The 266,902-nt window shown below is 45.3% G+C and overlaps 3 protein-coding genes across 11 annotated transcripts; 2 read left to right on the top strand and 1 right to left on the bottom strand.

Moving 5' to 3' along the window:
* Positions 1-103,643: 103,643 nt before the first annotated feature.
* On the bottom strand, positions 103,644-141,288 carry HMG20A (high mobility group 20A). Of its 5 annotated transcripts, XM_072345382.1 has the most exons (12): positions 140,914-141,041; positions 140,211-140,320; positions 134,682-134,779; positions 121,093-121,185; positions 119,102-119,249; positions 117,569-117,784; positions 115,477-115,609; positions 115,111-115,142; positions 112,517-112,592; positions 111,444-111,659; positions 110,659-110,802; positions 103,647-107,785 (listed from the first exon to the last, which is right to left on the bottom strand). In XM_072345382.1, the coding sequence occupies exons 4-11, from the start codon at positions 121,179-121,181 to the stop codon at positions 110,666-110,668; spliced, it is 1,047 nt and encodes a 348-aa protein (XP_072201483.1). In that variant the 5' UTR covers positions 121,182-121,185; positions 134,682-134,779; positions 140,211-140,320; positions 140,914-141,041; the 3' UTR covers positions 103,647-107,785; positions 110,659-110,665. The 5 variants fall into 5 exon arrangements, with proteins under 5 accessions (XP_072201480.1, XP_072201483.1, XP_072201484.1 ...); XM_072345379.1 differs by lacking the exon at positions 134,682-134,779 and having other exon boundaries at positions 103,644-107,785; XM_072345383.1 differs by lacking the exons at positions 134,682-134,779; positions 140,914-141,041 and adding an exon at positions 141,155-141,288 and having other exon boundaries at positions 140,155-140,320.
* Positions 141,289-141,408: 120 nt separating this feature from the next.
* On the top strand, positions 141,409-228,014 carry PEAK1 (pseudopodium enriched atypical kinase 1). Of its 5 annotated transcripts, XM_072345082.1 has the most exons (8): positions 141,409-141,557; positions 152,220-152,367; positions 172,118-172,240; positions 195,637-198,897; positions 204,987-205,103; positions 206,961-207,157; positions 213,491-214,239; positions 220,840-228,014. In XM_072345082.1, exons 4-8 carry the CDS (start codon positions 195,749-195,751, stop codon positions 221,986-221,988), a joined length of 5,361 nt encoding a protein of 1,786 aa, XP_072201183.1. In that variant the 5' UTR covers positions 141,409-141,557; positions 152,220-152,367; positions 172,118-172,240; positions 195,637-195,748; the 3' UTR covers positions 221,989-228,014. The 5 variants fall into 5 exon arrangements, with proteins under 5 accessions (XP_072201183.1, XP_072201179.1, XP_072201182.1 ...); XM_072345078.1 differs by lacking the exon at positions 204,987-205,103; XM_072345081.1 differs by lacking the exons at positions 172,118-172,240; positions 204,987-205,103.
* Positions 228,015-243,831: 15,817 nt separating this feature from the next.
* On the top strand, positions 243,832-265,914 carry TSPAN3 (tetraspanin 3). The gene is made up of 7 exons (XM_072345725.1): positions 243,832-243,988; positions 253,997-254,188; positions 255,114-255,188; positions 259,201-259,302; positions 259,521-259,673; positions 259,903-259,986; positions 264,988-265,914. The coding sequence occupies exons 1-7, from the start codon at positions 243,926-243,928 to the stop codon at positions 265,078-265,080; spliced, it is 762 nt and encodes a 253-aa protein (XP_072201826.1). The 5' UTR covers positions 243,832-243,925; the 3' UTR covers positions 265,081-265,914.
* The last annotated feature ends 988 nt before the right edge of the window (positions 265,915-266,902 follow it).

The raw sequence follows: 266,902 nt of genomic DNA, 5'->3' as shown, positions 1-266,902 counted from the left end.
TTTCCAGCAGGACCCCAGGGTTTGCTGCAAGCCATTCCTGCACCAGCAGAGCCCTCCGTGCCCACTTCAGTGCTCTGAGCTCTGCAGCCATACAGGGAGAGCTGCGCAGACCATCTCATGGCACTCCACTGGAATTCAGCCTACAAAACTTCATTTTTTCCTCTCTTCTCATTCTAACTTTAAACACTGGCAGCAATGAGAGGAATTCCTAGCAGCACTGTTCATCTGTTTCCCAGAAGCTGCTTGTCACTGACCGTGAAGAGCTTTTCAGTCTGGGTCCCAAAATACAAAGCCCCTAAAATGGGCATATTTTTGAGTCCCTCCCATTAATTAGCAGAGAAAAACACTGGAGCCTCAGGATGTGTTTGCTGACACCCTGGGGGCAGCAGGGACACGGCAGGAGGAGAGGGGCTGCCATGGGCAGTGCCCCTGCATCCCGTACCCACTGCCATGGGGCACAGCACCATGTGGGGCTGTGGCTGACGGGTGCCCCATTGGCACAGACCACCAATCCCTGCAGGATGGCTCTCGTGCCAAAATGGTCGCTGTGCTTGGCACCAACCTGGGAGTTTGTTTTCCTTTCCAGGAGCACAGAACGTTTTGACTCCTATTTTAGCCTGTATGGCAGCAGGGAGGGGAGGCTGCAGCACATGGCCCAGTTCATCCCACGTGAGCCCCAGGGTCACCACCACGCCAAGGGCACCAAGTCTGAGACAACACTGTGCCCCAACCTGGTCAGAAGAGCACAAGGAACCACAGCTATTCCATGGGTCTCTGCTCCCAAAGGGATGCACAAACCCTCTGGATGTACACACACACACACACAAGAATCTCCACCTGCCACTATACAGCTCTCAGAAGTTCCTTTTCCCATTGTACAGAGCGGCTCCTCAGAGCGCAGTGCTCACCTCCAGGCTGGCACTGCTCTCCCCATCACTGCCCTGACCTTGGTGGGAAGGAGGTGAAGGCAGCCACCCCCCCCACCCCCCCCCAAACCTCTCAACAAACAGGGGGTGACAAGACGTTATTCCAGGCACCAAGTGCCACGCTCCTGGAGACTTCTGCACTTCCCTTGGAGTCAGTAGTAAATTACTTTTAGGACCTGGCATGTCTGCTCACCTCCCTCAGGGCTCTGGCCTGCACGGACATCCATCACTTCTATCTGTTGGCCCCGCTCCACGCTCCCAATGGCGGTAATGAGCCGAGGTCGATGAGAGGCAGCTACCTGTCCTGTCCCTCCCCTCGGCTCCTCCTGCAGATTTGGAAGTTGACATTTATCCTGGAAGAGGGAAAATGGAGAGGAGCCTCACCAGCTCCTGCAAATGTCAGGACAGGAATGAGATCTTAGCAAACCATAATATACTATGCAAATCCTCAGAGTGTGACCGTGTGTTGCCAGGGCTTTTTATTCCCCTCCATGGTAATCAGACAGACAGGGATTAACGAGTAGAGCAGCCACATAACTGCTGGTCTCTCTGCTTTACCACCCACCACGTGGAGATGGTATCCGAACATACGGCCCCAGGGCTCTGTAACAGAGAAACCTTCAGGGTTAGAGGAAGGTTTAGATAGAGCAGAAGAAAAACAGTACAAGCAGAGGAGGATGTTCTCCTGAAGGTGTTAGAGCTTCGCCTGTACCTCCAAAGGTGCACCTCCATCCTTGCACCGGTGTATGTGCCCTGTGTACCTGAAAGCAAGTGCTCCTTGGAGACAGGATGGGGAGGCACTGCGTGGCATCCAGGCGTGGAGCTCCATCTCCTTTCTACAACGATGTGCTTACTTGGCTTTTTCCTTACCTTTTTCCCCCGCATCAAGAAAGCTCCATCACTTTCCTCCCCTGTAATGATGTTGACCTGATTAAAATTTTTATTGGATTCTACGAAATAATTTCATACACACCGCTCCCTGGAGCCCTGCAGGGTGGAAAGAAGGTTGGGGAGAGAGAAAAGGAGAAGAGAGTATATTAAGAATGAGGTGGAGAAGGAAAAATATTTTATTTTACTCTGAAATGATTTTTCCTGGATGAATAATAGATTAGAGAGCTCTCTTCTTTAAACAGCGCTCTTACAAGTGCCCCTGAAACACGCAGGCATGAAAAAGTCACCACTTGAGCATTCGGGGCCTCCTTCAGTACCAGCTGAAGGCAGGCACGGCCAGCAGGCTGAGATGGGCAGCCACAAACCACACTGCAGCCCCAGCTTGCATCCTTGTCCTAGGCAGTGAGCAGCAGTGTGAGCCCCGCGTGTCACAGGATTGCTCACAGACCAGCCTGAGCCTCGGGGATGTTTGAGGCAAATAAAAACATGTGACAAAGGGCTCGGAAGTTGTGACTGCTTTGTGATTTTGGCATTTTTCAGCTGCTTTCCTCGCTCCCCGTAGGCAAAGTCCCATTGCCTGTGTTGCAAAGCATAAAAGCCCTCTGCTGTTTTGCTCTGCTCTCTAGAAAGGAGTCGACTCTCGGGCAGTTTGAGGGATGGTGTGGGCATGGTTTAGTCCCCCAGTTCCATTTTCATGTATTTAAATCAGACAACCACCCCTTGGCCCAGGGACTAGCTGCTCCCCTTCACAGGAGATGCTGCCACTTGTGATGGGCAGCTTTATACCCCAGTCCACAGCACAACAACAACAAACCTTTCAGGGAGCTCAACATTTGCTTCCTATGTCCTTTCCAGAGCACCCCCACAGGGCTGGCTTGGTTTGAAATGTAGCTTCCCTGGAGGATGCTCACAAAATACATTTCAGTGCTGTGCAGATGCCTCAGCAGATCACCTCCCCCTTTCACAGGGGCAGTAAGGCTGCAAACCAAACCTGGTGCCAGCTGAATTTTGGGTGAGAGGAGCAGGTGCATTCAGGTGAAACCAAGGTGAGGAATAAGGGACATCTCTCAGTGGGCACCACTCCTGGCTAGCAGCTGAGATTACCTGTAAGCTTCATGCTCCAGAGGTCACTCTCGAGGTCACGTTGCTAGAAGTATTAAGGTTGTCTGGGCAACCTTTAATATATGCTTTGGGATGAGTCTGTGGGGTGAGGGTTGACTTCTTTCTAGCACCACGTTCTCTAACAATTGCTGTTTGACATTTCCCCACAGGTGCTCCTTTTCTTCCTGAGGCAAGAATTCCAACCAGTTCCTGCTCCTTCCACCTCCCTCTGCAGCACTCAAGCATCCTTCCTTGGGATCTGAGGCTTAATCCACCACCCACTGCACCTTCACCTCAACTTTCCATGCCCTGTCCTGTATGGGCTGCTCCCAAACCAGAGCAGGGATCTGGAGCACACAAAGAGTCTTGCAGCAGGAAGGGATGTGCAGTGTAGCAAGCAGGTAATGAATGCTACGGCAAGAAAAGCCCAAGCTCTTGACAGAAATGACTTACAGCATTAAGTTGTGCCCACAGCCCAAGAAATGGAGGGCACCTGCAGCCAGCTACATTGTCCCACACCCAGAGCAAAATGGGCATTTCTTTGGCTTTTATTTCCACTCTAAAGACAGCAATAAAGAAGAGTGAATACAAGGCCTCCCCAAGAGACTAAGCACAGCAATTCACTGCGCAGCCAAACTGGAGCTCAACACAACATGGCAGCTGCTGCCGCAGCCGGCAATGCCAGCTCTGTGCACAAAGAGGCAGCAGCTCCTACAGCTGCACAGCTGCCTCCATCCCCATCTCCATCCCGTTCAGCATCTCAGGAGGTGGACAAGAAATTAGGCACATTTATTTTTCACCATGACAGGCAATAAGACAACCTACAGGCTCTAACAAAGCCTGCATCTTCCTGGAACTCCCAGCCCCACTCCTCACACACGAGCCTCTCCACAGGGATGTTGAGGACTGATGACCTGCACCCAGCCAAGATGCCAGCTCCCACCAGCCCTGCTCCCACCAGGCACCTCTCACCAGGAGGGTTTTGGCAGCTGGGGGCAGCAGGAGGCTGCGGTCGCACTGCAGTGCCCTCACCACGTGCCAGCATTCACCAAGCAGCGTGGCACTAAGTGGGACCTCAGCACAAAGGAGGCTGGTGCTGTCACCACCTTGCCCTGGGTAACAAGGGCTCCAGTTTGCCAACCCAACATCTTGCCAGAGCAAGGACTCGTGCTTATCAAACCCAGCCTGGCAGCAGGGAGGGGGCACATCTGGCACAGGCTCCCTCTCCCCATCAGACACACACTCACCATTTTCTGTGGTTTCAGCAGCTCTGCAGCTCCAGTCCTTATAATTACGATGAAAAACCCCACACTCAACCACAGCACCTTGCAGCCAAGATGCCACTGTGTTTCCAAATAAAAGCGTTGTGGCAAAAATCCTACATTTTTGTGGAGTCTCTGCTTTATTCCCACCCTCCCCAGCACCATTGTATTCACATGGTCTTCAATTATTTACAAGCACACAAAACACTCCAGCCCGCTTTCTCCACTGCTATGAATCAGTGAGGTGCCAAACTAAATCAACAGAGCTACAAAGATCTGCTGCGGAGAAGAATCTGGCCCGCTCTCTCTGAAGACTCTCCTTCCCTCCACAGTACGCATGCAAAAGGAGGATAAAAACAGCTTCCTTCATTCCCTGAGTTTGCCAGCCACACGCCAGCATGCTAATGCCCACAGAGACCTGCTCCCCAACGCTGACCTACTTTCCATCCGTGTGCCTGCAGTGCACTTCTCTTCTTCCCCAGCAGCCCTGCTGCTCAGAGCAGCCATCCCCACCATGTCCAAAGCCCCGCAGCAGCACCGGGTGCTCCCTGCATGGTGCAGGTCCCCGGGTCCTACAATTACATCCATTGGCTTCAGCAGCGGAGGAGGTCTCAGCCAACTCAGCCAACCCTCAGAGCTGGTGCGGCAGCATCTCCAGTCTGTTCCCTCAAGGCTTTCCTCTGTTGTTCTCATTTGACAGCAGTTGCAGGGAGGCCCAAAGATGCAGCCCCCCTGGCTGGCAGACAGCATGGCCTCCTCTGTCCATAGCCCATCCAATGCAGCTTGCCAGCATCTGCCACTTTGATTCACCTTGTCCAACAGAACCCCCACTGTGCAGACCACAAACCAAAGCCCAGTGCACTGCAGTGGGTGTGGGGTGTTCCTCTAAAGCTGTAGGACAACCCTCAGTCAATCAATGCCCTTTTAGGACCGATTAATCCCCACAGAGACACTGCCAATCTGAGCTTCCCACAAGAGCAATACAACCAACCTTCCAGAAACTTTCTGGGGCTTCGCAATCCCACCAAACGCAGAAGCTGACTTTTGAAAGTCATTTTGTTATTTGCACCTTCACTTAGAATCCAAAAGTAAAGAAGTTCATGAAAACATAATACGAGTGTAAAGAACAGGGTCTGCTCTCTGGAGAGCCTCTTCATACACACGCTGGAGAACCACGTGTGAAACCCAGGGCTGCCGGGCATCTCATTAAAAGACAGAGCTTTCACTTCTGTCTGTTACCATCAGCAGTTCACAAACTGGGGCCACTCTGCTCAGAACCAGAAGGTTGGGGAAGTGCAAGAGAGAGATGACGAGCTGGGCTTCACTGCACCAAGCCAGCTTACTCATCTTCATGTACCACCCCAGCAAGGAGATGTCACAAGGCCTCCATCATGACTGGAATCATAATATCCATGATTCACATGGAAGGCTTTTTTTTATACAAAGCGCCGAGATAAAAATAAAAGGATGGGGGGGAATAAAAATCTTCAGAAACTTGTTTCATTCCCCACAAGATGGATAAAGCGAGATGAATGTAAACAGCTCAACTTGACCCAAATATTTTTTGTCGTTGCTGAGTAACCCTGCAAAAATGTTGTTATCTTGGTAGCATCTGTGGAGATTAGGTGGAAGGGAATTTTAAACAAACATTCAACTGTCCGTTGTTTGAGGAATTTCAGCCTGGCCACAGGCTCTCCAGACTGCTGCTTTTCCAACACCCTCGACGCCTTTCAGAAGAGAACAAACAAATGAAGGGAGCAGGAAGCATCCTTAACATTTCCAGTACATTAACATGCTGCTGACACCAAGGTTTACATGAAACATTTGGCTTTACGGCTTTCCAAATTCTCCTGCACCCTCAGAGAAGGATGGGACGGCTCAGGCCGTGGCTGCTGCAGGGGGTGGGAGGAGGGGTAGTCGCAGCAGATGGCTCTGAGCCATTTTGGGTGGCAGTAGGCACCCGCCGAGGGCTCAGACTTACAGCCCACACCGGCTGCCATATGGTGCGGCAGTGGCTCAGCATCACGCAGGACCCAATTTATAGCATCCTTGAGGGCTGTGAGTACCACGCTACCCTCTTACTGCTCTCCATTAGTACAATCACTTGTTTTCCAAGCATCTTCTAGCACCGTGCTACCATATTTATCGATTTTTACTCTTCAGGTTTCTGCAGGTGGAGGGAGATCTGATAGATCAGATGAGAGTCAGCTGTGAGGTTTTAGTCTCTTCATGCTCTGGAGGTCAGGCCTGCTCACTCCTTCCTCCCCTCCCTCCCAACAGATAGCACTGTCTCAACTACACAGATGCCTTTAGAGATCTCCTTGGCCCCTGTTAAGCTGTGCGGCACTTCTGCTGTGTGCACGTCCCAGAGCTGGAAGCACATGGCAAGCAAGGCAGTGCCTGTGACACCGGGAGCAGGGAGACAGCAGAGTGGGGTGACTACAGCTCAGAGATCAGCAGCCCTTCCAGCAACCTCAGACCCAGCTGAAATTCTCCTGGAGTAACCCAGAAAAAATGAGAGCAGCCATGGAAGCTGCGGGATGGAGATGGCAGCATCACTGTGCTGCCATATGTACCTGTTACAATCCCAGTGCTGTGGTTTGACAGCAGGGGATACTGCAGCCATAAGATAGAGCAGTGGGTCCAGTCCAGAGCAGGGCAAAGTGCAGGAAGTTCAGGGTAAGAGAAAGGCCTGGAAGAATGATCTTTTGTAGCTCTGGTGCATTCAAAGATGGATGTGTAGTTCTCACCTAGAACAACCCTTTCCTCTGCACACAAACCCTGCTTGCTCTGGCTGCTGCACATCTTCCCCTCCATGCTTCCCCACCGCGACCAGTTTAGACAGACAGAAGATCCCAGTTCCCCCTGCTCTAGGAGCTGTAAGAACAACGATATCACACAATGAATCCCTCCAAGCTGGGGTGGTTTGTCAGAGTGCTGAGGTATTTTTAACATACTGAAAGAAACGGCCACTCAGCCTCAGTTATTCAAACTCAGCACAGAGGCTGCGCATTCTAACCAGTCCCATTGCATGTACAGCATCCATTAATGTCCTACCTCTCCTTCCATAGCAGTTTCTAGTCCTGGCCTGCTTTGCTTCCCAGCTCACAGCAGTTGTACTTTAATCCTTCAGTGATGCATCTCCTCAATGTGCACAACAGCCACGGCCGGGGAGCTTCCTGGAGGAAGTAATTACAGAAATTGAGCTCAACCAAGCAATTGAAAAAGCTGGTATCTTAAAGCTCCAGTTTTTCTCTCTGCTACATTCAGGACCTGCATCAGACTGAAATGCACTGCTGCCAACAGGCTTTGCTCTTCCCCAGTTGCTGCTTGAATCTTCACCAGTGCTGACAGCTCTACAGAGCCGATCCAGAAGCTCCAGTTCACCAAGGATCACCGAGTTCCATGATGAAGCTGTAATGGTTACACCAGTGTAGTGCTCAGCATAGGAGCATTTGACCCCGCAGCACTATTTCCAGCCCTGGGACATGGAGGCTTCTGTCTGATAGCAGCCTGCTAAAAGGCTTTGCTTCTCTCACCTTACCTGGCAGCCAACACATCACAGCCAACTCCATAATCCCCCCAAGCAAAGCACATCTCAGCAGTAACTTAATCTGAACTTGTACTTCAGCTCTCACAGCTAGCTTGAATGAAAATGAAAAGCAACTGATAAAGGGAAATCTACAAAGTGAAGTAGGTGGTGAGGGGGACCAGAGGCAGAGCATGCAACTGGAAAGAGCAATGCCACAGCAGATCCAGCAGGGCAAACATTAATTGCTTTTTAATTATTCCGGTGCTTTTCTCCCACAGTAGTTGGTAATTACAGGATTCCTGCCTGCCCTCCGGTGGTTAAGGAGGAGAGAAAACCAAGAGTGTGTCAGCAGAGCAAGCCCCGGAACGGAGCTTGGCTTACCCCACAGTGGACAGCAGGAAGATGCACTGTTTCCAGCTGATATAATTGCAGGGTTTGTTTCTGATCAGAGATCCGGGTAGGAAAGAGCACACCGTGTTTAAGCGCACCCTGTTTAGCCCCAGGTTTGGTTACGTTTCTGAGTCTCTAAGGGACAGAATCACCTTCCTCCTGCCCTGCTGCCCGCCACACCCCAGCTTCAACAGCTTCCAGCTCTGGGAATAGGGCCAGCCTGCTCCTCAGCACATCATCTGCTATCAAAAAGCCTTACAACAAAGGTGGCTGTGCGCACCTCTGGGCTCTTTGGAAACACACAGAAGAGCCCAGGTTGGGCAAGCACAGCCCGATAAGCACGGCAGCTCTGATGCTGGGTGCTTGGCTGCACAGCCACCAGCAGCTTCCACTCACCAGTGCTATCTGACAGTACTCCCAGCCTATCCTTGCAATAGTTCAGAGCCAGCACGAGGCAGCAGGTGCAATCACTCAGACCTCCAGCAGATCCCCTACATGGCAATCCCACCTAGCACTGTGTGAGCACTGACATGCATGTTATGAACAGGCAGATAAACTGTTGAGAAAGACCTGTGCTTAACTTTCTGGTTCAGATATCTTCTCTTCCATCCACTCCAGATTCTACTCAGACACTTTAGAAACAGATATTTAAAGATATCGCGATCAAAGTGAGAAGAGGAGGAGGGCAAGAGCACAAGAGTCCCATTAATGGGAAATCAGAATCCAGCTATAATCCTTACACAAGGCAAAGGTGAGATAAAAGCTCTGCAAGGAAAACAACATGGGATCACAACTGCACTGATCTCCTAAATAGAGAAATTTAGGCTGATGGGAATTTGAAGCAGCCTCCCCACATCTCCAGTTATTTCCACGTGTTAAAAGTCCCAGAACAGCTTCTGCTCTTTGCCAGCCCAAATACAAGGACTCAGACACCTGCCTGGGGAGCAGCCTGCTCTCAGTATAGCAGAACACCCTGCAGCAGGAAGGGAGTAGGACAAGTAGCCAGCAGACCTGTGCACGGTTTGCTGTGCAAGGAGAAAAGGTTTCCATCTGCACAGCAATCCCACTGGGGCAGCTCAATGCTAGCACGGACATGTTAGCAGCCCTAAGACTTCAGACTCAATTACTGAGAATGCAAAAGAGGTCTAACAACTGAGACACGAGAGCCTCCTTAGGTGCTCGTAACCCAAAGACCATAAAGAACATCTTTCATCATCAGAAGCTCAGGAAGCTCTAAAAAAGAAACAGCCACTAAGGAGCTTGTGACAGTGATTGTATCCACCAGCAAGTCAGAGCAGCTCTGCTCACACACACAGCACGATGTGCCTTTTTCAGGATGGGGTACCCTCCCTCCTCTCATTTTCCCTAGAGCAGAAGGCAACTGGCCCAAGCATCAAACCCCCCTGTTCCCAAGCCCCCAGCCTGAGGTGTAAGAAGAGTTCCCTCTGCCCCAGCTTTGGGACCTGCATGCTGCACTACTAGGCAGGTGCTGACCCTAAGCCTCCTCACTGCAGATGCTGAGCACTGGTGATCCCAAAGCAGCCACAGGAGCCCAATAAGTAAACAGTCTTAGCCAAGCCTCCTCCAGCTGGGCAGAAACTGGTGCTGATTCCATAAGGCTATTTTTGCTGGCATGGTCGTTACAGTGCCAGAAAGCAACTCATGTATTCAGTGGGAGCTCACAAGACTGAGACTATGGAAACTGCATCTCATCCTATCTTCCCACCCAAGCTCCTTAATGGGAGAAAAAAATAAGCATCAGCCTTTCTAATATGGAAGAAAATAAGTTGTGCTACAGGAGCAGAGAGAAGCTCACCATCCACTTGGTGCAGCTGGTCAACAGCCAACAGCTGCTGAACAGAGGTGGGAAGATTTAGGAGCATACACTGTTGGTGCCCACAAGGAGATAACCGGGCATGTTGTGAGCAAAGGGGGACTGAAAGCCGGGCTCCCACATGGCTGGACCAAACCTTCCCGTGGAAGAGCAAAAGGCAAGTCCCCTGAAGCCTGCAGCAGCACTTTATCCACGACCACTGTGCTATCTGGCCACTAGGGTGTGACAAAACCATATCAAGGGTACACGGATAACCACACCATTGCCATTTTGGTGCTAAGAAGCAACAAGCAGTTTGGGAACCAGGAGTGAGAAAGGTTTCAATGGCAATGGTCAACATACACCTCGTACGACTGCAGACAGGAAGCTCACGTTCCTTTGCACGCTGCTCTGTTCCCCAAGGACCCAATTCCAAGCCCTCCAAAAAAAATCGATGAGATAACAAGGAGATGAGTTGCAGCCAATATGGATTTGTCAAGAGCAAATCACATCAAGCCAATCTATCTTCCTCCTATAACAGGGTAACGGGCTTTCGGCACAGACAGCACTGCTTGTCAAACATCTCACTTCAGAAAGGCTTCTGACACTGTCCTGCCTGCCGTTCCCATAAGTTGGGAAATATGGTCTTAAGAGAAACTGTGACAGGCCAGGTATGAACCTGCACAGATAACCACGTGCAGAGGGCAGATACCAGCAGTCTCCTCTGCCACAGAGGAAGGACTTGTTGATTGAAGGATTTTGCAGGGGTCTGTCACATCCCTGCGCTGCTCAGACCTTTTGCTGCTGACCTGGATGAGGGAGCAAAAACCAGACTTATTAAATGTGCAAGGTGGGAAGAAGTACAGGTACCTTCAGAAGACAGGATTAGACTGATGAGATCTTGGTAGCTTGAGACAGCCTGAACTTCATCCTCTCTTCAAGCAGATACAAGGGCCATGATTTATATTTTTCCCCTCATACAGGAATTACCGGCCTGTCTAAGAACAAGGAAACAAGTTTTCAGGGACTGCTGCTTCACTGGCCTTGCATATCACAAGCTATTGATGCTGCAATGGGTCTGGCACCTCTTGTTCTCGACCCCATGACAGCAGTGCCTAAGGTCCACACAAAACTAGCAGCACGTTGTATTAGGCTGGCATGTATCCAGAGCATCCCTTCCCAAGCTGCCTGCAAACAGAATCAATATCAAGCTCAAAGGGCACCGAGAAGGATCAGAAAACACAAATTCCCAACCCAGGCTTCTCTTTATCTACTGCATCACTGTCACCTCCTTGTAACTGGCATATTCACCATCCCCTCCAAGAACAGCAGAGAAGGTGTTCCTACACCAGCAGCACACCATGCTAATGGTGACAGCTAAGCACATAGTAGATCTGACTGCTGTGCACGCCATACTTGTTTCCTAATGTTGTCCCAACTGCCTGAAGACCTTTCCAGCCACACCTGATTCTGTCAGGTGTTCTTCCTCTCCCCAGCTTTCACTGCTGTGGACATGAGCAATGGGTATTGACAAGGTAGATTACACAGAACATCACCCAGACCATGGGCTCTTAGTACCCTGTGGAGCATGATTGAACGCTGTCTTATTCCATGATAAAGTTAGGAATGAAGTGTTGAAGCAGAAATCAGTGTGACTTGGGGTCATTCCAGGGCAGCTCTCCTCATTGTGAAGGGCAAGACTGTCTGCATATAGGAAACCTGTCTAAATTTAAAGGAAGGTCATGGGAGGAGACAAAGCAGAAGATGAACTGGCTTATATTTATTAGACAACGCAGAGACAGGAGCAAGATCAAGCCATCAAAGGCATTAGCATCTCTGTGGTCAGCATGAAACTACGAGGATCTGCCATCTTACTGGTACATACCATGGGCTTATGCGTGCCCATCTAAACATCCCTCCAGGCTAAAGAGAATCACACATCTGACACCCCTGGATCAGCCAAGTGAGGCCCTGCAGCCTGCCATTGCATTTCTTCCTCCAGGAGAGATGGTTATTACTGCTGCGCACTCAACAGTACCAGAAAGCCCATGAAGTTTGTAATTGGACGTCATCACTCCTGTCACTCCCATGGATGCCAGTACCACAAGGGCGGCCTAGATGTTTGCCAAGATGAGCCTGCAGCTAGCAGGCCACAATGGAAGCTGAATGTAAGACAGAAAATATGTAAATCCACCACAAAAGTTGTATTTTCAGTGCTGAAAGCCAGTGGTTAGTGATGCTATTGGCACAGTCAGTTCAGTTCTTAGCTTACACCTCCTTGCATCCCTCATTGCCTTTAAGCTACTGTGTCAGAGAACCTGTGATCAGTGCTTTCTACTAACACCGGGATCTCAGATCACCCCAGCCTGCAAACAGTGCCAGCACCTCAGTTACTCACACCTTCCATCACCTCTCAGCTAGACTGCAGCAGTGTGACAGGCCTTACCTTGAAGCCTGCAGCGTGCAGGGAGCTGAGCCGCAACGCGCTCTGCATTCCTAACTGCCAGGTAATCCTGTTAGCACCACCACAGCAGGCTGGTGCCCTGCCTACAGAGATCTAGGAGAAATCAGACTCACAGCCACGGCCCTCGTTTCCCCACGGACTCCCTGGCAGATCTAAGGCTGCCTTCCAGGATGCAGCACTGGCCACGGTGTGCTCAATCATCACAGAGCACCACTGTGCCTCACGCAAGGACTCTTATCCACACACAGCAGCCAGCCCAGCCCCCCTGGTGAGCACAAGTCATCATAAGCATTACCTGCTGCAAACAGCTGGGTGTCTTTGGGCTACCTAATCTAACAGAAATACACCATGGCATGTGGATGTAACATCAGTCCCTTGGAACACGGTGCTGTGCTGCAGGCACTTAACCCTGGAAGGAAACAGAAGCACCCAGACCCTGCCACATTCACTGTAATGCAGAAAAAGGTGTTCAGATGTGCACCCTGAGAGCACAGGAAGCCCTGGCTACTGGCAGCACTGGGGGCAGAGCTGGCATGCTCTTGGTCAGCCTCTTCATCTGTTTGACATTAGCATGGCAGCTGCTCGGTTCAGCTGCAACAGGACAGATGTTACACACGTGAAAAGGAGAAGAGGGCTCTCCAATTCTGGCAACGACTGTCATAGCATAAAGTAACAGAAAGAGATTCTGTTTGTGCTTCTGAGATCATGCAATTCCCCTATGGCTTAGTTTCCTCATCTGTAAAGACAAGGATAACTCCGCTCACCTCTCAATCTGATATTTGCATCAGCTGAGAAGAATAAAGGTCTGGTCCCACGAGGTTCTGATTCACTCTGCCGAAGGTGTCGTATTCTTTTAAGACAAGTTAATGGGAGTTCTGGTAAAGAGCAATCTACTTTGTTTGGATGTGCTGGAAGATGAGACTTACAAAGAAAGGCAGCTTCAGTGCCTCATCTTGCAGATTCCCAAACATCACTGTGAGCCTTTTCCTTGCCTGCCTCTGCCAATTTCCACCACGAGCTGGACTGCCTTCCTAGCTTCTCATCAAGGCATCTCCACATGCTCCAAACTCATCCCAGACTACACAAGCACCGGTCGGTGAATGCAGAGAGCCATTAGTACTGCAGCACTGATATTGCTGCTGTCTGCGCCGGAATTAATGCAGCTCAGACACAGCACAATGAAAATATTGACTTTCAAGCTAATCAAACCAGATTCCATGAAAGCTACAACTTCAAACCTCAAAAAAATATCCATCAAGGATTCATAAATATTTGAAAGTGCCAGACTGATTGCATCTGGATTACTGCAGCGGGGGGGGCTGAGGTCTGGCTGAGAAGGAGGTGGAGCAGACAGCTTCTTAGACCTTGATGTCATGCATCTCCCCACACCACCAGGGCTGCACAGACCTTGGCCTCAGATAAAGCATGACAACTATATCCCAGAACTATGTTACCTATGCCGGTGCATCTCTACTGATCCCAGGGCACACAACCTGCAGGTAGGAGGCAGCATCCCAGCTGCTGGGACCATGAAGAAGACTGGAAGTCTAAGAACTTGATAGCTCCTTCCTTGTTACCCAAGGAAAATCCAGACAGATGTGCACGGTCCGACAAGTCAAGATGCATTCAAGATACTTCACCCCACAGAGGAACTCCCACTTTTTAGAAACACGGACTCAGAGTGGTTCGAGTTGGAAGGGACACAAAAAGCCATCCAGCCCAATTCCCCTGCAGTGAACAGGGACACCGACAGCTCCATCAGGCTGCTCAGAAAAGAAATGCATATAAAAGAAAATTCAACTGCTAATCGTAGCTTAGAGGAGAGGGGGATTTTCTCTCTCTCTTTTATAAATAAATAAATATATATTTCTTTTAAAGAAGAAACTGTGATAAATAACTGTAGCTGAGCTGCAGAAGGCAGTTTGCAAAGCCATTTCAGGCTGCCCTTGTCCTCCACGTCTCTGGAGCCACATTCGTATGCAAGAGAACATGGAGAGAACATAACACAAAGTCCTCTCTTGTGAACTGTTTATTTATCTCTTGCAGCCAAGAGGAGAAACAAATCTTACCTTGAAACACAACACTCTCCTTCATTAGCAACTGATGTGGGAAGAGAGTCCCAGATGAACTGGAGGAGACACATTCCTGAAAGGACAATGCAGACACAAATCAGATGGGGACTGAGGCAGGTAAGTGGGGAAAAGAGGTCCAGAGGCAGAAGCTGACCCTTAGCTGGGGCAGAAGGGGAAGATGCCAGCTCTGGCTGGGCAAAGCAGCAGTGCACCCATGCAGTGCCTGATGGCCTCCAGGAGAAGATTCATGGAGACAAGGAAGTTCCCAAATCAGTTCACCATAATGCTGACTTCAACCTCCAAAAATGTTTTAAATTCTTCCCAAATCCCATTTAGATGCATTAAGGCTGATCTGCATGGTTCTGAAGCTACAAGTTACATTTTCAAGGTCCTTCCTTGAATCAGTCTGCTGCACTGGGGATGGGGGGTCCCTGAAAGGAGCAGTTCCACGCTGATGCACAGTGCTGATCTCCTCACACCACGCTTCATACTTCAGTGACACCAGCTTAACCCCAAGTAATGATGCCAGGAGTGTGAGGCAGGGCTGCAGTCCAGCTCTAGGCATCTGCAGTGCCAGAGCACGGGGTTCCTATGCCACCAGCAAGCAGCAGGCATGCACAGGCTGCCCTACCCTCCTCACCAGCTCAGGTTCTTCTCTACCATGCTGCCCACACTACACTTCTTGCCATCATCCACATCCTTGCTCCCAAGGGTGCAGTTGTTTTTTACCTATGAAACAGAGGCCAAGGCTGAAACTTACTCTTCAGTTTAAGTAATAGTCACTTTAAAAAAAAAAAAAAAAAAGAAAAAAGAAAAAAGCTGTACTCTGAGTTTGTTCATGTAAATCAATGGCATGCTAGCAGATGTACCAAATAGCCCCCAAAGTGCATGTGTCAGTGTATTTCTTCCTTCAGAGATCATTAATGGCTCATGACCAAGGTCAGGAGTCAAGTCTAAGACCTTGCTGCGGATATCAAGGAGAGCCTTTGCAGTGACACAGAGCACAACCTGCCCGGCTAATAGACTCGCAGGAACTCCATTCCCAGACCTCATCTATCCCCCAGCTTATAAATAATAAATTGCCATTTTAAAGCTGCTCTCTAGGAAGAACTTCCTGAGCCCTTTTCCACCCTTGGAGACTGTAAACATAGAGAAAGCTGAAACACACAGTGGATTAAAATCACTGCGACTAAAATTGCTTCAATGCAAGAATAAAAGCAGAGCACAATGCCAAAGTCTCCTGGACAAACAGAGGCTGCGGCTGAGCCACGAGCAGCCCCCAGCAGGAAGGGTCCCCAGTCACCATGGGGACAAGGCTGGCACCACGCTCCATCCTGCTCCACACTCTCCATCTCCTCTGAGGCTCTGGAGCAGATGGTGGGCTGCGAGCACAAGGAAGCAGAGACTGGTGAAATGCTGCATGTAAATAAGGCTGCTAAACACTCTTGTTGTGACTCGGCAGCAGTCGGGGAAGGCTATTAAGGGGCTGCTGCAGGCAAACAGTTAGCCAGCAGTAATGAGCAGGCTACGAGTGACTGATTCCATGTCAAGGTTGGGCGGTATCGATCAGAGATGTACAGCTGCAGCCCTGCCACTTCAGAAAAGATGCGAGCTGATGGATCACCTGCAAGGCCCACATCCACATAGAAAGGCACAGGAGCACGGTGTCCTCAAGGAGCAGGGCGACACCGTGACTTCAGAGCCATCCTAAGGTGCAGACTTGTGTACCCAGAAGCAAATGAGGATACTCCTCTGGTTGCTGTTTCATGTGCGTCTTTTCATCACTAATGTGTTCAAGTCTATAAGCAGAAAAATGGGATAACATTTCCTCAAAGGGCTTGTTTTTAGCACGGCTCCAGCAGCACGGCAGTGTTCAAGGAGAGGAGCAGGAACAACATCCCTTTGGATCACATTATCCAGGCGAGAAGTGAACAGGTTGGGGCTGCAAAAGGTAAGGCTGCAAAGGGGGAACCATCCCTTGTATAAGAGGGACATCACTACTTCTGGTGCTACCCAGAGCACCACATCCCAGCTCAGTTTGCAGGACCTGTAGGGGCAGTGGGGGAGAGGACTGAGATGAAGGATCGGCCCAGGATCAGCAGTGAGAGCAGTCACAGTGGTTATGGGTTTCTCCGGGTGTCCTGTACTCTCTGCTCTTCCATCCCTGCTTGGCTCACAGCCTCATGGCTATGGATTCCTCCAGATCTCCTGCACCACTCTGCTCTTCCTTCCCTCCTCAGCTCACACCCTCGTACTGCCTGAAAAGACTGGCAACAGCCACAGCTCAAGCACTATTTAAAGGCTGCCTTGAGGACTAGAAGTTAATTTTAAAACTAACTGACCTAAGCTCTCTGCCATACTACCTCAGGAGGAGACTGGAAGGGTGGGAGCACTGCTAATGCCTGCCTAAAGAGCATGTGTTTTACCTCCCAGCTCTTATTTCTCATTATTAATGTCAAGGTTTTTTAACAAAATTTGTCTTGGTCAATTAACTCAGGCAGGGTTGCTTGTAACATTCCAAATAAAGCCAGCCACATCCTGCGCTCAGAAAGATGAGCGAGCAGCTCAGGAAGCAGGGGAATGACAAGGGCAAGGCATGACTCACGGCAGCACCGGGCAGAGGATGCCCAGGCAGCAGCAGCAGCTCCCACTTCCCCACACATTGAGGATAGGACCTCCCGCTGTCAAGGAAGATGAAAAGCCTGTTTGGAAGAATATTTGCCCGACAGATTTATCACAATAAAGGCACTCTGCAATTCACAAAGATGCTTGTGGCGAAATAAAAACAGAAGAGGTGTCTCCTTCTCATAGAGAGATGTTACTCGTGCATCAAAATGCCTCCTTTGCATGCGCTGATTTGCACCAAATTCAATCACAGCTCAAGTCAGACACACTGCTGCCAGCACGGGCCACCCAGCACCCTTGCATTTAGATAAGAACTGCATTGTGGAGATGCACACTTCTCACTAGTTACTCCTGCTCTGCTATGGGTCCCTTCTTCCCCTTGACTGGATGGCCACTGCTGTTTAATCAGAAGGTGGTGTCCACCAGCATGTGCTGTGCATGCCCCATCCCAAAAGCCACCATCCGAGCTCCCCACTCTTCCTGAGGAACATGCTCACGGTGTATTGTTTGCCATAGGAATGGAATGAACGCATCATTTCCAACAAGAACACTCACAGGGCTCGCCAGCACCTCAAGTCGGGAGCAGGGACAGCACAGGCACTCCCCAGCAGCGCCTGGAGCTAGCACTGCCTCCAGCCTCCCTGCAGGCCTTCCTTGGCACATCAGCTGCTAATGAAGAGCAGGTAACGAGCACTCCCGGGGGATGGGCCCACGGCTGCGTGGGCAGGCAGAGCTGGCTGCCCTGTCACCTGTGCTACCAGATGCAGAGGGACAACTCTTGCACGTCCACCAAAGCACTGGGTCTCAGTGTGGCCGCTCTCTGCAGGCTGGCCATCTCTGTGATGCTTACCCCATGCCAAAAGCAAGCCCACAAACAACCGGATCAGGAAAACACACTGGTAAAAGGGCAGCTCCTATCTGCACCAAAAACACATGAAAGCTGCAGCTGATGATAACGAAATGCCAATCTCTGACCCAGAAGCACGGAAAGATTACTGCTTTGATTTACAATACAAACCAGAAAGCAAAGAAAAGCTAGACTGATTGCTAATCATTCATGGAGTTTTCAATTTGTTTGCCCTTCATTCAAAAACAAGGGAATCACACACAGCTGAACAGCCCCCGAGCTGCTGCTGGGCAGGTCTGAAATGTAAGCTGGAATAAAGGCAACCTCACACCTGTTTTTAACAAGGGTAGAAAGGACAACCTAGGAACTACCCACAGGTCAGCCTCACCTCTGTGCTGGTGAATATCATGCAGCAGATCCTCCTGGAAGCTGCTATGAGACAACTAGCAAGGGTAGGTTCTCCTTACCAACACAGCGCCCTTCTATGATGGCATAACAACAGCCAACTGATGTCATCTACCCGGACTTCAGTAAGGCCTTTGATACAGACCCCCACTGAACTGGAAAGATGGGTTTGATGTTCAATGGCTGTGAGATTGTACCCAGAGAGCAGTGGTCAATGGTTCAGTGTCTGGGTGGAGATCAGCAATGAGTGGTGTCCCTCAGGGGTCAGCCCTGGCACTGGTGCTCTTTAATTTCTCCATCAGTGACACTGACGGTGGCATGGAGGGCACCGTTAGCAGGTGACACCAGGCTGTGTGGTGCAGTGACACACGCAAGGGACGGCCCAAGACAGCAAATCCAGGTTTAGGCTGCACAAATCCAGCTCATGGCAGCACAGCCCAGCACACTGTCCATCAGCTGCCAGCCAGCTCCCTGCTGTACCTTGGGGCACAGCAACTCATCTCACAGACCCTAGTCAGAAAGTGAGCACAGCCCTCCCAACCCAGTGGTACAGACAAGAGTAGCCTCCCAGGCTAGCACAGGTTTCTCTGTGATGTCAAGTGCTGCAGATCAGAAACAGGATCAATACCACACTCTCCTGCAAAACCAGCTCTGCATTGAGGTTACTGAATTGACGCTGACTAGAAACAGAAGTAAACCTGACCCCATTGATTTTCATTTTCCAAGCAAAAGCAGAGATTCGGGACAGTAGTGGTGCCAAGAGGGAAAGACTAATTTGGCAGCAGGGTTACTAATTATTTCATATTTAATATCCTTGTTCTTGATCCCACTGAGATTCAGGATTTCTCCAGGCCCTCATATCTGTGTAAAGTCTCACACACATTTAAATGATGGTGGGATCTAAGCCCAAGTTGTTACTAAGTACCAGGTAAGCAAATTTGCTTAATAGGATTTTTAATTTGCCATCATCCTTTTCAAACGTATTTGTTCTCCACTAAATAGTAATAAATTAGCCTAACAGCAACCGTTCATATTTCTTTAGCATCTTGGAGGCGCCTCAATATGTTTCACCAACCACAGCAGCCCAGTGAGGCCAAATGAACCAACACGGGTAGATGTTGCAGGAGCTGGTCAGAAGATGGGCTCTTTAGTGCAGAAAGCCTGAACTGCTCACTAACATGCTGAGAAATGTACTTTTAATTCCAGGTGGGAGGGGAGAGGTGCAGGAGCTGCAGGAGAAGAGCTGAAGCTGCTGATAGGAAGAAATCCTTCAAGAGGTTTTTCTGCCCTGCCCACCACCCCAGGAAACTGAGAAAAACACAGAACAAACCCAGCCCCTTTGGAGCATCTGATGCAGCCTCGCACACCTGAGCTTTGGCACACAGGGACTCAGCCTGCTGCCTTCACTGCTCCTTATAGCAGTGCCCCCAGTTGCCTGCCCAGCACTTCAGCAGCTCCTCACCGCTCTCAGAGATGCAGCAGAGTCCCATGCACAGCCCAGGCCTGCCAGCATCTAGCACTGGTTTCAACAGTCAAGCACCAACAGTGACTACAAACCTTGTATCATGGGGCTTACCTACTTCTCAGAGCTCCATCCCACCTCCTGTTCCCTCCCCAAGCCCAGAAGGGTGTTAGCCCACAAGAGGCTGGAGAGGTGACAGACACCCACCTCTGAACCCTCTCCATTTTGGCACTCCTTTGTTTCCCACAGCACGTATCACAACCCCAAGCAATGCCCAGAGAGGCAGAGGGGCTGGGCCAGGTTGACGCAAGGAAGCCATGCTACCTCTCCTTCCAACAGCCACATCCCAGCCACATCACTCTTCCTTCTCTCTCCACCAAACCAAGCTGTTCATCAGAGTGTAGCTGAATGGTAATGAAGCACTTGGTGGAAATAGATTTTTTGTTCCGCCTGGTTGTGGACTGCTGGAGACAGGGGTCATTAGCTATGCATCACTAGCAAGCAGCCGTTCCCTCATTAGCAGGCCGCTCGTCTACTCCATCCACCTACATCATTGGTTCAAGAGAGTGTGCCCAGCCATTACTGCCCTCAGCAGAAGCTCGGCATAATTGGCCTAGGAGAAATGCAGGTTAAGAGCATGAACAGCTCTGCAGCTAACACGGTTTTGCCAAGTCATGATTTTATGAGTTCAGGGAATTGCCTGCCCTCAGGTCCTGGAGTCTCAGGCACAGCACTTAACCCACCTGTCTGGATCTGCTGGAGAAGATGGGCTGCTTCTAATCCTTACGGCTAAAGGAGGAAAGAGCCTCTATGCGAAGGGCTGCCAGCCAGCTGGATAAGGTTACACTTCCTTTTCCTTAATTCTTCAAGACACATCACCTGAGACACCGGCAAGCACACCTGGCAGCCTATTTCTAGTGCTGGAGACCCTGAAAACCCCAAAAGGGAAAACAGCCCCAGGGGTTGTTCCCAATGGGGGGTGGCCTGGAGTCACTGTGTGATGGGTGCACATCCTCCTGGAGGTGGTAGCGCTGCAAAGAGCGTCACAGACAGGAAGAAGGAAAAGCCTTAGCAGTAAGTCTGCTTGCATCATCCTGACAAAATACCCTGCAAACTGCTTGAAGAAACTTAATTATTTACACGGACAAATGACACGGAGTTGTGCTTACGGCCTTTTTGATAGCGTTGTTCCTGCAGGCTTCCCTCTGCCCCCTGCAGTAGCAGATGTCTCACTCTCTGCACAGAGGCCAATACATAATACAGACCTTGCCTATCTTAGTAGTACAGAGAAAAAAATATTCATCAAAGCATTGCTTCCCACCAAGAAAAATCAATTTTCATTTAAATCGAGGCATTTCAGAACATACTCCAATCACGTGGGCTGTTCAACCCTCATTCAATTGGATTTTTTTTTCCTAAATGAAACAAAGGCATTTTAGAAATGCCTGCTTCAAAATGACTTTTTCCAAACAAAATCATTGTTTTGTTTTTTTTTGTTGTGTTTCAAGACTACTGGCAAAGCTGCAAAGGCTGGAATAGAAATGAAATGTTTAATTCTGGAAGAGCATATGCTTCATCAGGATTTGTAACGTTCACTTTGGAGCTGAAGGAAGAACTGATGCTGCAGACCTTCTAGTCAAGAGGGAAGCTCGCTTTTTCCCCAGCCCTAACGTTTATCACTCCTGTTCAGCCTTCACAAAATGCAGAAATACTTTTTGCTTCCCACGTGAAGGTGGAGTGTGGATCCCTGTTTAATCGCTGCCGTGCTCCATCCCAGAGGCAGCTGTGTTCCAGCCCTCTGCAAACCCTCTATCTCATGTGTGAAGGGCTCTGGCTCTCGAGCTGACAGCGGCACGGTGACAGCAGCCTCCTGCCACGGCTGGCCAGAGCAGCGAGCAATAGATCAACATTCCTGTCGCACTCGCTGTCACTACCCGGCCGTTAGTGGGCAAAGTGATGGATCCGCCGGGACCGAATTAATTGAATCCCCATTCTACAGGCACTCTCCAGAGACAGAAGTTGGACAGAGCAATCCTTGTCTTTGGCACAGGAGCATAGCTTTTGCTTTACAGTACCTCTTTCCCAGAATATGTTTAAAAGTGATTAGCAATTGGCACATAGCAAGACTGACAGGAAGCTTCGTTACCTGTACCCAAATCTATGGGCAGCACATCTCCTCTGCTCTGCGTGCATCAGGACTGGGAGAGGCCAAGGAAAGGGGCGCCGTGGGCGACCTGCCCTCCCAAACCAGTCCTGGGACAACCTCATAGATCCAACGGCTGCCTCTGTATACCACGTCCTTTGGCCTCTCCCCCAACACTGCTGGAAAAGAACCAACGGGTGATTAGTGCCCATGTGCACAAGTAGGACCAAGGCATCCTCCAGCCTGGAGGATGGAGAAATTCTGCCTACTGCCCTCCTGATGGGAGCTCTGTGCTCGGAGCAAGCCCTCCTTCTGAGCAGCACATGTGAAGGCATTGCCACTCACGTGGCTCAGCAGCAGCAGAGGTCCCTGGAACACACATGGACGTCAGGCATGTTCTCAGGGGACAAACAGCTTCTGAGTCATTTCACAGCCTTCAAACATTGGTTTTGGGCACTGGGCAATGAAGAGATGCAGAAAAAAAGCCTTGGAAACATTGAGTTTTTCATCTTTTACCACGGTGATGTGGGAAGGGATGCGATCGTGTGTCTCGGTGGTAGAGCAATTCATGAGGCCCACAAGCTTGCCTGAAAGGAGGCAAGGCAGTCCTAGAGAGATCAATCACAATTTTATCTACCCTTTTCAAGTTCTCATTTCTTTTTATCCCATACCGCCAGATAAAATCTCTGCCTCAAACATGGGTAAGGAGATAGAGCTTCATTATATTATTCCAAAAACATTAGATGCTGTAGGCTTTGCCCTTTTATGAGTTCACTTTGCTGGCACTCCCCTCTCTGCCCACCCCCCCCCAGATCTCTTCCCTTTAATATTTTTTTTCACTCCAAGCCAGAACAACAGGCACAAAACTAATTATGTGATATTTCAGATCCATGTTGTGTTAATGGCACCAGATCGCGTGTGACATTTCCGACTTGTTAGACTATTATTCTCGCTTATTGTTATCTCTGCCGCTCTGAATACAGGCTCAGGGCTTTATATCCCCCCCATGCACCAGGCTCCCACCCCTTTTTCCCTCTCTTGTTCTCATTTATCAGCCTAGGAGGATCTGTGGAATATTAAACTGGGCCATGCTGGACTGCTCTGCTCGCTGTGGGCACAGGTGGAAGGGAAGGTAGAAACGGAGCAGCAGAAAAAGACAAAAAGCAAATGCGGACAGGGATTCGTGGGGAAGAGCCACCGTGGCAGGAGCCTGCCTGGGGGCATCACTGACTTCAAGTGGAGCTGTATCAGGCTGTGAGACAGCGCCCATCCCTCAGGTGCCCTTCCAGTGAGGAACGGCATTCTGACCTGGCTTGCATTCCCCAGGGATGGATGGGATGCCATGAAGGCCCCTTCTGATGTAGCTTCATCTCCCAGATACCTGGCTTGAAATACAAAATTGTGGCTTCTGCCTACCTGTGGGGCTGGCTGTGGAGGCAGTGTACATCCCCATCTTGAGCTCCTGGGCTACTACAGGAGGTGATAACAGGGGAAAACACATCACTGTCTTTAACAGAAGACATGCTGGTGGGTTACATCACATCTATGGCTTCTGTTGCTGACCATAAACCCAAAGAAATGTCCTTTAACTCTAGGTTTAGTGATCTAGGTTTAGTTGAGGTCAGAAAGCACAACAACCCAGCAAACATCAACTGCTTTGTAGCTGCAACACAGGGCAGAACAAACGGCAGGTTTTAAGGAAAGAGCCTCCTGCCACCATATTCCTTTCAAGCAAATATCTGCAATGCTGCCTCGGGGGACAGAGCTTCCTGCAGGAGTATTGATGCACAGCTGCCATCCCTTCAGGGCTAGTTCATGGTCCCAGGGGGCAGAGGAACACAACATCACATTGGGTAGCTTTAGATGCTACTTCATCTGCCTGAAGAGCTCTGATATTCCTAGGACTGCTGAAGGTATTGGCCCAAATGCTGCCATCGGTTTGTTTCACTTCCTGAACGATTGTGCTCCTGGGTCTCTTTAGTCATACAAATATAGCAGCTGATTTGTCTCTGCACAGCACTCAGCGAGATGGAGGGTGCCAAGTTCCTCCTGCTGATACAGGCTGTGCAATCATTCCAGCACAGAAGCTATAGAGAAAAAAAAGACTGAGAGGGTCCTCCTGACTCTGCTCGTGCTTCCTGAGGCTTCCCAGCCTGACACAAACCACTCCTCCCTCTCCATCCAAATCCCCTCACTCCCTTCCAATTTCATCCCGTTCCTGCTCCCTGTTGCCACGATCTCACACTGTTAGAGAGCAGCACTCCAGAGGATGCCCACCTGCCTGGCTCCATCCGGCGGGTCTCTGAATCTCCTCTTACTCTGTTAAGCATCACAGGAGAGATCTATATTGGTAACTAAAACAGGACCAAGGCACTGGCTTCAGGCACTGTGTCATGATTATCCAAGGCATTTAACTGTCCACATGCTCCCTGGCCCACACCAGCCAGCACTCTCCCAGACCCAGACAGCCCTGGACACAGTTCAGGGGATGGCATGAGCTAGGGGCTGTCAGCAGTGAATTGCATGAGAGAGGCCAAAGTTTAGTTGTATCAGCACAAACCACACCATGCCACTCCCCCGCAGCACCAGAGAATGGATGCTGGCTTGTTATATGTACTAGAACAGATACAACCTTGGTACAAACGAGTGTTGGAGAGGACTCCTTGCCAGGAATATAATCTCCAGTTTTGTTCCTCTAGGGCTCAATCCAGTAAGAGTTTGCAATCAGGCACTGTACCCTCCATGCCAAGGAGCTGGGAGAAAGCTGCAATATCAAAACCCAAATGTTCTGGGTAAATTGCCTTGCGCAACTCTGAGCCTCTGTCTCGCTTTATTCCTCATCCAACTCTGATACCATCAGGAGGGCTGAAAGTCTCACCAGCTACCCACAGCAGCAGCCCTTATGATGGAAATCTGGAGGCCATAGATGCAGGCAGGGCTTGGTGAGTTCCCAGACAGGACTGGGTTGTCTGTATGAGTCTGTGGGCTGTCGCTTATTGAACAGACACACAAAGAGACCTGAAATAAACTTCAGCTGGGAATAAGCTGCTTCCAGGAGCATCTGCAGGGATCTGCTGCAGGGAACAGCCTGATGGGATCTGCTCCAGGAAACGGTGCTGTGCCACTGCAGCGTGCCTGTGGATCCCCTGCAAGCAAGGACAGCACATGGGGATTCTATGCAACAGCCGCTCTCTGGACACACTTGGGCCAACCTTCAGGTCTGTAACCTGCTCAAGCACTGTCTCTGAGCAGCTCCAGGTTCAGACCCCATTTCTGTGGGCTTTCAGTCACTTTCTTGAAGAGGGGAAATTGAAAGGAGATGTCTTACCAAGGAAAAGGGCAAGCTGCCTTGGCTGTACATGCAGCCCTCTTGCTGTGGAATCTGTCTCTCCTGCTTCAGCCCCACGCACTATGAACCAGGGCTCATAAGCACCCCCTGCCCAAGCACGTGCCTCTGCTCCCTGCCCGCTCACAGCCCACCCCGTGCTTTCCCCCATCCCACATCACCACTCATCTCCTGGATCAGCAGCAGCAGCAGCTGCAGCACAATATGCTCCACAGCTTGCTAAGGGGGATGGGAGGAGGAACGGCAATATATAAATAAATAAAATAAAATATGTCTGGCTTAATCCTTTTATCACTGTACTTCTTTCAGTCGTTTACAGAGATAATAATCGCCCAGGCTCTGCAGGAAGCACTGATGGAAGCAAGCACAGAAATCAAGTGGCAGCACCCCGCTCTCTCATCTGCTGTCACCTGGGTGTGAGGCCAGACAACAAAGGGGGAGCAAGGCTGGACCAGCAGCTATCCCAGCATGGCACTGCGAGGGAGAGGGTCAGCAGCAGCAGGACCAGGGAGAAATGGGGAGGGGGCAGAGCCAGAGGAAAGCACCTCTGCAGAAGTGAGAGAGAGGAAGCAACGTGAAGTGGCACAACGGTAACAAGGAACAGAGAGAGAGGGGGAAGAAACAAGACGGCAAAAAGCAAAGCCAGCACATGCATCAGGAAATTTAAAGCCTGTCAGCAAAACGCTGCTTTCCTTGCGGACAAGGAGAAGATAAATGAGAGTCAGAGGTGCCACTGCTGGTCTGCACTGAGTCTGGAAGACCTGCTTGGCTCTCCTGGCTGCTCTGCCCTCACAGCAGGAACAGCTGGAGCAATTTGGATTCCCTGCTGTGTCCCAGTGCTCCCCGAGGTGTGGCCAGGCCTCCCCATGGCCACCAGGGTCTCTGCTGCATTTGGCAAGGAAGCAGGAGACAAAAGCCTACTTCGGGGCAAGGGCAAGACAGACACAGCAGGCTCCTCCAGGGGAAAAGCAGGCTGTGAGCTGCTGCTGGCCAGGAGCCACCCCAAAACGACAGCAGAAAGCGCAGCATGTGCGCTCCTCTTATCACATGTTGACTCAAATGCTCCCACATAAAATGGCAGCTGTCTCTTCAAGCAAACAGATGCCTTCATAGCTTTAAAGGGCAATGGATCAAGGTCAGCTTTTCCCAAGACTGAGCCACCTCCTTTTCCTTTCTGGACCATTAACACGACTCTTCCAGGCAGTGAGGTGCAGCATCAAACCCAGCCTCACTTTTCCCACACTCTCCCCGCTGCAGATCCCCTTGCCAGGTCTCCAAGACACCCACAGCAGAGCCCCCAGCCCTGGGCTCCTGCCTGCCTGACACGCTGAGCCCCTTCCCCCTGCCCTGCCAAGGTACCCTCCTAAAACCTGCCCTTCATGCTATAAACCTGTGGCTGATTGCTGAGCAAGCCACTTCCTCCCGGGTGATTTAGCAGGGACTGATGAGGAAGCTGCACTTTGTCTGGATTAGAAGAATTCATCAGGCATGGCACGACCCACCTGCCTGTCTCCTCTCATTGCCATCCCTGCAGCCAAGCCCTTCTCACTGCCCCAGCTGTTCTGGCCCTTTTCTCCCCAGACAGCCTTGGGCTTTCAGAAGGGGGAGAAGTCAGGCAGGGACAGAGGTGTGGGGCTGCCTCTGCCCTTTCCTTTCCCTGTCATAAAGCTCTCAGGGCCAGCTCTGCAGTCAGGGGAATATTATCTCTCCGTGCTGCTGTTAATCTCTTTATGGCATCATTTGACCCTTTCTAACGTCCATTGATTTTTGAACTCTCCTTTGCAGCAACTCTGCAGATCCCTCCGGTCTAAATTACCAAACACCAGCGCTGTGGCAAAACACGGGACCAAAGAAAGCAACAGGGAAAAGCCTGTTCAGTAACTACAGCCTCACCAGTCACATTGGTGACCCCGTGGCACAGCCGGCAGCAGGCACAGAGCTGATGCACCATCCCTGCTCTTCCAGCCCTGTGCTGCCCCGGGTACCATCACACCCTTGGCAAAGATGTGGCCACCAGCACGGCTGAGCTGGCTGCACTTATTGCACCTGAGGCTACAGCCACGAGATGCTGCTGGCCAGGCCTTTCCCAAGAAACCTAATAGGGCGACTCAACAAGAGGTGACGGCTGCTGCTTTTAATTTAGCTGTGAAATGACTCCTCGCTCCAGATTAATACGTTCTAATTTATTTCTGTTTTCCTGAGCTCACCCCTTGTCCAGCAGCACTGTCTCCTTGCCTCATTCTCGCTACTTGTCCTAATGAAATACTGAGCTTTATTGTCTACTATTATGGTAAAATACACAATATATCACACTGATGCATTCTGTGAGTATGACATAAAAATGACGAATGTGCTCTGGCCAAACATTTAAATGTATTCAACTCGCATTAGTGAAAAATGAATATTAATGCGCTGGAAAATGGCTCAGGTGATGAGGGCTTTGTGTCATACTGGAGAGGACACTTCATCCCTTCCTCATTTTTCAGCCGGAGTCAGCCCTGCTCCTGATGTAAGCCTCAGGATGTCTAGCACAGTCCTGCTCAGCACAGCTCCAGCCAGGGCTATGGAGAGCAGATGTGGCACAGCGCTGAGGCCTGCCGCAGCAAGAGAAAAGGAATCAGCAGGCGGCAGCAAGCCGAGCTGTGCTGTGGAACTGATCAGGAAGCACTTCAGCCTCCTCTGGGCACATGGCTGGAGTTGTAGAGCCAGGAGAGACACTGGGAGAACTAACGCAGCTACCTGCATGGCCACCTTGCTGCCCCTGCCACCCCAGCCCATTGCACAGGAGTGTAACTGACTGTGAGCTAGAAGGCTCTGTCCCCAGCTTGCTGGCATCCAGGACACCCCAGTGACAGGGGAGCATCCAAGCTGCAGTCCCTGACAGCCTCATTTCATCACAACGTTGCTAAGACTACATCCAGAGAGTTTGTGCTGCCCAGAACTGGCTCGGATACATCTGGAAAGTTAGATACTGCCAGCTCTGTTTTACTCTCTGGGCTGGCTGTGAAGCCTGAACATATTCAGGAAAAGAAAGAATTTGAGGTTTTATCTGCTCATCAAATCTGTGCTCTGCATTTGTGGATGTTTATGGCCCTGTCCCTTTAAGTTCCACCTTTCTTGCAAAGAGCAAGTAACTCTTCCCAGGATCCCGGCCCCACTTGGCACAACCAGATCTCTGCAAATCTATACAGCATGTACAACAGTATATACCAAATGAGGAGGAAAAGCAACGATTCTGATGTATTGCTATAAGAACCCCTCTCCTCCACTCTGCTCCAAAAGACTCAGCACTACATCCAAGGCCCACGTGCCATCATTACTCCCATGGCAGTGCCAGCAGTCTCTGGCTCTCACTGGACATTCACATGCACAGAGAAACCTTTGCCCCACATGCATCCCACATAAGCAAGGCAAAGTGGGGAGAGGGGAGAAGGACTTTCAGCCTATCCTAGTGCTGTCTCAGACAACACTTCCAGGAACAGTCATTGAGTTGCCACAGCTTTGCCATGTTTCCTGCTCACGGTGCCCCTGCAGCAAGGCTAACCCCACATCAGCAGCGGTGCTGAGCTCACCAGGGCTTCACTGCTCTTCCAGAATGCAAGCAATTCCAAACCAAGCCTTCCACAGGCCCTCTCTCCCTCTGGCCACTGTTTCAAGAGAAGACAAAGCAAATACATGTTGTACTATCACAAAATTCCAGACTGGAAACCCGGGGCCAGCCTGACTGCTCCAGAAACACACGCCTCCACCAGCACAGGCCCCGGGATGCTTTCCTTGTGCCCCGCAGCCCATGCATGCCACAGCCACGAGCTGCAGAACAGAATGAGCTGCACGAGCAGCCCCAAAGGAACGGTGCGTACCCACACTGCTCAGTGCTGCCTTTCATCTCCAGCAAGTCGGCCTTTCTACAGCACCATCAATACAGGATGGAGAAGGGATCGTTAGATGTGGCACTTCCATCAATATCTCTAAAAGGAACAGACGACATGACAAAAGGTGAACCTGAGACCTCTTCAGCCTGGAGACAAAGAAATTACAAGGATCTTTTATTCTAGATGGGTTAGCATTTTGGTTTATATCTATATCTATACCTAATTTATACATCTAGAGATAAAACATCCGTTTTTCCTTTGTAAGTGGGAAGGGGAGACTGAAAGCTACAACCTTTGCCTAGAAGACTAAATGGCCTTTGGAATAGGCCGGTAAGTGATAAAAACAACCCGCAAAAGCACGTATCCTTGCATCATTTAAGATGACCTTTTAGAAGGGAGACACGGGAAAAGGGAAGGAGATGGAGAGGAAAAAAGCTGGGGGAACGAAATCTTAAAACTAAGCATCCACTGTCGGCGTTTGAAACAGCTGCTGCAAGAACAAGGAAATAAAAATAAAAGCAAAAATAAAAGGAGATTCGACGTTTTATTTCCCCCTATCAAACAATACATCCCAGCTAATGGCAAGAGAATAAAGAATTACCCGATGCAGCCTGTGAGAGAGGCAAGAGAGGAAGAGGAGAGAGCAGGGGAGAGGGAGGAGAGAAAGGTTATTATAAATGTGTCAGGCTTGTTTATGGCCCTTTATCAGCAAGCACAGCAGAAAGAGAGAGGCACCGTTAGCGCATTTAGAAAGTGTTTGGCAGCTTTGTTTGGGAATGTAAATAATCTTTATATTCGGGAGCATTTCCATTCCAAGGAGCACAGAGATGTGTGCCCCCCGCACCAGCAGCGACCTGAAGGACCTCCTGACACTGCTGTGGGGATCACGATGGTGTTTGATGGTAAAGGCCCCACTGGAAAGATAAAGGGACTGAGGGGAGGATTGAAACTCATGGAAGAACCTTCAGCTGAGGTTAGGTGCTGGGCCACCCCTCCGTGCTGGGCCAGCCCAGCCTTGGGCTCATGCAGCCCACCAGGAAATCGCTCCCCTTGCTTATGGGGAATATCAATACTGGGGTGCGCCGGCTCTGAAGAGGGCTGACATCCCATTTTTCACAGGTAGGACAGGAAGAGAGAGCCCCAAAGAGCAGCGGGGGCAGAGGTGAACCAGCAGAGTTCAGAAGAGAACACGGAGACAAAGGAGGGCTGGCAGTGCCCCCCCAGTGCAGCGCGGGAGATTCATGCTCCTCAGATTAATTCCAAGGCAGTGTTGAACACATCTCCCTCTGGGGATGAAGGATTTGCCCTGTGTTTCAATGAGACGTTCCAAATCGTGCTCATCATTCTTGGAAACGGTGCTTGGCAGAACTGTCACCTCGCAGGCACTCAGGAGGATGTGGGGCCGGGCAGCATGAGGTGGGACAGCTGGCACAGCTCTGGGCAGCACCATGGGCACGGGGCAGGCCATGCTGCAGCCATGGGATGTCACCAAGTGCCCTCTCACACACAGCAATGGGCCACAGCTGAGCTCTGAGCCATCCGGCCCCAGCGCATCACACTGAAACACACAGAAGTTTGAGAAGCATCAGCTGCTGCCAACCAGGAGGCACTGAATGAAAGCACAAGGGCCTTCTTTACCCTGTCACGGCTATCTGACATTCTTCACAACTGCTTCAGGAAAAGGTGTAGCTGTAATAATAAAGCACACATTTCCCATAAAGCAAAAGGCACATTCTTTAAAGTCAGCACTCTGCAGGAGGCACCCGCACAGTGTCACACCTGCAACACCCACCTGCTAAGGAGCCCGCAAACCACTTTCCCAGTGCAGCCAGCTGCCTGCAAATCCACACCTAAAGGAACTCAAATGCAGGTGTGTAGTATTTACTGCAAAGCACGGCCTGCATGCAGCAGGGGAAGGAATGCTTGAGCAGGAGGAGTAAATGACTATCGCAGGCAGAAAACCCACCGCAATTCATGCATCACGCAAATGGTGGTGTATATTAAAGCAATGAGGACAAAGGGTATTGATTTAGCACAAGTATCAAGAGTCCCAGGTGCTAAAACCTGAAGAAATACAAACTGTGCTGGGCAGAATAACAACAAAACGAAATGATAAAAGGATATGAGTGTTTGAAAAGACGCGTAGGACGGGCTATAAATTCTAATAATCCATATTTCTCGAAAGCAGCAGCTATTGACTCAAAAACAAAAGAGCAGGCATTGTAATGTAACAAATGTCAGACGGGATAGCAGCAGGAATTCAATTTGCTCTGGCCATATATCAACTTGAAACTTAATGTAATGGCACGTAGTTAAAGCTGCACCCTCACTTAATGGCTATTACCAGTCCTGGGTGGGTTTTCCAGCAAGCATAAAGCAGTGAGTAATTGGCCCTGCTCTGCCTGCATCACTGCTAATGACAAAACGCCCTGCTACAGCCTGGCAGCAGCAAGAGAAGGGAAGGCAGGGAACCCAGGCAGAGGCAGGCAGCGGTAGAGCTGCCAAGAGCTCGTCCTGCCACGATCCTGTGAGAGCTTCAGGAAACATCTCCGTGTCTCTGCTGACCAGCATCTTCCTTGTATAATGAGCCAGCCCTTCAACGCAGCAGCCCAACACCCCTGTTAGCCTCCTGTGCGAACAGGATTCAGGTCCACTGGAAGAAGAAGAGGAGAAACCCTGGATGGTTACACCTCATCCAGCTCCTAAGCATGCACTATTTATTACTACTCGGGCAGCGGCTCTGCAGTCAGCCAATTAAGGCTATTGTAATTACTTCTCTTCAGCGACTGCAAACGGCCGAGTTAAACGACAGATTTCCCGTTCAGCAGCTACTGAGGCTGCTGAAGTGAAGAAGCAGAAGCGCCGGCATTGCTGAGAATATGCTCTTACCATATGTTAGAGGCAAGAAATGCTCACCGAATGGATGGAAGAGGCGGCGGTGGCGGAGGAGGAGGGAGGAGGCCTGGATGTGGGACAGGAACCTTTGCAGCAATGAAGCATCCAAAGCAATCAAGGGAGGGCAAAGATGTAAAGCAGTTCTCATCACTTTATTGCAGATGGGTAGGGACATTCCCAACAGGCACACAGTAGTTTCTACCAAGAGCAAAGCTTGCAAAACGCCACTCCACATTTGTGGATGCAGTTTTGGAACAACCAGAAATAAGATCAGCCCCCGGGACAAACCCTCAGGTCTGTCATTGAGCCCAGCGTGGCGGGACAGGACTCAGGGAGGTCAGCTGAAGGTGGCACAGCCAGCCTGCGTTGTACCACACTGCCCCGAGACATCAGCTGGGTCTCCACGCAGAGGCTGAGCTGAGCAGATAGTGACTGTGGCTCCCAGGGTCTCCAGCCATGCTCCCCAGGGACAAGAGATGCTCACATTGCTGAGAGCCTTCCTGCATCCATTCACAGGTGAGGACACAGCCTGGCCACGACACTACAGAGAAGAAGGTCAGGAGCCCAACCCTCATGCTTAGTATGGTGCTTGGTGTCAGGCTCAGATGGGAGGGAGGAAGCAGATTCTAGGGCTGATAGGAAAGCCAACGAATGCTTATGGAGCATAGGAAGCTGAGTGTGCCCGCGGGATTCAGACCTTACGTGTGAGAAAGTGGAAGGGGGAGTGAGTTTGCACAAACCCACAGCCCAGATTAAATCTTGTCTTTAAACCCTGAGTTCCAGCAACAGTATCTGTTTTAATGCCTACAGGCCTTGCTTCCCTCAGCAATCTCAGCCATCAGTCTCCTGTGACTGACAACTCTAGGAATGAATCTCTTTTGAAGCTGACAAAACTCACTCTGAACTGATTTCCTCTGGAGCTCTGTTTATCTGAGGCTGACACTGAAGAAAGCTGCTCGGAAGCAATGAGAGCTGATAGCAGCGGCGTCTGTTTACCCCCCAGACCTGCACTGATGCAGCAACAGCCACCAAGCACAGCCAAGGCCAGCGCTGGCAAGAGCAGTGCCTGCCAGGAAGCAGACAGCTCATTTTCTGTTCCCCGGGTCCCTTCCCCTCTGCAGGCCAGCACGCCGTGGGCACAGCCTCAAGGGCACCCAGGGCAGGCTGCCTGGCAGAGGGGGACCCAGCTTGACTCACAAGGCAGCAGCTGAAAATATTCCCAGCGTCTGTTTTACAGCGCCATAAAGATTTTATGCACTGCGTTTAGCCTTGTGTCTCCGCATTCATCGCCTTAAATGCCGAGCGTTTTACTTTAATGCCGTGGTGGCTACAAGCAGGAATACTTAACTTCAATAAATAAGAAGTAATCACATTTTTTTTCCCAGTGAATGGATTGAAAATGGCCACTGGGAGAGTTCGCCTTCTGAAGTTCAAGGCCTGGGGCTTTGCTGGGGGTTTCCATCAAACTGCAGACACTGTGGAGCATCCCCAGGAAAAAAAAAGTACGTATAAATAATAAAGCATATGCATCTTTTAATTGAAGAACTGGTCTGTAGCTCGGGCACAGCATGCTTGTGCCCAAAAGCCAGCATTAAACATTCCAGTTTAAGCGGTGGAGGGAAAGAGGGCCAGAAGCAGATGGACTCAAACTCTATTGCATTCGTGAGTAAAATCTACTGGAAAAGCACATTAGCTTTCCTTGGGAACTAGAGCATTTCATCGGGGAACACACGCACAGAAGAGAAGCTTCTCAAAGTGAGTCCAGATTTACTCCAACAGACTGCCAGGCACAGCTCCTGCAGCTCTCTAACTAGCTTTGTCCAGGCTTCAGATGCACTCCAGGCACCACAATCAGCTGAACACCTCTGGGTGCAATGACTCTTCCCTTGAGGCAGGAGCCGGACCAGCTCACAAAGCCACACTTCAGCTTGCAATCTAGACGGTCACCATTTGGAAGAGCTCGATGTCTCATGAGACTATAGGTTCACTGAGGCACACAACCAGCGTTTTACCAGGGAAAGAATGCAGAGTAGGATAGCAGTGTATTAACCAAGTATGTCTGAGATGATCCCCTGTAAGAAGACTTGACCGAGAAGGTAAAAACCTAACCAAACACCTTGAAGCTTTGACAGGTTCACATACGGTAACTGCATCATACCTCCTCTCTCCAAACATGCTTCCCAGCTCTCACCTCCACTCCCTGCCTCTCGTCCAAAAGACAACAAGTACAGGGTAAGTGGAGACGATGCCAAGGAGAAGGCGACAACAGGTCCCCACTGGAAACATCCTTGCAGTTTCCAGATTGCCAGACTCCAAAACCACATTAAGTTTCTCCAAGCTTGAAACTATCAGTTCCACTAAATCATTCCTGAAAAACGTACTGTGAGACTGTAGAAAAGGAAAGTGAGATGCTGGTTGGCTTGCAGCTGTGCTCTGCAGCTCACCCATGGCTCCTCTTCCCAGCCATAGGAGACACTAGGAATTAGGATGTGGAGATACAAGGCACGAAGCTCATTTGCTTTCTCCATCTCACTCTTTCATTACAGCAAAATGAACTCAGAAGACAACAACCAGGCACCAGTGCTGTCCCGTAACTGGTGGTCCACAAGTGACTACGAGAACCTCATTTTCCTGCAGCAACCAGGAGATCTTCCAGCAGCCCCCTGCTCAGCTCTCCTCAACTCTACCTGATGATCCACAAGGTCTCGAACAGCAGCTTGCACAACATCACCCAGAATACCTTGCATGCCTCCCTTTGAAGCTGCGACCTGATTACCATAAGCAAGGCACTGCAGATGTACCTCTGCAAGCCCAGAAGCACCAGGGGAAATGAATATATTAGTATTTATCATATTAATGCAGATCAAGCTGGGTATTTGTTCTGACATTTCAATAATAGCTTTTTCTATTTTTTTTTTAGGCAGCAGCTTGTATTTTCTTCTGCCTTAAATAATTCATTGTTACATTAAACTTATTTTAAATTGGGGTCTTTTTTTTTTTTTCATCAAACCAAATCCTTATTTGGATGGCCAAAGGGGAGAAAAAGTATAAATGAAAACTCTCACTTTCCTCTCCTCCCTTCTTTCATTCCCTCTCTTTTTTTTCCCCCTCTTGTTAAAATCTCTTAATCAAAGTGACAATCTGTCTTTCCCAGGAAGGAAGCTGGTGCCTTTGAACAGTGCTGCTCCAATAGCTCTCTGCTTTGATGTGGGATTTAACTTCTGCCTTTAGCAATCTCAAGTGCCTGTGTATGCATGCGCTGCGTGTGTACGCGTACCCATGTGTGCTTCTCTGTGTGTCACTGCTGCGCATACACATCCTAACCCCACCCCCAAAAAAAGGGGGGAACAAGAGGGGGAAGGGATGTACAGTAAATGCCACGACGGCACATGTCAGCGGTGTGATCCCTTTGGAGATGCTGTTCAGCACAGTTCAGAGGGAACCTTGTTCTAAGCCTTTTCCCACAGAATTTTTCAGTGACATCTTCAAGCCCTTCCATCAACTGCTAACACAGAGCAGCCTCTTACAGGAGACCAACACCCTACAGAAGGATAGGGATGTGCTGGACCCTCTTCTTGCAGTTTGAGGTCCTCCAGGACAATGGCTACAGAATACATTCACAACCAGCATCCTCCTGAGTGCCGATACACAGTATGCAACAGCAGTGATTTGACTGCAGGCTGTCCCTATTCTCATCATAGTCTCTCCCCTGCTTTGACAATTGTTTCCCTCTCCCTTTCCTTTAGCCCTCCTGACCTCAGTACCGGCCCTGGGGAATAACAAGGTCTTTACTTGTCACCTCCACTCTGAGGTACAGCACAGCTCTGTCTGGTACTGCACTGGGATGAGCTTTGATCACAGAGAACACAAACCCAGGCTTGAGCCAATGGACTCCTGTAAGAGGTTGAGCTCACCTTGCTCTCCATGGGAACCAGCCATCCAGACAGCATTTTCTTTCCATCAGCAAGGCTGCCAGTCCTGGTGCCCCCAGTGCATGGTTTGTTGAAGGAAGGACATCGCAGAAGCTGAGAGCAGAGCAGAGTCATTGACATCTTCCCATCTCACGGCCAGGAAGTTTCCTCCCTACCACACAAGAGAAGCACTATGTGCTGCTATGCTACGATGTTAGGTTATTTATCAAATAATTCACCAAGACCTCCACTCCATTTCTAGCCGGTGCCTTCTGGGATTTCACCTTCCCAATCAGTACCGAGACCTTTCTCATCCTTCACAAAAGTGTGTGGTCTAAGCAAATCAGATCTTTTGGTTTTGTGTACACTGGAGATTTTACAGGTGCTTCTACTTACAGAGAGTCTTCCCCAGCGGTTTCCTGAAGCAGCAGACCAAATGTATAAACACTTTACAAAATAATGAACAGCACGAACCTCAGAACTACAAATCTCTATAGCAACTTCCAGTTAGAGAGAACAAAACCCCAACAAAAACGGAATCCAGTCGTGCCTCAAGTTCCCTGTGCCAGAAGTCATTCTTCAGAATGAACCCGGTGTCCTCTCAATTGTGTGTGTATCGTTGCATGGCCCACTAGAAAGAGGCTGATTTTTTTCTCTCTGAAAGGCATGCAATGAATTTCAGGTTTTCCCTACTGCTCTTTTGGCTTTTTTTTTCTGTGATATTTTTTTCCACCCTGGTTTGTCTCATGTGGTTTATTTCCTGTCTGTGTGTCCTCCATTTCTTCCAAGGGTTACCGAAAAGTGTTGGCAATCTGACTCATGTTTCTACAAGCTCTGGGGTAACAAAGCCCATTTGCTCCCTACCTTCTCTAGAAACATCCGATGAGCCACTGCATGGGACAAACAGGGATGATCCAAGTCTTTCTCCACTGCACGGCTGAGGAAACGCTCTGCTTGTGCTGACCAAACGGGGAGATACCACGAGAGATTCGTCCAATTTCCAACGTCTGCACTGCAAGCAGTAGATTGTAATCAGACCAAAAATAAGGACAGCCATAAAATGTGACACAGTACTTGGAACAGCGTGGGACCTCAAGCACCAGACTCTGTCTGAGCAACTGCTGTCCCTCACCCTTTTTTGACTGAGACATTCTCTTGCCAACCTGATTTACACTGCACAGACAACTGCTTCATCTCTCCCTGTTTTGAGAACCTTTCTGCCATTGTCTCAATAAGTAAATATTGCTGGTCCTTCTCCCCACTCCTGCAGATCCCTTCACTAAGTATGCTTCCATAAATCCTCCAGTGGGCAAAACCAAGTGTTATATGTGCCTTCTGTGGAGCAGTGAGAGAGCACAACAGCTGTCACTTAAAGCAAGGAAGCCTTGAGTCCAGTGGTAGACTGCCTATACCCAGGGGTTGGGGGGAAAGGACTTGGAATAAACTTGAGGTAGAGAGCAGAGCAATCTGGAGGATCTGGAGTCCAGCTTTGTGTTACCTGGTGTACACACACATTTGGAGTCCACACATTGTGGCTTCAGTGTGTCCTCAAATTAAAGCCAGGAACATGATCTGGCTATGGAATCCCCAGGTCATTTCAAACAATCAAGTGAAGTAAAACGATGGGCTAAGCATGTCTCTGCACAGGGCGCTGTGCACAGCCGTGTGAGCCCAAAGCTCCCTCCCTCCCTCTTTGTGATGGTGGCATTGCATAAAACTGAGCCTCTTGCTGTCTGCAGTCACTGTGCTGCACTCACCCTTGCTTTACATTCTGCATCTCCCTCCTGAGTTTTCCCACCAGCTTAACAGAGTGTGCACTGGAGAAGGTTCCTCCCGGCCCCTATCCTCATGCATACCCAATCAGGCCTTCTGATTATGCAAATTAAATACAGTAGCATCACCCCCTTGTACCTCTACCCCGCCTTATTCCAGCACAAAAAGGAGAAAAAAGTAACAAACCCTCCATTCATAACCAGAAACATTAATTATATGTAATGATGGGCAGTCAACTCCCCGAAGCGTTTGCATAATTACTAATGCTAATGGATTCCGAGTGCCTCTCTCCTCCTCATGGAGGAAATTTAATTGGAAAACGCATAAAAGCAGGAGGAGGGTGCTCTGAGCAGTCTGAAGTGGCACACGCAAAGCAGAGGAGCTCTCTGGAAATGAAGGATGGAACCTGGTCACTCCCTGTCGGCTCACATGGCCAACCTGCTGCTTCCTCCTCACCTGGTCCAGCATCACCACTGTTTCTGGAGACAGGCACTGAAGGGATCAAGGGACAGGAGTGAAGAGCGTTCCAGTCAGCTGCTCCAACCCCAAGGGGATTATAAAAATCAGACTTAATGAAATTAGGAAACGCTCAACTAGATGCCTCAAAGACATCAATGTACGCTCCTTTCCCTGCAGTCAGACTCCTTGGGGCCTCTCACCCCACACATTTCCAACAGCTGTCTCTCCATTCCCTGCCTGCAGGTAGCTGCTGAGCTGTCCTAAGGCAGACCTCCCTTCTTTCCCAGCACCACTGCCAGTTCCATTGCTACCAGGCTGTGCTCCCCTTCCCCTGTAGAAACGGCCTCAAAGCAAACCAGGCTGGCTGCAGCACTACAGCGAGGGGACTCACCCTCACACATCCTCTGCAGCCCTGGATGAATGTCTTCACTTCTGTCAACCGAATGCTGGCTGGGCCAGTCCTGGGGTCTACCTATGCCCCTTCACACTGCCCCAGGTCAGCGTTTCTCTATGGTCAACATTTTCTAAGGGGTCATCAAGAGGCTGCCTGTGAGTCTGATCTTCACTTCTTTCACCCATTCCCTCCTTTTGCCCCACATCCCTCCAGAGCTTTTACCCAGCCTGAGTGTGCATCCTGCAGACAGCACCTGTGAGGCCAGCGACGCTCCTTCCACCCCGCTGCCTGAGGCCTGGGTCCCTGAATTGAGATAAGTTTCATCCTGCACCAAGAGCAGCTGGTGAGGCACCAGATGGCTGGGAATCTGTTAAAAAAAAACAACAAAAAAAAAAACTGGGGCTGTGACAGCGGCACTTTTATTGTTCACTCATTCCCACTGCTGCCAGACTCGGAATGCATATCAAACAGGGCACATGCCCTTGCAAACACTACCAGCCGACAACTGTGCAAAGTGGTGACAAAGCCAACCCAAGCTCCCCAGCCAAGCCAAGCTCACCTCGTGCCCTGAGAGCACCCTGGCCTCAATAAGAGACCCCTGCAGTGCAGCACAGGGAGAAGTGGCCCCTTCAGCCTGCCCATCCCCTCCAACCTGCCCCTCCACAGCCACCAGCAGCAGCCCAGCATCCAGCAGGACCAGACACTGCTCGTTTTCAAGCTGTGCCTATAAAGTACCTTGCACACCTTCGGTGGAGCATAAATAATAAATAAACAGCCATAATATGGTCCCCTGAGCAAAGCAGCACTCCATCAGCAAGAGAACTGTCCTCTCTTTCCCTCTTAACATTCCAGTAGGTGCCCACTGCAGCCCCCTGCTCCAGGAGGGGTTTGCACGTCTGCTTTTCATTGCAACCAGCTGAGAATTCAGGGGAGGTCTCAGCTGCGCAACCTCCTTCTATTGCAAGAAGAGTTTGGTTCACTTTTCATACCTGTGGGTGCGAGGGAGCAGAGCCAGGCACAGTATCACTCTGGTGACAAACTGTGCCATCCCTGACTCCCGACTCACAGAAGCAGCAGCTGCTCTGAGCTTGGGCCTCCATTTTAAACACTGCCAACAACACAGAAATCCAACTGACACCGACATGCTCCAGAAACAGTGCCTTAGGCAAGGCTGGGTGGAAAAGGTTTCAAACATCCTCGTCCTCTTCTGTCTGCTTTACAGGGACCTCCTGCAAGAGCCGCAGGACTCAGGGGATGCTGCACGTTTGCAGCACCTCCACAGGACAGACAAGCAAAGCCCACAGGAGCCCACCTTGCGGCAGCTGAAGTATCAATATATGGCTGGGCATTCCTAAAGTTCTTTGCCTACCGTTGGTTTTGTTTGGCTTTAATGAAGGCACATACAGGCATGCAGAAGTTTTGCCTGCATTACAAATACTTTGAAATCAGCCCTGGTGCATGTTTGATCCATTTTCCAATACAGCAGAAATGCTCGCAGTACCAGGCATCATGCTTTCACTCCCTACAACTAATTCCAAAGCAGCGGGTAGCTCAGCATCCCCGCTTCCTGAAAACGGCCTTTTCTCATTCGTTTATAACTACAGTAAAGAAAAGGTTGAACCAGAGTAAATATGGGAAAAAAAAAACACACAAGTGGGGGGTTAGTCAAGAGTTCAAACCGAACAAATCTAAACTTGTAACAAAAAATTCTCCATGCAGGTCTAACGGGAAAGGGAGAAACATTTTCTTGATGCTGTGCTAATCCCACAGCAGCCCACAGGCTGGGAAGGAAAGCAGCAAGGGCAGTTTGGTGTGACTTCACCCCAGAGCTCGGTTCTTGCTTTGTAGCCCCACTGCCCTGCAGCCCCTCAGGGCTCACCTGGGCTGGGTCTGGGGCAGAGAAGAGTTGGAAGGTTTCCTTCAGAGAAAGCAAGGGCTCTCTCTCCAGGCCTGCAGTGAGGCGAGGAAATCACCGAGTGAGAGCTAGAGGACTGGAAGTGACTGAGAAAGGCACTTCAGATACTCGCTTCCCCGAGGCAGCCTGTAGCGACTCTGGGCAGCTGCAAGGACTGCTTCACCTCCCCAGACTGACTTCTTATTTGAGGTGGAGTGCTGGTAAGTGATTTCAAGCAGCAGCACTTCACACGTCTGTAGCATCTTCAAGAGCAATGGACCCTAACAGTCTTTAGAAATTTGAGATGGAAAGGGCCTCAACTGCCACTAGGATCCAAAAGGCAAGCAGGCAGACTGCAGCCACTTGTACAAGAGAAGCTCACCTAGAATATTGGATTTTCTGAGCCTGCTGATCTCTGAAGATCATGCCCCTCTAAACTTACCGTGGCCTAGTTTCTGTCTATGCAAGTCCCGGCCTCTGTGGGTTGCAGACCAAATAACCAGGATGGGATCTGAAATCAAAGCCAACACCAGCAGCTATTCCCTTGGGTTCTCCTGCTCGGGTAACAACCCCAATGTCAATGGCAGCTTCTTAGCAATAGCTCAAGATACAACTGCAGGAGTTTCAGTGCTTTCCAAGATGACTGGATGAGTGATTCTGCATTGAAATTTGCTATATTTTAAGCCAACTGTCAACAGGGCTTGCAGAAAATGTTTCCCAGTGGGACCTGAAGGTCTGCCATGAGCAGGGCAGTGAGCAAGTAGGCGCTGGAGGGCTGCTACAGAACGGCTTCGAAGAACAACGCTGCTGAAAATGGTTATTGGATGGAAATGCTGAAAGCAACAAAGTGGTTCCAGCGAAACCAGGGCGGCACAGAACAGCACTATTCAGAGCTGTCTGCACTGATCTCCTGAACCACTGGCAAATTAAATAACGCTGCTTCTACGAGATTAACCCATAGCTAAAACGCTGCATCTTCATAAGGCAAAATCTTTGTTTATTGACAAAAATATATTACCTTCTTTCTCAGTGCAGGAAACAAAGACGTTCTGGAGAAGGACAATTTTATTTGCTGTCTCCAATGCTACAAATGTTGGGAATATCAAAATATTCAATAATCATTTTCAGCTACAAAGTCGAAAAGGAAACAGCCCATCGTCTTCTTCATTACTCGGAAAGCAGCACTGAAAATTTCATTGGGAGTCTTTTCAAAAGTTAAAGATTTACTGTAATGAAATTATTTCAATATTGGCAAAGTGTCTCCACTTGTAATTGCTAATGTTTATAAGCATTTGTATGGGGAGTTATATTTCTCTAAGCTAATGGAATACAAGAATTACTCATATGGATGTACTGTTCCTGGATCAAGAAGACTTCATTCCTTAGTTTTACATCTTCTGGCCCAATCTTTCCAACATTCCCACAGGGCGTTTCTATAGGTTGCGTCTGGAAAGACTTTTTTAAGTGTTCATGGAGTTCTGGTGTGAGTTTGGTGCAGGAAAAGGACGGGGTCGTTCTACAGCCATTTTTAAGCTCTTCCAAGAAAATCAGCACCGGGAGGCGCTTTTAGAACTCCGTGCCACTTCTGGGCCTGCCACCGCGTGCTAAAAGCTTTTTAATGGCAGAGCTTTAAAATTAAAACAATGGCAAAAGACATTAATTGAAAGGTAAGTTACAAAGGGGAGCTGAAGACAAATTATTCGGCCATAAATGCAACTTTAAGCTAAGAAAACATTGTGTCCAGAAAATAATAATAATAATAAAATGAAAAGGAATCGCATTCAGCAGTATGCATTAGCTCTCAAACATCTCCCTTCACACTGCAATTAACTGAACTGCCTTAATCCAACCCAGCCACTGACAAAAAACAACACTGTTGACTTCTCAGGAAGCCACGACAATTACTCAAAGGCTACAATTTGTCAGAAAGCCTTGTGGGGCTGCGCCCTGACTACAGCATCTACTGAGAGACCCAATAATGTGGATGATGAGAGCAGAACTCAGCAGTCCTACAGTCAAAACTGGCCAAAGTTTTTAGATTCTCAGTCTCAACCCTTCCAACTCACAGCACACATCACATATGTTCCCTTTCCCTTCCCTTCCCTTCCCTTCCCTTCCCTTCCCTTCCCTTCCCTTCCCTTCCCTTCCCTTCCTTTCACTTCCCTTTCCTTCTCTCTTCTCCCTTTTCCCTTCCTTCCTCAGACATAGGAGTAACATTTTCCTTGAGAAACAAACTTAGAAAGACTGCAGAATTATTGACTCTGAGTTTCAAGTTAAAGTCAGTTTCAATCATACGTGCAAAGAGCTTTATGAAATAATTCTAAGAAAAACAAAGGAATGCACTGAAATGGCTAATAATTATTATATGTTAGACAAAATTTGACTCTTAGGGAAATGGAATTTTGTATTCGCCAGCAATGGAAAAGCAGACTAGAAATGCTAAAGAATAGAACAGAGCTTTAAAACGCTCTCTGAAACTATCAGCTAATCAGGTGGTTGTGCTAATTCTTGACGATTAGCACCTTGATTCCAAATGGTGACAAAAAGTACTGTAAGGCATCCCCACAGCCAAACACAAAGATAGAGGCCCTCTGCACAGCACAGGTTCTCCCTGCACTAAGGAAGCCATTTCCTTGCCCTCAGATATAGCAGAGATGCAGCCCATGCAACCTCTCTGACCTTGCAAAAGGGTCTTAAAGGAAGGATTTCCATCTTTCTCCAGTCCTCCAAGAGTCATTCTGACAGAAGGGAACTCTGCAGGATAGTTATTGATGGATTTTGTGTCACAATCTTTTTCTTATCATTTTAAATGTGTATTTTGTAACAACACTAAAACGTTGGCTTTTGTACAGCTTGAGGTTCTTAGTTTACCTGCTTCTGTGTATCAAGACACACACAACAAGGCACAGCCATCATGGGACTGCGATCTTCATCAACCCAACAGCATCTTGACCACCACCTCTGGAATGTACAAGAATTACCCTGCAGTCACCAGCCCTGGAGGTGTTCAAGAAACACGTAGATGTGGCACTGAGGTGGTGGGCATGGTGGGGATAAGTCGAGAGCTGAACTAGATGATCTCAGTGGTTTCTTCTGACCTCAGTGATGCCATGATTCTGTTCTTGTAGCACAGTCAGGAATAGTGAACTCTTCCATAAGAACACCAGCAGCTCCTGCCACCTTGTTGAGAGCTCTGTCCTTGAAACACACCGAGACATGCATCCCAGGTGAGCACACATCTTGTGCTTGTGTAGAAGCTGTTGCCAACCATGCATTTGCTACAGCACCTGAAGCTCCTCACAGACATGCTTCAAGCAAGAGGGCACATGCAAGTCCAGTATGCAGCCCAGAACTGCCCCCAGACCCATGTGTGCACAGGCAGCCCCCTCACGAACGCCCTCCTTAGGCAGGAACCTGGGTTAGATGCTTGAATAAAACATAGCAGATCTGTATTCCAGTCATGAGTTCGCCCAAGATTCTCTGTGTGACCTTCGGCAGGTCATTTAAGCTCTCTGTAAAAATAAGACTGATAACACTTCCACTATCTGCCTTGCCTATTTAGACCTCAAGCTCCTCAGGCAGAGACTGCCTCGTGCATGCATCGAGTCTGCAGCAGTTGGGGCCTCTAATAACTACTGTGATGAAGGTAATTATTAACAGGAACAATGCAAGCTGCACTGGCAGGTACAGAGTTGCTCTATCCCCAGAAACATTGCAAAAGGAAAATAATACAAAACAGAAAGTTGTGGTCGAGCAGAACAAGGATATTATCAAAGGTACAAAAAATATTGTTGAGCTCTGTGATCAAACTGGAAGGCAGGCTTAGGGCCGTAACGAAAGGAATCACATTATGACCTGCTTGCACAGCACGACAGCACAGCCTCGTGCGGAATGCACCAAGGCTTTTCCTTTCCATTATGCTTAGGTGCTGTGGTGGCAGCTCATTTTTCCTCCTTTTTCATAAATGAAAATGTAAATGACCAGCAGTGAGGAAAGTCAAACCCTTGCTGGGGGGCTGCTCCCATGTTATAGCAGGGCGCAAGGCGTCATCATTTGCCTGTTTTGCCTGTTCTGGTTATCTTTTTAACGTTAATGTTAAAGACTCGTGGAGAACATATTAAAACAAAAATGGTGTAGAATGACTATTTGGATAGAGCTGAAATGCACCTTTGAGAACAGCACGTTTTGCTTTGCTTCTGCCCACGAGCCGAGAAAGATGTTGTAACGCCAATGCTGAGGTTTGCTGAAAAAAAATCTTTCCTGTTCCCAGTCCTCTGTTTCTTCTCCTGTCTTTCAGCCCTTTGAACAACAGCACAAAGAGACCTAGGAGCCATGGTCACAGGGTCCCAAGCAGCAGCACTTACCAGCTATAAATGACCGTGCAATACAGCTGCTCCAGCTCATTTCAGGCTGCTTCTCCAGTGAGCTCTGCCCGTGGGCTCACAAGCAGCTTAAAGGGTACAGTCCCAGTACAGCCACTGGGAGCCTGACAGTAATTAGGTATGCCCTGCTTGAAAGGGAGGTGCAGGGGAGAAGGGAGAAGCACAGCTGTATTTTTATACCCTTCCTTATTGAGTTCAAAATGGAGCCCGAGACCTTTGGGCAGGATTTTGCTTTGCTGATTTCATTTTGGCTCCTTCTTGCTGTTGTTGGTTTTTGTTTGTTTTGTTTCTTCTATTAGAAATTCAGTTCTTGTCTCACCTGCTTTCTCCTGGAAAATTTCGTGGATGGATGGTGAACTAATAGGTTTAGGATATCAGAGGAGCCAATAGGCTGAAAGAGTTCTGCAAATCACAAATAAACCTTTTTATCTTAAAAGAGGCATTTGCTGAAAGGCTACCACCAAGATGAATCCACTCACCTAACAAATGTTCAGGCCAGCTTTTGCATAGCAGGAGGCACTGACTGCTTAGGAAATTTGCTTCACAACCCACCTAAAAATGCTGAGGCAAGTGCAAAATCCATACACACACTTACGTGCACACACAGAGAATGGTTCTTACAAGAAGCAAGCAGATTTCCTTTGAATTCCTCTGTTCTTTATACTGGTTTTGGACAGACAACGTCTGATTCCACCACTGCATCACTGGCTAAAAGCAGCTGATAACCAACCTCTTAGGTACTGAAATGATAACTGAGATCACTTATGCCACGCTCACCTTTTTATACCCAGACACACAGGTATATACGTTGCTTATTCCACAACTCCTTTCTGTTGTCATCATGCTGCTACAGCAATGCTGACAATGGGACTCAATTACCACTTGTGCCCTTCAGCCCCTGAACCTTCTCACTGCTAACCTTTGTTAGTCAGGGTAGTATGGTTAGGAAGTGGTTGGACTTGATGATCTTTAAGGTCTTTTCCAACCTGAGTGATTCTATTCCATGATTCTATGGCAATGGGAATTAAATATGAAAGACTAAACCATTTCTACCTGATTCTGAAGGCTTGGGCAAACTTGCCACCTTTGAGTTTTCTGAGCAGCCATTTCCATGTGCGGAGCATGCAGATGAGGGACACTGCTTCCTCTCGAAACCTAAAACCTGTTCAGCTCTAAGGGTAAGTAAAAATGCCAGCAGCCCAGGAGTGACCCAGTCGCCAACTGTGAGTAACAAGATGGATCCATCTCTTATTTCTTCCCACCTTCTTCATAAAGATCTATCTGCAGACCAGCTCCTGCCCAGAACCAAAGGTGAACACCTGCAGGTTGGAATCTCTTCTGAGCTTCACAGAGGTGACAGTGCTCGCTGCAGAGCCAAAGCTTTTCTGGGCTCTGTGATTAAGGGATGCTGTACCCCAACGGTACTCAAGCACAAGCACCTGTACAGAAAATTCATTAAGCCAATTGTAAAACTGAAACTCAATATCATGGAAATCTGTGCAGGCCTAAAGTTGAGAATGATCCCCAATGCTCTCCTGAATCAGGGCCAGGATAAGCAAAGAGCAGAGGAAAGGGAATTATTTCAGCTTTGTTCCCTTCTGGATGCTCCATATGCTACAGCCAGCTGTTCTGGGTTTGTTCATACTCACTACAGCGGGCACGCGTGACAGAATCCTACCTCCCTTCAGTGTGACTCAATCATGTTGGGTCTCAAATGGTTTGCCCAAACCTCTGATGCAGTTTGTGTTCCCCCTCCCTGACTATATTTTCCCCTGTCTAAGTCTAATGGCTTTAACGATGCACATCCTGAGAAGGTTAGATGGCTGTTCTCTCAGTCCATTCAGAGCATCCTCCCTTACCCACTGCTCATCTACCATTTTAAACCATCTCAGCAACCAGAGGGAATATGTCTCACTAAAAGGACATACAAAACTGTTTTGAGGGTCAATGTCACAGCCAAAAATCTCTTAAAGAATAAAACATTTTCCTTTTAGGATACTGCAGCAAAGCCCACCACTCTGTGCTGGCTCCACTGGCTCCACTGCTCACACCACACAAACTGCACGTGCCGTGCTGGAGCTGCAGGAAGGCAGCTGCCAGAAACCACAGCAGCTCCATCTCTCCCCATGTCCTCAAAGGGCGTAAGGCAGCACATCCTTGGGTTCAGAGACTCGGTGATCACAGAGCACGATGAGCTGCACTGCCACCCAGTCAGCTCTGGCCCCACCACGCAGGTGAGGTCCCCGTCCCCTCTGAGTCTCCTAGCTGCCAGCTCCCTGCAGGATCTCCTGGGAACAGAGCCCTGAGCACAGTGATAATCCAGCATAAGCTGTACATGGAGAGCACTGCACACATAGGGCCAAATCCCAACTCTTGGTTCAGGAGTATCTTCGGCACACAAGAGACGGCAGCCTGCACATCCCAGAATCAGCCCTCATTTATTCTCTGTGCCTCCCCTAAGCTGCTGGGCAAAGTCTTTGGGATTTAGCATTATCATGCTTAACAAAAGTTGCTGCGATGTTTGCCCATAGCAGGTCTGAAATGTTACGACAAGAAGATTTGGCTGTTCTCCTGCTGCTGTCCCTAACCATCACGTCTCCCAAAGACCCGCAGCCTTCTCTGAGCTTTTCTTTTCTTATTACTTTCATCCATTCAAACAGCAGAAATCCTTCCCCATCATTTTTTTTTCCTGCAGATCTCTTTTCCAGTGGCTCAGAGTGGTTCCTCCCACTGTTCCCCCACATGTTGTCTCTCAGCTTTAATCAAACTCACTTCCATATCTCCTATTTGATTAACAAAGTGCTGTCTGGCCCTCGGCCACCCTCCGAGCTGGCACGAGCAGGTGCAGCTCTGACAAAATGGCATCAATCCGTGTGCACCCTGAATTGGACTCGTCTCCCTGACAGAGGCCGCTTGCTCCCTACTATTTCTGAAAGTACAGTCTCATGGCTTGCACACGTGACCAATACAGGAGAAATGGAGTCAGTTCTTGCCTCTCTAATGCACTCCTTAGAATCACCCGATGCATAAGAAGACACATTCCTACATTTCTCCTACCTCTCTGACACTGCAATGTAGTCCTTTCAGTTTGGATGTCAGCACTGTAGGTCAGAGAAAGCGATGAGCCTGCTGAGTGCTGCTGCGCTATCACAACCCGTCTTGACTTTACACACTGCTACCAAAGTGCTCTGCCGCTCAGGTGCTCCCCTGGCTGTTGTCCCATTGCAAGGCTCTCCCATTCAGAGTTCCCTTCCAGCAAAAAAAGAAAAAAGCATTAAACAAGGTGACAGAGCCTGCCAAACACATAGCCAGTGCCTGGCCTTTCTGCACTGATGCTGCTCTAGCACTACACAGGTGCTGAAGGCTACCTGCACCTGGTATAAGTAGAAGGCACCTGTGATCACACTATTGCATTACTGTTCTCGGGCCCCTTGCAGAAATGCCCGTCTGCAGACCCAACCTCAGCACACCGTCCAAGTCCTGGAGCATGGGCAGGTGCAAACTGGAGCCTTTTAAAAAGAAATATTTGTGCCGGGAGTATTGAAAACGTTTCTAAGCTAGAGGCAATATTGAGCTGAATCACACTTCCACTGAAACCCAGTTTTCCGAATCATCAATGGAATCTGCCCAGCCACCCCCAGCTCTTTGATTGACTGGGTTTGTTTTATGAGTGAAACCTTGTGATTTAGATGCCAGCGAGACGAGAGCAGTGGCACTCCTTGCTTCAGGGTGCTGGATGCTATCAATTCTCCCTACGCCAAAGAAGTGATTGCACAAACTCAAGGAAGGAAACTCTAAAGCTGTGGAATATAATGGAATTACTCTTGGCTAAGGAGGCAAAAAACCTCTGGAGGTGGAGAGCGCACATGAAGGAGGTGCTACAATGTGTCTGCCCTGTATCTGCCTTCTTCCTCAGGCATCCACCATTTGTCACTGAGGGAGAAAGAATACTTGGCCAGATATACACCTGATCTCACCTAGCACAGCTGCTCTTACTAAGCTAACTCAAACAAGGCACAAATTCACCTGCATCACTTAACTACTCACCCTACTGCCTGCTGCATCTGCCAGCCATCGCACCACACCAAGAGATGCAGCCAAGAGCCACGGGGTCACGGTGAACCATTTGAGTCCTAGCACATATCAGGGATGATCTCATCTAGCTCTCATCTAGGCATGGAGTCCTTCATTCACCTCCATTTCCTTAAACACCCAGGAGGATAGTCATCCCAAACTCCTTTAAGAACCAGTGAGAGAGGGCCTGGCCAGAAGGTGGTTGGTCATACATGGGCTCCAGCTCTTGTTCTCCCCCAGTGCAGTTGCTGTGTGCTGACTGACTGTGACCCCATCACCAGCACACACAGCTCTGCTCACAGCTTATTTATACTCCCCAGCTTGGACAGGATCAACCCAAACATACACATGCAGAGAACAATCTGCACCTCATTTCTCAGTACAAGATGAATGCACTTCCAGAGCCTTGCATGGAAAACATATGGAAGAATCACAGGATGGTGTCTCTGTGAGCACTATGAGAACATGTGTTCTATCACTTTCCTGCGTCCCCTGTCACTGTGGACACATCCTCTCAGAGCAGCTCCTGCATTCGACCACAGATGACCGGAGTCCCACCGCAATAGCACAGAGAAGCGTGCAGGAGGAGGCCTCCTGAGGTCACAGTAGAGAGAACATCCACAGCTGCCTCAGCAGCTGTCAGGCTCTGCCAAGAACCCTTTGCTGAGGAGGTCTCTAGGAAAAGAAAGGGAATAACTGAGAGCAGGGACTGCATATGGGCAACGTGCACCAAGCTTCTCTGACCTATGTACTGAGCAGCACATCTGCTCTATCTCTGCATGCAGAACTGCACACTGTCCCTTCCAGATGAAGCTCAGCCTCGTGCTGCAAAAACAAAGAGAGGTGCTCAAGGCCAAAGCTTCTCCTTTTTTCCTTGACAGCTCTGAAACACCAAACATACCCCAGCATCTGGTTGGGCAGACTGGCTTGGGCTGTTGCTCGCTTGCCAAGGAGACTGATTGACAGATTAGATCAGACACACCAATGATGGGCTGGGACATCTTGAAGCTCCATTTCAGGCCGCCTGCCATTGCTGTTTGCAGCATTAATCTCCAGTGACAGAGGGCCCCCCAATATGCATAAACCAGCTGTGCTGCACTGCAAGTAGGACAATGTGTCATACGTGCTAAGGGTGCAGGAAGGGCTTCTAAGATGCCTCAGTGTATGCAAGGGCAAAATATCCCAGTAAGAAACTTTGCCACTGATGTGGAAAGGCCTGAAATTGCTCACAGAAAGTTTGAAGTAGAATAGAGAAGCCTCAGGGTGGGGAAGGGAGAGCTGAAGCCTTCCTCAAGATGGTCTATATACAACTCATCACAAAGCTTCCTATCAGGTCGGAGATTCAGAAAGCATTTTCCCACCTCTAGGAGATCTCTAAATTCTGCAGAATGAATGCCAAAGAGCAGTGCCAACATTAAGCCTTCATCAGGAAGGGTCACCTCCCACACTGGCTGCGTCGTGCCTGCAGCCATCCATCAGCCCTGCTGTTCCCTTGCTGGCTAAGGGGACGGCCCCTGCTTCTCCCTCTCCTTCCACATTCCAGCGTGACCTCTGCCTGAGCTCCACTTCCAATGCTCCATCTGCAGCCCCTCTCTCTTCCCTGGTGGCACATATACCCACTGCTCCCGCCACAAAGCTATGAATCATGATAGAATAATAAGCCCGTTTATGAGCTGCACACAAACCCAAAGGACCGAAGAGCGGAATAAATCGCTACAAAGCTCTCTAAGCCGATTTATTCATTCAACAGGTTCGTGCTTTCACTCCAGCCTCCTCTAACTGGTGTCCAAACAACGTGCAGCGCAACGGGACAAACGGCAACCTTCTTTCAAGAGGTTTGTTACTTTTGTCTTTTCAAGACCAAGAGATGAACTGATTTGTAAAGGCTTCGAGTCCCAGCGTGACGGCTGAACGCATCGCCGCTCTCCCCGAGTCTCAGGCTTGCAGTAAGGCCTGCAGCAGTGCTCAGTATGTCAATGAGCTGCTAACAGAGGTGGACGGCACACAGCTCCACCGGGGAGAGATACTGCCTAACCCCCAGGGTCCTCTTGTCCTCGGAATGGTGGACAAGGATTTAGTAATGGGCCTCTCTTGAGGTAGGAAGACATTCACAGTTGAACACAGCTGTGTACTGACTGCTACAATCAGTATCAATAAATAAAGGGAGCTTTGCCCTTCACAACGCTCCGTGCAGTTATCTGTTCTTCCAGATACCGCTGCAGCCATATGGTAGCTCAGAATCACTCCTCTTATCTCACAAAGAGGGAAATGAGGTTGCAAACACTTCATGAAGTTCACCCTTATGGGGTAGTAGCACCCCACCATCACAGTGGCCACGACAGAGGCTTCCTGATGTCATAGTCAGGGCAACAGAATTGCAGGAGCACAAAGCCAGCTCCCTGTATGCACCACAGGCTCTGCCCTCACCACTAACATGGACACGAGAAACAGCATGGACATCCTGAAGCACATCAGAACACCCAGCAATGAGCTTCTGACGATTGCTGATGGTTGTGTATGCCCTTCTTTCCCACCCCCCAGACCTCGAGAAGAAGTGACATGCCTTCTTCTTGGAGCCCCAAGGGAGCTATGATTCTATGATGTTTTGCTAGGCCTGTTCCTCAGGCTTACCCACTGCCAGGTTTTCCAAGATGCCAGCAGGAAAGTTTTATTTCTTTAGTTTTTTTCAACTTCTTCCCATCTCAGGTGCAGAGAATTTGGAAAACACTCAGTTATACAGGGTTTCCCATGTGAGCAGCCCCCCTGACAAATCATAGCCAAGTACTCAAGCCGAGTTTCTCTTTCGGGGTGGTTGTAAAGTGTGACCTAGTTAAATGCACATGACCCAGCAAATAGAGATCTTGGATCTGCCACGGTGTCTCCCCCTGAATTATCTGCCTGGCTTGGGTGACGAGGCTTTCTCATCCATAAGAAGTAGGTAGCAACTACCCCTTAAATGCTAATCTGTTACTTAGATTACAGCACACCCATGAGGGTCATAACTGAGGCACACATACACTGCCTCTCCCAGAGCCCCTCCGCACTGCTAGGTGCTACACAAATGCACAAGTTTCTCTTACAGATGCTTTGGGTAGGAAATATGACGGAGGAGGAAACAGCTAAAAGAAAAAGACACAAGAAAAAGCTTCTTATTTAGCGACTCTGTAAACTGAAGGCGGTATGGATGAGACATCAAGGGATCTCTCACAGGCCCTTGCTCTTATTGTTTCACACAGCAGCATCATAGCAAAAAGAAAGTCTTAAGGACGGTAAGTCGAGTCCTTGATTCATTGGTCCACATAAGATCCCCAAAGCAGCACAGAGAGACAGAAAGCAGCAAATCAAACTGCAAGCGGCATCTCTGTGACCTGGGGTGGGGTTTACCCTCTGGGAGGCAGCTGACTGCTTTCACTGATGCACTCACCACCAAATCCACCAGATTTTCTGAAATCTCACTGCAGAACAGTTGGTTTTCCAACCGCGTTGCCCTCATGCTGAGAGTATCCCCAATTTATCTCCGTGGGGATGAAAGGCGCTGGGAGGAAAGCATTCAGTTTGTGCTGAAATTAATCCCTCTTTGCTTTCAGAACAGCCCAGGAATCACTCAGCTGCATTTTCGTTCATGGCTAAATGCTGGTGGAGGGTGTAAAACACGGCTTAAAGGAACAGCTTGCTGCAAACACACAAACCGCCGGGCTCACGTTGCCTTCCCTCTGCAACATGACTCAAAGACACTGGGCTTTGAAGGGCTTTTACAAGCCCCTTTCCTTTACATAATTAAAAGCTGATTATTTTCGCAACACGAGATGGAATCACGTTTAACCGCCTGATGACAGCATGGAGCTGGAGCAGGGGAGGGGAGGCACTCATCACAACTAGAGGATGAACAGCCTGCAAAAACTGTGGAGGAGGAACAGCAATTGCAAAGGAAGGAGATGCTGCAAGTGAATGGAGGAGCTGTTCTGTGCCTGCAGGGGTGTAAATTTCTGCAAAGTGCTGGCTTCAAGATCAGGGCTGAGGTCCATTTAGCAGAGCAGTGGGGGAGAATCCCAGAACCAAATTAGTAAGGACAATGAATTCCTCTGTGTCCTCGGTGCAGGCTTGACTCAGCACCCATTGCAGTCATTGGAAATCTTTCAAATGACTGTAATGACCCTTAAAGATTGCCAGCCAAGCCTGGATTAAGAACCATTAGGAGGAGCCATCCAGGACGGAACAAAAGATGAACTGTAGGGAGGTATCCTGCATGAACTGAAACCTCTTCAGCTCGGTGGGGAACAGGCCAAGACCTTCTGCAGGAGTGCAGGTGAAGCTGCCAGGCGAGACACGATGCAGTGTGAAAAAAGAAAGCTGACTTCATCAATTGCATGACTGGTCATGTGCCTGCGGGAAGGATAACACCATGGCACCACCCATGCCAACATGTGGTCCAAGAGCAGTTTGCTCTGCATTTAATTAAGGGCAGCGCATGCAGAGGCAGGTGCTCTCATGTGCCTTGGGTGGGAAGACTCAGTGCAGACCACCACTGGCAGCAGGGCTGCTCCACGGCCACGCACAGGACTGCTGGCAGCCCCAGCAGGGCTCCTTCTGCCAACTTGCAAGGGCTGCAGCCAGAGCTCTGGGACAGCACCCAGTGCTTCACGCCGAGGATGTGAACTCACAGGATGCCTGTGTGATGTATCATGGGCCATGAGCTCATGTCTGCCCCGTGCTGCAACCCAGCCAGGAACGTGTCTGCTCAGCACCATGCCATGTGGACTTGCCAATGCCTGCGCAGCTCAGCAAATAGGCAATTTACATTTGTCCCTTGCTTCTCTTCAAGAATGGCAGCCTCAGAGTGATCGCACTGCATTTACAGAAAGGTTGTCTTTCTTTAATGAAATAAAACTGAATAGATGCTCCGACAGTGATTACAGCAGCAGGCAGGAAGTTTGGAGCATTCAAGAATCCTTTGAAATTAAGAATCAAGAGCCTACATCATCACGAGCATTTGGGACACCTTTCCTAGGGGTTCACAAAGTGCTGCTGAACAAAATGCTCAGCCTCCCGAAGGCATTTTGCTGCCAGAGAGGTGCTACTGTGGCTTGCGCAGCCAGGTGGCTTCAAACTGGTTCCAAATAACAGTAACGCAGAGACTAATCCAACATTTCACCGCATTCAGTATCAGCTGTTTTTTCCTCCTCATTTTCACAGGCAAAATAACCACTTAAATTCAGTTTCACATCAATAAATTGCCAAGATAATAGGACAGATGAAAAGAAGAAGGGCTGACTAGCGGGAAAACGTAATAAAAAGGTGCTTGACTGCGCAAGTCAGCACTGGTCTCAGTGTCAGCAGCACAATTAGTCCTCCCCTTGCAGGCCACATGGTTTGGTGTTGCATTTGACAGACAAATCAATCCTCCCCTTCTTCTAAGCGCTGTCTAATGAATAAATCAGCAAGGTCACTGGTGCTGCTGCTTCGCCCTCTCCCTGCCTGCCAGCTGGAGCTGGACCTGCTGCCTGGCTCCATCTGCTGTGCTTCCTACTGGATCCAAGTGTCCTGGGGAGCGAGACTGTGTGGTTAAAACACAAGACTGGGCAACAAAACTCTTTGGGCTTATTCCTGTGTCATCTCAGGCAAGTCACATCAATCCTTCAGACCAGCCCGTGCACTCATAGGATCATTAAGGTTAGAAAAGACCTGTAAGACCATCTTGTCCAACCGTGCACCTACCACCAGTACTGCTCACTGAACCACATCCCTGAGTACCACATCTGTGTGTTTTCTGAGTACCTCCAGGGGCAGTGAGCCCATCACCTCCCCGGGCACACAGATATGGGTTGGAAGCTCCCTCACATTGGCCAATCGACCTCAGCCAAGGGGGAAGGAGCACTGGTTGCAATCAGCCCTTCCCCCTCCAGCCATACCCCTCCTGCCTGCCCGCAGCCTCCGGCACAGCAGGTCCACAGCTTAGCTGGAGAGCCCCAAATTAATGAACTACTGCACTATCAACCAACTGTTATAATGATCTGGTCTTGCGCAGGCAAGGGGGCCCTGAGCTAATTAACACAACAATAGCAGTAATTTACTCAGCACTAAGTATGCATTAACTGTTTTCAAAATAAGAAGACAAGGCCGCTGTCCTCAAGTACTCAGTCTAAATGGACAGGAGAGGGAGATGGGACACCAAGCACAGAGGGGTTGGTTGAGAATGGTGTCATGTCTGAGACTGCCACAAGAACCTTGTTGTAGACCTGTTGTCAAGCTGCCACCCTGCCCTGTAGGAAGTCTGGCTGTACTTTTCCTCTTCTCCTAGTCTCCCCAGGTCATGTAAATGCTGTCCTTCACTCATCTCCTGTGACTACAGCCTTCAGCTTTTGGAGTGATTCTGATTGGACTAAGTGGCAGATGCTTTCCTCAAGGCGATTCCTATGGAAGATTTGCCCTAGAACTCCATGTAAGGCTTCACTTCCTGTCTCCACTTTGCTGAGCTCCCCTGAAATCCCAGAGCAGCAAACACTTTTCATAAGCCCACAGAAAGCATTTCCCTCAATCGAAGCCAAAGCCCAGAGTAAGGACTAAATGCAAATAGGAGCCATAGGAGTGAGTGGGAGAAGAGAAGCCCTCTTAAAGCAAGAAGGTGCCAAGCAGGCAGAGGTGTGTGCTGAACCGCTGTGATGACACATCACTTACAAGGCCAAAAAAAAACCACTGAGGAGAGTCTATCCCTCCCCTTGATCACAGCCCACTGTTAGAATGGCATGAAGCTCCTGAGCCCTAGGCTGCAATCACACACAGGAGAACTATGCCTGCAGTGCAATGGGGTGCTACGGGAGTAGTGGTGGTTCATTCAGCCGCAAGAGGAACACTTCCTTGGAGTGGAGCTCACCTAGCACACTGAGCCCAGGAGCTGGAAGGATGACTGCTGCCCAGCGAGTGGCTGTTGGCCAACAGAGCAAGGACAGGCCCTTCCTGTCTGCAGAATAGAATCCCCATACAATAATGAGAGATGACTAACTGGTAGGCCATTGGTGCAGATATTAATTACAAATACAGCTTTGTGCCGTGCAGGCTGTGACAGGCATCCTCATAATCCTATGAACAACAAGCGCATCCTGCATCCTTCCATCAAACTGATGAGATGAGAAGCAGGCAGTCCTCTGGGTGGGCATGAATCAGTGAAACAGCCACCTCGAGGGTGGGATGCAACTGTGTGGTGACAGCACCTAATCTGTTCAGGCAGGAATGAGGGTGGCTGTACCCAGCCGAAAACAGAAGAGAGAAGAGAAACAAGGCAATGAGCACCAAAATTCCTCCCTGCCATGAGTTTCCTAAAACCACAGGGGAGGAATGAGATCTCTCATTATTAGCCCAGCAATGGGCCCTGATGCACCGTGACCCTCTCAAGTGACCCCAGTACCTAAAGGCACCTTAGGGACTTACAACCCATCATAAAAATATCCCCACTACTGGCCATTTCCACCCTTCTCACTGGAGTTGATGTGGTAGGGGTTGAAGCTGTTGGACTTTGCACAGCTCCACCTGCTGCAACTTGTATCCTGTCCTCCCTCCCACAGCAGAGGAAACAGAAGGGACGTGAGAGATGTCCTGGCTTGGTTTCCCCTCTCTGCTCTCCTCCTCACGCCCAGAACAGAGTTAGCCACATGCTGACCTCAGTGTGCCAAGATGCACAAAAGCTGCTGCCTTTTCCTGCTGGTCTGTTGGAACGTGCAACAGTTCTCCCCTCCCTGCTCTCCCTCGCTGCCTTTTGTAGCCGTCTGTGTACACAGGTACTCAATAGATGGTTGGGTTGTAAATCTAGTTCTAAGACAGTAAAAATTCAGCTTTCTAAAAAAACATCCATTGTCAGCGAGTCTGTGGTTTTGCAAGCAGCAGGGTTATTAAATGTTGCTGTCAGAACAGCTTTATTTGACTGCATCAGCTTTTGTAGATATAAGTGAAATGGAATTTAGTGCAGCTTGGAATTGCCTCCAACACTGAGCAGCTCAGGAATACAGGCAATGGCCACTGACTGCCTTCTGGGACATCTGCATCATCACCAGGGCAGCTGCACACCAAGACAAAGAAAACAGACCCCAGTCTAAGGGCGAAACTAAGCTTTAAGTGCCTTTACTCTGTGTTTAACTTGAGAGACAGATTTCTCCAATCTGAAGCTCTCTAAGGAGAGCTATGGACCAGCAAGGGCCAGTTTTTCCCTAGGGGTAAACACTACTGGAGCCCCAAGCTTAGTAAAGACCAAATTGCCAGGTCCTGTCCCCACAGCACTGGGGCCAGAGGCAAGAGCAGGTCCTGGGGAAGCCCAAACAAAGCCACCTCACTGCTAAGTCATGAGACTGACAGCCAGGTCCTCCCAAGCTGCAAAGGCCAAGAGGTGCTATGAGAGACCAAAGTGCAAGAGGACGGCTGTCAGCAGCACAAACCACTGGGCTCAGCCAGGTGAGAGAATCAGGCTCTGCATACAGAGATGCCAAAAGTCTTTAGGGTTTCTGTAGAAAGGCAGAGAAGATGAGTCTGAATGCAGAGAGGGCAAGAGATTAGAAAAAGGACTAAGCAAACAGTAAGCAATGTGGACAGCCCTTCTTTGTGGTTCACACTTGGCACAGGTGACTGGAGGAGCTCCCCGGCAGGGCAGGGCATATGCAGCAGAATTCCTATCTTTCTGTTTTTATGAGGTTAAGGTTTCCAATGCTGCTTGAGGGAATATTCAGTTCCTCTTTAAATTAATATGAATCCAGCACTGAAACCCCTATGGTAACTTGGCAAATCTCTGCTTTAATATAGAGCCTCGATGTAATTAATATCAGATTGTAGAGCTCTGGGATGTACTGCAAAGAGGTCACAGGAGCGTCTCTGGCATTTTTCTGAAGGCCTTTAGGCTGAATGATATGGAAATTGCATGGGACAAGCACAGCAGCACCATGGCTTCAGCAGGACACCGTCTCCCCCAGGACAGCTCACAGAGGAGGGGCTCAGCCCATAGTTGGTATGTCCCTGTGGGCCCAGGCACTAATCCTGACTACTCTCAGCAACCCACTGTCAGAAACCTGACATACTTCCTGCAGGAATCCACACCTCACATAGGAAACCTCTCAAGGCAGGGAAAACAAGAAGTTGAAGGAAGAGAGCCTCAGTGCATCCTCCTGCTGCACCAGCCCCTCAGCCCAGGGGGAATGGGACACCCCCAGGACATGGCCTGTGCTTCATGAATCAGTCTGAATGCTGAGAAAGGTGCTTTCATGTGCTTTGTGGAACCTCGGGTTACAGTCACCATAGCCAAAGGTTGCCTTAAAAGGACAGAAAATAGGACATAGAGAGATAGGCAGCAAAACAGCGAGAAGCGGATGAGGAGAGCCCAGGAAGTAGATATTTCTAGCTTCTACATAAACCTGACAGGGAATATTAGTCTTAAATAAATGTTGCCACCAAGCCAGTTGGAAATCTGCCTGGTCAATTTTCCTGTCACCTTGCCAGTAGCTGGGGAGACAGCTGAATATGCCAAGAGTACTTTTTAATGGCCAAGAATAGGACTTGCTGCACATGCCCAGACACTTTGTACATACCCAAGTGCACCAACTTATCTCAGGCTCGCTCATCTTACACAGCTCTTACAGCACAACAACAAGGGCACCGGAATGATTTCCCAAGATAGCTCCCAAAATACCTCAGTGGAGTCAAAAAAACCAAACCCTACCGCATACATGCAGGATTCTGCCTGGGAGTCAGCACAAAATGCCCCTCTCATCTACACAGACAGCTCTCAGCCCAAGTCTGGCCATATTTTTATTGTGGGTGTGAGTGATGCTTAGATGCCATACCCTGCTTCCTCTCAGCAGGCCAAATTGCTCCCATCCCGGTTGCTCCCAATCCTGGTAGCCTTCCAAAGCCTTTTTATAGTTCCCCTAAGAGGCACAAAAATTGTCTTACAAGTGGCCACAAAAAGCTCTCACAACATCTCAGCACCAACTATGCAAAAAGCCCTGAGTACGCCCAGACGAGAGAGACCGGTGAGAACTCAGCAATGCAGGCCGAATTTGGAGGGTGGAAGCTGTCAGCACAGTCACTGTGACCCAGCCTCGCTACTTCCCAAGCTAGCTGGAGCAGACGAGCACTACTTTGTGTCTCTCCTTGCGGAACTTCTTAATTGTATCAGCCCAACCTTGCTAATCACGTGTTAAACACTGTGAAAAGCAGGCACTTTTTGTTTTGTGCCAAGCGAATGTGGATACCGGTACTTACAGCTTAACTCTGACCCAGCGAAACTGAGAGGAAACTGGTTTTAACTGCTCAGAAACTGAGCACAGAGAGATTCTGCCAAGGCAACTCCACTCTGGCTTCACTCTGCTGTTATGGAAGTCAAGCATATGAGCCAACTTCAAGTAGAGCACATTAAGGCAACCTCAGCATGTCTAGAAGTCCAAGCCAGTTTTCCTACCTTTTGCTTTCTTCAACTTGTTCTGTCCTGAACACAGTCCCATCCGTAAAGCGCTGTCACCAGGCTTTACTCCCCAAGCATCCACAGCCCACTGATAACAAGGGTTAAGAAGAAACCAGCAGTCTTCTGGTTGGCATTTGCATTTTTGGATTCTAGCCTGGAAATAAAGGAATATAGAAAAGCACTTGTAAAAATATAAAGACAATGTGCTTACATCATGCTTCCATTGACTTTGAACAGTGTTATGCCTGGAGTGAAATGGCTCTGTCGGGTTTAAGCTTGTCCTCAGAAATGCATTCAAGTTTCTCAGCGATGCCATGGGAACTACATGGGTATCTCCAAGGGAAGAATTTGGCCAACTATATTTAACTATTTAAAATTTCAGGGTTATTAGCAGAATACGGGACAGAGTCCCATAAAAACAAAACAATCAGAAAAACAATGATATTCCAGAATGACTGCGAAATAGCTAACTGCACCCTGTCCTCTCATCAAGGCACACCAATTTGCAAAGCGATCAGCATGGGTATTGATTGAGACAAGGAAGAGGCAATATTTACCTAAGCACCTGTGCTTATAGTGCTTAGGCCTACCAAACAGCCTGCCATCCTAGCAATCATATACAGTGGGAGAGAATTCTCTGTCATTTCAGCCTTTAAAAGAGCCATGAAGCACTAGATAGCATCAGCAAAAGGATGCATTTTGGCAGCATGGGAATAAGCCATTTTGTGTTAGAGCCAGAGCCTTCTGCTTTGGGTCACATTGACTCAAATGAGCTGTTAAAAACAAACAAACAAACAAAATTCCCTCACATTCTCATGTGTTCTCCTCCCCCTCGTTGCTGCACTCTCCCTTGAAAATCTCCACATCTATGGCCACAGTGGGAATTCCCTCTCCCAACCTTCACACAGAAGTATGCACAGAGCTCCATGAGAACCTCACACTCCTCTTCCCACACTGGTGCAATTTTCTCCCCCATTCCCCTCCTTCTGAAGGCAGTTCCGGGTGTTCTGAACAGCACAGGAGTGCTTTGTGCTTATTCTGGAAGATGCCCAGCCCTCCACTCACACTCCTCAGCCCTTCCTCACCAAACACCAGAACTCCCACATCCTAACCCTCAATCAAGCTGTTGGGCAGCTAATTCCAGGCATTAAAAGGTAGCTGACCTAAGGAATGCTGCTGTGACTATGAACAGAAATCTGCAGTTTATAGGCCTGAATCATCTCTCAAAGCAAACAGTGACATGTCCAGAGCATGGTTTCATGGGCTGTATTGAATAGCATCTTCCACTTTGCTATTGTGTGACTGTGACTGCACCCACTGCAAACGTGAGGAGGTACATCCAGCTTAAAGTGTTTTTAACTCAGAGCAGGGCACGCTTTGGCAACACACATCTGTTTGTATAGAAACACTCCTGTGCTAAATGGCATCTCCTCACTGATGAGCAAATCTGAACCCCACTGAGGTTTTATCCCAAGGCAAGCAAGTCCTCAAAGGATGCTCCCTGCCCAATAAGGATCATTAGGATATTTTCCATGTCACTAAGTGACATTTGTAGGTCAGTAACAGTAAACTACACACAGCCAATCCAGTGCTCAGAAATGTGCCCAAGTTGGTGGGGAAGGAAGCCCAGAAGATACCAAAAACAGCTCTAAAAAGTTCTCCTGTCTTTTCCTTCTGTCAGCTTGTGACTTCAGCTTGAGTGGCAAGCAGCACCTCTTCCTGCTCTTTTCATGCACGACCTCATGATCACCTTTAAAATTAAGTTCCACCTTCTATGATTTTAAGAATCATATATAGACCTACGGATGTGTTACAGGACATCCCTACACCCATGTGCCTCATTTGCCCTCCACTATCACAGAGCTGGCCCATGCACACATCTCATATCCAAGCAGAGAGCCAGCACACAGAGAACACAGCATTTTGAGGGCCCCACAAAAGGTGTTAGGCTTCATCCCCTACCTTTTAGCACATGTCAGTCCTTCAGGGAGAAGGCTGCATTCTTCTTGGGCATCAGCCTTAGCTGCAATGACAGCACTGCTGCAGCGTATGGGCCAGTTAATGCTTTCTCAGAGCTAAAGACTGTTTGGAATCATCTTGAAAACAGCGCTTCAGCTGCTCATGAGTTAGAGATGATGGAAAACACATTTTGGGGTGGAAGGGGAATGAACAATGAAAAAATCCTCCGGCCAGAAAGCATGGCTGGTGCTTGAAACTTGGCACGTGCGCTCTCAATGAGGAGTCTGTGCTGTCCTAAATTGGAAGAAACTTGGCTTTGATTTAACCAAGTTGAAATCGCATACTTAGCATGCACAGGAGCAGAAGCCTTCGTGCAGCCTTAACTTTGCATTAGCATATTCTTTTCCGTTTAATTAAGTGTTGCAAATTGTTTTTCTGTTAATTATTTCAGTTCTGGACATTATTATTTTCCCTTTCAGAAGGCAGAGTATTTCAGGGGGGGTTAATAATCCTGCAAACTCTCCTTTCTTAAACCGTTCGTTGCTGCTGATCAAGTTCCACCTGCTTTTGTTAGGCTGCAGGCCTCCAGCTCATTTATAATTGGAAACATCCTGTACCACATATCTCCAGAAGCACTGATACGAGATCCCAGATGGTTGCATTCTCTTTCTTCCATGCGTATAATTTCACAAAAAGGCCCACCGACAGCTACTGTTTAAAGGAGATTTGTGTATGCAGACATGGCAGGTGATCTGATCTGCTTTGTGTTAGGGATGGATGAATCAGATGAGAAAGAAACAGAGGAGGCCGCATCAGAACCAAGGACTGGCATCTGGAGGCTTCACTGGCAGCATTGCCACTGAGCTGTTATGGAGCCGTTAAAGCGCTGAATCCCAGCCTTTCTCACCCAAAATGGGCTGATTATTGACTGTATCTATCTGGCGAGTGCCTAGTGGGTATCAGTTAATATTTGGAAACGCCAGGATCTCAGAGGGAAGGTACAATATAAATGCAAAGCAGTTGCACTGCTGCTCTATTAACTGTTGACAGCCCGCTCTGATCCCATGTGAACTGTCTGCCCGTGTACCAGAACCAACCCCAGGCCACTGATCTTTGCAAAGGGTCAGGATGAATAACAGTCCTAACCAAACAGCCATCCAGAGGGGAGTCCCCATGAATCTTCCAAGAAGCGTATCGCCCTCCTCCTTGCCATTAGCACACAGAAGCAAACTCCATTATGCAATAGAGGACTGCTCAGCAAAGCAGAATGAGTTGAAGGCAATATCCAGACTAAATATGCATGAAGTTCTTTCACTATAACTTATTCAGACATTTCACATCTGCAAAACCGAGCTGGGAATCTCAGAGCATCTCTGCCTCTGTCCCACAGTACTCTTGTATATCCTCCTGCAAAACCTCACTTTTAACCTTCTGGCTGGTTTCATTCCTGCAACTTGAGACCATTCAAAACCTCTTCAAGAAATCAAAAACTAATGAGGACAATATTTCTCAACCTGAGGCTCGGCAGCTGGTCTCAAAACAGCTCCTTACCTTCCCTCCTTCTGCAACACCATCCGCACACCATACAAAAAAGCAAGCAGTGCACAGGACAACCAACTAGTAGCTTCTCAAAAGGCCTAGATTGTCCCTGCACCGAGAAAGGCGCAGGAGTGCACTGCAAGACCTAATCTGTTTTCACCTCAAAGCATCACACAAACATGAACCTCATGAGCCCGATCTCTGGGAGGTGCTATTATTATTTCCATTAGGTGAGTCTAAAAGATTGAGCAGTACCTTCACAAATGCATTTTGGCCCCATAAACACGGAAAGGGAGAAGGCAGCAGCTGGACAACCGTGGTACGCACCCAGGGCAGCGTTCCTAACTACTCTGAAATCCATTCCGAGTCCCTTAAGACTGCACTGCCTCTCCAGCTCCCTTCACACTCTCTCTTCAGCCAACCGTGTTTATCTTGCTGTTAAGAGTCATGCACATCCCAAAGTAAATTATAAGGCCAGGGCACGTGACAGGGTCAAAGGCTAGCGTATGAATTTACTGTACTGCCTCCACTCTCCCAGAAGCCCCTCCTGAGTCCTAATAAAGATCTCTGAAACAAGATGCTAATGCTGGATTATCCAGGTAATCTCCCTGAGTTACTTCCCCGGTTTGCCTGGTTATAAATAATGAATTAGGCCTTTACTTATTATTTCTTCTGCCCTCTGGGGTCGCTGCAAGTCTTGGAAAGGAATACAAATTTAAGAATATTAGATCCACTTATTAATATCAATTTCTGCCAATCCTGCATGAGAGATGTTCCTCGCTCAGTGCGTGCTATTGATAAAACGAAGCGGCTGGGATGTTAATGGCATGGATCTAATAGCTACGAACTGGTCCAGCCCTTACTCACCATTCCCAGAAATTGAATTTTAAAAAGGCAGATGGGTGCTTCATAAGTGGAAACAGAATCAGGTGCCAGCTTTCATTTCTTTTCCATTCCTGAGCACGGGTGAAATTAAACTCTCCCCACTGACTTTGTCCATATAAGCCTACCACGATGATTAGTCCCACTTTTAAGGGTCCTCGTTACTCCTACACTGGATTTCTAAAGCAGCCCAGCTGAGGCATCTTAACCATTTCACTGCCACCATCCAGCACAGCATGCATTTGGCTGAACACAGACAGCAGCCACATGGGCTTGCAGAGCTCTTCAAGCTGAGAGAACCAGTACGCAAACCTGAACCAAATCTACACATAATCCCTCCTCTTTCTCCCTCATGCCTCCTTCCATCTGTTCTTTGGCATTAGAGCAATTAATTTCAGTAATAAGTATGCACACGCTTGCAGCATTGAGCTGGCTGGGAGTCTCCCCTGGAATCACACTCGAGGGGCTGGAGCTGAGTTTGCCCACCACCTGAGTGCTGGTAGACTCCTCAGACCAGACAGCACACTTCTGCCATCAGGCTCCTGGGCCTGCCTGCAGGTCTTCTGCCCTCATTCTGGCCAGGACCTCTTTGCCATCAACAGAGACAGCCAAGTGTAACAACATACAGATGGGTGCTAGTATCATTACTAGTATCATATTCATCTGAGTTCTTGGCTTCTCTTGGCTTCTCTGCACTTACCATGAACTGAGATGGGCATGAGAGCACACACAGCAGACTTCACATGGTTCAACCAACTACCTTAGGTCCACTCACAAAAGGGAAAAGGTACCACCCAGCTGAGGGGCAGGGACAAGAAATGAAGCAAGCAGGAGTTTTCAGCAACCACTGCTTGATCAGGTAGACATTTCTGAGCCCACAGGCCTGCTGAGAGCCAGTCTGTGTGGGGCAGGAGGCTATCACCAGAATACAGCAGACCTCCTAATAGGCAAGACCTCTGTGACTTCAGCAAGTCTTGTATGAGTGAGGCCACAGCAGACAGAACCAACCTCCATCCCCATTCATTTAGCATTAGGCTCAGACACAAGCCTAGGAACCAACACATGCAGTATCCCCTTTGGCCAGGGATCCTAAACTGAGACAGAATTACAGGATTAATAAGGGTTCACTTAATTAATAGATTAGACTCAGAGGATGACGCTGATTTGATAGTGCCAGGAGGTAACAGGCCAGCAAAGACAGAGCCTACACCCAAGCGCCTCTTCCATTTTGTCAAACTCTCCTACATACGTAGAAGCCTCATAGAAAGATAATGATAGCTGTTAATTTCCCTAAAACTGCAAGTACCTCCTTGTGTTGTGTGCTTACAGACTGCCCTGCTTAGTGGGACTCTGATCTTCTCCAGCAACCCTCAACACTGTTAATTTGAGATTTTAGCCAGTGATATTTGCATGGATCAAGGATGCCTCAAGTGTAATACCAATACTGAGGGGCTATAAAAGAGCAACAGAAATCCAGAGGCATTTCCCATTTGTTGTTTGAAAAGAATACAATGCTGCTAGCAAGACAGAGCAGAAGACACTGCTAAGAGCACCTAAGTGTATTGCCTCTTAGAAGAAGGTGGAAGGTACCCTTGAGTTCAGGTGGCTGTAATATTTGTATATAAGAAACATGAGACAACAACAACCTCAGCCTCTCTACAGCAAGTCTGCTCTGTATAACCAAATAGTTCTGCATTTATTACAGTGTTTTTTAGAGCCAGCTCTTGGATTTTAAGCACAACCCCAGTAAAACCCAGGCCAAGACCAGCCATCGTTCCTGCCCTTACAGACACACTTCTGAAGGCATCCTTGTGAACAGACCTCCTCCATACCCCTCATGCTACAGGCAACACCAAAACTTGCCTAGTGAAATCAGCAATGCTATAGCTGCTGTTGCTCCTGCACTGTCAACCAACATCTTCTCACCTCCAGCTCATGGTCACGCTGCAACACCCTTAGTAAATCTCAGCCAGAATGCATGAGAAAAACACATTTCCCTTTGCAAATAGTTTCACCAGGTTTCAAAATACTTCAAGGCTACACAGCATCAAGAAACGCGCTGTTTCCTTCCTTCTTCATTTAGATGTCATTCCATCTATAGCTTTGTGCTGTAGATCCCCTCTCTGTAAGCATAAGCACAGCTCTTTAAAGCTCTATACATGTTTAAAATGCATCTTTTCAATATCAACCACATAGCTGAAAATAAAATAGAAGGTGCATGAATCACTGACATGGAAGATAGTTGGCATAGCTAAAGGGACTAGGACTTGCTCTGGTTGATATTGATATTGACCATGCAGTGGGAGATCATTACTGCAGATCTTCCCCTGGTTCACATTTCAAGCCTCTCAGCATATGCAGATGCATTCACATTTACTTAAGGAGCCTCTGGATGTCACACTTGGCTTAGCAGCAGCACATGTTACCAGCCTCCTCTCTTGAAAGTCTTCATGCTACCTCTCAAGGCTGCCTCTGTGCTTAAATTCGGACTTGACACACCTTTTCTCTTCTTTGAAGCATGGACCATTTGTTCTCCTTCTTCAGTCTCAGGTGGCATAATTGAGTCCCTTGGGGAATGCTGATAATTAAACAGGAAGTGAGATTGTCTGAGGCAGCAAAAAAAGAGGATGCTTACAACTGAGAGATGTCAGATGCAGCTTTAAGTTCTGCTGCCAACTAAAAGCCCAACCCATACAGATTAGGGATTTCAGTGGTGGACTCAAGGTCCCAGCGTGAAGGTCACAACACTGGTTATTCTTCTCCATGTTATTACAAAGACCACAGAGAAACTGTCTGATTGCCACATCTTGAGTACTGTCTGAACACACGCTCATCACCCTACCTAAAGGTTTCCTTGTGATGTGGATAGAAATGGAGTTTTATCCTCTCGGGTTTGATATGAGACAGCTGCGTTGGAAGCAAAAAGTCCTGCAGCAAGTTTGGGAATTAGCAGAGTATGAACTAAGAAGCATGGAGGGGAGAGGGAGCTGTGCTATTCAAACCTCAGAAGAAAGGAAAGTCTTCGGATCAGCTCTATATTTCACTGACAGGCAATGCGAGCATTTTAAAGCTGGTGCTGATCTGCCAAAGCTAGGGAAGAGTAAAAACAACACAGACAATTGGTGCTGCTTCTGCTGCATTTTGTATGAAATGGGGTAATCTCAGAGGCCTATGAACAATGTATTAGAACAGTCTATCCCAGAGCTTAGAAATGCACGAGCAAGCAGCTGGCTGCCCATCCACCTGGGAGAACAGGAGCAGGCTGAGCCTTGCCATGTTTGAGGCAATTAAAACAAAAAATAGGCAGACTGAGAAGGAGTGAAGGAATTCCCTCGTATATTGGAAATAGTGCACAAAAGGCTCACTTCCTAGTCCACACACCACAGCATTTAATGTCGCTCTCAGTGTATAGCTTGACACGATGCCACCAAGCACATCATTTGACATTATCCTCTGCAGATCAGGCACGCAGAAGGCTTCAGCCTGTTGCAACACCAGCCCTGCCTCCTTTCTCACAGCTTAGAGATATATATCTGAAACATCTTGGCCCAGTTCCACGTAGGATGGCCATAATGGCAGCTGATATGTCCCTAATACCGCCCATCTTTAAACTGCTCTCATAAGCAGAGAAAAACCCTGACCTCAGCAATTTTATAAGCATAGAGATAGCAAACCGCATCAAACTTCTCCTGGGCAGGCATCTCCTCTGCCCTCCTGCTGGGCATGCTGTGTGTGCCGTGCCCTAAAGCGGCTGTGATGCCATTCTCAGGCACAGTCAGTATTCATAAGCAGTGGCATACTGCTGACGTGAACCAGGAACTCTTGTACTGCAGGATCTCTGCTCATCACTGTAATACAGATTCTCACTCTCCTTTCACAGGCAGAAGCGGGACTTTAAACAAGAACAGAGACAAGGCAAGTTCAGATGCAGAGGACAGCAGTGAGCCAGGAGGGATTAAAGCAGCCAGAGGAAAGCTGGAAGTGGTACTGTGTCTTCTACCAAACAGACCTGGCTTTTGAGCTCCTCTCCTGCACCGCTTTGTGCAGCAGCTCCTCCAAGAAATTATTTACCAAGGCAATAAAAAAATCCAGGAAGTTACTCAGATTACAAGTCCGAGCAATTAAAACCTTGATATTTATGGTACTGTAAGACAGAGGCACATTAATAAATAATACTTTGCTCTTCCACAGCACTTTTCCTCTAATGATCTCCAAGCAATTTACAAGTCTTGGCTGGCTGAGCTCCCCAAGCCCCTGCAAGGTAAGGAGGAGGTAAGTGGAGCACCTCCCCCTCAGGAGGGCTGTCTCTAGGAGAGAAACAGTGTCAGCGCTCAACAATACCTGAAACTCCAACTCAAGCTGAGGTTTCAGCACTCTGTGCACTGCCTGGCATGCAGTAATGATATTCCTTGAGCTGAGGACACGAGACGTGTGAAGCATAAAAGAAAGGAGGGTCAGGGCAGGTAGGATGCCGCATAAAAAATGCTGTCTTGCATACATTCTCGTTGTTGCAGTGCTCTAATCACCACGCAGCACGCCCTGGCTGTTTTAGGCTGGCACATTACTGTGTGAAGAACACAGTCTGAAGAACACCTGACTTCCCAGGGCATGGGCTTCCCTCAGGAAGGCACTATGGCAGCATCTTGGCACCCATGGTGCAGGCACAGCAGCGGCACGGGGTAGCAGATGGCAGAGGGCTGGTTGGCAGCCAGCTGGCCATGCTACACAGAGCTGTTCAGGAAGCTAATCAAGGCCTTCAGATCATGGGAATGTTGCCCAGGTGAGGACTGCAGGACAGAGCACATTTGCATCTCACCAGAGCAGCCTGTAGCTGAGGTGGATGTAGGCTCCGGCCCCCTCCCCAGCCCCCCACTGCTCTGTCCTCCCTCCCTGCTCCTTTATCCTTTCAGAGCATGAGAGATTATCTTACTTGCTCTGAAAATGAACAGCAAGCCCTTCCTCCTCCTGGGAGCAGACAAAGCTGCCAGGTTAAGACACGGAGACCCTAAAAGCTACAGTGCCTTCAGGCCACCATCCAGCAACTGTGGATGACCCTGTGGACCTGACACTACCACTATCATCTCCCTCAGCCCCTGGGAGCCAAAGAAGCCTTCTCAGGCCGTTTTGCCCTCAGAGCTCAAAAGATTCACCTTTGCTTATTCTCCCACAATCTTCTCAAAGCCAGGTCCTGTGTGCGCTGACTCGTGATAGGAAGGTTTAGTGGAGACAAGGCCATCCCACAGGCAGATCAAAGCCTGGTGCTCACCCTGCATGGGAAGGTTTGCAATAGCAGAGAGACCTCACTGAAGCCCGGCACAAACCTGCAGTGTGAGCACAGCACAGGGTGGTCTCACTGCTCACTCTTTGGGCTGCTCCCAAAACCAGCTGATCTACCGCACTGTCAGGGAGAGAAATGAGATGCCTCGCTTACAGGTTTATATTTATTCTTTAAAAAAAAATACTAATAATAACGACCTATCTGGCGACTGTTAGAAATACGTCTAAACCAGTTAAAACGCACTTTATAAAACCTTACACCAATATAATATTTTTACTGAAACAATCACAGGAGCAATTCCACCTGTACTTACTGTCCAGTCATCTCAGCACAAACATCCCTGAGATTTACGTGTGAGTGGAAACATAATTTCTATTGTCTCCAACACGAAACTTGGCAATGGAAAATCCCATGCCTAGAGTGCAAAATCAATTTCAATAACCAGAATAGCAAGAAGTCAAAGGCAGGACCTGGAAAGGACATGAGTTTCTCAAATAGCCAGCCAGCGTCTTTTAGAATGGGGATGCCGCTGGGATAGGATGGGATGGGCAGTTGGACATTCTGGCTGGCTTCTCTCTCAGCATGAACTATTTCTGGTCCTGGATCACGCTGGTGTCTCTCAGACTTTGTCTTCCCTGACAACACACAGAGGAAGGATAGAAAAATCAGGAGAGAAAGCACCAAACTGCAGGACTTAAGACTGCTTTTCTCTGCATCCAGACCTGAGGGCCTAGCGTCATGAATCCTATCTCTGAGGCAGGAGTGGAAAACAAGATGCCCTAAATCCTGCAGGGGGTAATCTGCCCCATCCCAATCTCCACTGTGGCATAGGAGCCTTTGAGTGGCTTCCTGGGTAACAGAGGTGAGATACAGGTAGAGCTGATCCTGCCTTGGAGAGGGCAGGTGGATTAAGGTAGTCTTCCAAGATCCATTTCAGCTGCATTTACAGCAAATACAGAACATTGCCTTAAATTCGACACACGAGACTCTAAATCTCATCTCACCACTGAGGTCTGAGGGTGACAGAGGCAAGTGTTTCCATGACTGTAAGAACTTTGGATATTCCCATTTACCAGCAAAATACCAGCTACTCATCTAACTCCAAGGTACCATATACTGCTTTGGTGGCACAACTCAAACAGCTTGCCAAGCCATGCTGCCATGGGCAGCTGTATTGATGGTTTGCCCCCAGCTCTGATGTGGCGACACGAGCTCCATTGGTTTCTAAAGCCACAATGCCATTCCTTGAAATATCAGCTGCAGAGAAAGCAGCTAGCATGGGTTTACAAGTGAGGTTTTCACCTGCTTGTATTTGTGCATTCTCTTTTAGGACCCTTTTACCAGGGACTACTTTCAAGAAAGCTGGAGTGACAGCACTTCTCAGCCATGCACTCAGACCTTCACACGCATCCTTTGCAGATAGAGCTTCAGCTGCCCTTTCCCTTGCAGCCTTTGCTTTCCAGGGAGTCATGCCAGGCTTTAACTATTTTCCTCTCTGAACGTGAAGATGGGCTGGTTCTAGGACAGCTTTGCCCTGTGAAGGCAAACCCTTCACCTTCCATCACAAAGGGACTTCCCTCTTGTGAGATCCCTTGCAGTGAATTCAAGAGTTAATGGGAAAAAACAGCAATTTCAAAATTTATCAAAAGAGAAAATTGAAGCATTTATAGACAGAGACGCTCCTAAAAGAAGTGGCAAAAAATAATCAAGTGACACCTTCAGTGCAAGAGTACTCGGAGAACTGAGCCTCTGCCATGAGCTACACTCAGCAAGGAACGAACCCAAGACCTGAACCACTTTTCTAGCTCCCCTCACTCATGTCTGTGCAATAACCAGCAGCCACTGTTGTGGAAAAGGAGAGAGACTCCTGAGTGATCCTTCCTAATAGATTCGTCTTTTATCATGTTTTCATGACCTTTGTAAAAGGCAATTTAAATTCTAATTGTCCTGTGAGCACCACAGGAATCAATTAGTGACAAGAGATGTTAATTGTGCAGCCAGGGAGGAGGCATTGCTAGGCTGCTCAGCTCCAACACGGGGTTAAGAGCCCAGGGGAATGCCGGGATGGCTGGGGCTTTAATCAGTCCTCCCTTTTTAATAGTTTGCATGTTGTTCTGCAGTTGTCAAGGTCCATTAGTCGTCCAGAGCACTGAATGAAGCAGTGGCATCCCCTCCATTCCTGCACTCTGCCAGCACATACACAAAGGATCAGAATGAACTGCCATTGCAAAAGCAAATCCTAAAACCTCCTTTTCTTTTTGTTCTCGCTTCCCTCCCTACAGACCCTGCATAGAAACCAGGCCTTGGGCACTGGCTATTGCAGAGTAAATGCTTAATGTTGGTGGGCTGTAGGGGAAGCAAACGTGCTCCTTGTCACCTCAGGATTCAGCCAGAGCCTGTTGTGAAAAGCAAACACTCCTGTTTTCATACCAGGACACACACAACATCGCTCACAGAGACCCTGGCACTGTTCAGACTGCCACTTGAAACGCCAGACGGATGTCATACTGAATGCTCAGCGCCTATACTGCACACAGGCTTAAGTGGGGAAAATCTATCTGAGCCAGAACCAGAGCACATAGCCTGAGAGACTGTCCAACCCATCCTGGCACAGGTACATCTCGGGGGAAAAAGGACTTGGCACAAAGAATCAGATGCACCTTGGGATGCACCATTTGTTACCTATTTCCCATCAGGTGAAAACAGTCCTACCTTACACCTGTGCCACAGCAAGCAGCTGTGCCCAGGGAAGTTATACAACAACCCAGAGTCCTCAGCATCTCTGTATGCAGCATAACTTCATGCTAGGAAAGCTTGCGCTCTGCAAGGTCATGCATCCAGGGGAGTTAAATCCCCTGGAAACAACCACCTCACCACTGCTTTCTATTAAACATTATCACAGACCATTATTATGACCTAAGTCTCTCCACATTACCCACTTAGTCAACTACCAACCTCAGATGCTCCCTCGGGGAGGTGCTCTGCCTGTCCCTGAGGAGTCTGTCTTTTGCTGTTAGATGAAATTCACACTTCAAAATCCTACTTTCCAACTCCCCACTGCTAAAACTAAGGCCGTCACAAAGACAGGAGAAAAGCATTCATCCTTCTCTGAAAACTAGTATCTGATCAGAGAAAAACTGCAGCAAAAGAGCAAATCGAGGTTAGATTTTTATTTCATATCCTTATTTGCACTCGCTTGCATTCTCACAGTTGCCCATTAGCTCTTGAAATGGAACCGGATCATGCCTAAGCACTTCATTTTACACCAGATCCTAATGCACAGAATTATAGGCTCAGTCCAATTACATTCCCTCTAATCCTCCAGGTCTCTACCTTCAGCCCTCTGCACCTTCTGTTAAAGCTCTGGGCACTTCAAGGCTCTGGATTTCTGCTCCTGTCCCTGGCCATAGGTAAGGTCTCCTTTCCCCCAGTCCTCTCCATGGCACTGATCAGCCAGACAGCTGTTCAAACTGGGGCATAGATCCAGGCTGGGGCAGCTATATCCTGACCGTACCACCATCTTCCCAGATGTCTGGTACTTTATGGACAGTCTCCAGCTTTTGTGAGCCATGACTCCTTTACTCATTCACTGCTGATCATTTACATAAATCACTGCCTCGAAGACACCATACTTGAGTTTTCTTCTCTGCAAATCCAGGAAGGGTTAAAATTATCCCATGCTAGTAACAGGTCATTGCTGCAACGTATCACAACAAACTCCAGTTCACCAAGAGGCAATGAAAGCGTTCCAGGTAGCCCAGGCCACTCATGTTCAGGACTATTTGCACCTCCAGCCCAGTCCATTTCTCTCCCCTCAAAGGGGCACACTAAAAATAGTTCTCCCCATACACACTCAAGCAGTTTTCAAGCCATGGAATATTTCTGTCTGCACCACTGTCAAGGAACAGCGATCGCTCCTTCACATACCATCACGACTGATCAAGGTGAAGGAGCTCTGACTCAAAAGGTCAAAGGAGTTCCTAATTGGTACTTCAACCTTCCACAACATGCCGAGCCGAAGGCCCAGACTCAGCCCACTCACATGTAGGGGCCTACCTGGCAGATGAGCTGAGTTACCTCTATTTCAGCAGAAAACGCTTGATACCTTTATAGAAGTGCTTTGGTTAGGCAGGAAGAATCCACTCCACCAGTTCCACTTCTCCACTGCTTCGAGCCACTAAGACGACAGAACTACCTTCAGTGCCTCAGACTTTCACCACTTGCTCTCTTGGAGCTGTTTATTCTCAGGTTTGAGATTCTTCCTGCCTGATAGATTAACCTCTTTTACGAAGTGTGCCCACTTGTACTGCTTCACTAAGATGTTTAATTACTTCTGACTTTGCCCGAAGCAGAGTAAACGCTCTTTCTCAGCAAATGCTTTTCTTGGGAATGCTCTCCCCATGGATGCTGACTTTGTTTCTAATTTATTTTATCTGTGTCACATTCTCTAACAGCCTCTGGAATAGAAAGCAGGGACCACTTTATAAGCAGTGCCAAGCACTACAGGAATGTCCTGTATGACACCACTGTCACCTAGCCTAGCTAGATTACTGTCGCTTTTGCCAACAGTGCTTTAAGTGCCCAACCCAGAAGAAAGGAAGAGAGAGGACCTCTGCAGTGAAAATTTATGGGCATTTGCTCCCTTATGGTGGCATCAGGACCTCATCAACAAACACGAAGGCAAGTGGAGCTTTGGCTCCCTGCAATTTGGAATAGAGTCAATGCAGGTGAACTCCTCCATACATACTTGGGTCTGATGGTGAAACCACTACGCAGCAGCTCCTCCCTTAAGGCTCTCAGAGCAAAATGTTTCTCATGTTTCAGCTCATGGTTTCCAGAGATCCTTCTAGTTGGTTGCAAACCTCACATTCAAGAAGTTTTCTAAAGGCAGAAAGCCTCAAGCATGCTGGAAGAATGCTAAATGGAGAGAGATCTCAGCCAGAAAGGTTGTAGGGACTGAGTGATCCAGAGAAAACACACTGCTTGGTCAGGTTTGAAACTCAAGCCAGAGGTCCAGCAAGAAGCCTAACGTCAGCATCTCACTAAAACTGCTGAGACATCTTCCCTCCGTTGGAACTCGGAACCTCAGAAAGGCACAACAGGCTTCTGAGGCACAAATGGGAACACAGACTGGAAGGTGTGAAGTGCAGTCCCCATGTGAGGTTCCTACCATCCCCTGCCAGCCAGTTCTTTTCAGCTGCCATATCCGTTTGCCCGAGCAGCGGAACAAAGCCAACTTCATTCCCACCAACTTTACAAAACAGAATGAACATTTTCTCTACTCACTCTCTGCCCAGAGCTTCTACAAAACCTTTTTTGCATTTCCATTAAAAATAATAATGCATTTTGTTCTGCTTCAGAAGGCCCATTGCTCACCTTCACACATCTCTTTCAGACTCCACTAGTCTTCCTTTCTTTCACCAGCATAATCATTCTATGCCCTCATTTCTTTCTTCCTTTATTTAGAAGACTGTGGACACGTTTTAGTGCTGAGATTTACAAAACAACTCAGTCAGCCTTTACACAGCAGATGTGATAAGGTTCCAGAAGAGAGAAGGAATGACTGTGTTACCGGCCTCCACATCACACACGTGGCTCAGCAGTCACAGCTCAGCAGTCTCAAACCCAACTGGGAGGTTCATCACTCGAGCCCCAAGCTGCACAGCCAGAACTGAGTGCACTGCACCAGCTCTTCTGCAATGTTTGACATCCTCACATAAAACTAGCATTAAGTAAGCCTGGTCTTTTAAAACCAATCAGGAAGCAAATGTTCTACTTGGGATCATGACAGAATCAAGTAAAATTAGTTCACGTGTCAAGAGATTCCCTGGGGTATCATTCACCATGGCATTCACAATGCCTAAGGACCAGCTGAGAAGAGAAACTCCCTCTGGAGGTTGCTAATGCATTCTTCTGCTTTCTGAAAAGGATGACAAAGGAAAACTCGCTCATTCTTCCTTTTCCACTTTGTTCGTTCACCAACAGCTGCGTTGCGTACCAATACAGTCAGCACTCTACACTCAGGGTAAAGGCAAGAGGAGCTTCAGTCAAACGTACAGTCTCAGCATTCACACTAAGCACTCCATGTGACCAGAAAGCCTCGTGTGCAAGCTGCAGTCATACAGGAGCTGAACTAAGGAGCTGCGATAAAGAGATGCCAGAAGAAACCTTCTCACAGCGCAGCAAATTCTAACACTTCCATAAATCCAAGAAGTTAGCCTGAATATATAGTAACATCTTATGTACTTCCATAAGGTGTTTGTGCAATAGATATCATACACACTGGTGTTGTTAGCAGAAAGAAATGAGTCACATCCATATCTACATCATGCTATCTAATTACTAGGCACCTGATTACTTCTGGCACACCTGATTTTGCCCATGCCATTAGCATTCACTGAGCATGCCTTAGGGATCCTGATTTTTCTAATCCTAAATGTAATCCTTAACCTCCATTTTAACTCTCCAAAATTGTTGCCCTGAATGCCTCCTGTGATGCTGTTACTTATTCATGGTTATAGACAGCATTATTTCATCAGCCCATCTACCACTTACTCTCCTGATTCTCCCTATTCAGCAGCTGCTTTGCTTCTTTCCTTTTTCAGTTCACTTGGAAAAGCCTGTAATGGCTCCCCCACGGATCCTCACTACTCACCTGTCTCAGTCCAAGCGTGATGGGTGGAATCAGGTCTCTTGCTGAGAGCTGTTGGTTATCATCAGCTGAACTGTGCTTGAGGCAGGTGCTAAAGGTTCACCAGCTTTTGATTTTTATCTCCTCTGCTTCTAACTAGAGAGAACCTGAAAGAAAGAGAAAAAAAAAATGGAAGCCCAAGCTCACACAGACTGTGCAGGTACCTTCAATAATATACCAGAACCTACATCTCAGCAACCAAACACCTCTCTGACTACACACACTAGAAAGAGATGGTGAAAAACAATCACCAGTTATAAGAACTGGGCTAAGGAGAGGGAGGGCAGCAAGACAGACATTCCATTTGCCAAGTAGGAACTTAAACTGATTAGCTTCAAGTAGCCTGGAGTGAATGTTGACACCAATTTGACTTAAAAGCTGCTATTATTTTTCAAAGTCATTTTCTTCAGCTGCCAGAAAATACAGCTATATTCAGGAGCTACAAGGAAACCTATCAGCTTTCAAGCAGCTGAGCTGCAGCCAGGTTCCCATGATGGCATCTGGCAGTGACTGCTTCAGAACTAGGTTGTCAGAGCATGAAGCACAACCACTTGCCCTCCCAGCATCAAGTCTTGCACTCCCATCTTAGTACCGGCCACATTCATTGGCAGCACAGGTTTTGCTTGCCCATCTGACACTCAGGACATTACTTAGTAAGCACAACCAGCCACCAAACGCAGCAGCAGAAATGCTTCCTGCATTGGATCTTTGTAGAGTACATGACAACCAGCCATGCCTGTGCCAAGTCCATATAGCCCCAAGGCTGCAATAAACAAGTCTCCTGCTGAAACGCAATGTGAGAATTTGGATACCTGAACACTAACTTGGACCACTTCTGTCCTGAGCCTTGAACTGAGCCAGCTACAAAGCACTCAGTAGAACAGGCCTAAGCATACAAGAAGGCCACGTGACCAGACTGATCCTACTGGACCAAACACTTGCTGCTGTTTTACTTCCCAGCTCTCACCAGGAGCAGAGAGAAGGTTACATTAATTTGACCATGACAGATGGCTTAGGATTTGAAGGCTGGTGCTGCATTTCTGAAAGGCTGTTTCTGACAGTCACTGTCCAGGCTGCTCAAGCCCATCATCTTGCATAAGAGAGGAGCTGAGACAAAACCCGTGACACACAGATGCGATTTGCTGACCAAATTGTCATGTTTTCCTTTAATAAAGAGCAACTTTGGAGTTCCAGCGTACAAGGAAAAAGGAATCAAAGGAAATGCTACAGCCACCATTTCAACTCTCTGTGAGAGCTCTCCAAAGCAAACACGAGTCTCTGCAGTTTAATACAACTAGTATAGCTCCAGAGCTGAGGGGCACGTCTGACTTGCATCCACTCTGGACTGCTAAAGGAGGCAGAGCATAAGGCCCAGACCAGTGTGGTACAAGAAGTCTTCCTTACAGGGGCAGCTCAGTGGCTGTCTCCTCTGCATTAGGCTGTAGCAAAGCAAACAAAACAGCAGCAGCTTCTAGCTGAGCTAAGGAAGGGATGTTAATGTATTTCAGCAAGGAGGAGATGGCTCCATCGAAGCATGCATGGGAGGGAGTCTTAGAACTGGAGAAAGACCTGAGCCTGGCAGCGTTTAAAACAGCCTTTCTAGGGTATGTGGGGACACCTTTTCTGGAAACCACATGGCAAGAACATGACAGCACAGAGAGCTGATTGAAGGGAGATGACACGAGCTCAAAGAGATAGTGGTCTTAAAGCTTCCTTTATTTTTATCTGTACTAATGTAAGAACAAAGGGGCTTTCTGGGCTGCTGTCCATCCAGGAAGCGGTACAACTTTTATACTATTCCTAACATTGCATTCCTCTGCCAATGTGGCAAGGAGGCCCACATTTTGCTAGCAACTCATGAAGCTTTGCTGTTTGGGGGTGGAGCAGTGAGTGATTGGGTACACAAGTCTTAGCTAAACCAAGCAGCCCAGGAGGCATTCAGGTCTCTGCTCCATGGTGGTAAATGCAACCAAACATCTCCATCAGTGAATCTACAGCCTTCTAACATCACTCTGTCATGGTGGAGGAATGTATTACAGCAACTAGTTTAATTAAAACACAGACTGTACGCGTGTGAGGAAGAGTGCATTCACAGACTGACAGCCTGAGGAATAAGATGGAGCTTGAAGCTGAGGGAACAGTTCAATGAGGAAACAGAAGATTGTTTTAACAGTTACAGCCACTGGGTGGTAGAGTCTGCTACCAAGAGATGTGGTCAAGAAGACACAGCTGCAAAGAGCCAGTATGGCTTAAGTAGAGCAGTAATGAGGCCAGCACAGGGAAATCCTACAGAACCTGGAGGTCAGTTATGCCCTAATGATACCTCCCAGCCCCACTTTCAAGATGCCTACAAAAGCAAAGCCAAAAGCATGGTTAGAAGGAGCAAACAGGGTCACAGTCAAAGCCTTAATTAGACCGATGCAAAACAGGCAGCACCCAAAACCATTCTGGGATCAATATTTCTATTCATTTACAAGCAGAACAAGATAAGAGAGGTGATCAGAGTAAATCATTAACATATTTACAGATTTGGAAAAAAAACCAAACAACAAACATAAAGAGTTATTTTAGTCTTGTGGGTAATTAGCTGTGCTGCTGACATGCTGACATTAATCACACCTGCAGCAATTATTTGAAGTATTTGATTAATCAGTCCAGAGGAAAAACTGAGCTGGGCCCAACTACCCTTGCTGCATAGCCCTGTTGGTCTCTCAGTCAATACATTGGTGTTGGCTTTCAGAAATGCAGCGCATTTCCTGCCGGGTGTCACGTAATGCATTCCCTGGCTGGATACAAGATATTTGTACTTCAGATGGGGTAGATGCAAACTATGATGTTTCCAAAGTGAACTGAAGAGCGTTTATTAATGCCAGGCTCGCTGAACTGTGATTTTCATCTCTTGTGGCCCCCAAGCAACTAAACGACAATACAATCACATGTTTGTGCTGATTTGATTGCAACTGAAAAACACCACTGCATTACAGCTCTGGTCAGCCAATGTGGGCAGAGGGCTAGAACTGCTTAACCTCATCACCCCCATCGGAAAAAAATACTTCAATTAAGGAAGAATAATGAATCTAGAAGATGATCTGAGCACTGATATCAAAAGTGCAGGTTAAAAAGAAATCAAGTGTATTTATTATTTCTTGGCTGTTTCTCCTTCTAGTAATCACACCAGGGTGGAAATCTAGTTGACAACTCCTACTACTGGTAGCAGTGATCTTCAGTTTTGCTCACAGAAGTCTGTGGATTCCTGGAAAACTGTCCAAATGAATTTCAGCATCTGTCTGGGGATGCTGACACCTACCAGCCCGCAGCTCATAACGTGCTGTATTAAAGTCCTCTCATCTGGTCTTACTTTGGATTAGGCTGCTGCTTTCAAAAATGCAAATGTTAACTCCCAGAACAAACTTGGCTTGATGATGTTAAGCTTATGTGTAAACTGAAATGCAGCAGACTTTCATTACAAGAACTCAAACATTTAAAAGGCACATTTAATGTGGCACATTCTAAAAAACAAATATTGGAACGTCCAACTTGTATTTCATTGATTGTTTCCGCCCCCCCCCATCTATCTCTCATTTCCATTGCTGCATATAAATGAGACTAACATTCCTCCAGCACAAAAACCAGAACCAATGAAATATCTCTGGGCTGCCATGGTTTTTGCAGGAAGCCGATCCGTCCCACAGTCACAGTAGTGCAAAGTTCTGAAGCAGGTCAGTCAGTTTTAGCACTCTCTCCTAAGCACAACCCAGATGAAAAGTAGGCTTTCCAGCATGCACTAAGACACAAGACTGCCACAAAAGGGGGAATTTCGCTCCCAAACCTTTCCTAGAGACCACACTGTTCATGCAAAGGCAGGAACATCCTACTCAGGTGAAGGACACCCTGCAGGAAGAGAGACAGCATCTAGGATAAGCCAGCACATGTAATACCAATCACTCCAAGTTTTGAGTCTGCTCCTCAAGCAGCATATTTCTTACATCTGGCATGCAAAATTCTGTAATAGTGAAGAACGTCCCATTTTAATTTAAATGAATGCATTTATTTCCAAATGGGAAACCGTAAGTTAAACAAACACATTTCTCTTTGCACATGAAAGCATTGTTTTGTCACAGATGTACAGTATAATACATTTATTTTCTCAATTGTTTTGTATTTGTAAGGCACTGCCAGTTATTTGGATGGGTTTGTAAGGATGAAGCAAATTGCTCTGTGGGGCTCTATTCAGGGAACATAATATTCCCACAAAAGCACCATAATTCTGCATGCAGCAACACAGACTACCACGACATCACAGCAGCTGGCAGGGTGGATAGAGTTAGCATTATCAAAACCAGCATGACAACTGTACTCCAGAAGCCCCTTACATGCATAAATTAATGATGAATATACATTGATTAACCCCCACCCAGGCTCTAGATAACCCTGCCTTCCCTGAAATAAAACTTTGAACCTCAGCAGTTGCTTAAGTCAGTTCACAAGACCTGGGGAGCACTTCAGCTTCTTCTTGAGTCACTGCATTGGCCTGGCCCAGGACTCTTAGCCCTGCTTTCCCACATGCGCTGGGCAAGATGAAGAAAGGTGCTTGAAACTCTAAGCCATGGGGAACAGTCAAGAGCACAGAATAGTCAGCAGTGTGTCAGACAGCACTTTGGGAGGTTCACTGTGAGGGAGAAGGGCCTGCCGAGGATCACATCTCTGTTTCAGAAGTTAGCTGTAGATTCACCTCTACCCACTTATGTGATCAAGTAGCTCCTTCTCCAGGCACAGAGCATGGCATCACAAACACTTCACATGGTAGTGTTTCCACAACAGCTCCAACAGGCAAGAAGAATGTACTGTCTGAGTGGGCAGATGCAGTGAAGGTGTTGAGAGGCAGCTGCTCACTTTGTCCTTTTCATAGTTTCTCCAGCCCATAGAGAATCTAAATCACACTCTCTAATCATCATGACTCTCCTAAAATGTATTCTATTGCATAAGTTCTGGGTTATCTTAACTACCCTTTGCCGCCTCAATGTTTTCAGGCTTCTCCACCCATTTGCCAGCCTCTCAAACATCTTCTACTACCAGTTCCCACATGGCATAGCTTTATGAAAGTTGGCCACAAAGGCCTTTCCATCCATCTTTAAGTCCTTCTGGTTACACAGAAATGTGAAGGAAAAGAACAACTATAAGGATATGTTCTTTCTATAGGCTGGCTAACCCAAGATAGCTAACTCAGGTTGAAATAGGAATGAAGGCAAAGCAACTCACGTGTAGCTGCTTGAGTACAAGCCTGTCTTGAAGGCTCAGGTACAGTGCAATACAGTAATTCACATTTCAAGTCAGCTTGTCTTTTGTAAAATTGAATCTGAGTGCTTTGCCTTTAGCATATATAGGTAGTTAGGTTCACACTGAGTGTATAATGCAATAATGAAGATGCATAGGTAGGCTGTATATCTAGATATGAAAGGATGATAGGAAATCCCCGTTTGACTTCAAGCTCTCTAGAACATCCCCACAGCTTCCCGTAACAGTTGATCTGACCTTTTACTCAGAGAATATCCCAACTTAGTGACTAGTTTCTGTGGGTCAACCTAAGCCAGGCATCCAATCTCCCTAAGCCAGGCTTCATTCTCTGTATTAATGACTCCTCTGTACACAGGAATATGCTTTAGGGGTTCTGCTTCTGTTATTACACTTAAGCTCAGTTTGAGCAAACCCACTGCAGTCTTGTTTATATGAGCAGGTGCATTGAAATTGAACAAGAGAAAAAGTCTGTATCAGCAGTAATATCAAGAGAGCAGCAGTGGAGAGGGAAGGAGAGTCGAGGGGGGCCTTAAAGAAACAATCACCACTCATGTTACACACATCATCTGCTACAGACACAGACTTTCTATGAACCAGTAAGCAAACCGCAGTTGTCAGTGCCCATGCTGAGCTTCAGCATAAGGCAGATCCCTAGCAGAGGCCCCTGTGGCAAAGGAGCAAGCTGCTCAGTGGGAGACTATTTACTCAGGACAACTCTTCTGACAGTTGACCAAGAGTTGAAAGCTGCAGGAAGAAGTCTAACGGTGATCAAGATGCTAACCTCAAGGTCTGATCTCTACTGGAGTCTTTTCTCCAGTTACAGAGAGGTTGTTCAGAATCACACGGTTCTTCTAAGCCCACCTATCCACCTTTTGGCATGCTGCCTCCTTTGCAGCTTCTCCTAATGCAGCAACAGCTCATGACTGCGTAAAATGTACTACTTACAGCACCAATAGGTAATAAATGCCAGTAACACACTGCAGAAGGGAACTTGGGATGAGAAGAAATCTCAGCTTTCTGGATTTATTTTGCAGGATTGTTTTCATTTTGAATTGTCACTTCCAGGAAATTTCAGTAGGTTCCCATGGAACCCAGGAAACGGCTGTAGTGGTGACAACACAGCACCCTAGCAATAGCTTTAATGGTTTGGTAATATACATTGTGGCTGAACAGCATTGGAAAAGATAGCAAAATAAGGGAGAGCTCTGCAGTGTATTGCTCTGCTCTAACACCAGACCAGCAGAAATCCTGCTGGCAAAGTTGTAACAGAGGTTTGTGGATGGCAGACAAAGGCAGCGCCGCTGTAACAGCATAGATCTTTCAAAACACTTCCCAACTGAGTTCTCTAAGCTCTTGGCAAAGGTGAGTCAGACTATTATCTTTGTTTTACAAGCCCCCATGAGATTTACCCAAAGTGACTTACCCAAAATGAGCAACCTCTCAAGATGTGCAGCCCATCATTTCTGATCCCTACCCTGACAGTCATCAAGCTACAGCAGATCCCCTGGAAGGCAGCAGCTCCTGACCACTAGGAGGAGAGCAAGCAAACCCCACAAAGAGCCCTGGAATTGGGACGGTGTGTCTAGTGCTGGTCGTTACCTGAGTGATTCTAGAGAAGATGTTCTCAGAAAAAACTGATGGAAGTCCATGGATCCCAGCAGTCCTCCTGGGACAGCAAGGCAGTGCTGTTGCAGAGCCAGAGTGTGCATGGGTGGACTGGGTTCACTCACAGTAAGGGGTAATCAGATGGAAATAACTCCTACAGGAACAAAGAAGATGTATCTAATTATCCATGCACTGGCTAGCAGAGTGAGTGAGAGCATCACAGAACCAGGTGAGCTAACACATTCACTAAATTGAGGTACACCAGATACCGGGCTAGTTGGAAGTAAGGGAGAAGAGGTGGTATATAGTTGGATGGAAGCATAAAACCATGAATTTTACATAGAGAGCAGAAGTAATAACTTCTCAGAAGAAGGCGGTAATTGTGATGATCCTTGAAATACAGCAATATCAAATGGCAATCGATAAGGATGGAAAATGTACCAGTTATACAAAGCACCTTCCCATTTCAAAATAGGCTGTTAAAAATGAAAAACAACAACAAATGAAATAATGCACTGCAGTTAAAGCAACTGAATCTGAGCCTTTTTTCTTTAATAATTATTATTTTTAGAGTTACCGCTTAAATTCGGGTCTGAAATTGGCAGGTGGGGAGAAAGCAATCATTGGCACAGCACTGAGCTCAGCACCCGTGTCTTTCTCCAGGTGACCGCTAAGGGTCTCTGTTGCTCAACACGGGACTCGGCGGAGATTTTTCTCCCTCTGTCAGGATGTTTTGACATCCATTCATCCCTTCCCCCACCCACACTTCCTAACCAGCCCACACTCCCGCAGAGCGCCGAACATCTCCCCTCAGCAGGCTCAAACCAAGCCGTTAGTGACACATCTTGCTGGGTGTTTATGTGCATGCAATCCCATGCGCAGCCCTCTGTGGGCAAGCAGGACAGCAGCACAACAACTGCTGTCCATGGCCTACCTGCATTGTCACAACATCTGTACATTCCCGGTACATACATATGCATTGGGCTGGATGCATCTCAGCAGCAAACACATCTGTGCTTATCAGAGTCTGCATCAATGCGATACCTGAGCTCCTGGTGTGGATTCCAGCCTCACATGGTGGGGTGTGGGCAACACAAGATGATGCCTGCGGTTAAAAAGCATGAGCTACAAGCAACTAGTAGATAATTATGGAAGGACATGTCTGTGTGGCTCAACTCCAACATCAACAAAAGGAAGAGCTCTGCCTTTTGAGTCACCAACAGCATTTCCTTCCAGCCCTTGGGTTTTCCCGACAGGCCTCTCCTGTGTGTTCTGCCCAGACCCACAATGGCTGAGCTCATAAAAGCTGCTGAGCTCACAACCCAAGGGAACGGGGTTCCAGTCCCCCACAGCCAATAGAAGTTTCCAGGCCATGACTGTGCTCCAAGGACGCAGCTCCTTTGTCAGAGCAATTGAACTGAATAGTATCATCACTCCGCTCCCAGCCATCTCATGGAAGTGTTGGAAACACCACGCTGTAACCAAGTTTCCCACAGATGTCAGAGGATGCTGAAGTCACACAGAGCTTTTTAACGCTCCATTACTTGGGTTATCCCCCAAAGTTCAGAACTGTCCATTGCCTGAGTGCCTCCACAAAGGAATTAAGTCAGCTCCTCCTGTGCAGGACAAGAATTTGGCTAATTAGAGAGTGGTAAATAATAGGAATTTCTTAACCAGAAACCAAGACACCATGTAAAAACCACAGACATTTGCTGGTCATTTTCTATTGAGTCTCTGCAGGGCAGGGCTACCCAAATTCTTCCACATTTATTTCATTTATGCTATTTGCTCTGAGACAGGTAACTTTCATTCACTTGCCTGTTTTCCCACTTCTTTCTGTTTTTCCTCTTTTTCCCCCCTCTATTCCTTTCCCAGTCCTACATCTCTGCTACTGTCCCCATGCCTTCCAGCAGAGCTAAATTGTAAATAACAGTCAACACATGCTGCTCTATCTATTCCACATAATCTCCTGCTATAATTTTCTCTCAACAAATTTGTTAGTCCCATAAAATACTCACAGGTTCCCAATGACAAGCAGGACGTGGCCCTCACTGCACTCTATCAGGTGTGAGATCACATAAACAAGTTAAAACAACTAGAGAACAGAGAGTATTTGCCAGTGCTCTGCAATGACGTATCTGTTCAACTTGCTGGGGGTCCTTCTGTATTTCAGCAGCACCTTTCCTTCCCTTACAGAGCTACAGCACCAGCAGTGACTTCTCACATCTGCAAGACATCTGAAGACATTTCTGAAGTCCAAACAGGAGGAAGCCAAAAAGTTCAGCTTCTGAATGGAACACATCTAGAAAAGAGAATGCTTTGAGCCATCAGCATTTCTTGATAGTGAAACAAATGAGCGTTTCCATCCCTGGGGGAAGTGGGGAGCAAGCAAACTCCAATCCTTTATTTCACAGCATACAGGAAGTTGGAGTGATTGATGGCAAGAGTGGGGAAATGCACATTCAGCTTCTATTTCCAATGTAAATGACTTGCCACCTCACCCCTCCGCTTCCTGTTCCTGGCTCTTATCTACAGTAGGTACGCATCAGAGAGGAAAGAAAGGACAACCCTTGCTAGATTGCTTCTCCTCCCTGACTTGAATGAGCAAAGACAGCACGTGCAAAAAATAAGAGTCAAATATCTGCTGGGCCTAAAGCTCTTTTTGCCCACAGGCCCAGCATGGTGGACACTGGGATGGGCTGTTGAGCCCTGCAGTGCTGCTCCCCGGCCCTGCTGTTAGACAGCCGTGTGCCGGGTGCAGGAGGCGAGCCCTCTGCTCTTACAGAATTTCTCCTTGTATTACAAAGGTCAGAGCGGTAAGCAAGGAGGCTTTTTAAAATGCTGCACACTGTTTGAGGGATCTGTCTGGTTCACAGGGATGCCGAGATGCAGCAATTGCCAAGGCAAGAGAACAAACCCAGAGGAACACCACGAACATCCGCTCGCAGGAGGCGTGCCCCTCTCCTTTCCCAGGCAGCTCAGTAAGAGGTGCTTATTTTTATAAAGTGGGCTTGGAGATGTTAAAGAACCAATGCTGTTGTCGTGCCCTAAACCACTGAGTATGTGACCCGCTCATTCCCACTGCGTCCCTTGACCTTTTCCCATAGCATACTCCAAAAGCATCACATGAAAAATAGCCCTTCTCAGCTCTCCAGAGGCCTTGGAGACAGCATCAAAGCTCTGTTCTTATAAACAATTCCAGCTAGGCCAAAATGCCATTCCAGCATCAGGGTCCCAGGATCCCTAAGCCTGTCACAGGGACCCAGAGGGAGGCTGGGGGGGAAGGCAGGCAGCAGGCATTGCTGTGGGGAGGGAGAAGTGAGGAGCTGGGGTGCGAGCTGAGCCCCATGGAAACACAGCAGGCTGAGACAAGGTTTAGCTATGCATCACAGAGGCTACGCAGGATCTGGATTTGCCTCTTCCTTTATTACAGGGAGCTTGTGAGCTCCCTGAGCGTGGAAGTCATTTACTGCATTGATCCTTCAGCATAATCCTCCCTTTCTTTCTCTCCTCTCACTGCACATCCACTGACTAACACACTCGCATGCATCTTGGAGCTCAATTCAGAGCCAGGGGGCTCAGCAGAGGGACAGCACTCAAGCTCCAGGGCTGGATATTTGATGATTCTTTGGGAGTTGAAGTCAAAATAGCAGCAGGGCAACAAATACCTGCAGGAATCGCTGTCAGCTCCCTCTGGTGTCACACACAACCCCCAGCATGCTCCTGCCTTTTGCAAAAGGGCTGAGAAATCTTAACTGTTCCTAACTTTCATGTTTTCCCACCTCTCTGGACTGAGTTCCCTTGACAAAGGCTGCAGATGCTCCTTGAACACCTTTTAAGAAGCAAATGTTGCAGAATGCTCTCCATAATAAAGACTCATTATTCATTTGTCTCAGATTTGCCTCTTCTACCACCCGGCTGCGTTCTCCCTCCCCAGGCTACAGGCCAGACCTCCAGTTGTTGCACTAGTTACAGCTCAGGAACAATTTTCCCTAGCTCTAGTTACCATTAAAAGAGAAACCGATGGACAAAAGACACCGAGCTACAAGCAACCAGCTCCTAGAAAACTCTCAGCAGCCGGCACCTGCCCCGGCTCTGCACAGAGCTTCACTACCACTCTGATCATGCACTGACCCCAAGGCTGGGCTCCTGCCACGCCACCAGCACCTGGGTGCTGGGCCTCCCAAGCCCTTCACATCTCCCAGCCTCCAAAGGCACACTGTCCTTGTCAGCCCCAGCCGTTGGCACCGCTCGCATCCCTTCACTGTGCTCCTTCTCCCTTTTCCCCTGCTCTGTCAAAGTCACTGCTCACTTCTGCTGCAGTTCCACCACTGGCAGGGCTCAGGTACACCACAGCTCAGCCCAGCAGGCAAGGAAAATCGTTTTTGTGTCTCAGTACATGGAGAGGTGCCAGCTGCAGCCAGGCAGGTTGGTGTTTGGCTGGCTCATATGTGCTAATAGGGACGCTGCACTCTTGCAGGGCAATAATTTCAGTCCCAACAAGGAAACTGGGTAATTACAGAGAAAAGCAGCAGGTGCTTCAATCATGCCTACTCTGTGTCAGATCTTTTAAAATGTCATTGAAAAGAAATGGTGGGATAATGAAGGCCTTGACTCGTTTTCAAAGCAGCTAAGTACAAGGCAGGCCAGCCAAAGGAAGGAACAAGGCTGGAAGTGCTACATCATCCTTCCTGCATCCCGGGGCCTGACCCCAGAGGGTGTGAGATCTGGGGCAGGATGGCATGAGCACAGGATGGGATAAAATAGGAATACTGTCATCTGAATTCCTATGCTGTAGACATGTCCAATTTAAGCACAAACCTCGACTTTCCCCTGGTTGATCTTGTTCATTTCCTATTTTATTTGTGGCTCTTTTTCACCATTTTCCCTTTTATACAGCATCAGAAAAGCATTAACTCACAACTCTGCTCCATTCCACTGCCATAACTGCCTAAATATCCTTCCTGGTATTTTGACATAGATCATTTGGACAGACAAAAATTTAAACCATGGAAGCTAGAGGATGCTTGAGGAAATTAGAAAATATATGGACGACTGTTCTGTTATTTTAACAGTATGAAGACTCAACGCTTCCACAACTCTGCCAGCAAGTGCAAGAAGATATGCGCTTACAATGCACAAGTACAGCACTCGGCATACTGATTTTTAGAGATAAAATACACTTTTACTACAGCCTCTGAGTGCACGTGGTATATAACCATACCATCACGAACATACATTACAGCACACGTTATTTGCAGTGCAACGTACCTCGTTTCTATAGGCAACAAAAGCACGTGTACTGTTTGAGTACAACACATGCCAGGGATGCAAAAATACCCATGCAACAAAGGCTGATGCTTTCCCCCGTTGTGCCAGTATATTGATTCAGAGTAAATCTGACATTAGCAAATTCACGTTGGCTGTGCTTGGAAACAAAACACCTGACGCAGTCATAAAATGACCCCGGTTGTCCCATCTGGAAAACAGGAAAATAGAACAATCAAATGAAATGACACCCATGCACTGTGCATGTACAATATGGCTGCTGGCAGAAGCACAGTGCCATATACACACATTGGCATTGTGCTTAATGTACGTGACCAGATCTTTTAAGCATATGTTCATTCACACAAATAAACTTGAGAAGAACAATGCGCCCACTGCACATAATGAGCCCCAAATGAACGCTTTGGAAAAGGGAAACATGCTACACAAATCCACAGATCATGCAGAAAAGGTTCATATGCACTCCAAGGAAAATTCATTTGCCTCAAATGAAGGTTTCATTTCATAGGCCTAATGCACTGGGTTCTGTTTTCCCTGTCGGGGCAAATTCCTGTGGCCCCCCCATGGGCATTTGCACCAACACCCTCCTCTTCTGCCTTTGTGACTGCAGTGGAAGATATCAGCCCCAAGTTCATAGTAGCTCAAGTCACAATCTGATCAATGAAACAACTGGAGGGCATAAAGAGAGTCAAGATCTATGATAATTTACACACAGCTGATGTAACAAACAAATGCACCTGGTCAGATGCACCAGTGGGCAATGCCAGAGGAAGCACTGGAGAAATCACATCTGGCACCGCTCCCTCAGCTCTGCTCTCCCAAAGGTCACAGCCTAATCAGGCTGGCTCTAGCAGCTATATAAATGCAGTCACTTGCGTTGCACCTCATACAGAAAAGGATCTCTTCCTGCCCTCACAGCCCAGCCTAATAGAGGAGGTTCTGCCTCATCCCCTCCCGAATCTCTCTGAGCAAGCCGAGGTTGTGGAAATTCAGAAAAATGGGGAGCACCTTCCTCCCCCAGGTTCCCCAGCCAAGCAAAAAGAAAAACAAAGCAAATCAGGAGAGACTAATGAACCAAAATAACAGACTCTCTGCTTTTCTTCTTGTAATTTCCCCACCCCAGACAGCTGTAATGTGGAAAGTATTGAAATTTAAATCACACCTCAGCCTAACCTCAGCTGACAGGCTGCCGATGCAATAATCTCAGCCTGGCTATCTTCTCTCAGGGAGAACGACAAACCAGCTAAAGTGATAAATTTTCAATTTTATTTTAAAATATACCAGATGGGAGATTTTATTGGAGTCATAAATATGTCAAAAGCAATGTTGGAGTATGATTGGAGATTGCCCCCACCAAGGGAGCAGCTCTCCCTGTTTAGAAATGCCATCAGATTCTTAATAAGAGGCTCCAGTTAGGCTGCAACAAAATGGTCTGTATATTAAACCAATTGAATTCCTATTTGCAGACATCTTTTTCTCATCTCTGCACCCCCTTCCCTCGTTCCAAAAAGCAGGAGAAACGAGGGTGCTGAGGTCAGGCCTAAAAGGCATCAGTGTGGGTTCTCTTTTTGTTGTTGGAACACAGCTCAAGTGCATTGGATTTCTCACCAGTATTTGAAAGCTGAACTTCAGCCAACAAAGCTTCAGTGAGCTTACTGGGGCTGGATTTCCTAGAAACCCCACCAGTAGATGCCAACTAAGTTCAGCCTTAGACTTAAATTAAATCAAGCTCAAGCCCCTAATCCAAGCCACGGGTCAACCCCAAACTCTGTGAATAGCACCTGGCCTCAGTCCCAAAATGTAATGCTTGTTAAACCAGATCCAAATCCCACCAACTGTTTCTAGAAATAATACCTGCTATTTGCAGCCACTGCACCTCTCCTCCTTCTAGCTCTGGTGCCACAGCAGATGACAGCAGCCCGGCAGGAAGCAGCCTGATATTTATGCCTTTTTATCATTTCAAAGGTTTTACAGACTCGTCCTCCCAGCTTTGTCTTGGAGCAAGTTTCCAGCCTCCCAGTTTACTCCGTAAATCCTCATATTCTCATACCATTAGTTTCAAATCAAATCAACCAACTCTAATGCCATTGATTCCCATCAGCACAGAATCTGGCTCAGTGAGCCTCTGACACTGAGAACTGAATGCAGGGCATGTGAAAAATACCACTGATTGGTTACTTTATAGTTCTACATAGAAACGCTCTGCAGATTTAATCATACAGCTACAAAACTGCATAAAAGAGTTACAGAATTAATTAGAGATCCAATACACGTTACAGAATGATATCTCACAGTTACAGCCAATCTAACAGTCGCAGCACAGCGGAGGGAAGGACAGCTAAGAGGCATCAGGAGAAAGCAGCTTTGTGCCTATTAGAGGTCTGTGGTCTCTTCAGACACTGCTCGGCCCTCGGCCAGAAGCACTAGATGCTATTTCTGCAGTCCCTGTAACAAACCAATCATTTGCTGCAGCGTGTTTTTAATTATTTTTCCTGAAAATAAAACACCGTCAAATACATTCATCACAAATATCACCCTCCTACCCGCAGCCTCCAGTCCTAGTCACGCCGTTCATTGGTCATGAAGCAGCAGATGCATCAAGACAAATAGAAGTTTTTAATAGCTTTTTAATCTGAAGGAGCAGACTGAAATAGAGAAGTCATACCCATCAGTCTTGGGCTTAAAATATTTTGTCTCAATGTACTACACAGCAAGGCTGGCATTCCTCCGGCTTCTGCAGTGTTTTCAGCAGGGACTCGTACAATTCATCACTGACTGACACAAGGTCAAGGGAATCTGGCAAAGTACAAAAAGCCGGGAAAGAATTCAGCTTGCAATAAAATACATTTGATAAAACAGAAACTGATGCTGTGGATATGAAAGAGGATGGTCTGGCTGTAATGTTCTACCCTCAGGAGGGCTTATGGAAAAAGCAGACGTGGCCATTTGAAGTACACTTGAAAGTACACGATCCTAAATGCTGGCTAACAAACCTCAGCGCTGCTAACACTCAAAGAACACGGACAAATGGGATCCAGGAACACCGCTGTCTCCACAGGCTAAAGGCTCTGCGAGGCCCTTTCCACTGTGGAACCCATAGAACTATTTTGGGCAGACCATTTTCTCTCTTTTGGGGAAGTATCTGTGGGTTTAAGTGGGAAAGTTCTTGTCGTTACCAAGAACTCTTTCACAATATAGTTTTCTGCCGTGTGCACTTCATAAAACCAAGGATCAAGGAGACCCAATCTTCTGCGCTTTCCCTATGCCACACACCTCAAGCTACAGGGCCTTATTTGAATGGTGATCTTACAAGAATCCAAATACAAATATCACTAAAACAGGAAGGTAAAGACAGATGAGACAAGAGAACCTCTGAAAGGGATCAGACAGAACTTATAGCAGAGGAGAGGGCAATGCTGAGAGGAGAGTAAACTAAGATACAGGCAGCAGGGGACTTATCAGACACCGAGACCAACAAGGTTGGTGCAGCTGGAACTGATGCTTCCTGCTGCTGGCTGGCGTGAAGACATCTTCTTAGCTGAAGGGATAACTTGTCTCAAAAAACAAGCTAAAATATATAAAATATATTTTAAAAAATATATAAAAGATATAAAATATAGTTGGGTGAGACCTAATAGATCACTCAGAGATTAGTGGGTACCTTCAGAACAGAGAGGGGCAAGGCTGACTATAGGGCAACTGCTCCCTCTTCCTGGTGCTACAGGGCTTGCTCTCATCCTACCGGCAGATGGAAGCTGACTGAAGGCTACAGAGGACAGAGCTCTACAATAAGAATACAGCAGCAGCCAGGTGCTCTGTACTGGTAACACCACAGCAGCTTTCCTTCTGGGCACACTGACTTATCTGCTCCTTTGCCATCACAGCTTCTCAGCCTCATAGCAACATTAGGAAAAATAATTCACTGAAGTCTAGAGGGTGCCGTAATGGGGTGTTGCATACCAGCAGAGGTGCAGTCTTTCCAGAGCAGAGACTGCAGCTTACTGAACATCTGTACAATACCTAGCACAACGGAGCTTCAATTCTAATAGCAGCCTCTAAGCGTTACTGCGCTACAATAGTAACAATGGGTGGTGATAACTCAGATAATGAAAATAATGTATGCATCAGGAATATCTGTAGCACAATTACACAGCTTATTAAATGACCTAATCAAATTGTTCAGCAATTTAACACAATGCAGACATAAGGACAGGTACTCCTAGATGACGGAGCAAATTATGATTAGCACAGGCATAATTGCCTTGAAAACTCCCCACATTTCAGTCAGGCTGAAGTAGTAACATGCTCAGGCACGCGGATAGTTTTCCTTATAAAAGATAAGCCCCCAACACTCAATTAAGAACAGACTGAAAATGCAGGAATTGTGAGCACTGCGTCCTTTGATCCCAGGAGAAGCTGACCTCGGGCAGCTTGGTAAGACTCAGACTTATTCTAAGACTACACTATTAACTGGTTGAACAAACCTTACTATCTAATAAATCACTTAAAAATGTGAACTCGTTTAAGCACTGGCTACTTAAACTACCTGTCAAACACCTATTGTCTACAATATCCTACTTCTCAGTATCCTCCTAGTCCTGATCCCCCCAGCACTGCACAAGCCCCCTGTCTCAAAGGAACGCCATCCCACGCTATCACTGCTGCACACACTGACTGCTAAGGCCACAGAAGGCTACACTGCGTTCTTACTGGGTAGGTATATGCCATCAGCCCACATAGAAGGCCCTGCTATAACAGCAGGTACATGTCATGCTGCCACCCATATTCCAGCAGCAGCAATCCTACTTAAGACAGGATGATCTCCTGTGCAGCACATCACTGAACACCCTCCAGCGCTGTCATGCATGCTCATTTACATTCTTGCTACGTGTTTGTCTGACTTCAGGAAATTCCACGCATCAGTTCAGATGCAGAGCTAGAGGCCTGGGAACACACACCCACTCTTTCATGCATTAGCAGCACCAGCCAGAACCAGGGGGGTTATGGGATCAGTAGAAAGCAGTCTGCAACCAGCTCTGTTCCTACAGTGCTGCTGGCACCCCTCCCTTTTGTTCCCTAGATCCTCTCTCCCCTCCCTAGGACCAAGCCAGGACAAATGAACAAACACAGGCTTCCCTCTGATGTAGCAGCTACCTTATAAATCATAAAGCAAATTAAAACTAATTTATCAGTGATAACACCATCATCCGCAGTGTTTACAGGTTAATAAATTGCACCCGTGAATGAATGTGCTGACTCATTAGCCAAGCTGCAAGTTAGAACTGTTCATCTCTTCTGCAATAGCCTGAACACCTCCTCTGCCAAAGAATGCATTTCCATTTCCCTGCTTCAGAGAGGGGAGCGTGAGGGAGGGAGGGGAGGAGGGGGGGAATTATTTCCTCTTGCTCGCTTCCTGCATTAGTGAAGCCCTGGAGGTTATTTAAATGGTAACTTCAAAGGTAGTGGTATGATCACTCTGTTTACTGCTGTAGGAGTCTTATTTTACACTCAGATTTAAAAGCTTCTCTGACAGAGAGGCAAACAGCATCACTTACAGGTTTTGGAGCCTCACAGATAGAGCCAGCTTAGGTGCAAGGGACCGAGAGGACAGGGAAAACAGGGAAATGTGGGTATTGGCTGGATTTTTTCATCTAAACCAGGGAATGTTGGAAAGGAAGGATTTTCAGGGATATAACTTCTCATGCTCTGTAGGAAACGATAAGGACTAATGCCCCATATGAAGGGAACCCAAATGCTCCAAATGAGGAGTAACAGTCCGACTGATATTTAGGACACTAAGGGCAAGGAATTATGGAGGACTGTTCTGGGGCAGTGATAAAGGGAAGCAAATCAGAGATTCTCAGGCACTGAACCCTGCTGGGTAAGTACCCATCTTATCTTTCCATCGAGTCTTGAGGCTAGTAGGTATTAACTGCAAATCATTCATTCCATCTCCCCCTCCTGCCGAGGATGGTTCAGGCACTGAGTAGCTACGTCAGCTTTTTAGGCAGATTCTAACGCAGAAGAAAATATCTTAAGGAAATGCTCCTTGCACCTGGAACAGGGAGGTGCATTTGCAACAGCTCTTTGTTTTCCTAAGCACTGCCTTCTCAGTCTGACATGATGAGGCAGATTTGGATGGGAGATGAGGTTTAGAGACAAGGTGATTGCCCCCCCCCCACCACCACATTAGACTCACAGTAAAACGAGCAGTCTGCGTTATATCAGGGCAGTACAGCTCCTTGATTCCCACCTGGCCCCCTTCCCATCTTCACGGCTGCACCTGACTTTGGTCATTGAGAAGCAGACATGTAAAATTCTACCTTTTAGTTTTCATTACAGTTTTTATAGTGGATTTTTGTTTGCTTTGCCCTCCCCATCCCTGCAGCACAGCTGTACTGGGACAAGCTCCTCTTCTCCACCTCTGCTTAAGTAACCAGGCACATGGAAGACACAAGCAGGATCAAAGAAACATTCTCCCTAGAGAACCTGAGGGCAGGATTTGGAAATGCAAGTGCTTCTGCCATGGGGCATGTGGACTTGCCCTGAAAACTTAAACCGGTCAAAACCCAGAACCGTGAATTTTCAGCTAAATCTGTGCATTTTCCCATGGGCACCATGCAAATGGAATCTTCTGACAGGAAGCCATTTTGACAAATTCTCTCCCTAATACTGCCTAGGGCGGGGAGCAGCAAGATTACATGGTAGAAATATCACCTTGCAGGAAAAAATAAGCTCCAGGTAGTGCCAGCACTCACATATGGTTGAATAGAACTGCTCCAAGCATATTTCAGCTTCTGTCTCCAACAAGCTGGCAAATTATTGCATATATATTCATCTGATACAAAGCAAGTGGGCTCTTGGAAGGACTTTTTTTCTCCTCTGGAAAAAAAGGGGGGAAAAAAATAGTTGCTTTAATTAGAATCTACTGGCTAACAGCCTTTTTAGGAGCAATTGCATCAATTCTGTACCACTAGCCATCATATGAAACCATATTAGGAAATAACTTGATACATAACTGGAAGAGAAAGTAAATGAGAACAGAATAACACACAACTGAACAAATCCTCTGTCTAGAAGCAATCAAGCATTCCAGGGATTTGGGGAAAGGGCGGTTGTGAAGAATGCATACCCTTATTTATATCTTTCATTCTTCAGAAAATGATTTCAGTGTATGTGAAAGCAGGGGACCAACTGCAATTGCTAATGCTCTCAACAAGATTGTGAAGCATGACATCTGCAGTTGAAATGTCGACACAGAGAAGGGGGTGCCCATGTAAGCTTTAGTGATAACACTCCATTCTGAAGGATGATCCTCCCTGCAGTTCCAGACCATCCACTCCAGGCACCTGACAAGCATACATTAAATGCATTTGCTCTCTCCCAGGTCTATCAAGAACTCATTGAATAGAGAACAGCTACTCAAATAACCTGAGGCTCCCAAGGTCAAACTGCATTATCAGTTACACTTTCATCTCCATCACTGTAAACACATTCAAGGATGAACAGAAGATCTGAATTCTGCTCAAGTCCTGAATTATTAGAGCTTGCATGTGACAAAGGCTGGACCGAAAGTGTTCCAAAAGAAACCAAGCAAGGACTATGGATGCACAAGGTACTGTTTGCACAAAATGTTTTCCATCAGAGTTTATTCAGACAGATGGGAGGGCTGTCCTCTGTGTAAGGCTCTGTTCTAGAAGCTCAGAGATGAAAAACAAAATGTAAATTCAACAAGTGAATATTCATAAGATGAAAACTTCACAAGGCTGTTTTATATTTAGAATCCTTTGCTTGAGAACATACCTCCCCAAACCAGACATTCAAACTACTGAACCACCCAGACTCGGAACCTTCTCATCACAGAAGCTCAGCATACGATGTCTCCCGAGAGATCTGGAGATGATGGGAATCTTTCCTTCGTGGGCAGCAACTAAACCAACTCCTTAACTACCCAGTGGCCTGAGTCTCATCTGATTTATCCTGTTCTCTCCCCTTCTCCCAACTTCATACCTAGTCAAAACAAGCTTTCTCACCTGTGATTTCCCCCCGTGTGCAGAAGTAAAAAGCCAGGAATATGCCATTTTCACTAACTAGGCTTTTTTTGTATGCAGCTCCATCCTCCCCAGTGATGACCAGCTCCTAACTCTAACACAAGTTTCCTAGCAGTAGCACTGCTTCTTCAACTGAAACAGCACTGAGTAACCATGTCCTCTTTGTTAAACCCCTTTGAGAATGAATGATGTGATGCTACATCTCTAAAAAAGCAGTGGAAATGCACTTTACGCTGATCCAAATAAGGAGCAGCAAGACTGGAATTCAGAAGAGCCTACAAAGATACAGATTGTCAAAAATGGTGAATTTAAGAACCTGGTAAACATTTTTTCCTATGTGGCATTTGCTACGGAGCCTCTGTAGACAACACACCAAGATAGGGCCCATTAGTATGCTAAAAACCATTTTTTAAACTGAAAAACTGTGTGTACGCTGATACTTACAGTCTATCGTTTTTCATTAGTGCATCCACACAGAAATCAAGTGTTCTGACACAAATATATATCCAGGCACACGACCGTAGTGCTTCAAAATGATTAAAAACTACAGTCTCATTATACTGATAATTTCTGGGTAGGTGAAGAAGTCCAGTCAGGAGGTTATTCCCGGCTCCTGCACTCAGTAAGGTCGTTCATTTTTTATTCACTTTATCTTCCTGATATATTTTGACTACTCTTCTTGCACGCAACTAAAAAATGACTTTTCAGAAGACCACACGAGACTTCTGCCACCTCCTTGTACGGGTGTAATTTCTGCTTACATTCTTAAAGGTCAGAACTTGAGAAAGAATAATGAAAATAAGATTTCATTGCAATATTTAACTATATGAGGTAGCACACTTCAAACAGAGAAAAAAACCACAAGTCTGTCTTATACAAAAAATAATAAAAAGGCCAACAAGAAATGACTACGCCTAACCCTCTAAAACACACTCAAAACTCTCATTGGAGGCAGGTGATTAAACAGAATAATGCCTACAGATTCTTACTCAGATTACAGTGATATTTCCTAGACACTGCAGGCACTTGGTCTAAGTCTCTTTTTCAGACAGCTCCCAGTCTAAATGGATGATGTTAACTCTCTTCATTTACATGATGAAGAACCACAAAAGCAAAGAGCAAGTGCCTTGATCAAGTTGGAACTCTTGCCTGTTCTGCATCACTCTGTATCGTTCTCATCACTGAAATATCTGAGTACCTTTCACAAGTACATTGACCAGGCCATGTGACAGCATTAGTGTCTGTCACATACAGAAAGTCTCAGAGCTTGGCAACTGCACCTTTGTTCCCTAGATCCGGGCTCAGTCCTCCTACCTTGCCCTGAGGATGGTTCCTTCCTCCCAGCAGACCTCCTGTAATGAGTTCAGGGAATTCGCTGCTAGAGAACTTCAGGGTTGAATCGAAATTCTTTCATCATTGAAGTAAAGTAGCAGCAGTGAAAGGACAATAACAAGAAAGATTTTTGTTTAAGTGATAGGACAGACTTTCCCGTGATTTGAAGCTCCCTCAGGATTGTGAAGTGACAATGCTCATATTTTATCATCAAATTGGAACCCAGCTAGTAAGTATTGGCAATGTAAAAAACTCAGGTACACTGATTCCATTAAATGGGAATGAGCACTGCTGTTTTAGCTGAACAAACATGATTTTTTCAATCTTGTATTGCGATGCAGGAATTGCTCTTCAATTTTTAATAACAGAAATTCCTCTGTGAAGCGATATTATAGGAATGGGAATGACGGAAGAATCTAGAAAGAACTGCAGTGCCAACTGAAACTTTGTTACCTACAATCATGCAAAAAGGTTGAAGGCCACAAATGAAATCCCAGCTCCCTCAGATTTGGAATCTAAATGACCATTAATTGCAAGAGAGCCAGAACTCTTTTCTGAAGTTCGGAGTGTCTACTAGTGGATCGAGAATGGCAAAACTATATGACAGCACAGAGAATCAAAACAAATAGATCTCACATTTCATATTAATTCAGGACATAAGTATGTCCCAGAAGAGCTCCTGGTGAAGTTAGTTCTGTCTGTATTCTATAATCAGAATAAAAACAAAATGAATTTGGGCAAGTTCAACAGAAATCATGCTGCGCATCGAATTCACATTAAACACACAGTGGCTGGTAAGCTTACCTACTATGAATCACCTGTCTGAGTTTTTAATCCCAAGGCAATTGTAAGTCCACCTGTGCAAGAAGACAACAACTCGCTCTTATGTTCTATGGCTGGCCTGTACCTTTTCCCTCTCATAGAGCATCTCCATCCAAGTAAAGTCTGTCACACTGCACACATGGTCAGTTTTAAGTTTTCTGTGTTGTCTTCTCTGTCCCCTCTGCTCTGCTGTTGTTTTGGCATTTCTTTAGTGCTATCATTGTCTTGAGCTGTGATCATCTTTCATGTTTTCATAACACCATTAGAGCTGAGTTCTGCTACAGCTCTGTTGAACAAAGAGACCTACTAGTAAAACAGATTTCAGAAACCACCCTTATTCTTATCTGTACTACCAGAAGCATTTTAATACTTTTTTTAATAGGACTGAATTTTTATATATGCTACTACAGGAACACCATGGCCTTACCATAATCATGAGCTAACTGAATATAGCGAGGCATGGCTGATGGGACAAACAAAGAGCTGCCTGTGATAAGCTGGTGAACTGTACTCTGCACCACAGTTTAACTGAAAATCAAACACACAGGTATCAGCAATTCAAGAACTGCAGCGTGATACTTTCAGTTGGTACTGCTGGTGGGTACTGAAGCAAAGCTGCCTGTGTAGCAGTCACTTCCTGAGAAGGACCTCATAAATGACTGCAGAAGGAATTCTAAGTTCGATGAGAACAGGAAGTTTACACAATGTCAAAGTGATTCAGAGAGATAAAGAAAGCACCAAATTAACGATGCCATGTGCATAAAAGAGCAAATTCCGGCAGCAAAGAGTCACAGGGAGTCCAGGACAGAGGGCTGCAAATGGACAAAGATTAAATCAGAGTTGGAAAACAGAGAGCCCACATCCTGCTGGTGATACCTGCAGAAATGAAAGGGTTTTAGTTCAGGATGGGATACTAGATCTGGAAACGGGCCAGACCAAGTCTGTCTACAGATCCATTTCCTAAAAAAGGGAGATAAATCTTCAAACACAAAGCAAAACTACCTGAAAGAAAGGTGGAAGAGCTGCGATGAGAATATAAGAACACCAGAACGAGGCAAGCATGGCCAAACATCACTGCAAAACTCAGCAGGTGTGTTACAGAGTACACCTACGCTTCATCCAGCTTCAGACTGCTCCTGCAATTACTGCACAAATCTCAAAGAATAAACTGGGTTAACACATGATTAAATACAACAGACTTGCAGTTCAGGATAGGGATGGACCCACATTAAGCTACCTCTATACAAGCCAGCCAATGAATAACATACAGCAGTTCTACTGAGGCAAGGGAAGAGGCAAAAACTGAATTGCTTGCAACTGAATTCCATTAAGAAAAAATTCTTCAAGGTAAGAAAGTTTGCATTCTTTGAATTATGCCTAATCAGAACAACATTCTCCTATAAACATTCTTCCTGCATTTGAACACACAGAAAGAGCCCCAATGGAGAAAGCCAGGAACTGATTTATCAGTAACGTGATCTTGCTTCCAAACCCATCCACCTGTGCCCCAAAGCAATTCTGATTTTATACCTTCTGTTCGTTTTCTCAGTATCTCAGCTCGGCTTCAGAACTGGCACCAGAGAGTGCAGCGCTGCTGTTGGGTTGGTTGCCTTCATTTCACTGAAAACAGGATAACTTAGAACATTTATTTCCATAGACTTACCTTTTCTAAACATTTTCTCGACTACAGCAGTTGTGGGTCCCTTCCAAATTCAGTAGTTCTCTAGAGATATTCATGGAAAAGGTTTTTCTACAGGAAAACGATGCTGACAGAGGCACTTAGTCAGTTTTAACTTGTTGTAAGCAGTTTAACATGAAGAAAGGAGAAGAAAACATACAGATAAGAGCATCAGCACAGAAGTTATAGTTGGATTGACTTATCATACAATTAATGACAGCTTTGGATTTTAAAAAGGAGATGGTTCTCTACAGTTGGTGCTCCTGTATTATTTTAGTCTGTAGTTTCATGAAATGTACAAAGTGAAAGCAAGATACCACCCAGGACTTCCTGAATCCCTCTCCTCTCTGATCTTGTGTGAACTCCAGTGCTTGTCAGACCTCTAAATGAGCTCATCTAAGTCATGAAAGATCATAAAACATTCAGCAAGAAAAGGTTGGGGAAGTTTTCTACTACTCTGATGAGCCAGTGAAGCTCACAAGTGTGCAGGTGTTCTTAGCTGCAGTAAGATCTTTATGAAGCAGTTACCACCATGCTGTATGTGCTCCAGCTCCTGAGTTCTGGCCGTGCTATGAGGCTATTGCAGGCTCCCCAACAAAAACCAACTCTATAGAGACAAAAATATCAGCAGTTGCAAAGCTTCCTGTACGTGGATTTTTGTATTCACAGCTCCCGCTGGTTAGGGAGACAGAGGACTCAACTGTGCATATTTTACATATCAGCCAACACACAGCATCAGCTTTAGCCAACTGGAAACCTTTATCGCAATCCTTCCTTGCTGTAAGAACTCCAATTTCAAAGACCTGTTAACTGAGTTAATGTTTTATTTGCCATACCGCAATTTCCTTGTCACACAGGAATGCTCTCTCTCCCCTGCTTCTACCCTGACCAGCCCTCAAAACATAGTAGGAAAAGGACTGTGTAACCCCATATAACAAACAAACAAGCAGTTAAAAAAACTACCATTTGTCTAGAACAAAAGCAGGGAATTGACACATGGAAGCTCTCTGGCTTTGGATTCTGTAAGCAGGTTTTTTCACTCATTTTAAGATACCAAGAATTATCATTAGAGGGCACTGTTCCCCCCAGTAGAAAATGGGTTCTTTTCCTGATGTGGATAGCTCTTTCAGATGTGGTAAAAGTGCGTTTCCAGATAACTGAAATCCCAAAACTAGGCTACAGCTAGAACTCTGTTCTCACATTTCCTACTTTTTTCTATCAAAACCACTTCAAGAATGCATGGAATCTGCATGTCCAAATCCAAATGCACCAAGGCTAATGACTGAACCATTTCTGCACTGCAGGAGGTAAACAACCTCAAGATTGAATGCAAATTTATTTATTTTATCCTCTCATACCTACTTGTCCTACAAAATCCCCTTTAACAGAAACAGATTGTTAAGGGGGTGAGATGGAAGAGAATTAGTACTCACTCTTTGTGAAGACACATGACACCCATTCCTTCTGTTAAGTTCATAGCACATGTTTGAAACCCACATGCATGCACACAGCTACGTTTCATCTATGTGAGCAGATGCTCTTCAGCAGAACATTTCCATAGAAGAGCTGTAAAATAACTAAAATCTTCTGACATTCACACACTTCCCGTTATTGATACTTCCAGATAAGCAAATCAGCAGACACACTGCTGTTTCAGAGCACGTACAGCACTGATGAGAGAAAAGCCCCAGTTCTTTCTGGGAAAGGCATCAGATGTATTTTCTGGAGGTTTTCACTCTCCAAAACTCATCCATCCTGCTGGGCTTGCACTTGCTGATACAATTCCTGCATCTCTTGTCCCAGTCCAAACAAGTTTACCTCTCATTCTCCAGCATTGAAGAAACAAAAACAACCGAGGCAGGAATTTGAAGTGCCATACAGGAAAAAAATAAAGAGACTTCCTCCGAGAAGACTTACAGCACTAATACAGTTGTTAACATTCATTTTGAAAGGTGAGGGGTTGAAACGGTATGTTTATAGGCCTAGAATTTCAGCTTGGGATTTCTCTGCAAGCGTCCTGGGCTTAAGCAATATTATTTCAAGTAAATTAGATGAGGGAATTCTTTCTAGTGACTAACACTAGAGCAGATTTAATAAAACTAAAACTGCCCGTATGAGATAGAGGAATCCCATGGTACTATTACTCCAGACTGAAAACTACACCTCTTACCAATTCCCAGACAGCCAGCTATTCAGCTGACGCATGTATAATCCTTCTACTCAGCCCAAGGAAGTCAAACCAATATGTTTCAAACAAGAATTCTGACAGGCAGAACTCCTTGTAAGTGTTTAAAATAAATTAAAAAGTATCAATAGCAATTCTTTTACCAGACCCAACCAACTATGCGTATTGGGAAGGAATTCTAACCATTAAAATATTTGCTCTTATGACATTCAAATTAAACATATGCATGTTAGTAAGCCTGGAAGAGCACCACACTTATGCCTTTAATGATTGCTTTTACTTCCTTTTCCTATGGCTTACATTCTATAAGTGGTAGTGCTTGTGATCAGCTGGAATCTTTTCCATGTATCAGCAGGAGAACCGAGGTTTCCTGTTTATTACAACCACAGAGCTTCTCGACTCTTTAATTAAAGCTTTCTATGCGGGTTAAGAAAATCCAATGGCAGATCCTTTTGTTGGGCAGCAACCTGCCATGCAAACTGGAGAGAAAACATACAGCCACTGTACTGTTTATGATTAGTTCCCCAAAAACATGCAAGAAGTTTTGCTATGTGAAACAGTTTCTGATAGCAGTGAATTATTTACATACACTTGCATGTCTGATGACAAACCAGGATATAAAAACACAGCATGAAGGAGATGAAGGATGATTCTAAATAGAACAAGCTGGTTAGCAATGTACAAAGACTTCAAATTCTGTAAGTGAATTAACACTATGTTCAGTATTTTCTTAAACTTTTTCTCATTGAATAAGCCTTTATAGAAACTTTGAGAGGCTTTCCATTTTCTTGCTGTTCCAGTCTATAACCGTGATGTAGCAAGCAATTTGGAGAGTCATTTTTTTCAGGAGGGCAAGCCCAATCAACTCAGTGGAACCAAGCACAAGTAGAAAGCTGACTTCATACCTAAGCACTTCATGATCAGGAACTAAAAACCTACTCGACTAGAAAAAAACAGTCCCTTCTATTTTGTTTCTCTACTTGTCCATACAGATCTTTTCAAGTATTACTTCACCACTTCATTAAGTAATTAACAGAAATTACTACATGTCAGCATTAAGTTTAACTTTGTATGATACACATGCAAATGAAGTTTACTTCGCACTGACTTTTACAGCTAGAATCGCCTGTTGCTGTCTTGTAGCTACAAAATAGGCTCAAACATGATAAACTTGTGTTGCATTTGTCTTTACACCAGGGTGAAACGTAAATCCAAGCTGAAAAATGACAGAATAGACTATTCAGCCCATATCCCTGCCAGCACAGCTTTGAAACAGACTGCAAACTAGCCATAGTTCAGTGACAGAAGCCATCAGAATCGCACCTTTTTTCACTCAGTTGCAGGTTAGAGTTCGAAACTACATGGTTTTATAGATCTGGTCTGATTTGTACAGTCACCTTTCCTTCTTGCTTCCATCCAAAAGTGTGTTTAAAAACATACTAGCTGCATTAGCTTGTCATTACTTTGGTACAGTTATTCAAACACCTGGTATACATCCAAAGCCTTGAGCTGTACAGGTCTCCATATATATCCACAGCAGTAAGAGGGCAGCTACTCAGCTAGCCATAAGCTTCAAGCCTGCACTTGTCTATATCTCCCAAATGCCAGTTTCTTATCTTTAGCCATCAGCACCTACCCATCAAATGATAAAAATCAAAAACCCACAGCATAAGAATGGCAGGTTTATTATTATAACCCATGCGTCAGATTTAGAAACAGTGGTCCATGCGTTACACAATGGATGTGGATAGATTATCACATACCAAAATGGTACAATACAGTCTACTGATTTTGAAACCGGGATGACAAATCTTGCATACAACCAACACATTCTAAATGCCAGAAAAACGTCAATCAAACAAGCAATGATGAAGAAAGAAAAAGCAAAAAGTATGAAACTATTTGTCGTGAATGAGCAGAAAATCCTATGGGAGAAGTGAAGGATGGGTCTGAGTACACTCCTGAAGTCTGAAGGATACAACTGAACTGGAGCAACTGAGAAACAAACAAAAAACCCACCCCAAAGCACCCAACCAACCAAAACAAGCAACTGACTCATTTCAACCTCAGAAACCATTATTTGCAGAAATACACCAAGGAAAAGGGGAATTAGTTTTTCCCCTTAAAAGAACTCAAAACCCTCAAATCCACATCACTTCCCTTACACGATTATCAACAAGATAGCAGGGTGAAGAGGAATTACAGCAGAAGAAAAACAGGAGTGTTGTCCTGTCTTAAATTAAGGCTATATAAGGACCATTTTGACATATATTAAGCATGATTGGCCACCATCTGCTCCTAAAGCCATATACAGCAGCAAAGCTTAGAAAGGGACTGGAACTTTTTTCACTTTTTGCTATGTTTATAGTTTCAGTATTTGTGTTTTACAGCATCTCCAAAGAAGTTAAAGCTAACTATGCTGCTTGTCAGTTCTAACAAAGCAGAATGTTCACTCAAATCGAGCATGTTGGCGCACAGACATACCAGGCATTCATTGGTCAGTTGAAACAACATGATGTGACCACAGAAGCAGCACAGACATGATAGCTTACACTACTGCAACCTCAGAAGGTGCAGCAATGCAGGCAGAAATCATCCAAACTCATCCCACAAGGATGTGCACTCAGGGCTGTTCTCACAATTGTTTGCACAAGGCTGCAGTTTGGCTCAGTGAGCAGAAGATGCACGGCAAAATCTAGCAGGGGAAAAGAAAATCAATTGGGAGGAAACATTTATGATGCAGAAGGCTCTTAAAAGAGGAAACAGATCCAGAGGTGAAAAATCAGGGAGGTCAAGGGAGGACAAGGATGTCGAAAAAGGGACAACGGTCTTAAAGTAGCTCAAGTTGGGGGCCAAAGATGACAGGAAATACCCCGATGTTTATTTGTACACAGTCACCAAAGTTCCCATCATACAAACCAGCTCCTGCTGCTGTTTCAGAGGGGGATACATTTGGGAAGAGAAGAGGGAAGGAACATCTCTCACCTTACTTCCCCTCAAAGACAAACACGGAGCTGATGGTTTCTCACACACAAAGAAGCAATCCTAGTAGTTCTTTCACAGAAAAGCGGTTAAAATTCAATCAGAATGGATTTTAATGAAGCAAATGCCAAACAAGCACATCAACTTCTTAAAAACAACAGGACTCCAAAAGTTTAATTACAAATGAATTTTACAGGAAAAAAATTGGCATCTCAACAACTCCAAACACATTAATCCAAGTAATTTAATTCTGTTTTCACGTATTTTCTTAACATTTCTTTAAGCGATGAAAACATTTTATCCTGTTCCTCTCCTTGACACCAACGTTTTCATTTGTTTTCCACATCAGCAAACACTGAAAAACGTTAAACTGAAGTGACACTCAGAAACACCGGAAAGACAAAATCCATTTTCATAGGGTTGATCAGTGTAAATAAGAAGCATCTTAATGAGACAGAACATTAATTGGTGTATCAGCGGTAAGCAAGAAATTACTTTCCACACGTAGGTATAACACTGCCCTGCCTTCCTCGTGGGAAAAATCAAAACATTTGTCAACCTCCAATTAATAATACGATCTTCAGTCTCCCATCCTGGAATGCTTACATGCTACTCAACAGAACGATGCATTAGCAGTGTGCTGCAAGCTGATGGTTGTATTGAATTTATGGAAGCAGGGCGGCCTGCAGCCACCCATACCTTATTTACGGAATGTGTACGTGATAGGCTGGAAGTGCATCCTACCACACTACAGAACCATTTCTGGAACCTTTATGGGATGTATCAGTCACAGTCAGCTTTCGAATTTCATCAATCGCCTTTTGGCTATGCAGTCCATTTTGGCCACAATTAAATCCAAGCAAAACACCACTAACGCTACAAATCCAGACATGCACAGGAGAGGAAGGCATGAGTGTCTTCTGAAGACATGAATCCATACGATTTCTTCCCCACACAACATTTGTCATAGAGTCCACTAAAAAGTTCACATCAATAATCTGTTGGTCTCATCCACATTACAGAAAATAACGGAGGTCAATTCAGCAAATCAAGGTTCTTTTTTTTACGAAGTCTTGATAGTGAGCCTGAAGACAAGAGAAAGGAGTTTCCTCCAGAAGGGAAGACCTGAATAGACATGAAAATCCTTGCTGCTTGGCTACAGCAGGAAGTCCATGAGAAAGCGGAGACCTGACATACAAGGTGATGACCTGGAGATGGCTTCAGGCAAGCATGAAGTCTGCGCACGTCGCATGGGAAAAAAGAAACTGCTGTTTAATCTTCAAATACTTGCACGAAAGCAATCCTGACTGCAATGCACTCATGTAATAAAAGCAATCTCCAATTCGTAAATCCAGAAAGATTTCTGAAGGAGGAGCAAGATTGTCACATGGAAGAAAGCACGTTTCCATCATTACCATTAAGCTCACGGATGTCCAACAGGTGCTTAACCACAGTCTGAATTCAAAATATGACAGCAATCAAAAGGACAGCAAACGATTTGCATACATTAGTGCAAACAGTAGGTGCCATCTTGGACAAGAGGTGCAGCCATAGCTCAGAAAAATTAGTCTCCAGTGTGCCAAGTTCTACCTTATGCAAATAAAAGGTCGTTTGGGCCACACAGAAACATAATAAGCTGGATGCTATAGGCTTGACAGACTGCACTTCACCTGTACAAAAGTCAAAAAGCACTAACGTGCTGTAACACAACCATCATGGGTTGCTACGTGGGCCTAGCTGTCAATAACCATCTCTGCTATAATAATTCATGCAAGAATACATGTGCTGCTTCCAGGCACGCTGCTTTCCAGCACCAATTTCAGAAGAGCAGAAGAAAATGCAATTTTCCTGCCCACTTATCTTTATATAGAATATTACTCTCACCGTGAGATCATTCTCTCCAAAAGTAAGCAGACAACTAAATTAGAGTGAGCAACATATCAGAGCAAAGGCAAACTGTGTTTTGTGGTAGCCTAAAACGGAGATTTCTATTTTCCCAGCCAACTGCAAAAAGCTAACATTTCACTTTCTACCCTATCTCTGATCTACGCTGCAGTAAAACATTCCTCCCAAACATTTTCGAGAGATAACAGTGGGTCTGTGCAGAAGGGCAGGTTGCTGTGTGCAAGGGAGGTGCTGTAGGGAAACAAAGAAGTCCCTCTCCTGGTAGAATCGAGTCACAAAGTACCAATTGCAGCCAGTCTCACGCAAACTCATATTGTTGAAGTTGGAGGCTAACACAGAAAACAGAGTTCAGCTGAACATTAGCTTATGTAAACATGACAGGCAGGGGAGGACGAGACAGCGCACCAAGGAAGACTGCCCATTATAGTGAAGAACACAAGCGCTGCTATCCAGTACTGAAAGTATCAGATAAAAAGATGAAAACTAAAATGGAGAAAGGTAATTTCACAAGATAAACATGAGAACAAACTGAAAGACACTAGAAGACATGAAGCAGTATAACGCGAGTTGTTACTACAACACACAGGCTGACTTCATTTCACAGAGGTTTCATCTCCATAGTCAGCAAGTCCGCAGAACATATGCACCCTCACATCTAGCAGAATTAATAAGAAATTGAAGATTGCACAGAAGTTGCATGCACTTAAGGGTTTACATAGAGGACAGTTCCAGAATGTTTAGTGGGTGATATCCGTGGCTTCTTAAGACCTTTCAATGCATCTGTTTGTCCCACTGACAAACCACAAAGGCGGGGACCAGGACAAACCTGCAGTTCTGCCTCCCACCCCTAGTCTTTCCCTCATGGCTTCATATTCCACACTGGCCAAAGAAATTTTGTCAAGTATCACCAGATCACGAGACCTGCGGATGAAACAGAAAAATAAGCGTTAGAAGATGACAAGCTGTCAGGATTGAAGAGGACACTGTTGATACACTGGTTGATGCACCTCAAAACACAGTATTAAGTATTGCACTGAAGTCAACAGAGAGAACAATACCAGAATTCCCCCGGTTTTTGCAACTGTGAATTCCTGCTTCCACTCAGAGAACAGTGCTGAATATAAAAGCTTCCTCTTCCCCTCCCATATAATGCTTGCACAAAAAAATGCATCTTCACCACATAGTACAGAAAAGCAACAACAGTCACCAGCACAGTCAAATACTCTCTAAGAAAAGCACCTGAGCTACCAAAAAAAGCCATCTCCATTCTGCAAAGGACAGTTTTTCAAAGACTATCATCACGCTGGTATTGTTTCCATGAAATTGATTTGTAATGCGTCCCAACCTCCATCGCACCATTTGGTTGATAGAGACGACATTTAGAAGAATTAACATAATTTATATGCAAAGGGATAATGATGACAGTCTGCTGTTTCAATCCATCAGATGGCAGCTGAATCCTTCACAGCTTCTCCTCTCTCATGTGGAAGCCCTACTTTTCTTCTGGGTTTGCAACCCTAACAGCCAACCCTCTTCCATTCTAAGATATTGTCACAAAATAACTGCCAAGTGAGCAGCGGTGTGATAGCCCCATGAATTAGGAGACCACCAGAACCAGTTACATGAACAGATCTGTATAATGAAACTAGGTGATTATTAATTATAGTTTTAATTGCCTCAGTGTTTTGCTGCTGAAAGTAGGGGAAGTATCAGGGGGAGGGGGAAAGAGGAATGCAGTTTTTCTTTTTAATTATAAAGCCAGAAGGATTCTGAAGCAATGATTTTTTTTTCCCCTCAAACCAATTATAGCTAAATCCAGCTTAACCAAGAGGAAAATATTTGCATTTTTAGGAAACCAGAAAACATCCATTATTTAGGAAATAAGAATCCCCATGACATGAAAACCAAAGTCTAGATCTCAGTAGCCTTCAGATACACTTTTTCTGGCAAGGTGCTTAGAGGACAAACATTGATTCAGGGTCTGGCACACCCTTCTAATAACTCACTAATGAGAAACTGCTTTCCCTTTTATACACTCTGTAAAGCCTCCCCCCCATCCTCCACATCTCTTTCTGAGCTTATAACGCAGTTAGAAAACAGTATACAAAAATGAGGAGGTTGATGAGCTATTGAAAAATCCCAGGCATGGATCAACAAGCTGTTCCCCTTCACAAACAGCAGCAGTAAAGCCACTTTGTTCTGCTGGGAGCTCAGTCTTCCCTTAGAACTACAGTCCTTTCCATCTGGCTACCCTCTGGAAGGACAAGATCTTTCAGCTTAAGCCATGCTATAATGGGGAATGTGTAATTAGCTGCTCTACACAGTATCACAAAAGGTCAGAATCAGAATGGATGAAAAATCCTGTCTTTGTATTTACAGATGGTGTTACCTTGATTTATTTGCATTTCTGAACACCGTTAAAGACACACAGTTGATCTGACAAAGAATCCAGGTATGTACATAGGTAAAATAAAAACAGGCAAATTCCTAATAGCTGTCTGGTGCATTACAGGGTGTTGTAGTTGTAGCTGGGATGGAATTGTTTTCTTCAGAGCGACTGCTGTGATGCTGCTTTGGTTCTAGGAGAACACAACAGTGTTGATAGCTGCTACTAAGTGGTGCTGGGCAGAGCCAAGGCAATTCACAGCAAAAGGCCCTAAGAGCTGGGAGGGAGCAGAATTAGGACAGCTGACTCAAACTGACCACAGGGATGTTTCATACCACATGACATCATGCAGGAGGAGTTTGGCTCTTAGGCTGCTCAGAGGCTAGCTGGGCATTGGTCAGGGATGGCGAGCAACTGCTTGTGCATCATATACATTCATATTTAGTCAGTTATTATCCTTTTCTTTATCTTGGTGATAGTTTTACCTCAACTCATGAATTCTACTTTGCTTTTTTTTTCCTGACTCTCTTCCCCATCCCGCTGGGAAAGTGGGGGGGAGAGTCAGCAAATGACTGCGTGGTTTAACCCGGCAGGCAGCTAATGATCACAACATGGGGGTGGAGGGAAGTAAGAGTGCAAAATGCAAGGAAGCGTGGCAATTCAGAAAGGCTGATTTTTCTTTGTTGATTTGTTTTTCTCCTCTGTTCCTTATTACAATTTCCTAAGCTGCTGAACAGAAGCAAAAATGAAAAATCATGAGCTCAGAAATAATCTATGCATAAACCATATGGTCATTAATCTCAGCAAATGCTACATCAAGTCTGAGCCACACATCAGCACTTCACTGAGATACAAACCTTCCTAATCAGAAGAGTTTGACTACAGGTGCTGCCAACTTGTTAGTTGTAGTGCATTTTCAGTTTAGAATGGAGATCAGTTCACCTGCACCCTCTGAGGCAGACAAGATTCCCATGTGATCAGCAGATCAGATGATGAAAGAATGCAGAATTCTTGAGGTTTACTTTATTCGGGAAGCTCCTCATCTTCTAACCTATCTAACCCTATCACGAAAATTTAAATGTCATTTCCCCCCCCCCTTTTTTTTTTTACAGCATTCTGTCAAAGTCCTTATTCGCCTTACAGAAATGCACTGAATAACTGGACAAAAGAGCTAATTATGCCATTATAGAAAGCTCTTGGAGAATTGAATTTAAGAGCCCTTCAGTGCTGTTGAATAGTTTCAGCTCCATTTGACTTTCATTAAGTTAACCCACTCCTACAGCATTGAGGAAAAAAAAAATATGATCGTAAAATACAGTAATCAGCACAAGAATCAGTGTCGGAACAAATGCTAGCAGTACAGAGCAGAAGGCAAGCAAAAGCAGCCAAGCAGTAAGCAAGCACTGACCTGGTCACTAGCGTTCAAGTCTGTTTACCACATCCCGGACTGTGGCTATGAGGTTCTCGTTCTCCTGTGGGTTAGCCATAATAATGCCGTGCAGCCTATTCATGTAGGAATCAATAGTTTCCATTGTGGGTGTTTCCCCGCTACCTATTGTTAACACAGCATAAGGAGCCAGTGAGTACTTGGATGACTGCAGCACTTCAAAAATTAGAACTGTTAAAGGCAACATGTCAACTGCCACAGGGCTGCTTTTGCCATGCACCACCTCTTATGACAGATTCAATAGAGCAGTATGTCCTAACTCCAAGGTGAGTAGTTCCAAGCATACTGGGACTAACAAAGCTGGGCTTTCTTCGGTTAAGGTCCCAGAGCTAATTACAACGCTCTTTCAGCTGGGCATTCAGAGCATCTAAGCAGATTCCCTGGTATATGACAGAACAGGTACAGCCCCTCTTTTAAATCAAGCAATCTGTATATCCTGTCTTTTCCATTTAGTAACTTCTTCCACAGACAAGTGAAAGGGAGCAAAGTCTAAATGTCTTACTTAATTAGGAATAAAAGAATAAGAGTAGTAAGAAAAAAAACCACGCTGGAATTAAGCGCTGGTAATAAGCCTTCCCCTGTATGCATCTGATGATTCCAGAATCCAATACAACAAAAACTCTGGAACAGCCAATAGCACAGAATTACAACAGCTGGCCACTTGCTGTGAATTCACACAAATATATAAACACTAGCAATTAAATTTTAACTTGTGCAGAGAGCCCTAAGAATAACCTCAGTGTTACCTGGTAGCGGGACTCCGGCAAAGCTGGTTGTGAGTGCTTGCCGTAAGGTCTCCAAATGCTGCTGCAGCACTGTGTTGCGGCTACGCTCCTGTATTACATCCACCTCCAATTTCTCCACTGCTGTACGCATACTCTCGACGTGCTTCTGCAGGGCAGCATTCCTCTCCTCAAACTCCATGTTGGATTTACGCAGCTGTCGCAGCTCGGCTTCACGTGCTGTAGATATCAAACCGTTGTCAAGAAAACAACTGTGATTGGCAGGCAATGAGGTAGGCTATTCTGGAGTGTTCAACTGATGATTAAAGACTGTACAGTTTTAGGTTGCAGACAAAAAAGCAACATACCAAGGAGTGCAAAGAAGTGCCAAAATAACACCCAAGTAGTAAAACAGCACCCGTTTTATCTGTCACTAAAAATTAAGACATGCAAAGCATAAGAATACAAGTGAATAGCACAACTGATTAGAAAGGAAGGCTGTAAGAATGATTTCAGATGCATTCAGTGTGACGTATCTTAGCAGCAGCACTAAGAGGCCTAGAGACAAGATAACAGATATAAGAATACGATTCTATTGATCATCGGGAAGAGTATCTCAATTTGTAGTCTGTTCAGTTAAGAAAAAGCCTCCAGGAACTCTGGCAAAAACATCCTCAACTCTCACTACGTGCAGCTGCCAAAACCAAGTAAAGTAACAGAAAATGAGCCAGTGGAGTCTTCCATGTGTCAAGGAAAACAAAATACTGCTAACCAGCCTGAATTATCAGCAAGCTATGTCTTGGGTATTTCTTTCTCCTACAGAACAGCAGCTCCAGCTTGGAATAGTTGGAATAATGACAAACAGAATTCAAACATTAGCACCATTCTCCAGAAAGGGCGGTTTCAAAAGACAAAGCCAAGAACAACCTCTGCTGCAGCCACTGTGTTTGTACAGGGGTAAAGTATTATCAGAAACATTAACCAACTATACCCAGGTCATTATTTAGCTGAGGCAGGACAGCACAAGGGCTCTTCAAGTTGACAGCACACAGCAAGAACTCTGGAAAACATGAAGATCCTGCAAAAGCTTAACTTACCTTTACTATGATTCAGAAATTCTTCTGTGAATATTGGGATATCAAAAACAGATCTCTCTTTTGTGTCTGCTTCTTTCTATGGAGAAGAGAGTAATACTGCTCATGATCAGGAATGAATAAAACAGTTTTAAGCAAGAAAACAGAAAGAGAAGGGAAACAAAAAGCAGAGGCAGATAAACAATTAGGGAAATTATGTCCACTAAGTAACATTGACAGCTTTGAAACTTGGTGAAAACACCTGAGACATCCATTTGAGATTATTTATCCCTATCATTGCTACCCATACGCAAAGATGTACTGCCTTGGCTCAGCACTGGTTCCTGGAGGATAGAAAGAAGAAGAGAGGGTGCTTTGAAAAAGACAGGGCATTCTGCCTGCAGCTCTGCAGGATAAGATAAAGGTTCCTCAGGTAAAATAAATAAGTAAATAAATAGATAAAACTCCTCAGCTTCCGAAAGGCAACAAAAATTTCTACTGAACAAAAGAACAAGAATGAAAGTCATCAGCGCTTTCCCATTACAGGATTTATTACACAACATGAAGATCCTCTTGAGAGCTGAGAAACACTTCAGCCTCTCTGAGGTTCACTCAAGATTAAAATCAAAGTTCTGATTACCTCATATTAAAATACACAGCCTGTTCAGGCTGCATGTCATTTTGCCTCCCCCCAGATTAAAAAGACAATCAAAACTGTTTCAATCTTTTGCCTTAAACAAGAGTATCAACTAGTGATACCATTCTCACCTACTGATTAAAACTGAGGTTGATCTTTAACAAAGCAGACAAAGATTTTAGAGAACTGTGATGTATTGTAAAGAGAAAGTTGAGATTTGAGGGGCTTTAAACCCATCCTTCCTTATACAGTCAGGTGCAAAGTAAGGTACAGATATCATAGATATGCTACTACATAATAAATGTTCTCTCGTCAGAGTACTGTTTTCTGCTTGCGTGCTCACACTGTAACAGCCATTTGCCTGTCTTCAAGGTCTGTAGATCCAACCTGGTCTAACGGACATGAAGTGAGAAGAAATCATTGAGATCTTCTTAGTAAGACGTCTAACTGATTACATGAACTTAGATCTACCCAACCCAAGGCAAACAGCCTGAGAAAAGCAGCAATAGCATAACAACAGAGAACAATAACAATGGTTCTATCACTGCCCATCTTAATTAATAGTTGTTTTATACATTGATGTATGTCATGTTTATGAATCTAGGATTTGAAGGAAGACAAATGTCCTATCCCAAACCAATAGGTGAGCATTCTGAGGTTTCTCCATGCTTTTCATGGTTACACCTGCATTTTAGAAGTTGATTCTTACCTTCCTAAGCCTCATCCTCTTGTTGCTCTTATTGTCATTAATACTACTTACATGAATTGTTCACTGCAATTCTTTTTGGAGGTCACCTCCATACATAATATTTATAATGAAGATTTCCAGAAATTAAATCATGATCATCTGAGTGAAGCAAGGGGAAAATGAAAGTTTTCCATGACTTTAAGGTTGTTATATAGCCTCAAGATGTAATTTCATCAGATCCTATCTATTAATCACAGAGATAATAGCCAATGCTGATAAAGTAGCAAGACAAGAAAGCTTTAGTCTTGCTCCAGTAACAACTTTAGTGAACGTCTACTTCTAAAAGCAATCTAAATCTTTTTTGACTCATTCTTTGCACATGGAAGATTGTACTATTTAACTACCTGCATAAGAATGAAAGGAAAAAAAGGCATATCAGAAAAGCTGGGGACTGTGCACTTCTACATATTAATGCAAGTACTGCCTATAAGAGTTAATCAAAACCACCAAAAACATGCTACCAAAGCACTTTCCACAACATGAAACTTATTTCCTTTAAAGTAGATGAGACCAGTAGTTGCCTCTCAGCAGTGCACATCCTTGTCACTATTGTAATGAATGCATTAAAAAGCAACTTGATAGCTTTCCCAAGGCAAAAGAAAAAAAAAAACCAAAAACCTCAAAGGAAAAACAGATCTTTCAAAACAGCCTACTGCTCAGAAAGGAAATGGAGAGGCTGTGCATGAATAGGATTTTTCATTGTTTTTGTTTGCATTTACTGAAAACCAAGCAAGAAGTTCTGTTGCCCTAGAAATTCCAGTTGCATTTCTCTGCAGTTTTGAGAGAAAGTTTAAGTATTGCAAGAGGAGAGAGACAACAGTCAGCCAAGACCCAGGTTTGTGATAGTTCTCACCATGTATAGACACTTCATCTACAGACATTCATTACTCTTTTCCAGTATTTCCATATGCAAAGTGTGTGTGGGAGGTGGTGGGAGGCAGGAGTTTTGCGAGACATCTCCCAGTGATTTGGTTATGTTATTTTCCTCTCAAGGAAGCCACAGCACTCATGTTGCTGCAGAAAAAATCAGTACCTCAAAGCAACAACCTACAGGGGTAAAGCTGGAAGGCTTATCTAGGTTGCAAGCTTTGTGTCAATTTTACCTCAGTTTCCAATTTAAGAGAATATGGGGGAAGTTACAGCTCTTTCTGCTTTGAAAAATTCCATAGTAACAATTTTGCACGTTCAGCCTGTAACACAGCAGATACTCATGTACAGAAGGAAGAGGTTTACCTCATGATCATGGACTGGCTGCCTTGCTCCATCTGAAAAAGACAAAGGAAATCCTTTAGAATACTTAAGATTTGAGCAAATCACCAAAAGTTAAAGCAATTGCACGAGAGGTAAAGAGGAAACTTGTGCAACTTCCCTAACAAGTCACACAGAACCTGGGTCTAAATGTGGATGCTTTTAATGCACATCCTCCCACAAAATCTAGATACAGTTAATTCTACATGAATAATCACTTCAGACACAGTAGAGGCCAAAGCCATAGAAAAAACACTTCTTCAGTGACAAGCTTCATGCAAATGTCTGGCTACATGTCCAGCTGGGAATCTTCTCTTCTAGCTAGGCATACATTTTTGTTTTGATCAATACCTTGTCGGTGTGATTTGCCTTTTTGTCTGTCCTGTGCTTTCCTGCTAAAGACTTTGTAGGCTTCGGTCTTCTGATACTGCTCCAGTTCTCGCATGTAACGCTCCTTATCTCTGTCTGCTTCGTCAAGGTATCGCTGAAACAGAAAAGTCCAAGAGGTTCAGGGAGTTTCCTCCCCTTCTGGAGGAAGGGAAGAAAAACAACTTGTTGGAGGAAGTGCTGATCCATCTCACTGACTCAAACAGGAAAAGGAGTGAAGAAATGAGAATGTGTGAGATGCAAAGGGTTAAAGTTCCTGGATAAAATTTACCGTACTCTGCCATCCCTTTTTGCTGTTGTTTTGTTGAGATGACCTGCTGCTAAGGCCACTCAGTTCAACAGAATTACACACCTACACATTATAAAATAAAAGCTTAAGGACTGCCTGTCTGTGGTCAGGATTAAATGCAATCAAATAAGAACGCATTATTAACAGATCATGGTTTAAGGTTCAGAAGGGTAACACTGAGGTTCCAGTACACCTGTTTTCACGCTCTCAGCAGACAAAAGCAGTACCATTCTACAACCTCACACCTCACCCTTCGTCTGAGAAGCGAATAAAGCAAGTGGTTATCAGCAAAGCACAAGCCTGCAAGGATTTATCAATTTAAGCCACCTGTATTTAGGCTAAGAAAATTAATTCTTTTCTGGCTTGCAGATGTTTCACAGATCTGCATAACGGAAGGAGCTTAACTAGAGAACTGTTTAGGGGAACAAATGAACAGAATACCATTTAAGGAGAAGTCACAATTCTTATTTAGTGGGATCCTTTCAAGAAATAGCTGCTTCCCAAACCCTCCCCTCTTCAGGAGTTTAAAATTCAATGGAAGCACTGAATCAGAGCCAAACTGAGTCACATGCTATGACTTGCATTATCATGAAATCATCATGGCAATTTACTTAACAATTACATATTCCATGCATTTGGAATATTGACCCTGCTGAGGCGATAGTTAATGTCCTGGATTAGGGTGCTGATGCTGGGCTTGCATTGCTTTTGGCCACTGAACTCTTCCACATAACCTTAATTCCTTTCTTCCACCTCCAGCAGGGTGACTGCTGAAAGAGCACAGTAACTGAGTTAAATTTCTCCTCTTGCATTTTGGAACAGCATGTTCTGTTACACTACCTGTAAGCAGATGTCATGCTTTTCTGGTACGGGTTTGTACACCTCGTAACGTAACATTGTACATCTCATAACAACAAGAGTGCAGGGTTTCTGAAGCAGCAGAGGGTTTCTGAAGCAGCCCTTGCTGTCTTAATTTAAATAATGGCCTCTGACATGAAAGTGCATGTGAAGCAAAGGTATGGAATTGAATTCCTCCTCCATCAGGAAAAAGTGGCATCAACTGACATTCATCATGCTTGCCAAGCACTGATGAAGACTGAACAGCGGATGGAAGGAGAGTGATGCAGTGGGTGGTGAGCTTCATTTCAGCAGCAACACTGTCACAGCAGCTTTGAAACAGTGGGTCACCTCCACTGGTGCCGATCTGTACAAGCGCAGCATGAAGGCTCTCGTTCATCACTGATGAAAATGTACAGCCAGTGGTTGTGACAATGTTGAAAAAGACTTTAGTAGCTGAAAATCTGCTCTACCAAATAGTGTCATTGTGTTCTTTGTATCTGTTGTAGTTACCAAGGAAATACACAGGAGGCATTACTTTCAGAGCAACCCATGTACATTGGTACACATACATTTCTGATGGCTTTGGAAGCTGGCGGGCCTCAGTTGTATCTGAGTCAGGTACAACACAAGTTTATTTAGATGAACTGCATCAGCAATGGAATGTCTCAGTAGAATACTTGCCACTGCTCTGAATATATTCTTGTATTATCCAGAGGACAGAGTTCTCTTCAAGCCACACCTGAATGAGACATTATGGCCTTATCAGGGTTTGTTATGTAAACTCTGGAGGATCTGTGCCCCTTATTTTGAAGAACATTCCTAAACTCAAGCTTAATCAAAATCCAACGGTTAACCTCCTCCCTAAACAACACTATTTTCATTTAACAGCAATCACATTCCAACAAGGAAAAGGGAGTTTAACGATACCCGTTTCTCCTCAGGAGGAAGTTTGCTCCACTCGTTGCCCAGCATCCTGGTGATCTCTGGGAAAGGGACTTCGGGCCTCTTCGCTCGAAGCTGCTCCCTACGCTCATTCATGAATCGCACGTACCCTGTTAGGGGGGACTTGGGGGCATTGCTGTCCCTAAGAGGTTTCTTCCTCTTTCTCCCTTTAGCCCAGCCTCCTCGTTTAGTTCTTTGCTGCTGCAAAATGGAAATGAATGAAAATTCAGATTGCAAGAAAGAAGAATTACCACCACAGGAAGGAATAAATATTCATTTCTCGAACATTTTCATCAGGAGTATATTGCTGCAATACATCCTTGGCCACGGATATTCTTCAGTAAGTTTCAAGTCTTATCTTAGAGCAATTCTGACTTTCCTCTAAGCAAAGCCAGGCAAGAAGTCTGACTATAAGAAGTCGTGCATCACCCTTGGTCCAGTGGGACAACACAGTAATAACTGTATCAATTTTTACTACAAAACTAAAAGGAGCAATAACTCCTGAAACTATCACTCTCTCTGATGCAACTGCAAGTATTTTATCTTTAATTTTTGATCTAGCTCACAATTCCCCCCCCAGCTGTCCCCAGACACTTGCCTCTATATCATGTTAGAAGAGTCACTGCAATAGCTGATAGTTGTAAACTATGTAGCTGTTTTGCACCTTCCCAAGTTTTTGCCTTTGTGCATTGCGTGCCCAAAATGCGGGTGACAGAACAGTATGTAGGTTTTTGTATTCCAGTCTACTCTCTAGGCTTTCTTTTCCAGTAACCAGCACCAATAAAGAGATGAACAAACTCAAAGGAAGGAACACTACGATCTTCCTGTGGTGCACAGTTCAAAAGAATCACATAATTATCACTCATTCTCCTGGCTTCATATCATCAGTACAGTAATCTCTGGACAGCACTATTTTTCTTATACTATGCACAAAAAACTATTTCAGTCCTTCTAATCTCTTCCCAAATCAACACATTCCTGCTGTCCTGTCAGTTTTAGTTCCCTTTCTGGAATTTTAGCACTTCCTTAAAGAGGAGAACCTCACAGCTGAGGACAGACTACAAGGAGAAATATCAAATGCGTCTATCAAAATACCAAAACCACTTTCATGTCAAGTTTCAGTTCCTTCATGATTTACTCATCAAGTCTCAGTGTGGGGCAGTACACATGCTGCAGCCTCAAGAAGTAAGCATAATGCTTTCCAAGACATCAGTTACTCACGGATGAGTGTAGCAGTCTCAGTTTTCTGCCCCGCAACAGAGGAAATAAATTGTGGCAGTGGAGCATACAGCTTTCACCAACAGCAGGGGCAGAACCACTTCTGGGGCCCATACTGGCTAAAACAGACACCTGAAATGCCCTGAGTGCCATTATGCAACAGCAGAGACATAACGAGGGAGAACCACAAGATGAAAATGGCATACAGATATACAGATGACCATTTGCAATCCTACCACAAAAATAATCAGGTGAGACAAGCTAATGACAGAACTGCAAATCACTATTATTTCACCTCACCTCCTCCTCAGGCTTCTGCTCAGTGTTTTCAGCAGTGTTAGTGGACTCATTTTGCAGCTGCTGAACCTGGGACAAATCCTCCACCAAATCTGGGTTATTCACAGGCTGTGAAGTTCCACCAGTGAACGAACTCTCAGAATGAGCTAATCTGAAAAAGCACATAATAGCAAAAGAAAAAAAAATAATCATCATATTGCTAAATCACTTCCTCCCTAATCTTCTAAAACATTCAAAAACATTGCAAATATATTCAGTTCTGATGCTGTGGTGAAAAAGATTTCAAAAAAGTCACTTTTGAAGAACTGGCTGTTCCATCCAAACAACTGCTACAGTTACTATGAAAGCCAGCTTGATTTTTGAAGTGTTATTTTGTCTCATTTCTTTGTGAGGCTTTTGATTACACAAGCTGTCAAGCAAATCAATGTTTGAATCAAAAAGCATGAATCCACACAAAAAACAGTAAGAAATTTGAAATAAAAAGTCTAATCTTCTCTAATATACACCTTCCTAGTTACATTTAATGTATTTCTCTACAACTACACTTAAAGGATTGTGGTTGTGTATGATCTCTGATTTAATTTCATTCAGCATAATCTCCTGTTGATGCACGTGAGTACTTCAAGCACAAACAAACCCAGGTCTCAAGAGGCTCCTGAATGGGCACTATTTCATTTTACTGCAAGAGCTGTGTCTATTAACCATTCCTAAGAAAGGCCGAGCTGTACAGAAGGCAACAGAAAAACAAAAAGTAGGTTCTGAAGGTATGTAAGGATAAGTACATATTTTGGGGGCAACACTGAGATGTTCTTCCTGTGCTCAGTGGGCAATGAATGTACAATTGTGGGACTCCTCTCAGATTCTACTTCCTTATTAAGCCAGGCTACATGTTATTTGCCTTGTGCTGTTCCACTCACAAGAATTACTCTAACAATAGCATATGCTGTAAGTCTACTTCGGCCATTTACCCAGCTCTACAGCTAATTACATACACATCAAACATGTTAAAAAGTGAGTTCCAGCTAATGTAGAATACAGCTCTTGAAAACCAAGATATTTGAACAGAGTTGTTAACTGAATGCCTACAGGAAAATTTGCCTTTAAATAGCATATTTTCATTACTCACTCTTATCGGCAATCAAAGCATAATTACCAGTGAAGAAACAAGGGCTAGAGATCCATGCCTGACTTTCAGATATCAGATAGAGCTCATATTACTAACAATTAGAGAGGCAAGAAGGGAAAAATCATCCATGCTCCTATACTGATGTCCCATACGTATCAAAAAGAAAATGGAACAATAAAGCTTTTCAGAATCACTGGCATAGCTTGAAAAACATTTCAGATTTTCTGTTACTCCTTACCAGGGAATCTTTCTAAACCATATTCATAAGACAGACTTCAATGGGATGTAGCCACTGCAGTGAAAGCCGATAAAAGCTCATTCACAACACTAACACCTCTTAAGTACAAACCTACTTGGAACACGTGCCTCCCTTTGGGACCAGCAAGTCTGAAGTCCCACACAAGTAAATCCAAATTTGAAGGAGATGTCTCCACATCTATTTTTACAGGGCTTTATCTGTCTACAAAGTCTTAATATTATTGCTTGGTGTCTTACAGTCACTGCACCTGGTAAATGTGGCACTGAGGGACACGGTTTAGTGGGCACAGTGTAAATGTGTTGACAGTTAGAATAGATGATCTTTAGAGGTCTTTTTCAACCTCAATGATTCTGTGATTCTGCAATCCTAAAAGACCATTACTTTTGTCACTGTGATTTTAAAAGAAGCTGTTGTCTCAATATGTAAAAGCAGTGTCAGTTTGACAAAAATGAAAACCATCAGTTTCTCAGTGACTGACAAAGACCAGGGATGAGTTGTTTATCATTACCAGAAATCATTTCTTCAGCAGGCACCACTATAATCATCAGATACAGCCCATCTCCAGCATCCTGAATAACTCTCTCTAAAACCAAAATAGCGGTCACTTACCCAGTCACAGTAACATCACTGCCTTCCTTAGATCCATCCTCATCTGCAAAAAGCGGAGGAAGGGTGGAGCCAGCCACCAAGTTCTCCATAGCTCTGGTAAAAAAAAAAGCAAAGAAATGAAGTTAGTTATCTTATTGTTTCTCTTCAGCAGCACTTGTGCTTAAATGTGGCAGTGTACCACAGATTGGCTCGTACGCCATAAACTAAATGGCCACTCATAACCAGCTGGCTTCAGGACAAACCCTACAAGCAGCCATGTTCAAAGACAGAACAAAGATCCTAAGTGATGCTTCAGAGTTTACCATTAACTGAGCCCTGTCTCAATGTCACACTGTCACTGGAAATCATACTCAGCATACAGATCCCACTCTTCCAATCCACCTTCCTGTTCAATCTAACCACGTGTCAGAAACTGATCCTCCTATGCTGATCCCAAAAGAAATCTGTATTACTGTGCCTCCCCTGAAGGCTCAGATCAAGGTTACATTTGCTAATTATTTGTCCACATACTCACAATATACCTATGCCTGTAGTTGAATGTTCCTACTAAGTAAAAGTACACAGAAAAAAGGGCAGCCACATTACTTGAAGTTGTGACTCCCACGAAAGCTGTAGAAACAAGCAGTTTCAAGCACGACATAAATCCAAATAAATACAAATTGTTTCAAAGTTAAAAAAATTGAGTCATCCCCTTTCTTGCTACACCACAGCACAGTCTTGTGGAAACAAACCCTTTACCTTAAACACAAACTCACATTATGAGTGATTACCAGTAGCAGTTCTGCCCCAAATGAAAACAGGGCCATTCTAGTAAACTTTCTGCTCCTTCAGTTTAGAAGTCACCTTTGCTGAGGTAACAGATGCTCAAACTGAGTATTGCTGTCACTTCCAGCTGGTACAATCGTGCTTTAAAGCTTGAAGAGACAAACATGAATTACACTGTGCTGTTTTTTCATGGATTGGTAGGATTTCAATGCTGAGTGGAAAGCAAAGTGATCCAAAAGCAAAAGTCCTACTCCCCATAACAGAAGTACTACAGCTAAGAGCAAAATCTTAGTACCAATCAAGTACTAAGAGCAAAATCTGTGCTGACAAACAGTGAATGCAGCAAGCCACCCAAACAGACGAGCACTGCACTCCTACCCAAAGGAATTCAGATATGAAACATTTATTTTTCTGCTCTGTTTGGTTAAAATTGGTTAAGAACTCCAAAGGCTGCTCTCAGGAGCTAATCATTACTCCTGTCTCTGAAGGGCAAAGAATAGCTCAGCTCTGCAGAATGCTCAGGAACTCCAGGGATTAGTTCTGTGATTACAGCAACATCGATATAACATCACTGTGTGGATACTGGGGACCCAGCCAAGCCAACCTGGTAACTAACCAAGATGAAGCTGGTATCAGAGCCAAACATCTCCTCGCATGGCTGACAGTGCAAGCCTACCTCCTGCCCAGCTACAGTATCTTTAACTCCTACTGAGCCTCAGCTGCAGTCCTACCATCCTCCTTCCTGAAGGAGATACGGTGCTTGCCTAAAATAGTTCTAGGACCAAGACATACTTTTTAAGCTCATTTCATCCCAAGTGACAGCTGGGAAATAATAAAGATACCTCAAAATGTGATATGATAGACTATCAGAGAAGTGGGGTGTAATATTGGCCTTGAATACCAACAAAACAGCCAATTTCAAGAAAAAACAGACTGTTTGAATTGCTGAGAAGACAGTTTCCTTCACCAATAATAAATCTGACATTCCATTTTACGAGTGTGAGCTCTGCTCTATTCATTTCATGCCTCAATGAAAACACTGGAATATCTACCTCCTTTAGCAACAGCTCTACACCATAATAGCTACTACAGATGTTAGCTGACAAATGAACCTCTGGTATGCCTCCAATTTGTTCACTTAAGCAAATGCTCAGTTAATGTTTACAGCAGGAGATCACTGGCAGCCTCTGTAAAACACGCATTATACCAATCTAGCTTTTTTTACCAGAAGGGAGGCAAGATTGAGGTTGGATATCAGGGGGAAGCTCTTTACTCTGAGAGTGGTGAGGTGCTGGAACAGCTGCCCAGAGATGCCCCATCTGTCCCTAGAGGTGCACAAGGCCAGGCTGGATGGGGCCCTAAGTACCCTAGTCTAGTATAAATGTGGAGGTTGGTGGCCCTGCCTGTGGTGGGTGGTGGGGTTGGAGATTCACTATCCCCGAGGTCCTTTCCAACCTGGGCCATTCTGTGATTATGTAACTTTCCAAACAAAACTATCCCTACCACATTGGAAGAAGGAAAGTACAGGAAAGAAGAGGGACCTGATGTCACAAGAGATGTGCTGAAGCAGGACACTATCCAGCAAAGGGCCAGCAAGATGAACACGAAGGGCCTACAGCACCTGACCTGACAGGGCATGCTACAGAAAATGGGGGTTGCACAGTGTAGGCAGAGGAGACCAAGGACAGATCTAATAGGTGCCTACAGCTGCAGGAAGCACCTGAGGTGACAAAAGGAAACAGCACAGGCAGTAGCTCTGCAAGTTCAGATTGGACATGAGGGAAAAAAGCCTCTGTACTAGCAGAGAGGTGGTGGTAGAGTGCATCACTGCAGAGCTGAAGTGCTCAGTTACGCAAAGTTGACCTGAACTACTGTTGGCAATAGTCCTGCTTTGAGTGGGAGGCTGAACTAAAATAACCCCCAGATGTCCTTACTAAGATACATCTGCAGTTCTCTACATTGGAACTCCACATTACAGTCGCTTTCAACTACTAGCAGCTCAGTCATATAAACTCAACAAAAAACGACTCAAATACAGTGCTTCCAGGAAAGGGGGAAGAGATTAGCTCTTTGAAGATGCTGGAGTGAGAGGAAACAAGCTTTGCTGTAGGTTACACAATCTCCTCTAGTTTTCACAGTCACAAATTAATCTCTTCCAAAAAAAAAAAAAAAGGAAGCTCAAGTAATTAGACTCAAACCTCATTATTTCTGAGCAGCATTAGGCATGTCTGCAGAAAATAAAATAGCTTCCTTAGTCGTCCAGGCGCCTCCAGCAGCCTTCTCAGCAGGCAAGGGCCTCTTCTCATCCTCACAGCAATCCGGCGGCACTCTGTGCTCTCACTTTCCCAAACAGCACCCAGTAGCTCTGCACCTGAACCACTCGTTACCATGAGCTCAGCTCCTGATGCCCACTGCAACCTTCTCACCAGGTCCCTGTGTGCGCTCACACCTGGAGCTAGGCAGCAGCAGTAGCACCAAAGTTAGCCTTGCTTACCAACCAGACATCAACCCTGACTACACGTAAAAACAGAACATAAACACAGGAAACTGGGAGAACACATGCTTCATTCTTGATTTTTTTAAGCCATATGCTTTAGATATGAACACTTCCAGTTGATGCTGAGCCAAATACTAAGGAAAAATTAACAGCAGTGACTTTACAATGAATTCTAATCTACTGCAGTAAGCAAGAAAATAGGACAGCTCCTCAGAAGCTGACTAAGAGCTGATGGGAACCAACACCAGTCTCTCAGCAGTTTCTCAAACCAAATATTCCATGCCTTTGCCCCAAAGCCACCATCAGATCGTTACAACCTCAGTGTAAAGCTGCACATTCATTTCAGGGATGTAACAGAATGAGAAAAGCAGAAACAGGAGGAAAAGAGCAGCAGGGGGGGAAGAAAGGCACGGCTTCTCAAACCTGGGCCTCTACAGAATTCACAGGACTTGAGAAGGATGGATGGAAAGTCCCAGCTAGGTTTGTTCAAAACATGTGTGCCACTTTGTCACTAAAGCTCCACAGCACTTAACAAGACGCATTTGACTAAATTCAAGACACAAGAAACAATACATGTTCTCTTAATGGATAACAAACACAGCTTTACAATGAAAACAGTATACATCTACCCAAAAGAAGAAATAAAAGTGTGAAACTGATGGCAAGCTCCAAACCTCTACAAGCACTCCAACACAAGTAAGCAGTACCCCTAGACAAAATGAATGGCCTTAAAGTAGAGCAGCTCCGAGCTCGCTGTGCTGCCACACCACCCACCGCGTCGGCTCCAGTAAAGGTCCACCCCATATTCAATTATAAGCATATCTTTTTCCAATCCTTCCTTCACTTCCCAGGAAAAACAAAGACTTCATGGTGCAGAAATTCCATCACGGTACTCTAACTTGCAATTTAAGTTTTCTAGGTGGACTCTATGCTTCCTACTCAACTCAGTGTACAAACATGATTTGAGTATCACAAGGGAAAGGAAAAAACTTACACAGCATGAAAACTGAAATCCTACCACACACGGTAGGGAATCAAATACCTTGAAAAACGAATCTGTTCTTAATCTCTTCTCATACCCACTTTTTTAGGCTATACTATATAACTGTAATGTTCCTCCAGCATGAAAATATGAAGTAACTGGCTGAGTTGCACTGTGAGTGGACTGAAAGCTCCCATGTGATCTAATCTCCAGTCACATCTGCAAGGTAGAAAGGAAAAGTTAAAAGAAAGTAGTTGTATCACCAGTAAGAACAACCTATGGCTGGAGCTAGTGAGGAGCATCATCACACTATGGCTGCACAGTTAACAATGCTATTAGAGGCTATCAGACCTAAACATGTGGGTGACTCCAAACCTAAAGCCAACCTTCTCTTTAAATGCCTTCTACACACACAGTAAGTAGTGGCATCTGTCACAATCAACTTCCCCTCCTGACAATCAGGTCATTTCATGGCATGAGCTCTGATGATCTCACTGCCAGCCATGGTTTTGGGAGCATTACATCTGAGTGGATGCTTCTCCTCTCCTACTTCCTTTTTTCAGCTGTCTCTGAGACAGAACAAGGAGCTCCACAGTTTTTGTTTCATAGGATAGCAAGCAAAAAAATAAATCACATCTGTTGCACCACAGAACCATCGCAGCACTCCTTATCTAAGCATTTTGTAACACAGTTCACTTAAACTCGGATGCTTTACTGACAGCTCTTGCTTGACAAACTTGATTTCATTCTATGACAAGGCGACCTGCTTAGTGGATGAAGGCAAGGCTGTCAGTGTGGTCTACCTGGACTTCAGTAAAGCCCCTGACACTGTCCCCCACAGCATTTTCATGAAGCAGCTGGCTGCCCATGATTTGGATGGGCATACACTCTGCTGGGTAAAGCACTGGGTGGATGGCCAGGCCCAAAGAGTTGTGGGCAATGGAGTTAAATCCGGTGGCCAGTCACAAGCAGTGCTCCCCCCAGGGCTCACTACTGGGGCTGCTTCTATTCAACTTTATTAACTGTCTTGATGAGGGGATTGAGTGCACCCCCAGTAAGTTTGCAGACAACACAAAGTTGGGAGGGAGCATTGATCTGATGGAAGGTAGAATGGCACTACAGAGGGCCCTGAACAGAGAGACAGGCCTTGATGAGCTCAGGTAAACTGTGTATGGGTTTTAACAGGGCCAAGTATCAGGTCCTGCATTTTGGTCACAACAACCCCAGGCAACCCTACCGGCTTGGGGAAGAGTGGCTGGGAAGCTGCCTGACAGAAAGGGACCTTAATGTACTGATGGACAGTGGTCTGAATATAAGCCAGCAGTGTGCCCAAGAAGACCAATGGCATCCCGGCTTGTATCAGGAATGGTGCGGTGAGCAGGACTAGGGAAGTCATCCTGCCCCTGTACTGGGTACTGGTGGGGCCTCACCTTGAGTTCTGTGTTCAGTTTTGTGCACCTCAGTACAGAAAAGACATTGAGCTGCTGGATCCAAAGACAGGCAATGAGGCTGGGGAAGGGCTTGGAGAATATGCCTAAGAGAAGTAACTGATGGAACTGGGGCTGTTTAGTGTGGGGAAGAGAAGGCTGAGGGGAAACCTTATTGTTCTCTTCAAATACCACAGTAAAAATGGACAAAATCCACAGGCAACCAAAATAAAGATTGACAGGAAAAAAAATCCAGAGTTTCATTCCATTTCCAAGCAGCTTAAGAAATGAAAGGCAAGATGCAAAGCCTAGTTTTACGCTTAGCTTATTTGGATCTTTGTGGCAAGTGCTAGGAGTGCTATTAATACTAAAAGCTCGGTGTCAGCAGTCAAACACCTGCAAAAATCTATTTTTAAAAAGCAGGAGTGCTTGGTTCTACTTTCTCCCCTTCTTTACAAAAATGCATGAAGATGTGGCACAAGTAAGGAATCTCACTACACAAAATCCCGTTCCCTGGAAGCTATGCCCCTATTCAGAGCTATCAAGTCCACTGAGCGACTCTGCACATAAAAGCAAAGAGATACAGAGCCATGCTCGGTTCTCTCCCTTCAAACGTGTAAGTTTTGCCTCAACAATAGCCAGAATGTAACTTGAGATTTTTCTTTTTCACAATTAATCACTACCCCAGGCAAGACCAGTCCTTCTGCCATAAGGATGCCCCAGATTTTGCAGTTCCATTTAAGAGCATCCATTGAGTCTCCACTGCTTCCTTCTCCAGCTCTCCCTTTCTCTGATGTTTCTCCAGGGTCTGATGACATTACATTCCACTTGACGTGACGTCTGCAAATATCTATTTTCATATTAACAAGGCAAAACAGATACCCCAATAAAAAGAACAGCAACATAACAGACATGTATAACATGTCTTAAGCACTGATACTTCTCTGAAACCACACTGACCATCCATCACCCAAGGCTCGGTTGTTTTCCCATGCTGGTTTTCCCATTCAGCGAGGAAAGAGTTACTTCTCTTGAAAATTTACATTCAATTCCTCTGATCATTTATGTCAGCAAGACTTAATCACTTCGCTATGTGGAACGTGAGAAGTGCCACGAGCAAAGCAGTTTATTAAAAAATGTAAATGAATGGACTCTGAAGTTTTTCACGACGTTTGTTCAGCTCTTAGCATTCACCAGCATCGCACAAGCAAAGCAAGAGACAATATAACAAAATGCATGACAATTTAATATCAAATGAGTGTTATGAAATGAGAAATAACTCTGAATGCCAGAGTAGTGGTTGTGACCGACCGGCAAAGTTGTAAGTTACACAATTGAAAACAAAAGAATTCAAGAGTGGATATACCTGCTGAGACTGAGTTGTTTAAAAGCAATTTTCCCACTTTGGCCCTCTCAAAGCCTTTCTCACTGTGAAAGCTGTCAGGAAATTACAGCAAATACTCCTAGCTCACTTACACTCCGAGTGGAAACTCGCTGCCGCCACAGAGGAACGCAGATTGGAATGTCTCACAACAAGTCATTACTGACCGCTTTACGGAACAGGGGGCTGAATACTTCAGATGTGAGAATACACCGAATAAGAGATGGAGTATATACTTAAGAGAGTGACTCACCACAGGCTCTGTGACCCAACACAAAAGCATCTGCTCTGACCCCAAGAGCAACGAGGACTGCATGGAACTGGATGTTTTACATGAGCTGATATGGCATGGGGACAAAGGTTAGAGGAAATGAAGTGTGGGAAGAATAAATGATTCTCACACAGAACAGACAACTGATTCTGCTCCTCTTCAGACAGGACTCATCTTTAGAGAAAAATGACTCCATTTCCATATACTTCTGTTCTCATTTTTCTTATGTGTTCTGTTGCCTTGAACTATTTTAACAGAAAGCAAAAAAGTTTTGAAATATGATTTAAAGTCAATCATTTTTCTTAGCTGTGCAGAACAGAAAGATACTCAGACTGATCTGCTACTTCTTTCCTTTTAAAAGGCCAACACAACTGATAATAGCTTTTTTTTTCCCTAATAGCAAGGGCAGACTGGGAATAGACTGCCTGGGGAGCTCAGACTTTCTCATCTGATCTTGAAGCTCTCTAGAAACAGAAAAACATGCATCAGAAATGAAACTTCAGGTGTATAATGGCTGAAAAGAGGTTTTGGTGCATTTTGTACAAGGCCGCTCTAAAAAGTCCTTAGTTTGAGATGGATCCCACACAGTACTCCATTGGCATCACAGGATGCAAACGGTATGAACTTCAGATTAGGATAGAGAAAGGAAAACATGTACAAAAGGACAGATACAAGGTTCAAGCAACTATGAAGGAATCAGTAGACAGTACTTAGAGAGCCTTGCCTGGATTCATAACAAGGAACAGAAATAGAAAGGCCAGTACCATCCTTAGAAAGCATTTCCACAAAGCATCCTCTCCCCTGGAAGTGCAGTTTGCTCTGTGACCGCTCTTAACAAGATTATCTAATAAGATGAAATGTGTAAAGAACTTGCACAGAGAAAGACTAAAGCCAGAACACCAACAAAAGGCATTAGGAACTCAAAGATTACTAACTGCACACTCCCACTGAGCACACACCGGGATTCCCCTCTCACCCAGGGAGAAAGCACACACAGATTTTCACATCCTTGTGAGAACTCACGTACTTCTGTGGCCCTATAAAGCAATGAACAAGAGAATGCAGATAAGCTAAGAAAGCTTTAATTATCTTCTCCTTCATTCTCTAAAGGCGAGAGGAAATGATGCCATGTTGTATGATGAATGGAAAACAAGGGAGACCCCACCCATGGCACAGACCTACTGGAGCAGGCTGACCGCTTCCCAGTTCTAAGCAATAAATCAGGCATGAGGGCTGTCTGGGAGGTAGAGAGGCAGGCACAGAGCATGTTTCTGTGCATCTGCAGCAAACAAACCAAAAATACTTCATCCTGCTGCTGAAGTAGGACTAAAAAGAAAGAAGCCTTATCAGCAACATGCCTGAATGTCCTAGACTGAGCGCTTAAAACAGCAGACAAACATCTGCAAGGCTTCCTCTGACTTCCAGGCCATCTCCAATAGCCTGGACTAATTGCTCTGAGACAGTCGTTCACTTCTACAACAGCCTTCCTTACTGAGGCCACAATCTCTTCTTTGTGCCTATCATTTTTTCCTTTTATCACATGCAAGAAGCCAAAATAAGGCAAGGGAAAACAGTGACTACAAACGGAGCAGAGCTCAGAGCCAAAGAGCAAACAAGACCCAGGACAAACGCGAATAAGACCTATAATCTTAAACTGCTTCCAACTTCCCTCTTGCATTGAAGCTCACTGGGTGCTATTAACATGGAATTGCAGGCAGGAAACACACAAGCTCTGAAAAGTAGAGCTGATCTATATAGACAATGCATCTAGTCCTGAAAGAGAATGTAAATGTTTTCAAATAGACTGAACGAACAGGAGGGTGAAGTTCTCACGTGTCACAGCCAAAGTCTCAAACACATTTAAATGGTTCCTAATTCATGTTTAGTTTTCAAAGTTCTGAAAGGTATTTGGCATTCAGGTTTGAGTATTTACCATTTTTAACAAATAGCAAAGATCTGTACCGCTTTTACATTTCCTTTTGATGAGTTTGTCTCTCTATATATTTAAGTAAATATGATTTCTGAGATAAAACAAATATTATCCCAACATCTCTAAATATGGCTAAAGAATCACAGCTGGTTTAAAGAAGGTCATATACAAAATCTGTAAGAACTAAGAATACAACCAAACTTCATAAGCAGTCTTGAAAATGCTACTAACCTTAACCCTTTTATTGTGGACACCACAAAAACCACTCGGTGCACTATTTCTTCTTGTGGTTACCTGCTCACTGCCCAGCATTACCCCGTTTCAGACCCACAGAGACAGCTGTGACAACCTGACTGTGGATCTTACTGCAAGGAGAAGTGAGAGCTGGAGCCACCAGATCCATGACACAAGGTCAATAGCACACATGGCGTTCAAGTGAGAAAGAAGAGAAGCACATGTATTTCAGAATGGCTATAACATACAATCTCAGCTCCATACAGCCTAGTAATCAGATGTTCATTGCCTTGAACAGAAACAGAGACAAGGAAAACCAGCAGAACGCACAAGATTAGGCAATACTCTTGTATTTTTGGATTTGTGGAACTGAAACTTTTCCAACGTAAATGCAGGCACAGTACTGCTAACTCGGGAACCTTCCTCCCCTTGGTTGTCTTTTGCAGCCTGGTAGGAGTGAGCACAGCAATTACCTGAAGATCTGTCACCACATTTAATCCCAAGCATTAGTTCAGGAGCTTTGCAGTTGGGTTAGACAATTGTCCTTCCAGCCACCAGCACTCCCATCTCATTTAGAAAGGGCGACTCCCAAAAAGCATTCTCAGCTGTACTTTTACTCCTCCCTGCATATCCCAGGAAAAGCATGACACTGCATTTTCAACATTACAATTGTAAAAGTAGAAAGCATTACACTTTCATCAATGCTTTAACAACCACATTTGAGCTTGCAGACTTCCTGAAATTAAACATTTGTTGCTGTAATGGAAATTTGGCTTCCCTAGTCTTTAGCAGTTGTCCAGAAAGGCTAATTCCCACCCTGGAACTGCTTCCTGACCTCCAGAAAGGGTCATCTATGTATAACCATAGAAAAAACATGCATATGGCATTCTGACATTCTATGGTAATCCTGCCAAGAAGAATCCTGCAGGTTCAGTCTGCATCTAAAATGAGCTTGGCTTTTAGTAACAAAACACCCAAATATGCTCCCCAGTCCTATCCCAACAAGCACTCAGCTCTCCCAGCAGGCTGTCCACCTCTGCCACAGCTCCATAAATGCAGCAGAGAGCAAACCTTCAGAAGCAGGCTGCAATGTGCAGAGCCCTGGGAAACAACAGAGCAATGCTGCTCATCTCCCATCCACAGCATAACATACCAAGTCTTGTCCTTCAGAATGTAAATGATACCTAAAAGGGGAAGCTTATTGCTTCAAACTATACCAATAAGCCAAGCTCTTCTAAACTTCAGCCCGTGAAAATGGGATTTTTGGACAGTAGGAGCGTAACAGTTACTAAGCAAGAAGCAGACACTTCCATCTACTTCCCACTGAAACTGTACTCTGCTCAAGTACCCATGTCTCACTCAGCACCACCTTGCTCACACGCCTGTTCAAAATGCTTCTCAGCAGCACTTTCCAGTTCTACCTCATAATCCCACTTTGTACATATAAATGCATACCTCTCAGCCACAGAAGAAAATTCGGCAGATTCCAAGTCATTTTGCTAAGACCCACCCAGCAAACCATTAATGAGCAAAGCCATGTGTCAGTCACCACACTTCTTCACTGGCCAGCCCCACCCAGTTCCATAGGAACAAAAAGGGAACAGCATGAGAAAAGCCCGAACTCAAAGCACCTCCAGAAATACTTTATGGATGACAACATGTTCTAATCCAGTTCTTGTTCACCGCTGTGAGTTTTCCACTCACACAGTAACTAATATGTCCTTATGCTATATTTCCTGGTTTTGCTTTTAAGATCTCAAGTATCGCTTCTTTTCAAGCTTATTATCATTCAGAGTTAAGACTTCATGTGGAAAATATTCTGATCCTTAGAACAACGAATATGCTCTAGAAAAAAAGCACTGAATCTCAGACCACCAGGGCAGGCAGCCCAGCTCAAAGTTTCTGGTCAACACAAGAGCAAACCAGCAAGTTTACCATCCTCATTGATGGCTTTCAGGCCACTGCAGCAATAAACACTGCTTGTTCTTATGAGAGACACTGTGAGGAGTAGAAAACAGCATCTGGAAGCAGCTGAAAACATTCTTTCCAATGGCCACAAGGACTGAGAAGAGTATCAGGCAATACATGGAGCCAGGAGGTAGACTCAGTGATCCTTACAGGTCTCTTCCAATTTGGGACATTCTATGATGTAACACCTCCTCCAGCCTTGACTAAACAATTCCTCCAGTAGCATTCCACAGATGGAAAGCACACAACTACAGCAAGCGTTCACTTGATTCAGCTATTAACAAGAATAATTCGGAGAGCACCTTAATGAGAAAAGCAGGACCTTGTCTCCAGTAATGGGAGCTCCAGTAGGACTCTGACTATCACACCACCCCACACAAAGGCTGCCTCCCTCCCCCACCATTCAGCTCAGACTTGGCCTCCATTCTGAGTAAAAGTACTTACCACTATTTAAACCATTTCAATGCACTGTAGAAAATAATGGCAAGCTGCCACTTCAGAAGGACTTATATGTTAGGCTCACTACACAGAACCCAAATTTCAGAGATTTCAAGTAGGCTTAATTCAGCAGCAGTTTTAATTAACTTTCTTCCAACAAATGAAAAGATTAACTCAGGGTTGCTGTGATTGCTACTCTGCTAATTAGCCCACTTGTTCAGCACTCACTGCCCTTCAAGTGGAAGACAAAGCATAGCAAACTGCATATAATTCTACAAGATTATAGAGATGACAACTGAGGGGCCAAGAACAAGGTGCCGTAACATCAAGTTCCTCACTGCATGTAAGTTTTCATTTCTAGCCTCACAAGAGGCTACATGTGCATGACAGTAGGAACTTAAATCTGAAAAGAGCAGCAAATGGATGAGGCCAGGCTCTTCACAGTGATGTGCAGTGAAAGAACAAGGAGCAAAGGCCTCAAACTTGAACGCGGTAAGTTTTGTACTAACATGAAGAACTTCTTTATGGTGAGGGTGACAGAGCACTGGAACAGGCTGCCCAGAGGGGTGGTGGAGTCTCCTTCAATGGGGATATTCAAGACCCATCTGAATGCCGACCTATCTGTCCCTTCCAACCCCCTGCAATTCTGACAGTCCCTGCTGTATCAAGAACTAAAGAGCCAAAGCTGAATCAAGGCTCACAAATTAAAGCTCACGCCACAGGTAGCGTTCAGCCACCTTCACAGCAAGGTGCAGGCCCTATGTGAATAACTGCTATTTCCTCTGTACAAGCACAGCAGTGCAGACCAAGAGCAACTGCTGGCATGAGAGAGAGCGGCTCATGTGCTTGAGGTATGCCTATCCACATTAAGGAAACACAGCAGAGACCAGAGACAGGGTAGTGAGAACTCACTGAAAGAAAGAACCCATGGAATCTAAATCTTTCTCAGTTCTTTCAGCAATGACCTGCCTGGCCACACGGTAACCTCAAAGAGGTAATTTAATAATGAAATGCTTCAGCTAGTGACTGAGAGACAGCAACAATTAGGTAAATTCATGTTTGCAGCAAGAACCACCATCTGATGCCTTCATTTCTCACTATGGCTTGAAACAAATCCTGTCAGCCTTTCTGCTTCCTCTCTTCTATACAAGTTCTTTCAGCTCTATCACTTCTGTTCCATGTGGCATCACCTCCTTGTGGGTTCCCACAAACCTCCCATAATCTCTGAATTTCTGGTCAAAACTAGTTACAAATCACAGTTTGCCCCTGCATTGAACACAAGAGTGGCTACACTTCCTATACGCTCACCATCCAAAAAGCAACTGATTTGTCAGCTGGTTCACTGATTTGTCATTCTCTCCCTGTTCCCTCAAAGATCAATTGCCTAATTCCTTGTCAGCTTTTGCTGATGTACTGTCTGGCTTATTTGGGATGATTACTTGGTGCTTCATTTATCTTTTAAACACTAAGCTATTTAGCAGTAGAAATACAAGTAAATGCCAGAAAACTTATTACTCTGATTTGCAAAAGCCTTTAATTCCTCCAATTCATATATTTTCAATTATGATGTTATACAAATGCAGCTGAACTAAAGAGATGCCACTGAGCAAGTTCAGAAGCAGACACATTCCAGGTCTCAAAACCATAGGTATGACTGATACAGTTCCTACTGTAAACTCTCAGCTCACCGCTGTACCTTTCTCAGCAGCCTTCTGATAACACACTGCTGCAAGGCTGTGGTACCAGCGTCCTGCTGCTCAGCACTGCGCTGTCCTCTCTCAGCAGTCACCCGAGCTGGGAGGAAAGAACAATGTGACACAGCTACAGAGTACTGCATGCTATGTTTTAAAAGGCATTAATAAATGCCTCACTAAGAAGTCAATTATAGACACTTATCTGATTAATGTTACTGACCTCAGAGTAGAGATTAAACACTTTCACATCAATGAAGAAAAAAGAGTTCTGTCTACATAACTCTCAGAAGTTTATAATAAGATGCTGCGATAAAAGCTGAAATTTTGTCTTTCTGAATAAACAGAAAATACAAAAAATTCCCAATCTCTTCTGTCTTCCCACTCACCAATAAGGAGATGTAACCCCTTTCTGTGCACTATTTGCATATCAATACACACAATACTCTTCCCAATAACAGCAGTATAGGAACAACCCTCAGGAAAATGCTGCAGAGTTTCTTGTAAGCAGCTGTTTCCTACATGCTTCTGATACATGTCTTCTCAGTAACCCTTTGTGATCTGATAAACTTATCCTTTTGAGAAGTTGAACAAATGCATCTCCTCCAATCACTTTCACACTGAACACACACCTGTAACTAGTTCTCAGAACACAATGACAGCAAGTCATCAACTAGTTTCAAATTGATGCCATTTTGCCCAAGAACATTGCATTCCAGAAAGCAGAATAAATCAGGCTCTACGTGGGACTCCAAACTGGCATTTAAAAATTCAGGAATCACAAATTCGGAAGCTTTTATTCTCCCTTCCATTTCCCCCATATTCTGAGATTAAAGAGATATGATTTTTCTTCCACATTTAGTTTCAGCAGAACACAAAAATTTCAGGCCTCCTTCTGAACCTTCCTGTATTTGGATACAAATGAGATTTAAGGGCAGGGTACAAGACTACTGAACCACAGAGGCTTCTTCCTTCTCACCTGCCTGTGGCCATGCCTGGGCTTTTCATTGTTTTTCTAACCTTGCAACTCTTTCCTTTGGGAGAAGAGCAGGAAAGAATAGAAGCTGGGTATCTTCTACCATCTCAGCTCCATACCTGAAAAGACTCAGAGCTCAAACACCTGAGCTTATAAAAATAAAGAGTGCATATGAAACCTCCCACTTCTACCAATGGTAAACACTCGTATGAATTTACATGAGCCACCCCCAGATACCAACAGTTCTTGCTAGCTGGACTCTCCCTGTTAGCAGCCTGTCTTTGAGAGCTTTGAGCCCAAGCAAAGAGAAACCAGGTGTAGAAGGAACAAACAGCAGTCTTCCACTGCCATAGGAGAGATGAGTCCATACCTATTTAACTACCAGCTACTTCAATCACAGCATCTTCAGATGGGCAGAGCTCTGGTCACTAGACAGTGTCTGTGTATTAGCATGCTAAAGAAACAATAGCTTTGCGTTGATGTTTTTAGTTGACATCAGGTGAAATGGTTCAGCAAAGCACCAAGTAAGCACGACAGCTGGCACGAAGGAAGGATGCAAGTAGCACAGCCAATACTGACCTACATTTCTGTAACTCCATGGCCTGAGATTTGGCTCCTATCCCCCTCCAACTCAAGTGATGTCAAAAATGAAGAACACTGGAAAAGATTCCAGTCACTGAGGGCCCTAAAATAGTCATAAGTGGGAGGAAATCTGAATACCAGAAAAAAAATTAGGATTATCTCATAAGCTGACTTGACATTTTCAGGTTTTTTTCCTTCTGATGTGAAGCTAAACATTTATTCTGCTAATGAAAGATGAGATTCTTTCCCACGAGTCTGGAAATAGAGAGCTCGAAATCCCACAGATTCTGATTATTTTTCTAGCAAGGGATATTTATGACATTGCTTCTTCATATCTTATATGAATTGCATAATACTTACTTTTCTACCTTAATTAAACTGAGCAGAAGAATAGTTAAAGACAAATTCATTCCCATGTAGCAAAACAGAGAGAATACAGGCAAATACTGGTTGTCTCAGCTCCATTTCAGCCATAGTGTAAGATGTGCAATTCCAGCTAAGCACACTGCAGTAACACAGCCTGAGCCAGCGGTCTGCTCCTAAAGCCTTTCACATGGTTACCTGCCACAGAAATAAACTGGATGCCAGGGCTGACAAGAACCCACTACGCCACACTTCTAGATAGCTGCACTGCTACCCAGGCACAGATGAAGAACACCTTCACACCTGGTGAAGTTTCAACTCCAGCAGATAAAGTGAGCACATGGTATCATGTAGTGCTCCACCACCTCCACGAAGCCTGACAAGTTATTCCTGGGTTAACTGCTTGGAACTGCAGACCTTCAGATGCTGTTTAAGAGCCCTCCTTTATTGCAACGATCACAAACACTGAGATGCAAGAAGCAAGAACCAATGTAGAAGTCGCTCATTACAATATACACCCTACAGAAGAACTTAAGAGCACTTAAAAATAGTCTCTAAACATAGTTAGAGACTCCAAGACACTCATGTATCCAATGCAGTGGTAGCTTCACGTGGAATATATGGAATATCTTCCAAGATTAACTCCTGAATTCTGAATTTCCATCCTTTTGGCAGCAGCAGATGTCCTTGCCAACACCCTGGATATGTGAAAACAAATACAAGGAGATGTGTGTTCTTAAAGAACAATAGGCTGTGGAGAAGTAGAAAAGGACCACTGCACCACTGTAGTAGTAGTATTAAAAAGCACCACTAAAACATATTTAATACATACACTTCCTCCTACCTTGGTGCACCATTTACCCCGTGCTGGGAACACTTCCCCACCCACCTCCATAGCAGACATGCAATGTTAGCAAACTCCAGAGTTAAAAGCGTGAAAGAAGATTCACAGTTTACTGTTTCCAATACTTGGCTTGATGCTGATCTGTTTTTCTGTTGTATATTCCCATGCTATTACCAGAACTTGTTGTGTCACGGCTCTTTCTCTCCTCTGCTCTTCCAGCTATGGAGACTGACACTTGACTTTCCTAATCATGATGCCAGACACCACATCTTCTGAGCACTAGTGTGGGATGCTCTTCATTTCACTCAATCACATCCAGCTTTGGATCAACAAATAACAATGACCCCAGAGTCATAACTGTGAGGTGGTTACATGGCCTGCTCTTACACAAGTGGAACAGACAGTTTGTTCTTACATCCACTCACATGCCTCACTTTCAGCAAACACTACACCAGAGCTTAAAATCATTGCGCCATCTTATCCCATCTTATCCCCATGGCTTTCAAACAGCAACCAAGGGAACTCCAAGCTAAATAATCCACAAAAACACTAGTTAATTCCATGTGACTTATCTCTCTTCAGATAATTCAACTCTACTGACCACCATTCATTTAACACTGAGAACCCATCTAACTAAAGCGAGTAAGTGCACTGCAAGTTTATACACATACTTAGATCTCAGCGTATAAAGAAACAATACTCACTGGTCATTCTTTAACCTTGTGTGTAGATACATATCCCTCACACCCTGTACATGCTGGGACAGCTTCCAGGTGCAGGGGACAAGCTGGGTAACTGTTTCATTGAGTAGCTGATTATCCGCAGGCAGTTCAGCTTCACATTGCAGCCAGCAGCACCAAGGAGGACTGTCTGGTATCTCCTGCAAACCACACAGCCTCCTCTCAAACCAGAATGCTGCTTTAGGGGGCCAAAGTGACAGCAACTCAATGCCATTCAGTGGATGAATTCTTTCCTGACAGAGAAATCCCCTCATCTGCTCCACAGTCAGATAAACATCAGGATAACCCAACTGGACTTTTAGCAACTGTTTATCATGTCAGTATTGACTGCAAGTCCTGTACTTCCTCCTATCCAGCACCTCGAGCAGCTTTATGTGAGTTAAGCCGTGGGCCTTACCACTCATCACTCCCAGCTCTGTGCTCATGCAAATGTTTGGTTTCCAGCTTGAACAAATTCCTTAGCTAGTCCAGCACCTACATAAAATCCCTTCCATCAGCTGTTGAAATACCTTGTCAAAGCCTACAGGAGTACTGGCACCACAGAGTACCAGCAGCTGAGACTCACTGGCTCTGGCTCCTTCAGAACATCACGAAGCCCAAACCAGACACACCAACAGCTATTTGAAGTCCTAACAAATACTGCAGATGCCTTATTTTGAAAGGTGATTATTAATACTTGATCACAAGTTTCTTTTGGCCACAAACAATCCCCTGGATAGCACAGAATAATTAAAGATATGAACTTTGCAGAGTTGAAGACACCAATGGAAGGAGAGCAGACAGGAAGGCACTGAACTGCCATGAATTCTTCTGCATTCAACAGCAGAGGAATAAAAACCAGAACAAGTCAGAAACAAATTCCATCAGTCCTACACCACTTGAATCCAGTTAATAACAGACACTTTCACTATACTATCCTCATTCTCTTGAGGATGTACTTCACACACTGTTGCCAATGGTAACATAACATCATGTCACTCAGCCTTTTGACTGGAGCAACTCTTCTAATTTTCATGCAATAGCAATTTGTGAATACAGGTTAAGGGTGTCAGCTGTCCACATCATTTATCACAGCCTCAATAACAGAACATCCCCGAGTCTCAGGTTCTCACGTACCTGCAAAACAACCCAGCCCACAAGAATCTCAGCAACAGCAAAGTACAACAACAGTTCTTTTTCTTATTTATTCTAAGCCATGCAAGCTGCCTGGCCCCCAAACCTGAAATCATCCAGCTAAAGCCAGCATCCTGCAGAGGAGAGCAGAATCATCTGTTCCTGTAATGAAAATCTGTAATAAGCCTGTTTGAAGACAACGCCGCTTCCATTTAACGTTTTTTCCTGATTAAGTTCCTTTACTAGGAATGCTCTTAGCATCATTTGTGAAAGACGAGCTCTGTTTCAAATGCATTTGGGGAAGTAAGGTCAAGGAATAATGAAGATCTCCTAATAACACCCAGCACTCAGTTCTGCTGCTCCATTTGCTTTCTCCTAACCCTCAACTGCTCCCATCTCATAACCTGAGCGAAGGCTTCACACAAAGGTAGGCCAGTCCGGCTCCAGCTCCCCAAAACTTGTTGCTATCAAACCTTTCATAAGCAGCCTTCAGAAACACAACACCCAACCTCAGGGCTGTCCCTACAAGTCAGGTATTAATGCACACCACTCTTCAGACAAGCACATCAATCCTTATAAAAGACCATTAACAAACAAGTACACCCCAACAATCACATTATTACAGAACAGACTGGTACAGTGTTACCCCTCCCTCTGAGAGGTGTCTCCATGGCTGTAAGCACAGCTTCTCCACCTGTGTTGTTTTAGTACTGGTGCGTCCCCCATAACACATGCCTCAAAGCTACAAAAGCCAGCACAGTTCCATGCATGCTTCAGGTGGGAGGGAGTAAAGATCCTCCAGACACAACCTGGGGAGGGCAGGATGGGCAGCAAGAGCTCAGCAACTTGTATCAGCTTACACTGGGACACGAGGAATAACTCTGCCAGGTGAGTATAGAGCAGCAACTCAGCTCACCCTCACTGCTTCCACTCAGCAGTCCGGGAGCTCTGTGGGGCTCAGCACACCTCAGCTCACTGTGCAGCCCTGGCCATCAGACACAGCTGTGCCCGCCGAGGGAACGTGTCCTGCAAGAACAGAAGATGGAAGGCATTTAGAAACCCTGCGCTGCAAAGCACAGGAGTTGGTGTAAGTCACCTTCTAACAGTCTGACATGCACAGAGCTGAAGCCCATGCTGTAGGCAAAGCATTCCTCTGGAAACGGGGCTCGCTCTCACCCACAGAACGAGCACCTGTCAGCTACGGACCACACCACAAGCAGGCGAAATAAAAAGATTAGATTGATGCTGGGAACAGCGGAGTTCAGTCACACACTGTAGTTTCTCTATTTTGACCGAGCTGGAGGACAGGGAGGGCGGCAGGCCGAGCACCCTGCTCCACAAGGGACTACTGAGGGGAACGTAATAAAGTAACGGGTAATGAGAACGATGGAGCCGCGGGGAACCGCCGTCTTTTATCAATAAGAAGAGACGCGAAGGCGATGAGGACGAAGACGCGCGCCGAGCGCTCAGCCCCACGCGAGCCACAGCCCTCCGCAGGCCCGAAGCCGCGAGCAGGCCGGGCAGGCCGGTCCCGGCACGCCGCCCCCGACTCGCCACTGCGCTCCGGGCCGCCCCGGGCGGTGATGGGGCAGAGCAGGCCCGCGGCCCTCCGCACTGACCTGCGGGGCTCGGCCCGGCACTGCGCGTCCCCTCGGCCCCGCGCCGCTGCCGCCGCGTCCCTCACAGAGCCGCATCACCGCGCCTCCTCCAGCGCGGATCTCTCCGCGCCTCACCGCAGCGCTACCCGGAGAAGCCCGAAAGAGAGCCCGGGCTGGAAGCGCGCCGGCCGACCCCATCAGTGCTTCTTCTCCCTTCCCCTCCCCTTTCCGCCGCCTCGGAGCAGAAGGACAAACTACGCACCGGGACTACTTTTTCCGCGCGGGCGGAACGACACAATTACCTTTCGCGCGGAGACTCTCGGCTTTAAAGCCAGGAGCCGCGCGCCGCGCGCGGTGCACGCCGGGACGCGTAGTCTTCCCCCGCCAAGGGCCCGGCGCGCGCCCGAGGCCTCGCCCCGCCCCTTCTCCCCTCCCCAGCCAATGGGCTGCCGCGGAGGGCGGGGCCGCCCCGCCCCTCCGCGCGCGAGGGGGGCGTGGCCGTGCCGCGGCCGGCGGCGGCCGGAGTTGGTGTTGCGCGCGGGCGCGGCGCTCGCAGCCCGTCCCGGGACTCGGCGCAGCGCGGCCCGCCGGCCGCCCGCCCGCAGCGGGTCCTCCTCGCAGCCGCCGCACTCGGGAGGCGCCGTGGGGCCGGGAGTCCCCGTCAGGTGCGGTGTGAGGGCCGCCCTGTGGGCTGGGGGGGCGCCGCGGGGTCGGGTTTCCTCGGCGGGGCCCCGACCGGGGGCCGCGGGAGGGGGGGGGCGGCGGTGAGGCGGGAGGTGCGTGTGAGCGGCGCCGGCTGAGGCGCTCCGTCCGCGGGCGGAGAACGGCGCGGGGCGGCAGGCGGCACCCGGCGGGGCGCTCGGAGCGAAGTTGCGTCCGGGCGGCGGCGGCTCGTGCCTTTTGTTCCGGGCTGCTGCGCGGCCGATGCCCGCCTTCATCCCCGCCTTCGTCCCCGCCGTGTGTGCGGCCGGCCGCGCTCCGCTGCCCCGCGCCGGGACGCCCCAACGGCGGTGCGCCGCTCGGCCTCTGCGCCCTTCCCGGGGCAGCCCCGGTGTGAGGAGATGCGTGTCGGACTAACGATCGTGCCTCCCCTGCCTCGTTCCTGGGTTAACGATCCCGGGTCTCTCCTTTCCTTTTTCCTGTTGAATGTCCTTTTTCCTGCGGTCAGAACAGAAGGACAGTTTTCCCACTCGCGGTCGCTGCTTTCTTCCTCCTACCGGTGCCCGAAACAAACCCAGTTTGGGGCCGGTTTCACCCCAGCAGTCGTTTCCCTTTTACATCGTGTGCCTGTCAGACCTGCCTCTCCCCAGGCCTGGGATCAGCAGCCCGGGGCTGCTGGGATGGCCCAGAGGTGCTCACCGGCTGCTGCCAGCCTCCTTTCCATCCCTGCTTCACAGCATCCCCCCCAGCGCCCCCTGCTCTGCAGCCGGGGTCGTGGCCCAACGCGTGGTATGGCGATGTGAGCTGCTGTGCTGCCGTGGGCATCGTGAGGATGTGCTCATGTGTGGTGTGGAAAGAGATGGTAAAGAGAATGCTTGACCAGGGAAACAAGACTGTTCTCGTGCTGCTATTGGTGTGATAGATCCAGATGTTTGTAACCTACTTGCGATAGGACAGCGGCAATCAGTAAGTCACGGCCTGGTTTATTAGTTAAAGTGAAGTTCAGAGGAATAATGTCAAGTTAACTGCAAGCCACGTGTGGCATCTCATGGCTGACGGCAGCAGCCAGGAGCCATCAGTGCGGCCACATTCACTCCACAGCCCCATCAGGTAACATGGGGGGGAGAGGGATTTATGCTCTGCTGTTTCATGTGGTAGTGGCACAACAACGTGGGATTGCTGTTACCGTCACTTGAAGTTTAGAGTGGAAAAATACAGGCTGCGAAGCGGAACGAGGCTGTTAAAGTGGAGAAGGAGGCGAGAGCTTTGCTGTTTGTGAAGTGACAAGGACGAAGCTCTTGCTTTTACGTGCCAGCAGTGCCAATCAGTTGTCCGGTACCTCGAGCTGCTGTTCCAATAAGTTGTGGTTTAGCATGGTAGCCTGCGTGCTTCCTTTTGGTTACTGCAGGTCATCAGCAGAGATTATGGACCGTGTGAGTAAAACGCCAGTCTTCCTTTTGCTGAAGATGAGTGGCTGAGTCACTGAAGCAATCTCTTTCCCTGTATCTCTGCAAGTGGACTGAGCGGCTTTCAGATGGCTGGGAGGTGTGGATAGAGGCAACTGCTGCACTGTGGGTGTTTAAACTGCAAGAGGGTGGGTTTAGATTAGATATTAGGAAGACATTCTTTGCTGTGAGGGCGGTGGGACACTGGCACAGGTTGCCCAGAGGGGCTGTGGATGCTCCCTCCCTGGAAGCACTTCAGGCCAAGGTTGGATGGGGCTTTGAGCAACCTGGGCTGGAGAGCTGCACCTGCCTACAGCAGGGGATGGAACAGGGTGATCTTAAAGCTGCCTTCCAAGCCAGACCGTTCTGTGAGCAACAGGATGGCAGATGATGATGCCAGGCACTTAGAAATGCACCCAGCAGACCTAGTGCTGTAACGGGGGTGCTTTTGCATCAGTTACAGTAGCAGTAAGAGGGTAAGAAAAGTAGCAGTAAGAGGGTAAGAAAAGTAGCAGTAAGAGGGTAAGAAAAGTAGCAATAAGAGAGTAAGAAAAGCCATCCTGCTGCCCTCGCTGCTGGTTTCAGAGGTGCGTGTAGCGAGGCTCTTGGAATCACAGTAAACAGATAGAAGTGATGGCAGGCCTCACGCTGCGGGCTTCTGCAGTGCTTGTTTTGGTAACACCTTGTCTGAGGCAGCAGGTCAGTGTGCTGCTAAGGGGTGACATCCTTCCTTTATAAAGATGTTGCTGGTTTAGGAAATGCTGCGACAAACACAGCATTTAGCAGATAAAGGCCATCTCTTTGGTGCTCCGGCACAGCCGGGTTGCTGTGGTTCTTAACAGAGGCTCTATAGGAGTGCAGACGGGGAGAGAGATTCATGGTTAAAATGTTTCCATCAATCCTTTTAACAGGTGTGGTTCTGAGCCTGAAGGTCTCCTTTCCTGAATGGATGCCTGTAGTTATCAGGCCGCCGTACTGAGCTCATCCGAGGAGCCAGGTGGGAAATGGCCTGGAATGCTGTGTGTGCACATTGAGGTGCAGTCATCCAGCTCCAAGGCTCCTCCTGTCAAAAAGCCGTCGTGTTCATTTAGAAGGCATTGGTTTGCTATTAGCGTGATCAAGTTCAGACAACCTTCTGCGTTGACTTTGGAGCTCCTGAGGGAAGTTTCTGCACGCATCACTGATGCTCTTGCTGTCTCGTGGGCTGCTGAATAGGCTGTCAGGCAGCGTTGTTCCTTTGCTTCTTGGTCCATCTATGCCCTTTCTGGTGGTTTTCGTGGCGGTGGTTTTCAACACAGCAAAGAGGAAGAACAACTTAAAAAGGGGAAATATATAACCCTCCCCATTAGCAGCCAGTAAATTCCAAACCAGGCCCTTCTGAAATAATGGAAACACTTGAACATCTTACAGCCCTTGTGCTGGATGCATCCTGCTGTGGTTATTGGTTTTCTGGCTGCTTTTTTTTCCCTGGACAGACCTGTCCTTTCTCTCTGCCTCCTGTTGGTTCCTTATCAGCTGCAGAGGAACCTTTGTGCTGGTGGGGAAGCCCAACAAATCTCTGCTCCTCTCTGCAAAGGCTTTTCCTTTAAGAAACTTTGAGGTTTCACACAAATCTCAGAGAGAATAAACGTTAGTGCAGAAGTTTTCTGCGGAGGAATAATTCATGTGTAATTGGTTTTCCGTTTGCTCTGTGCTTCCCTGCACTGAACTGGGTATTTTTTTACTTAAAAACAGATTGCACAATGCTCTCCGGTGTCAGAGCTGGTCTGTAACTGTATGGTTAAGGAGCGTGACTCGTGCTGTTAGGAATGGTGCTTGGAGGAGGTAGTTTATTTCCATGACTTTTGTGTTGTAAACTGTAGATGTTCCATCTTCAGAGGCAGGGAGAGAGGAGAACTGATGGGCAGTGGAGATGCACAGCATGTGGGGGATGCAGGCACTGTCCATGCAGCTGGCCGGTGCCACGTGCTGGCCGGGCTGGGCAGTAAGAGCACATCCAAGGCATGAAGGTTGACCGTCTTGGAGCTTCTTATCTGTAACACAATGCTTTTATATTGGGGCTGTTTGGGGCTGTTGTGATTTGTTGCAAGGGCTACAATGTCAGATTATTTGCGAGAAAGACTCAGACTTGCTGGGCTGCTCAAGGTGACATGTCTTTTGATTGCAATTATTGTACAGGTGGTAGGGCAGGCCTTCTTGGAATGAGCAAACGGGTGTTTCAAGGTCACCACCTCTGGCTTGGGAAGGTTGCTTGGGCAGCTTGGAAAGCAGAGGCATGTTAGGACTAGGCTTGCCATGACCTGAATTGCTCCTATGCCCGTGGGTTCACCCAGCCAGAGTCTTTCATACCACCAAGACAGGCAGACCTGCAGTATGCAGCTGTATCCACCATGGGGCTGCTCACCCTGCCCTCTGAGCTGCCCCGCAGTGCTGCTCTGCTGCAGCACTTCCATGGGTGGGAGCAGAGCCTTTCCCAGGCGGCCTCCTGTAGCGCTGCGCATCAGCAGTGCTGTGCTCTGGGATGGGAAGCACCCACTCACAGCAGGAGCTGTATGCTGTTGGTAACAGTTGCCATGAGAAGCCTTCAGGCGCAGCTCAGCAGGTACAAGGTGAGGTGGTGGGGAGGTAAAAGATCCCACAGCAGTGCTGGAGCCTCAGTCACCGCGTGTTCTCCTGCAGTCTGGGCCTTTAGCACCGTGTTTCTGCCTGCTGGAATGGGAGAGGTGTTGGATTGTTTTGCCTGTCTGTGCAGTTGTTTTCAGAGAGCAGCTGCAGGTTCCTCTCTGATTGGTCCTGGCGTTCAGTAAATACGCTCTTACAATCAGTACTGCAAGTCGTTGTAAATTGCATCGTATAAATAGCAAGAAGTGCTGCATTTAAAAAGCAAACAAACAAACAAACAAAGCCTGCTGCTCGCCCTTTGTGCTTTACAGGCTTGCTTTTTCTCTCTGAAGCACAGAACAGCGTTAACATTGCAGGCTTTTCTTGTCCTTTGCAGATGGACTTCATTGCTGTGCGTTATCTTTGTTTATCAATGTAAATCAGCAGCGCCATTCCTGAGCAGCAGAGATAGCAGTGACGTTCCTTCTGAAGCTACACTCAGCCTGAGAAACTGCGTTGTTCAGGAACATGTTGGGAAAGATAACCTGCGTGGGTTATCGGAGAGGGCTCTGCTCAGCCCTCGTGGATGAGATGATGGAAAGGGGCTGTGTTACTGCTTTATAAAAGGTTCCAGAGCAACCGCCAGGGCTCTCCGTGGAAGGGACTGAGATTTCATAAGCTTTCAAGTATTACTTAGGTTGGTCTAGAGAGGAACATGAATCAGCACAGCCTTGTACCAAAGTAGTTCTCTCTGCGTAATAATGCAACTTCTTGGGTTTGTCCCCATTGGGTTTCATGAGTGAGATGCTTATCCATTCCAACCCGCATTTCAGTGGGATGGGAGCAGTCCTGCTATCACCTAACAGCTCGTTGTGTTTCCTTGTGGTGCATGTGAGCCAATAGCCGTAATTTACTGTAATGCTTATTTAGTTCTCTCCCATAAATGTATCTGTACCCGACACCCGTAGGTCCCCACTGCCTTTAGCTTGGATGGTTTTGCTCAGTGCTTCAAGCTTTCTTTTCTGTCCCTGTTTTCCTGTGAGCTCTCCCAGCAATGTCAGTGTTCTGCCGGGAAGATGGAAGGTGTTCATGTGACATTTCTATTGGGTGGATGATGCACAGTGAGCTGCCCTTTGTGCGTGCCATCCCATATCCTGCTGGGGCTGACCAGTGCAGGACTGGTGTGAGAGATGTGTGTGCAGTCATCAGCCTGCCAAGCTTTTATCTCAGAGCTCTGACAGTTCTTCTTGGAGGTGCTTGGGTTGTTCTTGGCTGCGGTTTTCTGGGCAAGTTTAGACCACAAAAAGGAAACTGTGCTTGTGGGTTTGCGGGATGAACCAAGCCTGCATTTGTATTCTGAGGAGGACAGGCAGTCCTGTTTCACAAGGTGCCCGTCTCAGGCTGGCGAGGAGCATTGGTTAGCTCATTGCTTTGGTGCCCTTGAGGTGCACGCAGCGGTGCCATTCCAGAACAGGGGGAATATCCAGCGAGCCAAAGGAATGTGATCATCGATATTCCAGGTATTATCACTCAATTTTAAAGCCCGGCTTTTGGTGTAAGAAATAGATTGAGATATGTCTGTATGAGAGGCAGAGGTGAGGGCTTGGTGTCACCCAGCCCTGCTGCTTGGTGCAGCCCCAGCAGGAGCGATGTGTCTGACCACGGCTGCTGGGACCCACAGGACATGGCTCCTCCTGGGAGAGCTGTACTCAGCAGCAGCAGAGGCAGCTTTTTGCTCTTCTGCCTCTTTAAAATGTTGGAATTAATCACTTTTCTGCAGTTGTTTTGCATATTTTTCAGATGAGCAGCTTTCTTGAGCTCTGTGCTCTTTATTACCTAATCTTTGTTTTTAAAGTTCGGAGCATGAGCTCAGTTTTTATTTGGGTTTTAGTGAAATATTTGCTGCCTGTAGCCCTGTCAGACCCTGCAGTTCTCCCGTCTCCAGCTCTGCAGGCCTGCAGTCCCCGCAGCTTGGAAGGGAGTCTGAGTAGCAAACTGTCTGGATAACTGGTGGAAATGGCTTTAGAAATCAGCTGAAGACATCAGCGATCAAACAGCTACTTCCTCAGTCGCTGCTTTAACAAAGAAGAGAATGAAAAGCTTGCCTGGAGGCAGGTATTCGGGGTTTAAAATTAGACCCAGAACACTGCCATGGTCTTGTTCACTTTGCTGCCCGACAGCAGTGTTGTTCTAGTTGCCATAATACAGAGTGGGAATGTATCATGATCCCAGCAACTGGGCTGCTACTGCTTCTGTTGTGAGAGGTTTCAGTCTTCAGTTCCAATGGTGAAGCTTCATGGTCTTATAAAGTATAAGTAGAGGTGTATCCTGGCCTGCTAGGTTTGGCCATTTGCAGCCTTGGTATCATCATCTTTTGTTTTACTTGCTGTCAAAACACGTGCTGGTCACATGGTGGGCTCAGCTCTGAGCAACAATGGGTTTTGCTGGTCAAATACTTCTGCCTTGGCTGGAAGAGCTGCGCTGCAGTCCAGGAGCTTGCAGCCAGACCTGCTGATTAGTATTTACTTTGCTCATGTCTGAATGCTTCCAGTTAGCACGTGAGCTGGGAGTCATGTTGGGAATTAAATGCTGCAGTGTTCAGCGACAGGGAAGTCTTGGAAGCAGGGGCCGTGCTCAGTTTGGTGCTTATTCTTCAGGTTTGATCAGGAGTTTCCATTTTAAGATAGGAGGGGAATGCCTGGAGTAAATGCGGGATGTGCTGGGGTCCTCTGGTGTTCACAGCTACACAGATGAGAATGAAACAGCCATCCCAAAAACATACGCTGGTTGAAAAATGTACTGAACTTATAAAGTAGGGCATGATGTTCTCATACCAAACAGAATGCTGACTGTGACAAACGCTTGGACAATGCACGCGTTCTCGTTCATGGAGCTGAATGAGATGGGAATAACAGCAATAAAAAAGGCAAAGTGGTGTCAGCAGCAGCGATCCCCGTTAGAAGAGCTCCGTGCATTCAGCCGATGCTTTGTGTAACTTCAGTGCAGCAGTTCCCATCCAGGCCATGCAAGCTGTCAGCTTATCCTGCACTGGGGAAGCGGGGCTCTCTGTGCTGCATCTACAGTGCTCTAATCTGGCTAATACTTCATCACAGGGATCTATTTCTGAATCTGCATCAGGTTTTGCAGGCCTGGCTGTCTTACAGCAGCCTGATTGAGGTCTCGTTGGGTTGAAAAGCTTACAGAGAAGTAGTGCTGCGATTCAGGCTCGCTCACAGACTTGGCATGTCTATGGCATATCCATACTGAGAGAGCACAGTGCGCTTTGAGGAGGGCAAGTGGGAGCAATGTGCCGCGTTGCTGTGTGGGCCAGTGTGACTCACTGAGAGCTTTAAAGGTCTTTCAGGAAAAGCTGACAGGCCTCAGCTCCCCACTTGGTCGCCTTATGGGGCTTTTCCCTGAGCAGGAACCCACAGTGGTTCTCCTGCTTTGGGCTGAGTGGCTTATGGGCACTGTGGGTCTGTGAGATGGGCCTTCTGGTGCTGATGGCCAGGGCTGCCTGGTACAAACTCTGGAGCTTAATGCATAGAGGGGAGGAGGGAGGAGGTGTGTGCTACCCTCTGCTCTTTGAACAAGAGGGATGTTTCCATCTCTGCTTTCACGTGGTGTTTCAGATGGTTTAATTTGTGCACAGTGCTTCCTAGTGAGAAGTTGGGGCTGTCAGAGATGCAGGTCCCTTAAAGCAGTGATCTCACGTGTCTGCCCCTCTCACCCCATGTGAGAGGATGCTCTGTGTGCTCTCTGTGAATATCTGTACAATACAGAACCGTGGAATGAATTGGGTTGGAAAAGACCTTAAAGCTCACTGAGTTCCACCCCCTGCTGCAGGCTGGGTGCCCCTGCAGCACGTGAGGGTGAGAGCAGCTGCCCGCAACGCCGGGTCCGTGCCCTCATCTGCCACGGTGTGTACAAGCTGGCACGCTCGGGGCTCTTTGTCTGCTGCTGGCTGCGCCTGCGGTTGCCCTGCAAGCGGTTGCCCTGCAAACGGTTGCCCTGCAAGAGGTCCGAGAGCTTTTCTGCCTGAGATTAGAACGGGCGAAGGGAAGTGGAAAAGAGGGGAAGCAGACTTAGTGAGCGCCTCAGCAGCTGCTGCCAAATCGCATTTTGGGATTCGGTTCTATTTTCAATACAGCGCTGGCTGCCAAGGCTGGCAAACTGCGATCCCGCTGGAGGGAGGAGGGCAGGGAGACGTCAGCACCGCCCTGCAGAGGAGGGACAGAGCCGGGTTCCGAGCCTGCCTGGCTCCTTCTGCGGGGAACAAAGAGATTCGGGGGAGAGGGGGGGGGAGGCGTTTTCCAGAGTCTTTTTTTTTGGTCAGGAACGAAGGAAAACAATGGGTTTGATTTGCACTTCAGATGTGGTTTCCTGTCTCCCCTCACGTCATTTGCATGCGTTTAGGAATAGTTTGGTTTAACTTTCTTTTATAGGTGCTTGTCCTTTCCTCAGCTAGAGCCGGTCGGGGCCTGGTTTCCCTCCTGGTTTCCCTCGTGATTGCCGAGGGGATGTAGCAAGGAATGAACAAATCCAGGTTAGCAAAACGGACTGGAATCGGCAGAACGACAGGCTGAAGTGTCTGAATTGAGAGCGAAGCCTGCAGTGTAGGAAGGGAAGATGGCTGAACAGCAAAAGGAGCAAAGTTGGGAGCCAAAAAATGCCTGGGTTTTCTTCCTGCCTTTGTCGTGCCTCACTCGTAACCTTGGAAACGGAGAGACAGCGGGGTTGGGAAAGTTGCTAATTGTAAGAACGGAGATAAGACGCAATAGAGGCTCCCTTTTCAGTTTCACTTACCCTGCAGTGCTGTCTGCACAGCCTGTGGTGGCGGTGAGGTTGGCGAGGCAGTGAATGTCCAAGTGCAGTGCACAGCTGTGGGCACTATTTATACCTCTGTGGACAGAGGAGTCTGCACAATGCAATGGACACAGCTCAGCTCAGTGGGATTCCTCGGGGGTTTTTGTCCTGGGGAGGACTTAACTGGTGTCTGTGTAACAGGTTGGCCTGTCGGCGTTCCTGGATAGAAAGGGTCGTGCATTGCCCTTTAAGAAAAGAAGAGAAAAATATGGGCTTGTAGATGGGCTGAAGTAAAATGGTTAGAGATCTTAGTAGGGAATTCTAGGAACAGTATGTTTGTGGAAAGAGCCAACAAGGAATAGTTCCCAAATACATAAAGGGAGATGGTAGCAATTAAAATATGGCCAAGAATAGACAGCAGGTGAAGAGAGGAGCAAGTCACACAACTGAGGACTTGCAGGTGGAGGGCCTGAAGCCTCTGCTGAGCATCCCTCCCTCCTGGCACATGTGCCTGAGCCTATGGCTTCTCCTACAGGAGCAACTTCCAACTTTCCAAAGCATGCAAGGAAGATGATTATTGTAATAGTTTTGTCTCAGCTGAAGGACCTGGAAAGGGTGTGATTTGGTTTGTCCTTTGTAGACATGTTAATGATGGGAATCTTTCAGAAGTCGGCTTGCAAGGACAGAAGGACAAACGCAATTATAGGATGTGTAAAATGGAAATTAGGCACCGGGACAGAATTGCTTCAAAGGCGAGAAGCTGGAGTAAATTAAGAACTACCAGATACCATCTCAGAAGTACTGGAATCTTATATCTGGCAATTACTTTGAGAAAAGTTTGCTGAGGGAAACCACTGCCGACATCGTAGATAATTTCACATTGACCCCTGTTTCATATCTGAAAAAGCTCTATGAAGTCACCGAGCCCTTTAAAATACCTCTGAATGTTTCTGTGCCCCCCGGGGATGTGGTTGCAGTGCTGTCTTTACTTCCCGTTTTTCCCTTAGTGCTCTGAAATCCGCAAGCTGCTGCCATTCCAGACTGCTGTCTCTTTGGGGAAGCTGAGGATGGGTGAATTACAAAGCAATTGGAGCGAGGGCTCAGAAGATAGGATCTCTCCTCAGTTTTCTTCCCTTGTAATGTCAACACTGTGGTTTGTAGAGAATAATACTTTGCACGTACGCTCTGAAGTTCCAGCTTTGGCTCCGACTTGTCCTAAAAACCACTTTGTTGGGTTTGATCTGATATGGGTTACCAGCTGACAGCTCTTGTCCCTCTAAGAACCTCATTTCCAAATTCTGTATTACAAAAGCTCGATCAAAAGATAAAACTTGAACTAATAAGATGAATAATTTACCGAGATGAAAGAAAAATGGAGCGGGGCAAAGCTGAGAGCCCGAGGCACCGATGTGTTCCCAAAAGTCTGTGGTGACTTGCTGACCGTAGTGTATCTCTTACTGCTACCATTGCTGGAAGTGAGGCTGTTTGCTACCTGAAAATAAGATCTGTCAAGGCTTATAGAGCCATTAAGGTTGGAAAAGACCTTCAAAATCATCCAGTCCAACCCACCCCCATTGCGTGCACTGACCTTGTCCCTCAGTGCCATGTTTCTGTGGTTCCTGAGCACCTCCTGACCCCACCACAGCTCAGGGCAGCCCATGCCGGTGTATCACTGCTCTTTCAGAGGAGTCTTTCTTGATATCCAGCCTGAACACAGCAGCTCAGTAAACCGCTCCACCTGACATGAGCGAGTTTTTACTTCTTGCCCAGTACCTTCTGCCAGCTCCTGAATGCTGTGTGCTTTCCATTCCTCAGGTGACTGTGATGTGAGACAACACGCATCGTGGGTGCACTGGGAAAATCTATGACCCTGCTTCTTGAAGGCAGGAGCTGCAGCACTGAGCGAAGGGCAGCCGGCTGTGCCACCGCCGCTGTGCCCGTCCTGCACAAACCCAGCTACCAGGTACATTGCTGCCTCTTGCTTTGTGCTGTCCCAGGCATTGAAGGCCTTGCTTTTGTGCTGCCAGTGTTGACAGCAGTGTCAGCGCTGACAAGAGCAGTGCCATGCAAATGGGAGCATGACTGGGATATGTAAAGTACGTCACAACCTATGGAATGGTTGTTTGGATTTGTTTATACAGAGACTGCAACAGTTGGATGAACAGTTGGGTTGAGAGAGATCATAGAAACATGCAATGGCCTGGGTTGAAAAGGCCCACAATGCTCATCTGGTTCCAACCCCCTGCTGTGTGCAGGGTCGCCAACCAGCAGCCCAGGCTGCCCAGAGCCACATCCAGCCTGGCCTTGAATGCCTGCAGGGACGGGGCATCCACAGCCTCCTTGGGCAACCTGTTCCAGTGCGTCACCACCCTCTGGGGGAAAAATGTTGGATAGACTCTTGTGGTAGAACCCACAGTGTTATACCCAACCACCTTTAGGGTGCAAAGCTAAGTTTGAAAGCCATGGCTAACCAGCCCTACAGTTTGTGTTCCTAGCACTTCAGCCACAGAGTTACAAATTGCTCTGAATAACTATCTTCAGTACAGCTACGTTCAAGGAGATTGCATTTATGGCTGTCCTCTGGTAGCAGAAGGGAGCCAGCAGTTTAGCAGCATGTTTGGCCTCCTGTTTGGCACTTGACTGGGATCGTGGGCTCACCTGCAATCCAGGCTGTGCTTAGCAGGGTGGGAGCTGCCAGAGCTCAGCATAGGCCGCCTAGCAAAGTGTCTGAGGGCTGGGCTGTGGTGTCCATGAGATGCTCTGGGGGCTTGGGAAGGGGAGAGGGGGATATCACAGCTGTTCCCGGGTGTGTGAGAGGATGAGAAGTAAAGAACACAGACTGCAAAGAAGAAGTTTTTATGAGCCTTAAGGGGGAAATTCTTGGCTGTGAAGATGGTTGGATGTTGGAACAGGGGCCCTGGAGGTGGTGGCATCTCTATCTCAAATATAAGGAAGCCAATTAAAGCACTGTTGGTAGCAAAATCAAGTACATAAACGTGGAATTAAGGATTAAACATGTTGTGGTTGAAGTGATCTTTCAAAAATACTTGGAAAACAGGAAGATGTGCTCGGAGGTGTGGAGATGTGTTAAGGTGGGCCGTTTCTTAATTGTAAGAAAATGCGAAGCTGGCTCTTGATAGAATACAAGAGGTGGTAGGGAAACCTGTCACATTTGCCAAATGCGGTCAGTTGGGTTGGATGTGCGTCCAATTGGTGTCTATGAGTTGGTAAACAGATTCTCTTCTGTCCGTGGAAGTTGGCAGATGCTGCTGAATTCAGCCCCACGGAGGGAGGCAGGTGGGATGAGCTCTGATAGGTTTCTGCAGCTGTTTTTTCTGAGCATTACTCGAGTTAAGGGGACATCATTTGAATGAGGGGGCATTTCTCATAGACGTTTGGATGAGTTTCTTTGTGTGTGTGTTCTGTTGCCTATTTAACTTCTGCAGTTCATGCGTTTTAGCTCAAGATGTGCTCTCAGGGAGATGACAGAGGATGGCTCACTGGCCCAGCAGTCCGATGAGGCCCTGCTGTGGAAATCCCACATCCTCTCACTTCTTACTAAATTGCATGGTGTTAAGTGATTTGTGATTCCAGGGTGGGAAGCTCTACCGTTACCCTGGATTGTTTGCAAGTGAAGCAAACTTAACACACTTCTTATTGCCGCTGCATTAAAGAGCTGCTGTATGAAATGTGCCACAGGTTCAGCGTGTGACTTCACAGCAGCTGTTTAAGTCTCACCGTCCTTCAGACACTTCACAAAGGCAACTGCATCAGGTCTCAGCACAGCAGCAGTTTGCTTCTGCTTCCAGGGGTGGTGAGCGGGATCAGATGTATAAATGGCAGAGAGCACAGCAGTTAAATGCTCTCTGAGCATCTTTCACTTGAACAAATTGTTAGCTTTAGCTTGGCGACTGTGTACAAATATCAATGGATAACCCAGCTGTAGTTGCAGTGTGTTCTGTTATCACATGGCAGTCTGGGCAGCTCTGGCATGCAGAAACTTTCATTGATGAGCTTTGCAGTGTTGCTTGATTTATTTGCTCTGAAGCAATAAGTTTGAATATTTTTGCTTCAGGTTGCTCGGCTTCTGAAGCAGCTTTGGTTTTGTATCAGGCATGTAGAAAGCTGCTCAGTATCTGAGAACACTGTAAGACAGTGCGCAGCAGCTCACAGCCTGCCGTCAGTGATGACAGCATTTAATGCAACTGGTTAGCAAAGGAAGGGATATTTCCTTGTATTCTGCTGCTTTCTTGGCTAGTGAAGTTGTGTGTGCTGACTACGGTGTTTTAAAAGCAACGTCAGGCTGGTGGGATGTTTTATCCCTCTCTGCAAGGTGCCTGGGGCATCATCTTCTGTAGTCCACTTGCATTCTTTGGAGTCTTCATTCAAGATAGAAAGCATCGTAGCAATTAATTTGAAAAACCATGTGGAGAGAACATATTGTTTTTCTGGAAGGATCGTATGGGAGTCCTATAGAATCTAAACTAGATGACTTTCTTAGAGGAAAATGTTAAAGCTGAATATCTGAAGAAGTTGGGTCTGATTGGCTGCCTGTGGGTTTGGAACCAAGCCCTTTGTAGGGCGTGATAACCTTATTGCACTGATGCTGTGTGGTATGGCTGTGGCCTTACGCCAGGAATGGAAACTCCTGATGTTAAAGTCAGACCAGTGTTTGACCAGCATTTAAAAGGAATAAAATCTATTAGGAGTTGCAAACAGCTTAAGAAAAAAGCTTGAGTATATTATAGCCCGAATAATCCTATAGTTGTCATAAAAATGGATGTTGTGGGATCGCAGTGAAGCTTCCTTAGTGCTGAGCTCCATCAGGCAGGTATGAAATCAATGTGGAGGAGGAATTACATGACACATTGCTGCTCGTGGGATTCATGGTTGCCATCAGAAAGGTAATTTTCCTTGATGGCTCTGGTAAGCTACAGGTAGAGTGTTGCATTGAATTAGCATACGTGCCTTTGTGTCTCACAGCTTCTATCCCCTGGATAGCTGTTTAGCTCTCCTAAGTGTCAGAAGCAAGAAAACTGGACCCTTCAAGGTTATGGTTCTTCATGCTTGGGTAGTGCAATTCAGAAGAGCCTAAACACAACAAATCAGAATCTGTGAAACGATGCGTGGCTTCATGCTTCTGCAGGTTTGAGAAAGTACGTATAGATTTCCATTGTTCCATTCCAGAGAGCCCTTGAAGTATGTCAGGTATTTATAGCTTTGGATGTCTCACTTGTACATGCTGGAGTTAATGACTCACACCTTTTCCAAACAATTGAAGTGCTTCCTGAATAGCAGAGAAAACATTCCTTCCTCTGCTCGAGCACTGATTCACGTTCTGATTCACATTTGTTTGTTGTCGTGTGGCAAACACCATTTGGCATGTTTACTCCTTGGTCTTAATTACCCTGCAGCAGTACTTTTCTCTTTATAGATCTTATTTCCTTTCCTCTTCTCAGCTGTGTCATGAAACAGCACCTAAATTAATCCCAAAATAGAAGCCTCCTTCTTCCTTCCATCTTCCCTCCTCTCCCCAGCTGTGTGCTTCTGCTGCTTCCCTTCTCACCAGCACCTGTGGGCCCTCCTCCAAACTCAACGTGCTTGAGCAGCAAGAAGTAAACCCAGGGAAGGATGAAGGTTTTAGCAGTAAACATGCAGTCCTGACTAGCTTGGTGAGGAGTCCTACTCGCAAACATTGATACCAGCACAAAGGAGGGACGCAGCACACGTAATGGCATAGCTGTCAAGAAATGGGCCTCAGGAAAGCTGGGGATGTGTTGGGTTGTGCTTCCTCAGCTGAGTGACTGCTTACCCCAGCGAACTTAACCACACAGAAGGCTGTCAGCAGCACCGAGGTGGCCAAGCGGCTGTGAGAAAGGTAAGCAATATGTTGTCTTTGTCTCCTGAGCCACCGGCTCGGTGTTTCCATCAGCATTACACAATTTCTTGCCCCTTCGTTGGTGCAGAAATGAATTCACGGGGCTACAGTGGAGAACAGGCATTGGATGTTGTGTTCTTGGGCTATAACGGCCCATTCACTGCTCCTCATGTCATCGAACCCCAGGGAGCAAACCTGCAGAGCATTTGGAGAGTTGGATGGGGAGACAACAGTGGTCTGCTTGAGTTTGTCACGAGAGAAAGCATTATTTGCCTGTACTGCTGGGTTTTGCTGGTACGCCTCTGCTTTTATGTGGATAAACAAAAACTTGGAGATATAAAGTCAGTAGTTGGTTGTGTACAAGTACTGCTAAACGTCTGTAGGCTTAATGTGGCTTTGGTGACAAAATGTAGGATGTGGTTAAAGCGCAGTTATTTTCAGCAGTGACGCTCAGAGAAACGGCGTGCTTTGAATGTGAAGCTGTGTGCTGCTGTTGTCTGCCCTGCGCCGAAGAATTCATAGCATGCAAGATCAGATCTCCCCGAGATGGCCCGCTTTGCCTCGGCGCTGTTACCCAATCACTCTTCATTCTATTCATTCCTCTGCCCCTTATTTATACCTCTTCCTGTTTTTCCCCCTCCTTCCCTGTGTATTTGAACACAGCCTGTTTCCTTCTCTTCCACTGCAATATACCGGTGGCACTCATTTGTTTTTCCTCCCACCTCCAAACGACTCGGGTTTTGTTTCCCCTTTAGGTAATTTGTACTGTTGACTAATTGCAGTCACGACTTAGTTCTGCTCCACGAGCTCAATCTTCTCAAACTGTAGCAGGCAATCGATCCTATAGGCAGTTTTGCAAAATAATCTAGCAAAAAAACAAACACCGTGAGGAAACTAGCAATCTTCCCCTGCCCAAAATAAACCAATATACAACCCTGATTTTCCCCACCACATCCCGCACAAACGTCCATCTTCACACACAAATACAAATATTTGCAATGCTGCGAGATTCCTGTGGGCTCTGTAAAAGAAATGACCTTCTTTTGCTATCCTGGCTTGCAAAGGAAAAAACAATTTGAAACCCAACGAGCTTCCCCTGCACTCGCCCAAGCAGACCACACAGACTGCAGTGTGCGTGTCGGAGGGACAGCGGAGGGCTGCGCTGTAAGAGGAGTCTGGAGGGAAGCCATGTATAGACAAGGCAGATGAGGAGCATGACAACTGGAAGCTGGTTCATTCTCGTCTTTCTCTGCAGCGTTTTGGGAAAGAAATTGAGCTCACACTCCTCCTACCTCAAAGCTGTGCCTTTAGGGAGCCATTGTGTTCGCTCCTTTCTTTGCACAGAGGCTAAATTGAACATTTCATAAGCACGCGGTGTTAATGCGAGGAAAAACATCTGCTTTTTAACACTGGAGAACACAGGCAGAGTTTGTTAGCCGTGTGTTTTGCAGGTGCTGCCCCAGCTTTGGGAAACTCATTTTTGTGTGGGTTTGGGAGGTTTGAAACAATGATCTCTGCTGTTCAGAATGTTGGGAGCTTTGTGCAGCAGGAACAGGGCAAAGCGTAGGGAAAGCACTTGTAGGGAAAGCACTTGTCGGGGTCCCTTTTTGCTCTTTCCTATTTATCCAGTGTACAAAGGAAACAGAAGGAAATCTTGTCAAATAAACTGGTTGTTGTTTGTCTGCAAAATCTGCCTCCCTCCTGACTGCCCCGTCTTTCAGATTTTAATCACCTTTGTGGTATTTGGAGTGGTTTGTTTTCCACGAGGGAAGTTGTGACTTGTTGCAGTGGATGGATCGTCAATCAGGTTTCACATTAGCAAGGAAAATCAGAATAAAAGCCTGTCTGCGTACCCTCAGATTCTCACAGGTTTTGTCTGTGGAACAGCTAAGTAACCTTGCCAAGGTGCTTTATTTTGATATGCCCAATATCACGTTAACCAAGCAAATTGGGCTCGGATTACAAATATCTCTTGATGCAATGTATTGCAACAGTGTTGGTAACTGTGTGTTTTTCTTGTTTTCTTCCTGGGTTGTCATGTATATGTGCAATAAAAACGGGCTGTCCCATATACATCCATTTGTTTTCCACTTGCATTCAGGCCCAACTTAGCAGAGATGGACCTGGTGAATTCATTTTCCTCTTGTCGCATTGCAAACCCATACTCCAGTAGTTGTAGTTAAACAGATTAGGGGTGCCAGGGAAAGAAAGGGAAAAGTGACTTCTTAATGTGTACACAAGGGACAGCCTGCTGTCAGGTACGTAGATGACCCAGAAATGGATCTGGTATCTATCCAGGTGAAACTTTTATGGTGTAGTTTTTAGGTTTTGGACTTGCATGGAAATGGAGGTGCTTCGGCCACCGGAGAATGTTAAATGTTGGGTTGGAAAGATAAGAATTGGGTGGGGATACAAGTCTGCTTGTTTGCCTGTGGAAAAGGTGGGCAGAAGCTTTTGTGATTGTAAATGTTGGTTCTGTGACCAAAATGATCCACAAGGACGCATTCATTTCCTGAGCTACTTTTTGCCATGAGAAGTGAAAAATCAGAGGGATGCTCCCTTCAACCAAAAGGACTGGATTCAAGCTTCTTGAGTAGGCGGCAAATCTACACCTTAAAGAAATGTCCTCACGTCGCTTTACTTTCTGTCTCTCATTCCTTGTGGAAGTGCTGGATTGGCACAGCGTGCTTTTGGCTCTTCTGTCTCCCTTAATTGGCATTTCATCTTGCCATGGGCTACTGAGGTCCCAGCATTCTTTTGCTGCAATAAATAATTCAGACTATTAGTGCACTGAGCACTTGCTCCAATGACTAAGCAGGATGTTTTGGGGACAGTCTAATATGCATTTTGCTATGTGCTCGTAAAGAGTTGCTACTGAGAGTGATAGGAACATTAAAAGATTGTATCCTTTTGTTCCTTGTTTGTGTCCTTACTTCCTGTTCCTTGCACAATTAACCTTTTACAGCCGTGGTGTGCAAAACCACTGTGGATGCCCCATCCCTGCAGGCATTCAAGGCCAGGCTGGATGTGGCTCTGGGCAGCCTGGTCTGCTGGTTGGTGACCCTGCACACAGCAGGGGGTTGGAGCTGGATGAGCACTGTGGGCCTTTGCAACCCAGGCCGTTCTGTGATGATTCTATGAAAACACTATCTTGTTCTCTTGAATGTCATTGGGTGTTTTTTCACTGGGGTTAACATGAAGAGCTCAGTTTTATAAGAATGCCTCGCTGAAGGAAAGAAAATATTAGTCAGCCTCAAGGTTTATTTGTAGAGGTTTGAGTTCAGGGCATGGCATTGTTACACTAGGATTGCAGCAGCCGGAAGAGGGGAGATGGGTATGCTATGGCCTGGAAGGGAAGCTGGGTTTGTTAGCTCAGGCGCTGCCCGTTGTACTTTGCTGAGCAACTTGCTGTGAAGGTTTTTCATTTCTTCCTTGGGAACAGAATGGGGATTCGGGATCAGAAGGAAAGCGTGGGTGTATATAGACTGAAGATGCTTTTATTCTTTGTGCAGAGGGTGGTTTTTTTTTCCCCACTCATTCAGGAGATGGGCACGCTTGTCTCCTGATGTTTCTTTCCAGGGACTCATTACAGTGAATGCACAAGTACTATCAGATCATTCTTATTCAGCTACATGATTAACAAAATGGAAAGATGGAGTGATTAAGCAATGAAACTGTAGCTGTCCCATGGGAGCACCTCAGCAGTTGTGCCTCAGCAGTTCCTACCTGATTCCAGCACTGCCTTCAGAGGAGGGAGCAGCACCAAGTGTGTCTGTGCAGATGGAAAGGCTCTGGTGTTTACATTGTGTGTTGTGTTTTAAAACACAGAACTTGAAGGTGATGTGTGTTTAATGACTGCTGTGTACAGTAACTGCACATCAGAAAACATCAAGGTTTTGTATGCGTTGGTGCCACAAACTGCATCACAAAATACTATATAAAATCTCAGTGTGAAAGCTCCAGGTGAAGGCTGTCAGTCACTGGTTAAAGGAGACAGCTAATGAAATGTAGCATTTAAACTACTTGACAGCCAGTTGTATGGCAGAGCGCTCCAAGCCGCTTTGCAGACATCCCTTCTGATTGATGCCAGCCAGGAAGGTGGCAGACTGAGTGCTCTGATGTGTGCCTGTGTGCTCCTCCATGCAGGTGTACCTGGTGTGTGTGCTCACTGCTTACATACAGCACATGAGAGTTAGCATATGCATCCCAATGCTTTGTGCTGGGAAGTGCCCAATAGGTCCGTGTTTCTAAGATTCTACATGGGAAGTTCTGTCAAGGCATGTGCAAAAACCAAGCAGTGTGTGCTGTAGGAGATCCTACTCCGGTAAGTTCAGAATAACATACTTGTGATGTAATTTTCACACACTCCAGTATGAGACTTTGAAGTGTTACTGCAGATCATCTGTGACTTCTGGAATCTGCATAACAGATATTTGAAGATAAAAATCTGTGGGAAAACCAAGTGGGTAAATGCTGCTTGTGTAAGGAAGCTAATAAGGGCCTTTGAGAACTGGCACTCCAAGAAGAGCAAGAATATTTTTCACCCACTTGAGCTTCATTGCTACTAAATAATACTGCTCTATTTTCTACTGTTCCCATTTAGAGCTGTGTGTGTGTTTCCTTTGGCAGGTGGGGCCAGTAGAAAGCTTGGGATGGTTTGGTTGCTTTGCAGGAGCTGGAGCTGCTAGGGATGGGGATTTCTGTTAGAACACAGAGCTGATGGTGGAGCTCTCGTTGGATGTGGAACAGCTTTAAAAAAACATATTACTTCAGAGAGCCAGAAAAAGTGTTTCTGTGTGGAAGAAGCAGTGGTATGTTGAGATGAAAGTGTGTTGTGAGCTGAGTGCTTGTCCAGATAAATGATGTGATGCAGGGCTGACTTTGACCCCAGCAAATCTTGACTCTTGGTTGCTGTCTGTTAGTTGGCCTGAATTTAGGTAGGATAAAGTGGATACCCTCTGGTTAGAAAAATGATGTGAGGAGATGCAGCCTGTTGCTGATTCCTCATGTCCTGCTGGAATACAGTATGCAGTGCAAAAATGCAGCCATGCCCTGGTTGTTCCCAAGAAGCCCCATACACTATTCATACAGTGTTGCATTTGTATTTTGAGTTTCTTGGGCTAGCTTTATTGAATTTTTGATGCAGTGCATACAGGGATTAAAATATTTCTGCACATGCATGCCGTGATGCACTTGGGCACTAAAGCGTTTGATTTTGTGCTGGGATAAGGAGCGATGTGTGTTTGGGAGCTCCTATTTCTTGGCCATGCTGCTGTGTTCAAGTAAGGGCTTTACAAAGCTGTGTAGCCATTCCAAGTGGGATCCTTATCTTCTGGAAGTTGAAAATGAGAAGGACTGATGGTAAGGGATTTCTATTTATCCCTTCCTTCTTTTACTTTATGCCTATTCTGTTTTATGATCATTATGTGCCACCCCCCTACACACACACTTGCAGCCCTCAAATGGTTTCAGGTAACCATGGCAGTCAGATACTGCTTGTGCTGTCTGTAAGGCAAATATTAGAGAGGTAAGAGGACAGAACAAATGTCAGCTCCATTTGTCTCCATAAAGGCAGCATTGTTCTATGTTTCATTGCTTGTAATATGAAGAGATTTGTTTAAAGGGGGTCCTTTCTAAAAAGGGAATTGTCGTTAAGGAAATTGTATGCTCTTCAGTTGCTGCTGTTTCAGAGCAATCTACACCAAAATGGTGTTTTCTGTAGCAATGGAGCAGGCCTGGGCTCTGATGCACATCTGTGTTTGAAGTATTTTTATCCTACATGTTAAAGTAATGAGAGATGGGTAGCTAATGAGGGAAAGTACTGTTAGCATCCAAAGGAGGGCTATGTGGATGGATGGCCACTGGTTTAGGGGGGAGGGTGTATGAGCAGTGGCTGAGGGCCCTTGGTTTTTTGGGCCCCATTTCTGGCCATAACTGGGGTGGGTGGCGTATTATACCCAGCTGCTGCACAATAACTTGCCCAAATGTTCTCTACAATTGCTGTGTTGCTGGTTGTGGTTGGCTCAGGGATCACCCCCACGGCCAAGCACAGAATTGGAGGTAATCTGTTTTGTCGGGAGTGTGTGTAGTCCCAGTGCAAGTCTGCATGCTGTTATTTCCTATCACCTACTTCTTTTTATTGTACTGTCAGAGCATCTCATGCTGAGTGTGAATGTTGTCTTAACATGTGTAGGGTGTTTGTATTTCATACTGCGTGCAACCAGAACAGACCTACACACTGTCCGTGTAGTGTGTCAAGTTGAAAAGATCTTCAGCATCTGCAGTATTGAACAATTCTCAGTCTTCAAGAGTACAAGTTTCCTAAAGTCCCTGATGTTTAGTCTCTGATAAGATGGTCTTTTAAAGGTGGATAACCCATTCCACAGAAGAACACGCGGAGAATATTTTACTGACTGATAAATCCTAATGTCTTCTGTAGTGCCATGCCTCCATTTGGTCTGGAAATCTGGGTAGATATCAAATTGTTTGCTTATCTTTTGGGATAAAATTGAGTCTTCTAAATTATTGAGTATGCTCTCATGTTACAGACCAGACCCGAGTGGGCTCTGTGTGCTAAAAGCTACTCATTAGTAGGCAAACTGATAGCTGAATGCATTTATTATTGATGCCTTAATGGGAATTTCCCTGTCTGAGGAAGGATGATAGGCCAATGGAAGGAGTTTGCATGGAGACGTGATGTTAGTGCATCCTGTGCATTTATTTCTGGGGATGTTTGTTACCGTGTGTATCATTGATGGAAGCAGCTTGAGTCTTGCCTTGCTGCCTTCATATGGTTCTTACAGGCAGGCCCTGTCCCTCCAGCTCCCTGGATCAGCCCCATGGGGCACACACTCAGCCAGGGCCAGGAGCTCAGGAGAAGCAATGAAGGTAGGGCCGTGGCAGCCCAAATGGAAGAAGACCAGTTGAAGATATTGCAGAGGCACACCCGTGAAGCATTACTCATCCGCAGTATGTGATTGTTGAGTTTCCGCTGCGATTGGAAGCTTCTGGTTGAAATGGATTTTAAATTAAGCCAAGTATTTGAGGAACAATAGGAGAGAGGAAAAAACTGTAGCATGAGTCATAAGTGTGGAACCTTCCACCGTTGTATCCATCTGACTGCTGAAATCCTGGGGATTAGGTAAAAGAACAACTGTAGTTCCCAGCGTGTCAGTGCCTCCTGTGTCCATTGTAGTTTGTTTATTGGGTAAAAGAAACAGTGTGGTCATCGAATCTCACTGCTAGGATCAAAACTGGTAGTTTATAACCGGTGTTTCTAAGCACGCAGCTTAGATGTTTTGCTCCATAAATGAATGTGCAAGGCATATTAAAAAATGCAAAGAACACCTCAACGTATTACTCTAAGTTAGCAGCGTGATGGACAGTGAAGGAAAGGGAGGAGGAGGGTGCCACATATACAGGCATTTTTAATAAACACCAGGTGAAACAGTGGGATGGTTGTACAAGGACGTGGGCTGGGATGCAAGACCTGCAGTCTGCCTGCAGTGGCTAAAGGAGCTGCTGGGGTCAAACAATGAGGTGTGTAAATGGTTCTGCTGGAGGCCACCAAGTTGTGGAAGCCTCCCCAGCCTCGAACTGCGATCAGTCAGCGTGTCAGTTTGCCATATGGACCATCTGTGGAGAAGGGCTCTATGGAAATCCCAGCCTTCCGAGCCAACTGAATGCTCAGAACTTGTTTTCAGGGATCAAAAACAGTTTTCTTAGCTTGGCTTCCACCACCTGGCTGTCCCTGCTGGGCCTGGTGGACTGCTGGAAACTTGGAAAACCCTTCCATTGATGGAACTTGATGCCCACTGGTGTGTAATGGCATCGAGTGACCAATTCAGCAGTTCCTGCAGCAGCTGCCAGAATGTTGCTTAGCTCTTCTGTAACTCGCCAAGCAGGCACTTGGGCATCTTTGAAAACGTAATTAGATACCAAAGCAGGAGTGAAATGCTGAACTGCATCCATCTCCTTCTTCCAAAAACACTTGTGGTTCTACACTGAGGCATTTTCTTCAACTCTTGCATTTAACTTTGTCGCTGTTTCTTTAGAGGTTCAGCGGTGACATCACTCACAAAAAGGACTTTGCTTTTAGCAGGTTTGAGAGGGTAATGGAGTGGACTTGGAATCTACCGGCTATCTAGGAAAGCTGCTCTTTGTGAGCAGTGGTGAGTGGTTTGGGTCATTTTACATGGCCCTGTTCCATAGGCTTTGATTTCATTTAGGCAATGCAAATACGCTGTTTGAAATGCGTATAAATTTCCTGCAGAACTTAGGACTTGTGTGATTTAAGCAGTGCATAAAAGCAATCACTTTGATACTTAGTTGGATAAATACTTCCATGCATGGTCTGCCCCCCACCTCCCTCATTTTTACTTAGTCCTCACTTTCCCATCCCTTAATGCTTCCTTAGATTATCTTATGTAAGAGCAAAGCAGATCACAGCTAGGACTGTATGGACGGTGACACTGCAGCTGGGTACGGCTCACCTTCCTGTCCCTGCTGGTCACTCATTTCCACTTCTGTGTCAGCCCCATGTGTTTGTGCAGCCTCGTGGTGAACCGAGTCGGGAAGTGATTCAGCAGGAGGAGGACAGCCCTGCCAAAAATGACCAGCTGCCTGCTGTTGGCTTGGCTAGGCTGGCATAGGAGCAAAGAGCTGGCGGAGAAAGGGTAGGAGTGCTTAAGTTTATCCTCCTGCTGAACAAGTAATAATGGAGCCAAAGTCTAGAAACTAAGGCTTTGCCTGGAAGTAAGAGAAATGGGAAATGTAAGAAAGGCGTACACGAGCAAGTTGAATTAAAAGTGTTTGCTACTTCCTAGTTCATTTTCTTGAGTTTATTTGAAATCCATGTGTTGATTTAGCCCAGGTCAGTTCCTTACTTAGTTAAGTTAAAGCAATAAAGTATTGAGTAAACAAGGCATACCCGTGGCAGGGATGCTGATGAGGTGTAGGCAGCCTTCTAGGTTTCTCGGGCTTCCCGCAATGAAACAAGGTTTGCTGATGCAGTTCCTGGAAGCCAGTAGATGTGCAGGTTGCAGCCTTTTTCAGGAGCACTGTGGAAGTCAACACGAAATACGGGTGCATCGTTTGATGCTGAATTTTATGCACGCTGTCATTGCTCAGCTGAAGTGTTCCACCAGGTTTTCAGCGCTCATACTTTTGAGCATGTTGCTCCACTGACACAGCTTTGGGCCAACCGGGGCACGTGAGGAAGAAGACGAGGATTGCTTACACTTGGAATATTTGCCATCAGCTTTTCCAGTTCTATCGGATTTTTCTCTAATGCCAGAGACAAACTGCAACCCCACAGCGAGGTAGTGTATGGCTTGCAGATAATAGCGATAGGGTTAAGATTGATGTGACAACTTGGGAATTACTCTCAATGTGAAGTTATCTATGAGGGCGTAATCCAACCGAGCAACTTGCTGTTGCTGAGGAAGTTCCTGAACGCTCTGCTCTGCTCTGCCCTTCCCCTCCTTCCCCAGCTGGGTTGGTGCTGGCACCTCCGAGCTTTGTCAGCTGATTTAACTCACTAACTAGGCAGAAAATGAACCTGGCAGAAGTGGAGAGCTGCCTGCTGTGCTGGTGAGATGCTGAGCACAGAAGAGGAAGTAGAACCGCGAGGCTGACAGCAAAGGCAGGGAAGTGAGTGAATCTTCTTTGATCCGTCTTTCATCTGTAACTGTGTTGAGCAACTTCACTTTCAATAAAGGCAACACGGGTAAGGAGCATTGCTTATACCATTAACACTGTGTGTATGTGTAAGGTATCTTGCTTTAGACCTTCTGTTGCAAAGGCTGTCTTCTCATTATGTCACCTATAATACCCAATCAAAGCTAGGTCTCCATTAGTGGCCTTAAAATTACTGCAAGTAGGTGATGTTGGGGTTATGACTAGTGGTAAGAATTAGTGAAAATGTATATTATGCTGAAGAAGAAACCCCATCAATGTTGCAGTCAGTGAAGCAAGAAGGCAGGCTGAGATATGTACTTCTGTGTCAGAGAACTCCCCAAGCTTCACACACCCAGCAGGCCCAAAAATGAGGGTGCTCCATTTGAATTCCCGTTCAACAACAGGGTACAAGGAGCAGGAGTGATATTACAGAATATTTCTTTTGCCATCATTCTGTGTGCCAGGTAATGCAACCTACTGTTCAGCAAGCTGCATTAGCTTGAGAGAGGAAGAAATCTTCTCCTGGGAAGTGTCCTGTGCTGTGAGAGGAGAGCGGGATGCTGCAGAGCTGGAGGGGTGCCCCTGGCAGGCAGCAGCTGGATGCTGTGCCCTTTTCCTTGGGTCAGGGGGCTGTTTGGGGCTCAGGGCTCTGTTGGCTGTGAGCTTCCAGATGCTGGAACTGCTTTGGGCTTTAAATCTCCATTCAAACAAAGCAAAACACTGAATATTCATGACACATCTTTCTCTATTGTATTTGCATCTTGGACTGTTATGTGCTGCAGTGGTCTCCAGGCATTAGCAGCGTACAAAGCAATAGCATAGGGACTTTTTGCTGAAAGGGGGAAGGACTATTGCACATCCTTGATGCTTTTGGCAGTTTTGACCATGCAGCAGAAGCCATTGGTTGAGTCTTACCTTCTCAAAGTCAGGATTTGCAGTGGGAAATGAGGATGAGGAGAATAAATTTGGGCAGGAGGCTTTGTCGCTGCTCCTGGGAGCTGCACTCTTATGGGGGGGACTGCTGTGGTAGCATCAACTATCATGATTTCTGCTCTTCTTGGACAGAGATCCAAGCAATATTGAACTTTATGACTTGCAAGCCATTACAGCCAACAAATTTCCTGTTGGGTTTTGTCTGTTGGTTTGCTACCAGGGAGTTCTCCAGCAGTAATCAGTGAAAATGGCATTAAGCTGCTTTTGTAATGCCAAGTTTGAGTAAGCGAGGCTGCCTGCATCAAACAAAGTGCTCTGTCATCGTTTCCAAAACAAAAAGTTGAGGAAACTCTCCTATTCAGGTCAAGTTCCCTCTCAGCCCTCTGGCAGGGGAGAAGATGCTGACAAGTGCGATGCTTTGATTCACAGTGCTATCTGGTACATAGAGAGATAAAAGAGCTTCATTCTGATCTGCATAGACAGATTTTTAACTGCCTTCCTCAAAGGTGGGTGAATAATCACTTTGCTTCCTTGGCATAAGGGAAATCACATCCAAATTTGTTCAATTACACGGGGAGAGAGGATTTATGGTTACCTTAGTAAACAAGCAAAAACGTTTACAAACCTAAAGTAGTTATTTTCACAATGGTATGCGCTTTCCTGCCTGTATAAATTCTGTGTAATGCTCCAAATTCTATGTGGAAACAAGTCTGAGCATAAAAGAAAATAATGGGCATTATTCTTTCAGCCACACTTCTCAGCACCGAGCAAACTAATGCATTTATCTCAAGGAGAGGGAGCGGAAGGAAGTCTGCATGAAACCAATCCGAGCTGTTAAGCTGCAGCAACGAGGAGACATTAGTATTTAAATGAATGGTTCGAGTAAATTCCCGTCAGTTGGCGCTGGGCTGTTCGAATTTCCCCTAGATTTAAAAGGAGGAAAGCAGGAAGGATTTCAAGCAGCTCAGTTCATACAGAAATGACCTGAAAATGGGATTTGAGAGAATAATAGCCATCAGATTACAGGAAAATCGTGCCAGAGCAGCAGCTCTGCTTTGGATGCATTTATGCAGAGTGGGCAGCAGAGAGAGATGAAGAATTCCCCACTGCAAACTTAGCAGAACCCCAGCGTAATGCACTCATTTCATTCCCACTGACTGCTAATGCACTTCAGCTGCTTCTAGTGCTGCTACGTTAGGAAGCCTCGCCTTGAAAACTTTTATATCTGCCTATGAGAAGTGTGTAAATATTAGTGTTTTCTCCCACCTGTGTGCCTGTTCTCAAGTGCAGCCGTATGTGTTACGTGCAGGTATTTTCCTCGTGCTCTTGTTCTGCTGTGTTGGAGGTCTGGGGGTTGGACCTAAGGCTGAATAGCTGCATCTGGGCAGCAGTGCAGGCGAGTGAAGGTAAGAGCTTGTAACAGGTGTTGGGCAGGCTACAGGAATCTAAATATTCTAATGAATGGCACTTGCAGTAGTTAATATTAAATAATGCAAGCTATCATTTTTAATTCAACATAGAGAATTTGTGATCACGTTTTTGATCTGAAGAAATATAAGCTACGCTATCACATAGAATACCTTGTGTGCATGCGTGTCCCGTGTCTTGTTCCCTCATTCTCTAATAGATTCTTTGGTGTTTGAGATACTGGAGGCTAGAAGAAAGTCGTTTCTCTAAAAGCTTAACAGGATCCGTTTTGTAGCAGCAAATGAGCATTAGCAGCCTCTAGGAACGCCGCCGCTCTTGCACTCAGGCTTGACCTTGCACAGCAGCTTACAATAGAGGAAGATTCCAAATGTGTGCGTGCAGAGCCCATCGTGGGGCTGTTTTGAAGCATTTTTTGACATCAGATGTTTACTCGAAGGGGGTTGCACTTGTCGTGACCTCCCCTCACCTCCTCTGCAGCTCAGTACTTCTGCTCTTTATCCGTAGGACCACGCAGTAGTTATTGTCCCCCTGCTCCACCTCCCACTGCCCATTTGTTTGCTATTAGATTTCAATGACAGATCTGAAGGGAGTTTTACATTTTAAAATCTTTTTTGAGAGTCCAGCCTTTTTGAAGGCAATTGGAGGACTGTATAATTGAAGCCAAAATCAGAATGGCTTAGGGAGCAGTGAATGGAGGCGATACGTAAGAGTTAGCTCCTCATCTGTTTTCTTTCCTTCTGCACCAGAGCCTGGCAGTTTGCACACACACTGCAAGGTACTTCAGCTACGGAATGTCCTTCCCCAGGATGTTGTGGATACTAAATTTTACATGAGTTCAAAAGGTAACTGGGTAAATGGATGAAGGAAAATTCCATACAAGGCTGTCGAGTACAAAGAGGCCGTTGCCTTTTCAGGAAGTCTCCGAGCTGCTCAGTGCTGGGCTTTGAGGGTCTGGAGAAAGTGCTGGATGTGCCCTCGGTGTCTGGGATGCTGCCAGGAGCACGTGAAGGACGTGTGGGATTTCTGGTCCGCTCTGCTGGGCTGCTGTTGTGTTTTACACCCATTTTTGTCCTCTCTGAGGCTTTCCTTGTATTTATAATCCTTCTGATCTTCTTTGCCCCGTCTTTGATATCTGGCAGTTTTGTTTGATTGGCAGCTGTTGGCTCTGTTCTTTTGAATCTCATCAGCTGAACCGCATCATCCCTTCTTAAATGCAGTCTGTTATATTTAGTTAATACTTGAACTTAATACTTTATTCTGCACAGATGAATCACTTTTCTATGGCAGTCACCTGCTCTGCCCCTGACTCTGTGGCTTGGAGTTGCATTCCAACATCTCATAAAACCATTTTCTGGAGGAGTATTTAAATGACGTAAAAAATCAGAAAGCATTCCACAGCTTTTTCCCCAGAATTACCTGACACTGACCTGCCCTGTCTTCACATGTGGTCGCAATGTAGTGCTGCAGCGACTCAAAGCAACCGCTTGGCCACTACCCCCATGTGAACTGAATGAATGTGAGAAGAAAGTCTGTAAGCTGCCTCACATCTCTCAAAAATAAAAACGCAGGAAGAGAAAACGATCTCTTAAAGCTCTCACTAAACGCAGGTTGGGGTTTAAGTGTTCTTGGCAGCCACACAACTGGAGCTGTGCAAACCAGATGCAAGCTGGAAACAAAGCGTACTGTGCAGTACGGAAGCAGCCAAGGGCAGCAGACAATGTGCAGCCAGCAGGGCTCTCCTCCAGCTTGCCATTAGCCAACGGTGATACTGAAGCTCAGCATCACACTTAATTCTAAGAGTTGCACGTCTGTGTTCATACAACTTGTGTGCAGGGAGAAGGAGCACAGCCGCTCAGTGATGCCTGCAGACTGCTGCTGGGGGGCCACGCTCCCACTCCAGAGCTCTCTTCTCTAAAGGCATCTCTCCAGCATCAGCACTTATGCTGCAGTGCTCAGTGTGGTTTCCCAATCACAGAGCGCTGCAGGGCCTGACCCATCTTTCTGACCTGCTGTTAAGGGGACTGAGCCTGGTTGGCCGTGCTCCTGATGCTGCTTCTGGGCTGGCAGAGCTGCCTGATGCAGTGCTAGCAGCATTGTGTTGCATTTCTTTCTGCTCTGGCTCTTCTGACCACTGTAAGTTGGTTTCTATTGTACTTTCTTGCTTGAGATGCGCGTAGTATTATGCTCTTGCCTTTTCCACTGCAAGGTTGAGTGTTACTACGCTGGGATGTCCGAAGGTGAGGGCTGGCCATTGGCAGAGCTGAAGCATCAGTTATTTTCTTGGAAGCAGTCCACTTTTGGATCACTTCCATTTATCGTCCTCTCTGCTTTTATGTAAAATGATGACATATAACAGCAATATATAGAAGATGCTCTAAGATTTATTTTGGAAGTAGTTTTTCTAAAGATCAGTGTGAATTCTGAAACAGACCAGAGTTAAAATAATATCACGAAATGTCAAAGCTGGTAAGGCTGTTTAAACGAAAGGCAATTTGACTAATGGCCCACGTATGTGGCTTAGCATTTAAGTGAAGATTGCGTTTCTGGTTATGGTGGGGAGGTGGAACAAGGCTGTTCCCCCGCTGCTTCCTGCTGGGACATGGTGCTTTTGCAGTAGCTGTGGGCAGAGCTGGGTGCAGAGTTGCCCAATGTGGTTCCCACTGCCAGCAGAGCAATATTGCAATCCAATTATCTAAGAGCTTTTTCTTTGCTTCTCTTTGTTGTTGTTTTTTACTACCACACAGATTGTTGCTCGTTCTTGTGTTGCCATCTGCCAGAATGTTTGTAAGGCAATTATAATCAATAAGTGAATGTTCTGCTTACCCCTGTGCTAAGGGTCAGTCAAAATATATCACAGCTGATGCTGTGTACACAACTGAGTTGAGTATGAGGCCCATTTGGGATCACCAGAGGTGGGATGTCATCCCATTTCTGCCTGGATGATCTGCATGGGATGTCAGCAGTAAGCACAGGCCAGTATCACTGGGGGCTGACCCCATCATTTTGTAAAGCCCATGCCAAGAAAAGATCTCTAATTCATCTGCTGCCTTCTGGTGACACTCAAGGGAGAAAATAAAACGTCTTGTTGCTCACTGCAACTTTGAAGTGCCACTTAATGCACTTATTTCAAAGTGTAGAGAACTCCCAGGCTGTGGTGAGATGGGGGTTGGCCTCTGCTCCAAGGTAACAGCGATAGGATGAGAGGTGATGGCCTCAAGTTGTGCCAGGGGAGGGTCAGGTTGGATATCAGGAAAAATTTCCTCTCCAAAAGAGTGGTCAGGCAGTGACACAGGATGCCCAGGGAGGCAGTGGAGTCACCATTCCCAGAGGTGTCCAAGAAACATTTGTAATTGTTGTAGTGAGGCTCAGTGGGAAAATAGTGGTGGTGGGTGGGCAGTTGGACTGAATGATCTTGGAGGTCTTTTCCAACCCTGGTGCTTCTTTGATTCTCTACTTCTGTTCTTCCCGATGGAGGTCACTTGCCTGAGGTGTCTGGTGGGTGTGCTAACAGCACCTCTGCACTTACCCACTGCAAAGAGATGTGGAGACAGGCAGCTGTGTGTGTGCAGTGCATGTGTACACAACTGTGCACAAACTGATCAAGTCATCTGGGACTTGTGGCTAGAAAAGGACAGGATATTGTGGTGACGACTTCTTTCAGACATTCTTTAAATAAAAGATGAACAAAGTCCATCACTTTTGAGCGCAAAAATCTGCAATAATTTTATCTCATATAACGACAATCACTTGACCTCTGCTACTGGACTTGATAAACATTAGTGCCTCTTTCCCACAGGACCCCCCTTGCCTTCGCATTGCCAACCAGCGATGCTGTCAGGAAACGCTCCTCTGCATTTCTTTTGCTTCTGCCAGCCTGTGATCTCGAAGCTCTCCTGCAGCAGCAACACGCAGCACTTCAGTAAGTCCTATTTATTGTCAGATGCATGGCTCTGGTTAAAAAAAAAACACAGAACCTCTTGATCCCTGAAACCTTCAATTATTTTCCCATTAGAAACAAATATTCTCCAACTTCAGGCCTTCCTCTTTAATCTGTAACGCACAGCACACAGTGTGGTTTCCTTGTTGATTTTAGAGATAACTCTTAGTCTGTAAAAGGCCTTCTGCCTCAAGACCTTTGAAAAGAGGTTTTTAAAGGGATGATGGAGTGCAGCTGCCAGAAGAACAGACGTGGGGATGGGGAGGATCCCACAGATGGTTCTAATGCAGCTCGGCGAGCAGTGAAGGAGTGTGGTGGTGGGTGGGGAGTGGATTGGAACTCAGACCGTAATCCCAGTGCAAGGTCTGGGTTTAGGCTTTGGTAGAGTTGCACGAGCCGCCATCTGAGGGTTTGGGGTTGGGTGGGTTTTTGCATTGTTGCTTTTGATTTTCTCTGCTGCTGCAGTACTGCTGATTCCCCTTTCTCCCTCTGTCCCCACATCCATATTTATTGCCACCTGGGGCTTCCCTTGCTTTGCCAAGAGGCTTCCTCTATCATGCTGTGTATGGATACTTAGGAAGCTTTCATCAGTGTGGAACAGCACTAATAGCATTCGTTTTCAGCAGCTGTTGATGTAAGAGAGATTGTGTGTTGTAGAAAACAACAATGAAAAAGGCGTCAGCACACCCAGAGAAGTCACTACAGGTGCTGCTGCTTCCTCTGCCCTCCTCCCAGAGCTGCACGCTGCTGTGGGCATGGTAAGCCCTGCCTGGCCAAGTCTGAAACCAGCAATGTCAGTTCCTCATGCAATTGACAGATCAGGGTTTTGTAACCTTTCAGGGGCACGTTGTGTTGCTGGGGAGGTCAGCACAGCAGGCAGGAATGTGTTTGGGGCTTGGTTTGTATGATCTGGCTACACGACCAGCTCACTTCTGCACTGGGCAGACTTATTTTGACCTCGTTTTTAGAACCAGAGCAATTAATGCAGAAACATACTGCCCTTGCTGATCTTTCTTCAAGTGAAGGAGTAGTGTTCCAAGAGCTCACAGGATTTCAGCCTACGCAGCAGCCCTTGGGATGTCTTCATCTTGTGGTGGCAGAAGCTTTTCGAATCAGTGGCTCAGGAGGAGCAAGTCCTTAAATGCACAAATAACAGATACTTGCTTTTTGAGAGCCCTTAAGCGTGAGCCAGCCACTAACTGCTGCCTTTCTCAGCATGTGTCTGTTCTATTTTAAACAGTGCATTCGTTCTGAACTTTGTATTTTTTAAAGCAAACAGAAAAAAAACGTTTTGACTTACAAACTCTCCTTCTCCAAATCTCTTCTCCAGCACATCTGTGAATGTATATTAACAACATAAATATATCATGCTCCCAGCGCAGGTTCATTCCTTTCCTTTCAACCAGTATGTGCTCTGTCTGGGCTGTGAAGTGCTGGTGGGGGCTCTGAAACACTTGGGCTGGTGGTATTGAGCTGTGCTGCTGTGCTATGCTCCTGTGATGGGCAGTTTGGAAATGATGCTTCCCCTCCTCTTTACACTATGATGCAGAAGTGATAACGTGCATGCTTAGGGTGATGTGTTTTCACAGGTTTTTGTATCCAAGATACCCACCTGCTGATATGTGGATTATCATTGATGTTGTTGGATTCTCAGTGTCTGACAGTTTGATCTGAAAGCAAGGAGCAGCTCTCAGAGCACAAAAGGCAGTGATGTGCACAAGGATATGGACTCAGCAACCATGCATGGCCCTTAGAGGGTGTACTTTTAGCCAGTAGTAGAAAGAAAAACATCCCCTACATCATGGCTTTGGTTTTCATGTGGGTTGCTTCAGTTTTGCCTCCTTGCCATTGGTGGCATTTAGAAAGATGGCCTCACTGTTACTGTTCCCTTCCACCCCAGGCTGGGGCTCGGGCAGATGGCACAGGTGGCCGTGAGCTGCTTGTACCTTCTGGCCTGTGGTGAGCACCCTGTCCCAGTTAAACGGGATAAATGGGCTTAAGTAGAGGCATGCATCTGGTTCCTGAGGCCTTTGATGATCCGGACGCTAGGAAAGCTATCAGCAAATAGGTGCAACTTTCGGAACGTGGTGCTGCCCTGACCTGCAGCCATGGGGAGAAGGGCTGAAGCAGCAAGCACTGAGATCTGCAGCGGGCTCATTGCCTGCAGGAATGCCTTACAACACGGACTGTGGGTACTAGGATGTGTGAAACGCCTCCAACTTGAGTGGTAATAAGATTTCTTATTTCCTTGATACAGCTTTGTAAGATCATTTGTTTGGATTATAGAGGATATTGTTTCTTACCACTAGACATCAAACTGAGTAACCTTGCAAGTCTTAACGTTTGGGTGAGCCCTGAATGTTGTGAGTTTCATTTATCAGTGAGAAATTGGAATATTTTATGTGATGGATTGCTTGGTAATTTAGAGGAATCTGTTCCCAGGGGGTTCATCTCATCTCCATTGCTGAAATGCAACAGCAGGTTTGGCTTTTGCTGTATCCCTTTCCCAGGTCTGGTGAAACTGTGCTTCAGGACCCATCGTGGAACCATCCCTGTAATGATTACGATTCATCTGGCAGCTGATTCGTGCAGATTCCAAAGTATCCACATTGACATAGTGCACTGTGTAGGTTGGTTTCTGCTGCTGCTGAACAATATTTCCATAACACTTTCCCCTTTTTCTTTTCTGCTGTTTTTACTTGATTTTCCTGTTCTCTCCATCTACTCGTAATTGGGTACAAACCAACCAAACTACATTAACTTGTATTGCAGGGCTGCACTGTGCCCTCCCCACATCTGTGTGCCAGCCAGGATGTGGAATACAGAGATGCCATGCTTTTTTAAAGTGGGAGCAGGAATACTCCATCTTCTCTAATTTACTAGTTAGAATACAAAACACTTAGAACTTTTAATATTCAGAACCTCCTTTTACTGTGATTTAAGGCACACGGTGTTGGGCTTTTCTTGCTGTTGTATGTCTTAGCTTTTTATGGATGTTTGGCTGTTCATCTCAGTAATGTAAGATGTAGAAACAGAGCTGGCATTCCCTGCCTCTGTTTCACACAGGATTTTTCAATCCTGCAAGGTTATCTGTTCCCCTCTCCCAGCCCACCCATGTACATTGTGCTGAGTGAGCACTTGGGTGGGAGACCTGTTAGTGCCCTGGGATGGCAGAACTTCTCGCAAGGTTAAAGGCAGATCTGAAAGCCACATTCAGTCTGTTGTGCAAGCACAGGCTGGCACTCAGCAGCCTCCCAGCCCTAAGCAGATGGTTTCAGCCCCTCTGTGGGTCAGTAGGCTGGCAAGAGTTCTCCCTGACTGGTCTCCAGTCTTGCAGTTCTGTGCCAGCTTGATGTGGAATATAGAAACGCCATGCTTGAGTGTTGTATTTATTTCTCCTAGCTAGTGTATGGGAGAAAAGTAGGGCTTGCAGATTCCATCTGTCTGCAGCGGTGACAAATGGAACTCGAGGGAACGGTAAGAGATGTTTTTGTTTTCTCAGGTTTTGAGATTTACTGTGCTCTTCCAGCATTCCTCCTCTGTTCCTCTCCCTCGCTCTGTGGCCCTCCCTGTGTGTACGTGTGCTCACAGGTCTCTGCTTTGTCGACACGCCTGATGAGAGCAAGAGGAGGGAGGCAGCATCCAAAGCTGTGGATCTGGGGCACTAGAGATCTTGGAGACCTAGAAGACACTTAAGAGCTTAGCAATATTGACAGGACGCATGGAGAAGCGGTGCAAACTCTCATTTGTTCTTCCTAGGCAGGGAGCTTGTTCCACCTTGGTTTGTCTTATTCAGTAGGTAGGAGGTACAGGTGGCTTGCAAGCACCTTCTTTTCAGGGGGAAGTTTCTTAGAGAACTGGAAGGACATGTTTTGTCTGTTCCTTTATACTCTGCTGCCTGGCAGAGCACCGAAATACCAAAATAGCACCAGCTGTAAATCTGTCAGGCTCAGGGCTCCAGCCCATGGCGTGGTTTCCCATCCTCAGTGCAGAATTCAGCCCTGAGGGTGCCGCACCGATGGATTCCTCCTGTCTCCCAGAGCAGCTGGAGGGCGTTGCATGGGAGGAGCTCTTGGCTCAGGGAATTCAGCTGGGAGGGTTCTCTCTCTCGGCTCCGGAACGCATTTTTTCCACTTGACTCACTGAGTGAAATCTCAATAAGCGATAAAATTTCTAAAAATTATTGTTGAATCGGTTAGAATAATAAAAAGCACATTTATCATCAGGAAGGGAAGAGCAAACTGAGGGGGAAGATGCAGCGCAGAGGAAATCACCACCCTGCCTATGGCAGGGAGAGGCTGCAAGCAGCCGAGCGCACCGCTGTCCCACAGCCACCATGCTGCCTTCTGCCTTCCAAAGGAGTGCCTGGAGAGGCCTGGTATTGCCTCTGTGTCTGCACACAGGTGCCCCTGGGCTGCTCCACATACCTTGTGTGCATGAAAGGGAACGGCCTGCTCCTTCTATGGCACTTCTTCCCAGAAACAACACCAGCTTTTGTTCCTTCTCTTTGATTTGGCACATAGAGCAAGGAAGGAGCATAAGGTGCTGGCACTGAGGCAGCCTGGTGTGCTGGTGTGTGCTATAGATACAGCTGAGTACCCACATTAGAGGAGGTGGGGTTGTTGGCTTAAATATGCTTTTAAGATGATAACCATGAAAAGGCTCCCTTAATGCTTTGACATTTGCATAGTGCGTTTCCTTTGTGCATTCCTGATCCATTTGCCTAACTTCACCTGCTGTATCAATTGCCCTGCACTTATGGTTGGAAAAGCATTCCAGGCAGAGCTGTTCTGGCTGGCTGCCTTCCTGCTGGCACAAGGAGCCACAGGGTTACCCAGCTATACCATAGGCATTAAGCTTTGCCCAGGTGTAAATCATTGCCCAGGTGTAAATCATAGAATCACAGAATGGCTTGAGTTGGAAGGGACCTCAGCGTTCACCTATTTCCAACCCCCCTGCCAAAAAAATCAAGCCACGTTTCACAGTGAAGACTTGGGGCTCTACGTGAAAAGCAGGTAGAGACAGGAAACTCAAGATGTGCTTGGCTTGGGGGGTTAAGATAAGACTGTCCTTCCCTGAGGCCTAGCATGCTACTGTTTAGGCCCGACTGTGCTTTTTCAGTTGGAGTTTAAATGACTGAATACGATGATTCAGGATGGAAACATCAACACAGGAAGCAACAGCAACATAGAAGTATTTGTTTAATGTCCCTATACGCAATTCTTTCCAAAGGGCAATTGTGATTTTTCACAAGCTTGCTTTGCTCTTCATTTTCACTGACGCTCACCTGTGAGATCGGTCCCAGCTCAGCTCTGTTCCAATGGTCCTTGATGGTTCATCTGACCATAGGAGATGGATGGCTGTATGCTTGGATTGCTGGTGCTGCGGCGGCTGTCCCTGGAAACTTAACCGAGCAGGTCAGGCAAGATGGAAAAATCATCTCATAGGCTTTGTGAAGCTCCAGACTAATGCAGTTTGTCATTCTCAACCAGCTCCTGTGTTTCACATGAATCGGCTTGTAGCGCTTTTGGCGACGGGATCGCCGGCTGTGGGAGCTGTGCATTTCCGGAGGCTGGCAGATAAGGAGCCTTTTCTTTACAGCGAGGCCTCCCATCTTCATTTCCTCAGTGTTTGTAACCAATTGAGCCTCCGTTCGTTTCCATCATGTGAAACCAGTGTTCTGTATTTTGTGATTTTGATTCATGAGCTGCTGAGTTGGTGATTATTAGATTGTGTTTCTCATAGTGGGTCCTTTTTATTCTTATCTAGTTTCATATTGTATGACGCGGCATTGGCAAGAAGTGCGTCCCCATTCTTCGTACAGGGCTCTGAACACATTTCAGATTCTGCTAATTAACAGAACGATCAGCTTCAGATAATCTCCGCACGTGAATCTCCTCCTGTGAACAATCACGTCGTGTCATTAATAGATTTCTTAGGTAGTTGCCGATAGAAAAATCATCTTTTAGTGTGCTGTTCCGATGTTGAGGAGTTGCAGCCTACGGTATCAGTGCTATTTTTCGCCACTGTAAATCAAAGCAGTTCCATTAGCTCCATATTCTCCCAATTAGGAAATGGCATATAGGCAGTTATGTAAATACTTCTGGTCTGTTCGCTAATACTGAGAGCGGGGTGAGGGGATGAGAACAGAAAGCAGCATGGCTGAAATGCACCTGAGAGGCAGCAAGAGGCACCCGGTGACACACAGTCCTTCCTCCTTTCTTCTTCTGCAGTTGCTATTTTTCAGCCTGATTGCTGTCTTAAACAGGGACACCGGCATACCTATAGTTTAAGCAGAAATGCTCTTTTTAGTAGTGCCTCTTTGAGTCATTCTTTATATGACAGTTAACCATAGTTTGCAAAGCCTTTATTTTTATTCCATTATCTGCCATCCCTGGTTATGAAATCTGTGTTTTCTTCAGGGGAAAATAGCACATAACACCTTAACGTGAAGCTGCATGGTACCACTCTGGTTTGTGTTGCTGTGCCATTCTGAAGGTATCAGCAGAACTCTCTGCCCTACAGAGGGGCTGTGCTGGCCATGCTCACGCACAGCTAGAGTGGTTTTCTTGTTCAGGACTTGATAAGAAGATGTGGGGGGAAAAACAAGACACAGAATGAAAGAGTCCCGCTCTGGAATTCTTCACATTCTTACCTCCCCACCCGGATTTTTTAAAACACTCCAAATATGCTTCTGGGATGCACAAGGTTGTTCTTCTTTGTAACCCCACACGGGATCTAATGATGTCTGGCTGCTTGTGTTTCTCATCGCACTGTGTCTTTATGAATGGTTTCTGTGGTGTCTTTCTGTTTTGGGTCTTGCATCATTCTTGTTTCATCGAGTTAAACTATTGCAGATTTTTTTCTGTCTCACATTAGTGACTAGAAATAAAAGCTTTGGCAGGTTGTGCTCCGTAACAAAAAGCAACAGGAGTATTTTCTCCTGCTCACTGTAAGACTAATTGGCTGCAGAGCAAAAACTTGAAGCCAGAGGGACTGAACTTGTCTAAAAATCGGTGTTACTAGAGAGACGTTAAATTAATCAACATGGATGAATTTGTCTTTTGAGTGGAAAAGGCATTTTTTCTGCATCTGAAGAAAGAGAGCACCTACCCAAGAAGATGCAGTATTTCCCCAACCGTGTGTCCCTGAGTGATTCTGAAGACTTTGGTACCCAGTGAGGTTGGTTTAGTGATGGATACCAGCACTTACCTTGGCAGTAGCGTCCTCAGGTCTGGCATCAGTCAGTGCTGGGTTAATTACCTTAGTGTCACTGCAAGGAGATCAGTCTCCAGCTGGCTGTAATTAGAGCTGGATTGTTCCAAGACTTGAAGACGGTTTTTATATTCATGGGATCCCCAGCTTTCTGCTGCCCTCATTTCCTGCAATGTAGGAGTTCTTGTATCTCAAAGAACTGGAGGGGGGCACGGAGTGGGTGATGCTGTACACACCTAATTCTTAGCAGCATCTTTAGATATCTGCCTGGGCAATAAGCAATTCAAGTCTTGGGAAAAAAGGAGGACTTGTAGCCAAAAAACATTATTTCAGCTGATCGGAAGACATTGTGGATCTTTAGAAAGCACGGTGGGTTCTCTGATATCTGAGGTCAGTGCTCTGTAAAGCTTGGCATTAGAGAGCACCGCCGGTGTATGACCAAACTTGGATAGCAAGCCAGGTGTGTATGTCAGCTGGAGCAGTCAGTGGAGGCAGGTAACGCAGTTACAGTGGGCCAGGCATGATCTGTTACACCTGCCTTGGTGAAATAAATCTCCCTGTGTTTTTGCTGTATAGGCACTTGCTTTTATAGATGCCCTGCTTTCAGGAGGCACTGCTTTATTTGCTTTCTTTTCAGGGCTCAGGTCATCATGGCCTGTGCTCTGTGCAGCCCCTGGTGTCTTCAGCCCTTATTGCAACTCATGATCAGAAATAGAAGGTTTGAGAATTACTACTCTCTTTGGGAAATAAACAGTCTTTTGTTTAATTTTCTTGTAAAATAGTGCATTGATAATTCATTGGTATCCAATGTAGAAGATATAGGCTAGAAACTGGAGGAAAAAAAAAAAAAAAAGTTAATTAATATGATAAAGGTAATTACCACCTGTAAATGGGTAATGCCAGCCCATAGCCACACTAGCCTGTTCCTTGAGAACAGGTAGCACAGGGCTGTGTTATTGGAGGTGTAGCTGAGCTACTCATGGTGTGAGCAGTGTTTGGCCCTGGGGAGTCTGCTGGTCCCTGGCTGCAGAGCTTGGGACAGACTGTCCCAGTCACTGTGAATGACTGAGGACTTCTCTGTAACAGATGTTTGAGCAGGACTGAAAGTATTAAAGCAACTTGAGTAAGTCCCTGTGAGGCCTAGAGCTTCAGAACGGCCTCTGTCCTGCCACGATGCCTGCATAAAACTTGCTGCTTGGAGTTCTCTCCTGGCTATTACTTCATGGGTGCAGAGAACAGCAGAGCTGTAACAGCCTCCCCGCTGTGCTGAGCCATGCAGCATCATCTCTGTGGTTCTGAATGGTTATTTCTTATCTTCACGAGCCCATTCAACTCAGTCTAGGAGAAAACTGCTGTTCCTCCCCATCCACAGGCTACTACTGTGCTGCTGTTCCAAAGATGAGTTGGTTTGAAGACGTCAGGAGAAGAGCAGAGCCAGTATGAGTAGAGTGGTGAGGGTAGAAGGAGGTGAGCATCTCCATCTAATTGTAGCTCACTGATGTCTGATAAGCACTCAAGTGTTGATAAAGAGGTACGAGTTAGATTCCTCCTTCTTTGCTTGCTACATGCAAAACAATTTCACAGTTGCACATCTTCTTGTGATTACCTTCATGCATTTTCTTTTCAGATGTAATTCAGACGGGCATCTCCAGCAGTGGCTGTGCAGATCCCTCTGAGCTCCATTTAGAAAATGTTCTTGCAGTGAGGTCTCTTAACAGTTATTGCTCAACGTTCTGCACGGAGCCATTCCTTGGTGCTGTGGCACTATTCACTGGGCAAACAGAGCTAATTAGTGCATAAGTGCACTTGCAGTGTTGCAAGTCAGAGGTGCGGAATGTACACACAAGAAGGTAAATTTTATTCTGTGCTTGGCAATTAACTTTTTCAATTTCCTTTTGTGTACTTGATTACCTTTCTAATAGAGTGTCAATGTATGTTTTGCTATTTAGACAAGAACGTTTTATTTACTGAACTGCTGTGAAAGTTTATATTCTCTAAGCACAGAATTTATAATCACAGATTCTGTTTATTGACTGAAAATAAGTCTGTTAGTCCTCGGGGTATCTAAATAGTTTCCTTGAAATTGCACTGTTATGCCTTTGGAAAAACAGCTGACAGGTTTCTGTAGCTGATACGCAGCTCTGTACATGCAAAGCTGGTTCAGCTCCAGCCATACACTGATAAATCACACTGTAGAATTGCCTGCCTGTGGTTTGGTGCTCTTTGAGTCAGCCTGGTAACCGGCTGTAATCAAAGGGAGGTGATAACTGCCCTTCTCCCCTCTTTCCATGGGCCAGCCCTTCTGCTTCCCTGCAGCTGTGCCTCTGCCCAGCCCAGGGAAAAGGTGGGGTGCCAGGAGCTGATGCAGTTCCTTCCCTCCCTTCAGCAATCCCCTTTCCTCCCTTCTGGTTCCCTGCAGGGGAGGTGGTGGGTGTGGGCTCCCATTTGCACCAGCGCTGGAGGTGCAGCTGGGCAGTGGTTTGTAACATCAAACACAAATCTGTGGACTTTCAACAGCTTTTACTGTGTTTATAGACCACGTGTTTGCAGGCTCCATTCTGCACATTCATATTGGTGCTCTCAGTGACCCAAATGCGTTTTGCATCGTTCTGTCCTATCTCGGTGTGCTGTTATCTCAGGCTCTGCTGCAGTTGTTGTTTCTTATTTAAATGTCCTATCTCACTTGAGATTTAATGCAATTAGAACCAGGCTGTGGAAAAGGTTTTGCTTTCATGTCTGAGCTCTTGTTCCAGTCAAGTTGGTAAAACAAATCAAGCACAATACGATGTAAATGACAAAAACCATTCACAAGAGGCAGTTTTCTTGAGGAATGTAGAAGACATTGATGTACTTTGTTTTGGTTTGTTTCTAAACTGGTGTGCGTCCAGAACATCTCTGCTGAGGTTTGCTGAGTACACCTGAGAGCGAGAACTGACTCATGAGGGAACCCGAATTCCACAGCAATAGGCCTCACTCTCTGCTCTTGCAGCATTATTGCTTACAGTCTGTTCAGCCAGTACTAGGCATACTCATAGTGTGTGCAAGGGAGTTCACTGTATGGCATCCTTTCCTGCAGCTGTCTTGAATGGGGAGGTGTGTGTAGAGTGCAGTGTCTGAAAGGATGCATGCCCCAAACTACAGTGTAACTGTATATGTTTCTTAAGCAAAAAAACCCCAATGTTTCTGGTACACAGCAGTGGATAAAAGAATGCAAAAGGCAAAGAGCTATCTTGGTGTGGCTTAATGGCAAAAACAGCAAGGCTGGTAGCCCAAGCTCTTCTCTAGCTGCTGTCTCCATTGCTTAAGTGATTTCTGACAAATTCACATTGCTTCTTTAAACCTTCAACCTTTATTCTAGCCTTATAATTTTATTTTTAAGCCCCTGTGCTTTTACTGTCCCTATTCTATAAGTTTCTGCTTTGGGTACTGTTTGATTTCCAGAACATTTGTGCACAAATCCATGTTTTTTGTTGCCTAGGACTCTTTGGGTCAGAACAGAGGGAAGCAGTAATTTCTCCCTCTCTCCTTCTCCCATTCCTTTCTTTTTTAAAGCGGTGATTAAATGCTTAGAGTACAAATGCTGCACATGAATATTTATGAGAACTTTTCTAACATTCAGCGGGGCAATGCTTGGTGGCAGGTTCTTTCTGAATGCACATCATTTCTCCCAAGCTGCGCCTGCTCCTTTCACATCTGAAAGCGGATTGATAGGAACTACCAGCGCTTCGGGGCGGATTGGCCGCAGTAGTTGGTGATGACAAAATGCAAAGATCATTCATTGCCACTTTGCCTACTTCTCTGTTAACGTTAGTGCTCAACATCTAGTAAGAATAAGCTTTTCCTGTGACATTTACGTTTAAGAAGAAGAAAATTACTAGGTGGAAATCTATTATCTGCGCTGGATAAGTAGTAGATCTGTACTGTGTTTATGCTTACGTCATGGAAGAAACAGTTAAATCACAGTATCACACAGTATCACAGTATCGTGCAAGTTGGAAGGGACAGAAATGTCTTCTGCCTGAAATATTAAGGCTGTAGGACGCTGCCAACCAGCTGGGGGATCTTCCTGTTAATACAAAGGAAGTTTTAGCCTCGGTTCTTTCCCTGCATCCTGGGAATACCTCATAGTGCCTACAGGGCCTCAAAATGCAATGGGCCCACAGACTGTGGTAACTGTTTACAGTGTTTATTTAAAAGCTGGATTGCATTTTCTGCACTCAGATGTTAATTTTTGGAGCTTTGTTAGTGGTGATGTGGGGCACTGTAGGTGAGTGCATGTGTTTTGGTAAATACTAAGCATGAAAAAAGCCCTTTGGCCGCCCTTAGCGTTTCTCATAAGGAAGTTTGAAATTAGACTTTCAAAAAAGGTTTGACTTTTCTTAGTAATTTCTCTTTTTAAGCTTCATTTTTTTAAGTATCAAAATAAAGCGTGCACCGGGAAATGAATGACTGTATCAAGCAGTAGGATCATGGGAAACACCTGCGAATTTCGTTTGTCTTGGCTATGGATCAGGGCTTACAAAGGATTCACGGGGACTGGAGGCAGAATCAATCCTATTACTTAGATTTGATGCAGTTCTTCCATCAGACTCTTCACTCCAGTTGTCTTGTTGCTAAGGCTTCAGGTATTAAAACAAGTTACAGAACTCCGTTTCTCTAAGGTAATGCATTGGGCAGGACAAGTAGTCTGCTTTCTTCCTCCTTTAGCTGAGCATTGCAGACCTTACCAGCGATGTTCCCTGATTTCAGCAAGCAGCCCTCTCATTATCATGGTGAAGTCTCTCTCTCCTGCTCTTTTCCTTTCCAGTTCTTAGCTCTTCAAGTTTTAGCATGCAATTAGAAACATGCATCAGCCAAAACTGGATTTCCAACTGCTGTTGCTTGTAAAGTGTAATACATTGCCATCTTCTCCCAAGGCAGTGAGTGAAGATCTCGTTTAATTTGTCGCACTTGAGATTCAAGCAAAATTCATCTGCTGAGCGTTCCAGTCTATCTGCATGCATTGCGATTCATCTGGAAGGCAGAATGTGAGAAGAAGATATGCTTAATGTACCAGTCTTTTTATGTCGAGAGAACAAATTTAACATGGGACGTTGGAGATACGGACCCACAGTCTATCTTCTGACTACACAATGCTAATTAGCGTTATGAAACTGTCCTTTTGTTAATCATGTTGAATTATATCAGGCTTGGAGGAATTCTATGCTGGAACAAAAGCACATATTACAGTTTCTATCAAAACGCAGGCATTGGGAGCACTGTGAGCATGGAGGCTTCTTAGAGCTTTCCTGAGTGGTGGTGATGTGAGCGATGATTTGAGGACAGGGTAATGAACACAGCCAAAGAAAGTGATGGCTGTAAGGGTTAACTCTCTGGGTATGTAAAGAATAAATGAGACCAAAAAAAATGATACAATCCTCCCACAGATCTGTGTAGAAACCTCAGAAATCCAACCTTGAATCTTTATGCAAATGGCTGTTTTTTCTGCTGAGCAACTGCCTGATATTGTTGTAAAAAAGCTGCCAAGTTACCCACAAAAAGTTTGTTTCTTTTAAAACAGTTTTAAAAGTCAAAGCCTGGTTCCTTGCCTTGGTAAAACCAAACATCTTTCTTCCTCTGTACGTCTTCTTCCCTGATGCTGAGTTTGATTAGCGAGCTATGAATGGATGTATTCTGTTAGCAAGCGTGCAGAAGGTGAAACTTACATTCTAGGTGTGTTGTTCGTAAGGAAGTGCAATGATAGATGTGTGGTGTATGTTATGTGAGCGAGGCCTGGCCAGCTGGTAGGGCTGAAGCATGAGACTGTGTTCAGCTTGGCGTGCAATGGTGCGTTACTGATCCTCATCCTAAAATCGGGCAGGGCTTTTTATCTCTTTCAAGAGCCTGGACTGAATAGGGCAGCTCCTTGACTGGACATGCAGAGGATTCTATTAGCAGGGCAGAAGGGTTCCACTCTGCTCACCATTAGTGTGAAGCTCCAGGAACACCTCCTTGTGTCTTCAGGCTAGCAGCAGTCTGGGAGTGTTAATGACAACGCACAAAGTCATTAGGGATTAAAGGCTGGGCAGCACTTTTTACTGAGAGGGCTCAAGTGCTCAATTTGCTTTTTGTTGTTTTTTTTGATGTAAAAAAAGCAGAAACCAGTAGCACTTTTTAAGTGTAGGAGCGAAAGAAACAAGTAACACGGTCTGTGTAGTGGCAATTACCATCACAGTTCACCTAACAGTTGGGATCCCGTGTACTGTTTATGTCATTAATTTTCCACTGCCAACATGTGTTATTAAGGCAAACTGGAGCTCACAACCTTAAAGACTGCAGTAGAGATTTCTCTGAACGAATGGCAGGGCTAAGGGCTCTACAGAGAGCATCATCTCTTCTTTGCACTGCATTGTGGAGCTGGCAAATCACATCACCCTCTTGTGTGTAATGGCTCTGAAGTGGTAACAGGGCGGTGTGACTTGGATCTCTCTGATCTGATGGAGTCCTGATGTTGTCTCCTGTGCTGCTGCACAGTCTGAGCCCAGGATCTCTGTAGGGAGCAGCAGAAAGGCATTGTGACTTTGTGCATCTTTCCTGCACAGAAGCTTGGTTCTCAGTCTCTGTTTCTCCCAGTCCACATTAGATGAGTCCTTACTGTTAACAGGTGAGTTCAAGTAACTTAGTGCTGCAGGAATAGGAGCTCACTCTGAGAGCCTTCAGGAGGGCTGGGAGAAGCAGACTTGCACTGAGTCGGGTTGGGATGGAAGGTAATGGTAGTGATGGAAGGTAATGGTAGTGATGGAAGGTGATGGTAGTGATGGAAGGTAATGGTAGTGATGGAAGGTGATAGTAGTGATGGAAGGTGATGGTAGTGATGGAAGGTAATGGTAGTGATGGAAGGTAATGCCGTGGGCTCGGCTTGTTTCTTGGGACAGCCATCCCTGCACTGCAGTGGATCACAGCAGTCTTGCGTGGGAATGAGGAATGCTGTCAGGAAGCCTTGTTTGAAAGGTAAAGAACGCAGATGAACGTCATTCAGCTTTTATCTTCAGGCCCCTGGTAGGTTAGCAAAATGTATGTTTGGCTAACAGCTCCTATAGGAAACGTTGATATGTTTAAAAAAGAACTAAAAAGAGAATTCTAAAGTCATTGTAGTTGATTTTCTTTCTTTTTCCCTTGATAAAGCTCATTTGCAGTGCTTTGGTTCTGTTGTTTCAGACGTGGCTTGACCCAAGGAGTGAACACTGGCTTGACTTCAAGCCTGTGGCTTTCAAGCATGGTTAGCAGCCCCTTAATTAGGGTCAGAGAGCTCTGCCAGCACTCCTGCCCATGGAAGGGACAATGCATGGAGTAGCAGAGCCTGGAAGGAGCTGTGGCAGGGACAGAGGAGCACGGCTGATCTCAGGGTACACTTATCTCAGTGGCTGCCAACTCTGGTCTGTAAGTGTTAGAATTCCCTCACTGCAGTGGGATACAGCTGCATGGCAGAGCCCCTCCTGCAACACCTGGCACACTTATGCAGTGTGGATTTTCCAGGGGCTGGTGATGCCTTTGCAAGTGCAGGTAGGGAGTAACATCTCTTCTCACCTCTGACACTGCTTGGACTGCGTGGGGGATGCTGGCAGAGAGAAACTGCAGCAAACTGAATCCTGGTATTGCTGCCCATTCTCATCAACAGTCGCTTCCCATCTTAGAGGTAAAGGATAAGAATATCTAAGGATACACAGGAAAATCCATTGTAAAGTGCTGTTGTTGTTCTTCTTAACACCAGCATTAGAAAACAGTGATGTTTAATCTTCTCACTTAGAGCTCCTCACTCATCTCACCGCTGTGGCTTATGGCTGCAGATGACAATTCATTGCGTTCTTCACGTCTGGTAAAATAGTTTATTGGGATGAATAAATGACACGGTGATTAGAGCAGCAGTCTAAGCGAGAATGAGCTGCTTGAACTATCTTTGATGACCATAAAATTACCTGTAGCTCGGTTCTCAAGATTATCAAAGAAATACTCAAATTAGAGTGTTTCTCTTTGATCACAGATGCAAAGAACAAAACAAAATGACTGCAGCAAGTAGAAGGCAATGGGAGGAGGCGGCTACTTGGAATGGGAAACTGAAGGAATTTTTATGAAGATTGAAGGCCTTTGTAGCCACCTTTTCAAGTAATGCATTTCTTTTTTTTTTTTTCCCAAGAATTAAATTGCTTTGGTTAGTTGTGGAGAGAAATCCTGTTCCTATTATTTCTATCATCTCATCCTGATTCTTCTGTCCTGCAGTATGGCAGCATTCAAAGAGCACTCCTCTTTTTTAAGACTTCCATCTGTCTTCCCTACCCTTGTAATTGCTACTGCTGTGGATCTGCAGAAGGTATGCTAGGGTAGTGTAAAGTTAGCTGACTCAGTATAGACTGAGGCCTCTGTTTTCCATTGTCAAACATGTTGGTGTCCCAGTGTCTGTATGAACATCTCATATATATAAGCATCAAATGGTTGGACTGGATGACCTTGGGGTCTTTTCCAACCTTCTAACCCTTTTCTGAGTCCAGCTGACCTCGTGATCTCAGTGCCATCTTGTTTCAGGAAGCCTTTTATCTAGAGTAGTTGTCTTTCTGCAGGTGTAAATGCACAGCCTCCTGGGCTTGTTGCTCTTGTTCCATGAGAGACTAAATGAGAGCACCCTTACGTGATGGAATGCCCTTACACTGCCTTCCTTACGTGATGGATCATTGCTCTACTGTTATTTTATTAGTCTCAATTTGAAACTATCCCAGTCTTTTTTGTTTCACTTAATAGGAAGGGCCTCTCTTCTCTGACAATATCTTTGTGTGTTTATTTCAGTGCTGTGTTTCTTCCTGAGATGTGATAAAAAGAATTGAACAAAGTATTCAGAGAATCATGTCATTGATTTTCTTGCACTGAAGGCGTGTAATCTGCTGCTTGTTGTGTGCATTCTGTGGCACCATTGGCACATACTGCAGTCAAGTGATTATTAAGAACTTACTAAAAAATAATAATAGCAATTGTGCCTTTTTTGCCCGTTATCTCATGGTCAAGTAGGAAGAAGAGCATGTTTTCATCACAGAAGTCTTGAACTAAGAAGTCCCTCTCATACTGGCTTTGCCCATCGACCCCACTCGTACTGGCTTTGCCCATTGCTGTACTGATGCACATCTCTGGTAAGGGGCCATGTAGCCCTTTTGTAGCTCAGCCCCTGGGTTCTCAGCTTTCTCCAGTTGTTGGCTTCACACAGTCCTGCCCCACTGAGCTGCTGCCCTTAATTTATCAAGTCCTTTCAATATCCCTGTTATTTGTTTTTTTGTTTGTCTGTTTTTTTTATATATATAATAGGGTTTTATTCTTAAACAACTCCTTACAAACAAGTATTTATTAAATCAAAAGCCTTTTTGGGGGGGAGGTTGTGACTGATGGCCAGTAACCATGTGGCTTTTCTGCAGTGCGTTTTACCTTCTGTATTCCAGCCAGCCTCTTACAGTATGGCTGCAGTCCACCAATAACAGTAAGTTATTTATCTGCTTCTGATACTACAGTGTTTTGTCTTTGGCTACTTTGTTATGAGCTCCTGAATATTGTTTTCAGTCCTGTTTTGTGTTTTGCTGCCCTGCAGTTACTCTGCGGCGTGCTCGGCAATAGAATGTTTTGCTGCATCAGGGGTTTTGCAGGGAAGTTTGGAGCCATAAGTTGCAGTAGTACATGAAAGGGAATTTCAGGTAAATTGGAGTTGCAGGATGGATGGATTCAATAACACAGGAATAACGCAGACGGGTTTGTTTTCAAGCGGCGCTCAGCAGAAGGTTAACCACAACCATTACCTGCTTTTGTAGCTGCAGAAGCAGTGCGATGTTTTTCAGGCCGTTCGTTGCTGTTTATTGGGAATACAAGAAGTTTAACACTTTTGTGAAGTTTCCTATTGCAGATGCTTCCATGTGCAGCTGGAGAAATAGGTAATGGGCAGGATTTTAGTTCATCTCAGCAGATGTGCTTCTGTGCCTATCTGTAATTTGCTGCTAGATCTTGGACTGTTGTATGCAGCCACCTGTAGGCATCCCAGTAAACAGTATTTATGGGATTGGCTCACTGGGGTGTGGAGAGGAAGGAAAAGGAAGGCTGATTTCCTGTGCAGGTGGAAGGTGTCCCAAAAGAATACGCTCAGTTGTGCTGTCTGAATGACAGCCGCTCATTAGAAACTCTCAGTATATTAATGAAAAGAAAGATGATTTTTCCAAAAGGAAAAATATTCTGTTAACAGTTTTCACAAGGTAAGAATCTGTTCCTGTCACAACTTAGAAGTTTGCATTCAGATACATGCCTTGGCTGGTCTCCTGGGCCTGGAAACCAACTGTGAGAGCTTGTCCTCACTGTATTTTTCTGTTGTAAATGTGATGGTGCAGAATCTAATCACATTACCTGCGCAGATCCTGAGGATATTTCTTGCCTCTTTGCTGCTCTGTGGCATTATCTCTTCGGGTTAGGTAAATTGGGAAGAAATGCCTGTTCTCTTCTGAAGCATCGCGGGTTGTGTAGCCAAGGGCAGGTTTCTGCTGCACTTCGTTGGTTATTTCCATCATGTTTCTTTTCTTACAGGTTTTACGTGGAAAAAAACATTCAAAGGTTTCCTTCACTCACTTGCTTTTGTGAAATATTAATGTCATTTAAGCTCTTCTTAACTGAGAGATGGTAAAGAATGGGAGGTTAAGGAAGAAAAGCTCCCAGTGGTTTTCCTGATCGTTTCATACTATTACAGCAAATTTGCAACTATTCTTTTCCTTCGTTCAGCATTGGCTCTGTTGTGCTCTGCCCCATAGCATGCCCTCTGTGCTGCTGCAGGTCGGTTCTGAACTAAGTTGGCAGTTTTATGCATGGGTTGCTCCAAAAGTAATGCCGCCTGTTTTGTTTCCACAGAATACAAATAGCACGACTTGATAGAAGTACTGCCACACCAACAACGTCCACCTCTGACACTGAGGGACAAAATAATACAATAGGAGGCATTACTTTCGGAGCAGCCCTCGTGGTTTATGTTGACCTAGAGTTAAGGTCATTACCTCTATAATATCCAGCAGAGATTGATTGTTTTCTGCAGATCTGCCATTATTTGGCCTTGAACAGATACCAGCGCACTCAGTTCGGACCAGAAGAAAACATTATCTGAGACAAACTTTCTTAGCAGAAATGATGGCCATGCATAGCATTCCTTGGAATCCCTGTCCTGTGGAGAATACCAGAGCACACTTCTGGCTTCCTACAGCAGTGATCAGGTATTCACTTTATCCACTGTGGGGATAAAGCTGTGGCGGTCCATCGTGCCATTGCTTCGTTCACATGCTTTCCTGGTGTCCCTGCAGCAAGCTACGTGCTGTGGCTGACCGTGGTGTCACACATCAGAGTCTGTAAGTGTTGATATGTTAGCCTTTATATCCAAACTCTGCTGCGATGCTGTACAGCACCTTGTTATGTAGTTTTTGCTTAATCTAAATTGCATTAATAAGTGCTGCCAGGTCACTCAGAGCACAGTGCTTTTGGGCACTGCCTGTAAGCTGGGGACCATGACTTCTGTCTGCCAGGCTCTCCGTGCTGCACTCCCTGTACAGAACAGATGTTGCCGTTAGCTTCACATGGAGTTTGGTTTCCTTTGAAGTTGAACAAAGGATGTAAAATTAGAGAAGGTTCTTTGTTTTGGGGTTGTTTTTTTTTTGGTGTGCTTTGTTTTGCCAGCATGAAGCAGAAAGCAGCCTCGTTGGCAGATGTCACATCTGTAGTGCCAGTTATCTCTGCTGGCTGCCTGAGCCCACAGCCACCAGGCAGGAGATGGGGCACAAAGTTGGAACATTTGGGGCTTTTTCCTCAAATTCCTTAAAATGTTTCTATTATGTTTGGATATACGGATGTGTATGTCAGACACTGAGAAGAGCAGCTGTGACTTCAGTCTGATGTTTAATGTACAGCGCTGCGTGTGATGATCAGTGGCTGTCCAGATCCTTGCAAGCACTTCAGGCTCAACCACAAAGCCATGGTGGTTTCGTGGTGTACTCATGCATAGGAAGCTCAGGCTGGATTCCCCTCGCTGATTTGTCAGGTTGAGGACATGTCTGTCAGTGGTGAGAGCCTGCTGGGTCGTTTGCCAGCAGTACAGTGGGCTGCTGCTGCCTCTTATAGAGGCTCATCACTGTGATTCATTGTGTGGCAAAAAAAACCCCCATGGGCCTGTTCTCATGAGTGGCCTGAAGTTAAAGAAACAGCAGAAAAGGAAACCTATACCAAATATCCACTGAGTTGAGACCGAGTGATGAAATGCACGCGTGTACGTATCGCTCAGTAATGTAGCAGGCATTCATTTAAGGGGAGGTTTTGCAGCATACAGCATTGAAAACACATGTCTAATAGGTGCCTTCATTTTAATACGCTCATTCATGGAGCAGGCCTGATTAATTAGTGCATGTCACCATCTGGTACTTACTGAGACTATTCATTTTTAAAATGTTGAAATTGTAGGGAATGTTGCACACCAATTAAGTTCCTTTTAATTGGATTACGTTAGTGTAAAGTATTACCAGAGAAGGCCTTCATCGGGATTCAGCCAACATGCATCTAAGGGAGAGCCGCCAGCCTGAAATTACTTAGAACAAAGGGAAAATGCTCGAAATGCATGTTTATTGCTAGCTGTGTGCACTCAGCAAAGATGGTGTCAACAGATGAGAGCCACAGAAATACCACTGCATTTGTGTGTGAGGTTCCATTCCTGATGGGAGGACGTCTGAGCTGGGGCTGCTCCATTTCTGCACCGCAGCTCCAAACCTGGCGTCCTCTTGACTCTGACCCGGAAAGTGAAATACGCTTTGGCATTGCTCTTTGTTTTATATCAACTTAACAGGGCCAGGCTGAGCTCTCCTGTGTGCAGCTGCTGAAACAAGTGGTGTTGTTTCTCATTCATACCCGGAGTGATTTAGTCCTTAAGCCTCTCAGTGCTGACCCAAGCACCTGGTGAAGGAAGTACCCTGATCTGTGCTGGCTGTGATACTGCAGCTGAACTGTCCATCTGTCTGTTCTCGTTCCTGGCACAGAGTGGTTTGGTGAATGTTTGCTGCTGATCGTCATGGTGCTGCTGTTTCTGGGTAAAAGTTGCAAGTACCTGTGTTATTCAGCTTAAACAGAAAGCTTTGCCATGCAGGATGACACGTGCAGCAGTACTAGATGTGCAGTCACATCCCTCAGCCATGGGAAGGGCTGTCAGCGCAGCAGCAGAGATCCCAGGCACACTGTGGAGCTCAGGAGGTCTCACGTGGGATTGCCTGGATCTCCTCATGGCCTTCTTAGTTCTGAGCAGTGGGGCAGAGACAAACCATGTCAGGATGGCAAAGTGGAGGAATGTTTTTCATGCCTCTGTGTGCATTCTCATCAGCAGGCTCTGCTGCCCCCTGTCCGGCTGCAGCTGTTAGCAGCCCAAGGAGCCGTATCCTGAATGTGTGAAGGATGTTACGGGTTTTATTTGTATTGAATGAAGATCTCATTCATTTCACTCATAATCACTCATAGTAGCGATTCCGTAGTTGGAACAGAAATGCAGTGGTTGTCTTTAGAGGGAAAGGAAAGCACCAGAAGAAGATGTCTGCAGTTGCACATCAGTGAAGCTGCCAGAATTCCTTCTAGAGTGCAGTACCTTTTTACACCTATAAAGGTCAACGCGAACTTCATCTGTAATAGCATAAGAGCGTGTCTGGTTTCAAAGTATGGAAAGAGCTCAGCGTTGGAATTCTTTTTTGTGGTGGTTTTGTTTTGTTTGTTTTGCTTAGCAGGCGTTTCCTCACGTCTGAAGGCGCGCATTTCCTCTTTGCAACAGCTGCAGGCAGTGGCAGAGCAGCTCATAGGAACCCGTTGTGAAGCAAGCAGCAGCTCTTGCCTGTGTCAGGAGTCCCATCAGAGCGTATGGCTGTGCTCAGTCCCTTCCCATTTGGTGCTAAAGGGTGAGAGATCTGAAAGTTCCAACGTGCCTTATGTAACTCCTGCGTACTCCTGGCATGTCCACATTGGCACACGCGTGTAGTTCTCATGCACGCCTTCTACATAGCACTCATGTGGATGACAGGAGAGCTGATCCATATCAGTGTGTCTGAGCAAATGGGAGCGAGTACGGCCAGCGGGAAAACAGGAGCAAAATGTCCATGAGAGTGTGCAGTACTACAGTGCTTTCTCATTTTACCCAGTGTTATTAGCAGGAAAAGCATTGCCTAGCAGGCCATAAAAGTGCCTGTGTTGTGATAGGATTGCAGAGCGAGCGCAATTCGTGCCATTTCTGGGAAATAATATTACCCAGTTAAATGGTAAAAACCTCTACTCAGCCGCACTAATCCTTCTGTTTCTGTGATCTGCTTGGAGATTTTCTGTAATGGAGAAATATATTTGCCAAGAAAATATTGCAATTAGTGCATCTTTCCTCCTTGTATTTGTTAAATACACGAAAAGTAGTTGAGTAGGGTATAACATTTCGCTAATCTCTCTCATATTTTAGCAGAATTAATGCAGTTTTTCTGGTTGCAGGACACAGGCTTGCAAGGTGTTGAACAAGCAGAGCAGTACAGAGGCACTTCCCTCAACACACGGATAGAAGAGGGGCTGAAGGCTGGGCAGAGCTCAGTCTGGCGAGCTTTCTGTGTTAGGTCATGCAGAGGAAGCTTTTGGCACCGACTTTCTGGCCAAAAGCTGTGTCTGGAAACATGTTTAGTCAATGTATGGAATAGGATGGCTGTGGTAGCGTGTGTGAGGGCACTGTGCTGTAATACAGTTAGACTGCAGCCCCATCTGCTGTTGGAACTGCGCTGCTCTTTCAGCTCTGCAGGGCAGCCCTGTGCCAAATCACAGCACGACGTGAGGAGACTGACAAAGTCCTGCCAGTGTCAGTGTGACACACGGCTCTTATTGTTTGCTGCACTGATGGAAACCAGTTGTGGCCACGGAGAGTGCAGCACAGCTGTCCTGCTGCCCGCTGAAAAGCCACCAGCTGTGGACAGAGCTGCATCTCCAACTACGTGTGTTTGTTGTTACGCTTTCAATGTACCTGCATGATCAGCAAGTTTGTTTTCACCAAAGCATGTAAAAATATAAAATCACCGCTTCTTCAGCACCTGTGTTTAGAGAAGCAGCTACAAACGTGGACTCTTTCACCTCAGTAAAATGCCTTCAATCGCATTTGAGTTATGCTACAATGAGGAGGGGACCAGACTCAGGAGTTCATTCATAAACTCTCACAGCCAGGATGCTCCGGTGACTGTAAATGACAGCAGTTGTGTTCAGTTTTCCCTCAGGGCCGGTGGTGTCAGGAAATCAGAGAGAGGAGAACTCACTTGGAAATGAATTTATGATTGCATTTCAGTTGTTACTTTAAGGAGGGCAGGTCTGGGTGTTAGGTGAAAATACTACCTGCGAAACAAATCAGAGACTAAAAATCCATAGCTCTGTTTGGAGGATGCAGGAATGTCTTATTGCCAGTTACAAGCTGAAGGAGAACAAGCAGTGACTTTCCAGAAAGATTGCCCCAGCATTTTTCTATCTGGTTTTCCAGCACAGCACTCCAGCCTGTCTTGTCAAACAAAGCATCTGTCCAGTTATAATTCAACGCTGCTGGAAAAAAAAAGTGCTAAAATGGCTGAGTTTGGAATTGCTCAGACATATTTTGCCACTTAAGTTGAGCTGGTTCACATTTGAAGCTAAAACAATCTAAAATTGCATTTGAGAGTAAAGCATACTATTACTTTCTTGTGCCATATTTAAGCGGTTATGTTGGAGGCAATTTGCACTAATCCTTGGTTTTATATCCTCTTCCCAGCATTTGATTTATTGTGTAAAAAATAAAGGTCAATGGTCCTGAACTTGTCAAGAGAATTACTCTGTGTTCTCAGTCATTGCCGTTTCTCTCTTTCTCTGCTCTGTGTAATGCAGGACTTAGCTGACAATGTTTTAATTCTTCATGTCTGAGAAAGATGATAATTGCAATTTCTTTTTTTTTTTTCTGCATTTCATTTGAGCGGGTTTGCAAATTCGAGTAAAAAGAGCTAGGATCAGCAAAAGGCCAGTGGGTTATTCTGAGTCATCGTTCACCATGTTTAGAAATAGCAAATGTATCAACCGTCCTGTTTTACCCATTCTTGTCCCCGTTCTCTTTGGTGTTTCAGAATGATTGCTGCTCAGAACAGTAGCCATACCGGGTGAGCAGAGAGGAAGCACGAGGACGAAGGTCCTACCATGCACTGAACAGCACGGCGTCACGCGCTGAGGTCTGGGAAAATGTCTGCTTGCAACACCTTCACTGAGCACGTCTGGAAACCCGGTGAATGTAAGAACTGCTTTAAGCCAAAAAGCTTGCATCAGTTACCCCCGGTGTCTGAAAAAAAAACCCTCTCGCATGACAATCTGAAAACCAATGCAAACCAAAGCAACAGCCAGCGTGGCAGGAACACGGGAAGTTTCCGACCACCTGTGGCAAAGAAACCCACGATAGCTGTGAAGCCCACCATGATGGTAGCAGACGGGCAGGGGGTGTGTGGTGAAATTGGCACTCCGGATCATTGTGAGAATAAATCGGTGCCCGCGGGTTGGAACCGAAACAAAGCTGTCTTGCACAAAAAACCACTGAACAATAATAACGAAGATGAAATTGAGGGCTACAGCCATGTTCCTAGGCCTTACGGCAACAGTGATGGTGTAGGGAAGATACCAAATAATAATAATAATGGACTGACAGAAGTTTTGAAGGAGATTGCAGGTTTGGATACCGCACCTCAGCTGACTGGAAGCGAAATGAACTCGAGAGAAACCTTCTTGGGGAGAATAAATAACTGCTATAAAAGGTCATTGGAAAGAAAGATCCCTCCAAGCTGCATGATGGGTGGAATGAAGGATTCTCACAGTAAGCACGTTATTCTGAGTGGAAGCACTGAGGTCATAAGTAATGAAGGAGGACGTTTCTGTTACCCAGAATTCTCTAGCGGAGATGAGAGTGAGGATGACGCGTTTTTTGGCAGCATGCAGGAAGAGCACGAGAGCTGGGATGAAAGTGATGAAGAATTGCTAGCAATGGAAATTCGGATGAGGGGCCAACCTCGCTTTGCTAATTTTAGAGCTAACACTCTGTCTCCTGTTCAGTTCTGTGTTGACAAAAAATGGAATACCGTGCCTCTTAGAAACAAGTCTCTGCAGAGGATCTGTGCTGTGGATTACGACGACAGTTATGATGAAATTCTGAATGGTTACGGGGAAGAGACTGTGATTCTGTATGGGCAAGAGAGCATTCAGAGCATGGTATCTTCTGATTCTACGTCTCCCGATTCTTCTTTGACAGAAGAGTCTCGTTCTGGAACAGCCAGCAGCTCTTCACAGAAGCTCTGTAATGGAGGATTATCTCCTAGTACCCCCCAGGACATCAAATTGATTGAACCAGAATATGAAAGCCTCTGTGATAGTCAACAAGTGAAGGATGTGTCAAAAGCTTCCAGGAATGTTCCAAAGAGTCTAGAAACCCATAAGGCCGTCCTCGCTCTTCGACTGGAAGAGAAGGATGGCAAAATTGCTGTGCAGACTGATAAGCAAGAGAATAAAAGTTCCTCGGATGTCAGCGGTCAAGCAGTAACTATAAATTTGGTGCCTGTGGAAGAGCAAGCTAAACCTTACAGAGTGGTGAATATGGAACAGCCAGTTTGCAAGCCGTATACCGTAGTGGATGTATCAGCAGCCATGACTAACGAATGTAAGGAGAGTCAGACCGACACCTCAGAAGCCAAAAATTCATCATCTAACCCAAGTTCTCCAGTAACCCCAGGCACACCTATTAAATCCTCTGCAGCTTCACCTGCACGAGTCAACGCCAATCTGAAAAAATCCAGTGCAATCAGATACCAAGAAGTGTGGACTTCTAGTACGAGTCCAAGGCAGAAGATACCAAAGGTGGAGTTAGTTGCTAACAGCTCTGGACCTTCTGTTCCTCCCAGGAAGACAAGCCACAAGTCAGCTCCAACTTCGCCTACAGCTACAAACCTTTCTTCTAAAACGATCCCAGTCAAGTCTCCCAATTTATCTGAGATAAAATTCAACAGCTATAATAATGCTGGGATGCCACCTTTTCCCATTATCATCCACGATGAGCCCACTTATGCTAAGAGTTCCAAAAATGCCATTAAAGTTCCGATCGTAATCAATCCAAATGCATATGATAACCTGGCTATCTACAAAAGCTTTCTAGGGACCAGCGGAGAGCTGTCTATCAAAGATAAAACTACCAGTGTAATAAGTCACACATACGAAGAAATTGAGACAGAAAGCAAAGTGACTGAAGGCGGAGGAGCCAAACCCACTGAAGCGAAGGGGGTGACGAATAGCACTGAATGTAGACTGGGTTCTGTGGCTCAGAAGGTGCAAGAGTTTAACAGCTGTCTCGGTAAAAGTCAGATATCACCTCAGAGAAGTCATAGTTCTGAGCGCAGCTCCCCACCGAGAATTCAGAAGGCAGCACAAGAGCCTGCAGATGTGACTCCAGAGGCTTCTGCTCCCACTGGCAATAGCAGTAGAGAGAATGCAAGCACGGTGCTTTCACAGATTGTGGCTTCCATCCAGCCTCCACAGTCTCCTCCAGAAACGCCACAGGCTGGGCCCAAGTCTTGCAGTGCAGAAGAGCTGTATTCCTTACCTCCTGATGCGGATGCTGCTAAAAACACCCTAGTACGACCTAAATCTCTGTTTACATCCCAGTCTGAAGTAGAGTCATCCAAGGCCACGGAAAGCACTGCCATTAAAATGCAGAAGGACACGGCTTCACAGCCAGTTGCCACCAATTCCCCAAAGCCCATGAGAGGCACCCCGATTGCCACCAGTCCCAAAACAGAACAGGCACCGCCATTCCCTCCTCCGCGGTCCACGTCTTCGCCCTACCACGCGAGTAATCTGCTGCAAAGGCATTTCAGCAATTGGGCCAAACCCAACAGTCCCACCAGGTCGACAGAGGCGGAGTCGATCCTGCACTCCGAAGTTCGGCGAGCTGCTGATGCCAAACCCAAACGCTGGATATCGTTTAAGAGCTTCTTCCGACGCAGAAAAACCGACGAAGAGGAAGATAGAGAGAAAGAAAGAGAGAAAGGGAAACTGGTGGGTCTGGATGGGACTGTGATACACATGCTGCCCCCTCCTCCGGTTCAGCGGCATCACTGGTTCAGCGAGGCAAAATCAGACTCCAGTGAGAAGCCATCGATTGTTTTCATGTACAGATGTGAACCAACACAAACCGAACCGAAGGCTGACCATCAGCACAAGGGTGGAGTGGAGTCTGCTATCGCAGATGTACTTGCAAAAGACAAAGGTGAAACACAGGAGAAGTCTCCGGAGAGCTCTGAGCAGAAAATAACGAGCCATCCATCTCCACCTCAGATCCTGAAGAAAATCCCCAGGTAACCGTCCTTCCTTTTTTACTCATTCCGTTGTACACTGCACTGTGTATGCTAGGTTTTATTACATTGCATACATTTCTCAAAACATATTAATTTTAGGTATCTTAAAGCATATTCTAAAAATCTTTGTGTGATATCAGTTATCAGTAAGAAAAAAATGACCAGGGACGGCACCTACTGTTTAGTGTTTGTGCTCGCAGGTCTGTTAATGCGGTCTGATTGCCATGTTACCTCAAATCTGATACATCTTCCTGAATTTCCAGTTGAAGAAATAATTCTTGTGTTAGAAAAAAGCTGAAGAATTCCTCTGCAGAAATAGAAGGGCGGCTATTGAAAACTAGAGATAAAAGCTCTGTGAGACATATAAAAGGTGGCGTGCTCACTTTATCTCACATAGGTGCGATAACGAGAGATGCTAATTAACTTGATACGACATTGCAGCATCTCTGCCATGCTCTAGAAATAAGCCGTGTGAAAAGTAATCATAGAAGGATATTATCTATAAAATAAGCAGTCTGCCTTCTGCAAGGCCTTTAGCGGGTAACACACTTTGCCCCCCAGCTGTGTTGCATTCAGCAGAGCCCGCTGCTTCTTTTTTGCCCAACGATTTTGTTCAGTGATTTCTTTTTGCATTTTTCTTAATCATTATTTACTAAAATCATGTTTTGTTTTGTTTGAGAGCATTTGACCAGGTTGTTTATTTTACTCCTATAAATTCCTGGTATTTGAATGGCTCAGGTTGTGGTTAATTCCCCTATCAAGGACACATATGCTGCTTTGGCCATGTCTGAACATGACACAGATCAGAACATTTCCAGATACCCGTTGTTTTCAACACATCACAGAGTTCTATGCCATGCCATGGGGCTGGAGATGCTTGTTGCAGTCCATGGTGTGGGTGTAGCTTGCATTTCACTGAGTGCCGAGCACAGCCATGGATGTATTGGACCAGGTCTTCCAAAGTTAGTGATTTATACAGACCAGCTCCAAAATAACTCTGCGTTTGTGTTATTCACTGAAGCAATAATGATAGGGAATGGATCATTCTGTAAACTTTGAAACTTACACGTGTGAGCCTCACAAAGTAACTGCATAATGGCAGTGCTTTTTTGTGGCTTTTCTTCCTTTACAGCCTTACCTGTTAAAGAAAATGATAGTGATTTTAGATTTAAAATGGTCTGTAAATTGACTTAAGCTAACAGAAGTCCCTGTGTGAGCATAGTTTACTCCAGCTTACTGTAAGCTGATCGTTGTTTGCCTTGAAGTGAAATAAATAAGTCTTAACTGACCAGGAGTGACCATTGCATCGAGCGGAGTTAACTCTTTTTAGATCTCAACTGGGAAGAGCTGTGTGGTGTTCTCATGGAGGGAGGGCAGCACTGCTTTTCAGATTGCCTGCCTTCTGTCAGACCTGGAAAGCTTTGGGGTTTGTAATGGAAGGTGGTGGTGATAAAGTTTAGCATAGTGCGATAGTAGGCTGGATTTGGTAGATTTAAATTCAAAGCAGTTCCCCCAGATACAGCGCATGCTGTTGTTTAAGGCTGAAGACAATGGGGAATGTACCCAGGCTGGAATAGCTTCACAAGAGTCTAATCTGCTTTAAATTAAATGGGGAGAAATAAGCACCTTTAGAGAACCGGTTGCATCCGAGGGGTTTGTGCCCTCAGTGTTCCCTTTAGAGGACCCCACATTTTCCATTATCTTCTGGAGGAAGTGGCTTTGTGTCAGTATCTTCCAGTGGCGTTACCAGATGCATTGCCATCAGGAGGTTCACTCCCTTCCATTTGCCACCAAAATCGTTTGTGTGGTCACCTCTGATGAACAGGGAGATGATCCAAGGAGAAGAGCTGCTTACCCCAGGGGTAGCCTGCAGTGAAGGACCAAAGGCTGCACGCATTGCTGGCACTTGTTCTTAAACTACCCTAGAGATGGTGCTGTTCTCCTGTTCTGTGCTTTTGCACTTGCTGGAGTCCCTTGGACCCATACTATTGAAAGCAGGTGGTCATTCCATCCTACCTCATTCCAGAAGTATTATTGCTGTTCATTTTTCTGCAAGCCACAATGATAGAGGCAAAAAGCAGTTCTCCAAACACTGGAATTGAAATGTCTTCTTTCCAATGATACTGTTCTGTGGTTTCAAAAAGGAAACACGCTGAAACACTGCAGCAGTTAGAAGAACACTGGGCAGTGGGTGTCTTTATTTTCACTTATTGTTTTGTTAGCGTGATGAAGTTTTAATACTTACAGACAGAGAAACCTAATGCTGCCAAAAAATAAGGAATGCCGTTTAAGAGTTTTGTCTTCTCTTTTTAATATTCCAGTAGGTGAGGATCAGGGTTGTCAACTTCCATTTTCACACAGACAGGAGTCTTTACAGATGATGCTGAACTTGTTTTCATCAGGTGTTTATGAAAGGTTAGTGCTAATTCAGGCCAAGAAATGCTTGGAAAAGCTATTTAAGATTTTTGGTTAAGCTTGCAGAGGCTTAGAGGGAAATGGAAGATAGGAAGATAGCAGTAAACAAATGTGATGTGTTCTGAGAATGCCAACAACAGTGAAGGCAATGAAAAGAAGCAAACCAATGACCTGGAAAATAAGATAAGCTTTTAAAATGTCAAATTACTGGGGGGTCTTGAAAGCAAATCAAATAAATGCCCAATATTTCCTTACTTTTCAATGGATTACAACGCTGGTAGAGATTGATAAGATAACCACAAAGCAGGGCTGTCTGGAGGTATTTAAAGTTATCACCAAGAAAAGGCACTCCATCCTTTGAACAGCACTGGCAAAATACACGGTTGTTTGGGAAAACCATATGAAAGAACTCGGTATGATTTTATCCTTGTGGTGGTTCAAGCCTGGCTACATATGGGTTGGTTCCAAAGGACAAGCCAGGCTGCGTGTGGGGGGGTCCCAAAGGTGAAGGCAAATGCTGACGTGATACCTGTGCCAAAAAAAAACTGTAGATGGATTAGATTTTGCTGAAAATCAGCAATCACATCAGCCACACTGTAATGGAATGGAAACCGGGTGTTCTCAGACCTCTTGTGGGGCTTTTCTGTGTGTGTGCAGCAGGCGTTCTCAGGCAAAAGCTAACGCTGACCTCCTAAAGGGTAACAGGACAACATCTGTGGCCTAGGCCATTGTAAGCAATGGAGGTGGAATCCACACAGAAGTTTAAAAGACAAAACAAAGCCATCTTTCTGCTTCTTCAAAGGCTTGGGTATCTAATGGATCAGAGCCTTGCTGTGGGAGTTGCCCAAGATAAAGTCTCTCCTCTCATTGAGAGATCATTGCTTACACCCAGTAGCAGCTTTTTAGATTGAGCCATTTCCTGAAAGAAAACTGCAGCTCTGCCTTCTGATTCTTCCTTTCCCATCTTCATAAACAACATCAGAACTGAGCTAAAATCGTTCAGCCCTGTTTGTAGATTGCAGCATCTTGTAAATCGAGGTGCGGGTGAATTGTGTGCAGCCATTTCCATTCCAGCTCTGTATTAAGCTGAGTAGTTTCCTTTCACAGCCACAAGTCACTCCTGACTTTCCTTTATAGTCTCTATGGGCCAAAGTTGGATAAACTACAGATAAAAACCGTATATTTACTGAAATATTTCAGGTAGTGAGGTCTGTGTATTCTTTCCATTCTGGTTTAGGTAAGAAAGCATTTCTTCATAGCTGAAGCTGGGATTGCTAACCTCACTCCTAAGATGGTGGTCAAAAGGGTTTGGAACAAGGTTAACAATCAACAGACATGAGTTTTCTTGGCCCATAGCTACAAAAGACCCCTATTGTTGTTATATCTGGGGTGAAATGCTTATTGTGTCCGTGGTTGTGTGTGTTTTGAAGATTTGTTTTGAATGTAAATGGAAAGGCTGAAAAAGGTGAAAATGACCAAAGAGAAGTGATTTTTGAAGTGCACGGTTAATCTGTGGAACTCACTGCCATTGAGTTTCACTGACAGTAAAGCACTTAGCAGGACGTCTCTGCTGGATTAGGAAATGCACTCCCATTATCCATGCAAACACTGCATTGCAAAGGCTTCAAAAAATAATAATAAGCAAGTGCCAATTCTCATGCCTCAGGAATAAGTTAACTCCTAAATAATAAGAACTGGGAATAAACTATATGGCTTAGCTATCATGGATTGCCAGTTGTAAAGCCTTCTTCTGAAGCGACTGTGGCTGCCACATGGCAGTGATGAAAACTGAAGGGCAGGGGGCACTGGCAGGGATTTTCTGTACCCACCAAGCACTCTTTGCAGAGATGAAGCAGTTTGTGCTTGGAATGGAGGTTTAAGTGTAAGCTGGCCTTTGACCACCCCCAAACCTTTAACCTCTCTGCATTTTTCCCTCAATCAGTAAGTTTAGGATTTGGTTTAGCTTTGTTAGCTTAAAACTGCTGAGGTCTGAGGGGGTCTCCAAAGGGTCTCCTTGAAACTAAACATATCTACAAGTTCCTGGGGCTTTTTGTGTAAAACTAAGTCATCTTTATTGTCAGGCCCCCTCATCTCAAACTGTGTGAGTACAATGGATTACCGCTTTGCTGATGTCCACTGGGGAGGAGTGGACATCAAAGTAATTGCTGAGTGTAGGGCCACATCAACTCTTTGCTGTGCTTCTGTCACTAATTTCTGCTGCTTGGACACAAGGGCTGCCTTATGCAGGGCTGCTGCCTCTCAGCTTGACCTCCAGATCTGACCCAGGCCCATGAGTGCTCTCCCAGAATCACTCACTCCTTTACCTGCCTTGTATTCATTGCCGTTTATTAATCGCTGTTGGAGAAGGCATGCACTGAGCAGAGCAAGGTGTGGGTCGCACAATAGCTGCAGTACCACCGTCCTTATGACAAATGACACGTTTCCTGTTCCCAGGAGACTGAGGCAGGTCAGACCACATCATCATGCAGAAACGGTAGAGCAGGATAGGCTGAGGGAAGAAGCGGAGGCGTTTGACCCTGCAGGAAGCTGCTTTGAAAACAATTTTGAGCTTGTCCACATGCAAATCTCAGGTATATGATTTCAGTAACGTGTTATCTGAAGGACGGTCATTGCTACGTCAAGCTTCTTTGCCGTGCATAATTTCAGCTTGTTGGGAAAGTGCTGGCTGTGTGTATGGAGGGCTCCTCCCTCCGCCAGCAGAGTCTGTGTGGTTTCTGCCCTGTGTGCCTGAGGAGCAGAGCTCTCTAAGGGAAGTAATTCATTTCCTGTGAAGTTTGTTTCTGAAATAAAGCAGGGAACAGCAAAAGGCTTGGACAGAGGAGGCTGCACCCTCTATGGCAGAAGCTAAATATGTGCTCTTACGCAAGGCATCAAAGAATCCACCCTGGCAAAATATCTATAAATATCCCAAATAAGGGGATAGCTTTCAGTATCACTTGCAGTCGACAAGAATATGTGAATGTATAAAAAAATTAGGTTCTGATCTCAAAGAGCAGTTTGTTTATCAGACACTCTGCTTCTTGGACACTGATATATTTTTAACTGTTTAGTCAACTGCACGAAGCAAAAGCAATCGTGCCTTTGGTTCTTGTGGCTTAAGGAGCGAGGAGGTTTTCCCCTTTTGTTCCCCCTGTGTGATGGCAGAGATGATTACAGGCTGGCTTTTTGCTCACTGAGTCAGTGTATGTATGCTTCGTCTCTCAGGATCTCTCACTCATCAGTGTTAAGTTAGAGGGAAACTTTTCCTCGCAGACTTCATGGCTTGGTGACATCTCCTTGCTGCAGTTTAGTATGTATCTGGTTCGGACACTAAAATGGGTTGGAATACCAGCTCAAGATGTTCGCTTACTTTTAACAGTGGGCTGGCCTGAGTTCTTCAGACCCCAGCTGAAATCTGAACCTGCTCTTCCTTAGCTAATTAACATGACTAAGACCATAGCTGTCATACCAAAACCCTGATGCAGTAGCTTGTGACCTGCTTTCCATGCACGGAAGCAGCGGAAGAGTTAAGAAGGCAGGGCTGTAACTCAGTGCTCTCCTGGGGCGCTCTGGCAAGTCCCTGGGCCAACCCCCGAAGGTAAACATGAAGGTGCAGTAGGTGTATCACTCTGTGCAGAGTTCAGCCTGTTGCTCACAGCTTGCACAACTTGTAGCGCATCAGAACACTGTGGAATCAATGGCTCGCCAGAGTTTCAAGACATGATTAAAAGACTCAAGAAGGCCCTGAAAGAATTTCCTTTAATGGGGAATTGTGTGAGTGAGTACAGTGGGTGAGTTGGTTTTTTTTGTTCTTTCTTCCTTGGCGCTGTTGGTTTACGTTGTTTGGCAGAATGCTTTTGAGCTTAGGTTTAGCGTATGTGCTTGCATGCGTCTGGTATGGAGAATGAGTCTGCTCTGTACCGCACCAGTCGGTCCTAAGCAATGACTTGGAGCCACGGTAGCCCTGCTGGGTGGCCATGGCAGAGCTGTTAGAAACTCTTCCTTCTGAAAGAAAACTTCCTTGCTGAGGAGCGCAGGTATGTCTGCAACTCACTGCAACTACCTGAGTAGGTCTTTAGTTTAATTCTCAGCATCTTAAAAGCCTTTTCACCACTTTAATTTCATGCACACTCTGCTATGAAATTACCATAGGTTAACTCTTTCATGTGGGTCTGTTCAGGGCACGTGGAATGTTCTTCACACCATTGCTATGCACGGCACTAAAAATGAACAAAACTTTTCACGCTGATTAAAGGCTACAGCTATTTGAAGTGGTGCCATTTCCTTCTCCTTTACTAACAAGTTCTAATGAGTTTTGTTTGCAACCGCCTGCAGTTACAGTTGGTGGGTCTGAGGGCAGAACAGCATGTGCGTGCTGCGCCATACGTGGGGCCTTGCGTTGTGCACACTGTTGGCATGTTTTAATCTTTGAAGTCGGGTTGGGATTGCTAGAAGATCCGTGTATCATGATTTTCAGTATTCAGGCTTGGGATTTGAACACAAAGACCTGTGCTTATCACTTCTGTTAACTCTCTGAGGGTACAGACTGCCTTCCCACTGCGAGGATTCCTACCATGGAAACGCAGCTGCTCTGCCTGTTTCAGAAAGCAGGTTTCTGTTGTTGCTGCTCACCAGAAGTCGTGTTGTTTTAAGTCTTGGGCATAAAAATGAAGCACCTTTTGACGTGATGAGGTGATCGTCTTTTGAAGGAGGTGCTCGCCCTTATGGAAGGCACGAGTGTCTAAAATCCCTCCTGTTCGATTTGATGGGGCTGAAATCATGGGAACTGGTGGGTAGGGCAGACGCTCTGAAGGTTTATTGTCAGTATTTGTTTCTGTGAGTGAGAGAGCATAAAAATACAGAGAGATTTTGGTCCATCTCTGACGTGTTTTATCTGGCACGTTACTGATACCTGCTGCCACATTTTCAACTGCACTGTTTGGTTTTTTAATGAACCTGAACACGGTGCTTTACTGATACATTATGTGTAGTTTTACAATGAGGAAGCTGATTGAACCCATCACGTTTGTAGTTCTGTGCTATAAGTAATGACGGTTCGATTAGAAGTTCATAGCTAAGAGCAGGCACAGAGGAATGTTCCCCTGGCCTTTGTGACTGACCTAATACATGAGAAGATGGATGTTAAACCTTGAGAATGTTAGATGGGAAATGGACAGCTAGGTTTCCCAATGTGTCTGTTCCCAAAATCCTATCAGCATATGGAAATGCATTATTAAAGTTGCATGCGTTTATTAAGACTTACAGTCTCCTCACTCTACCCTGCTATCTTTGATGTAGGCAAAATTATTCTAATTGGTAAAAGGCACCTTAACCTCAGCTCATCTTGTATGAGCCCCACACCTTGTATGCAGAGTCATTCCTGCATACACGTGCTGATTGCAGTCAGCTGTAAAACATTTCACTATCTCTTGTAGGAAAGGTAGGAACTATTTTTGCTACTTGAATCAAAAGTTGGCTCACGTTACTAAGAACAAAAGAAGCGTTTCAGAAAGATATTCTTAAAAGAAGAGATTGGCAAAAGGAGCTTATTTCTTAAATTCCTTCCCTTTATATGTAATGCACGTTCTGGTGTTCTGCCATCAGGGTCTAGCCCTGGTCTCCAAATGATTTTGTTCTGTTTCTTTCAGTCAAGTGCCCGATGATACCACGTTGGAAGACTTGTCCCCCCGTGTCCCAAGAGCCGTGTTTGTGAAGCAGGACAATGGTGGCAGTGCCTCGGTCATACCAGTGTCAGCTGTCCGTACCCCACAGGGGGAGGAAGACAAAGAAGAAGCTCCACATCCATCTGACTTCAATCCTTGCAGTGCTACGTACAGCAATTTAGGTAAATGCGCACCTATGGAGGAAAATACGAGTTAGATCTGAGTGTGTGTGTGTGGAGAACCTTGTCTTTCAAGCTACTCAATATGTTTTCATTACACTGGTTCCTAAGGATACACTTGTAATTTCTACTTATAGAAGGTTAAATTATCTTGCCTCATTCCGAGGGATACAACCGGGAAAGCAAAGATTGAACAAACACAAAGGTTTTCTTTCCTATGATTCTGCTAGGTCTCAAAGAGCCTCTAAGAATGTGGGAGAGATGCTTTTCAAAGACACGTTGTTTAGCTTGGAGAAGAGAAGGGAGACCTCATTGTGGCCTTCCAGTACTTGAAGGGAGTGTATAAACAGGAGGGGGAACGGCTGTTTGTGAGGGTGGGCAGTGATAGGACAAGGGGGAATGGTTTTAAACTGAGACAGGGGAGGTTTAGGTTGGATCTGAGGAGGAAGTTTTTCCCCCAGAGGGTGGTGACGCACTGGAACAGGTTGCCCAAGGAGGCTGTGGATGCCCCATCCCTGCAGGCATTCAAGGCCAGGCTGGATGTGGCTCTGGGCAGCCTGGGCTGCTGGTTGGTGACTTTGCACATAGTAGGGGGTTGGAACTGGATGAGCATTGTGGTCCTTTTCAACCCAGGCCATTTTGTGATTCTATGATCTATTTGGAGGAATTTTTATCAGAGAGCTTTAATATACAGATTAAATGATCAATGTTTTGAAAACAATAATTAGATCTCAGTGTTTTTCCGAACTGTAGCAGAAGAGAGGGCCCTTTATTTTACAGTGTCACTCACTGCTGGAATATCTGCAGTCATCTTTTATTGACTAAAGCCCTTCTTATCCCAGTTTGAGAGTTCACCTCTGTTCTTTTGGATAAATGTCAAGTAGGAATGTCCTGAAAGTACTACACCATGGGCTCAGCTACCACCAAGTTCCTCAGTTGTATTAAAAGCTGCAGGTATGCAGGGCTTCTATGGAAGGCAAATAAGCACCTTCCAAAGCAGAGGAACAGTATGATGCGCCTTGTTTTCTAAAGTGTTTTGATTTGGAGTGCTGTGAATTTAGGAGTACCTGCAGCCAGCTTACTAGAAGAGCTAAAATCCCTCATATGCAAGAAAAAACATACAAGATTTCAGCATGTCCATACGTGTTTGAGGGGTTGGGGACCAAAGTTTCAAAGCACCAGGTGCATACATTCCCTAAATATTTAGCAATAGAGTTGCATATTTTTGCTGAAATGTGAATTTTGGGCTGAAACTGAATGTTCTTATAATAGACCATAATTAAATTTAAATCTACTGTTTATGAAGCATAAGGAGAAAAATACCCTGCCAACAAATGGTACCAACATCTACCAAGAAGCTGCAATGTAAGAACAGCTAAAAATTAGATTTTTTATGGTGGAATTATCCAAAGACCTAATTAATTATTTTCCATTCATTGAGATATTCATGTAGGTCTGTATCTGTATGTTTTCCATATTTAGGACATAAGTACATTACAGAAGGTAGATTTTGCTACGTGAAACTGCTGATGACAGGTTAGCCCATATTCCTAACCAGACTAACATGTGAAAGGATGAAGCCTACTTTATTGCCTGAAATATCACTTACTTCTCATGATGAGATCGCTGTTTCGTAGCCATAGTGCTCCTACAGTCGAGAGGTTGCTTGTATTCAAAGCAATGTCACTGCGATTCTTTTATTTAAATCTTTACTCAATTGAGTTCACTTCTGCAAGATGCTGGGCCTGGTGGCAGCTGCTTCAGCATGGCTAGAAGTGCTTTTGTTTGTAGACCTCTTTTCTTCCCATAGCGTCTCACAAAGGGAGAGCAGTAAACTCGTGTGAAATGTAATCATAAAACATCGTGAGACTCGGTAACAGAGAAATTGTGGAACGTTTATCTGTGGACATACACAAAGCTCACCAGGTTCAGGAGGGCTCTGAGAAGGAAGAAGATGAGCATTTCATTCCAAATCTTATCCTCATCCTCAGGTCACATTCAGATTCAGGGTCGCCAGAGTAAATTTCGGTTATGAAAGAGTTAAAGTAACTTGTAGGCTTGAGTTAGGCTGGCTTGGCAAGCTTGCTGCTAGTTGTTAAAAGCAATGCTACCCTAAATGGCACTGTGTTCTCTGGCTGCAGTTCAAACTTTTCTCTGGTTTATTCGAGCAGCCTCACTTCAGAATTCAGATAGCTATCACAAAATGAGTAGGTAAGGACACACAGCAACTCCTACTTGTTTGCACTCTTCCACCACCCCAGCAGCAAAATCATATATGTTGTGGGGTTAACAAATACCAACGTGTGTAAATGAAAGATAGGATAATCAGGAAATATGGAAGATAATTGGGTTAAATTATGCTTGCTTTTGTTTCAGCTGCAATTGTATCTACAGTTACCTTTTTATGGTTACGTACTACAGTCTGTGTCCTAGTTTGGAAAACATGCAGCAATTTGCTATAGCAATGAACAGAGCAATTTGCAGCACAAGATTGCCTTTTTAAATACTATTCTAATACACACTCCTTTTTTTTTATGGAAAGGCAAACAATATCACGCTGTCCTCAAATAGGGGATTCTCTGCTGGGAACTGGATACAACATAACAGACTTGGGGCTTTTTAGGAAATCAGAGATCCCACCACAATGGTGGCATAAAAGAGCTCAGGGTGTTCCGGGGTGTATCAATAGGAGGAAACCCATCAGAGTAGGGAGGTGATGTGTATCTCATTTACAACCCTCAGCTGCCAAACCCTTCTCAGTGCAGAATTGTTCTGTGCAGTCTCAGACTGTTGATGTTACGGTACAGCCATGCAGTCCAGCCAGCCCAATCTCAGGTTCCCTGCAGCCACATAAGGAGCCACTCAAAAATTCCTCTCCCTCTCTGGTCTCTTAGAGTACAGAATCCATGGGTTTCACTTCAGTTCTGCTGGGCGTTTGGTAGCTGTTGTGTTGGAGGCTGGTTACCCGTGTTACATGCGTGTGTTTATTCATGTTTGCTTTTCTTAGCCATGCAAAATGTGACAATTCTGTAAAAACAAAAGATCGGTTGCTCAGAGAAATAAGGTGAGATCTGTTTTAGGGCTGATATGGAATTTCATACCTCTGCACGGAGTCTGGAGACTTAAAGCATTAACATTGAAATTGTGTAGTAAGGTTCTACAGCAGAAGATGCTGTACTGTAGAATTACGTAAAGCTCTCCATAAAGCTGCTGTCTATAAAGAGTTAATTTTTTTTCCAGTCTCTGAACAGTCTAGAAGCCGCTTGAAAGATTTTTAAGTGGTAGCTTGATATTGTGACTGTTCCTCCTTTCATCTTGCATTGTTGTAACACTGGGGAGTCTGTGCAGTAGGTGAGGAAGCTGAGTGAAGTGCTCAAGGGAGGAACGAAGTGGTAGGCAAGAAAAGAAAGCAAATGCTTTGCCAGTGCTTCTGTGCAAAACAATGTTCTTGTGCCTTCAAGCAGGAACAAAACCAAAGGCAAACTTTTGCTTCCCAGGCAGTGATGTAAAGAATGTGCATGCTGTATCCATGCTCGGGAAAGGCTGAGCTGGAAGGCCTGGTCATCTGGGCATGAAATAATGCCTGGTGTTAAGAAGTCAGCATAAAAACAGGCCAGATGGTGTTTGTCGGGCGCTTAACCAGCATGGATAGCATTTGGTATGGAAAAGCGGTTCTGGTGGTGAGAAGCTACACTGAAACATGGTGTGCTTTACAAACTCATCTTCCCGGGTTGGGAATACTTGAAAAAGAAGCTACATAATGACTTGTTCCTGCAGTCCTCTGGATCCTGCTACCCTGCCAGCCATCTGAAGGGCTGATTTGTTGTTATGAAAGCTCCTCCAGTTAGGTTTCTATGTCAGCTCCAAAAGCTATACAACAGCTACAAGCAGTGAAAGTCAGTGGTTGCAGTAGCAGCGTTCCTCTGTATGAATGGCTTTTGGAGGACAGGGCCATTAAAGCAGGCAGGAAATACAGAGTCAGGAAGAAACACTTATAAATCTTACCTTGCTTGGAGAGGGTTTCGGCTGCTGCCACTCCAATTTGTTTTCTCAGCAGTGCAAGCTTAGCAGTCACTAAGCTTAGCCTCCTGAAATAGTAGCCTTTGTCCAAAGCCACAGACCAGTCTGTGTTAGCATAGTGGGGCAGAGGGTAACAGCTGTAAAACAGAGGAGTGATCTGTGATACAGGATGTCTCTGGGAGGGGGAGAACAGAGGTCGTGGATTTTGTGAGAGCAAAGAACTGCCGTGTAAGACGACACGTTTGGATCGGTAAGAGAAATGGATCCGAAGCAGAAGTGAACTTGTCTCAGTGTTGTGCGTTGGGATGCGTGATTCTGGCATGCAGATACCAGCTCTGCTTCCGACTGTGAATCGTGGCGCTCCTCATGCCTGCCAAAAGTACGTTTCTAATGCAGCTTCTTTCCTGCTCAGCTGGCAGCAGCGTTGGGTGCTGAGGATGGCGAGGGGGAGCAGGCTGTGTGCAGCACACACTGCGGTACAAAGGTCAGAAAGGAGCAGCAGAGGGTCCCGAGCGTTAATTTATTTTTAAGTGACCTTCACAATGGTTGGAGAGAGATACTGCGGGATTCTCCAGACTTTCCAGCCTTTGAACGTTTTTATTATGTGTGAGCTAAAAAGCGGTGACCCACGGGAGCAGCCCTATGCAATTTTCCCTGACAGTCAGGCTGAAAAGATCCGCAGCCAAGGCAAATACCAAGTTAACAGAATTTCCTGCTCAAAATGCAGTTGGTAAACACTGGAATATCCAGGCTTATCACAAAACCCATCCGGCTTTCCTGGGGGTTTCTTGAGCTTAAACAAAAGATAGAGATATGACTGGCGCTTCTGATGTCTCCTCGGAATGACTGAGAATGATTGTTAGAGATTGAAGGCTCGAGGCTGTTCTGTTTGTGGATATAGTTCTCTCTTTAAGGATCCAGCACATACAGTATCTTGCCAGGATGGTCACACAGCTGTGGCATCTTTCTATGGGCTGTTCCCTTCTTGGTAAAGATGCTCAGCTGAAATTCTGCAGCGCATAATTGTGTTTCGTGGCTGCTGTGCTACAACTGTAGATATCAGCTCCCCACCTTACTGTGATGGTCAGCGATCCTCATTGCAGCAGCAGAAAATGCATTAATTGTCCCAAACAGCAGCAAGTTGGTCATTTATTGGTCTCTCCATTGGGTTGTTGGTTGGTTTTGTTTTGTTTTTACTTCTCTGATATTGCTGTCAGTTATTCTCCATTTCCAAGAACTCTGGCAGTTAGACCACATAATTATCCACTCCAAAACACATCAGCAGCAGTTTATCTTCTCTAGAAGCAATACACATTCTTAAAAGCTAAGTGGTGTGTTTGTACATGAAACCTGCTGTGTGGGATCTCTGGATGAACCTCTGTCAGGGTGTCTGTGAACTCATTACTGCCTGCGAAGGTGCCTGTGGCCAGTCAGGAAGGGAACTCTATTTGAGAACGTTATGGGTGGGGACGGGGTGGCTGTTCTAAATTGGTGGGTAGAAGATGATGTATGTTTTTGTAATACCAAACTATGATGCTACTCTCACTGAAACCAGTAGCAACGTGCTTGTCAACCTGTGTGAAAGCAGGTGCAACTGCCTTGTTTTCAACTGATGCTAGGGCAATCTTACCTTTCTGACACGTCTGCTTGAAGCTGTTAAATCACAGTGTTTGTCTGGGAATTGTTCTGTTCTACCTTGTGAAACAATGCTTTCAGCCCCTTTAGCACATTTCAAATCAAAGCCATCGAGTTCCTTAGAAGCCGTTATGAGGATATATAAAAAAGATCACCTCACTTCTTAGAGGAAGGTATCTTCACAGAAATAGCACACAAAGCCACTTAACAGCATCCACCCATCATTTCAGTCCATTGGAAGTAAAGGATCCCATTACAGATACTGGGCTGCAGACGGAACTAAAGGGAGGCTGAGCATAATGACTGAAACTGAAATTGGCCCGAGTGCCAAAACTGATTTGTGGGTTTTGTTTGCACATTTTGTAATTAGTGCTATGTGATATAAAATGCAAGCACTGTCAGCGCTGGAGCTGATTTTAATACACATGCCAAGGTCAAAAAAAAGACCAGCTGTACGTGATAATAGATGCACGATGCTGACTTAGTCATTTTGCTTTCTCATTAGTTCATCGTTTCAGGTATAAATATATATATATATATTCTGTTTTTTTCCAAATGGGGGGAGGGGGTTCTCGTCAGCTTCTTTCTTTTCCCTTCTTAAACTTGTTTGCAAAGTACAAATGTGAGCAGCAGATGCAAAGCACTTTCATCTTGAGTTATTGTTATTTTCTTACCTCTCAGGACAGTCCAGAGCAGCCATGATACCTCCGAAGCAGCCAAGGCAGCCAAAGGGAGCTTTGGACGATGCCATTGCCTTTGTAGGGATAGTAGACCAGGAGACAGCAAACAACTTACAGCCAACACCCCCTCCACTGCCAAAAAAGACCATATTGAGAGCTAACACAGAGCCGAGTCCCAGAGACCTCCAGAAGCAAGCTCTTGAGAACAACCTGTGCATTGTGGCCAATCCCACCTACGACATTGACACCAACTGGGAAGCGAGCAGCGCCTGCTCCTCGGTCAGTTTGGAGCTCAAGATACTGGACAACGAGTCGGGAGATTCCTTGGACAGGCCTAGGGAAAAATTAAGGACAACCACCTCAGCAACTAACAGTGTTTCCAGCCTAACCACTATCAGTATTAAGGACCGCTGTTCCAATAGCATGGAGTCTCTGACGGGGAGGCGTATCTCGCAGTCTAAGCAGAGCAGAGGTGTCCAGAAGCCACAGAGGCAAGCACTTTATCGAGGAATAGAAAATCGAGAAGAAGTGGTGGGTAAAATCCGAAGCCTTCACACTGATTCACTGAAGAAGCTGGCACTTAAATGTGAAGACTTGTTCATGGCCGGACAAAAAGACCAGCTGCGATTTGGAGTGGACAGCTGGTCGGATTTCAGGCTCACCAGTGACAAGCCATGTTGCGAGGCGGGTGATGCAGTTTACTACCCGGCTTCTTATGCAAAAGATCCTCTCAACAATTATGCAGTCAAGGTAAGAGGGGTTTGGGAAGTGGTGACCTTAATCATCAGTGACAAAACGTAACAACAGTAACCATAATTGCAGTGCCCCCAGGTATGCTTGGCATTACTTGTACTGTTGCATTAAAAATTAAGAATCCCAAGACAAAGGCTTTTCCTTCTGTCAGGAGCCATGTTTGGCATTGGTACCTGCTGCTGGAAGTTTCATCTCTGTTTATTGCAACTCCAGAATTATTAGAAGCTGTATATTAATGATCGGTTGGCAGCTGTCTCAGTAGGTGTTGGTACTTCATAGGTTTTATATAGTTTATTTTTTCTGTGCTTTGCCTCAGTGCTTATCGGGTAGGAGGACAGTGAGAAAGACAGCTGAGAGTCGCAGCTCTGTCAGACTTCCTGTATGTCCTTGAGCACATGGCTGAACTCCTGCCTCCTCCTCACTGAAACTGAGATAAAGCAGTTATTACCCAGCCATTACAGGTGTGAGACATAAGTCAGTATTTCGTACAGAGCGTGTTGACATTCTCGGAAAGGTGCTGTTTTAAAGGAACAAAACATTGCTTTCACTCTTGCGTGACTGCTTACAGGAAAGATACAGAAACAAGTGACTAACAGAAAGGTGAGGTCGTTGCAATTGATGCCTTCATCAGAAAGGGCATTTTTTAAGGCAGATTTGTGGGCACGGTCATTTGCATTCCTTCAGTAACCAAGGCCCTCTTCTGGGAAAAAGATATATATAAGATATGGATGCTTTGTGGTACAAAGCAGCTGGGAAAAGATCATGAATAAGATGGTGAATTTATCTGCCAATCTGGTCTGCTTGCAGAATCAAGTTTGGTGTTACTCAGGTTCTTGTCAGCTTGCTTTTATACAGTGATGCAGAAAGCCTTGTTTCTGACCCAAAGTTGGAATTCCCTACCTGGGCAGATTTGGGTTATCATCACTATGATTCCTCTTCACACAGTGTGTTTGTGCCTAAAAAGTGCTGCCTGACAGGCAGGACCTGCACTGTTGTTTTACTTAAGACACTTACGCAGAGAATAGATACCTGGTACAAAGCCAGTAAGGCCAGAGTACAGCAGTGTCATACACTCAGATACACCCTATATTTTTTCACACGTTGTTATGAAAAATAGTTCTCGGACTACAAAAGTGTATTATAGCATAACAGACGTGGTAACCTCAAGCATGAGTGACGTATCCATCGTGGTATCGTTGAGCTGGAGGTCACAATGAGCTGCTGTGCTGTCATGTGAAGACAAGAAGTTATTCTCAGAAATGCCCTCCCTTGCAGCTGACTGAAGATACTCTCACTACAGATGCCCTCTGATTTCTTTATAGGCCAAGCAAGGCCAACATACAGGATTACTGCTGTATTTCCATTTTCTCTCTCAGATTGGGCTCTCATGAGTTCTACGCTTCTTTGGTAGTTGTTTTTATTATTGCATTCTCTGTGCTGATACACTGAATTGCATTGCCAACTTTAAACTGCAGTTAATGGGTCTATCCCCTTAAGATGAGTTTCAGTACATTCCAACATTGCTTTAACATTTGTCGCTGAGTTCAGCTTTGATTTACAAAGGATTTTTTTACAGGATCTTCTAACAGGTTGCTCTTCTATCACAGGGATTGTTTGAATTTAGTTTCAGCCAATGGACCAGATTTACTACCATGAGTATTTTTTGTATGAGCCAAATGATGTCATCGTCTGCCTCAAATAAATGCACGTTCCTGTCATTTTAACCCTCTTGCCCCAAAGCAGAAATAAAGGCAGGATTGAGAACCAGTTTCCTCTGCAGAGTGCAGCGGACAAGTCCAGTTCTTACTATCCCTAAGCAGACTTAATGAGGCAGCAGTGTCCCAGGGATCTTAAAAAGACAGTAGTAATGCAATTATGCAGAATGAATCATGGTTAGACAACGTTAATTACTGTGCTGGTGGAGTGGAAGGAAACAACAGCTACTTTCAGTATCAAGCTCTCAAGGAAATGATAGTGCAATATGATAGGCTCACATAGTAATCATGGTTCAGAGTCCATGCAGATGTAAGGAGTCAAAGAGCTGGGGTTATGGCCTTCACCACACGTGGTCTGGCCATAGGCATGTGCTGCAGTGCAGGTCAGGTAGGATAACAGGATGTAGAAAGGTACAAACAGCTCTAAACAAGCAATTAGAAATGTATTGTTTTGATTGCTTCAGGGTGGCAGAATTTCTTGGTGCACTGAAACATTCCTGTCAAGGTTCCCGTTCCGTGTGTAAAGCGGAGCAATGCAGAAATAAACAGTATTGGCTGACAGTTTCCTAGTTGCAGCTGGCAATTATATTCCAGTTATATTTAGTTTGTCTCTTGGTGTGCTGAGATTTGTTGGGGTTTTTTTTTCTATCGAGGCGGTTTCGTAGTGGAGCCTGCAGAGCTTTTCTCAGATGTCACCCCAGAACGTCATGCAGCAGATCAAAATAAAGCCACCCACGTTAAACTTCAGCCCCTTTCCGAGATCAGTTGTAATAGTGCAGAGTTCTGCATTCTGGCACATCGTTAAAAAGTCAAAGCTCTGTTTTGAGGCCAGATCAAGAAAATGAGGTCAATCAGAGATCAAACTGGCCTCCTCGGAAAGAAAACAGCGTGCCAAGAACAAGCTATCAATTTGGGATTAGCAAGCTTTCATTCTACACAGAATTTCATTTGCAGTTGTCCCTGTGTGTAATACAACGGAGCAGCACAGATGGTGCAGCCTTTGTGATCTTCTGTGTTTCTCATTTGCAGCACTTGTAAATTCATTTCCCACAATATTCATCTTACTTTAAATTCACCGATGCCCTGTAAAAATGCATAGGACAGAGTGGAAATGAGATTCCCTGCTGGTGAAATGGAAGTCAGCCTATGGTGCAGTAGGCTACTGGATCCAGAATGGAAAAATAAAAGTTATTGCAGAACAGGCTTTAACATTAAAATCTTCTTTGTGAAGCAAGTATAAAAAAAAAGGTAAAAACAAAACCAAGAATATTGAACTGGCAGGATACAGAGAACTTTGTCCTGTCCAAATAAGCATGACCAAAGCTTGGTTCCTGTGGATGTACTGAAGAACAATACATACATATCAAGTCAGAGATCACCTCATGAGACTGAATGTATACAAGTCTATGGGGCCAGACCACATCCATCCCAGGGTCCTAAGGGAGCTGGCTGGTGTGGTTACTGAGCTGCTTTCCAAGCTGTGGCTGTCAGGTGAAATCCCCCATGACTGAAAAAGGGGAAACATCACTCCCATTTATAAGAAGGGGAAGGATGGGGAGCTGGGGAGCTACAGACTGGTGAGCCTCACAACTGTACTTGGGAAGATCATGGAACAGATTCTCCTGGAAGACTTATCAAGGCACACAGGTGATCTGAGATAGCCAGCACAGCTTTACCAAGGGCAGATCATACCTGACCTATCTGGTGGCCTTCCAGGAAGGAGTGACACCATCAGTGAACAAAGGGAAGGCAACCGGTGTCATCTGTGTGGATTTCTGCAGGGTCCTTGTCATGGTCTCCCACCACATCCTTATCTCTGAATTGGAGAGAGGTGGATTTGAAGGGTACAGCCGGAGGGTTGTGGTCAGTGGCTCTATGCCCAGTTGGGGAGGTTTTGATTAGACGTCAGGGTAAGTTTTTCACTGAGAGTGTGGTATAGTGCTGGCACAGGCTGCCCAGAGGGGCTGTGCGTGCCCCATCTGTGGGGGTGTTCAAGGCCAGGTTGGATGGGGCCCTCTGGGCAGCCTTGATCTGTCTAACTTGATCCAGCTGTTGGTAGCTCAGGCTGCAGCAGGGGGGTGATGGTCAGAACTCGGAGATCCTTGAGCTCCCTTACAACTGAAGCCCTCCTGAGGTTCTGTGATACCAGCAAAAAGAGAGGTGGAAAATTCCCATTCCTTCATACTCGTATCTCTCTTCTTTCATCTCACTGCTTTCTTGCATCATAAGGAAGGGCTTTTTACTAACATTGCTTCACCTTTTGAACAACCAGCCCATTATCAGCATTAGAAATAAGACTCGCCAAACTCAAGCCAACCTCTTTCTTCAGAGCTTAGAAAAAGCAACAGGATTTCTTCATACATGTTTTTAACAATAGGTGGCTGGGACAGACAGATCTTTAAGAATCCCACAAAGAAAATCGGGTTGGATTTTAACTCACAGTTTTGAGATAGCAGTGACCATCCCCAGCAGCAAAGCCCTGTATCAGCTTCTTTTGCAATTCATCACAAACAGCCTAAAATACTTGTTAATGAGTCCATTGGGTTTCACAACTTGTCCCCTAAATGTTTTCAAAGGTAAGTGTAGGTTTTGCTTGCCTAACTTACTTTGCTTTGTTTACTTTGCAAACTTTAAATCTCTAAGTCATTCAGATTATAGTTGCAGGTGATGCTGGGGTTGTTCCCATACAAAACACAAAGGCTCATGTTATTATACATCAATGGCATTAAAGGCCAGCATTCACTGCTCCATTGCAAATTTGGAATATAGAGTTTGGAGTGTAAAGTGCAACACAGAAAATAACAAAGCGGCGCAAAAAGTTTCTTAGCTCTTATTGTTTTCTGATTCCATTTGGTCTGCTGAAAGCCAGTAAGTGAAATTTCATTCTATCAGCTGACTTGGGACCGATCAATAGGAAAATGCTGTTTGTGTGCACTGCTTGCAGCGCATTTGGGTGAATTCTAGTAAGGTATTAACACAGTGAGAAGCTGCAGTCTGAAACCCAATACTTACCTGGAGTCGTGCATCTGTATTTCAGCAGGAGAATGGAGAGTAATCAGACACTTAAAAGCACATCACATTGCTGCTGGTCTTTCTTTTACGCACTGTCTTATGAATTCAGGCAGGCGTCTGATTCATTCTGCAGTCTGTAGCGCTGTTTCTGGACAGCTTAACTTTCTGTTCCCGTTTGTCCATTACAGAACATCTAGAGTACCAATATCGGTGGTTGTGGAGTCACCAATTTAATCAGCCTTAAGTAAAGCAGCTGCTTTTTCCGCTTCTCACACCGCGTTGTTTGTAAACAAAAAGCAAGAGGCAGGAAATGCATCTCTCTAATCAGATCTCAGCTTTCTTGTTTCAGTAGATACAGGATGCTTGTTCATGTGCCCGTACGTTCACATGTATTGAACAAGGGCAAAAAGAGAAGTATCCAAAAGCTGTCATTGTTGGGCATCTGTGGGATAACAGTGATCCTGACTCTATAATTGGCAGTGATGTGAAGGGTTTTTTTGCACAACACTAACAGTGGAATCGGTAACTTTTTCACCCTGGGAGGGATAGCAGTGATTATTATTGTGTGTTCTGTTCTCCTTGGTGCGGGAGATGTCTTAAATGGAAGAGAAGCCAGAAAAGAGCAACAAGAAGCACAAGGTTAGGAATAATGGTAAGAGTGATGAGGGCTGGCTGTTTTCCAAACGCAGAGCAGTTGCTTCTTCCTGAGTGTAAAAGTTAAATGATGGCAATCAATCGATTTCGGTATCAGTTAGGATAGGACAATCAGATTGATTCAAAGTCAAACAGAATTGAAAAGCAGGGGAAACAGAATGAGGGGAGGTAGATAGAGGACATCTCCCTTCCAGGGTGCTGTAAGTAGGCGTGGGAAGGCATTTCATAGGGATGATCCAGCTGGCAACATAAACAGCTCCAACCTTGTAAAGGTTAAAACGTGCACTTACAGGCTCTGAACAGCCTCAGCGAAGTTAGCAGAACTGTGATTAACGTGCAGCACTCAACACAGATGAGTCTGTTGAACTGCAGCTTTGATGAGTTCTGCCTTAGAACAGAGACCATAACAGAGGTGGTCCAGCGGCTGTCAGAAGGAGATTGCAGCTTCCAGTTGTTATGACAGTGCACGCAATTAATGAGGATAATTACGGTGATCGTGTACATATCAAGATCTTTCTGGGCGGCAATGAGATATAGTTTAATAGAGCAAAATGTAAGAGTGTGCTCAGGATGCTGACAAATGATTGAAAGCAGTTAAGGTACCATTTTCTAATGAGTCTGCTGAGCCACAGCAAATCTCTCCACCCCCCCACACACACCTGACTGAAGAGCTGATGTGTGTTAGCGTGTAGGATCTCAGCTTCCAATTACAGTGGGCAAAGAGCATGCATCCAGTAATTTAGCTCAGCTGATAGGTGGTAACTTGTTATGCCACGCTGAGTCATGCAGTCGTCTGATGTTCGGATATTCTATGCATATTTATTCATAAATGTTATTGCTATTATTTTGTTGTTGTTGCTCAAGCTTCATACAAAGCTGAGGGAAGAAAAGGAAATGAAATTATATGGATAAACAACTGACTGTCTTGTAGGTTTCACTGCAAAGTTACCGTGTATCAGCTGCTGTTCTGACTGGAAGCACAACATGCCTGGACTGTTATTTTCCAGGCAATATTACATGCACGGGGTGAGCTGCTTGCACATATTGATCTGCAGCTACAGATCCGATCCAGTGCAACACATTCATGTGCCAAGGTCAATTCAGTACAAAGTGTTTCAGTCCTTGTATATAGCACCAGGCTGTCGACGCATTACCTAAAGGATATAGAATGTACAAATGGATAGTTTTATCTGTTGTGTTTATTTTCTTCCCCCAGATTTGTAAGAGCAAAGCTAAGGAGTCCCAGCAGTATTATCACAGCCTGTCAATCCGGCAGAGTCTGGCAATCAACTTTAACATCCAACAGGACTGTGGCCATTTCCTTGCTGAAGTGCCGGTTCGTCTCCTTCCGTGGGAGGACAGCGATGCACCAGAGGTGGAAGAAGAGCAAGAAGAACAAGAACCTGAGCAAAAGGACGGAGGGACTCCTTGCAACACAGAGGCTTCTCAAAAGGACAGCTCAAGTAACCAGGGGACCATCAGCAAGCCACGCAGCCGTGTTGTAGTCATCACACGAGAGGTGCCGTACTTAACAGTGGCTGATTTTGTGCGAGAGTCCGCTCCTCGCCACGCCAAAAGCCCAGATTTATATGAGAGGCAGGTCTGTCTTCTCCTTTTACAGCTGTGTTTGGGCCTGGAGCACCTGAAACCCTACCACATCACACACTGTGATCTGCGGCTAGAGAACCTGCTGCTGGTTCATTCTAGACCAGGAGGCAGCCCTCTGAGCTCTGAGTCCGTGGAGCCCAGTCCCAGCTCCGCTTGCCCAGCCAGGTTAATAGTGAGCAATTTCTCACAGGCCAAGCAGAAGAGTCATATGGTAGATCCCGAGGTCCTGCGGGATCAGTCCCGCCTGGCTCCAGAAATCATCACTGCGACCCAGTACAAAAAGTGCGATGAATTTCAGACTGGCATCCTTATCTACGAAATGCTGCACTTACCCAACCCCTTCGATGAGAATCCAGAGCTGAAGGAGAAGGAATACACTCATGCTGATCTCCCCAAGATCCCTTGCCGCTCCCTCTACTCTCAAGGGCTTCAACAACTTGCCAGCTGCTTGCTGAATCCCAACCCCTCCGAGAGGATCCTGATATCAGAAGCCAAGGGAATCCTTCAGTGTTTGCTTTGGGGTCCACGTGAGGACTTGTTCCACACTCTAAGAACATCTTCTAACCCAGCCCGGAAAGATGCTGTACTTCAGAACTGGCTGGACATCAAAAGGACGCTGCTGATGATAAAGTTTGCAGAGAAATCCTTTGACAGGGACTGCGGAGTGATTCTGGAAGACTGGCTTTGTTGTCAGTATCTGGCTTTCGCGACTGTAGACTCGCTTCATCGCATTGTGAGAATCATGCAGCGGCACTAGTTTATAAGACCTGCTGCTTTGTACAAAGCACCTCCAGCCCAGCCCTCACTCCAGCCTGCCGTAGGGCTCACACTTTGAACAAGTGTATAAGAAAAGGCCTAGATGTCAAAGCCAGCAACTCTGAGCAAATAGGTTCTAAGTGGAGAGATTCCCTCCTGTACCCAGTATGACTGAACTTTGCTTTCTTGCCAGGCCTCTTGGGGATTCATTTCATACATACGACTGCATTTGGATCAGACGCTTTGTAACTAGATAGATATCTGGATGAAAAGGAGAGCAAACTTCGATACCACTATTTCTATAACTGCAGTAAGCAAATTGCCCTCCTCTTCTGGGTAGTTTCTGCCATTTCTGTATGTAGCAATGGTTGTGAATAGCAGTGACCGTTAGCAGAGATGGATTAGTTGTAAATGGAAGATGGATGACCCACCTTGCCCCACCGCTTTCATTCCACATCCCATGCAGAATTTCTTCTCACCCGGTCCCCCACAGCTGGACTGGACTCTCCTTTGGTCTGAACCAAATGGATTCTCCTCTTTCTCTTATGTTTTATGCCTTCTTTCTTCCTTGCAGATGAGGTCGTCCTGCTGACTGCACCCATGTCAGCAGGCAGTAAGCGTCTGTGCTTTGTTCTCTTCCCTCCTCTCCGTCTGACACGCTGCCTACTCACGTCCTTTCTAATCTCATCCTTGATTTCAGCAGCGTTGCCTTAATTGGACTGCTATCCTTGGCTTAAGACCTCTGCATTAAAAAGCAGAATATGCACACTTAGTCTATCCTATTTCCCCTGCTTGATTCTCACCAGTCTGGACGGCTGATATACTGTAGCTATAACCACATTTATACCACGAAAATACAACACATGGTGGGCAATTGAAATTCCCCTTCCATCGCAAAAGGCACTAAAGCCTGACTTGAAACGGACAGGCCATGTATAATCTTCTCTGACAATCACTGCTATGAATTGGGGTTGAAAATAACAGCCACCTCTTCTGTTTTATTTTGGTTTGCTCTTGTCGCTTGTGCCATATTGCAAAGTGGGACTGCAATTGGCTCTGCTGGCATGTTGGCAGGAGATAGAAGTGTTTAGAGCTCGTCTGTGTGTAGCTAACAGGCCACATGGAGACACTTTTACTGCAGACACGATTCTCTGAAGGGTAAAAACAAGGGGCAAAAACAGCGTTGGTTAATTATCGAGGGAGCTGTTACGTTTGGCAGCCACAACTAACAGCACCGTGATCCGTTTTTCCCGCAGCGGTGTTTGGCTGCACTTCTCTTGTCTGCTGTAAGCAGCGTGTGCTCGTGTTGTTATAGACAGCACCCTGAAAATGGCACGTTGGCAGAAGAGCTCAGAGATCACTGCAGGCCGGGGCTGGGACTGGAGCAGGAATTACTGAGAACAAGAAGCAGAATCTGAAAAAAATTCAACCTGAAGGAGCTTTGCATTTTTAGAGACGGCTGCTGGCTTCCTCCCCCGACACAGTGGCTGTTTCCTGCAGAACCTCAGCCGTGGAACAGACGATGTGTTTGCTCAGTATTGCGAGGCTCTGAATTGCTCCCCGAATCGCCCTGAAGAACTCGTTTGGATGTGGAGGAACAGGTGATGCTGAATATTCTAACCCAGGAGATGGAAAGCAGACAGCCCTAGTTATGAGCCTGTGCTTCTCTTCTATGGATCTATGTGCAATTCTTGTATGTATTTTGTATAGCTGTATGTTACAGTGTTCACTTTACACACCAGCCTTTACCGGATGCTAGATCTGCAGCCCCTTCCTTAACTTTTCCTGGCACATAAATGCAGCTATCCATGTGTTCCTTTTATGGATGGATGTTTCATTTGAATTGTTAAAACTGTGAGGAATGAATTCACTTCAGCCTTGAAACAAATAGCCACTTTATACAGCGCATGCATGCTTGGACCGGATGCGTGGAAACGGAACAAACAGTCCTGCAGGCTTAAGGTCAGCAAAACTAGCTCTGGATCCACACCATTCACTTGGAGGGGGTGAAACTTCTGTGTTACTCTTCTGGGGCATCTCTCAGAGCTAAGCTGAGTGCTGTGGAAGCCTACATTGATTGTGCTGTAGTAGGTAGACAGTCTCTGTGACCTCTCTCAAGACTTTCTGAAACTTCTGATGATTATTCCCGTGTTTGATTCAGCTGTATCAGTGAAGGATCAGGCATGGAGAAGGGTAATATATTTTCACATGATATGTATTTTTTCTTTCTTTTCTTGGCAAGAAGGTAAGGATGGCGGCATTGATGGGGAAAAAAAAGACTGTGCTTTAAAAGCCCAAGTGCAATGTATGTAGCTGAGGTGCTTCGCTACATCAGGAAAGAAAGTTTCTATACTACTGCCAAGCAGCTTGTAGAAGGACCTTTACAAAGAGTCACACGCACGTTGGGTGCAGCCCTGCTTTACCTGGAGACAGGAGGGCAGCGCCCTCACAGCTTACATACACCGAGCATGACAAGCCATGTGCATCCTATCTGCTAGCTGTTAGTCGCAGTGCTGAGCTGAGAGTAGGCCTTTGTGTTCTCTGTGGTCTGGTTTGTGTTTGTTTCACGGTGCCTGCGTGCACATAACTTCCACCCAGCTCATGTAGGCTGCTGGAGCAGTTCTTGGACCACTTGTCATTGCAGGGGGCTCGTTCCTTGAAGCCAGCAGGTTTCCATGTTTTCAGAGTCACTTTCATGTCAACACGCACATGCAAAGTTGAATTTTGAATGTTTTACAAGCAAACGTATCTAATGCAGCTGGTCCGAAGCCTTTGTATCTCTAGCTATCTTACTTTCTGTTTGTATTTTTTGTGACGAACCAATACTCACTTTAACTCTGCAGTATAATGAGCATGGATAGATGTTCACTACCCATCCCTTCTTGTGCAGCACTGGGTAAACTTTAGCAATTTGTAATGTTGTGTGTGTTTTTCCTTAGAGAAGTCAAACACGATCTGGCCTGAGGTTTCCCTTTGGGGAGCTTGAGGCTGACTTTGCAGGTGTGCCCATAACTCTGATGCTGGTGATGGCGATGTTCGTGGTGGTCCTTCGTCCTGGCAACAGATATTGCCTCATAAATATCCGAGAATGTATGCATTACACTGATTGTAAACAGACCCTAAGAATGCTACAGCATAATTGCGAAGCAAAAGGAAAAAAACCCCTTCTGTTTGCAGTTGAGATCCTGTGTATGGCAGGAACAAAACCCCTGGCTGTGCATGCTTTAACTCACACGGATACGTGCACAGATCTTGAATTTTTTTAAGCAGTCGCACTTTCAGTTGAGCTCAAGAAATAGGAAGAGCTGCAAATCTCAGATAACAGTATTGATTGTAAATATATATTTTTCTATTAATAAAAGCTGTCATTCAGATATTTTTATCATAAACTCTAAAGAATTTTTTTCCAGTGGAGCTGACTTCTGGAAAATCACGTGCTTGCTTGAGGAACTATCATGAGTGGTTTCCGATCTCATTAGAGCCATTAAAACCCTCTCCAATGTTACAGAGAGGGCGCAGTGATTGGATTCACAACATTTAGTGCCTTGTCCAAAAACTAAAACGAAGCCCGTCAGTTGGTGGAAATCTGATTCTTCTTGTAATAGCCCAATAAATGATACTGCCCACGTTAAGATGCAGGAGAGATTAATGAATGAATGAATTAATTGCCGTACTTTGTACAGTTGACCTATCCAACAAGATCTGCTTCTGAAGTTGCAGTTAGGTGAACCAGTTCCTCTGAGTTGCTTGTAGTACAGCAGAAACCTGGTTAACAACCAAAACTGTGAGCTTTCAGGTCTGGAGCCGCATCTGCACAGGGAGAACAGGACGAGCCAATTGGTTGGTTAGACTGACAGCTGCATCGAAACAAGCCTAATGCTTTGACAATCTGCTGCACAAGCTCAGCTCTGGGAGATGAGGAGCTGCGTTAGGTTGGAAGGAGCAGTGAAGGTAAGGTGTGCTGGTCCCCAGGGCAGTAGTGGATGTGCTGCACACCACGCTCTGTGGATGAAATGTACACCAAGAGGGCTTCTGAGAAGCATCCTCCTTGAGGTGTTACGGAGGGTGGGTTTGTTCTGTCTTTCTTACATTGGAATTATTTATTCCTCAGATCTGATACGGTCATAACCAGGTGAATATAAACAGGGTCTATCAGCAAAACCTTACCTAGAAATTTTCAGGAGTGAGGGAATCCGGAATCTTATTTTAGAGCCTCAGCAGTGTCCAATACAGAGGCCTGGTCTCTCTTCAGTATTCAGTCGTGATGAAACCAACAGCTTAAGCTAGGATGCTTTGTTGCTGGCCTGCACAGGAACACCCAGCATTTACTTAAACACTCCACCTTAAATGCTGTGTGCTCCACGCATCCCAGCAGCCCCCACAAGGTATGAATGGATCATTTTGACGTTTTAACACAGAGGAGTTCCAACAGAACAGGAAAAGATATTATTTAAATCAATCAGATGTGTGTTAGCAATCGACCACTTAGAGAATTGATTCAGCGGCTTTGCACCGTAGGGCCGTAACTTTAGCATATAGAAATAGTGTTTGCTGCTGAATTAAGATGTATCTGTTTCCCAGCTCTTGTGCTGAGAAACCCCACTGAAGTTAATATATTTTGTTTGTAATAACAAATTCATGTGGAAATGTAAATTAAAGAGTTCTGGTTTTATTTAAATCAGTCGCAGCATTTCTAAGGGTTACGATGGTAACTGAATCAGACCATTCAATGCAATTTCCTTTCCTCTTTACTCCAAACAAGAGCTAAAACGTGTATCTCTGTGCAGGCAGTGCATGACCATTGCTCAATGCTATAGCTCCTGTAAAACCTACAGCACAAAGAGCCCCTCGGGGCACGGCACAGGAACGTGATGGTGATGCGGTTATGCAGTGACGTAACATCAAATTGGGGAAGAACTCGGGTTTTTAATGCCTATAATAATGGACCTGTGGAGATACCCTGTAAATGATCATCTGGATCCCAAACACATTAAGGAACACAAAGAAAATGCTTTTCAGAAGAAATCCTGGTAGGTGTTCCTATGGATTTTGCTGTTCACCTGGGTGCAGTGTTAGAAGGATGGTGGTTTTGAGCAGGCAGAGAATGTAATCTCAGTAATTCCCTGTAAGCCTCCTTGGTGCTCCACTCAGCATTTAGTTGGGAACCACAGAATGCTTTCAGGTCAAGCAGAGTCACCAGTCAGGAATGAAACACTCGGCATACCTGTACATAAGCGTATTCCCACTCTACAGAATGTGAGGATTTGGATCGTACTTCAGATTATGAAGATTTCCTTCTCCATAAACCCAAGGGGAAAAGTTCAGGGATTTATGAGAACCTGGAATTTATTTTTTTTAATGTGGAAGAAATATACGTTCACGTATATACATAAATATGTATGAGTGTGTGCAGGCACATTTATATGTATGTATGTATGTATGTACATGGGTTTTTGTATCCCAAAAGTATTCTTTGCCCCCTTTAATCTGAAAATATATTATATATTGTGTATATAATATATACTTAAGGTTGGGTAGGTTTGAATACGGTTGTTTCCTAAGTAACACCTCTTCAAAACTGGCTCGGGCCTCTGTTTCTTTATCGTTTGGCTTGTTGGGATTGGAAGGTTTTGCACTTGAAATCCTTGGGTTTTTTTCTTTTCAAACTTGGTTATGCTGAGCATCTGACAGTGTGTTCTGCTCTTTAATAGAAAGGGGGGGAAACTATTTTTAAATTGGGGGTTCCAAAATGGATCGTCTTTTATAAGCGAGATTTCTTTCAAATCCCTGGAATGAAGGGATTTGTTTTTCTTGAACTCCATTCTTGTGGGTGATTTGTACTTGGAATTCCTGGTTGCGTTGCTTTATCTGGTGCTTCATATCAACATGTACACGTTTTTATATAAGTATATAAACTTCAAGCCTTCCTTTGTGATCAGGGGCGGTTACACTCTGGTTTGCTGTGGTACTTTGCTGTGTACTCTGTGGCATTCATGTTACTGTGTAAATAAACTAGTTTTATTACACTCCAGCAAACGTCACCTTCTCTCATTTTCCTTCTAGGCAGGTAGCTTAGAATTCGTGTTGCTGAGGAAAATGAACGAGGCGAGCTGAGAAAAAGATTGTGCTCCACGCAACGCTGGCTGGTGGGCAGCAGCAGATAGGAGTGAGTGCTGGCAATGCAGCTTCAGGTGATGAGCAGCACCCGGTGCCTTGGGCTGTGCTGCAGTGGGGCTGGGATCCCTGCTCCCAGCACAGCCACCATGCTGCTGGCATCGCTGCATCCGGACCAGTTGCAGCAGCAGATCACAAAGAAACCCTACCAGCAGCTGATGATGATCAAACCACTGTCTTGGAAGGGAGGTGACCTGACATGTTAATTGCAATGGACACAGCACGTGTCCACACTGGGGAGACCATTGTCACTAAAAAGGCTGAGCCGAAGTTAGCAATTTCTGTGGCATGGACAGGGCTCAGCTGACCCGATGGGAAGGAGTAAAATGGCTCTCAGGGAAATGTTTGTATTCTGTGACCGTGTAGGATGCCTTCAAGGCACTTGCCTGCGGTGGAATTCATTTTGTGTCTGATCTGTTACCTTGAAGCATACAGCCTGATGCAGGGCCTGTGAAAAGCAGATGGGATCATACGTATCTTCCGTGCTCGTGCAGACACTTCAGCAGCAGTGAGATGAAACAGCTCAATTTGGTACCCGGCCCTGATAAGCAGCAATGGTAGCTGCAGATGCTAATTTATTAGCATAGCACAGATACATCGGAGCAGTGCTGTGGTTCTGCATGACAATCACACTGCTTGTAAGTATTCAGAACAACCCAACATCCTGAGGGCTCAGTTCTTGCCAGAGCTCCGCTGGCTTTGTACAGGTAATGTCATCCATTTCGGTGGGATCAGAATTAGCCTGCTCTAACTGCTGTGTGCCTTTCACACCCATTCCTCAGACACTGTTTCAGAGCCTTTCAGAACCAGCAGAAGCTGCAGTCCTTGTGCTTCGGAAAGTACAAAGCTGGCAGACTGCAGAGATGTGAGTAAATATGCGACATCTTTAACAGCCCAACCTATTTTGGCTTTGCCAGAATAATCCCTCTTCAGCTGAACAAAGTGCCACGTACTCAGCTAAACAGGGTCAGATTATGGATGGAGGATGGAGGTGGGTTTCTTGCTATCAGTTCATCTCTTTCAGATGCGAACACAAGCCAAGTGAGGATGGTGTTTATTGTCTGGAAAACAAGACATTGGTGACCACTGGGAGAGCAGCTGTGGGACTGTGGAACAGATTTAGGAGTATTAAATCAGGGAACAAAACCACAGCCAGTGAACGTTATCTGACAGCATCTTAACTGTTGCATCACACACACTTACAAGACCTGTTTGTTTTACTGTCAGCAGGGTGTTAGTTTGTCACATTGCAGCTGGCAGAATCAGGACATACAGCTACTGGAAGTAACTGACAGTTATTTAAGGTAAAGCCACAAAACCCTCTACTACATTTTGTACTCCAAAAAGGTGAGGAATGGGAGCGAGGAGCTCATTGCAAAGATATGTACCACTGTCTGGTTGTTGTTTTTTCAGTACCAGCCAGTCTTATCATAGTCCCTGTTCAACAAATGTGAAGCTGCTGTCTCAGGCAGTTGTGTGGTGTCTTATAGATGCTGGAATGTGCCGTGCCGCCGGCATCACCTGAGGCAGAGGGATCCAGATAGGTCTGAGCACTGCGCAGTCATCAGCGCCATGAAGTTCAGCAAAGGTAAATGCCAGGTTCTGCACCTGGGTTGGAGTAATGCCAGGCACAGGTACAGACTGGGAGACGAGTGGCTGGAGAGCAGTCAGCAAAGAGGAATCTGGCTGGTCAACAGCAGGTATGAGCCAGCAGTGTGCCCTGGCAGCCTAAAAGGCAAACCACGTTAGGGTGCATCAAACACAGCACAGATAGCCAGTCAAAAAAGGTGATTTCCCACCATTGGTGCAGCTTCACCTTCACTACTGCATGTAGATCTGGGCTGCACATGAAGAGGATGTTAAGGTCCTGAAAGTGTCCAGCTGTTCACTACAGCTTCCTGGGGAGGAGAAGTGGAGAGGGCAGAGCTGGTCTAGTCTTCCTTGGTAACCAAGGATAGGGCTTGTGGGAATGGAGCAGAGCTGCGCCAGAGGAGCTTTATGGTAAGTGTTGGGAAAATATATACCATGAAGGTGGTTGAACACTGGAATGGGTTTCCTAGCAAAGTGATTGATTCTCCATGCTGGGTAGTGTTCAAGAAGCATTTGGATAATGCCCTTAATAATATGCTTTATCTTTTGGTTTGCCTTGAATTGGTCAATCAGTTGGACAAGGTGATCTCTCAAGGCACCTTATAACTGAACTGTTATTCTATTCTACTGTACCCTGATCTGTTCTGCTGCTTTCTGAGGCACCTGACTTGGCACCTTGGGGCTGGGCAGAGCCCATACTCCTCTGCTTTGCAGCACGCTGCCATTTAAAGACAAATGCCCCAGGGGCAGACCTAATTATAGGTATTAATGTCAGATCCTGTTGGTTTTTTTTCCCTGTTTCATTGGACTCGTAATGATCTAGATTAACTGCAATGAACAGCAGAAGATTAAGAAAAAGAAAGTTGGGTGTTTTGTTTGTTTTGTTTTCCAATAGTTTATCTGTAAGAAGCAAACTATTAGCTTTGCAGAATGCAAACCAAAATGCAAAAGGACATAAAAGTTCTAAAGAAAATGGAGAATTGCATCAAGATAGATAATAAAATCATCTGAGTACCTACACAGGCACTACATTGATATCGAGTCACTGCTGGAGATGGGCCAGTAGTCTGCCCACATACAGCCACTATCTCAGCCATCTAAAGAAGAATGCCCTGTAACCTGTGGAGCTAGTTATACAGCTTCTGCTGTCCAGGAGAGCAAGTTTCCTACCAAGCTCTCTCCATTTTATTACTGAAGTGAGGTTTATGCACTGCATGACTCGAGGTCATGCATTTATGTTTGTGCAGACGCTATTGCTGATGCTGCTGTCACAAAGGTTTGCTTAGGCTTGAGACAAGGAGCAACAAGATATCAGATGATGTTCCGGGATACCACATGACAGGTTTTTTTATTGCACTAATTCTAACTGTTATAATACCATCCACTGGTCCATAAAACCCAGAGCTTCGCCATTCCAGCCACTTTTGTAGCAATGAATCATTCAAATCATTTCCTTGTGGCCTGAAGCACTTCCCTCCACGCATCTCAGACTCCAACATCTCACTCCACAATAACCTCAGCCTGCAGTCCTACCCTCCAGCCCTACCCTCCTCACAGCTGTGAGATGGTTTTGGTCTGTGTGTTTTTCAGCTGGTACGGCACAAGCTGAAGGAACACAAGTAAGGATGCGGGCATTCTGTACAAAGGTCAGAATCCATCTTACCTCGAGCCCATCAGCGCCCTGTTTGCTTGTCCCGGGTCGACATCTCTAAGCTCACAGCCTTGGCTTTTGGAAATTCTAGATGTTCACACTAGACGGTGTCATTTATTTGTCAGTGATGGGGATTAGCCTGTGTTTATTCACCTCAACATTTCCTTTGCTGTTCTCATCTGCATTTCCAAATCATTCAAGTCCATCTGGAGTCTTTTACAATCTCCTGCAATTTGTGCTCGTCTTGAAAATATCTCACTTTGTGATTAATCGCTTCCTCCTGCAAAACAGAATTGGAAACATTTTACTTAGACTGGGTTTTGGACACAGTTGTCTGTCTTCTCTAAAGGATTTGTACTCTAAAGGATTAATACTTGTTACAGAATTTTTGCTCTCTGTGATTAAGAAGGTTTTCTTTTTTTCCGTCACTAGAAGTAACGTAGGAATACAGTGTGAGTGTTGTGCTGAAGGGGAAAAGGATGCGAGAGTTCTTAAGCATCTACTGTATCTACTTGCATGCTCTTCACCACTGATTCATAACTGTCCTCTGTGACTTGGGAGCCTCCATCCATTTCCATCTATCTCTAAAGATTTTTATAGAATTACAAATCAACTTCATCAATTTTAATAATGGCTGCTTGAACAAGACGATAACAAGATTACAAAGCCTCTAAAAAGAAAGGAATTCAAAGCTATAGCACTGGACTAGCAGACCAAGCTGCTCTGACATCCATTTCAGCCTAAATAAGCATCCAGGTTTAGACTAGAACTTTGTGTTCTCTACCACTTCACAGCCTTCTCTCTCCCGGTGCAGTGTCAGTGCCTGTGTACTGCAGGAGCCTTGGAGCATTCCTCCTGCTTGGACCCCAGCACTACCAAACAGCCTGACTTACAAGGAGGCAATGGAAAAAGGGCCTCGTTAACATCAGTACGAGTCCAGAGTTTGACTCCTTTGGCACACCATTAGAAATGTGTGCATCAGTCTACGGGCTTCCTAATCTACTGCATTATTACCCTGATGGCTTTAAGCAGTCTACTGCAAGCTTCAGAGTCTTTGTGTGGTTAGCACATGCCATTTCTGTTACTCCCAAGAGGAGCACGGTCCCTTCTGTGACAGAATATGGTATCTTTCATTACCAACTAAAACGGAGCTCAGTAAGAGCTCTGGGAACATAGGCAGAGAATGAGGGCATACTGGAACACAGCAGAACAACACCTTGTAAACCATTTATTTCCTACTGAGTAACTTGCAAAATAGCAAATTGTCAAAGCTTTTTCTTCTGCTTTAGTCAAAAGGCAGACTCCTAACAGCTTGGGTTCCTTCATACTGTGCTGGGTACTGTTCCAGTACCGATGCACTGGAAACATGCCATCTGCTGAGCAGCAGACCATGGGCTCCATTCAGCCTGATCATTCAGGAGCAGACACAGGGGAGGTGGGTGGAAAATAGCCAGTCCCAGTCTCCTCTGGAGCTGTTGGCTGACAAGAAGGGCTGTCATTCCAATGGTATTGCAAAGTTATACAGAAAAGACAGCAGACAATAAGCTACCTACTTTAGAAACGTTTTCAAGGTGGTATTTTAAGAAATAAGAAAGATGCATCACAGTCCCCTTAAAGTATATTTGTGTCAGCTTCTGTCAAACACAGTCAGAGCTGGCAGCCCTACGTCTGGCAGCTCTCAGGCTCCAGAGAGCTGAGGGCCTTATGAGATAAGTCAGCCCAGGAGATCAGAGAACTGGCCAGTAAGTGTGACTGGTGACTTCCCTGTGAGCTGGTATGAAGCAGCTGCAGAGCTGCTCCACGTTACTCAGTGTGCCTTGTGCCAGGAGTGTGCCAGAAATCCATCAGCTCATCCTCAACAGAACCTGCTGTGCCAAGGCAGTCCGCCCTCATCCATCCAGGCATGTCCCCCGATGGAGGAGAACTTTAACAGAGCTGAATCACAGATGCAGCCGATACACCGAACATCCCATGAATGATGGAAAGTGCTTTGATTCTCCTACCAGCTGAACAAAGAAGTGGCTTCACACACAGAGGCAAAAGTCTGGTAGCTCACAAGCCCCAGAACACACTGGACAAGAAGAGTCACTGTTCTTGTGGGCTACCAGGCAGGCAGGTTTCTGCCTGCATTTACAGAAACAGCAGGCTGGAAAAGATGCAGCCAGAGTTCAGTGGAGTTACGCCAGCTTACGCTGCTAAGCATATAGCCTATAGATCTTATTAGTAAGTTTAAATAAGTCGAAGAGGAAATGACGTTAAATTTACCATAGACCTCATTCTTCTTGGAATTCTGTCAATACTCTCCCTGCTGGGCCAAACCTGTCACCCATGGTGGCGCATCTTTGAGGCTCGTGCCAATAGCAATCACTGGCAAAACAAACCTTCCATAATATTTCCTCTAACGTTGCAAGTGTTTGCAAGGCTGCCTTTTCCTTTTACTCTTTTCCTTTTCTCCTTTGATTCTTTCCCAGTTTTTTTCTGATCGGTTATTAACGAAGTGCCAGCTCGTTGTGGTTTTGTAATCAGATTATCTGGAAATACCTGCCTAAAGCAGTCAACGCTGATTAAAAGGAAGGGTGGCCATCGTGTTACTTTTAATATGAGTGATTTAGGTCTGGAGGCTGAGACTGAATTACAGGAGAGCTCAACTTAACGAGGGATTGAATTAAATTAGGAACACCTGATGGCAATATTTCCTACATCTCCCAGTTGCCAAAAGAAGACAGTGGCAGGGTTGTGAATTTATGCTATCCCCTCAAAAGGAAGGAAGAGCAGCTTGTTTGAACTGCTTCTGGAAAGCAGGCCTTATCCCCAATCTACTTAGATAAGCGCTAAAAAATCCATAGCAATTTTGAAGGGGGATATAATGTAATAGAACAGATCCTATCTGACTAACAGCCACAAGGTCACTGCTAATTGCTTATTTCATACAGCTAGGCTGGATTTCTGATGCTCTATTTGTTAGCTCACACCCATCTGCATACACAATTGCTGTGATAGAGAGAATAGGAGACATGGGTGCGCAGAGCTTCTGAAAGCAAAGTCACACTGTGGTTGCAGGCAAATGTAATACGGTCTTCCAGTTATTAAGTCTGAGTGTTAATAATTGTATTTTTCCACACTTCCCAACGTGTTGTAATGGAGGGTATGATACGGTAACACTTGACTAGTTTCTAACTTAGATGCATTTACCAGTTCTAAGTAGCACAGGAGATTAATACTTCAAGCTTGCTCTATGAAGTGAGCAGTCGCTGGGCTCAGAGCGTTGTCTAGACTGAACTGATCTCCACAGCTTTAAAAGTGGCCTCTGTGATCCTACTTATCCTTCTAATCATCAACAATCCCATTGCTGTTCCTGCCCTGAGTCCATCACAGGAGTGCTTGTGTTGCACTGCATTCCAGTGAGATGCTGAACTGCTCTTGAGAAATGCTTCAGCTGACTTCAATTGATTGTTTATTACCTCCTGACAGTCAGTGCTAATTACACAGCTGAGAAAATTGGGTTGTCCTTTTAGCCGTTCTCTCTCCCAGAAACGTAGAAATTGGAATTTTTGATGACTTGAATTTCTTTTGTACTCTGGCTTAATGTGTGCAGAGAAAAGATTATTCCTTCCAGTATGGCTACATGCGAGAGCCTGCCTTACAAAAGCAATCAGCAAATCAAGAGGAAAATCTTGGCATCCTGAAGTTGTGACCTAATTCTATCCTTCACTGTTTCCCCCTCTCTCCAAAACATCCTAAGTTCAAAATAGCTGCCCTTATTCAGAACAGTTCTCCTTTCTGCTCAAATAGGTCACTTAGAGAACGCAGGCACTAACTGCACAGAGCCTTCTGAAGCACACAGCTGCCACGCTGCCCACCCGAGCAGTGCTCAGCCAGCCTCTGCAGTGCTTTACAGCTCTGGAAAAGGCCTTTCTTCTGGTAAATGCAGCTGCATCTTATATCAAACAGAGTGATGTTTCCCTGTTGATTTGAAAAATCGATTGGAGTTACAGTCAGGAAAAGGAGCCAAGTTCAGTATGCAACTCATTGGCCTCCAGCTGCAGAGAAATCCCCGTCGTGCACACAGCAGATCTCTGGCCTGGCAGTGCAGATGCAAAACGTGGCTGCACTTTGGGTGGAGGTGTGCATTTTACAAAGTGCTTCTTTTTGTATTTAGGGGACCGAATGTAGATTTAGAGTTCCACAGGAGGCCACAAAGCTGCGCCAATTCCAAATGCCTCAGAGCCCCGTTTGTGGAATGCAGACAAAGAATATGAAAGGAACAGATGTAACATATTCTTAGGTATGTGGTGAATGTCTCAGATGGTAAAACAAGATGGTAATGAGCCTAGGAACCCCTAGGGAGTTAAATTACTTAACTATAAGGCCTCATCAGTCAGAAGCTTGCAATAAAAGGCTGCAGATCCCTGGCAAAGCTGTCCGAGCAGAGACCAGCAAAGGGCTCCCTCACACCAAAGGTTCCGCTATCCCTGCATGTGGGTTAAAGGGAACGCTTGTTTTCCTTGAGAAAATAGCATTGAGATTCCTGTTCTTTTGCACCTCTCAGGTTGCTGGGAGCACCGTACTCCAACTGCCAAGAGAAAAGAGAAGAAAGATCCCTTGTGTTCTAATATATATGCACCTGTTTGCTTCAGCAGAACAGGTGAACTGCTGGCACCCTACTGCTTCTCACCTGCAGTAATGACTGCTTGTGGAATAACCCCATAGGCTTTACCTAGAGATGGACATACAACGATGTTTCCAAGTCCATAGGCAATTCTATGGGGGAAAAAAAATGTACTTTCTGTCTGAATCAAAGGAGATATGTTTTATTTTATGCTATGGAAACTTCTGTAAGTAATACAGAGATCCACAGCAGCTGAGGTGATTGCCTGAGGAATTCTGATATAGAGGCTTTCTGAGTTAAAAACATAAAATAGCCATCAATTACGTTGGGTTTAAGATGAAAGAGAACTTTGCTGGAATCAACAGTGGTGTAACACACTGGAGAGCTGAGTTCCAGATCTTTTTAGTTGCTCTTTGCTTACTAGAAAACTGAAACCTCTTGGGGTCCATGATTAGACTGCACAAAGTCTGTATATCCACAGTGAAGACACCTAGGGATGATGGTTACAAATGGATTACCCAGTTCATCTGTTCAGTGGAGCATCCCTTGATGGATACCACAAGGAAAGCATGTTCGGATAGTAGGACATGAGGGAGAAGCCTCAACCACAAGCAGATTATCCTGTTCATCGTCACAAATAACACTGCAAAGGCCACAGCCTGGGAATGGGAATGAAGGTGTGTTTCTGCATTGGTGAGGAAGTTGTACATGGCAAGGAGAGCCAACGTCTGCTGGGGGATACTGGCTGACTCACCTCTACAATGCAGCAAGGTCCATAAATCCCCACTTTGGGATCCCATTGGTTTAGAAGCCACCAAATGGTGCTGCACATATAGATTTTAAAGTCCTTAGTCTTAACGTGGGAACATATGTGGTCTTTGAGGAAATACTTCTTTTTTGTTGTTTTTTTTTTTGAGGCCTTCCCTTAAACAAAAGAGTTAATAAAGGACTTTCATGTACTAAAAGAAATCTTTAAAAGATATGCTAGCAAGGGCCTTAGGTTTTTCAGATTAGAATAGCTACAGAATAGCAAAGTATTCTTATCCACTGTTAGTATAACACTGACACACTCTGTCTCTTCGGCATCTTTCCTCTGCAGTGCTGTGACAATCCTGCTTTATTAACCGAGCATCTTAAAACAATCAGCACAGATATTCAGACTGTAGATTCCTCTTTTTCATCCCCCTCTAAAACAGGGGTTCTCGTTACTATAGACGTTAGAAGTCACTTGCACTAGAGCTCTGAACATCAGAAGGTGAACGGAAATCGGAGCGCTGGTTCGAGTCTCCTTGAATTTGTTAGAGACGTCCAGTAGATGGCAGCAAATGGCACTCCAGGGAGCGACATACCCTGAAGGTGAAAGCCTGCGAGCTGCTAGCACGCACTCGGTGTTAGCAATTACACGGCTTTTTTTCTTCTACCCATTACGAGCTGCACTCATTTATTTTGCTCCATGCAGAGAGAACAACGCCATAGGAGATCTTCACTGTGTTGTACTCAACTGATGCATAACGCGGTAAAAATTTAGCAGCACCTTAAAGTAACTTGTCATTTTCTTATAATTTATAATTACTCGAATCATTTATTCGCCCCAAATTAAAGCTATTGCTATAGATCCCTTTGCATAAATCATGACGGCCATTAAAAATAGTTTCTGGAGGAGAGCAATTTCTTATGGAATGAAGGTCAATCTCATTAGATCACTGTAGCTGGTATCCTAATAACATCCTGCTAGAAACAAGGTATCTCATTACAGAACTTGTATTTTGTTTGAAATATTAGGCCATCATTAAGCGAGCACTAAAATACACATAACATTGGATGACATAAGTTATTCGCCTGAAAGATTGCCCTGCGGTACTACACAAAGCTGAACAATTTCTATTTCTTCTAGCTGGGTTCACCTACTTGACACCAGTTTGCTTTGTTGCTCCTCCTGCGGACTGAGCCTCGGCTGCCTTGCTTACCTAGAGTGCTGATCTTACAGTATGACTTGGCAGACTACAGCTGGTAAGGAAGGTGTTTAATTTACCTGAATTTTAAGGAAATAGTTGAGGAAAACTAAGCATCTGTCAACTGAGAGGAGAAAAAAAGGAAAAAGAGACTCTTACAGAGTACAGACATAAGTGCTGGTTTGTAACCAGTGCTTACAAGTTCCTGTCCCTTTAATTATCCTACCCATTTGGAAATGGTTTCCCCCATTTTTCACTCTACTGGAAAACCAGGTTTGGCTGTTTGTTATATATCCAAACACTACACCACAACACTTAACACCTGGCGGCATCTGCTCCCAGCCAGCCAGCAGTAACCATAAAGACAACACCCTGACCATTCAGAACAGGACAGGCAGGATATCCACAGGAGTTAGCCCAACTAGTACAGTAGGAGCCTTCCAGAAGCTCCAGGCTTCCTAGAGATCATCTGAACATTCACAATATGCTTGTGAAATAAACCGACCTCTGAAAACTGACAAAAATTCAGAAAGGGAAGTTAAGGAAATTTTCTAGTACCATAAAATTAGTCCAGGCAAGATTCTACCTTTGGAGTATGGCTTTCAATCCAGTACCCTCTTTCCTCTCAGTGTAATAAGGTTACCCATTAGTAAACTGCAAAGATCTTTGTTAAAAGGTGTGTGTAGAAACACAGGTGCTAAACCCTGGAGCAGCTCCTTTCAACCACAGGTGGAACACAGGGAATAGTTTGGTAAGGGTGGGCTGTGAAAGCAAAGGCAGCCCAGCTATCTGGTCTGACATTATAGCTTGCTTTTTAGGGACAGGGCTGTTTTTTATTTCAAAATTAATCAATTTTCCAAATACCAGCTAAAAAGATGAAATATTTTAATGATATTTTCTGCAAGACAACTTCAGCTGCAGATTATATGCCATAATATGACAATGGTACTTGGTGTCCTACGCAGGCAGGCCACACAACACCTTATGGAGATGCCTGAGGGCTGTCTGCTGGGTATTCCCCAAGTCCCTGTGTACCTCAAGCCATGCCCTCAAGGTATGCCACCACATACCCAAATGAAGCCATGTCCATCATGTAATGGGGGCACAGGCTGGATGATGTGCCCAGACAGTGCTTACACAGGCCAAAGTGTAAAGGAAGCCTATTTATTTGATTTGTCTTTCTGCCTGTCACTGGCTTACGGCTTTAATGTAACATCAGTGTTAAAATCTCCTGTTTTCTGTGTGAAATATGGGCTTAGAAGGTAAAACATGCACTTAAATAGCTAGGGTGACTTGTGAATTACTGCTGTAGAAGGGAAAAGACAATACAGGCATAGAGTATGTGCAAATAAACAGGCAGAGCACAATACAAAGAGCACAAAAATCTATAGCATTTCATCTTAACAGATGAATAATAAAATAATAGAATCATAGAATGGCTTAGATTGGAGGGGAGCTTAAAGACCATCCAATTCCAACCCCACTGCCATGGGCTGGTTGCCATCCACAATATCAGGCTGCACAGAACCCTATCTATGGCCCTGAATGCCTCTGCTGATAGGACATCACAGCTTTCTAGGCAACCCATTCCAGCACCTCATCATCCCTGAGTAAAAATGATATCTTCCTAAATCTAACCAGATTTAGGTACCTGATATCTAACCTAAATCTCCCCTCTTTTATTTTAAAGCCATCCCCTCTTGTCTCATCACCATCAGACTGTGTTATACACTCCCTTCAAGTACAGGAAGGCCACAGGAAGGACTCCTTGGAGCCTTTCTCTTTTCCAAGCTAAACAAGCTCAACTCCATCAACCCTTCGTCACAGGAGAGGTGCTCCAGCTCCAGCCCTGTGATCGTCTTCATGGCCCTGAAATTTGAACTGAAAAAAACCACCCCAAAACAGTAAGTGATGATGGTTTCTATTAGATTATTAAACATGCTGTTTACAGCATGTTTGATTTGTAATGCTGGAACTGGGTCGAAAGACTAAGTCTTTCATCATTCTTGGGGGACACGTGGTTTTAGTAAATAGCTGTAACTGCACTTGGAACAACAAGACATCATGCACAACTTCGGCTAAGTGCTGCAGGCAACAGTAACAGTTTAAAGATTTAAAAGAGTTCATCTAGCCAAGCAGCTAAGCTGCTTCTCTATGACTAATACATGGGAAGAGGTCCCTCTGGCATGTGATCCATTTCATCTTCTCTGCCTTCTTCAGGATGGAATGTACCATCTTTTCATTTTCTATTGGTTCCAGAAGCAACCTGGGGAGGCGGGTTTCATTTCCAACCAAGGTGAGACAAGCTGTAGAAAATATTGGGAAAGGTGAAACACATTCCAGGAATCTCAGGCACTTGGAGAGTGAAGTTGAGGAGCACCATTGCTGAAAGCAATGACACAACCCACACCTGCCCACTGCTCATTTCTGCCTGTGCATGGCTCTCGCAGATGGGCCAGTGCACACAGTCTTGGGGGACCATCCACTGAAAAGACTGGGGAACACTCCAAGTTAAAATACAACTTATTTTTTTCTTTTTCCTTCTTTCTTTTTTTTTACCATTCTCTGCTCCTGCCTCTTAGTTGCCATGGTTACACAAATACTTATGCTGGCACCTTTGTTAAGGCCACGTGAAGATGAGTTTTGAGAAGTGAGAAGCCTCCCAAAGACAAAGGCCAGCAGCAGCCCCCAAGTCTTGCCCCCGCTCTGCAGGAGGCAGCCCCAGCAGCAGTGCTAGGCCAGCACCCCACTGCTGGCCAGACCATAGCTCAGGTGAACTGAGAGGCAAACGTTTACCTCTCAGTTTGCTTTGAGAGAAAATTAATATATATATTTAAAAAAAGAAAAGCCTCTGTTATTGACAAGGCAGCTGGGATCTCTGCCCCCACCCATGCTGGTTTTTCCCTCTTCTGGTCCTGTGGGAGGCCACAGAGTCCTAAGTTTATTCCCACAATAATTTCAGAAATTCCCACAATTATTCAGAAACCAAAGCCATGACAGTTCTAATAAAACAAGCATGGCCCACAACAAGCAGAAGATGGAACTCATGTTACTCTATTAGTAATCCAGCCATCAGGACTAGGTTAGTTTCCTCATACTGCCAAGCTCCAGCCCACAGATAATTGCCTTTAGTTTGATTTTAGCCAACTGAGCTGTGATTTCACCCACTCTTCAGACTTCAGGTTAGTTTGAAGTTAGAAACTCTTCTACCTTGACTTCTTTTAGATGGAACAACTCAGATCTGAGCTTATGACTGGGTATTAGATTCTGAAGTCCTATTGGAGGCAAATCCTAACAGTAAGAGAAACCTTCCCAGATGAACTAATGCCAGCTAACCCAATGATTATCCTTCTGCACTCAAACACACTGTAAGCTTCAGCTGCCATTTTTCTCTACAAAGAGGTTAATAATTTCACAGTTCTTGCTACCTGTTTTCTCAGCAATTTCACATTATGCCTTCAGATCTCTGTGAACTGATTTGTGTCCTTCTTTTTTTCTGACAATGCACTGCTGCTTATAGCTAACAAAGAAAACAAATAACACTTGCTCACTTTTTGAGCATCTCCTCATAGATTTTTTTTCCCTTGCCCGCATGCCTTTTTCACCAGATTGAAATGAACATTTTTTTGCAAACAAGCCATTTGGGATTCAGAGTCTCCAAAAAAACACATCATATTGTCAAGCCTGTTAAAAAATGTCACAGAGAAAGCTGTGGCAAGTTTGTAATCTATACCCAAGAATTCAGCCACCCACTTTCAATGCATTAAATGTTTCTGCTAGGTCTAATTTTTCTTAAAGTAAACAGGGCTCCATCACTAAATTACTTAGTAGAACAGGTAGGAACAGGAGATTATTTCAAAGCTGAAATACCAGTTATTTGCACCAGACGTAGTGTGGTAACTGAAATTAGAACACTGTAAGACAGTACACATAGCAGGAAACAAATGGAACTGGACATAGTTTCTTCCTAGTTTTGTAGGCGTAAATGAATAGCTGAAGATTAGGCAAAAGGCCTTTAAAATTCTAAACAAGGGCACATGATAATAAAACCCAGAATCACCATCCAGTCTGAATATGAGTGACCTCTTCTCCCACAGTAAGTCAAATTCTCTTATAACAAAAATTTGACAAATAGCCATAGATTTGGGGAAGTTCCATACAGCAAAGTCATCTAAGAGTAATAAAGCAGTAAAATTAAATACAGGGAGTATCTGTGGCTGTCATGGGAATTAAAACTAAGACAAGTAAAGTCAAGGCTGCCCAGAGTTTATGCTGAGTAGGAAACTCCTTTGTTAAGTTTAAAGTCACTGAGGACCTCACATCTCAGATGTTCAAAGCTAGAAAATAAATAAACAATGTATTTATTTATAGGAAACTCTTAAAGAAATGATGGGTGAAAGGTGCTGTTTCATGAAGAACTGAAGGTCAGATCAATTTGGGAAAAAGCAAAGTGTTTTTAGAAGTACTATAGGACACAGAACTGTAATATGAAAACAGCACAATAAAAAGCAAAAGTTACAAAACAGGATCACACCATAAATGCCAGAAATTCACTGCAAAGCTGTCATAATAGTGCAAGCAAATTTGAGCATCTCTTGTGTATATAAATTAATTTTTAGAGACAGAAAATGCTCTGATAAGACTTGCAAGACTGAGAAGTTCATCCATGAGCATATAAGGACTTGCAAAGAAAGCTGAAAAAAAGACTTTCTATCTCCATGGTATCGGGGAACTGGTTCTGATATAACTTCTCATAATTGTAGGAGGAAAAAAAGCTAACTTTGCTACCATGGAAACAGAACGGTGCAACGTAACTGGTGATTACTTGTCTCCCTTAACAAGACTGATCCCTAACATGTTAAGGCCCTCAGTAACATAGGTAATTTCTTTCCACCTGAGAAATAAATGTGTTACAGTAGGGACAAGGGGAAGCTATTCATTGAGCTCACCAAGCGTGGGGAGAACAGCTCAGGAATGACAGGTATTTCTGGGAGAAGTGAGGGACTGCAGAGTGGAGGAAGGGGATAAAAGAAAGATCAAGAAGGAAGATATGATACCAGAAGACATCAGGGAAAGGGAGTTCAGGTTGATTACTTAGATAGCAAACAAGGCCTTGACATTGAGTGGCTGCATCCTTGTCCTGCCAAACAGAACCTTTTAAATAAACAGCAGCAAAAATGAGCTGGATGGTACCTTGCCCTAGTGCAGGTGCAGCCCCAGAGAAAGTATATCTTGTGGAATTTGTGTGTTCTCATCATTCCTTAAGTTATTTTTCCTTTGTTCTTCACTGGGAAGTTGCACTCTTTGGTTGCATAGAATAACTAACAGTGTTTGCACTTTCCTCACTGTTCAGTTCTGCAACAAAAGTCATCTTCTTTTCCCTCACTGCACTGTCCCTGAGAGCACCCTTCAGCCTCCTGAGGGCACACAGCCTTGTCACCACCAAACTGCTGCTGGCACAGTCATCAGGTGGTGTGGGTTTTTTTCCTCATGGTTGGGGATAGGCTCTTCTCTCAGGTAACAGCGATAGATAGGATGGGAGATAACAGCCTTAAGTTGCAGTAGGTGAGGTTCAGGTTGGATGTTAGGAAAAACTCAGGCGAAGTGGTGAGGCATTAGCACAAGCTGCCTAGGGAGGTCTAGCTCGGGTGGGGAGCATCCCTGTTCCATAGAGCTGTAGCCTGCCTGGCTGCCCGCCCACCTCAACACTGCCAAGCCCTGGTCGCCATGATAACTGCGCTCACTTCAGGCCAGGCTCGCGCAGAGGCTCCTTTAAGGAGGAGCGGTTCGCCATTTTAGGTTCCCCCGCCCCCTCCTGCCACGTGACGCAGGCGGCCGCCATCTTAGGCTCTCCGCGCCGGCGCTTCGAGTTGCCCGGGTCACGTGGGGTGGGGCCGGCGGAGCTGAGGGGAGGGGAGCGGAGCCGCGCGGCCGGAGGCTGAGGGGCGGTGGCAGCGACACGATGGGGCAGTGCGGGATCACCTCCTCCAAAACCGTCCTGGTCTTCCTCAACCTCATCTTCTGGGTGAGTCTGGAGGGGTCGGGGAAGATTATCGCACATCGACGGTGTGGCGTGGGAAGGGCTTGGGCCGAGTGCGGTGCGGGGCCCGGCCCGGCTCTGAGGGCGGTGTGGGCCGCGCTGCCTCGCCGCTGTCCCGGCTTTACTGCCGCTCCCATTCCTTTTTCAGCGTGTCCCATCTCCCTTTAAACGTTTTCTCGTTGAAAGTGTTTGTGTTTTCTTGGGAAGCCGTGTCTTTGCAATGTGTGCGGTCCCTTCTTTTCTAAGCCGGCCTCCTCCGGAGTTGGGAGGTGGATGAAACTGCATCTGTTGTCTCAGCGCCGGGTAGTAAAGGTTTAATGAGCATCAGGGATCCTGCGGGAGGGACTCTTGTGTAACGTGATACAGCCGGAGCTGCGGTATTGAGCTTTGCAGATCTCTGCCGCTTTAGTTTCTGTAGAGCTGCCACAGCCTAATTTTCAGCCTTGAAAGTCTGCCCTGAACGCTTAGCGATAAGTGCGTGACACAGGCTTCTTGCACACTTTTAACACAGAACTGTGACATACGTAGAACTTAATGGTGTGACAGCGAGTCTCGTGAGTCACTTTTCCTAGTCAGCGCAGTTTCCCAGCGGTATTTCTGCCTTGCTTGAACCTGCCGCAGCTGTGCTTACCCGGCCTGGGGAGCTGCAGGCTGCTGGAAGGTACCTTGCTGAAGGTTCAGTGTCATCACTGCCCTGTCAGAGCAATTCACAGTGAGGTTACACTAAATTGTCTGTAAATTTTAAGAATATATATATATATATGTATATATATATTTTTTTTTTTTTTGGGGGGGGGGGGGGGGGGATTAGGAGGGGCTGTATGCTGCTACTCATTTTCTGATCCTAGCTCCAGGAAGGGAAGATTTCACTGCTGTTCAAAGCATCAAGGAGGGAATAGTGGGTTAAGGGGATACCAGAAGATAAAAACGTAACTATCTTTAGCTGAATAATGACTAGTGCCATATGAAACGTAACAAGTGTTAGAGGGTAATTTTTTACTAAGGAATGTGTCTCTTGGGTGTCTAAAAATGAGTTATGGTCAGGCAAAATGTGTGTCTGTGCAGTCTCACTGGCATATGTCTACACAGCTGTTCAGAGAGGAGAAGGTAGGTGTGAGGCATACTTAAAAGATCTATGTTAGGAATAGGCTTCATTGCTCATCTTTGAAGTGTCATGTGGTTGTATCTGCCTTTCAGCACAGCTGGAATCTCCTTTATAGGGAGTGGTTTTTTGTTACATGTGTAGTTGAAAGTGATACTGAAAGAGCAGTGTGAGAGCTGCTGAGTACTGCTTGGTTTTTCACTGGACATGAAGTTGCTATGAGCTGCATCTTGAAGGGGTGCTTCATTCTCCTTAGTTGGTGATGTAAATTAGGTTGTGTTTTTAATGGATACAAGTTCTCTTCCAACCACAAAGTTCAGTGATAGTTTTCATGTTTTACATATTGGGAAGGTGTTGTTTGCTACTTGCTGCATTTGGTTACTTAATTGCAAGTGTGCTTACTCAAATAAAGCAGTGTTAAGCACAGAAGCTATTTTGTTTAATACTTAGCATAGTGTTTCAGGGTTTTTAATGGCTGTTCAATTCTTGAGACAGACTTGACTCAGCTGATGTGTAGACGGATTGTGTTTAGATACAAAGTACTTCGTGTCAAATCAAAATGTCACCAGTGTATTCTGTAAGCTATCTCCAGTCTAAGAAGTTGACTTTTGCAGGCAGCTTTTTGACAGGGAGCAGCTACAGTGGTCATACTGCTCATAAGTTGTGCATCAAGTGATAAAAGAGCGGGTTTCTCCAAAACTGAATGCCTCAAGACCTGTGTCTTGGCTCTTTAGTCAAGCTCTAACCTAATAACCAAGCTATAGCCTAATAACCAAGCTATAACCTAATAACCAAGCTATAACCTAAGGGTGGGAAGGAGTGAATGTGTACTTATATAATTTCAGCAAAAGTTGTGCATCTCAGTTTTCAATGGCAAAAGAGAAGGAAGCATTTGAGTTCTTGATTTAGCATGTTTGATTTGCTGAACATGTATAACATTTATTGCCTATCTAGTTGGCTGTATAATTGCTTCTATGCCGTTATGGAAACGTTCCGATTGTCATTCATATGTCATTCCAGTATTGATAATCAGATCATCTAGATCTACACCGAGGCTCTTGACAGTCAACTGCCAATCATTTGTCAAGTAGCTGTGAAACCTCCTTGAATTGCTTTTTTAAACTTAGTATGTCTTTTCAGAGTATCATATATAAAGCTTGTGATCAGCAGGATTGTCATAATCTTTATGGTCTGCATTTATATTGCAGAATTAACTTGAATTCTGTATTTAAACTCGAGATTAGTTCGATACAGCCATTGAAAGCTCTGATGACTAGCCAAGGGAATTGTATCTGAAGAAGTGTTTAGACAGTGCTCTCAGAAATACAGTTGCATTTTTGGGTGGTCCTGTGTGAAGCCAAGAATTGGACTCAGTGGTGCTAGTGTGGGTCCTTTCCAGTGCAGAACTTTCTATTATTATAACTTTTTTTCCTCCCTACCCACAGTTCTGATATTTGTGGGAGGGTGTGAATGTTCAGAACACTTTTTTATAGTTGAGTCTTTTGAATGTGAGATGTTCAGAAAAATTATTACTGCTGCTGCCTGGAGGAAAAAGAACAGCCTGAATGTAACTTGTTAAAAAGAACTGATAGTTTGAATTCCTGTCTACTAAACATTTTGGTCTTATTTTCTCCCTTGGTACTATTTTCTATCTGTTGCTTGGTTTGTTGGGAAAATGTTTGGTGTTTTGGTACCGTGAACCTCATGGTGTCTCGATCAGAAAAGTTTAAGCCATTAAGTATGTGGATCACTCCAAAAGTAATGCCTCCTATTTCTTTCCATGGAAACTAGAACTAATGGAAAGAACACCATAATGCTGTCAGATAGAGTGAATTCTCAGTTGCAAGCAATGTTACAATAAAAAGACAAAAGAAGATGGGATTGTGGAGGAGGAGGACAGCACTGTGAGGCTGCACCTCTAACCAACATGTAGGTCTCTTAGATTAACATGACAGTGGTATTAAAAACACCCTCATTTTGATTAAGGATTTAACAGAAGAGAAACTGAGGTTTTGATGCTTCCTAATAAGTAAAGAGTATTGTCTGTATTGTTCTGATGAGGTGGGCAGTTTCTCTGATGGCACTTCTCATCATGTGAAGCCTCTGTACTATTCCTGTTCTGTATGAAACTGTTGCAGTGCTCTGAGATGCTTACCTCAGGCTTCTGGATATGTTGCAATAGTTCACATGTGTTATTTCTGCAATTTCTTTTAATTCACAGAGGTGCTCATATTTGAGTGTTTGGTAATTACTAAGCTTTAGGGGGAAAAAAGACCAGCAAGAAAAAGATTGTATTATTTTCTTAATGCAGGTGGGATTTAATACTGTTAACAGCTCCTTCAGTTTACAAGACTTTACAATTAATACAGAATATGCATGTTGGCAATAGCAAGTTCCTCTTGCTGCTGCAAATTGTAAAGAAGCAAGCTATTGTAAATTGTACTGCTAAAAGCTTCTTGCCAAGAGAAGCCGTCCCTGTTTGTGGCAGCAGACATTAAGAGCAGTGCCTTTGCTTATGCTCACACAGGCTTTCTCGATTCATTAGGAGTAAGATCCTCTTATTTTTCTATATTGGACTGCAGTAGGTTGTCATCTCTAATAATTATGTGGTAGCTGCATAGTTATCTTTGCCTTATGGAAAAGGAAGGTCAGGCATGCTATCTGATCATAGCTGTACCTGCTCATTCATTTATAGCTGCTGATTTATCCCAAGCTCCACCCAGTTTGCTAGTTTGTGACTTTAAAAGTTCATCTTGTTCTGGAAAGTCTGATATTAGGTTTTATTTCATTTTATCACACCCAAGAAATAAAACAATGATGTGTCTACGAAGTGCATTTATCCAGAATACTTTTGAAGTATCTCCTCCCCCAAGTGGGAAAGGGGTGAGAATCAAAGGACAAAGCAGAACTTGTGGGTTGAGGTTAAACTGCTTGCAAAGGATGATAGCTGTAATGAGTGATGCACAAGCAGTTGCTCAGCACCACCCCCACCCCACTGATGCCCAGCTAGCCTCCTGAGCAGTGGAAGAAAGTGAGATGAACTCCTCCACCCTTCCAAACTCTTTCCACATGATGTCGTGTGGTATGGAACAGCCCTGTGGCCAGTTTGAGTCCTAATTCTGTTCCCATTCAGCTCCTTGGCCTTTTGCTGCAAATGGCCTTGGCTCTGAGCAGCACCACTTAGCAGCAGCTCTCAACACCGCTGTGTTATCAACATTGTTTTTCTCCTAGAACCAAAGCATAGCATCATACCAGACACTCTGAAGAAAACAATTCCATCCCAGCTGAAGTTAAGGCACTAAGTTAAAGCTTCATCATGTGACTTGTACAGCTTAGTTGAAAGCCCTTTGAAGAAATGAAATAAATGTGAAAATGGTAGAGAAATACTTTCAGTACCTAATACCCCATGCTTGCTTTCAGGCTTTTTTCTTCACCTGTACGTCTGCTCCTTGAGAAAAGGAATAAAGTTTGCTTTTGTTCCTGTGATGCTTTCTACTTGGTAGTCACAAGCTCTTTTAACTACTCTTTAAATTACTTAACTAGCTTGAAATCATTATTTTTACCATTTATTTGACTAAACTAGTATAAAATAACCCTAGGTGTGGTTGTTGGATCTCCAGGCTTTATTTCAGTATAGCAAGAAGGCTTTATTACAGTTCTGTGCTTGCTATATAACTTATGCATACTAACCACAGTACAGTAACGTTATTAGACAATATGTAGTATTACATTAGAGAAATTAGCTGTGCTGTCCTTAAGGGAATTGTAGCCATCCAAAGTAGAGTGTGTTTGTGAACTGCTGGTAGAAGAGGAGGAAGAAAATGCAGCAAGGGCAGAATTTGGTGAAATCTAGCAATAGGAAGAAATGTAGAAAGTTAAAAGCAGACAGAAATGAGCTCTAGGAATCAACCAGATAACCTTCCCGTTTCACTGGAAGCTTGAGCATCTTCTGATCTGGACTTTGAAAGCCAGGGCAATGAGGAAACTTCTGGGTGTGTTTTGATGATCAAAGAGTAGATTGACAGATAATCCCAACGGCTACCTCTGAGGAGATTACTTGACAGAAGCCTTTTTATTTGAAGGACTGACTTTTGCATGTGAAAGTAGCCTACTTAGTGCCTCTGCTGTTCTGGCGTTGAAATGAATGTATTTTCAGGAACGTTGAGCAGTTTGGAATGCAGTGCACTGTGCAGAACTTAATCAGGAATTTGGGTATAAAGTTCCTGAAGCATCTCAGCCTCTGAGTGATTTTCTTGAAGCATTTGGGCAGCAATTTTCAGGTAACAAACAGGTCAGGTCCTGATTTTTCACAAGGTTTTTGTTTGCTTTTATGTATAAATCTCCTCATGATTCTTTATGGGATGATCTTTAAGACTTGGGTTCATGAGGGTTTTTTAGGATTGTTCAGATATAGATCAGTGCTTTAAAAGTTTGTACCCGAGAGAAGTAAAAACAGTTTGCAAAATGAAACACCACGTATTTGAATAGTATTTAGGATTTAAAGTATTGCTTCACTCAGCAAAACAGCTTCATCTTGTGGTATAATCATTGTTCTGGTGCAGGGCAAGGAGTCTGGAAACTGTGGAGAGTCAGAGTTGTAATTCTGACTGAATAGGTACAAAAGAAGGGTGATAGTGGAAACATTCCTTTCAGTCACAGTAAAAACCCTTGGTCCTGTGCTCTGCATCTCACAACTAGTGACGTTTAAAATATGTAATGCCAAATGAAGAGGAGATTTAACTCAGCATTTTGCTATTGTTATGAAAGCAATTGAATTTGAGGTTTTTCTTCATGCGTGGTGTTACAGAATTGAATTTGGCTAGTATAGAAAAAAACACATGGATTGATTTTTACTTTGTTTTGTAAACCTTTACGATACCTCAGCTATGTTATGTGATGAGAGGAGTGGTCAGGAAGCCATTCAGTTCTATGGTGGATGGACATCAATTTAAGCAAGTAGAGAAAAGGGTTGCGTGTGAGTTTGTGTTTGTTTTGGAGGGGGCTGGAGATGGGAGACAGGGAGCTGAGAAGAATGAAGAGGGGCCTGATCCTGCCCATGGGGCCTTTGAGCTTAGAACTGAAGAACTGGACTTTGAAGTAGAGAAAACAACACAAACTGGTGGAGGAGTATGGGGGAGATGGAAGCACTTCTTAAGGTACCAGTTTAAGACTGAAAACTGGATAGTAAACCAGTGTTCTCTGTGTACAGGTGGAAAATGTCAATATGTTGATATGCAAATGGAGAAAAGAAACTTGGAATGAAACTGGTACAACCTCAGACGCCCCCCCCCCCAAATCTTGAGTGAATATGGCATATATGGCATCAGACTAGGAAAGCAGTGTGAATGAAGCTTTGACACCAAGAGGGAAACAGGCATGTTGGGAAGGTAGTGTGTCTAACATGGAATGACCGATATTGTGTTCTTATTTGGCTCAGTTAAATGCAAGAGTTAAAAAAAAATAAAAAATGGCTGTGGAAATGGACTGAAATGGCAGAAGCAGCATGAAGGGCAGTGCTTTGTGCAGACAGTCTTGGGATGAGTTTCATTTAGATCTGTTTGGAAGGAAGGTTAGGGTAGTGTAAGAAAGGCATAGGATGTAAATAGAGCTGCCTTGTTCCACTGTTGATAAATAAATGATCAGCAGAGCAAGTGCTGTTGGTTTCTTACTTTCCAGTTGTGCTGCTCTTTGGCAGCAAAAATCTTAGCTTTCAGACCTGCTGTGTATAAGTTATAGGAAGTGTGAAGACAGTTCTTAGTGCTTGTTGCTCCCTAATTAAAATGCTGCATGGTGTGTCAACATACCTCAGTGCACGTGCAAGGTGAAAGCTGACTTCAGTGAAAGCAGGTGTTGGCTTAGGAGTCTGTATTACAGCAGTCCAAAGATGGCGGAAACCCCAAAAGGCTTTCCTGTAACACTCTGAGTGATGCTTTCTATCACTGTATGCACTGCACAGGTCTTCTGGTTTTCTCTCCAGTTACTTGCATTCCTATTCTTTATTCAGCAAGGCCTTGGAGCCTGGTGCTGAAGCAATCATATCAAGCTTTTCTGAACTATAGGAGGCCTGTATAGTCTTAATTTTTTTGCTCTGATGAATGGAGTGTCTGAGTATTAAAGGCATAGTCAACAAACTATTCTCATCAACTGTATTTGTCTTGGCAGCCTTTTTAAAGGTTAACTTATGCTAAAACAAGAGTATGCCACATCAAGTTCAGGACTCTTAAGTTAAATGCAAACAGCTCCAAAGGGATGTGTGAATACTGAACAACCAGTCAGCTCCATAGAGCATGCATGTGACCTGGCACAGATTCAGGAGCTGCTGCCATCTCTATTCAGAGCCTTCAGCAGATTGTTTGAGAATCCTCCTTTCAGTCCTGCTTATAAAGGACTTACTTGGAATTTGTGCAGGTTGTGTATTTGATTTATATTTAATGATAGTAGGAACACATTTATCAATACGATGGCTTTTTATTTAGACATTTTTGTGCTTAAGGTGAACAAACTCAGAATTCTGTGGATTTACTTTCTGCTCTTCAGAATAATAAGTATTGAGATTTGGATTATTATACCTTTTAGTTCCTCCTTGTGACATTACTTGTCTTAGTTTTCCTGCATTATTTCCTTCTTTTGGAAAACAAACTATAGAAACTCATGAAACCAAGCTCTAGTGAAAATGCTGATGTAGAGACTTGGCCTTACCTCCCTGCTGTTTAGAGCATGCTGAAGGGAAGCATCACTTCACTGCTATGGAGGCAAGGAAGGCATTTGAAATGTTTTTTCTGTAAACTAAGAGGTCAACCTTGCTGTTCTCATAGTGCTGCAATAGACTGGGTGATCGTACCGGTTCAGAAATAGTGTTAAATATGGGGGGATGAAAATTATTATCTTCTTAGCTTATAAAACTGATGTGAATATGAAAGTTCCAGAAGGCACCATTGTTTTCAGTTTTTATTTCCATAGAAGATTAGTTGTTCAAATGATTCTGTGGAAGAGGCAGCAGTCATTCCAAAGGGTATGGACACTTCATTGGTTAGACACTCACTTCTCAAGTAGAGAGACCATGTCTTCAGTTAGTGCTTCATGATTGTAGTGCACTTTGCAGATGGAGGGATCCACCCTGATGTTTCCAAACTTCCATAGCTTTTTCCACAGAAACACCCATTCTGCAACCCTTGGAAGCAAAGCCTAAGGACCACTATTGTCATGGCTGGTATGTTTCTGTAGTACCACATGCGAGAAGGTTGAAGTGAGGACTTCGGACAAGGATGCTTTAATCTGAGAAACCTAAAGAAAAATGTGACCTTCCAGCTACAAAGCAGCGTTTTCTTTAGGAAAAACACACTCTGTCCTCATGTATTTCTGAGGCTGTATGTGTTAGACTTGTCCCACATAGTACTGAAAAGGCAGAGTCACTCCAAATGGGAATGCTTCTCAAAGGAGGGATGGGAAGCTAACATCTGAGATAGCTTTGCAATGCTTGATTTCTTTCTCTGTTCAAAGATATCTAAATGTGTATGCTGATGCAGTTAGCGGGAGTCTCAAGTCTGCCTGTATAACTATATTTTTCTTAGAAAAGATGGAAGCTGCTTAGATTTCCACCATAAAGGAAGACAAAGAGGCTCACAAATGGCTCTGCTTTCACTTTCGTTGAATATTTTCTGTGCCTGATGCCAGCTGCAGCCGTTTTTCTCTGCCACCTCACATAATACCATATTTCTAACAAGTATTTTAGTTCTTAGAGGTGGGAGATGAGATCACTGGCTTGTCATTCACATGCTGCATTGCTAGGCAACAGTTAATGTAATTCCATTGTTCACTGATACTACTTTGAATCTTTGCTTTGTCTACAGAAACTGTATATCTGTGTTTTGCCACACTGCACTTAACATGGCAGGGTTTCTGCAGGCAGATTAGCACTTGGTGCTTTGTGTGAAAGGGGCAAGTGTCTTAATAACTCGTTCATCTCAGGTTTTGTTGTCTGGGGGTGATATCTCACTGTTGGTCTTTGACTGTCAATTTTCACTTCTGTGACTGTTATGTCCACGTCGTACTTTTTACTGGATGAATGCAAGCTTCTGCATGCTTTAAATTCCAGTGGAGTACACACTTACCTTTACTGCAGAAATGAAGGCAGAGAGGTGGAATATGTTGTTCAGATTCAAACAGAACAGAGGGTACTTTTGAGCTGGCACTTAATACCCTTTTTTTTAAGCTAATGTTTCCATAACCAAGTGCTGCAGAGGGTATTTTTATGTGAGACTTCATCCTAGCAGCGCTTATCAAGCATTGTTTCATGGAAAATAGTTGCAGTAATATTGCAGAACTAAGCATAGATAGTAGCAAAGTGTGCTGAAATAATAGGCACCGGTTTTCTCCAGTCTTTCTGTGCTATACTGAACAGGCTGTCTAGGGAGGCTGTTGAATCTCCACCCTTAGAGAGTTTCAAGACAAAGTAGTTAATTGATGGTGGTTAAAAACCACGTACATATTCTGGATAGCTGTTCAATTGCTAATAAACTGAAATCCATTCATCAAAAGTATACAGTTTATAAATGTAGAAAGCTAAGCAGCACAGGAGGGGATGTATCTGAGAAGGGAGCAAGTCTTTGGTGTTAATGGTATGGCTACCCTCATTTCTTAACTACACTCCTTAGGAGACTTAGTCAAAACTAGAACCATCCAGATTAAATGCAGTTGGGAAGCTAGCTTCTGTTTGAGCCATTCCAGACAAACATACACTGCGATTTAGGAAAGATGAGTGAAATAATAAAAATATATATTTCTGAAGAGTGCTACTTTGTGGTACTCGATAAGAATAATAGTTACGCAGTAACCTTGCAGATGGGAGAGTTTGGTGTTCAAAGAAGCTTAAATGGTACTGTCTGTTGTAGGCAGCAGCAGGCATACTGTGCTACGTGGGAGCCTATGTGTTCATCACATATGACGACTATGATCACTTCTTTGAAGATGTCTACACACTCATTCCAGCAGTTATCATCATAGCTGTGGGAACACTTCTTTTCATTATTGGACTTATTGGATGCTGTGCCACAATTCGTGAAAGTCGCTGTGGACTTGCTACGGTAAGTTGCAGAGCTGCTGTGTGATGGTGTTTCCTTGTTGTGTTTTTGGCCTTTGCACTTTTAATAGATTTCCAAAATGCGTAATTTTTTTAAAAGTATTTCCTCTTATCTTGTTTTATAGCCTGAAATGTTGTTAATTCTGTTCCTAACATTCTACTTCGGTTTTCTGTTCTAAATAGTGGTGTTAGTTTGCCTGTTCAGGCAGCAGGTGAGTCTTTGTGTTCCACATTTTAGAGCTGTGATCTTTCTTTTTGCAATCACCTCCTTATAATTAAGTCAGAATCAACATTAAATCTGATTTATGTTTTGTGATTGAAAAGCTGGAATGGGAGAGGGGAAAGGTGAGACAGAAGCCTTCTTGTGTTAAACATAAAGCATTGAGGCTGACTGAGAATGATTACAATGCTTAAATGTTCTTTGTATGGACTCTTAGTTTCCAAGAATGTATGTTTTCAAGAGTTTTAACTATAACTTTAGCTTGGGAATTAGGTATGGTTTAAGCTAGGCCAGTATTTAAATCATCCCCACCTTGTTGCTGTTAGATGCTGTCTGGACTAACTGAATGCTTAAAAGTACTCTCAAGTATACTAATACAAATGCATAGCTTGTTATTGCTGTTGTTTCAAGCTGGAAAAACATTCCCTTAGTCTCTACCACTGTTAGTAATAGCCTGAGTGCTTCAGTATGGCTTTAGAGTCCAAATGATCAGAGCTTACCTGACTTATTATTACTTGGTAAAACAATAAGCTCTAAAACTTATGTCACCTCAGGACTGGCTTGATCAACTTACTTTACCTGCTTTAGGTAATTTGCTTAGTTGGAACCTGAGAAATAACTTCATAATAAATCAAAGGCTGTTCTGAGACTTTCAGGTAGTCAATGTGTGAAAAATCTTTGCATAAATACTTTGAATTGTGTTCTACAGTTTGTGATCATCCTGCTCCTGGTTTTCATTACTGAAGTTGTGGTGGTGGTTCTTGGATACATCTACAGAGCAAAGGTAATAACCTTTAAATTTCAATAAATATTTTACTGTGATCTGGGACCAAAATACGGAGATGTGGTATTTGCTGCACTTGATTCTGTAGTTGATTAGTGGATATTCAGTGTGTTAATTTGAGATTGATATAATAAAATTTAGAATAGCAGTGTCTCAAACAGTTTAACATTATCAGTTACCTCAACGTACATTATACTTATGGTACCTTTGGCAGTGCACTGAAAAGGTAAGTTGATCAAATGGAACTCTAGCTTGTAGTGCATGGTGGTCCCTAGAAGCAATTGAGGAAAGCTGTTTACTTCCCAAGAATGAGAAACATGTTGGATTCATATACGGTAACTTGAATGATTGCTCTTTGCTCCAGTTTATGCAGAAACATAGCATATAACATTGTAGTCTTTCAGAAATTACTGTGCATCTGATCTGGGCTGAGCTTCAGTCATTCTAAATTCCAGTGTAAGAGTGGTTTACTATTCTCTGGTTAACAGCATTCAGAACAGATAAAAGATGCATACATTTGTCTTCTGTAGCCTGTCTGAAATTACACACTTGAATTGCCTGAAAATTGGATTGGTCCCAACTTGTATGTTCCTTTGTCTTGTCACTGCACAGCTTCACAGGCAGTAATGAAGGGTTAGAGCTTGGGTGAAAGAAGGGCATGGAGCATCTTTTTAGTGACAGCATGGCCTTAGCTAACCTAGCTGAATTGCAGGAGTCAGTATTTGAAAACTAAATTTTAAATCTCTTCAAAGGGCAGACAAAGTTACTGTTAGTAAGAAATGGACGTTTTCTACTACCCTTTGGTACTTACTGTTTTAAACTGTTTTTCTCAAGGGCAACAGGAGTGTCCATACCTATTATAAGTGAAATTGGGAGGTGAAAACTGCCTACATTTCTGATTATTTTTGGTTACTTTTTTTCTGATTAATTGCTGTTTGGGCATGCAGAGTTGGGATCATGAAAGCCAAGGCATAGATGGAACTGAACTTGGCAAGGGATGCAAAAAATAACAAGAAGGGTGTCTTTAGATACATGAGTCAGAAGAGACAGACAAAGCAGAATGTACGCCGTCTGGTAAATGAGAAGGGAGAACTGGCTTCATCAGACATGTAGAAGGCTGAGGTACTCAGCGTATCCTTTGTCTCAGACTTCACTGGCAGTCAGGCTTCCCATGCTTCTCACATCCCAGAAACCTGTAGGCAGGGATCAGGACTGAAATCCATCCCAGTGTAAGAGCAGAGTAAGTCCAGGATGGTTTCATGAGACTGAATGTGCACAAGTCTGTGGCTCCAGATGATGTGCGTTTTGGGGTTCTGAAGGAACTGGCTGATTTGGTTACCAGGCCACCCTCCATCACGTTAGAAAAGCTGTGGGTGCAGGTGAAGTCCCTAATGACTGCAACAAGGGGAACATAGCTCCCATTTTTAAGAAGGGAAGGAAGGAAGACCTGGGGAACTACAGGCTACTGAGCCTTATGTCTGTGCCTGGGAAGACCATGGAAAAGATCTTCCTGGAAGAGATGTTAAGGCACATGTGAGATAAGGAGGCTGCAATAGCCAGTGTGGCTTCTCTGAGATTGTGCCCAACCAGTCTAGTGGCCTTCTGTGGAGGAGTGACAGCATCAGTGGACAAAGGAAGAGCAACTGATGTTGTTTGCTTAGACTTATGCAAAACCTTGGGCGTGTTCCTATGTCGCCTCCTTATTTCTAGATTGGAGAAATACAGATTTGAAGGCTGGACTGTTTGGTGGGTAAAGAGTTAATTGGACGGTTGCAGCCAGAGGGTTGTGGTCAATGGCTCTGTGTCCGTGTGGAGGCTGGTCACAAGTGGTCTCCCTGGGGGTCTGTCTTAGTACTGGTGCTCTTCAACATCTTCATCAATGATGTAGTAGGATCAAGTGCACACTTAGGAATTTTGCTGATGTCACTAAGCTGAGCAGTGCTTTTGCCACAACAGAAGGAAGGGATGCCATCCAGTGGGCCCATGTGTATGTGTTCAGCAGTGCCAAGTGCAAGGTGTTGCACCTGTGTCATTCTAGTCATGGATATGAGTACAGACTGGGAGAAGAACCCCTTGAACAGACCTGCTGAGGAGGACTTGAGGGTTCTGGTAGGTGTAAAGCATGAGCCAGCAGTGTGCTCCTGCAGCCCAGAAGACCAACAGTACCTTGGGCTGCATCACAAAATGAGCTGCCAGCAGGGCAAGGGAGAGGTTTGTTTCCCTGCAGTCTACCCTCATGAGGCCCCATCTGGAGTACTGTGTGCAGGCCTGTGGGCCCCCGGCCCAAATGGGATGTGGAGCTGTTGGAGTGGGTCCAGGAGAGGGCCGCAAAGATAACCTCTCCTATGAAGAAAGGCTGAGGGAGGTGGGGGTGTTCAGCCTGTAGAAAAGAGGGTTCTGGGGGGACCTGGCTTTGTCCTTCTAATTCTTGAATGGAGTTTGTAAGCAGGAGGGGGACCAATTTTTTACACTAATAGTGATAAGAGGGAATGGCTTTAAAGTAGAGGACATTTATGTTAGATGTCAGGAAGAAATTTTTTATTCAGAGGGTAGTGAGGCACTGGAACAGGTTGCCCAGAGAGGTATTCAGGGCCAGGTTGGATGGGGGTTCTGGGCAACCTGGGGTCTCATGGTTGGTAAGCCTGTCCATGGCAGGGGGATTGGTCTGTAAGGTTCTTTTTTTGTGATAGCTTTGTGCTTTGTCTTTCACACATACTGCCCTAACTGAAAGAAGTCAAACAACTTATGAGTATTTATTGAAAATTGTTTTTATCTGTATAACAAAACGAGGGTACCTTTTCCTGTATGAATCAGTGTTCTAAATCACATTAGTTGAATTCAACAATTGATTCCTAACTAGTCTGAAACAAGCTGACTGTGTAGGTTAAATTGTATTTAGGTTATATCTGTCTTAACGCAAGATCTACTTGTGAAAATAACTAGTATTCTTGGAAGGGGGCAATAAGCTTGTGCAGTTGCTACAGAAAATCCTCCACTTAGAGCAGCTGAACAACCTGAATCTTTCTGACACGATGTGTTCACGAGGTTCTCCTACTATAATTTGCAATTCTATAGAATATGCTTGCTTCATGTTCAGTCCTGAAATTAAAATTCCTTGCACATAATTCCATCTGAAAGTGGTTATCCTGAACTTTTATTTTTAAACTTCAGTACCAAAGTTCAAAAAGACCAAACTTTCTGCATTTATGTAACAATTTACAGAATTCTGCTACTCAAAAGGATTCTAGCAAGACTTGGTACAAAGTGGATATTGGACATCTTTTGGGGGACGAGTGATGATTCTTGAGTAGCATCCATTTTTGGCACAAGTACTGAACAGCATCTTTAGCAGCTTGACTCATCTGCAGAAGCTTAAGGAGCTATTCCAGTGCCGTTGCTATGTACCATGTACTGCCATCAACATTTCTCAGAAAGCATGGGGGAGGTGGATTTGATAGAGAGTTTGATCACTGTAGGGTAGAATAGTCAATCAAAATACCTCATCTTTGATATTTTACCCCTGATTTGGTCAGAATGGGGAAAGCAGGTGACATGACCTCATTACATCCTTGTGGTCCCAAACAAAATGAATTAGTCTGGGTGACTCTACTGATTTTGCTTTGGAACTTTGAAAGTGAATAGAAAGTGGAAAGTGTATACTTGCTATTATGGAGACCTCTTAATTCCATGGAATGTCTGATATTGTGAGTTGTGATATGGGTTACAATAAAGGCAGTTTCTTTTCTGAGACAGACCACTAAGCTTTGTCTAAAATCCTACTGAAGGTGGCTTCTTGCTTGTTTTCTTGGCCATTAGCTTTAAGTTAGTAATATATTTGCCGAAGTCTAGTCAGAATTTTAATAAGCTATACCATCAAAGTACACTTAACTTGATAATGCTAGGGAATTATCTCGGGTTTCTCCATTTTATACTTAAAAGTGAAATTATTTTACCTAGACCTGTACTACTTCTGTTGGTTTGCTAATGCTAATGCTTTGCTTATGTTTCACAGGTGGAAGATGAAGTTGATCATAGTATTCAAAAGGTATACAATGGATACAATGGGACAAATCCTGATGCAGCCAGTCGTGCTATTGACTATGTACAGAGGCAGGTGAGATGGCCAGATGTGTGAAATATCAAATGATTTTAGGCTGTAATGCCACCTAACTATCCATTCAGTCTATGATTTGCTTAAATAATGCTGTCGTATAATTTGTATTACTGAAGTAACAAAACCTAACCTTAACATGTTTGTGCTTTTCATATTACCTGTCTTGTTCAATTTAATGACTGATTAACATAGTAGCTTTTTACCTGTATGTTCTTCAGCTGCGCTGTTGTGGGATCCATAACTACACAGACTGGGAGAATACTGTCTGGTTCAAACAAACTAAGAACAACAGTGTGCCACTTAGCTGTTGCAAAGCAACTCTCAGCAATTGTACTGGCAGTTTGACCCGTCCAATGGACCTTTATTCTGAGGTGAGCCAGCCCAAGTGTGAGCTTTTGCTGACAATCATTTAATTTTCTTTTGGTATAAGTATCGATTCAGGCGTGAAAGTTATTAACAGGAAGTAAACATGACTTCTAAAAGAAAATCCCTTTTGTTTTGTTTTTTTCTTTCTGCCTTATTTGATGCTTCGGGGGATTTTTTTGCTGTGTATCTAAATGTGGTTCCCAAAGGGATGTATAACAAGCCTCTTTGTTTCAGGGCTGTGAGGCTCTGGTTGTAAAGAAGCTTCAAGAGATAATGATGTATGTCATCTGGGCAGCACTAGCATTTGCTGCTATTCAGGTAAGAGAGTGTTCTTTGTCTGTAAACTCAAATGACATTCTGAACTGCTGTCCACGCTATTAGAGTTACGTGAAGGATGCCGACAACTTTAGTTTGCACTTAGTTTGAGAGAGAAATGAACCTCAGTCAAAATGATCTAAATACCTCAAGACAAAACATCTCAATTAAGCGTGGTCTAAAATCTGCTGCAAATAGGATTGTATATTCTGTTAGATTTCAAGATAGCTGAACAGTCTGCTGTGTGCAATAATCGGTTAGAATGGAAATGATAAATTACATCTTGAAGCTAATTATCTTAAGCATCAGGTATCTATCTCTGTGAATGTGCTCTGAAGGCATTTGAGACTTGAAATAAAAATTTGCATATTTAATTTACAGCTTTGAAACAGATGGCTCATACTTCATGCCATTTTAGAGGCACATCAGTGTATGCTTCACAGCATACATATGATGTTGGGACAACCCACAAAATGCAGCAAGGTTTTTGATAGCATTGTCTGCTCTTGTTGGGTAGAATTCTGCATTTTCTTGAAGATGTCTCTATTGCTGGACTTGAACCAAAAAAGGGGTTCTAAAGCAGAGACCCTGCTTGCTTAAAGTTGAGTGCAGGCTGTCTCCCACAGGAATCCTAATTGGTATAGTTTCCCTGGTCATAAGAAGTAGCTGGGGAAGCAGTATTTCAGTATGTACTAAGATTAAAAAACCACAGGAAAGCCACAAAACTATGTCTTTTAAACATTCCTATAAACTTGAAATTTTGAGTTTTCATCAATCAGGCAGGCTTGGTACATTAATCACATTTTCAGTTTGTGGCAATTTTGTGGTCTCTGAGAAATGTACTACGGAAGCTGAATCCCAAGAAGATCTGAAAACTGCTTTTCAGTTACTTCAGTACTCGTAATAGCATTTGAATACAGAAAACATTTCTGTTGAATTGGGAAGCTTAAGCACTTTAATTTTCAAAACCAGCTTTTGAGCTGGACTGTGTGTTTCAAAGGTGAGCACATCATCTTTGGAGAACAGTTTTGAGAGAATAATTCAATTTCTATTTCTGTTCTACTAGGCTGTACTCATAGGTAACAGTCTATTCAGTACTGCTGCTGAACTGTCCAGAGCCAGTTTAATTCAGATATGAAACTTGAAATTTGATGAGTTCTGTGCTCAGTGTGCTGAGGAAAGATATTTTTAATTGCCATTCTTAACTTTTACCTCCTAAAGCAATATTTAGTTCAGCTCAAATACTGAAATACGTTTCTGTAATTAAAAGGTAGATATTTCCACAACAGTGGTTAAACCGCCAGATTTTTATGTTGTAGAAAACGTGTGTTGTGAGACTGGATGAGCTGAATAGAGAGGAGGCATTATTTGGAATATTGGAGTTTGCAGGTCGATTAACAGGCCCACTCTGACATGTTATTATAACTGTTATAATTCCTTTCTCTGTTGGGATTGGGCCAGAATTCCTACCACACGCTTGAGATGCAAATGTGACTACTTGCATCCTTCTGTTCTTTCTGGCTAATCAATTCTAGGCAAGCATGTCGGTTGTATTCCTTTTGCAGTGGATGCTTTCGTTTGTCTCCATGCTAGTAACGATGCAATTGGCAGAAAGTACATATCTGAACAGCTTGAAAGAAAATAAGAACATCTGACAAATTTCTTTGCTGGTGCTGTAGTAATGCTGTGTGTCACAAAGTGTGACACCTGTTTAGGAAAGTTAATAAAAAATATATCTACATACATTGTTCTGAAAGTAATGTCTCCTATCTGTTTCCACTACAATGCAGACAAAGAGCACAGTAACACTGTTTGATAGAGCAAATTCTCAGCTACAAAATGCTAGTTTACAACATTGTCACTGCTGTTCGCTGTGCGTTTTCACTAGTGATGAACAGTAGCCCACATGCCATGCTTGTGAAAACATACACCAGTGGATGTGACCCAGTGTTGCCAGTGACAACAAAATGGAGCAGAATATTGGTGAGAATGTTCACCCTCTACTGCCTTTCCACCATCGTCTGCCACTGGACCAACATAATACAATAGGGCATGTTACTTTCTGGACAGTCCGAATGCAGGCTGTTGGCAATACCTTTGAAGTTTCTGTCTAGTCACATTCACTGTGTGGTTATCACATTTAAATCTATTAGAGGTCAGATTTTTATTTTGTTTTCTACAGTTTAAATTTTTACAAGTTGGCACATTTTCAAAAGATTTAAGTTTCAATCAAGTTAATACTGAAGCACATTGAAACTATTTGAATTACTTCCCAAAATGTAAGATGTGAGTTGTGACATTGTCCTAATTGAAATACAGGATTAGAGTATGCATTTAGCCTGATTATCAGCAAAATAATCTGCGGGAGAATGGAAATACAGATAAGAATGAGAAGTTGAGTGGATGGCCTGTAAGCTATGCCATGTTCTGTAGAGGAATAGTAACCTGTTTGTTGTTTACCTTTTTGCCAACTCTAATCATTCCTATAAGCACTGTCCTCTGCAAATTTAGCGATATACCTAATACTTGAGAGGAGAAAAGAAGAACTTTCATAAGGATTGTGGTTTGTGGGAAGACTTAGTCTTTTCTGCATAGAACTAATTTTAATGTGTTCATATTCTAGTTACCATGGGGATCTGGAAGGGTGTGATAATTCTTTGGTATCAACCACAGTGACAGCACTGAACTATTAATAAATTGGAAGCAAAATGAAGGGAGCAAAGGCACCGCAGTGGATCAAGTGCTGCTTGATTAGCTGTGGGAGTTCATTCTTAGATATCTTCCTTAGTAAATGATCATCTGAGATACTAAACGTGGCGTATCTGTACAGCCAGTTAGGTTTTTAGCAGGACCAAAAAAAAGGCTAATTGGTTTGATGAAAGGAGGTTGGGCACAGTTAATGCTAGCAGGCAAATTAAAGAAGGGAAAAAGAAATCTGTCTGGGAGATGTCGAAACTTCTCCGAGTGTTCAAGCTTCATAAGACGTATGGATCGTTCTACAGCAGATTTTTGTTCACAGTATTAAGTAGCAATTGGAGAGAAACAGAATTAAATGCCTTAGAACACTTCAGAGATGCTAGCTTATTTCTCAAAAGTTATATGCTAAATTATTTCTGTCAAGAAATGTGGAATGTGAAAGTTAATTCTGTGCTTGCAGTGAATTTCAGGAATGTTTGCTACTCACCCTCTAAGGCATTTGCCTTGTTTATGTACTGACTTGAAAATGGATTATGGAAGTTTTTATTACATATCCTGATTTTTGATTTTTCAGATTTTATATATTTGTATAAATTAAATAGCTTGAGTCACTCAACCAGGATTCTCTGTGTGAATAACTGCAAAAGTGATGGAACTACCTTATACTTGAGACACATAGCTAGTATGATTTATGGCCAAAAAACCCAACCCCACAATGAAAGGAATGTTTCTGTCTGGCACAGTGCATCTTATCTTTGTTTTCAACGGGGAAAAGAATGATGTTTTTGTGCTTGCTGCCTGCAAGCCTTCTTCAGAGTTCTGTAGCCACTGGCATTTACCACAAAGCTCCATCTTATAAGTCTTACTTGAGCTTGCCTTCTTTATTTAATTGTGAATGTGGACAAGTACTTTGCCATGAAGAGTCATTCTGTCATGTAGCTCAGTTTTTCCCCTTACTCTGACATGAGATATTGCCTACCTAGAAGTTAGCCTCTGGACTGGAGCTACCCAAGTACTGATAGGAAGTGAAGGAAACATGAAGCGTACCAACAGACAGGCTGAAGTGCCATTCCTGAGCGTACTCTCCATACGCTTTATCTGGACTGAAGATGATTTTCGCTATGGCTCCAAAGCAGAGAATAAACTATGGGCAAAGAATATTTTAAGTCTATATATCTTGTTCCCTCCCAGGAACAAAACATGCACTAAAATTTCATCATGTATGCTTCTTTTTAATTACTGCTTATTTAGATTAACATTTGTAAAGTTCTTTGCTCTTTCATCAGACTTACCTATGCATGTACCAGTTGAACTTGGGCTTCTAAAACTTTTTAATGCATTTGATGTTTTCATCAGACTTGCTTAAAAAGCAATCTCCTTCCAGTGTACTGATGTTCTCACGTAACATCAAGCTTTACAACTGTTGGGCCGTTGACCACCTGAATTCTTTTTTTACTTTCTGTTAAAGTCTCTCTTTAAGTAACTTGCTGGGGTGATGCTTTATAATCCACAGCTATGACATGATCATAGATATTTACATCTCTGAATGGACTTTTTTTCCCCTGGATGCATGCGAACAAATAAGACAATTTTACTTCATTGGCAGCTCTTGTCAAGTACTGAAGACCGTACAATGCATCGCTAAACTTGAAAAGACTGTCTGCTAAAAAAAAAAGCCTCTGAAATAATAGGGCACTTCTGTAAAATATGATGTGCTGCATCCCTGCTGTGTTTATTTGATTTAAGTCTTTTAAGTGGATACGAAGCAATCACTTAATTCCTGGTGAACTTTTGCCAGTGTAGTCACAGCACTGTAAAATCTAATGACAGGGAACTGTCTATAAGTGAATAATTCATGTTGGCCTTGAGCTTTCTAGCATGAAATGTTAATAGACAGAGCATCTGAAATAAGGGGGAGTAGGTTTATAAAACTCCCGGTTTTGTTCTCTTTCATCACATCAATTGGTGCTAATGCGTTTGAATTACCATCTTTCATAATGCATACACCATCTAAACCTGTGTCTTTCAGGAGAAAATAAGTAATTTCTTCCATCAGAATTTCTGTGGCAGCATACATATGGCTGACCAAAGCAACTTCTGTTAAAGCTGTCTAAGATGATCTTGCAAGCAAATAGAAAGGAGTGTTTGGCCTTTGCTTTTTGCAGCAGGGAGAGAAGCTTTTTTAAAGCATTTGTTGCTATTCTTTGTTATGGACGGCTGTAACCTCACAGAGCATGTTGACAGTTTCTATGAAGAAGTTAAAGTCTTTTCTTCATACTCAGCTTGTTTTCTCTTTTTCCTCCGTAGCTTCTGGGCATGCTGTGTGCCTGTATAGTATTATGTAGAAGGAGTCGGGATCCTGCTTACGAACTTCTCATCACTGGTGGAACCTATGCCTAGAAGACAATGCAAACAACATGGTTCAATCTTATCTCACTTGTGTGGAAGGTGAATGGGCCAGGTCTGCTGCAATAGTTTTCTTGTCCTAAGCTTAGAGCACACCTTTCACAGATGAGGAGAGCCGTACTGTACACTGGTGACGGGCAAAGCAACTCAGCTTTACACACACCCATATATACCTGTGACTTTCACTGTTCTAGCCAGCAATTCATGTATCTAAATGTTTTAGTATATTAGTAAACTTTCTGATTTCAAAACTATTTGCAAGTTAAGTGTAAATTGGCTGATGTGGAAGTCAAAGGATGTGTGCCTACTTTGGTAGATTACCTCTAAGCATTAACTGACCAATTCTTGCATAGAGAGGGAGACAATTAGTTAAACCTTCACTACATGGACTTTTTTGGCCAAAGTTGTACAAAGGAAGCCAGCTGTATTTGATTTGAGAAGTATTTTAGGCTTGCCCCTCACCAGTGTCACTTTTAAAACACTGAAGTCCAGTACTCTTATATATAAATAGTAAAACAAAAACTAACCAAAATCTTAGGATCATGCGACTGCAGTTTTGACCTTCAGAGATCAAACCTTCCAAGCATTAGTGTTTTAAAATACAAGCTGGCTTTTCAGGAGTATAATGTATGCACTACTGTTCTATAATGAAATATTTCATTTTTCTATGAGGAGCGGTTTTATGTGTTGAGTGAACTGTTAGAGTGTAGCTCTTAAACTGGTTTGGAAACAATGTAGCCATGTAGAGTAGCAAAGTAGTATGTGAAAGTGATCTCAACTGTAAATAGTGAACCTGATTAAATAAATCTCTGTATATCCGCCCTATAATTGTGTCTGGTTTTTCTATTTAAGATTACTGTGTACTGGGTCAAATGGAGTCTGCAAGTGCTGGAAGTGTAAGCTTTAATCTTTGAAAGCACCTGTTGAGGTCTAAGTGAATTTACTTAAGGTTTGCTAGGAGCTTGTTTGTATCACATTTGTTCCTTTTATTTGATGCAGTGCTGAAGAAACAGCAGAACAAACTTAGTTGAACTTAGTGGAAAGCTAGCATCTTGTGAGTACAATTAGGGAATAATCTGTGGTTTCTCAACAGTGGGGGATAAATACTGTTATGCTTTAATTACATGTTAATCTGTCCTGTGTTATTCAGATACTTTGTCACTGCTCTGCTTTCAAAGGTTTCAGTTACCTTTGCAGAAGACAGGAATGTTCAGAACTTCGACTGCTTTTTCTTATGTTCTTTATTATGCAAAATAGATTTGTTCAGCCACATTGATTGCAACATCGTGTTCTCAGTGTTCACCCAAAGAAGTGTCAGTTAAGAAAGGGCAATTCGAATGTGTGGTCTGCTAAGATCAACCACTCAGAGATTTAAGTTTCTTCCTGTTGTTTCACTATTGTAAGAGTACACTTGTGGACTTCTGTGCTAATTTCTAAACATGGGCTGCAGATGATGTGCACTTGGGGACTACATTTTCTTTCTTAGAATTGTGTGTGTGTTGATAACCTGGAAGGCCTCCTGGGACTCTGGTATTAAATGTCATGGATGTGGGATGTAAACCTGCTAACAGAATCTACTGTTAAAAGAGAGGTTGAATTTAAGGATTATCTGCATCATGTTGTATTACATACATTATATATCCTTGGTAAAATCTCAGAGAAATGAAACTAACCTTGACTTTTGAAAACTAGACCAGGACAGACTTTAAATCAGGTTTGTATTGCACAAAACAAAGGTAAGAATACTTCAAAAAGAGGTCAGCTTTTACTAGCTACAGCGCACATATAAGCTCTGCAGCCAGCAGCCTACACGTTC

This window comes from Excalfactoria chinensis, chromosome 10 (genome assembly GCF_039878825.1).
Source record: "Excalfactoria chinensis isolate bCotChi1 chromosome 10, bCotChi1.hap2, whole genome shotgun sequence".
NCBI lineage: Eukaryota > Metazoa > Chordata > Aves > Galliformes > Phasianidae > Excalfactoria > Excalfactoria chinensis.
Note: the sequence above shows the minus strand (reverse complement) of the source record. Positions and strands in the feature narration are given on the sequence as shown.

What these genes read in the sequence shown, in the direction of transcription:
- HMG20A (XM_072345383.1), bottom strand. Translation starts at nt 121,181, where the DNA reads ATGGAGAACTTGGTGGCTGGCTCCACCCTTCCTCCGCTTTTTGCAGAT. An exon ending in AGTGATGTTACTGTGACTGG is followed by an intron (nt 119,250 to 121,092) that starts GTAAGTGACCGC and finishes GTGCTTTTTCAG; the next exon opens with ATTAGCTCATTCTGAGAGTT. An exon ending in AGCAGAAGCCTGAGGAGGAG is followed by an intron (nt 117,785 to 119,101) that starts GTGAGGTGAAAT and finishes TCCATTTTGCAG; the next exon opens with CAGCAAAGAACTAAACGAGG.
- PEAK1 (XM_072345082.1), top strand. Translation starts at nt 195,749, where the DNA reads ATGTCTGCTTGCAACACCTTCACTGAGCACGTCTGGAAACCCGGTGAA. An exon ending in TGTGTGAGTGAGTACAGTGG is followed by an intron (nt 205,104 to 206,960) that starts GTGAGTTGGTTT and finishes TGTTTCTTTCAG; the next exon opens with TCAAGTGCCCGATGATACCA. An exon ending in TGCTACGTACAGCAATTTAG is followed by an intron (nt 207,158 to 213,490) that starts GTAAATGCGCAC and finishes CTTACCTCTCAG; the next exon opens with GACAGTCCAGAGCAGCCATG.
- TSPAN3 (XM_072345725.1), top strand. Translation starts at nt 243,926, where the DNA reads ATGGGGCAGTGCGGGATCACCTCCTCCAAAACCGTCCTGGTCTTCCTC. An exon ending in GTCGCTGTGGACTTGCTACG is followed by an intron (nt 254,189 to 255,113) that starts GTAAGTTGCAGA and finishes TGTGTTCTACAG; the next exon opens with TTTGTGATCATCCTGCTCCT. An exon ending in TTGACTATGTACAGAGGCAG is followed by an intron (nt 259,303 to 259,520) that starts GTGAGATGGCCA and finishes TATGTTCTTCAG; the next exon opens with CTGCGCTGTTGTGGGATCCA.